At 43.9% G+C, this 288,358-nt stretch overlaps 1 protein-coding gene and 2 pseudogenes across 4 annotated transcripts; all 3 read right to left on the bottom strand.

Annotated features, from left to right (window-relative positions):
• Window positions 1-76,651: 76,651 nt before the first annotated feature.
• On the bottom strand, window positions 76,652-76,771 carry LOC136649819 (5S ribosomal RNA; annotated as a pseudogene).
• A 10,100-nt stretch (window positions 76,772-86,871) lies between these two features.
• Window positions 86,872-268,441, bottom strand: CDH18 (cadherin 18). Of its 4 annotated transcripts, XM_066625975.1 has the most exons (11): window positions 268,214-268,441; window positions 215,436-215,730; window positions 195,184-195,303; window positions 147,055-147,222; window positions 134,940-135,127; window positions 129,218-129,471; window positions 112,496-112,632; window positions 99,339-99,460; window positions 96,343-96,460; window positions 89,144-89,395; window positions 86,872-87,362 (listed from the first exon to the last, which is right to left on the bottom strand). In XM_066625975.1, exons 1-11 carry the CDS (start codon window positions 268,439-268,441, stop codon window positions 86,872-86,874), a joined length of 2,373 nt encoding a protein of 790 aa, XP_066482072.1. The 4 variants fall into 4 exon arrangements, with proteins under 4 accessions (XP_066482072.1, XP_066482075.1, XP_066482073.1 ...); XM_066625976.1 differs by lacking the exon at window positions 86,872-87,362 and having other exon boundaries at window positions 89,270-89,289; XM_066625977.1 differs by lacking the exon at window positions 86,872-87,362 and having other exon boundaries at window positions 89,270-89,286.
• LOC136650127 (5S ribosomal RNA) lies at window positions 227,338-227,456 on the bottom strand (annotated as a pseudogene).
• Window positions 268,442-288,358: the final 19,917 nt, after the last annotated feature.

Genomic DNA, 288,358 nt, shown 5'->3' with positions numbered 1-288,358 from the left:
TCTGTAGACCTGGGTCTTGGTATGTTCCATCAGCTTCTTGTTGGACCAGACTCTCTTGTGAGTCTGGAAAACGTGGTAGCTGCTTTACCGATGTGTTTGTTTAGCTCGGTATCGAGAGAAAGAGTGTCGGAGATCGTTGAGCCAAGGTACACAAAGTCATGGACAACCTCCAGTTCATGTGCAGAGATTGTAATGCAGGGAGGTGAGTCCACGTCCTGAACCATGACCTGTGTTTTCTTCAGGCTGATCGTCAGTCCAAAATCTTGGCAGGCCTTGCTAAAACGATCCATGAGCTGCTGGAGATCTTTGGCAGAGTGGGTAGTGATAGCTGCATCGTCGGCAAAGAGGAAGTCACACAGACATTTCAGCTGGACTTTGGACTTTGCTCTCAGTCTAGAGAGGTTGAAGAGCTTTCCATCTGATCTGGTCCGGAGATAGATGCCTTCTGTTGCAGTTCCAAAGGCATGCTTCAGCAGGACAGCGAAGAAAATCCCAAACAAGGTTGGTGCAAGAACACAGCCCTGCTTCACGCCGCTTCGGATGTCAGAGGGGTCTGATGTGGAGCCATCAAAGACAACAGTGCCCTTCATGTCCTTGTGGAAGGATCTGATGATGCTGAGGAGCCTGGGTGGACATCCAATCTTGGGGAGAATCTTGAAGAGGCCATCCCTGCTTACCAGGATCTTACCAGGCCTTCGTGAGATCTATGAAGGCTGTAAAGAGTGGCTGTCGTTGTTCCCTGCATTTCTCCTGCAGTTGTCTAAGGGAGAATACCATATCAGTGGTGGACCTGTTGGCTCGGAATCCGCACTGTGATTCTGGATAAACGCTCTCTGCAATTACTGCATGTACACTCTGTGATAACCTTGCTTCCCATGATGACTAGGTAGCAACAACTGACAAGGCACACCATGCTATTGGTGGAAGGCTTACATCCCCCAATGGCCCTACTATTAAATGATCTGCCCCAAAACTCCCACGGCACACCTGCAGACCATTCGTGGTACACTAATGTGGTAGGCACAGTGGTTGAAAATGCTGCATTAACTCTTCCCTGCCTCCCGGCTGGAACTCCCTACTGCTCGCCGGTCAGAATAATGGCCCCCACAAGGTTTTCCATGTGGTGAAAACAGTAAGCAAGCACCCCCAGGTACAGCAGACTCAAGTCAGCAAGCGTGGGGACAAGTGCAAAGTCAGGGGGTCCTGACTTGAATCTTGCATATAAATAAAGGGAGATAAATGCTTGACAGTCTTTTCAGGTTGTTATTATTTATAAATAAATAAATATTATTTCTTTCTAGATCTTTTTTAGAAGTCTGGTAAAGCTAGGTGAGTCTTGATACAGTGCCATTTTAAAAAGAGGGTCATAGTGCTAAGACGTTTTGGGAATCACTGCTCTAATGTTTAATTTAACCAGGCTGGTGATACAGGCAGGAGGTCTGGCTCAGTTGGTAGCGCTGCCACCTTATATGCCTGAAGATCTGAGGCTGCCAGTTTGAAACAACCGGAAGTACCACAAAACTGACAACACGCTGATATACTGATGAGCTGACCCTCAGCTGGTGGCAGAGAGGAGTTGCCATCAAGTGGAGCGTGGGAGGCTAAGGGCCAGAGAGAGGCCAGACCAGGAAGGAATCCAGCTGGAACGAGGAGTTCTATGAAAGACTAGAACTATTCAATTGTAAGGTTTAGAACAGCCTGACTCTGTAAACCGCCTTGGATTAAAGTCTGAGGAGAAATCTGACAACCAAAAGAAAGGCGGTATATAAATATCTCTATAAATATAAATAAATAAAATCTAGAGTTGGCTTGATTTTCGGTGGCTGTTCTCACCGGGGGCAGATAGTAGGTTTCATACAGGCACTCCCCAGTGCAAGTGAATTGCTGCTATCTAGTCTTCATGGGACTATGCTTCACTAGTCTGAATGCAGTATGGGGCATTGTCATATCGAGGGTCAAGGTTCACCCCTGATGCTGGTTCTTGTTGACAAAGAGTACCTAGTGAAGCATAACACAGGTATGCAAAAAAAAATTTTTGGACAGCTGTTTTGGTTTTGTTGACTGATTCTTACATTTTTTGGTGTGCTGAATCCAAAAACAATAGCAGTTTTGTCCTGGGACATCAGGTTTTCGAACAAACGGGTGGTCATCGTTTTAAAAAATCTCTTAACGCAAATATTTTATTTACATGAAAAATATTAACTCATTTGCACAGGTGACAACAAAATTAACACCACACTCAAGTAGATTGCTTGTGAAATTGTCTTTTTTTTAACTTTAAACTTCTTTTTGAGCTTTTCCTCTTGTAGGTGGCTTCCAGAAGATCCCTATACAACATCCAGCAGTAGTCAGCCATCATCGTTACACTCCATTTCCCTTGATACCTTCTTTCCATTTCTTTTATATCTTGATGGAAACGTTCTCCCTGCTCTTCACTCACTGCTCCCAAATTTTCAGGGAAATAGTCAAGGTGTGAGTTGAGAAAATGGACTTTTAAGCTCATGGAGCAACCAAGCTTGTGGAATGCTTTCAACATTGTTTCCACCATTTCCTTGTAATTTGGGTCCTTTTGGTTTCCTAAAAAGTTATTTATGACCACAGTAAAGGCAACCCACGCTTCTTTTTGAGTTGGAGTCATTGAACTGATGAAGTCTTTGTCGGATATGAGTTTTCTAATATCCGGGCCAACAAAATCCCCCTCTTTCAGTTTTGCCTCCGTTAAACCTGGAAACTTGGATCCCAAGTACTTGAAACATTCGCTATCTTTGGGAAGTGCCTTAACAAATTGCTTCATTAATCCTAATTTTATATGGAGTGGTGGTAATAAAACCTCAGGGGGTACCAATGTATCTCTGAGAACATTCTTTTCACCAACAACTAGACTTCTTGGTAGCCAATTGTTTTTCTTCCAGTGATTTTGTCGGTCTCTACTGTCCTATAAACATAGAAAACAAGGGTATTTGGTGTACCCAGCCTGTTGTCCCAGCAGCATACACAGTACTTTTAAATCCCCACATACCAACCAGTTTTGGTTTTGATAACCCACTTTCTTGAGTACCAACTCCAAGTTCTCATAAGTCTCCTTCAAGTACACCGAATGAGCAACAGGAATGGACACATAACAGCCACCATTGTGAAGTAAAACTGCTTTTAAGCTTCTTTTGGAAGAGTCAATGAAAAGCCTCCATTCAGAAGAATCATACTGAATGTGGAACTGAGCCATCAACCCCTCTAAATCAGAGCAAAACACCAAATTGCCCTCATGAAAAAAGTAAGACAGAAAGTCTTTTTCCCGATGTCTGTACCATGCAAAAGATGTACCTTCCGTCAACAAATTTTTGCTTTTACACGTATTTTCATGTTTTTGGGAGCACTGACAGTGAAAATAAATTTGTTTTTCCATGTTCGGTTTTTTTCCCCCAAGTATGATGAATTTGAAATTTAGCAATTTCCAGCTACCTGTTTGACCAAGGCACATTTCGATTGTGAAAAAACCTGACGTCCCAGGAAAAAACAGTGGTCATTTTCGAATTCAGCACACCAAAAAACATAAGAATCAGATAAAATTATGAAAACAGCTTTTTGGTTGCAGACCTGTGTAATGAGTTGGGTACTGTACTCCTGCATGGGTCCTTGTGACAATCATTTTTCCTCTCTGTCCATCTCACGTTTATTTATCCAATCACAGAGTACTTATGTACCCTGCTTTCAACTGCATAGTGCTGTCAAAGTGGCTTACATATAATAAATAAAAGCATACAGTACTTACGAAAAAGCAAAATTCAGTATAACGAATTACAGCAGAAATCAATGTTCAAATGCCTTCTGTAGGTCTTCAACTTTAAAAACAGGGAGAGGGGGAGCCTGGCAGTTCTCCCCAGGATATTCCATAGCTGTGGTGCCACCACCAAGAAGGTTCAGTCCATGGTACCTGCCAATCGGATATCCACTGAAGACAGGCCAGAAATCAGGTCATCAAATGGACAAATAGGCTGTTCCTAGGTTGCTTATGGCTGTAAAGGTTAATGCCAGCCCTTTAAATTGAAACTAGAAAAAGACCAGTAGCCAACATAATTTTGTGAGGCACATCATAGGTCCATCATCCTCAGTCTTTTATACAGGGGGTCTTTCAGGGGTCTTTCTCAGACCTATGGAAACCTCCATGCAACACATGGATTATGGTCCTATGAACAAAATGCCATAATTTTGTTTTCCCACAATTCCTTTTCACAATTCCTTTTCACAGTTGAATCAATTAAGACACCAGGGAGCATGGCCAAAGCTCCCATTTCCCTGTTTAAAAAATGGTTGTCCCCCCAAATGGTAAGATTAAAACACGAAACCTCTGAATGAAACATAAACAGGTTTTATTTACACCTCATAAACTTTACTGTGGTTTTCAGGAGAAAAGTAAAGCCAAAATATAAAACTACTGATACTTGTTTTAAATATTCCCTGTGCAGTTCTCTCAAACACATTAACCTGATCACCTGGTGCTATTTCTGATTCTGCGTAGGTGGGATATTAACCATTTTTCTTCTAAGCAAGGTACCTGGACAGCAACCTTTCTTTCCAATTTTCCAGCCCTCATTAAACATGAATTGAATTTGGTTGGTAAAAGCTACATGGCTAAAGAAGAAAAATAAAAAGGCATTTCTGTGAAATTTTTCCTTGGTTGCTCAGTATTGCAGTGAGTGCAATAAACGTTGCAATACTCATTTTTACTTTTACAATAAGTATACAAATAAACAAGCAAAAAACACTGTCCATACTTTGGGAACTTTAGCTACATTCTTGACTTTTATTTAAGGAAAACAAAGGAAATTTATTTATTTATTTATTTTTCATATTTTTATACCATCCTTCCTCCAAGGAGCTCAGGGCCGTGTACGTGGTTCTTTCCGCCATTTGTTCTTACAACAACTCTGTGAGGTAAGGTGAGGCTGAGAGACTGTGACTGGCCCAAAGTCACCCAGGAAGCTTCACGGCTGAGCAGAGATTTGAACCAGTGTGTCAACTTAGCTGCAGCACCTGCAGACACCTTCATGAAACTGAGCCATATCGCGTGCTTACTCATGAATAGACAAATTTGCCTTCATCCGTTGGAAAGGGCAGGCTGAGAGGAATCCAATGACACCAGAATGGTTCCTATCCAATGAAAGCAGCCCCCCCCAAAAAAAAAACCCAAGAAGGAAGTCCCTCCCTCCAAGCAGACAAATGTATCGAGCCCTATGGAAAACGAAAACAAGCCATGCAGTTGCATTTACTCGCGAGTATGCAAATGTGCCTTGGCTCCTGGTCAGGTCAGGCAAAGGGGAATGCAAGGCTAGCTGCATGGTCCCAATCTAATGAATGTGAAGCTCAACAAATGCTCCAGAAGGCAGCACCCCCCAAAGAATAAAACAGAGGCTTGATCTGGTAAGGTCAATTTTTATTCAAGTCAGAAAAGCTTTATTGGCATTAAAAGAAACAGTCAGAGACACAAAACAGTAAAATGGAGCCAGGGAATGACTGTATACCAAGAAGAAGAAAAAAAGAACACAATGGGAAAATAAAAAAAACAGGCAGAAAATGAAGAAACTATATAAATCAGGAGGGGAATTTTAACTTAGAAACAGCGGAAAGATAATCTGCTACAACATTAGTGATAGCCACAGAACTATCACTTAATAGGACGAATAGAGGATCAGCAGAAGGACCAGAAAAAGAAGATAAGATAGGGATCAGGAGTGTATCTCAAAGGGAATAGTGAGCTGGACAGCGAAACAGTATGTGGACCACTGTGTCCGGTTCTAGAGAGCAAAAAGGGCATAGTCTGCAATCATATGGGATCTTGGAGAATCTGCCGGAGTGAACGGCTGAAGGAAAAATGTTCAATCTCACTAACGTAAATGCTCACCTCTTAATGGGATCAGTCAACATACTAAAATAATTAAGAAAACGACCATGTGAAGGGAGAAGACCAAAGAACTCAGGGGAACAGGTAGGGTTAAGATTAGAAAAAAGTTGAATTGATTCAAGTTCCTAAAGTTTAGCTTTAATAATTGAATGGGCCCTATGGAGATTGATATCGGCGAGGTGTTCGGGGGACAAACCCAGTGATGAAAGCTTGAGATCGATAAGATGGAACCACTTAGAAAGATATGAATCCTTTAGTAGGTCTTCCAAAAGGGACTCAGAGTGGGTGTTTAAGTGTAATTGAAGCCAAAATTTAAAAGTAAGGGACCACGCAATAGTGGAAGGGAGGTGGATCCCTAACTCAAGCACAAGGGTGGATAGTCTGATTAGATTGGGAACTCCCAGAATTTTTATTTGTTTTTAGATTTGGAAAGCCAGGTGGGTCCTGATAGTGATATGCTTGAAATATAAGAATTTACACTGAACTGGGTACTGGGGAGGGTTGAAAATCTCACTGATATTTGGGGTGGGGGGTGTTATTGCAGGCAGGCTACAGAGAAAATTCATTTGGTGAAACAGGGCTAATTTTCCCTTATTTAATGATTTGTTTTTCTTTAATTTAATTATTTATAATTATTTTATTTTGCTTGATGATGTCACTTCCAGCCATGACATCACTTCCAGTGGGTCCTGGACAGATTGTCATTCTAAAAAGTGGATCCCAGTTTTAAAAGTTTGAGAACCACTGCCTTAACTCAAAACGAAACAATGAGACATCCTCGGGGGGGGGGGGGGGAGGTGACACCCCAGTGACCAAAATTCTGGAAATTGTGGCTTTTAGGAATAATTCCATCATGTTATATACCATTTGATGCAGAATTTCATCCATTGCTTGCGGGGAAATATTCACTGCATTTATTTTCTGGCCCATTATTATTATTAATTCCATGTCATGACTATTACTATCTCTGTCTCACCTACCTCACAGGGTTGTTGTGAGGACAAAATAAGGGGAGGAACCATGTACACCACCCTGAGCTGCTTAGAGGAAGGGAGGTATAAAAATGTGAATGAATAATTAATATAATTAATAATTAAATTAATTATGTCATGTGGGGTGACAAAAATTTATAGGCCCCCCGGGGGGGGGGGCAAATGACCTAGCTACACCACTGCCAGGTACCAGAACTTTTCAAATCCTAAGATGGCAGCCTTAGCTGTTACTAAACCCAAAACAGCTCAAAAGAGTTACAATATGGGTAGAAATTATGAACATTCCATTGTGGGCATGCCCAAAGGTTTGTTTTCGTTTTCTGAGCTGAAGATGTAGGTGTTTACTGTCTCATTATGAATGTCATAATGTACCAGCCTGTTGTGACTTACCAAGCTAAACGCAGCTGCCTAACTGTGTTGTGGCCTGCCGGGTGTCTGATAAATCTAGTATTTGGAGGATCCCAAGCTGGCAGAAAAAATTGGAGGTGTGATGAGGAGGTTTGATGATGTCCCTGTGTCCCTCACAGAGACAGTAGAATGTGACTTGGTGTCTATTAAGATCTGGGTGGAGAAATCACCCAAGAACCCCCATGCTCATTGCTCTAACTCAGCGTTTTTCAACCGCTGTGCCGCATCACACTAGTGTGCCGCTAGGTGTGCCGCGAGATCAGAGCAGACAGGCAGCAGCCACGCACGCGGGGGGAGCGGCTGCTTTGAGCCTTACAAGCAGCAGAAGGAAAAGGAGTAGGCAGCCAGCCAGTGAAGGGGCTGGTCGCGGCTGCTTTGCTCCTGCTCCTGAGCGAGACGAAGGCTGCAACCCGATCCTGATTTAGCTGGGAGTAAGCCCCATTGACTATTATGGGGCTTACTTCTGAGTAGACATGCCTAGGATTGGGTATTATGTTCTTGCCTCCTCTGCATGCTGAATGGGCGACCAGAGAAGCTTGGAGGAGGTCCTGGCGGGTAGAGTGAGTGAGAACGAGGGAGTCAGGAGCAGGCAAGCAGGTATGAAGCCAGTGAGTCTGCTGAGGCCACCAGCCTGGCTGGCTCAAAGGGTCCTGGATAGTCCCTTTTCCTTGCCACAGTTTGCCTGCAACTCCCCAAAGCGACCCTCCCTGCATTGCCTTGTGCCTTTTAGGGGAAGGGCATTGGGCCCCAATCCCCTCCATACTTACCTGGGAGTAAGCCCCATTGACTATAATGGGGCTTACTTCTGAGTAGACATGCTTAGGATTGGGCTTTTGGTCGCACTCTTTCTTGAATACAGGAGCAGGCAATTGGCACTTCTTCCCACCCCACTCCCTCCCACAGGCACTTGCCCCCTAAATCTCATAATTGCAGTCAGCACCTCTCTTACTGTCCTTCCCTTCACTCCTCCGCACCTTCCAAAGGTTCAGCATCACTTGCTTCAAGTTCTCTCTTCCCCCCATTCCAGCTGAATCCTGTTGTTGTTTCACTCATGTCTCTTCATTGCCCCTCACCCCACAGCTCTCCTATGTGCTCAGTCTGACCTCTCTTTGCCAGCACTTTCTCGCATAACACTTTAATAACATTTTCCATCCTTTTCACAATCACATATCCTTTCCTCTCCAAGCTTCTTGTGAGTTTCTTTGTCATGTAATAATATAATTGTATTAATTATATTAACAATTAATTGTAATGTAGTGATTTAATGTGAGTAAAAAAACTGGTAGTGTGCCTTGACAATTTTAGTGCCTTGTCGGTGTGCCATGAGCTGAAAAAGATGGAAAATGGCTGCTCTAACTATTTAGAGGAATGGTGTGAAGTAATTAATGCAAATAACTGGGGAAAAGAGTTGCATGAATATCACTGTAACCTAAATGGCACTGTATACACACTGAGATAAAATTCAGAAGGAAAAGCGATTAAATTATAAATAAAATTAATTCCATATGCCTCTTAGACACACACGCTATTGGATTTTCATACGGCATTTCCAAATTAGCAAGCTTTTCCTATTGCTTTGCCATAATTGGGGCTGTGTTTTGAGCACACAAGAGAGGAGAGATTCACTAAAATGTAAATATGAGGCCTGTAGCAGCAAATGAGTTGCTACACTGGAAGTTCCTCAACAGATAACACAGCACATTGCAGTTTGCCTTGGAAAAAAAAAAGTTAAGCAGCATTTCTTATGGGTTTTCTTATAAAACTGTTCGTGACGCTCAGCTGCTACTGCTTAGTTATTTGTATAATCTGTTTCATAATTAGATTGTATTTCATTTAGGGGGGATGTTGTTTCAGAAATGAAACCTCCAAGGCGAAAAAACAAAACCCCAACAACTGTGGAACAGATCCCAGTGGTACACAAGTTCTCATTTGCAAGGCAGAGCACAAGTTAAATGGAACAAAGTTGGAAGAGCAAACACAGTGGTACAAAGAATAATAACATTGTTTTAGAAAAGTTAATTCCAAGCTACCTTACTTGACATTTATTTTTTAACGTTATTATTGAGTGATTTTTCAAACTTTCTGCTTCTTTCTCTTGATTTGTCCGCTGAGGAACACATATGTATTACAAAGGATTATGTGCCTGTTTTGACTGAACACATAGAACACAGGCTAGTCCTTTGGGCACCAGCCTAGCCCCATATAAACTGCACCACAGAACACACTTCTGGACTTCACAGAAATGGTATGCTAGAGAAGAAGCTGGGCAGTGATGGCCAAACTGTTTTTCAGGGACGCTCGTCTGCCATTGCTGGTCTTCTGTTTGAGGAACCCCTTGTTCAGCCTGAATAAATGGACAAGATCACTGGATATCTGAGATCAATAACTTGCCTTATTGACTTTTGTCCATCTTGGCTAATTAAAACTGATGAGAATTGAGGGGATGGACAAATGGGTAGAGGAGATTGTGAATGTGGGAAGGCAGGATTCCATTGAAATTGAATGTGGCAGAAGTCCAACCTTTGTTAAGAAACCTTCTACAGATCAATTTTAATCTGTTTTGAACCTCCTCTTATTGGGAAAGGTGCTCAAGTGGGTGACCTTCATATGAAACCCCAGGTGGCTCCATGAGGTTCATCTCCAATAGTCCCTTCCATGTTCTGCTTCATGCTCTCCCACAGCCTTGCCTGCATAGTAGCCTCTGCAAAGACAGAGGCTTCCAATAACCAGCTTCCATCCAGCCAAGCCCACTGGTCACTTCTGGGTTAACAGCTCCACCTCTGGTCTTCTTGTCAGCCTCCTGAGGCTCCATTTCCCCACTGGTTTTGCCTACCATAGTGGTTCTCACTCTTTTAGCACCGGGACCCACTTTTTAGAATGAGAATCTGTCCCAGGACCCACTGGAAGTGATGTCATGACCGGAAGTGACATACTCAAGCAGGAAAATTTTTAACAATCCTAGGCTGCAATCCTATACACACTTACTCAGGAATAAGTCCCATTTACTATCATTAAAAGCATCTTCATAGTAGCCTGTTAAAAGTACAAATCTGTGACATTTTCCAAATGCAGTTACATTCCACGGTAGCATCAAGTCCAATATATTAAAAATAAAATATTGAAATGAATGGGGACCCACCTGAAATTGGCTCGCGACCCACCTAGTGGGTCCTGACCCACAGTTTGAGAAACACTGGCCTACCACATTGTGGCCGCAGTCACTCAGCTGTTGGCAAGAACAGCTGTTGGCAAGGGTGCTGTCTTCCTTGGTGTCTCTCCCTACTCCATTTATTTATACATTTATAGCATTGTATACCCACCTTTTACCAGAGTCTCCCTTGTGACTCACTCTAATTTTTAATCTAACCTGGCTCACAATGCTTATAAGATATAACAACTCCATGAAAACTGGTATAATTGAAAAACTGAAACCATAAAATAAACTGACACATGATTGTAGACATGGGATAGGGGAGAAAAGCAGATGAGATTGAAAAACAGAATTTAAAAAATGGAATACCCAAAAGTGTGCAGCTATGACCAGGCAGATACAGCAACACCATAGGACTCCAGTATTATTTTCCCAAGGAAAAAGGCCCTATAATGGCTACCGCTGAAACTTTCTATCAGTCAGAAAGGGACAGAAGGAGTGCAGAACACTATATAATGACATTCTATATGATAGTTGACAAAGCAGCAGCTACAAAACCTTACAATTGCAAAAAGTGTAATAATATTTTCAACATAATTGAAAGATAAGGAATATTTTCAATGGCATGTCAAGCAAATGACGTACAAGTACTTTTTAAAGGTGGCATCTTGCATTAACCTCCACTGCAAGCTCTCCAAAATCACAACTAATCTTTTCATAGCAGAAAGGACATATTGTTGAATCCACTTATTTCTAATATTCTGCAGAATATCCTGCAGTTCAGGATCATTATATGTCATATTTTAAGACCTGATGGGTAAGTTAAATACAGTGAATGAAATAGCAGCTCCTGCCACTCAAGAAGAAGGCAGGTTTTTTTTCCATGGTTTTCTGTACTCGGTACGTGCTTCTTGTCCAGTACCATAATACGGTATGGTACTGATACAGGAGGTATCATTATGGTATCAATATTGTACTGATACAGGAGGTATCATTACCGTATCAATATGGTACATTGATACAGGAGGCCAAGAGAGACTATGAGGAACACATGGCCAGCAACATTAAGGGGAATAATAAAAGCTTCTTCAAATATGTTAGAAGCAGGAAACCTGCCAGAGAAGCAGTTGGCCCTCTGGATGGTGAGGGAGGGAAAGGGGAGGTAAAAGGAGACGTAGAGATGGCAGAGAAATTAAATGAGTTCTTTGTATCTGTCTTCATGGCAGAAGACCTCGGGCAGATACCGCTGCCTGAACGGCCCCTCCTGACCAAGGAATTAAGTCAGATAGAGGTTGAAAAAGAAGATGTTTCAGACCTCATTAATAAATTAAAGATCAATAAGTCACCAGGCCCTGATGGCATCCACCCAAGAGTTAATAAGGAATTGAAGAATGAAGTTGCTGATCTCTTGACTAAAATATGCAACTTGTCCCTCAAAACGGCCATGGTGCTAGAAGACTGGAGGATAGCAAATGTCACGCCGATCTTTAAAAAGGGAAAGAGGGGGGGACCCAGGAAACTAAAGGCCGGTCAGCCTAACATCTATACCGGGTAAGATGGTGGAATGCCTCATCAAAGATAAAATCTCAAAACACATAGATGAACAAGCCTTGCTGAGGGAGCATGGCTTCTGTAAGGGTAAGTCTTGCCTCACAAACCTTTTAGAATTCTTTGAAAAGATCAACAGGCATGTGGATGCGGAAGAACCCATAGACATTATATATCTGGACTTTCAGAAGGCGTTCAACACGGTCCCTCACCAAAGGCTACTAAAAAAAACTCCGCAGTCCAGGAATTAGAGAACAGGTCCTCTCATGGATTGAGAACTGGTTGAAGATGAGGAAACAGAGAGTGGGTGTCAATGGGCAATTTTCACAATGAAGAGAAGTGAAAAGCGGTGTGCCCCAAGGATCTGTCCTGGGACCGGTGCTTTTCAACCTCTTCATAAATGACCTGGAGACAGGGGTGAGCAGTGAGGTGGCAAAGTTTGCAGACGACACCAAACTTTTCTGAGTGAAGACCAGAAGTGATTGTGAGGAGCTCCAGAAGGATCTCTCCAGACTGGCAGAATGGGCAGCAAAATGGCAGATGCACTTCAATGTCAGTAAGTGTAAAGTCATGCACACTGGGGCAAAAAATCAAAACTTTAGATATAGGTTGATGGGTTCTGAGCTGTCTGTGACAGATCAGGAGAGAGATCTTGGGGTGGTAGTGGACAGGTTGATGAAAGTGTCGACCCAATGTGCGGCAGCAGTGGAGAAGGCCAATTCTATGCTTGGGATCATTAGAAAAGGTATTGAGAACAAAATGGCTAATATTATAATGCCGTTGTACAAATCAATGGTAAGGCCACACCTGGAGTATTGTGTCCAGTTCTGGTCGCCACATCTCAAAAAAGACATAGTGGAAATGGAAAAGGTGCAAAAGAGAGCGACTAAGATGATTACTGGGCTGGGGCACCTTCCTTATGAGGAAAGGCTACGGCGTTACAGCAGATAGCTGGCTATCAACAGTGCAAGAGCCAGGAAGACCTGCGTTGGCAGTGGCCACTGAACCTCCACTGGGGCAGTTAGGTGGGAAGAGGGGGGACAGTTCGGGAGGTGATCGTGGCAGTGATCAAGCTGGTCTGGGGATGGATTTCAGCAGCAGTAGTGTCCATGGGGTAAGCCTAGCCTGACATGGTCCCCCTTGGACCTATCAGATTTATACCAGCAAAATAGCTTGTATGGATCCAAGTAGGCCACCTGGACCCCAAGGAGTCGCTGAGTACTTTACTTATGTCTCAGCTGGTCTGCAGGATGCTACAAAGGCTGTTTCAGCACCACTGCATTGCACAGGTTGGCTTTGGATAGGATTGAATTGTAAGCACCTTAAATAATGCCATGGCTACATTTGGGAGCTCATCTCTGGTGTATTTATTCAAGACTCATATATAGAGTTGCCTCTGAAATGTCACCTGGCATAAAGAAGCAAATGTGGAGGTTCTTTCTCAGGAAAAACATTGAGGAATTTCAAGGGGAGAAAAGAGTGTTTTGCTGAGACTACCAAAATTTCTCAGGGATTCTGTGCATCCCAAGGTTGTCCTCTGACATCCACATCTGAATTACGTTTGGAGATTCCTCCTCAGATGACATATTTAAGGAATTTGGAGGGAAGCTAAAAGAGTTTCAATAAGACCTGCAAAATCTGTATCATTCTTAAATCTCCAGTTCTCCATATTGGACTCTAAATACTGTTTTGCAATACGGTGGCAAGAGAGAGAAGTATGAGAACCGCAGCAACAGCAAGTCCAGCACATGTAAAAGGAAGCACAACTTCACACACTGCATAATTACACACGGTGCATACACACGCTGTCATTCTGACCCCAAGAGGCGGTTATGGCCTCTAGCTTAGATTCTTTTAAAAACAGTTATGGCCCAATCCTATCCTCTGCCAGAACTAGCATTCTGGTTGTGGGGCGCACTTTACAGCCATTACAAATGCTGACGGAGAGGTCAGAGCGGACCTGTGCATGGTGGTGGGACAAGAGAAGCAGAATGGGACAAGGGCAGGGCACGGAGAGCAGAACAGGCAAGGGCTGGGGCCTGATGAAGGTGGGAGTGCTGGCACCTAGTGTGGGTAGCGGGAAGCTGTGCGTGTATCTAGTTGTATTTGCTTGTGTGTATCTTTGCAATTACCGGCAGATGAGAGTGTGGTTTACGGATCTGAAATGCAGAGTTCTCCCATTATCACACTGTACTCCATGAACTTGTTTGGTGTGTAGTGCCAGAACAAGACCAGGGAAAGCTTCCAGGCAGCTGCACCACTGGGAAGAGAAAATGAGGAAAATTCATTTGATCGATTTCCTCGTATTCTATACAGGACTCCTAACCCTAAACGGTATCAGAAGGCACTGTAACAGTGTGTTCCAATGGGATGTACTCCCAAATAAATGTGCATATTTCCCAGGTCAGCTTGCCAAAAGGCAGCTATTTTAGAGTTCGTAAAACCAGAACATCTCTGAAGACTGCACAGAAGCTAGGCTTCTGCTGCTAATGAGACCAAGAAAACAAGGCTGATATGGGGCACTTCCAGGGGGCAGCTTCTTTAGTCCCTCCGGCCTCTCAACTGTCAGAATGTTCTTTCCAGTATCAAAAGAGGGATCTACAGTGACCCAGCTCTAGATGACAAAGGTCACGTGGTCCATCATGGATTGCTGCTGGAGTGAAATTTCAACACTGAGCTGTCCCGGCTGTGTAGCAAACAGCTCACAGAAGTTAACAGGATGTGTCCTGGGGGAACCGTGCTGTGTTAACAGCCTCCTATATGCTAGCTCTTGCTAATCAGTTATGACCTAGGTCAACTGGACTTGGGGTTGCTGCAGGCAAATGTGTGGAATTATCTTCCGTTTTCAGGGCTTGTGCCTGGCTGCTGGTTGTGATGATGGAACCAATGCAGAAGCAGCACATTTAATTACCTGTCAGATTGTCTTCATGTCTGACAGTGGAAATATAAAGGCAAAACTATGCAATTATATATTACAGTTATTTAAGATCTCTGCAAGTGCTAAGTGCAGCAGAAAAGATGAGTGTCTCTCCTTATGCAGCCTTCATGTTCATTCCATTATTTTAAGGTTCCCAGTTCCTTTCTGGAGAGACACACCATCATTCCTTCTGTTGAACATCCTCTGTGGATGCGCAGTTCAGACCTGCAAAGATCAGCACATTCATTACATGTAAAATAAAATCACCAGCCCATGCTATGTGAAGTGGAGGCCATCACGTGAAACCCTTTTCCAAACGCTTTATCCATTAGAGGTCAGACTGGTAGCCAAGGGGACGAGGGTCATCTCAGTGATGGTGGTTTCATGGTCAAATTCCCTCTTCAGAAATTCTTTATAACATTTTCAGAAAGGTGACTTAGGCCGCAATCCTAACCCATTTTGCAGCACCTACATAAGGGCAATGCCGCTCCTAGTTAAGGAAACAAATATTCCCTTACCTTAAGGAGGCCTTAAAGTTGGAGTGCCCCCCAACTGCAGGTTCCAGCACACATCCCATTGGCACAGCTATGCCAGTGCTGGAAAGTGGGTTAGGATTTGGGCCTTAGTGGTGCCAGTGGGGCATGCACTGCATCCTGCAGTTGGGTGGCACTCACGGAGGCCTTCTTAAGGTATGGGAATGTTTGTTTCCTTACCTTGGAGCTGCATTGCCCTTATGTCAGTGCTAGAAAGTAGGTTAGGATTGCGCCCTTAAACTACAGTTCTAGTCACAGTTACCTGGCGTAGTTCCCACTGAACATAGTGGAACTTACTTCTGAGAGAACATGTATAAGATTGTTGTCTAAAACAGTTTTGTTCAGCTGGTCTTTTAGATTGTGGGCAGAGGCAATCATTACTGCCACTTCTGATGGATTTTAATTTGTGGGCTTTAGTATTTTTTTTAAATTGCCATTTTATTATACAGGAAGGGCAGAAAGGAGAAACCAACCCTTTTTAGATTACAGTGTTTTACTTAGAATAGGTCTAATATTCCTTACATCATTTCCCAGGCATCATATGGCAGTTCACATTTGAAATGAGTCCCATTTTAAAGAAGGACTCACATTTCCACAACATATTCTGGAAATGGAGGACTGATCAGTGACTGTGCCTGGGTACAGTGTGAATTGCACCAACCATTAAAAATACATTATAACTTGAGAACCAGGATGGTGTAGAGCAGTGTTTTCAGACTGTGGGTTGGGACCCACTTGGAGGGTCACAACCCAATTTCAAGTGGCTCCCCAATCATTTCAATGTGTATTTTATTTTTAATATATTAGACTTGATACTGCCATGGTACATGACTGCATTTGGGGAAATGTTACAGATCTCTACTTTTAACAGGCAACTATGAATATGCTTTTAACAATGTCAATGGAGCTTACTTCCAGGTAAGTGTGGATAGGATTTCAGCCCTTGGGATGTTTGGTGAATTTTTTTAAACAGATCAGCAACTGCTTGAGAGCCCAATCCTATGTATGTCAACTCAGAAGTAAGTCTCATTAGAGTCAGTGGGGCTTACTCCCAGGAAAGTGTGGATAGGATTGGGCTGTGAGAGGGTTAGGGCGTTATTCTTTATTTTAAACTTATACTTATTGTAAACTTTTAATTTACTTTCTTATTTAATTGCAGTAATTAATTTGAATTGATTTTGTTTCATGAAGTGTGTTAAAAATTTTCCTGCTTGATGTTGTAACTTCTGGCCATGATATCACTTCCAAGTTAATAACACCAGTTCTGTGGACCCCAACAGATTGTCATTCTAAAAAGTGGGTCCCAGTGCTAAAACGTTTGGGAACCACTGGTGTAGAGGTTCTGAAGTTGGACTTAGACCTGGAAGATTCAGGTTCAAATCCCTGCTCAACCATGAAGCCTCCTGGGTCACCTTGGGCCAGTCATTATATCTCAGTCTCACTTACCTGATAGGGTTGTTGTGAGGACAAAATGAGAAAAGGAACTATGTACACCACCCTGAGCTTCTGGGAGGAAGGGTGGTATAAAATACGAAAAAATAAAAAAAATAAAAATAGAAATACATATACTCCCAAAGCTGCACTGATATATGTTGACATGTTGATTTTATTGCCTGTTGGTAAGGTATGCTACTGTTATACTGAACTCTAAGGGAATACCCAGGATACTAGAATCTCAGCCTAAAGCTATTCTGAAAAAAAATAGAATAAGCTACTTCATGCGTCATTGGACAGTCATACAATATGTCTTCCAGAATAGTTCTACACACAGGGTCCTTTTAAGGAACGAACGCATGCTCATCAAGCATTCAGAAATCAAGAAACTATCCATAAATAACTATCTGTTTATACAGAGTACCTTAATTGCACTGATACTGCATCATGTAGGTGGCCTTCCTGTAACAAGGACTTTCAAACACTTCCAGGAACCATCAGTTCCAGGCTCTCTGTCCTGCTCATGATGACATTGATTGAAAATCTCAGTGGGTGCTATCATCACCTCTTGACTCCTGTAGAGGGAAGGATGAGAACGTCTTTATTCCTCCCACAGCTGTTCCTCACACTGAATAATGTAAACTTAATTGAAACGATAATGCAGCCTAATTTACATCAAGGAGGCACAACTGACTGACAAAAGATCAACCTCTAATTAAAGTTTAAACACCTACTGACAAATTTGATGGGGATCGATACTGAAAAAGAACTGCTCCTCATAAAATAATTATTTTTTTTCCATTACTACAATTATGAGGTAGTTCTAATTGCACCCACACACGGAAGAGTCGAGACAAGTGTATTGTCGAGATAACTGTGTCAAGACATAGACAAGACAAAGTTGACTATAATTTTGTTAATTAAATTTCAACAGAGATCTACAATGTAATAACACAACCCTTGCTCAACTCTAACACAGATACAAACCTAGGTACAATCTGTTCCCACCAAGGTGAAGGCTCATAGCTTTTAGCAGGCCACATGAGCGCAGAGATCAGCAAGATTCACATGAGTGCCCCCACCTTCTCAAAGCTACACAGTTCACAGTGTCGAGGAAGGCACCCGCCTAACAGCCAATCCTATCTCTCATCTTCCACCATGTAGCCATGCTGACGGAGTATGTGCTGCATGTGGGGGGGGGGCAAGCAAGAGGAAAGTAATTTTATACTTCCCAGTAGGCTGCCTGGTCGTCAATGGATCTCCTCCCACTCATGAACCACCACCCCCAGTTTGGCCCACTTCCTGCTCTGATCCTCCCCCTCTGCTACTTTACCTGCACAGATGGAGGGTCCAGGCAGTTCTGGCACATGCACAGAGCTTCCAGCTGCTCCTTGGAATAAAAACGTAGCCCTCTTGGGGAACCTGATATAGGATTTTCTAACAGTCAACACTCTGGGGCTCCTACAACTCCTGTTCTGCTGCTGCTTTCCACATTAGAACACCCACCCATATGCCACACCCTCACTCAGCCAGGCTATGAGGCTCTGAACAAAAGTGGGCCATGAGGCCCACTCTGCCCCAAGATCCACAATAACTACGTAATCACCAAGGCAGTGAGGCCTAAGGACCCTGTCTGCAAAGCCAACCATCTCCTGAAGGGCACCAAGCTGCAAGGTTGAAGCCCACTGCCAGGCCTTCACAGCAGTACTCCCTGATACAGCATGGCAAGAAATGTTTATGCTCACGCTGGGCCACTGAACATGGCCAATGACTGTAGCATTCAGTTGGATGGGTCATAAGTTGTTTTGGCTTTTTTTAGAGCGTTAAAAATATTTTTTGAGTACTTTGGGCTTCCTGCACCCTGATCTGAAGGTTAAGGACAGCAGGACAGGTTCCCTGAAGGCAGAAAGTTTGAAAGACACTGTTAAGACTTTTAACTAAATACAGCGTTATGATAATACATGGTAAAGCAGTTAGGTGAGTGCACTATCCCATGACAGAAATACTTGCATAGAGAAAGAAATTCTTGTGTAGCAACTGTCCTCATGTCACTTCTCTGTCCCTGAAAAAAAGAAGAGTTCCTTTTAAATTCCATTGTCCTATTTTATTTTTGACAAGCTGTCAACAGCTTGGTGTCATCATATCTGCCAGAACAGATCAAAGCAGACACTGTGTCTACCATGCGTGCAGCTTCCAACAAAGAGCTCAAGTGGCCTTTAAAGACATAAAGTGTGACAAGTAAACATCAGTCAGCTTCTGAGAGTCTGGCTATGTAAATAGGAATTTAGAGGGATGTTGCCTGGACCTTTGCTGTGGGTTTTGCAAAATATGCTGAAGTAGCCATTGCGGATTGAAATGTTGTATTCTGAGGTGGATTCACAATCCTAAAAAAATCATTTACCTGCAGGCGCTACAATGGAGGACAAAGAAATAACACACTACTAGATTGGAAGCTCGACTCAGTATCTATAATATTGTTATGAGACTGGGTTTATGTAGTGTAGGCAGGCTGGCCATCTTGTGAAAGGGATTACTCATGATGACCCAGGATTTTTGTATTAGTGTACCACTTGGAGATAGATAGTGATACATGTATTCTGAGTGGGGGGGGGGGCACAGAGCTGCTAAGGTAACACATCCTACCCCTGACAAAGCCAATGAGAGGGGCTGGTGTGTAAGTATGAAGAATGAAACAATGCAGGTTTTGGTTTTGGGGGTTTTTGCATTCAGATGCAGAGTGACTTTGGAGATTGTACAAACTGGAAGTGGTTGGAGCTCAGGGCAGACACACAAAGGCTTGCAGAAGGGGCTGCAAGCCTCCAGGACCTTCAAAGAGGCTTCAGGAGCCCCCCAAGTATGTTAAAGTGTCCCTGGGTTCCCTTGGTGCTGTGATCACTGTGGCACTGTCGAGGACCCATTCCTGGGCCACCCCCCTTAAGGGGGAATGGCCCATTTCCAGTCTCCCTGGTTGGTCAAGACCCACCCGTTTCGGAACAGCTGTTTTATTGACTTTTTGCACTCAGAAAGGGAATGGGAATAGGATCCTGATGCACACTGGTGATAGCTGGAACCACCCGTCCCTCCCCTGCTCCTTCTCCCACTTGTTCCCCTCCCCATCCAGTCACTCACCCATTCCTCCCACTCCTGTTTCCACCTTACCTGCGCTCCCATAGGTAGCTAGAGTGGTAGCCCATCCCTGCCATGTTTCCCAGGGGCCCTGATCTCTACAGCATTCTTCCCTGTCACCAAACCATTCCACATTTCCCTGCCCACTCCTTGAACCAACTCACCTCCTCTGACAGTGCTTGGGCATTTGGAGGTACACATATGGGGTCACCAGCCTAGTAGCACCAGTGGAATTCACCGTCAGCTCATGCAGCCATTGTTCAATTAGCATATGGTCCATATTGAATTGGGTTGTCAGTCTTTCTCAAGCTTTCTTTAGTACTGTTTCCAAATACCTAAATAACAACTGCCATTCGCGCATATATGTTACATATACATTAGTTATATCTATTCATATGCTACTAACCCATCTTATTAACTATCCATAACGGTTACTTAATATATTCCTACAGAACAGCCCATATTTAGAAACTGGCAAAGCACACTGACTCAAAGGGCCTAACTTTTCCCTGACAGCTTGTAGCTAACAGTGAGCAAACAGCTGAAAAATACTGACAGAAACAGGGAAATCTTCAAGAACTAGCTAAATGTATATTCAGGCAATGTGTTTTATTTGTTTAAAAGATTTATATCCTGTGTTTAAAAAAAAAGAACATCAAAAGAGCTTGCAACACTTAAGAACACTTACAGCACTAACTATAAAACACTGTAGCACATAGCAAAAATTTCACAGCAGGACATAAAAACATAGCCAGCAAGAGAGAAAATTAAAAGCACACTTGACACAGGAGAGCTCATGTATATTGGCAAAGGCCTACTGGAACAAAACGGTCTCGAGGTGGTGCAGAAGGCAGGATAAAAATGTAATGAATAAATAAATGAGGGTACCAACCGCACCTAAAGGTTAGAGAGCTCCATGGAATGAGAACCACCACCAGAAATGCCTTTCACAGGTCACTGTCAAGTAAACTTTTAATGGCTGTGAAATCTGCAAGAGGGCATCCCTGAAAGATCTTATTGGATGGAAGATTCTTTCTCGGTAGGTTTGCCAACCCTCCAGAACTGACCTGGAGTGAGTTGACTTAACATTGATCTCCAGGTGATCAGGGAAAGCCACCATGGAGAGATTAGAAGGTCTCTTTGGCTTAATTACTTTATCTCATGTTGTGGAAAAGTATGTTTCCGTAGGAATGGTTTCAGTCAGAGTTGGCAATCTTATCCTCCAGATTCATTGGCCTAAGTTGTTAAGGGCTTTTAAAGCTAATGTGGTGGAAATCTTGACATAAGTTTGACTGCATCTTGAAGTGCCTATTTCCATTCAGAAAACAGGACAATCTGTTGCTTAATTGTGGGTGTTATGTTCCTTATCTCTTATCCCACAACGCCAGATGAGCATTGATATGGGTGCCATGATCCATACCTTGGACCATAGAGTCTATAGGCATTGAGAGGCCCACATGCTCTACACAGTGACGCCATTGGGGTGTGTGACCACACTGTGTGATGCACTTGGGAGTGTGTATGACACCACTTAGCAACTGAGAGCAACTGTGGGTGGTGGTAGAAGAACCAGTTATAACAAGGACTGGGTGAAGATGTTCCACAGGCCATATCCAGACTTCATGTCTTATGTTTGACACCCCAGGAGTAAATGATCCTATATGTTACAGGAGGCAAAATCAACAAGGAGATGCTGTGTGCTGCATGTGATATGCTTTCCCATGTTTCACAGTGTGGTGATATCTTTTGAGTAGATTCCCATCTGTTAGAAAGTGTTTGCAAGTCTCCCAATGTACTGAATAGTTCAGTAAAACTTACTCTCATTCGCAGCTGGTCTATGAAATTTAGCTACTTTATTGCTGTGCTTCTATACTTTCTCGTGTTTGAGGTGCCTGTGCGGTGGAAGAAAGCAGTGTGTCTGAAGCTTTATGAGGCATACCACTGCTGGGCAAAATGTATAAATCTATTCTCATATTTTAAGATGATGAACTCGCAGTCCTTGGTGGTGCTTGTTTCAAACTAGCATGAAATGAAATTGCGTCGCCGAAGAACTTCAGATGAGTTTGGAACATTAGTATTCAAGACTTGCACAGAGTAAACGCATCCATCAGCGCACACTGCTTTGTATTGCCTCTTCATATACCGCAATGTATTATAGATAATTAGAAGGATATTATTTGTCTATACTGAATGGCTGATTTTTCAATTCCATGGTTGGCCTGACAACCATTTATGTTTATTTTACTCAATGGTGGTTGACAATATTTCAGGAAGTTTAGATATTCATTTGCATCTCCGTCCTCTTCCTCATCCCTAACCATATTAGAAAGGTCTGGGCTATTTTTCTATCTCTCAGCTTTCTAACAACTAAGGAAAAAAAGGATTGTCCATGCACAAAATGTGTCTCCGGGCAAAAGGAGCCTAAGATGACATCATGTGTAATCACCTCTTCTCTTAACCTCCCAAAGGGTTATCTACTTCTGCTGATGGATTGGGATTGGATGGGAGAGAAGAGGGCGTCCCTATATGTGCAGAGATCCCTATGCAGTGCAGTTTCTCACAGTTCTGAAGAGACGTCCCTCTCATGAGGTCCTTGTCAGTGGAAGCTGGGCTATGCAGTGTCAGTCAGTGGTGAAGGGCAGATTCTGATTCCATCAAACCTTCTTCCCCGTCTGAGTGAATGACAGTCATGCATTAATATGGGAGACAACAAAGGGAAGGGTGAAAGCTAAACCTGCTCCATCTCCCTGGTACAATGTCCGTCTATCATTTTTCTGAACTCAGAAGACATTTGTAACATGGGTAAATCCTGTCCCCCACACAATGGCCTTATCAGTGTTGAAGAACACTGGAGGATTGATTGGTGTCCTTTAGCTGCTTGAAATTTCTGGCTGTCTGGTTATAGTTAGAAATAACAATGACATATATGTATGTTAATTACAAATTTGTGCATGACAAATTCCATTGACAGCCCAATCCTATTGGGCTGCCCTATTGGTAGAACTAGTGTACCACCAGCACTGGCTGTTGTAAGGCAGCCGTAAAGCTTGCAATGGAACTCTGGAACTTGTGTTTCTTCAGACAGTACATAGCATATGATGGCACCCTTTTTTTTGCCCATCACACTGTAACTCCCAGAGCTTGGGGTGCTCTGAAGCACCTCTGAAGGAGCAGGTCCGTAGCTTGGGGGTCCACCTGGACTCGCAGCTGCTCCTGGATTCCCAGGTGGCGGCTGTGGCTAGGGGGGCCTTCGCTCAGCTTCGGCTGGTGCGCCACCTGCGGCTGTACTTGGATCGTGCTGACCTAGCCTTGGTGATCCATGCCTCGGTGACATCGAGATTAGATTACTGTAACGCGCTCTATGGGGGGCTGCCCTTGAAGACGGTTCGGAAACTGCAACTAGTGCAGAATGCGGCGGCCCGTGTGGTTACTGGAGGTAGGCGGTTCGACTCTGTCAGTCCGCTTCTCCAGCGGCTGCATTGGCTGCCCATTCGTTTCCGGGCCCAATTCAAGGTGCTGGTATTGACCTTTAAAGCCCTATACTGCTCTGGGCCAGGGTATCTTAGAGATCGCCTACTCCCGTACAATCCGGCTCGTCCTCTTAGGACATCAGAGAAGGCACTTTTTTACAAGTGCCGCCGCCTAGGGAGGTATGTGGGGCGGCTGCAAGAAATAGGGCCTTCTCAGTAGTGGCACCAATGCTATGGAACTCCCTTCCCCTTGACTTAAGAATGGCTCCCTCTCTTGAGACCTTTCGGCGAGGCCTGAAGACCCTTCTGTTTAAACAAGCCTTCTGAGTTCTCGGCCTTTTAACATCTTTTTAACATCTTTTAATATTTTTTACAGGCCTGATTCTTTTATGACTTGCTGCTGCTCTATGCTCTTTTTACCTATTTTTACTCTGACTGCTGTTTTTTTTATGATGTGTTAATATGTTTTTATTTGTTTTTTAAATTATGTTTTTAATATGTTGTAAGCCGCCTTGAGTCCCTTCGGGGAGAAAGGCGGGGTAAAAATAAAATAATAATTATTATTATTGGGGTCAAAAATTCTCTCTTCTAGAAAAGACCCTAAGCTGGCAGCTAACTGTTGAAAATGTTCTGTTCTAGAACTCCATATAATTGGATCCAGTAAACTTTGCAAAACTTGGGCTACAGTTAGAAGGAATCAAACTTGCATACGATTTCTCAAGCAAGATTTACAGTACAATCCTACCCAGCACTGACACAGTGGGGCCTCACGATGCTGTATCCAGCACTGAAATTGAGGAGGCTGGAGATCTCCTCAGGGTAAGAGAACAGTTGTTCCCTTATCCCATGTTGAGCCCTAGCCTGCTCAATAGGGCAACTCAGATCTGTATCAGCTAAATAGCTGGTACAAGTCCAAGAAGTTCTGTGTATTGCTTTCAGGCCTGGAAAGGGGGTAAGGATACAATAACAACGCGGTATTTATATACCACCTTTCTGGTCATTGGCTTACTCCTGTGACTTTATTCAAGGCGGTTTACATAGGCAGGCATTTCTAAATCCCTCAAGGGGATTTTTACAATCATAGAGGTTCTCTCTTTCAAGAACCAACAACATTTCAGAATGGATCTTCCTGGTTTGGTCTCACTTCTGGCCTCCACTTCTCCCAGGCAGGCTGACAAGCAGCTCCATCTCTCACATGGAGGGCAGCCAAGACGCTTCTTGCTCACACCAAGAGCAGGTGGAATCACTCAGCTGGGCTTATCAGCTGCTTCAAGGTCTCGCCATTCTCAGCCGTTTGTAGTGTCCTCAAAATGGCGACCTTCTGATGTTATCTTTGGGCTAATGGAGGCTCTACCCTCTAGACCAGACCTCCTGCCCCTAGGATACCCCTCTGTGGCCTCCTCTGCCAATCCCGTCACCGTCCCAGGACTGATCCACCCCCCATTCTGTCCTCTTACACCCCTCCCCACCTCCATTCTATACTCTACCAACTCCTGCGCTGCTCAGTGTTGTACTTACCCCTGCCAGCAGCCATAGATCTGGATTCAGTACCGATGGGAGAGCACAGGCCTACCCATCAGCACAGCCTATTCCGGAGTCCTAGCAAACGTACTTTATGGCACATTTGTGACACTTAACGCTAGTGAGGGTTAAGATTAAGCTCTTAACCTTAGTTTTTTCTGCCCAGCTACTCTCACCTTTTAGCCCCTGGATCTCCATAATCAGGAGAAGTGTCTCCACCCTCCCCATGCTTTGGGCCTGCCCTGGTTGTCTGAAAGAAGGGTACATCTTGCTCCCACTCAGTTGTGTCAAATAAGCATTTATTACATTTTAACTTGTTTTTCAGACAAAAATATGTCTTCCGAGGCAGTTCGTAGCCATCAAAAATTCAGTGCAGCGTTGGTTGCAGGCATAACACCTAAGTTACTAAATGGTAAAGAGCAAGCTGCGACTGAAAGAGAATTTGTCCATCCTCCTTTATGTATTGAAGATACTGGTTGTGACCAATGCAACTTGTCTACATAGAAACATGAACTTACTTAAGCATGAGTGATTTATTAAAATGACTGGAGAGCTGTGTTGGCAGCCCTACATTGTTCCAAGGCAGGTATTATTTGAGATTGGTGTGTCAGTTAAAGAATGCACCTTTCTTTCACTGAAGCAAAATCATTCACATAGAGAGCTGTACAAGGAGAATTAACTGTTTTAATTAAATGAGGAGAAGTTTGTGTAAATACAAGGCCTCGCAAAGGCTCATCTTTCCATCATGCCTTCATTACGGCACATCCTATGGAGGATTCTAATCACATCTGTGAGGTCTGCAAACACCTGGCCGTCTGCTATTGCTTCATTTCAAGCGCCACTTGCTTCCCTACATGTTTTTCTACATATCATTCCTCTAAGTCTTGTCTCCTTAAACTACAAGGAGTTTTCTAATCCAATAGTACCACTAAACCATTTGTAGATACACCGGAGTGGTGGGGGAAGGAAGGACTCCTTGTTTTAATTCTTCAGCTCTTGGAAATTCTTGGCTCCAACACTCACGTTTCATTCACCACCAGCAAATCTGCTTTGTTCCCTAGATCACTGTAAATCTCTCCAGACACTCTGAAGTGCCTGTCAATCACCATTCTGTGTTGGGGCACTTTGCATAAACAACATTTTCGTAAATTAAGCTTCCCCTTAGCTTAATTACTTTGCGTGTATCTCTTACTGAGAGGATGGGAAAATGTTTGCCTTTTGTTTACTGACTATGGAACCATTTGCTTGAAAGATGGCTATTGTTGGCTCTCCTTCTACACAATCACCCCAAACAGTGAACATTATTAAATTCTCATTCTGTCCGTTGCATTTGCGTGCCTGCAGCAAGTAGCATAGTCTTTGTTTCCCTTGGAAGGGAGCCTGGATGCAGTCGTGGTCGTGAAGACTTTGATTTGGGTGAATTCAGGGAATCGTTTACCAAATGGTAACTTGCCGCAGTGTGCACACAACCAGTTGGCAAGTGGGTGATTAGCTCCATCCTGCCAAGTGTTGACAGGATTTTCCCCCCACTCTCCTGCTTTGCCTGAATCCTTTCTTTTTCTGTAATGCTTTTATTCATTTTTATGTGTGCCAAGTTTACCCGTATCTGGAAAAGGCAGATCTGTGTTAGTTACAATCCCACTGCAGTACTGCAATGTGTTCTATGTGAGGCTACCCTTGAAGAGCATCTGGAAGCTACAGTTGGTAAAATATGCTACAGCATGGGCCTTAGTGGGGAACTGACGCATGTGAAAACATCAGTTGCATGTGACATCAGCTTCATTGGTTGCCAGGATTCTTCTGGGATCAATTCATGGTATTAGTTCATGTTCTAGCAGTGCAAGGCCTTTGGCAGTGGCGCAAAAGCTAGGGTGCCATTGCACGCCTCCAGGCCACTGCCAAGAATGGGCAGAGGTGCAGCACATGCACCAGCAACTCCGGGTGATAAGTAGGCACTGGAGGAGGTGATTCAGAGGCATTCTGGGATAGGGAGGGGGGAAGGACTACATCCTGATGGCAGCAACCTACGCCAGGGTTCTATTCCCTTTTTCCTAGGCTGCCCCATCCCCTTTCCTTGGACTTATACCAGCTACATAGTTGGTGTGGATCCCAGGAGACCCATAGGTGGCTAGAAGGCCTACCCAGAAGTAAATATTTTACTTACATCTGGTTGGCCTTCTAGTTGCCCAGCCCCACCTTTGGATGCAGTGTGCATTCCATCAGCACAGCTGAATCGTGGACAATGGTGGCTTGGGCTGTTAAAGCCATAAGCAGCCTGAGACCCCCCCCTCCATGAATGCGCCATCCTTTTTGGTTATCAGCTGGAGCCTTACTCCATGTTCCTCCTTCTTCAGAGGTACAGTTGGGGGGGGGGGGACACTCACAACACAGTCTCTTCCTTCATCGGCTCTTTTAAGCCCCATTGGACACAGTGGAACTTACTTCTGAGTAGACATGCTGATGGGCTTGTGCTGCAAGAAAATGAAGGATTTTAATCTCTCCATTATTAGTTTGCATCTTTCAGAAAACAAGAATGATACCTACTTTCCTCACAAGGGAGTAGGGAAAACACTGTACATATTTCTAGCAATTTGGACTGTCTATCTTATTATGCATCTCTAAAAAATAAATCGGTTAGGTGTCACAAGAATATATTTATCCTTGTTCAAAGGATATTCATTTTTCCCCTGCAATTTTAAATAGAATTAATCAAAATGGTCTTGCATTCTTCATTTGGATATTTTAATAAGCAGTTCTGAAGGCTAATCACTGGTATTTTTTGTACTGTAAAGCTAAAATAGGTTTCTATGAATCAATAAAATGTAGCAATTTTCACTGTATCGGTTAATTAAGATATTTTAGCAAGATAAGTAGCAATGCCATTTACTCATTGTCATTTGGGAAAAAAATGGAAGGGGGAACACAGTCCTACAAAGCTACCCATTATTCCCTTCCCCGTCTTAGCCCACATGGTGAGAATGTGAACTCCTTGTGGAAAAACAGCAGGAGAGGCATAAAATGAAGATTATTTGAAGAAGGCTTGTTTTGTTGTTGAATTAAGTTTCTCCCATACTTAACTAAACAACTCAGTTGTGAGTCGCAACTGGATTTTTGTCTATGGAAGAAAGTTTCAATACGTTTATTATTCATGGATCTAGACAGATCACTTTTCTTCTTAAAAATACATAAAATGATGTGGGGCAGCCCAATTCTGAGCTTCCCAGTGCCTCAGCCTGTCGCAGGAGGCGTCTTGGGAGAAGGGGACTTTTGTTCCCTTCTCCTGGGTAAGGGAAGCAGCCCTGCAATGGGGCTACTCACTTTACCACTGAACAAAAAGTAAGGTAAAGCTGTTTGTGTAGGGCGCCGAGCCCTGCACGAACTGACAGGATCCAGTGGAGCGGAGCTTCCTGCCTCCCCACTCCCACCCCCCAGCAAGTCTCCCGCCTGCCTTCTCCCCACCCCTGCCAGCCTCCCCCCTCTCCGGAATGCCTCCTCCCTGCCCCCACTTACTATGCCACGGCTTGGTGGCCTGTGAGACGCCCAAGCGGCGGAGGCTGGGCGCCCGCCCTGCACTAGCCAGGCACTAACCCAGCACTGGCCAGCACTGGAGTAGCATCAGCAGCAGCCCGGCAGTAACTATCGCTGACATGCCTTATGACACGTTTGTGACAGTGTGCACGGGCACTGCCGAGCTCAGGTTTGGGCTCTAAATTAATAAGATAATTTTCTATTTCTCTTTATGACTTCTTCCAGTCTAGATCAGGACTTTGGGGCTTGGGTACACACCATTGGCAGCCATTTTACCTCAGAAAAACACTGTTCTACAGTCATAAACCCCTTCATGCACTTAGACTTTCATAACTGAGGAATTAAGTCATTTAGGGCGCAATCCTAACCCACTTTCCAGCACCAACATAAGGGCAATGCAGCCCCGAGGTAAGGGAACAAACATTCCCTTACTTTGAGGAGGCCTCCATGAGTGCCACCCAACTGCAGGATGCAGCACATGTCCCATTGGCACTGCTATGCCAGTGCTGGAAAGTGGGTTAGGATTTGGGCCTTAAATTAATAAATAAATTCAGACACATTTCTTAGAAACTTTTGAAGGTGCTTATAGACCTCCATTGTCATTCCCCAGCCAATTTAACATCCAAAACAGCCTTTTGCAGTGTTGTGGGCACATTATATGAAGAATAAATGAAGAGGTTTGCCCTTGAGTACAAGAAATGGTTTCCTAAATGATCAAGCTTTTTTAAACCAATTCAGCAACACTGAAAATCTTTAACATACATAACTACAGAGGGTAGTTCTCATATATTATAAAGATATCTTATAAAAATAGTGTCTTATATCATTTCACTTTGACTACCTCATCCTAGAAAGTGTATGTGAGAGAGACATAATATCTAAAAGCCATCCTTAACCCCTCATCCAGCTACAATTGATGAGTTGATGAGAGCTCATCTACTCCTTCCTTGAAGCAGAAAAGTAAACATTGTTCTTTTTCTGCCACTTTGTGCTGGAACACCCCTGAGCACTGAACTCCCTTCACTTCTCACTCAGCCCCTTTGAGAATAAGCTGAAATTCCTTTCCATGAACTGACTTCCTATATGGTGGGTGAGGAAGAGATCATTACCCTCAAAATGAATACAGATTAATGAAGTAACAAATTTCATGAGGATTTTCAAACTAACAAGAAACTTTTCCTTCTTTATCTTTGGAAGAAGAAAAAAAAAGAAGGATGAAAATCTCAGGAAGGTCTGGATGCATGCTTAAGAATAGCAAGGCAGACGCTATAATAATGGGCTAGGGTTTAGTGCCCTGTTAGAATTGCCCCAGTGTCTCGATTAACTCTGGTAATTGAGAGACACAGACATGTATTCTGGGGAAAGAATTTGAGCTGGGGCTTTCAACATCAGGATAGCTATAGAAGATGTGAAGTAACCCAATACCTTTGACCAGGTGGAATGGGCCTTTCTTCTTCCACTAACTCCTGTAAGAAGATATTAGTGAGAGTCAGTTTATGTTACCACCTCTTCTAATGAGTTACCAGGCTATTTGAGAGCAGGGTTAAAACAATATAATTCCAGTGTCTATCAAGATAATGTTATTGGCGGATGCAGATACAAAGTCATTATAATAGATTGCTAACATATGCCCATGGAATATCCACTTAACTGTGACTCGGAGATCCTTAGAAGGCAACGACAAACATTATTCATTATAAAATAACAAATAGGGAGAACAGGTTTACCTTGGGCTGATAATTTTGGGCATCTTGTCAATTGACTACCCAAATTCCTCCAGTCATGCAGTCATACAATAGATAAGAGAAACTTTACATTTAAATGTCCTACTAATTGTGCTTGCCTCTAGATAGGGGAGGGGGAGAGTGTGTTGTAAAATTCAGGTCTTTACCATTTGAGCCACTTTTCCATATAAAATATCTCTTTTTCCAAGGCACCAATTTCTCTTACTACCACATCCATTCCCTATAAATGTGAGATTAGTGAGTGGAACTTCCAGATCAGAAGTGGCAATTTTCAACCCTGGTACCACTCATTTTGTAAATTAAGTGTTCAGTCCTATCCAAATTTCCAGCACTAATGTAGCCGTGCCAATAGGATGTGTGCTGCATCCTGTGTTGGGGCAGCAGTCACAGAGGCCTCTTCAGGGTAAGGGAATGTTTACCTCTAGGCGGCAGTGTGGCTGCATCGGAGCTGGAAAGTTGGATAGGATTGGGCCCTGTTTATCTGTGATCGTGAAGGCATATTCCTGGAAGTTTAGCACTCATGAACATCAATAAATACTTGCCTGATAAATAAAAGGAAACACGTGGTGTTCAGATTGATTCAACTGTGCTGTCCATGGTGTTTAAAAAAGAAATAGATTTCATTTTATTGACTCTCTCAGGAGATTGACAAGCTGATGTGTCTTTCACATGACAAGCTGATGTGAAAGCAGTTTTGGCACTGCTTTCTAGAGACCTAGAGCCAAGTGCCAGCTGCTGTGCAAGAAAAAGAGGACATTGACTACATCCTTGAAGACTCTAAAGGTGGCACCTTGTGGAATTTGCACAGCCTGCATGGCGCAGGGACTCATGTAATATGGTTACCAGCAGTTTCAATAACTTACTATGAAGATTTTATCTTAATTCTTTTTTTTGTTGTTGTTTCCTTAGACCATTAGCCCTGAGTTTTCGATGTGGAGAAATGCTTTAGAACACAAAGTTGGCCTTTGTTAAATATATGGTCAGGCAGAGTAGATATTCCCATAGGGAAGGCATTCAAGGAAAGTGTCCCATTGATTCTAGTCAGTAGTGCCCTCTTTTTAATCATATTCACTGCTTGATGCCCTCTCATTTTTTTTTTTCCTCATTCATCATATTGTAACAGAATTGTGTTCAGGGGTATACAGATGAACCAGGTTGTTCAAATGTGAATAACTCGACACAGGTGTCCCTCACTCATTTGACCAAAGGGACCAGAGGATAGGGACCAGAGCAGTGGTGAAAAGAGGAAAGGGTTGAAAAGCGAAACCTGGTCTTTTTTTAGTTTACAAATATTACTTGCAATGCTTTTTTAGCTAGCAAATTGCAAATGCCTTTTTATCTTGCAAATTCCTGCTGTCACACAAAGATTTCTGCAAATTGGACAAGTTTCTGGAAGAAAAATCCGTTACGGGTTACAAGCCATGATGCGTATGTGCAGCCTCCTGATTTTAGAAATGGGCTATGTCAGAATGCCAATGCAAGGGAGGGCACCAGGATGCAGGTCTCTTGTTATCTGGTGTGCTCCCTGGGGCATCTGGTGGGCCACTGTGAGATACAGGAAGCTGGACTAGATGGGCCTATGGCCTGACCCAGTGGGGCTGTTCTTATGTTCTTATTAATTCCTTCAGGAATGGGAATAGGACTGGAGCTGAAGTTGGTGCTCTCTCTCTCTCTCTCTCTCTCTCTCTCTCTCACACACACACACACACACACACACACACACACCCACCCCAAAACAGTTTGAATCATCATGTCATATGCAAATCAACACAGGGAGGGCAATTTTAACCTTTAGACCAACAGGGAGAGGTTGAAAAAGTGGAGCTGGCATTGAATGAATGACTTCCAGATATAACTGAAATGTGTTGAAAGAGCAGAAAGTCAAAAAATGAACTGTCAAAAAGCGGGGGACACCTGTATTGGTTTTTATTCTAAGAAGTGCAGGTGCAATGGTGCAAGTTCAAGGTATCTGCTTTCCTAAGCTAAAAAAATGGGGGACCCTCAGGAATGGTGTGGGGTGTTGTGCAGGGGAGGAGCAAATTCCCAAACGTTGCACAGAGCAACAGCAGCTTCCATAAATGGACTACTCACAGAAGCTACCTCTGCATTTTCAAAAATTTCCCCTAAGCTTCGCGGACCCCTGTGCTATTTCCTACACTGTTCCTGTTCTGATCTCGAACAGCTGACCCTAGGCAGAGGAGGCAGGAGAGAGAGCCTGCATTGCACTCATGCTACATCAGATACAACCCATTATTCTAAAATTCAATCTAGAATTTCGTCTGATCAGCCTTATGCAGGCCCCTGTCTCATCCAACCGGATCTTATTGATAGCAGAATTATAGCAAGGAGATTTTTAACCCATCATAGCCCATGAGAGCTGGGGGAAAGCATCTCATAAATATGATGTTGCATAGAATTACACTAGTAGAGGAGACCACATGGAAATGTTTATAGGAAGTTCTGAAAATGACATATACTGTTATAAATCATTTAATATTCCTGAGCAACACAAAGCTGTATTTTTTTTAAAGTAAAAGTTGTTTGTAGCATATACACAACAGTTACTGTTAACTTTGTCTTGGGGGGTATAAGAACAACAACAACAACAACTCAGTATTTATTTACCACCTTTCTGGTCATTGGATTACTGACTTTATTCAAGGCGGTTTACATAGGCAGGCGTGTCTAAATCTCTCAAGGGGATTTTTACAATCATAGAGGTTCTCTCTTTCAAAAACCAACATTTCAGAATGGATCTTCCTGGTTTGGTCTCACTTCTGGCCTGCAGTTCTCCCAGGCAGGCTGACAAGCAGCTCTGTCTCTCACATGGAGGGCAGCCAAGATGCTTCTTGCTCACACCAAGAGCAGGTGGAATCACTCAGCTGGGCTTGTCAGCTGCTTCAAGGTCTCATTATTCTCAGCCGTTCAGGGAGCTGTAGTGTCCTCCAACTGGCGACCTTCTGATGTTATCTTCAGGCTAACAGAGGCTCTACCCTCTAGACCAGACCTCCTGCCCAGGGGTATCACATATGCCACCTGCCTCCTTCTACTACAGCAGGCAACCATGTGATCATAAGGGTTCTCAGCTTCCAAATACTGATTACTTACTTGCTGATCTAATCTGTTCTAATACTTACTGATCTAATCTGGATGAACCCAAAAGTCCTCCCAAATAATAAGAAAAGGGTAATTTATTTACAAATATTTAAAATACATAACACTACAAAGGTACAGAATACTGACAAGCCATTCAATATTAACACTGTTATGTGTGCAAGTTATGCAGGATTGAAATCCTGCATAACTGATTGGCCCAGACTTACGGCTGGCCAATCAGGTGATGGATGGAAATCCTACCATCCGATTGGCCCTCTAGTGAATGTTGCAATTGCACCAATCTTGGGGAGTCTGGGCAGAGCTAAAGGGTATAAAAGCCAGAGGTGTTTGCCTTGTGTCGGATTCATTGCCAGGTTCTGTTCTGAAGATAGAATAAACATATTCAGCTGTTATCTCTATGCCTTCCTTTATTTGCATGATCCCACTATATAACAAACACATAGACTCTTAACAAGACTAATAAAAACAACAACATTAATCTTTTACTAAGAAGTCTTACCCCCATAATACATTCTAAATAGTATTAACCTCTCCAAGAAAGCTCAGTCTCCCCCCCACCAACTGGAGGAGGTTTTATCAGTAATACAGCTCACTCCCCCTTCCTTCTGTTCAGCCTCCCAGATGCCTTCAGCTCCCAATCACAGGCCCAATCATCCCAGGTAAAGAGGGGAAAAAAATCTCAGTTGGTATTTAAAGTAAAAGGACCCCAATTTCTTCCTTTCCATGAGGGGGGGGCAGGTGGAGTAAGAGGTCCAAAGAGGTCCAAAAATTTATAGAGCTGCAAAAAACCACCCTTTCTCTGTAAGTTTATGAAAGAAATGTACAGTAGTACCTAATGGTGTGTCATGGAGTGGATCTCTGGACTCTTACATTGTAAACTAGGTGAGTCTGAACCTAATGGTCATTAATTTACATGGAGCAAAGATGTACTATTCCATCTTATAAATCATACAATATTAGAGCCATTGCAGTCATTGGAACAATTGCAAAATCTACATTCCTTTTTTCATCCTGTGGGTTCTCTAGTGCCTCGACATGAGGTGATTGCAGACAATGCAAACACTGGTGACTCTTTGTTCCTTCCAGTGTTCTCATCTCACCACACCGTGGCATGGTTTAGACCAGAGGTGTCTAAAGTTTTAGGCAGGAGGGCCACATCATCTCTCTGACGCTGTGTCAGGGCCAGGGGAAAAAAGAATTAATTTACATTTAAAATTTGAATAAATTTACATAAGTTTACATAAATTATTATACTAGAGGTGGAACTTATATGACTGAATGAAGGTCTTGCAATAGCTCAAGGCCTATAAAAGACCTAGCACAAAGCAAGGCTGACCCTTCCTTCGCTGCCACTGCTGCATCACAGACGTGAAACAGCAAGCAGTGGAGGGAGCCCTCGTCCCACAGCTAACGTGAGAGGTCAAACAGTTGCCCTCACACTGAGAGCAGTTGCATTGGACCAGTGCAGGCTCCAGCAAGTTTCCAGAGGGCCAGAGGCTCATTGGAGACTGGAGTGTCCCTGAAGGCCACATTGGGAGTCCTCAAGGGCCTCAAGTGGCCCCAGGGCCGGGGTTTGGCGACCCCTGGTTTAGACAGCAATATGGAGAAGGGGAATTTGGAACTACTGCAATCCCATGAGAAGCACTGCTTCTCTGGGGCATTCAGTTTTGCAAGCAGCCTGAAAAAATATGCCAGTGAATTCAATTGGCCACTGGTAAGGTGTATATGCTGAGTCATAAATTATTTCCTCCATATGTCTGCAGCTATAGAGGTGTTCTCTGTTTTGAAGCAACTGGGCCTGCAAGAAATGGCAAATTAAGCTCCCAAAAAGTATCCACCAATCAAGAAATTGAGCATCATCGAATGATTTCAGCACAAGGCACTAGTCTCATCATTTGGGCACAGTATGCTTTAAACTAGCAAAGTCTTAAAATTAAGGTCAGATTTTTAAGCCAGAATCTATACCTATAGTGTCATTTTCCCTTCCAATAACTCTTGCCCTGAAATCATTTCAACACTGTGGGAAGTCAGTCACAAATTCAATACACCAGACTGAGGGCATTTTAGTCTATTCATAAGCACAGCAATGTAATAAAAGACATGAGAATTCTGATCATAAAACTAAGATAGGTATGCTCATTTTAATAATACTTCAGACAGATCCCATTATCAGCAGATGGAGCACATGCCATCTGTGTATAGGTTTGACACTAACTGCAAATATTAAAAAAATGAAAGATGATTACCTAGGTATGTAAACTGGGTATAAAGATTTTTTTTCTTGGGCACCAATCCACCTTTCTGTTGGATGCATGGCTGGTTGGAGATCAGGGTCTTGCTATACAGCCAATTTTTATATACACTGAAATTTGCATTTTGGAACATTAAAGCCTAAGCTAGAAATATGCAACATTTGCGAGGTTTTGCATGAGTGGATTCTTCTTAATTGGTTCAAGGAGCAAGCTAGCACTTTAAATTTAGGGTTCAAAGGAATGCAAACATTTCAAAGTTAAGCTGTTCTTAGATGTTCAATCTTGAAAATTTTGCATCAGCTGTTTTCTCTAAAGCTGTTATAGCCTTTACAAACAGAAACATGTATCATAGAACCATTAGTCTTATTTATAACATTTAAACACATGAATATTGCAATATATAATATTTTAATTACATATTACAGATTATACAATTGAGGTACCACAAAAAATTGCAGCAGTGTTATAGGTGAATCATTTTTTCACTATTCCAAACACCACAAACGCAGTAAAAATTTCTGACTTAAAAAAAAAAATAAAGACTGCATCTGTTGATGACCCACACAATTAATTCCATGTACCTAAAGGTGTCCTGGGCTTGTGTTTCTGAAACAACAGTCTCCCATCCCAGGTGGCATGGCAAATCTTGAGATGGTATGGGGAGTGGAGAGTTGGTTCAAAGAACAAAAGTTAAAAGTCCCATGGGACATGCCCAGATCTTTGGGCACATGTAAAGTAGCTGCTTGGGGCCCTGAACCAAAGCTTTGTATTCTGTGGCTGGCTTATAACTGGAGGATAGGATATGGCAGAGCAAGGCCCTTACAGCACATTTGTAACACCCGGCGCTGGAGCTCAGCACTGGCACTGAGGTAGGATAGGATTGGGCCCTTAGTCCCTAAGGCATTTTGGATGGGTATGAACTACAAAAATTAAGCTTCAAGAACACCATGCACAGCAAATAAAAGCAGTAGTGAAAATAAATGAAAAAGATAGATCAACAACATAGAAACCACTTAGATCAGCTCACCAATCCAAGTTAGTTTTGGAAGGAATGGTTTTTAGATAAAAGGAGAACAAAAATGAAAAACACAGCCTCAAGCTGACTATAACTCCAAATAGACTTTTTACAAAGAAAGATCAAGACAGCATCCCCAGGTAATGTAAGTACCTTTAGATGGGAAATGCTACCATCTTCTAAACTACATCACACTATATTAAGCTAGGTGAAAGATGAAGCACTGGGTAGATCTGAGCTATATGAACTGCCAGCATCCTGATCCTAAACATGGGCATACTTGGCTCTATCTGCAACTCCTGTATCATTACTTATCATGTTGCGTTGGTGCATTAACTATCTTCATTGTATGCTTTACATATTAAGTTAGAAAGGCATGGTTTAAAACATGAAACTGGAAAATGGGAAGGGAAACACATTTATTTTCAATAGATAAGATACGACATGAAGCTCTTTTGGTCTCTACAGCTACATGATTTAATTTTGGCTGAGGAGAATGGGCCATAGTTATTTAGGAAGGACATGCAGCTCCTTCCTGTACTGCTCTTTTTATTAAATGCAATAAAAACTTCCAAAGCAATGAGAAAAGTGAAAAATCCCCAACGTTATCTTCATGGTGTCTCAGAATTTGTGATGCAATAATAATGTCAAAATGGGCACACCAGCATTAACTAGCCAAAGGACCTAGTTAGGCCAGATGCATTTCTTACCCAATGGTGAGCACACAGAAAGCCATTTGGCTTTATTAAAACATTGAGCGTTAATATAGTTTTGCCATAGGATTTGGCACATAACAAGACTTGGAAAGGTTTTGTTACCATAAATGCTTTTTTATTTATAAGACTTTATGAAACTTTCTAAAAACATGGAAATAAAAATAAAGTTTTAAAAGGAGGAAAGAAAGTTTTCCATTCCTAGAGTGACTTCATTGGTATCAATTTTTTCAGCTTGAACTGACTTGTTCCTGACATGGGATATTATCATTTTAGGGCTTATTATTGCATTTTACAGAATCTCACTGGATCCTCACAACAACTTAGGGCCCAATCCTATCCAATTTTCCAGCCACAATGCAGCCTCAGGGTAAGGGAACAAATGTTCCCATACCTTAAGGAGGCCTCTGTGACTGCTGCCCCACCACAAGATGCAGTGCATGCCCCATTGGCACGGCTGCACCGGCCCTTGAAAACTGGATAGGATTAGGCCCTTAGTGAGGCCAAGAGATCATGAGTTGTCCGAAGTTACCCAGTGAGCTCCGTGGTTGAGCAGGGATCTAACCAAAACATACATCAAGCCCACTGCAAAGTTGAAACATGGAGGGGAGTATGAATTCTGGTGTTTTGAGAGGGTTCCTTTATAAGATACATTTCTAAGGGCCTGATTCTATCCTCACCTCACATCCACCCTGCCACCAATGCAGATGCACTACTGGAGTGCACGCTACATCCTGTAAGGGGGCAGTACCAGAGATCTCCTCTAGATAAGGGAACATTTGTTCCCTTACCTGGGGGTAAGCCTCCAGCACTGGAATGGGTCTACTCAGAATTGCACCAGCAATTTTGCTGGTGCAAGTCTGAGTGGACCTGGAAAGATGGATTGAAGCTAGGAAGGGGGATAGAATATTGGCGGCACCCTGCCACTGATACCATCTCCTTCCAGTCTTGCCCCATCTCCTCCATGCTCCTCCCCCTCCTTGCCTTGTTCTGCCCTCTCCCCAACTCCTTCCTGGCCACCGGCACCAGGGGCCATGACAAATCTGCTGGCAGGCCACCACCGCCTCTTATGGTGGCAGCCTGGCTGTTCCCAATGGCAGGCATGTTTGTGACTGCCATAAAGCATCTTACACCACCAGAATACTAGTAAGGGCAACCTAGGATTGAGCTGTAAGTGTTCCTTTATAAAATATGGTTATTTCAATGGCAGCATTTTACAAATCAGAATCTTGGGTGTGATGACGGCAACCATTGCAATGGGGTGAAATTATTCTACTCAGCCAGCAATAAAAATTGCTGGAGTAAAAATTTCTTGGAGTAGCTTCGTACATTGTGATGGAAACAGGAGATGCCAGGGCCTTGAGCTTTCTGTTCCTCCTCAGTGCCAACTCTTGCAAAAAAAAAAAAAGACTTTTCACATTTTTCCCCTGGAAAGAAACAAATGCTTTGTGCAGCCCCTCCCCCCATTACTGAAGGTGAAAAAGTTATATTTCACATGAGGCAAAGATTAAAAGGAGCAGGCAATGAGTTCCCTTTGCTTCATCACCACATACACAGCTTCCCTAAGAGTGTCTGCCATTCTGATGAGTATGGATGGGAGCAGCAGAGCTGGCCTTAAGGAGCTGCAGAGCCCAATGCAAAACATCTTTGCTGGGCCCCCCACTCCCCACAGGCCACCCAACCCACCAGAATGAGTGGCAGCAGTGAGCCCAGGACTGATGGCACCCAGCGCAAAGTGAGGCACCTGGAAGAAGGTGGTGGTGATGTGGTCACTGCCAACTGCTTCAAGGGGGGGGGCAATTTTGAGCCAATTGGACATAGGTGCAGGTGGGAGGGCCCTCCAGCAGCAGTGCTTCTTGCTGTGTTCTCCTTGCAATGCCTTGGCATGGAAGATTCCGAAGCATCAGCCACAAAGTGAGGCACCAGCTGTTGTTGCAGGCACTCTACTCACTGACCCAGCATGGGGCCCCACCAGGCGCAGGTTCTGATTTGGCCAAATTGGTGCATGGTCTGATTTGGCCAAATTGGTTAAATTGCCATAAGTCAGCCCTGGCTCTGAGACTGGATGAGACGTGGGCTTTTCTGCCAGCCTGGCACAGTGCTGCCTGGAAGCAATCTCTCAGACTCAGGCAATTGCCATGATCTGCCAGCCTAGGCATGATCATGAGATCATGATCATGCCAGCCTAGGCATGATCATGAGAGCCTAGGATCTCTCCAGACTGGCAGAATGGGCAACAAAATGGCAGATGCGCTTCAGTGTCAGTAAGTGTAAAGTCATGCACACTGGGGCAAAAAATCAAAACTTCATATATAGGCTAATGGGTTCTGAGCTGTCTGTGACAGATCAGGAGAGAGATCTTGGGGTGGTGGTGGACAGGTCGATGAAAGTGTCGACCCAATGTGCGGCGGCAGTAAAGAAGGCCAATTCTATGCTTGGGATCATTAGGAAAGGTATTGAGAATAAAACGGCTAATATTATAATGCCGTTGTACAAATCGTTGGTAAGGCCACACCTGGAGTATTGTGTCCAGTTCTGGTCGTCGCATCTCCAAAAAGACATAGTGGAAATGGAAAAGGTGCAAAAGAGAGCGACTAAGATGATTACTGGGCTGGGGCACCTTCCTTATGAGGAAAGGCTACGGCGTTTGGGCCTCTTCAGCCTAGAAAAGAGATACCTGAGGGGGGACATGATTGAGACATACAAAATTATGCAGGGGATGGACAGAGTGGATAGAGAGATGCTCTTTACACTCTCACCTAACACCAGAACCAGGGGACATCCACTAAAATTGAGTGTTGGGAGAGTTAGAACAGACAAAAGAAAATATTTCTTTACTCAGCATGTGGTTGGTCTGTGGAACTCCTTGCCACAGGATGTGGTGATGGCGACTGGCCTGGACGTCTTTAAAAGGGGATTGGACAAGTTTCTGGAGGAAAAATCCATTACGGGGTACAAGCCATGATGTGTATGCGCAACCTCCTGATTTTAGAAATGGGTTATGTCAGAATGCCAGATGCAAGGGAGGGCACCAGGATGAGGTCTCGTTATCTGGTGTGCTCCCTGGGGCATTTGGTGGGCCGCTGTGAGATACAGGAAGCTGGACTAGATGGGCCTATGGCCTGATCCAGTGGGGCTGTTCTTATGCTCTTATGTTCTTAGTGCAGGAGGCCCTTAGGAATGAGAGCCAGTTTGGCCAAATTGGTCAAATTAGCCTAAAGTCAGTCCTGGGGAGCAGAGTATTCTAACCAATCTTTCTCCCCTTTGCAATTGTATTGCACTATTGTCTATCTATCTTCAAGTTCCATATACAAATACTTTAGAAGATGGCACTAACTGAAAGCTCATTTTGGTCAACATTGATTATCCTTAGAAGCAGGAACTTTAGGAGGGCGGCATCATTTCAGTTTAATGGCACAAGTAAGCAGCGATTCCAAAAGTTAAAGCTGCCACAGAATGACGTTGAGCTTCTGTGTGGAGAGGTTAAAACTGAGGCAAGGTCACAAATAGCGGTGCTCATGGCACAGTTTATCTGGCTTCTCGGGAACGACTTTTGTGAAATACAAAGTGACAGGCTGCTGCTAAAGAATGGAGTGCCAGGGACTGAGGGCAGAATCACAAGAGCGAGTGCACTGAGGACCCAGTATTTATCAAAGAAAGTGTTTACCCTAATCTCTCTGGGGTCAGCAGTTAGATTGAAATTTTATTTACATAAATGGCTTACACGAATGAAGGCAAGTAGGAAATAAGAAGTTCAAAGGGATTCATCAGCTGCCCTATCGGGTGTCACGGTTTTCTCCTGATGAATTGCTGGGTGCTCAGTGTTTTCCTTTTCTTGTCTTGTTTGGATTTTTAGTTGACCTTGTCTTCCGAGCAGAAAAGAGATTTTCAGTATTGCAAAATCAAATCAGCCTAAGTAATTAAAAAATCAGAATGCTTTCCCTGAACATCTCTCTTTCAACTCACAATCTAATCATTTGTGTTGCAGGGCAGCAATGACTCCGGCTTTATGGGCACAAGTAAGAGTTGGAAGGTAAATGCTTGCAGCTATTTGTATAGGGGTGCAACTATGTAGCACCCTTCCCATGGAGCTGGAGATGGGCCTTTTGCTGTACTAAGGGTCCAATGAAATATCTGTGTCAAAATAGGGAAAAGGGGGCAGATTCAACACATTGGCTGGGCTGGTGAGCCCTGAGTTTTTATTTACTCCAAGGTTTTCAATAGAATTTTTCCGCTTTCAGAAGTGTTGCTCTTTTTTTTTCAGGCAGAATGGAGAAAGCTTCAGATTGGAAGTCCGACCCAATGTCACTAGCAACCTAATCCTATCGCACACCCCCAGCAGTGAATCTAGCACTGGGCAAATGGAGCAAATGCCCCAGTGAGGCTCCCGACGTGGTCAGAAACGGCACTTCTAGTTTTCCAAAAATACAATTTAAGACCATGGGAAGGTGTTAGAATGCTTCCCCAGTCGGTCCTACAGTCGCATATGAGGCTCTGTCACATGCTAGAAAGGTAGGGGGCAGCTTTGTGCAGGGGGTGGCATCTTGTGGGGGGGGGCTTGAAGGACCTTTACCCCAGTAGCAGGGAGGGGGAAGTCCCCCACTGCACCACCACCACTGATGCAGATATATTATTATTAAGAATACTTATACAGGTGTGTGCCACTTAACGATGAGGATGCGTTTTCACATCCCCGTTGTTAAGTGATGCTGTTGTTAAACTGTGTCACCTGAGCAAAACCTCCAGAGCCAAGGGAAGCTATGCTCTCCTCACTTTTGGAGGCTTTTCTGAGCCCCGCAGAGGCTGTGCTGGTCCACCCATTGCCTCTGGGGGCTCCAAATTGTCAAAAAGGCTGAAAAATTGCTACTTCTGGTTTCCAGAGGAAAACTAGAAGTGATTTTTTTTTTTTTCATTTTACAAGGCATTCTGAGACTGGGAAGCCCTTTAGGGGCTTTTTGGCCATTCTGAGCCCCATGGAAGCCACAAGCGGACATGCATAGCTTCTTCAGGGCTCAGAAAAGCCTCCAGAGGTGAGGGGAGCACAGCTGCCCTCAGCTCTCGAGGCTTGGGGGGAGAAGCAGGGGTCAGCGATGGACCGTCGCATATGCGATCCACCACTGATCAGGACATCGCTAAGCAACATTCACCTGTGTACCACTTTGCAAGAAGAATAGTTCACAAAGCAGTTTACATAGCAAAATAAATGAATAAATGTTTCCCTGTCCCCAAAGGGCTCACAATCTAAAAAATAATACAGAAGAGAGACAAGAGCAACAGCCACTGGAAGAAGACTCCATGCTGAGGTGAAGAGGGACAGTTGCTCTCGCCTTACTAAATATAACACAACTTTAAAAGGTGGGTTAACATCCTCCTTCCCCTATGCCTTGATCAAAGTCAATCAGGATTGCCCCCCCCCCCATGGCTATTTTTGTGAAATAAGAGGCTCTTCCAGGTTGAAATGTCTTTCTTTCAGAAGGAAAGTAAGTGCTCATCTAGCCCAACCCTAAATTTTCAACCGGTTAGCAATTACAGGCTCCTACAAAATTGGTGTCTGAGAATGATACCATCAAAAAGCTTCATATGGTCCCATTTAAGAACAATAGCCAATGCCTCTTACAAAATCATTCTAAATGCAGCGCACAAGAGACAGAATATAGTGTTGTTGCAAAAAAAACAAAAACCCCAAGCCCTCCGCTATGCAGGCAAATCAATTAAAGGCAGTCCCAAAAAAAAAGTTAGGTGCTGTCTTCTTTATGGGATGCAAAGCTTTGCATATTTTCATTACATTTTTATTTCAGTGGAAGCTTTTTGTGACAAGCTCAGCTTCTTTTCAGTTGAAATGCTGCATTCCGGGCCCTGAGAGCCATTCACATATGTTTCTCCGTGATGACTCAGCCCAGAAGCTACTATCAAAGAGTTTGGCTCCCTAGGGCAACTTCTGTTTGCCTGTGTACAAACGAACACAAAAAGCAGCCACTTGGAAACACACATAGAAAGCTGATTATGCTGGCCCACTTCGTGAAAGTGATTATAATGCCAATGATAAAAAAGTGGGGGGGGGGGAGGAGAGGAGAAGAGAATCCCCCGCAGACTTTTTATTTTGATAATGCACTATTTTATAGAAAATTCTCATTTTACTTTTGCTATGTAGAAAAAAATGAATAGCAAGCATTTTTTTGTCTGTGAGGAGCTGATGTGTAGAAACATAGTGTAGACCAGATGTAACATTTGCTAGTAAAATTCTTTTTGAAAGAAGGTGGTTGATTTAACCAGAAACCTTAGAACTGGCTTGCACAAGTGGGTCCAGGTCAAGGTGAACACAACTCACCAGACTGTTTTGGTGACCTGCTAGGAACTTGATACACTTCTGGTTTTTGCTGGCTGCTTAGGATGATAAAAAGCATCAGAATTATCAGGTAACTTGCAGGCCACATAGGACAAGGAGTTTCCATCTTTCCTGATCCTGTTCTTGGCATGCTGTCAGAGAGAAAGGATGGGTACCAAACTCACAGGTGAGTTTCTTGAGCATTTAACCTTAAGTGAATGCTGCTTCAAGAGAAGCAGACATAGAGGTGGTTCTCTGTGACCCTCGCAAGCTCTTCTGCACCAGTTCACTTACTAGGTCATTTCTCTTTGGCTTGCCTTCCTCCCCTGCCTTCAAGGCAGAAAGTTCCTTTTTACTGCCTTCACACAGGGTTTGCAAGTTGCAGTTCCTTCACAGGCTGGCAGAAGGCCAAGTAGATGCAAAGGAGGAGAACTGTGAACAGGATCTCTTGCCACTTTTTAATTATTAAAAAAAAACAACCCATGGGGCATTTGATACCACAGTGTGGGAAGAGGGTTTATAAATCTTTCTCCCCATGCCACTTACAGAATTTAAATTAACTCCCCTAAAGCCGCTCCCCAAGAGAAAGTATATAAATACTTGGAGGCCCTTGGTCCTTCAGTAGTCTTCTTTCTTCTTCTCTATGGAAACCAAGCATGTTTTTTTTTTTTTCCTTTCCTGATTCAGCAGCTTGCTCCTTGCCCCTCATTTTCAGGAATGTCTCTCTTTTATATCCCCAGGTCCACAGTTATCACAGAGTTGAACCAATATGTTTCAAGCTGCTCATGTTAACTTTTACAGCTTTCCCAAGAGAATTCTTTTTCTTCATTTAAAATGTTTGAAGAAGAACACTATGTCTCATTTGCCAAGAATTCGTAACAGGGTTCTTGTTGATGTGGCATCATGCTGTATGCTTGTGGTGCTGGTGTTCAGAAGGCAGAATGTAAGCACAGCTGAAAACATGTTGAAGTTTTCAACATGTTCAAGACTTTAAACTGAGTCCCTTCCTACCGAGTCACACAAGAGCAGAGACTTGTTTGAATTTGGTGAAGAATTTAAAGAAACTGAGTAAGAACAAAATTGCTCTCCCACTGTACTGTTCCATCACTATTCTTATATTCATACGGTTCTTGTTTTAATCAAGGTGACTTATGTCTCAGTCCTAGTCAGGCACCACAACAATGTTGCATGGATCCTAGCATGATGTCCGTCATATACCTAAGCCCACCCAGGCAATGCCACACTAACAAAACCCTTCCAGTAATGCTGATGCAGCCCTTCTCGGTAATGCTGAGAGTGTCCAAAGAAATTCCAACACAGCCCATTACTCATGGAGCAGCATCCTGACACAAGGACACCATACCCATGCACACAACATGGCATGACACAAGGATGCCACACCATCCCCAAATTGTATGGGAGTAACATTGGCATCAGCAACAAAGAGGCAAAAGCAAAGTCCTGTTAGCAGCCCCCTGCACCAAAGGTTCAAGTTCCCTTATCCCACACACACACACCCAAGGAATAACTTTTTAAGCACAGCAGAGAAAGGGCAGAAAGATGGCTCTCTTGGAAGAGGGCAGCCACATGCAGCAACCACATAAGGCCCTCTACCGTGATGGCTGGAGTCCATGTGGGGGCATTCACTGCCTAGAATGAACTTTTCCATTAGGGGAGGGACTGGGACAGGTTGCTAGGGCAGCCTCAGCCTCATTCAGGAAAATGAGGGTGCTGGTAGCTCACTGCACAAAGACACACGCTGGGAACCAGGCAAGATGGGTTGGATCCCAGCCCTGAGACTTGTCCAAAGTACGCGCATTTTGCATGACTAGCCAGAGATACCCAAAGTAAGGCCAAAGAAAGAGAGGAGGTAGAATCCACACTATCATGGTGGCTTGCAACATGAACTTTCCCTGAGGTGGGGGTGGGGGGACTGCAGTGAAACTCTGCACAGGAGTGCAGTCCTGAAAAACAAAAGGGGTTATGATGAGTGCTTGGCCAGCAGCACCAATGATTGGAGTTCTTGGAAATGAGCAGAGACTCCCAGGTCTTAGCTGTTGCAAAAGGAAGGAATGCTTAGGCAACACAGTTGATTGCAGAGATACATTAGATAGTCTTGAAGGATCAGAATGAAGGGGAGGGGAAGGGGAATGAGATGCAGCACTAATACACAGCAGTATGGGATTCCCTTCTCCCTTTTGCTTACCTGTGTGGGGTGAATAGTCCTTCCCTTTTAGGGATGTAAAGTCAAGCTTCCTATTACGTCATTCTGTGCTGAGACCTCCCAGGGCAGAATACTATCAAACAGAATTCTGCGAAGGTAAGCGCTCACAAAATATCTTGATTTTCTGCTATTTTCCCCCTCTTCATTGCTTCTTATGGGCTTATGTTCCTACATACACCAGTTTTGTCATTGGAATATTGGGGGTTTTTTTTGTTTTTTGTTTTTTTTTGCATTGGGGTGCATCCATTGTCTGAAGAGGGCTTAGGACAGAGGTTTTCAGACTGGGGCATAGCGACGCCCCGCCCGAGGGCCCTGGCCTCTTTGCCCTTAAGGGGCGGGGCAGCCAGGAGGCAGGGAGGAAGCAGCAGCACAATCCCCAGGATTGCGCCACTCAGGGGGCTGCAGGGGCTTGGCAGCACTTACCACAGCCTTCCGCAGCCTCCTGGGGGTACGGAGAGCCCTGTGCAAGCATCTGCAGGGCTCCCCGAGGCTTCCAAAGTGAAAGTGGGGCGATCATGCTCCACTTCCGGTTTTGCGGAGGCAGAGCACAATCGCTCACTTTCACTGCTGGTGACCTGGGGAGCCCTGTAGAGGCTCGCGCAGGACTCCCCGCACCCCCAGGACTGGTGCTCCTGCAGGGACTGGTGAGTGCACCCCTGTCCCTGCAGCCCTCCTGAGCGGCGTGATCCTGGGGATCACATCGCTGCCTTCCCCCCGCCCCCGCTACCTCCCCCAGCCCCTGCAAGGATTTACTGCGGGTTTCAAACTCCAGGAGAGTTTGAAAACGGCAGGCTTAGGATATTACTGTTGACTCTTGCTTGCCCCCCCACATCCCTCCTACATCCTTTCCAGATCATGTCCCAATCTCCTCCCTGTTTTGGCCTCTGCGCTGGTGGAGTTGAATTGGCATCCAAATGGCTTCTGCGCTACATTGACATGGCATTTTTCTGGGTTGCGCCAGTGTTCGTAGCACTTCCATAAGTGTGTGGACTTCTACCATGGTGGGGCTGTGGTTGCACCAGCATACCTGGAGATACACTGGCATATCTCTAGGATTGAATCAGTGGTGTCGCTGGGGAGGTGCAGGTGGTGCGGGCTGCACCAGGTGACACGCCAAGGGGGGGTGATGCGCCCTGTGGGGTGATGTGCCAAAATTGTGGCATTAGGAACTATCCCATCATACCATACACTGTTGGATGTGAAATTCCCAGTGAAATGCAATGCAAAAAACAGAATTGAAATAGCTCCTTTCCTTCAAAAGTTATGGCCAAAAAATCAGAACGAAAAATGCATGGAGCCCTATGGAAAGTGAAAGTGAGCCGTATCACGCGTTTACTCGCGAGTAGATGTACTTGCCCAGTCCGACGGAAAGGGCAGGCTGAGAGGAATCCAACGCTGTCAGAATGGGACATCAGAATGGTCCCAATCCAATGAATGTAGCCCCCCCAAAACACCCGAGAAGGAGGTTCCCCCCTCCCAGCTGCAAGTCTATTGAGCCCTAAACAAAGCCACGTGGCCACATTTACTCACAAGTAGGTGAACTTGCCTTAGTCCATCAGAAAGGGCAGGCAGAGAGCACTCCAACACTGTCAGAATGGTCCTCATCCAATGAATGCAGCCCCCGAAACACCTGAGAAGGAGGTCCTTCCCACCCTCCCACTGCAGTCTATTGAGCTCTATGGAAAGCAAACTCAGCCACATGGTTGTGCTTACTCGCGAGAAGGCAGAAGTGCCTTGGCTGGTGGTCAGGCCAGGCAAAGGGGAATGTGAGGCCACCAGAAGGGTCCTGATCCGATGGAACTGGAGTACAACAGATGCTCCAGAAGGCAGCCTCTCCCCCCCCCCTAAAAAGGACAAAAAAAAAGGCTTGACCTGGTAAGAGGAAGTTTTCTATTTTGCACTTGCAAAGCCAGGTGGGTCTTTATCTTGATAAACCTGATATAGAAGAACCTTAAACTGGGCACTGGGGAGGGCTGGAAATCTCACTGATTCTTTTTGGGGGTTGTTATTGCAGGCAGACTACAGAGTAAGCTACATTGACCACTATGGGACTTACTTCAGAGTAGACATGCATAGGATTGGGCTCACAGGCTACAATCCTACCCACACTTTCCTGAAAGTAAGCCCCATTGACCACAATAGAACTTACTTCAGAGTAGATTCACTTGGTGGAACAGGACTGGCGCCCCCTTATTTATTTCTTTTATTTTAATTTAATTATTTATAATTATTTATTTTAATTTGCTAGATGATGTCACTTCTGGCCATGACATCATTTCCAATGGGTCCTGGACAGATTGTCATTCTAAAAAGCGGGTCCAAGTGCTAAAAGTTTGAGAACTGCTGCAATAAGGTGTTAGTCAGTTGACACGGGGTGTGTGTGTGAGAGACTCTACAAGTTTTCAAAATCACTAAAATCAGGATTTGGAGGAATAATCCCATCATGTTATATATCAATCAATGCATAATTTCATGCAGAATGCAATTAAACAAGCCACATTGAAATATCTGTGTTCTAACAAAAGTAGAAAAAGCCAGTGGGGGCGGGATGATGGTACATCACCACCTGGGACATTGCTCCGCCCACTGCATGGGGTGACACGCAGGCCTCCTGCACCGGGTGATGCGAATCCTAGTGACGCCACTGGATTGGACTAAGCCTTCATTCGTTGACAAGAACGGACATAATTTGATGGCGCTTCTTAATGTACCTGACTGCAATATTTAAAGCTAACAAATTGTGAGGAGGCTTGCAAAAGACTTTCCCTGGGAATACGACTCTGGTTGAATTGTTTTCATACTACATGACTTGAGTGAATGTTAAGTTCAAGATGGCTAGTGAAGCAGATGATGAGATCACTGTTCAAGGAGAAAGGATAGAAGGAAGGAGGAGACTTGATGAGCATTCTTTATCAAGGGTCCATAAACAAGAAATCATGCTGATGTTTCCTTTTTTCATCATCTTCTCCAAAGGGAGCTGTGGATTTCCTTGTAGCCACAAAAAGTCATTGAACAAATCAATGAAATGTAAGTATATGATGATAAAACCAAGCGCTGAAGAGTGCATTCATATGTGACATTTTAGGTGAATGTCGCTAACTTTTCTGGGCATCTGAAAACATGGAATTAAATATTTGGGTCTGAGTCCCCTCATTCATCTAGCTCAGGGGTCTCCAAACTTTTTGGCCAGAGGGCCGCATCAAATATCTGGCATGGTGTGGAGGGCAGGAAAAAAATTTAAATATAAAATTTAAATAAATAAATTAGAGATGGAACTTAGATGAGTGAATAAATGAATGCATGGGCTCATTCATTCAACCTCACTGGCCCTCAGAACACCCTCCAGACACAATCAGAGCACAGTTCTGGTCATGTTCAGTTGAGTGGGCCAGGGGCTTTCAGGGGACAAGAGGTTGGCTGCGGGCTGGAAGGAGGCTTCCTGCAGGCCGCTTCTGGCCCCCAGGCCGGGGTTTGGAGACCCCTGATCTAGCTGGTGGATGTGTCAAAATAGTTACATTTCCTGAAGAGCTAGAGCCCTAAACTGTATTACCTAAGGATCTCCTCTATGGAGAACTTGTGCAAGGAAAGCGCCCTACAGGTAGACCACAGCTGCGATACAAGGACATCTGCAAGAGGGATCTGAAGGCCTTAGGAGTGGACCTCAACAGGTGGGAAACCCTGGCCTCTGAGCGGCCCGCTTGGAGGCCCGCTTTTCCCAGTTTGAAGAAACACTTGGCCAACAGACCGAGGCAAAGAGGCAAAGAAGGAAGGCCCACAGCCAGGGAGACAGACCAGGGACACACTACACTTGCTCCCAGTGTGGAAGGGATTGTCACTCCCGAATTGGCCTTTTCAGCCACACTAGACGCTGTGCCAGAACCACCATCCAGAGCGCGATACCATAGTCTTTTGAGATTTACCCTGCACATGCCCAATCTTGTCTGACCTTGAAAGCTAAGCAGGGTCAGGCCTGGTTAGTACTTGGATGGGAGACCGCCTGGGAATACTGGGTGCTGTCGGCTTATACCATAGTCTTTCGAGACTGAAGGTTGCCAACAACAACCAACACATCTCAATTTCTAGGAAAATTTAACAATGGCACATTGGCACAGTACTCTTTCCAAAAGCAAGGCTGCCATTGTATGAGTTGGAGAGCTAAAATTTAGTATCAACTAGGGAAACTTCTAAACCTCTCTTCATCTGAATTTCTCCCCACATTTTGAAGTCCTGAATTTTCTAATCGTGTTTCCGAAAATGAACTAATGCATTAGTACTTTAATTCTCCACTATGATTTGTCATAATTATTTCCAAAGAGAGAGTATGTGCAATTTGCTGTGGCCTTCAGTCTTTCAGGTCATTTATTTCTCCCCCCCCCCACATTGCCAAAGTAACCCCCTCCCTGCCCTGTCCTACCCTCCCCCATCCCTCCCACCTCTCCAACTCTCCAGCAAGCAGATGGAGAGCTAATGACCCAAGCAGGAAAGTGCTGGCCTTCCCACCAGAATTTTCAAGAGTGTACTGAGTAGCAAACTACTGGAGTGCCTTTTATGACTGGTGCCGAGTGCTTTACTGCAGTCAGTGCCAGCAGAAGACCCGTGACAATGTCATACGGTAAGTACAGGATTGGGATTTAAATGTGGCAAACGGGTCAGGAACTAACTGGAGAGAGAGGAGTGTTCTTCAGAAGTGAGATATTCTGTGGATGTTGTACTCGGGCCCAGTATATATAAATTGGGCTGACCAATCTACGAGACCAACTGAAGCAGCAGCAGGAGGTCATTTCAAGCAGCAGATTGGTGGGGGGGTGTTATCTCTATCCACCTACTTGCCTTCACTGCTCCTGCTCCTGCTTCTCCTTCTACTCCCTGGATTTGAAAAGGAAGACCAGGACAGAGAGGAAGAGGAAGTGTGGAGGGGAGGGAAGGGCAGAGCTAGGACATTGTATAGTGGAAGCACCCGGGGCTGGCACATCACTGGGTAAGGGGCATTTGGTATGCCTCCTCAAGTGTAAGGAGGCCTTTGGGCTGTCCCTCTCCCTAATCATAGGGAAGATCTCTTCCATAATACACCATTTGTCTTTTCAGACCAATTGCTGTGCCTTTGCCCACCCGCAAAAGAGAAATGTGAGGACAGAGCACCCCTGCAGCTAATAAGAACTGCCTCCTGATGTTCCATTGTTGCATTGTTCAAAAAGGAAAATGAACTATGCAATGACAGTACACAGGCTTTACTGATGAGCTCTTCTAGGCTCATCTATAGTAAATGCCTAGCATTATGCTGAACTTCATTCCGTAGATAAACAAAGCTATAACAATAAATTCTAATACCATTTCAAACACACACACACACACACACACACACACACACACACACACACACATTTCAAAGTCTACATTATAGGAAAGAGCTTAATGTTGCAGAACTGTGAGTAACCCCATGCTGGGGGAAAGGCTTAAGCCTTCCTATATGGGTACTAGGCTGATTTCTACTTTCATGCATAACATAAACAAAACACCACCAGATTTTCAATGCATAGCAATTTGGGAAGGAAGACGATTTTAGAATTTTGAAATAATTTATCAGTCTACAGGTATGCACCACTTAACGACGGGGATACATTCTCCTATCCCTGTTGTTATGTGATTCGATAATTAAGTGAAGATTCAGTCCAATCTAGTGCCTTTGTTGTGTAAACAGACACTCCCCGCCAGACACTAGCTGGCTGCACAGGCTACTGGAGATAGATTGCCTCTTCATTGCATTAAGAGCCTCTCTGTTGTGTAAACAGACACTCCACTGCAGGGTATGGTAGACACGATTGCCTTATTAACAGCATCTTTATTGTGCTTTGACCACTGTCATATATGCGGTCCATCATTAAGCAAACAGTTGTTAAGTGGCACATGCCTGTATATTGTTTCAATACTTGTCATAGATTTATGGATTTTGGAAAAAAAAAGTTCTTGAAAGATTCTTAATGGCAAGATTTCCAAATATCTTTTAGGTAACAACCAAAATAATGGGGTCTATCAGAGCTAGATCTGAAGAAATACTTGGGGAACAAAACAGACATATTAGCGTGACTTTAGGGATGAAAACTATGTACAGTACAAGAACAACTTAAACTAAGGCTGGACTCATGACCTGGGAAAATATGGTTCATTTTGCAGTCTTGTTTGGCCAGCTGGACCTGTGACAAGATATCTAGAGTTGCATAGTGACTTGGGAGACAAACATCAAGAAGATAAGTGCAAAGCTAGAAAGAATGCGTGCAGCTATGATTCAGAAAGTTCTTGGTTCAACTGCTGTTAATTCGGCAGTTGTATACAGTAGGATTGTTGAGCAAGTGATTACCTCAGTTCCAATCTACCATCAGCAATAGGGGGATAATAGTACTGACCATATACCATTACACTGCAGAGTTGTTGCAAGGACTGCAACAAAATAATATATGCGTGGCATGTTTTGAATTCTCTAAAGTGCTAAATGACAAAGTATTTTTGGTAGCCAGTGTAGTGATTAGAATGTCAGACCTGGATTAGATACCTAGGATTGAACCCTTTGAATCACCTGGAACTCAGTGGATGAGCCTGGGCCAGTCACAAACAGCCCAATCCTAATTAATCCCCCCATTGATGCAGTCATGACAACAAAGCCTGTGCTGCATCCTGCGGGGGAGGGGGGCAGGGCAGATGTGTTCTCCTCAAGGTAATAGAATTGACCTCCACTGCCCCAATGGATCTCCCAGTTTTGCACCAGCCATTTTGCTGGCACAGGTCTGAGGGAAGCAAAAGAGAGGGAGAGAGAGAGGAAACAGGGTTAGGATTTGGTACAAGTTGCTGCTACTGAAAAAACCCACTCCTTCCCCCGTTCTGCCTCACCCTCCCTCACTGCCCAGAAACTCCCCCATTGCTCCCATCCCCACCCCATTCTGTCCCCACCCATCACCCACCTCCAACAACAGCTTATCAGCTTCAGCATAGGTTGCCCTATATGTGGCAGTGTGCAGGGGCCACCTCTGCTGTTTGTGGCAGCACCCCCAAAATGGTTGTTGGTGTTGCACTGTTTGTAGTATCATAAAGATATGTACACTGCCATACATGCCTTTACTCTCCACAGAATCTAGTAAGGATTGGGCCATGGGTCTTATCTTCCTCACAAGATTATTGTGAAGATATGGCCCACACTGACTTGCAGCAGCACTCCGTGGCACCACACTGAGGCTTTTGGTTTTTTAATTGTTTATTTACAAAACTGAGAAATTCAGAAAGCAGTGTTATGTGTTTTTATTTCATTAACATAAAAAAAAAAATCACACTTCTCTTGATATGTGACTTTACCCAGCTCACATTTCTCAGCTGTATTTAGAAGTGACCGTCCTTACGCCTGATGATTGAGGATATGACAAGCAGATTTCAAAAAAAAAAATTGTTGTAACTTCCACATAGGACAGGAGTTCTTGTGATGTACAGGAGCTCTTGTAGGTGAATTTTAAAAAGGTTTAAAGATCAAAATGCATTGCCAATTACTTTCCACTGAAGAGGAACTGTTTATATAATTTTAAATTGTGCAGGAGTACACTTCTGTAGATGAAGAATGTTTCCTAAGAAGAAGAAATTTCATTTTTCTTTTTTGTACTACTTAAACAGTAGGGGGTTGTGTCTCTGTGTGGGAGAGGATGCCAATTTAAAACTCACTTTTAATCAAGAGCTCTTAGATGCCACTCGCAATTGACTCTCCTTTCAAGTCAAGCATTCATCTATTGCTGCAGGTATTCTGTCTGAGTTAGCAAGTTAGACTGCAGAGTTAGCACATGGGAGCTCGAAAAACATCAATGTGCTGTTCTGTTGACAAGACAAAGGCTGTGGTACTGAGGACGCTTCTGTTCCATGTGCTAGAAAGTACTGTAAAAGGGAGAAGGGCTGAGGGAGGCCTCTCAGACCTCGCTATTATCTGCTGTTGTCACCCACACTGCAGTATCTGTCATCAGGCCTGGTTATTGAAGTAGGAAGAGAGTAGCAAGGATGACGTTTGAAGCCTTATAAGGGAGGCATTTGGAAACCCCATTGTGTTTCTGATGATGTCATCAGAGTTTTCCAATTCAAAGTGAAATAGGGGAAAAAATAGCAATTTTTCAATTAAAAATGGTTCAGTTTACCAAACCTGATCCCTAATTGAACCTAGCAGAGTTTGCCCTTCACTGCATTTAACATTTTATGCTTATTCAGTGGGAACAATGGGATGTAGATCATTGAAATAAATGAATTAAATACATGTTGCATTTCCAAGCACTTGATACTAGCAAACTGTGATGGCCCTCTTTCCAGAACAACTTCCAAAACAGGCATTTCTCTGACCACAATAAAACCTGGTTTTTAAAAGAGGGGGAAAAAAAGCTTTGTGTTTTTAGTATTCAGTGCATTCAGTCATTCAAAAAGATGGCTAATTGCCAACACTACATACTGAAAAATCCCCAGGTGACCCCGAGATAAACTCTAAATCCAGAAATCTATAGCACACAAAGGGCTGCTGTCTAATCAAGCTAACTAGAGGATTTGAAAGCTTCCAGCTCCTTTCAAAGGAGCAAGAGGTCAATAAGTGCACCAAAACACATAGTTATAAGTCTCTTGGAATAATGAGCTAAAACACAGTCTCCATTTTAAGTAGATAAATGAGTACAAAAACAAAGAAATTTAGCTCATTTCCAACACACACAGAGCGTTTAAATATCTATTCCACATTTGTGTTTTATGTTGCCTGCTAAGGAATTAGTGTCAAATGATCAAAGATAAATACAGTAGAACAATTAATTCTGGTAGATCTTTGTCAGGGTAAGACATTGTGATTAATTTTTCTGCCGCAATCATAGCTAGCGTGATATTTGGGGGTATCGTCTTTTTAGCTCTGTTTAGCTATAATTTGGTGCTGGTTACTGGCCGTGTTGCTGAAACATTTAAGAGAGATTGCTGAAACCGAAGTGGATAATAGCCCATTTTATTGACAGTCGTGTGGATATTTGCTATAAAATGTTTTGGAAAGAGAGAAAAAAGACAATGAAGCAGAAAACTTGCAGTGAACGTAGTTTTTGGACTTCTGTGCAGTTCTCTCACATCTTGCAACACTGAGCCAACCTCTTAACGCAAGAAAGAGAAGAGATACATTATTTGCACAAATATGAATTCTCCATGATAACTAAACATTCTCGTCACATTTCAGCAGTTCTCAGAGAACTCCTACTGCTGTATGAACAGTGAGAGACAACTAGGCCCATTCTATCAGCCTGACTGGGATTACCATTTCATCAAGGGATTGTCAAATTGAGCATTCCCCAAGACTCATTTGCTGTGTCTCTCTCTTCTTTCCACTGTCTTTTATTTTTCTTCTTCCATTCCTATTTGAACATTAACCATTCTGGCAGGGCTCTTCTCATTTTGTATAGTGCTTAGTAGAGTTTTAAAGGTAATAAAGACATAGGAATATATGACTTTCCTTCTCCATCGCAGGAAAAAGTTCTTAACAGTCAGAACAGTACTACAATGGTACCAATTATCAAAGGAAGTGGTGAGTTCTTCCTTGCTGAAGGTCTTCAACGGGCACCTCTGCAAGTGTTCTAGAGAGGGTTTTCTTGCTTCAAGCAGGGGGTTGAACTGGATAGCCTTGCAGGCCCCTTCCCACTCTATGATTCGATTATAGCTCTCATTGAATCATTATTTCACATGTTACGCATCACTGCAGTCACCCAAAATGGAGCTTGTCACGGTGGTCCTGGGACTACCATTTTAAGGTATGAAAGTCCAGCAAGCTTGAAAGGCAGAGTATATCAGGGTTGCTGGAAAGGATGGAATATTCGATCATTTCTGTGTTCTTAAATTGCATGACTGTATATGGAAAAGTCCGTCCAATTAAATGGAAGTTATTCCATGAGTGTAAACACATGGACATGCAATATGTCATAATGTGCTATCCCTCTGTCTTGGAGAGAATAATAATAATAATAATAATAATAATAATAATAATAATAATAATAATAATAATAATAATAATAAAACTTTATTTTTATCCCTCCCTTCTCCCAAAAAGGGACCCAGGGCGGCTAACAACATATAAAACAGATTAAAACGTAATTTCACAAACAGATAAAAACATATTAAAAAACACATTAGCAGAACCCATAAAAACAGTAGTCAGAAGAGTCAGAATAAAAGACAATAAAACAGCTGTTTTTAGAGGAATCGGGCCTGTAAAAAAGCAACTAAAAGATATATAAAAGATGTTAAAAAGGCCATAACGTCAGAAGGCTTGGTTAAACAACAAGGTCTTCAGGCCTCGCTGAAAGGTCTCGAGGGAGGGAGCCATTCTCAAGTCAAGGGGAAGGGAGTTCCACAACTTTGGTGCCACTACTGAGAAGGCCCTATTTCTTGCCGCCGCCCCACGTACCTCCTTAGGCGGCGGCACTTGTAAAAAGGCCTTCTCTGATGACCTGAGAGGACGAGCCGGATTGTATGGGAGTAGGCGATCTCTAAGATAACCTGGCCCAGAGCAGTATCAAGGTCAAAACCAGCACCTTGAATTTAAAGGTCAAAACCAGCACCTTGAATTGGGCCCGGAAACAAATGGGCAGCCAATGTAGCCCCCGGAGAAGCCCCCGGAGAATCCTGTGATCGGGTGACTCACAATTTATGAATTGTGCTGAGTAAACTTCTGCATGTGATCCATGCCCCATTTCTTTCCTATATGCATACTTAATTTGTTTTAGTGCATAAATACAGGTCACTGTGCATGTTCACATGCAAAGAGACTGTACAGATTAACAGTAAGAATAGGGGTTTGTTATTTTGTTTTTGTTATATGGGGTGCATTCAAAATTTGTATGTCTCTGATTAATTCACAATCTTTGACATCAATTGGCGATTATCCACATTAATTGGTTAATATGCAAAATCTCTTGATGAAGAAGTCAATGTGCTCTTTTTCCACAACTTCATGTGAATGTGCACAATCGCCAGGGTTTATGTGCATTCACCCATTAATTCACATTCACCAAGTTGACCCATAGTGGCTGCTGGGGCAGGGGACAAATGTCTTCTTACCCCAAGGACACCTCCAGCAGCCAAAATTACCCTATAGGATACCATATAGCCTGTGCTGGCACCACTGGATCAACACATGGGAATGTAGTTAGGATTGGGCTGTTAGTCCTCTGATCTCTTGTTGTCACTTGTCTCCCAATATGGTTCCAGAATTATAGGCAGGTGAGACAATTCTTTTTGTGTGCTTCGGGGGAGAAACTCGCAGAGCAGAAAATAAAAGAGCAAGCCAGTTCGACGAGACAATTCTAATGGAAATCAGAAAAGGGGACAAACAACATGGAAATAAACCTCTTCAGTTTTATCATGCGTATTGAAGTGGCAAAAATACACACTAACACCATTCCCATGTATGAGAATATTCTAAGTGCCATCATTGTCTTCAAATGAATATTCCGGTTATGGAGTACCCTTGCCAAGAATCATTCTATTGTGTTTCTCATCTCTCTATAATTCTTCTGCTGCTGTATTTCCCTAGCAGAATGAGGTATTTAATCACACAAAAAGCCAGCTCCTTTCTTTATAATTTTTTTTTTGTTTCAGTTCTATTCACCCCCATCCTCTGATATGGCAAAGAGACACAATAGCGAAGATGATTCATTGCACAATTCCAGCACAAGGATAAAAGCGGTGTGGAGAGAGCAAGCACAGTGGATTTAATTTTCCTTGACCAAGCCAGTTTTATTTCCTTTTGAAATTATTTTATCAAGACACCCTTCCCTACCCTGCCCTCTAACACGCTTACAGAACAATGAGTTTAGGACATCTCGATGAGACAGAGGGTTGAAAAGAACATGACACTAAGCACTTTGAACTCTATGACAAGCGTCACGTTCTTTTCAACTTCCCATGAGCTTCTCCTTCCTGCTTTCACCTATGTGCCCAATGTGCCCAAATCTTCAACCATCCGCCTTGAATGCCCCTGCTTGTCCTTTAAGTCTTTTTTGAAAGCAGATATAAAATAAGTTCTTAGAGTCAAAGTGTCTATGTCACCTTATGATGACACCCCAAAATTCCCCTTTACCCTCTTACCTTTCTACCTTCTTTGACCTAACAGAATTCATCTTTTCAATGCTCAGCACCTTATAGATCCCTAGCTGCCCCAACCAAAAAGTGTGTCTGCCTCTCCTGAATCTCTCATGGGTTACTTCCTGCCTTATGCCAGCGTCAAAGCACTCTGGGTTGCTTTAGAGCTAAAAATTCCATTCTGTCTCCAAGAGCTGTGATCGCAAAAGCTACTGAAAGCCTTGCAGAGGCTGGAACTCAGTGAGTCTGTGAGTCTGTGCCCACCCGTCCCCCCTAAGAGCTAAAATCCCCTTCGATGAGTGGAAATCAATAAATTCCTCTTGCACAAGGCCACCATCTCAGAACTTTGCTGTGTCTTCTTGCCCATTTCAACAAAGGTGCAACTGCCCGTCCCTGGTATGTTCTTGACTTTTCACCAAAATCCCCCAGTTGCACAACCTTGTGCTTGGAGTTTACCAGTTCTTCTTCTACCTGGAAGTATTCTCCTGGAAACGGATTCAGCAGATGTGCACTGCAATCCTATACAGGTTGCTACTGGTAGAGTTTTTTCAAGCATGGGTAACTTGAGCACATGAAGAGGGAAGCAATCATGAGCAAAGTCCTCTGTCAAAGCACATCTATGTAATTTGGTAGTGAAAGTTGGCTAAGGCTAAATTAAGTGCACTGGAGCCTGAAAATGGAGAGGATTCTCAGTGACAATCTAGCAGTCATGGACACACAGGTGTGAACAAGTCTGTAGTTCACCGAAGGGTGTTACATTTGCCAGTGGTTGAGAAGTGACAGGGTCGGGCCACATCAAATCACTGTAGTACTGCTATTCATGCAAATCAATTGAACTACAAAGAACTCTGGGTGGAGGATAGAGGGGACCACTCATCCCAGCAGCAGTACTTACCGCAGAGAGAGCTGATTGTCTGTATGCTCTGGTCCAGTGTTTCTCAAACCATGAGTCAGGACCCATTAGGTGGGTCGCGAGCCAATTTCAGGTGGGTCCCCATTCATTTCAATATTTTATTTTTAATATATTAGACTTGATGCTACCATGGTATGTGACTGCATTTGAGGAAATGGTACACATCTGTACTTTTAACGGGCTACTTTGTGTATGCTTTTAACAATGATAGTCAATGGGACTTACTTCTGGGTGAGTGTGGGTAGGATTGCAGCCTAGGATGGTCAAAAATTTTCCTGCTTGATGATGTCACTTCTGGTCATGATGTCCGATCATGTGGGTCCTGACAGCTTCTCATTCGAGAAATTGGGCCCCGGTGCTAAAAGTCTGAGAATCACTGCTCTGGTCAAAGCCCCAAGTTGTCATGAACATCTACCGCTCAGAATGGCAAAAAAGAAAAAGAAAAGAAAAAGATTGAATTCAAGCAGTTGAACAAAGGGTGAGGAGATAAGGTTGATTCTAGGATTTGCAAGGAAGATTCACTAGATAATTTTGGAGTGATTACATTGAGAGAAATCAAAGGAACGTTTTTAGGACAGCTGCATAATATTCCCTACAAATTCTTAAAAGGAACCAACATTTCCTTACAAATAAGAAAGATGGACTTTAGTTCTAAGAATCTGGAGTCTAAATACAGAGCCCATTCCAGTCATTTGAAAAATAGTTGATCTACAGCAGTTCTGGATGGAACCACTGTTAGAAATGCAAAAAAAGGATTTTTTTATTTTAAATCTATATACATATAAAAGGTCTTTGCTCCAGTTTTAGTTCTAGGAGTGTCAAAAGAAGAGACAAATAGTCACTGGGTTATATAATGGCTTACTTTTTATTGTCCTTTCTAAGCCTGATTCTCTGAATCATTTATATGTACGCACTATATTTTCTACATTTTAATAATTCAGCTTAGTAGTAAGTCACATCAGAATATGCAGAAAGGAAAAATAATATATGGCCATTGATGGTACCAACTTGGTTCTAACAGTATGAAAGTTTCATAGGTATTTTAAATATGAGTCTGCACTGATCAAGTGGGCTGAGAACTTGTATGTTGTAGGATCAAAATCCAGCATAACCAATTGGCCCAGTCTTATGGCTGGCCAATCGGGTGGTGGATCGAAATCCTACCATTCGATTGGCCCTCTGTTTTAGTGTGTCAACAGCACCAATCATGGGGAATCTGGGCAGAGCTAAGGGGTATAAAGCCAGGGATGTTGCCTTGTGTTTCATTGCCAGGTTCTGAAGATGAAATAAATGTGTTGAGCTGTTATCTCTATGCCTTCCTTTATTCTCATGGACCCACTATTTAACTGTGATTATGGTTATTTTTATGTTCATTATGTTTTTTAATGTATGTTTATTTGACGTTAGTCACCTTGAGCACCCACAGTGGGTGTAGGGAGGCAGGATAGAAAGATATCAAATAAATAACATACATGCGGGTTCCAAGAGGTCTCCCTTCCAGGGACTGATCAGATGCAGACCTATTTACCCTCAGCAAGCAAATACTGTTATGCTGATGTCACACAACTGTTGCTGCAACTTTACCAACATAGGGGTCAAAAATGTGCCAAGCTGGAAGGGTGGATGGTTATTTAGGGAAGAATTCGTAAGACTATAGTCCTGACCCTGTTGTACCTTTTTTGTCAGCACAAACACTCATTAATTCACTAGGAATAAAAATCACTGCCCCCTTGTGATAAAAATCACCAGGAGTTGGCCTTGGGAGTTGTGGGGTCCAATGCAAAACAGTTTTGCAGGGGTTCCCACCCCATGGGCGGATGAGCAGGATGAGCAGGATGAGCAGCAGCAGCTGAGACATCACCACCAACTGCTCCAGGGAGGAGGCCGTTATTAAACCAATTGGACCCAGCAGCTGGTTGGAGGGAGGGTGATCCAGTGGCAGTGATTTGCTTGCCGTACTCTCCTTGCAAAGCCTCAGCATGGAAGATCCCATGCCTGAGCATCAGCTACAGGGGGAGGTGCCGTCTGATGGATGCTCTATGGATGCTCGGCTTGCCACCCCAGTGTGGTGCCCCTCCAGGTGTGGGGCCCAATTTGACCCAATTGGTCAAATGGCCCTAAAGCTGGCCCTGCCCCCATCTCCTTCACTGATGAAGCCTTAATGGAGCATAGGGATCCTAATGAAGACATTAGGCTGCTGGCATAGCAGGATAGTTGAGTTGCTCTGCCAGGATTGTATAGGATCTCCTATCCTCTGATAGATATTGATAGCATCATCAAAACTCTTTCAACCTTCCTTCAGATTCCTCAGATGCTTTGCCTGAAGTAGAACCCCAAAATTCACTTTGAAGTCACTTTTGGTGAAATTCTTCTGTTGGGTTACTGTCTTTTATCTCAGGACAGCTAGTCAGTGTGCAAGAGATTATCAACAATATTCCAAATATTAGGTTAATGTTGGCACTGTGACAGTTGTACTCCTGAAGGTGCTAGAGGTACAATTGTGCTTTCCAAACTAAAATCTACAGGCTAAAATCCAGGCAGCACAAAACATTTAATTTACCAGTATTTTTTTGTCACTGCTCTAGAATGTCTTGACAGGCCCATGAGTGGAAAAAAAAAAGATTGGCCATCTCTATTAGCAGTCATCTCAACTGTCCAAATTTATCTTCACACCATAAAAGGTATGACAGGGACAGAACCCACATCAGAAAACACTCTCCCTTGAGTGACACATTGTAATCCCTGTCAAGCTGTGTGACAAGTAAGTAGACAGGCTGATGCATCCTCAGATGGCATAGCTGAAGGGGAAACATTGATTTCCAGACATGGCAGCTGGGCAGAAGTTTCCTACTTCTATCAAGTTAGAGATTTTAGTTCCATAGTTCATACTTGATGATGCACTCCCTATAAATACCTTGGGAATGAGGGCTTGCAGCTGCACAGGACTCAGGTTAAGGAACATGTGGGTGTGAACTGCGGGTTGTACCCATTGCCATGAGGATTTATGAAATTGCTCTGCCATTTTTTGCATTGCACGGATTGCTACAGCCTCATATCCTGACTCCCAACAAGCTTTCCTAACAAACTGCATCTTACTCTTTTCACAAATGTTTCAGATCTCCTATTTCCACGTTGATTTGTGATTCTGAAGCAGGGCTGATGACAGGTTGTTGGGGGCTCTGAGGCAAAGTCTCATGATGCCCCAATGGTGCTTTGGAGCTACCACTACCACTGGTACTGTGCATTCAGGATTCGTCTGGTTAGGTGACTCTTTGATGAGTGTGGCCCTGGGCCAGAGCCCAACCTGGCCAATCCTTGACACCACCCCAATCAGGTAGGTTGGCAACCTTCAGTCTCGAAAGACTATGGTATAAGCCTACAGCACCTGATATTCCCAGGTAGTCTCCCATCCAACTACTAACCAGGCCTGACCCTGCTTAGCTTCCGAGATCAGACAAGATCAGGCATCTGCAGGGTAACAGTTGCTGCAGCACCCCAATCTGAAGTGTGAATTATCCCTTAGTAAAGTTTCTGCAACACTAGCACATGCTTACAGACCACTTGAAGACACTTTGACCAGTCCACAATTATCTTTAATTTTTTTAATTTTTAAAAATTTAATTTAAATTTTTTTTAATTTAAAGTGAAAATTAGGTGTTCACACAAACACCTCCCATTTCAATATGATTTTTTTTCCCTCAAGTCCCTTTTTGAAGACTAAAACATTTAAAATTTTTTTCTTCACCTATCCTCGCACATTGATTGATTGAGACCTTTATTGGCATAAAACAATTTCCAGGAGATAGAAACAATGGACAATATAAAATGCACACAGTAAAAACATGAACATGATTAGAAAACATCAAACATTATACTCAGGGCACAAGATAAAGCATGTGGGGGGGAATTATGGGTTATCTCATTTTAACAAATTATTGGGAATGAGAAACTAAACTCTAGCACAGTGTAACTCCTGTAGCTTTGTTAGCTACATTAACTATTATGCACCTCATCAATTCGTATATGTTTAACTTTTCAAGTGAATAAAAGCTCTTTTAAATGGGCAAGGCTACAGTTCTGGAGAAGCAGCAGGCAATGTTAATATCTTTTCCAACAGGGTGAAGGGTTTTGCTGACCAGGTATGAGATGAATTCAGCAAAAATCAAGTCTACTGCAGTCAACAGGAAAATAGAAAGAAAAATAGAATTTAACAAACAGAGCATAAGAAATCCACAGTAAGAGAATCATTACTTGGACAATTGTTCACCTTGTTAAGATCCTAGGCTGTATGAATATCTATTGGAACTCACTGCTGCATTTGTGGTTACTCTTTAGTGCCATGTCTACTCTAATTAGGTACAAAGTGGTGGTCCAGGCTGGAGAAATTTGCCATTGTGTGAGGTTTCTGAGAAATACATATGTCATAGATACATAGTCTGGCACAAGCGCAGTCTGGATATAGTTGGCACAGTTGGCTAAGTTTGAATCAATACTAAAGGAAATCCAGAGAATGCCAACAGAAGTAGTTTACAGAAATAGTTCAGGGACCATCAGGTTTTGTCTTCTGTTTAGGAAGGTGCCTATGGTTGGTAAATGTTGTTGTGGGCTCTTGCAAAACAGAACTTTCCTCTAGGTCAGACTCTAGAATAGTCACACAACCACCTAGTAGAGCTGCACTGATAATTTGGTCTTTAGTACTGTCAGTTTACTCTCCTGCGTGATCTTAACTGTCACTGAAAGACCACCTCTGCTCTTACTTCAGTGTCAGCAACTTAAGATACTGAATCAAGATCAGACAAAACTTCCACAGCAAGAGCCAAATCTTCATTATTTTTTTTAGATTTTTTCCCAGGTTTAGGTAAAATGTCTTTGATTTTTTGTGGCTTCTTTGGTTATTTTCTGAAGTTTATTCATTTCAGCAGCATAATCTTCATAATTTATATCTTTAGCTTCAACTTTGGGAGCTTGAAATAAAGAAGGATCCGTACCAAGGTGAGAGCATTGTAGGTGACCATCATCACACAGTGTGACTATTGCACCTTTCAAATCTCTGCTTCTCCCACCTATCCTCGCACATTAGTAGGATTCATTTCCAAATGAAATGGCACTGAACTTCTTAAAAAAATATCCCCCCCCCCCCAGTTTACAGAAATTTGGATTGTAGAATTACTGAATTGGGTTGATGATGTCACACAATCTAACGGTGTGAATGCATTCAGGATGCATTTTAGACACATATTCGCAAAAATGAACATTCATAAAGGTAGAGCTTTCTGAATGGTTGTTTCATGTGCTAGTTTAGCATGGATGCAATAGGTTGACTGGCTATTGTGCTACCAGTTCCCATTCAAACTCATGGTGCAATTCTGGGTCACCCTCGGGACAGCACCAAGTGCCTTGTGCCGGCCCGAAAGTGTCACAAATGTGCTACAAGGCACGTTTGTGCCTCTGCAAGAGTTGGGGAGGCTGGTGCAAGGGAGTGCACTGGCATCCTCGCACCAGAGTAAGCTCCAGGACAGGTGAGCTTGTACCAATGGCAGATCACTGGCAAGGGGGTCTGGGGAGGGCAGGAGGTGGAACTGGGGAAGGGGTTCTGGGGAGGAGAAAGGGAGGGCCCATTGGTAGAGTGGGCCCAGGAAGAGAGTGGAGCCAGTATCTGGCACTTAGGTCGGATCCTAACTCCCCTCCCTGGACAGTCTGCTCAGATCTATGCTACCTCTGTAGGTGACACAGATCCAAGTAGCCCCATTTGGACCACTGTCATGTTGTCTGGGATAAGGGGAATCAGGTTCCCTTTTCCTGGGTTGTGCTGCAGCCACCCTCAATCCCACACTGGATATAGGGTAGACCAGTTGGCCTGCCTGTTCCAGTTTGGGTTGGGACTGGGCTGTCATGCGTTCTTACGCATTATAGCAGACTATTCTCCCTTATGTGTATATCTGGTTTAATTGTTCATCAACTTGTGCTATAAGTAACTGCTTTTTCATTCAGCAAATACACAGAAACTGTCTCTTGCAAATCTGCCATAACTGATCAAAAACTGCTGTGTCTGGGAAACTTATCTTCATCTATGAATTTATGTTTACTTTAAGAAATGAAAATCATGCATATTTGTTAATATCTTCATAAGGCATCAACTGAATGTAAGGGCAATAAACTCACGTTATACTGTACAATTGGAAAACACTCTCAACTGAGTGCTGGGAAGATCAGGGCAGATGTGGAAAGAGGAAAAGTTGGATACATATATGTGCTTTTATTATTTTCCCAGAACCAGCTCAAATATGCTTCAGTATCATGAAATTCATGCTGTAGTTGCCTGCATCCTCCCCACTTCCATGAAAGACTTACGAAGGTTTGGAATAAAACTGGACAACATTTATTAAATTAATGCTAACGTGTTCCTAACAAGTCCAGATGCACCATGATAGAAAAAGGCAAATGGCTCAAAAGCTGTGAAAGCACCTCCTCCAATGAAACCCTGATACCCAATAGAATGCCATAAATCCCACACCTTGTCTTGTGCAGGCCAAGATGAGGCAAAGGCAACCCCACCACCGGTTTTATTGATGGAGACGTGGTAATCTGCACAATAAACATTTCTTGAACATCAAGGAAGTTTCTAGAGAGCCCCATGCTTCTGGTTTTAGATGCATATCAGAAAACCAGCGTTGATGGATGGCAATTGCAAAACGCCTGCTCAAAATTTCATTGTTCAACTTCCTGTATCAACCATCTCCATTTTTCTCTGTCCAAAAAGGAAGACAGAATGCAAAAAAAATAAATACCTTAAATAAACAAAAAATAAATAATAAACACCTCTCTTCAATCTTTGGGCTTTGTGTTCTTTCTGTAATTATGATGGATTCCCCTTCATCGGTTTGTAGTGAGAACTTCTATTTGTGGAAAAATTTTGGATAAGACAGTGAAAATATTCACACATTCAGTTTTTCCTGCCACAGAACATCCAACAATGTCATGCCAGTCCAGAACACAATTCAATTTTATTTTCAAACATGAACTGGTATCTTGAGAAGTCATTTTCTAGAATCTGGAAATGTACTCCATTGGAGATTATGAATGGGAACAAAAGAGGCGAACTAGTCAGATGTCATAATTCATTCATGTTGCACATTTGGCAATTAATGGATTGTGAAATGCCAGCTTTTCACACAGCGCAACTATCATTTCCCATTCCCATGTGAAATACATACCATTTTTAAAAGAGCAAGAAAATGGTTTGTCACAAAAAAAAAAATGACCTCCAAGCCACTATGGGGAAAAGAGAGAGGTCAGGAAAGGGACAGAGTCGGTAAGGCACATAGGAATGTCTTTGGGGTCAGCTCTGCACGTTCACTAATTGTTGCAAATTGGACAGACAACAGAATAATTCTAAACGGAAAGCCCTGAAAATCCCTAAAAGGAAAAATCCCTATTTTTTTTTTTTCTGGATAACTCCTGAACCCTGCACCTATCTTTCTTGTTGCTTGTGCAAGTGCATCTTGTCCCTCTGGCCCTGTACCACTCAAGTGGCAAACAAGTTTCCCTGAGCTACCATACGCCAGTCAGTCTCCATGCCTCCTAAAGTCCCACATCACATTGGAAAGAGCCTGCTATTTGGCACACAGTACAAAAGCTGTTTCAGTCCCTCTGAAGTTGCTAAGTCTTAAGCAGCCTAACTGAATGAAGGATTGCAGCTTTAACCTTTTAACTTAATTATCCTCCACCATTTCCCTCCGCAACCTCTCATCTCCCACAGTGCTATCCATTTCCTGCTACCTATTGCCTCAGCCGGGTTATACTTTCCCCTCTCTCAATAAGCTATGACTGTGAGCAGAGAGCTCTTGCCTGGTGGGAAAGAGATGTGGAAAAAGAATGACAAAAAAAGAGTGACTACCTAAGAGAGTGATTATCTAAGGCTAGTTAGATTCGAAAGCAGAGTCCACTCCTGCCATCAATTACATTTGTACAGTCATGGAACAAAAAGTCTTCAGTGTGTCCATGTAATATCTTGTGAATACTGGATCACTGTCTTTTGACAAGTTATAGTACATCATCTCAAGAAATGATTTCATCAATTCAGTTTGGATCATCCTTGAAACTTAAATCAGGGAAATGTACTATATATTTGTTTTTGTTTTTGTTTTAGTATAGCATATAACAACACATCCCTTGAGTCAAACTGTACGTGCTGAGGAAAATCCATATAAATCTGCAGATGTGGTGTTTCTTTGTGTGCAATACCTTTGTCCTTTTTACTTCCTTATGTGCTTCATGCAATTCACATACATGTACACACTCATCTGTGCTACTAATATACACTCACATCTCACCCATGCCATTCATGTGTTCTTTCATTCACACACACAACACAAAATATTCAGCTGTGTGGTCAAGCAGTTGACCAAACTTTTGAGACTCCTACCTATTCTCTGCTGGATCTTTTCCATTAATAACATACAACCTGGTAACAACACAGCTGCTGAGCAAAGGACTAGAATGGGCTACGTTCAATGACTTTAGTCAGGGTTCTTGGGCAGAACCAATCTGAAAGAATAGCTAAGGAAGTTTTCAAAGATTGTAGCATGTGTTTATCTCACAGTCCAATCCTAACCCGCACTGGAACAGGAAGGCCAGTTGGTCTGCCCCATATCCAATGTGAGGTTGGGGGCTGGTTGTAGCTCAGCCTGGGGAAAGGGGAATTCCTTCCCCTTATCCTGGATAATGCCGCAGCAGCCCCAATGGGGCTATTTGAATCTGTGCCACTTCAAGAGGTAGTGTAGGTTTGAGCAGCCCGGAGCTGGCCCACCTGCCCTGGAATGCCTCCATTCTGCCCCCCACCCTCCCCGGAAAGGCTGGTGCAAACCTACCCCTCCACCAGCTCTGCAGGGCCTGAAGAGGCCAGCACTCATCCGTGCACCCGCCTCTCTCTTCCCGAGTCACTGCAGAAGTGTCTTACAGCATTTTTGCGATGCTCTTTGGCTGGCGCAAGGGACTTACATAGCCTACAACACCTTTGGGATTGTGCCCTCAATTCCCACTCATTTGCCACAATTCTCTTATTTGATGATAAACTGAAAGAGCTACTATTGTTATGCAAATATGCGCATTATGTTCTTCGCCTTGATAAATTACTGATGCATCTTATCATTCTATGGCCATAATACTGATGGCACATATTTTGCATGCCAGCTGCTCTTGCTCAGCCCCCACCTTCCACCGAGCAGAGGCACGAAATTGGATGGCTTTCATTGGTTGAGGCCTTTCATTAAGATGAGGGTGGGGCAAGCTGTCATTTTATGTAACATGGTTTTGCTTGCCTGGCAGTTGGCTCTGTTGAGCATCGGTTCTTTCTTGTTACTGCAATAAAGTGGCCCAGTTAATCCAAGGGCCTCCATCTTGCATGTTAATTGGGGGCACATGGGTAATAGACATCCTAAAACAATGGTCTAAGGAGTCCGGGTCCACCTCAATCACCAAACTGCAACATGAGACCCATGTTCAAAAGCCCATTGGGTGAAGGGGTGGGCAAGAAACTGGCCGCAGCTCCTCTTCTTTCCCTTCGCAATGGAAACTCATCAGTGTGTGCTGCTACTGGGACATTATGCCTCTTCTTTCCATTCAGGTCACCTGGAAGGAGAAGGGGGCAGAGAGTGACATGGGGGCAGCATGTGCTGAATTATGAAATTGAGCAGATGGAGTGTCACAGCTGGGGAAAAAGAAGGGTGGAAAACTAAGGGGAGACCATTGAAGATAGTGGTGCTTGGCCAAAACAAGCTCTCCAAAGCTAAAGACTGTAGTAGGATTTTACTGTACCTAGGACCCCAAGACCAGTGGTGTAGCTAGCAGTCTGTCCTGGGTGCCACCCTCAAGGGGGTGACACAACTAGTGATCCAAATCTCTAAAATTGTGGTTTTTAGGAATAATACCATCATGTTATATACCATTTGATGTGTAAATTACAACAGAATGCAATGAAAAACACCGTAGTGAAATATCTCCATTCTATCAAAAGTTATGGCCAAAAGACCAGAACACAGAAATGCAACTTTCGTATGTAACAAAAAATACAATTTCCTTAACTCAAAACGTACCAATGAGACTGATTGTTCAAAGAGCCAATGGAATATTATTATGACACAGTATTGTATTGGCAACCTTCAGTCTCGAAAGACTATGGTATCGCGCTCTGAAAGGTGGCTCTGGCACAGCGTCTAGTGTGGCTGAAAAGGCCAATCCGGGAGTGACAATCCCTTCCACACCGGGAGCAAGTGCAGTCTGTCCCTGGTCTGTCTCCCTGGCTATGGGCCTTCCTTCTTTGCCTCTTAGCCTCAGACTGTTGGCAAAGTGTCTCTTCAAACTGGGAAAGGCCATGCTGCACAGCCTGCCTCCAAGCGGGCCGCTCAGAGGCCAGGGTTTCCCACTTGTTGAGGTCCATCCCTAAGGCCTTCAGATCCCTCTTGCAGATGTCCTTGTATCGCAGCTGTGGTCTACCTGTAGGGCGCTTTCCTTGCACGAGTTCTCCATAGAGGAGATCCTTTGGGATCCGGCCATCATCCATTCTCACGACATGACCAAGCCAACGCAGGCGTCTCTGTTTCAGCAGTGAATACATGCTAGGGATTCCAGCACTGTGTTGTTTGGAACTTTGTCCTGCCAGGTGATGCCGAGGATGCATCGGAGGCAGCGCATGTGGAAAGCGCTCAGTTTCCTCTCCTGTTGTGGGCGAAGAGTCCATGACTCGCTGCAGTACAGAAGTGTACTCAGGACGCAAGCTCTGTAGACCTGGATCTTGGTATGTTCCGTCAGCTTCTTGTTGGACCAGACTCTCTTTGTGAGTCTGGAAAACGTGGTAGCTGCTTTACCGATGCGCCTGTTTAGCTCGGCATCGAGAGAATGAGTGTCGGAGATCGTTGAGCCAAGGTACACAAAGTCATGGACAACCTCCAGTTCATGCTCAGAGATTGTAATGCAGGGAGGTGAGTCCACATCCTGAACCATGACCTGTGTTTTCTTCAGGCTGATTGTCAGTCCAAAATCTTGGCAGGCCTTGCTAAAACGATCCATGAGCTGCTGGAGATCTTTGGCAGAGTGGGTAGTGACAGCTGCATCGTCGGCAAAGAGGAAGTCACGCAGACATTTCAGCTGGACTTTGGATTTTGCTCTCAGTCTGGAGAGGTTGAAGAGCTTTCCGTCTGATCTGGTCCGGAGATAGATGCCTTCTGTTGCAGTTCCAAAGGCCTGCTTCAGCAGGACAGCGAAGAAAATCCCAAACAGGGTTGGTGCAAGAACACAGCCCTGCTTCACTCCGCTTCGGATGTCAAAAGGGTCTGATGTGGAGCCATCGAAGACAACAGTGCCCTTCATGTCCTTGTGGAAGGATCTGATGATGCTGAGGAGCCTGGGTGGACATCCAATCTTGGGGAGAATCTTGAAGAGGCCGTCTCTGCTGACCAGGTCGAAAGCCTTTGTGAGATCTATGAAGGCTATAAAGAGTGGCTGTCGTTGTTCCCTGCATTTCTCCTGCAGTTGTCTAAGGGAGAATACCATATCAGTGGTGGACCTGTTGGCTCGGAATCCACACTGCGATTCTGGATAGACGCTCTCTGCAAGTACCTGGAGCCTCTTTAGTACAACTCGGGCAAACAGCTTTCCTACAACGCTAAGGAGAGAGATGCCGCGGTAGTTGTTGCAGTCACCCCTGTCACCTTTGTTCTTGTACAGCGTGATGATGTTTGCATCCCTCATGTCTTGAGGTACTCCACCTTCTCTCCAGCAGAGACAGAGGATTTCATGCAGCTCAGTGACGATGATCTCTTTGCAGCATTTTAGGACTTCAGCAGGGATGCTGTCTTTTCCAGGTGCCTTGCCAAAGGCAAGGGAGTCCAGGGCCACGTGAAGTTCTTCTAGGGTTGGTTCACTGTCAAGCTCTTCCAGCACAGGCAGGCACTCAATGTTGTTCAGTGCTTCTTCGGAGACTACATTTTCTCTGGAATATAGCTCAGAGTAGTGCTGCACCCAGCGTTCCATCTGCTGCGCCCGATCCTGGATGACCTCGCCTGTGGCAGACTTCAGAGGGGCAATTTTCTTCTGTGTTGGACCTAGGGCCTGCTTGATACCATCATACATCCCCTTGATGTTGCCCGTGTCAGCTGCTATCTGTATCTCGGAACAGAGCTGGAGCCAGTAGTCGTTAGCACATCTCCTGGCAGTCTGTTGGACTTTGCTGCGAGCAGTTCGGAGGACCTGCAGGTTGCGCTCACTGGGACAGACCTTGTATGCTGCTTGAGCTCTCCTCTTTTCCTCAATGACTGGTGTCAACTCCTCAGAGTGGGCTTCAAACCAGTCTGCCGCCTTGTTGGTCTTCTTGCCGAATATGGACAAGGCGGTGTTGTAAACGGTATTCTTGAAATGTTCCCATCTGTTGGATGCGTTTGCGTCGGCCGGGCCTGGAAGAGATTCCTCAAGCGCTTGTGCAAATTCCTCCACTTTTCTCTGATCCCGGGTCTTGCTGGTATCAATGCGAGGTCTTCCTTCCTTTTTCGTGTGATACAGTCGCTTTGTTTGCAGTTTCACTCTGCTGCACACCAGGGAGTGGTCAGTGTCGCAGGCAGCACCATGATAACTACGTGTGATCTTGATGCTGGGAAGGCTGGAGCGTCTGGTGAGGATCAGGTCGAGCTGGTGCCAGTGCTTTGATCTTGGATGTCTCCAAGAGACTCTATGTTGGGGCTTTGTGTTGAAGAACGTGTTGCTGACACAGAGACCGTGATGACAGCAAAACTCTAGCAGGCGTTGACCATTTTCGTTCATCCTCCCAGTGCCAAACTGACCTAAGCAAGTGGGCCATGAACTGTTATCAGCACCAACTCTAGCATTGAAATCGCTGAGGATGAACAATGGCTCTTTTACAGGGATTTTCTTGACAGTGGTGGCCAGGTCATCATAGAATTTGTCTTTGGCTTCTGCTGGAGACGACAGAGTCGGTGCATAAGCACTGATGAGAGTGATAGGTCCTGCTGATGACTGGAGCTGCAGGGACAAAATTCTTTCACTTCCCACAGTAGGTGGGATGATGGATTTCAGCAGGGTATTTCTGACCGCAAAGCCAACGCCATGTTCCCTGGTTTCGTTTGGTGGTTTTCCCTGCCAGAAAAATGAGAAATTTCTCTCCTTGACAGATCCGGAATCTGGCAGCCTCGTCTCTTGAAGGGCGACGATGTCCATCTGCAGTCTGCTCAGCTCCATGTCGATGACAGCTGTTTTGCGTGCGTCGTCTATTTCTTGCAGGTCATCAGAGAAGCCAGGTGTCATTGTCCTAACGTTCCAGGTGCCCAGCTTTAGGGCAGTAGTTTTCTGTTGCATGGTGCAGAGTTGTCGATCCGCTTGTCGGTTTTCACCCTAAACCCCACGCACCCCATGAGGTTAACGGACCGTGGCGAGGCAACACCTTACTGGCTGGGGACTGCCCAGCTTAAGGCGGGCGGTAGCTGCCCAATGAGATGCAATGATCTCTCCCACCGTCGGAAGCAGCCCCTGGCGTCATGCTCTACGCCAATCGAGCAAAGACTTATAACCGGTAAACTGCTGCTTCCCGTGTTGTGCCGACGCCGTATGGCGAATGTAAATTCCCTGGGTGCTGGGGCTAAGAATAGGCCCTCAGTTTGGCTGTACTTGTCGTACAGTTTGGCTGTACTTGTCGTAAGAGGCGACTAAACAGCCACCGAGGCTCCACAGCTCCACAGGAGCCGGAGTCCCTTAGGCAGTTCATGGCTGAACACAGTCACGTTCTGGCAACTCCTGCGACGCCGCTGGAACCAACCGTATTGGCTTCTGCCTTTCCATTGGACCATTCCAGCAACGTGGAGAGGGGGGATTTGCTGCATGGGTAATAGCCTATCCTCCATACCTTCTTTACCCAGGCTTCGCGCACTGGAGAGGACATGACACAGTATAGAACCAATAAAGTGTTAACAAGGTGACACCCTGAGGGGTGACATCAGGGATGAATCCCGTGTTTGTGTTGGGAGGGGGGCATGAGCAGTACCTTAACTCCAGAGCCCAGGTCAACCAGGTTAGTAGATCTGGGCTCCTGGTTGAACTTCAGCCTCTGTGGTCAAGGTTTACTGGGTGGGTAGACCTGGGCCCCCATTCCCTCTGCCCTCTGGAGCCACCTCTTTCAGGTCAGTAGACCTCCAGGCTTCCATTTCGGACCTGGAGCCCAGATCTACCTGCTGGGTAGACTATGCCGGACTACCATTCTGACTGGTGCCCAATTTTCCTCCCCATCCTGGCCTTTCCCTCTGACAAATTAATTTTGTCATTTGGGGGTATCAAAAATTTATGGACCCTGGCTGTCAAATGACCTAGCTACACCATTGCCCAAGACCTGACTACTATGCAGGCCTGTGCCTCAAAACAAAATGGCAGTAGCCACACTGCTGCAAATCCTGACCCACTTTTGGGTCCTGTTTTACCTGTTAAAGATGAAGACCAGTTTCTACATGTCGTAATGGTTACATCTAACCCCATTCCAGCATGAGCAAAAATGTTCCTATCAATCAGTATTTATTTTATAATCTAGCAGTTGCTTTTGACCAAAACCACCCCATTACAGGCAGGCTATTTAGAGCAGTGATTTTCAGCCCATTTTCATCTCATGGGTCACTGGCAAGGCACTAAAATGGTCAAGGCACACCATCGGTTTTTTGACAATTGACAAGGCACACTGTGCTGTCAATGGAGGTGCACATCACCCAATGACCCTATTACTAAATAACCCTCTCCCAAATTCCTGTGGCACACCTGGGGACCATTCACGGCACAGAAGTGTGCCATGGCACAGTGGTTGAAAATGACTGATCTAGGGCAGGGGTGTCCAAAGTTTTTGGCAGGAGGGCCACATCGTATCTCTGACACTGTGTCAGGGGCAGGGGGAAAAAAAGAATTAATTTACATTTAAAATTTACATAAGTTTACATAAATGAATATATTAAAGATGAACTTATATGAATGAATGAAGGTCATGCAATAGCTCAAGGCCTATAAAAAGGCCTTGAACAAAGCAAGGCTGGCCTTTCCTTTGCTGCCACTACTGCATCACAGACATGAAACAGCAAGCAGTGGAGGAAGCTCTCATCCCACAGCTCATGTGAGAGGTCAAACAGTTGCCCTCACGCTGAGAGCAGTTGCGTCGGGCTAGTGTGGACAACAAATCTCTGGAGGGCTAGAGGCTCATTGGAGACTGGGGGCTCCCTGAGGGCCGCATTGAGAGGCCTCGAGGGCCGCAAGTGGCCCCAGGGCCAGGGTTTGGGCACCCCTGATCTAGAGGAAGGAGTGGGGCTAGGCAGAAAGCAGGACAGACTGCACTGATGCTGCTGTGTGTGAGGATCTTCTCCCCACTGATCACCTGACTTCACCTCCCATTTCCAAACTAGTGATTAGTGGTGTCAGGGCAAACTGTGCTCAGCCCAAAATGACACTGCATGTTGTGTGCCAAGTTTTCCTCTCCTTGCAGGGACATCATTTTCTGTGCGTAGACCCAATTCAAAAGGAGAATGCTTGCAGATGAGCCAATTACCCCATGGATTGAAGGCAATACACACTTTTCATAGGTTTGTCATGTGTTATTGAGTTGATCTGGTTTTTGCTAAGACTGAGTTTACTCATACAATTATGAATTCTCCAGCATTATTATTTAACATGCACTGCAGATATCTCAAGAACATTGTATTGTATCACATCCACCTCGATTCATAGCCTTACAAGGGTGTTGTGGAATGCACATGCAATAACCTGTCACAGTGGCAAACAAGATTTTTTATGTGAAAAATATATGTACGAATAAAAGATTTTTGTCCCGTCTGTTTATTCAAAGAAATGTTAACAATATTGAACAGCAACACTCACTTGCAGAGGTATTTTTCATTCAATTTCCAATAATATCACACTTTTCATATTTCTTTTCTTTAAAAAAATAGATTTTTTTTTTTTTTGCACACTTTGGAAAAGTAAGAATGACCCAGTCTTACAATGCTTCGGTTACCATTCTTTTCTTTACATATTTTGGAGATATAGCAAGTGCAGGTTACCTTATAGTCAAGACCTCCATCGTGGTTGTCCATGGCAACTATGTCTATTCTCCTTTTCTGCAGTCCAACACCTTTTCATCAACATTTTCTTACACCATGAGGAAAAAGAACAAGGACATACGGAAATGTGCTCCAAAATTAAATTTTAAGAAGAGTTTATAGGTATCAACAGTAACCCAGCCAGCTCTAGAACGGGGTCTCCAAACTTTTTGGCCAGAGGGCCGCATCAAATGTCTGGTATGGTGTGGAGGGCCAGAAAAAAGTTAAATATGAAATTTAAATAAATAAATTAGAGATGGAACTTAGATGAGTGAATAAATGAATGAATGGGCTCATTCATTCAACCTCTCTGGCCCTCAGAGCACCCTCCATACATAATCAGAGCACAGTTCTGGTCATGTTCAGCTGAGTGGGCCAAAGGCTTTTAGGAGACAAGAGGTTGCCCTTGGGTCAGAAAGAGGCTGGCTGTGGGCCGCATCTGGTCCCTGGGCTGGGGTTTGGAGACCCCTGCTCTAGAAGAAAAAATGTAAAGTAAATAATGTAGGTGATCGTACGGGCTGGATCCTATCCCCTCCATCAGCAGCCTCCCTTCCCTTTTCTCTCCTTGGACTTCCACCAGCTACAGAGCTGGTACAGGTCCAAGGAAACTATTGCAAAGTGGGGGATTTAAATCTCCTTGTCACTATAAGGCTTCCCAGTAACCCCCCCCCCCCCAGTTGCTGGATACAGCATGCTCATTTTTGGCATGGTTGTACAAGCAGGGAGGGGGAAAGGACAGGATTGGGCTCTAAATCTCTAACTCAGGAATAAGACAGTCAAACAGACAGTTGAAAGACTACCCTCCAGGATGTGGTTTAAATGTGTGCAAACCTAGAGTTCTGAGGGGGGAAAGGAATTTTTGAATTTGCAGTCCCACAAGTTGGAGAAAAAATAGCAGATATTCTGACCAGAATCTGCCTATACGTCCACCCAGATGGATGGAGAATCACTCATGGAAGGAGGTGCTGAGCACATGGAACTAGTCAATTGTTTAGGAAGGAGAATTAGGGGGCTAGCATATCTCCTCCTCCCTGTCCCCAGTAAACAGATCAGTGGTGGGATTTTAGCATTGTATAAAGCATATCCCCCTCTAATCTTGGGCGCAATCCTAACCTACTTTCCAGTATCAGCATAAGGGCAATGCAGCTCCAAGGTAAGAGAATAAACATTCTCTTACTTTGAGGAGGCCCCTGTAAGTGCCACTCAGTTGCAGGATGCAGCACACGCCCCATTGGCACAGCAATGACATGGTGCATAGTGTTGGGGACTAGTCAGGGTGATATCAAGGTAGACATTTTCTGAAATGGTACATACCAGTGGAATGCTCTGTTTAAGAGTGTTCACTTGGCACCATTGCTCTGTGCTAGAAAACAGTAACTGAAGACTTGCAGGACCAAATCTAGCCCCTGAAGTGTACCAGAAATACCTTCCAGATGTCAACCAGATGGTAAAAGTGTGGCATTGAGGGAAGTAGCTGTGGACACGGGACACCCTAGCAGCCCACTTTGGGACCCTCCAAGCTCTCATCAAATGAATGGTTGGTTGACAATCTTCAGTCTCGAAAGACTATGGTATAAGCCTACAACACCCAGTATTCCCAGGTGGTCTCCCATCCAAGTACTAACCAGGCCTGACCCTGCTTAGCTTCTGAGATCAGACGAGATCAAGCATGTGCAGGATAACAGTTGCTGCATGAACCTTCCAGGAAAAGTAGTTGCTCTGTACTATGAAGAGAGTCATGGAGACTCACCTCTGCCACCAGGCTTTGAATAACACTTGATTTTAACTGAGTAGATGTACTTGAGGGGGCTACACTAGTTTCTTTTAATCATTTTAATTACGTGTTACAGTTTCAAATGTGAAACACTTTGAATGTTAAGAGTATGATACCTAACTTTTTCAAATGGGTAAATTTTAGTCTCTTTACATGGCTCCTCATTTTAACCCAGCCCACATGTGTACACATTTGGTCCCTGTTGTGTATATACAATGTTGGGAAGAAATGGCTTAAGTTTTCTCTGGTGTGTCCATAGAAATAGAAGAAGAGGCCTGATCCATCTCAACCTGATTTAATGACTGGACTTCTCAGTTTTGTGATTTATTGGATGCTTTCATTTTTCTTCTCTCCTGAAATTTCTCAGCCTATTGCTGACATTCAGCCATGGATGGTGGTTCAATTCCATGGCAGAGGAGTTGACTTTCCGTTCCACCATGGAGACAGCCTCCAGTCTGACCTGGACCCTCCATTTGATTGTGTGGAGGCCAAATTCATGTGATCTTGTACTGTTTTTGAGATAAGATTCATAAGAACATAAGAACAGCCCCACTGGATCAGGCCATAGGCCCATCTAGTCCAGCTTCCTGTATCGCACAGCGGCCCACCAAATGCCCCAGGGAGCACACCAGATAACAAGAGACCTCATCCTGGTGCCCTCCCCTACATCTGGCATTCTGACTTAACCCATTCCTAAAATCAGGAGGTTGCGCATACACATCATGGCTGTGGATTTTTCCTGATTTTTCCACATAATGGATTTTTCCTCTAGAAACTTGTCCAATCCCCTTTTAAAGGCGTCTAGGCTAGACGCCAGCACCACATCCTGTGGCAAGGAGTTCCACAGACCGACCACGCGCTGAGTAAAGAAATATTTTCTTTTGTCGGTCCTAACCCGCCCAACACTCAATTTTAGTGGATGTCCCCTGGTTCTGGTATTATGTGAGAGTGTAAAGAGCATCTCCCCATCCACTCTGTCCATTCCCTGCATAATTTTGTATGTCTCAATCATGTCCCCCCTAGGACATGGGGGGCTGAAGAGGCCCAAACGCCGTAGCCTTTCCTCATAAGGAAGGTGCCCCAGCCCAGTAATCATCTTAGTCGCTCTCTTTTGCACCTTTTCCATTTCCACTATGTCTTTTTTGAGATGCGGCGACCAGAACTGGACATAATACTCCAGGTGTGGCCTTACCATCGATTTGTACAACGGCATTATAATACTAGCCGTTTTGTTCTCAATACCCTTCCTAATGATCCCAAGCATAGAATTGGCCTTCTTCACTGCCGCCGCACATTGGGTAGACACTTTCAACGACCTATCCACCACCACCCCAAGATCTCTCTCCTGATCTGTCACAGACAGCTCAGAACCCATCAGCCTATATCTAAAGTTTTGATTTTTTGCCCCAATGTGCATGACTTTACACTTACTGACATTGAAGCGCATCTGCCATTTTGCTGCCCATTCTGCCAGTCTGGAGAGATCCTTCTGGAGCTCCTCACAATCACTTCTGGTCTTTACCACTCGGAAAAGTTTGGTGTCATCTGCAAACTTAGCCACTTCACTGCTCAACCCTGTCTCCAGGTCATTTATGAAGAGGTTGAAAAGCACCGGTCCCAGGACAGATCCTTGGGGCACACCACTTTTCACCTCTCTCCATTGTGAAAATTGCCCATTGACACCCGCTCTCTGCTTCCTGGCCTCCAACCAGTTCTCAATCCACGAGAGGACCTGTCCTCTAATTCCCTGACTGTGGAGTTTTTTCAGTAGCCTTTGGTGAGGGACCGTGTCAAACGCCTTCTGAAAGTCCAGATATATAATGTCCACATTCTCCCGCATCCACATGCCTGTTGACCTTTTCAAAGAATTCTATAAGGTTCGTGAGGCAAGACTTACCCTTACAGAAGCCATGCTGACTCTCCCTCAGCAAGGCCTGTTCGTCTATGTGTTTTGAGATCCTATCTTTGAGGAGGCATTCCACCATCTTACCCGGTATGGATGTTAGGCTGACCGGCCTATAGTTTCCTATTCATGAAAACTGCACTTCTCCGCTCCCTAGGGCCCAATCCTATCCAATTTTCCAGTGCCAGTGCTGCTGCACCAATGGGGTATGCACTGCATCCAGTGCTGGGGAAGCAGTCACAGAGGCCTCCTCAAGGTATGGGAACATTTGTTCCCTTATCTCAGAGCTGCATTGCAGATGCACCAGTTTTGGAAAGTTGGATAGGATTGGGCCCTCATTTGTTTACTCCATGCAATCAGCTGATTTATCTCATCACATGTGCAGGAAAATGGGGGTACAGAGAAGTGCCATCCAAATTAATGGAAGAGAAGCTCCTGCTGACAATTCACTAGTACAAAGTTTCCTGCAGAGGAAAGTTCTGATCCTCCCTTCATCCAAAAGATTAGTGCTAAGACTACATTCCTGATGCGAGGGAGGCCTATCTGTCATTTTCAGAACTTCGCATGGGTAGACCCGCCCTTAAAGAACAGTTGTTGGTTTCTTCAGTATCACAAGCATTAAGGACCAATATAATGTTGTTTTGCAGTTTTTAAACCTCCTCCCCCACTTGTTGATGCAACAAAACCTTTTCATTTGTAATTAAGACCATTTGTATTTCAAATGCTCATTAACAGTTCCATTCTAGTCAAGGCTTTCATTCCAGGGCATACTTACTGGTGAGCCCCAACAAATTTGGTGGATGTATTTTTGAACCGATAAGGGCTGAACTGCTTGTTTACTGAACTTGGGGGGTCTATCAAAGGGACTTCAGAAAGCTAGAGATAAAGGAGGCGCACCTGTGCGTCAGTGAACTCCATAGGATGAAAGCAATCCAAAGAGTAAGTAAGTCCTGTGAATTTCTGGGTAACGATGCATAGCTTGCTCTATCTGGATTGCTTCCAGTGTCTTCAGGACTGGAGAATGAGTTACAAAATCATAAGAAGAAAAAGTTTCCAAACTCTGCTGCAGTCTTTTTGTCCTTGCAAGAATTGGGGGGGGGGGAGTAGCCATGCTATGTCGAAACATTTCCCAAGCTGTTTCAATGGGGAGGGGGATTGAGATTTCCTTCCTTATACCCCCAGGAAATCATTGCTGATCCAGGCACAGCTGGAAATTATTAAACAACATTTTCTCTACCCATAACCTTTGCTTAAACTCACAGTGTGATGCTATGACCTTGCATTCCATCAACACAAAGATATTTCTCTCTCTCTCTCAGTTTAATCATTTTAACACACAAAGCACCAAGCAGAAGTGTTGTCTGCTCTGGGGAGAATAGAGAAATAAGAGGAAAATGATAAAATAATGGAGGCTGACGAGGCAGGGAGGCAAGTCGGAAGAATGGCAATTCTTTTTGTTCCGCTCTATGAAGCTGTTCTTTGTTCTGCAGCCCTGAGGTTCAGAATTCTTCTATTTGTCATGCAAACAACACAACACGGCAATGGATATTGGAATCAAAGACAGTAAGCATCGCACGCATGCAGGCTTATAATGATACTAAAGCACATCTGAAGAACATCAAGGTAAGGACACATCAATGAGACGGCACAGCAGAATCAGCAGAGCCGAGTCTCAGCTAGTGTACAATTGAATGCTGTGTTTTAAAGTCACCAAAATAGTACCCAGGTTACCCTCATACAGGGAGGGCCATTTATCACACACTTTTGACACCAGGGGCCAAGCTATTTTTTCTGAATTAAAACTGGAGACACACTCGTGCGTATATTATTTTCTCTCAATGAGCTCCCAGCATGAGAGAAAAGCAGCCATCCTCTTCGCACACATGGGATAGCCTGGTTGCTATTGCCTGCTAACCCAAGCCAGCTGGGGCTTATGGACAGAGTCATCCTTTCTGGATAATGGCGGTGTTTTGAAGATCTCTTCCTCCATACCCATTAGCTGTAGCCTGAATTGCATCAGGAAATTCTGATACATCCTCCCTCAGGATTGTGTCCCACTCATATATAGGCAGAGAGGTGGAATGGAACTGGCCTGGGGCCTCTGCTCTAGGGGGGCACACAGTGATGCACACAGTGCATCTAACATAGCAGCGTAATTTTTCACCTACTTTACACTTCAACCCTCTTGCGGGACACTAATAGACATGGCACACAGTTTGGGAGTCACTCTCGCAAACCTATTCAAAACGCGCACCTACGGTTTTTCACCTGGCAAATTATGAGCTCCAGGCAACACAAGACCTGTCCATAGAAACCACTGCATGTATGCATCATCTTCATGCAATGACCATGTGGAAGATTCCCATCCTGCACAACTTACAAACTTGTGGATGCATTGCAGCGCACCGACAAACTAATCTGCTGACAAAGTTGTTTTCACAGCAATTTCAAAGTTATAGTACGACAGAGATGGACCATTTGTGGGCAGATAATCATACCAGCAAGAATGCAGATATGGAGGTATGTGTTTTGGACTAGCTGCCCACCTTAACTTTTCATTTCATTTCATTTCACCTTTATAAAAATCCCATGAAATTAATGGGATGTGTACACTAGTTGTAGCCACCTTTAGGACCTTAGGATTGGAACCTTGACCTGCCACTCCTTGCCTTTCTCAAAATGGTTCGCCAGCAGCGCTAGGCACTTTTGGTGCAGATTCAATCTTGATTTGTTACTACAGTGCTTGCTGTCTCCTTATTCTACATGACATAAGAGATGGAGTGTATAACCAGTACACCTGGGTTGCCATTCACAAACCAGTAGCCAGAGTATTTGGATTCAAATTGATTTAACTGGAGACTAAGTTCAGTGTATGTGGTCTTGAGGAGTAACCATATGTGATCTGAAACATGGACAAGGGGGAAGCAATACCTCCTCTGCCATACCTAAATGGTGCAACTGAATTTGTCCACATCATTTATCTCCATGGAATTATGCAAACAATACCTGTTTTCCATCAGTTTGCCCATCCAGGACAAATGTCATCCATTTCACTGGGCTTTGAACAGATAAACAGCTTGGGGGGGGGGGGAAGAGGTATGATGTTAAGCTGCAATCCTAGACTAAGCTGCAATTCTATACACATTTACCTGGGAGTAAGTCCCATTGAAATCAATGGAGTTTATTTTTAAGTAGGTATGCAAAGGATCGCACAGTGACAGATTCTTTGTCTTGCCTAAGTTCTATTGGTTCTGAAATACCATCCACTGGGCAATGAATCACAGCAGCAGAATTATCACTGTTATCTTCTTCTAATATTACAGGTTTATATATTTTTAGTTTAATTTAAAAAAAAAAAAAAGACAGACCCACTATATTTTGTTTCTCAAATAAGACTGAATCCATTTCTTTGGACCCCCTGTTGAAATAACACCATGCACTGCAAAATGGGTTTACAAGTCTGTGGCACTCTGTGGCCCCATGGCATCCCCACAGGGAATGCTCTAGAAAGGTGGCTGCTGAAGTCTGTGGTACCTGCCAGTCAACACTTGTTGACTTTTGTAGTAAGAGGGGGAGAGGTTTGAGGGGAGAGGAATGAGGTAGGAGGAAGACAAAGGGGGAAATGGAGCATGTGAAAGGGGAGTGAAGGAGGGTAAAGGGGGAAGCAACGAGACAGGAAGGAGAGATGAGGAGAGTGATGGGGAGAAGAGGGTTAGGATTCAGTCCACTTTGAAGGGCAGGTCGAGGGTAATGCAATACAGTAGAATGGTCCTGATCCAATGAGTATTGTCCTCAACAAATACTCCAGAAGGTAGCCCCCCATAGTAAAAAAGATAAAAATAGAGGTTTGAGAAGCTGTTAAGGTGAAAGTTTTTTGTTTTTTTTAAACTGTCATGAAATTAGGTGGGTCCTGATGGAGTGTCACTTTTTTAAAATGGGTCCTGGTGCTAAAAAGTTTGGGAACCAATGCAGTAGTGTATACATGCCTTGTAGATGTTGCGAATACCCACAATATAGTAGCTTTCATGCACATGGCAAGCCTTTACTGTACACAAGGAGCCACCTCTATCTCTTCTGAGCTGGAAAGATCAGCTTTCACAACAGGCAAACCCATGCTCTTCTGTGTGCATTGAGAATGGGAACATTTCCCAAATCATAAAACAGCTTATACATGTAGAAATGTGAATGCATAGGAGCTCTGAAGCTGTGCCTCATGTTTTATTCCATGGATTCTTGTTGAAAGAGAATTGTTTACCTCTAGAGAGCTGCAAGTAAACCTATATGCCAGCAATTCCCAACCTGTGAGCCATAGATCAGCATGCCAATGTCCTGCAAGGGTGAAGATGTAGTCTCAAAGGTGAGGGCTGATGTGCTAGGATACAGCCTTGGACCTTATGAAGTAGGTGACCAGATGGTGTTTGATCCATCCTTCATCATATGCTACAAACAAGTCACTGTTTTTTAAGTTTGGCATCACTCACAGTTTATGATATTGCTAACTTATATGGACTTCAGACATCACTGAAGTTCCCATCAGCTTAGGTTCTGGTCATGGGCAAGTACCTCTTCATGCTTTTCTTCTCCTTCCTCCTTTCATAGGCAGCAGTGGCCAAGCACAGCTATTGGGTCCTAAGATAAGACAGTAGGATTTTGAGCTCTGCAGGCTCAGCCTCAGTGGGTTCTGTGGCCACCTAAACCACTTCCTGGGCAGAAAAGGAAGAGCATGCATCTGTTTCACCACCATATGCTCTGACACTTGCCCCACTATGCTGGACAGATCCAGACACCCATGCAGCCGCATTTCTCTTGTGTTGAATCTCACCATTCCAATCTCCAGCAGAGCTGGACTGTCTAGGGCAGTGCCATGTGGGGGAAAATACTTGAAGCAGTGGTTAGAAGTAATTCATTAGTAGTGGTTAGAAGTAATTAATTAGTCCTAAACAAGAACAAGTTCTTTTCAGCCACACTAGACGCTGTTCCAGAACCACCATTCAGAGCGCGATACCATAGTCTTTCGAGACCATAGTCTTTTGAGACTGAAGGTTACCAACAAACAAGAACGAATCAAAAGCTGGCTTACTGCTAGCATGATGAGGTGAGGAATGTCCATTCTCCTAAAATAACACCAATTGACAAAATTATGATGCTTAGACAGTCTAATGAAGTTTATCTCTGTGTGTCTGGTGTACAGGAATTGTTTTACGAGTCCTGAGCAAGTTCATTAATGCCCAGCAAGATTTGCAGTCCAGAATAAGAACTGAATTTATTCCGCATCACTTTGAAGCACGGAAATCTACTAAAAAAGAATGCAGTGGTTAAGACATGGTCTTCATGGACATATTTAGATAGCCACATTGCTCAGCAGAGATTTTTCTGAACTGACCCATTGGCTATGCAGATATACACCTGTCTTGCCAATTCTAGACTACAGTACCTGCTGGGTGTTCCTGCAACAAACTTTTGCTGAATATCTCTGTTGGTTGGAGGGCCTTATCATTACAGAGACAGACAGAAAAACCAACCCTTTAGATATGAAGTGGTGATAAATTAAATTGCAGTTATCTTCATTAGTAGCCTCAGCTAAATTCAAGCCCTCACCACTGAGAGGGAAGCCAGCTAGTATTTTTCCAATACGGATGTCATGTGAACTGGCTAAACTACAGACTAAGAAAAAATTACTTTCAGTACGAAAAGTTCACCCTTGTGCCCTGCCCTGCCTGTAAAATTAATTAATGTGAAACTAAGGGCCGAATCCCTGCCAACTTTCCAGCACTGATGCAGCCAGGACAATGGGGGCGTGCAATGCATCCTGCAGTGGGGGAGGCAATCACAGAGGCCCCCTCAAGGTAAGGGAATGTTTGTTCACTTACCTTGGGGCTGCACTGAGGCTACGTCAGTGCTGGAAAGTTGAACAGGATAGGGCCCTAAGAGAATAACTAGCGATTGCCTAATAACAGCACTCACTCACCTACATCTCCACTGACTATGCAAACAAGTCTGTCTGTGGAAAGTTAGGAAAATGATAATTGATTAATTACAAATAAATCAATATATAAAAAGATATAGTAGTAATACAATAATCTTTTCTTGGCTATGTTTCCTTATTTAAAGAATGGACCCCTTCTGATGTAAAGAGCATAATTTAATCAATGGGCTTAAGAGTCCATTGGTGATGACTTTTTTTGAAATGCTGATGTAAATTCACATATGTATATAGAAGTTGCATCAAAACTGGTTATCATTATAAGTTAACCAGAGAGGAATCCCAAGGACCAACTTGACAGTCTGACAGTTCCCTGTCACCTTGAGAGATAATAAATTATAAGAGAATTTTCCCATGCTCAGACACTCAAAAGGACTACTGTAAATATTATATATTCCAACTTTTCAATTAAAGAGCTCAGAGCAATCTCCCTATGGGGTACCAGGTGCCTTCCCATCTCTGTGCTTCCCAGGCTCAAAAAGAAGGCAACCCCTGTGGGGCACAAAAAAGAGCTGTACCTTGCTTCCTCAAACTGTATTGTAAAAGAATAGATCTTTCATTATTGTTATGCAAATATCCAACATGTTTTGAAGGATCATACCTGCTTTACCACGATAATGTTGAATTGAAATACCAAAAGTAACATAAAATATGCATACAGATTCTATCCAATGAATTTCAGCATTGTGCAAATATGAGACATACTTACCCAAGAACTCAAATAACTAGAAATAGAATTTGAATAGAACAAGTGAATGTTCTTCAAAGCAGGTTGGGTGTTTCCATAACAACAATAATTCTATTCTCTTACAATAGGATTTGAGGGGGGGAAAAGACACTTTTACAGCTCTGCTTTGGACACCAGTTCAAAATACTGTCCTTTGGATCGTTGAACTGGAAGGCTTGTGTAGCCCTAGAGATGAAATCTCTATTATCTGCTTTCAGACCATGTGTTGGTCTGAAGTTATCCCATGGATACCAAACATCACACTAGAATTGTCCAACATGCTCTATGTCATTTGTGTTCCCTCATGCTAACGCACAGACATATGACTATGATAACATCTTATCCAGTGACCATTTCATTTTTTGATTTAGAAGAGCATATGATTGGTTACATCTTATCTACATTCACCAATCCCAATGAAGACCAAGCAAAGCTGTTGCATAGCTTAACACATAATACAACAATGACATATTTGAAACTGAGAAACCTATTTACTTTCTGCTTCCTTGTAGAAAGACGCTTCTTCATACTGTTCCATTTAAATGAAAAGAAGAAGAAAATAAAAGACCTGGCTTTTTTTAAAGCTGTAGAAAGCAATAAGTGAAATAACTACGCTAGGCAAAAGAACTATCAAATAAAAGCAACAGCTTCAGTACTGTTCAGTAATAGCAACATTCAGGGGAGGAAGAATTTTGGGCTTATTTTAGGAAGTAGCAAATTAACTTTTGCTTCATTACCACTCCACGGATGGAAAGATTTGGACTGGCCCAGTGAAATGTAACATTACCCAACAGACCTTGATGAAGTAGCAAAATTCTGCTTAGCGCTAGTATGGGCAAACACCAAATGGCACTTGACTGGATAAATTTCAATACACCCTTTTGAAGAAAACAGGACTGCTGGGGTTTATTAACACAAAAACTAATGACACCCCCTCCCCAATGGTTACCTTTAGCCCCAGAACCTATAAACAAAGCTAGACATATAATGCCACAACCATCCAAATAAAGATAAGTTCTTCTTGTGAGAAGGCACCACTATAGACTCACTGTAGCTCTGGTATGTTTAGAGATATTGCAATAATATCAGCCATCGCTTGGTTTACTTAAGGTATCATGACGGATACTGCACCACAGACTTTATTGAGCAATTGAAAATATACACAAAGGGACAAATCTTTTCTTTTTGGGTTGGTTGGTTTTCAAAATTTGACTTTCTTCCAATTGAAGAACCCAGTTTCAGATGTGAAAAGGGCACTTGTTTCTACAGTAACTGTGTACATCTTGCTCAGTTTGTTCCAAGTACTGTATTTGTATATGTGTTCTCTTTTGATTTTTAAACCACTGTTGTCATTACATCTCCAAGTTGCTTGGGGAGCTAAAATGTTTCTTATTTGGGGGGAATGATAATTAAGTTGTTCTTTCGGATTCTATTTCTCCATAAAGTTCAGCTAGTTTCTTAAACTCTGGTCCCCAGTCGCCAAGGTAATTATAATCCTGGTCAGAATGTGTCGTAGCTGAATCCAAAGAGCTGATAGATCCGGCTTCGGAACGCTGACCCTCATATGCGTATGTCTGTAGGGAATCATATGGGGGCACACTAGGATCGAGGTCTGCTTCTGCCAGTCTTTGTTTAATAAATTCCTGAACATCTATACTATCAAGGCTGAATGAAGTGGGATGTTTGGGGGTTGGCTTCACTTCAGGCCGAACATCTCTCCGATATTTCAGTTCTTCAGCAGCTGATGGATTCCGCAGAGCGCTGATGTCAAAAGCTTCAGTATCCTCCTCACCTCCTCCCTCATCGTCATAGGTGACAACATTTTCCCGGACATCCTCTTCTGAAATGATCAGAGGCTCCTTTTTGCTGCGTCTGAGTGTGATGAAAAGGACCACTATTGCTGATAAGAAAATTAGGTATAGAAGATTAGAAGTTTAAAGAACATTTAGTTGATCAATCATTTGCCTTTTAACAGATTAACACATTCATTCATTCAATCAAGGCTCGTTTTGTGAACTGCCCTTTGATTGAAAAGCAGCACACAAGCTATGAATAAACAGATATATTGAAATAAATGTACATATCACCAAAACATTAATAAAGGTTCCTCTTTGAACCAATGAAGGAATGTACTGTTAAACAGATTAAAGACTGTAGGCCTAGAGATTATGGGAAGTGTATTCGAAATTGAAGGCAATCTGTGTAAGGGGGAAGAATTTTGACTGATCTCCCCTTCCTCTGTGCTCCATATAGTCATCTTTCAGAGAGTCCTTGACCACCAGGGAATGCAGGGGAATACTGTGGAAATGTAGGGAAATTTGCTTTCTTCTGATCCAGTCCTTAGGTTTTATACTTAACAAAACAAATAAACTGATAGGCAGAGAGTCACATCCATCACCAAAACGGCTGCTTCTCATAGACGATACAGTATATGAAAATATATTGTTTTGCTAATAGTTTGTTAGCAACCTGTAAGTGGAACCTCCCCACCCCCCCCAAAAAAAAGCCAATGTCTGTACTGAAACATCTACTATAAATTCAGAAATGCCCAGATTCCCTCAAATCCTGTAATGCTGAGGAGGGGAACAGTTATCACAAGTTCATAACACTGTAGTTTCTCTTTGGGTTCTGATTCAATGTTTCATGCGGGGCTTTCAACTTCAGTGGTTTCACTGTCCACTGATTTCACTGGGATTTAGCATGACTGACGTACTAAGAATTGGGGCCAATGAATAGGAAAGGTCATTTTGGATGTTCCAAAATTACTTCATGAAAAGTGGAAGAATCATTGCTTTAATGTGGACATTAACCAAGATTTGCATTTGGGATGAGAATTTCAATATCACATAATGTGAATAGTTACCTTCCATCAGAAATCTCAAAAACTAACAGAAAATTCCCTCAGACTCGGGTGTATACGTCAGAACAGATGTATAAAAAGTACGTCTGAATAAGGATTCACAGATTTGAATTCTAAGAAAAATTATACATGGATCACTGTAGACAAATGCTACTGCTTATTGGGTTCTGTTTGAAGAGCCAGTATAATAAAGTAGAGAAAACAAGGCTATGCTGAATCTCAGCCAAATGAGGATATTAGTTAATGGGAACTATTCAAATTAGTCTGGACACACAAAGTGTCAGAGAAAATGCCTTTCCAAGGGCATTTATCTAATGGAATCATCGTCTTGCTCCTGTGTCTCTTGCCCTTCCTGATGATGCTTTTTGCAGTTATCAGCTCATCCCACCGAGATAATTAGCAAATGGCTTTCATACAGTTATGATAGTGCTACTGGCAGAGGAATCTATTTCACAAAGATTCTCTTCATCTCTGCTTTTTTATCTCTTTCCCCAAGAGGACTGGATACGCAATTTTAGTCAGTGGCTTCCTGAATATCTTACCAAATTACCTGGGTAGATCGACAATGCTAATTACTTACTGAACTCTGCAAAATTAACTCGACTGGATGCCAGTCATTCAGCCGCCTGCTTTAAAGACTTCTCAGCACTATTAATTTTAGCTAAACCATAAAAAAAAAAAAATCAAAGCTTTGTATTTCTAATTACTTCCTATCACAAGTGATTCCTGTTCCAAGTGACATTATATTTAAAAGCCACAATGCTGTTATGATCATCTGAAGGCTGTGGAAAGGACATCGGTGTTTAATTCTAAGTGCTTACCTAGTAGAATGACGACACACAGCAGGATGGCAATTAAGGCGCCTGTACTCAATCCGGCAGAGGAGAGGAATGCTTCTGCGTGGCAGGTGCGCACCCGCCCATCTCTTTCACACGCACACACCCGGATCACAAGGGTGCTGCTGCTGCTGAGAGAAGGAATCCCTCCATCAGAGATCACAATAGGGAGGTAATAGATATCCTGGGTAGTCCGACTAAATCTCCTCCGTCGGGTCAGGATACTGGCTGTATTATCTGAGAGGAAGAGCAACAAAACAAATGTCAGAGTAGTCATTCCCCCCATTGTGCTCCTGTTCACAGGTCTTTACTGGATACAGCATAAAGATGCTCAAAACTTCATGTTAAGGCTGCAATATGAAATCCACTTACAAGAGCATAAGAGCCACTGGATACGTTAAGTGGAACCTCTAAGAAAACACGCATGGGGTTGCATTGGCAGTCATGCTTTGTTTGGCCTTTTGGTGTGAGAGTTTGCATAGACTGGAATTTATGATTTAAAAATAAGACCAACAAAAGATTGCATCTCCCCAAGCCTCATGTCCAATCAGTTCATGCAGGTCAGTTCCCTCTTCCTGTCCCTCGCACCATTCTGTAGCTGTTTTTTTTTCTGACTGACACCATTCCATGGTTACTGAGAACCACTGAGTTTGTCCAGTCTGTGCCAAGCTGTTTTTTCTTTTCTTTTCTTTTTTTCAATTTTTACCTTTACTGTTTTTTTAAGTGTTGTTGTTGGCATCCTTCAGTCTCGGAAGACTATGGTATCGCGCTCTGAATGGTGGTTCTGGAACAGAGTGTCCTCTCCAGTGCGCAAAGCCTGGGTAAAGTAGTTATGGAGGATAGACTGTTACCCATGCAGCAAATCCCCCCTCTCCACGCCGCTGAAATGGTCCAATGGAAAGGCAGAAGCCAATACAGTTGGTTCCAGCGGCGTCACAGGAGTTGCCAGAACGTGACTGTGTTCAGCCATGAACTGCCTCAGGGACTCCGGCTCCGGATTTTGCCTTGAGGTTGACTCCTGAAGCCTTTTCCATAATTGGATGTAGCCACAAGGCAGTGGAGGTTTGGGATCAGAGTTTTCCTTCTCTCAGATGAGCTGCCTTCCCAGGCTAACGAGTCCCATCTACCCGGTGGCTGTTTAGTCGCCTCTTACAACAAGTACAGCCAAACTGAGGGCCTATTCTTATCCCCCAGCCCCCAGGGGCATTTAAGTGTGGACAGTAATCTATTTCTGCATACTTAGAAAGTTCCCTGATTATACAGAAAGTCTGTGGATGGCCCTGTTTTGAATATAAATTGGAAGTCACTTAACCAACTGAGGGCCCAATCCTATCCAATTTTCCAGTGCCAGTGCAGCCATGCCAATGGGGCATGCATTGCATCCTAGGGTGGGGAGGCAGTCACAGAGTCCTCCTCAAACTAAGGAGATGTTTGTTCCCTTACCTCAGGGCTGCATTGCAGCTGCACCTGTGCTTGAAGTTTGGATAGGATTAGGCCCTGAATCTACTATTAGTATATATATTGTTGCATTTCCTAACTACTGTCCAATTGGCTCAAGCAGGCCAATTCCCTTCTGCTGTAATTTTCTTCCCCAAGCACCATTTCAATACTCTGTGGTTCCTGGCATCAACTGAGCATATTCACTGTGCAACATCCGAAGGTCCTCTATCCGAAGGTGGCTTAGCATGGGCTTGTGCTGAGCCAGTGCGCACACTGGCTGGGCAGAAAGTGTCGTAGAAGTGCCTTATGGCATGTTTGTGACACTGTGCGCCAGCACTGAGCCAGCGCACACAGGTCAAGATCGGAAAGTAAAAACAAAAACCAATATGAACAAAAAAGAGAAGACTCTCAGTATAAGTAATGCCCGGCTTCCAGCACTCAAATATTCAAGAATAAAAAACTTTGAGGAGAAACCTATAAAAGAAATTGTGGTAATGATGAACAAAGGGTATTAGTATGCTTTTAAAAATTCAAGCAGGAGTTGGCAATTAAGCCAGTAGCCAACTAACAGATGAGAGGATACAAATTCTTTACAACCCCTGAAGATGCTTTCCACAGTTTAAAGTGAAAAGTTGAGACTAGATCCTATAATATGTTTTAATCCATGGCTTAAAGACGTGAACAACATGTTAAATTACCCTTTAAATCCTTAATATTATTCTGTCTAAGTCCAGCCTTGTTATGGACAGATTTTTTATACACTGATTTGACTCAACACGAATGACCACTGCAAATGTGAAGGAATGTGCTGATCCATGGAGAAGGGGAAAAATGCAGCCCTTTAAAATCAGTTTAAAAAACTGAACAGTCCTTTAACAATAGCCTCCTTTATGAGAGAGAGAGACAGAGGGGGGGGGCAGCTGGCTGACAATCCATCAGTTCTTCTCTCTCCAGGCGACCCCTCCCTCCCCCCTTAGCATGTGAAAGAAAAGTGATCACTTTGCATTGGTGAAGGGAGGGGCTGAGTGAAGTGCCTTTCTAAGCTTGGAGGATGACTGACTGATTGATTGTCTTCTTAATGACTCTTATCTTACATCACAAAGGTCAGCAAGGCTGTTTTTAAATCATCAGAGCAAAGAAACTTTGTTTCTTAAATGGATTTGCTATAGTGCGTTTTTTGCCATCCAAGTGAGTGCTTGGAACGGAACCCACGCAAATAATGAGGCTCAACCTGTAATTTTTATATTAAGTGAGTCATTGTGAATTGCATCTCAGTTGGTTTATATTATGTCTATTTAACCCCAATAGCTGCTTATTAAACTTCCCTTTTACAAGCATAAAGGGGTTAATACATGTACACTGTGCTATGTCATGGGACCTTACTGAAAAAAATACAGTCCAGAGTATATAAATAGACTTGATCAGATGCTCCAATAAACCTTTGTCTTCTATATGAATTTTCCTGGGCTAACACACCAGGCTGTCTCTTTAAATCTGATCAGGAAAGCATAACTTCCTCTTCACCCCATATACCATTCTAACAAAGAATGAGTGATCCAATGTGTTTGGGTACAGCAGCCCCGACAACAATGCAGTCTTTAAAAGAGAAGACACAGAATCCTACTGCGCAGGAGCAAAAAAAGTGAACCTGAATGGAAGGAGGTTTAAATCACACAGAAGGCATGAGTAGCAGCCAAACTATGATGAAAGAATTTAAGCAGAGAAGATTATCTGCAACACAGCAAAAGGGGTGTGTGTCTGAATGAAAATGTGAGTGCAGACATGAAACAAAGGAACAGATAAGAGCAGAGAGAGAGAGAGAGAGAGAGAGAGAGAGAGAGAGAGAGAGAGAGAGAGAGAGAGAGAGAGAGAGAGAGAAAATAATATCCTAAAGATGAGCATGCAAGCTGGGGAAAAAATGAAAACCACAAAGATGTTAAAAAAGAATGAGAAGGGCTATATTGAGATAAGATGAAACAAAATCTCAAATATGAAGTTGTAACGGTTGCAGGGCTATTGCAGACCCATTGAAGGGCTACTCGCTTTACTGGGGAGGAAGGGAACGAAAATCCCCTTCTCCCGAGGAGGTGGCAGCGGCTGCCTGGGGCACCCTGGATGCAGCGGCAGCCATTTTCAGCGCCACTGCAGCCCCGCACCCTGGGCAGTTCAGGATTGGGCTGTATATCTGACATTCAAAAATATTATTCAGCCCATGCCTGTCTCTGTGTCTTTTTTCTCTAACGCTGCAAATCCACAACCTATTCTCTCCTGTGTTTCTCACAGTGAGGCAGAAGTTCAACAGGTTATGATGTGTGTGGAGACAGAAGTCCTGGTAGGTGCAGTGCATTAGTATGCACCATGGTTAGTGAGATGTCAGGTTTTGCCATTACTGCAACATATTCTCCAAATGCAGTATTTTACCTCCTTCTATAGCAATGGTTTCCAAACTGTGTGCCACAGCGCCCCACGGTGCTGTGGCAAACTCACAGAGAGTTGTGGGATGTTCCCAGCAGCCTCTTCTTCCTGCCTCTCCTGAGTCCTGGCATCTCTGCGCCTCTGGAGGTGGCACAAGTCAGAGGAGAGCAGAGCGGCTGGAATCCACTCCATTCTCTCTGGGGACGGGGATTGGGATCCGGCATAACCGCCGGGTCCCAGCCCCAACCCGGCTCCCCGCACACCCACCCCTGGGGCCGCCCATCACCCACCCTCCCCCTGCCCAAAAACGCCCCCTCCCGCCCCCTCCCCACGCCTACCTTTGCCGCTTGTGTCAGCGCAGGAGCCGCCTCCATGCCTGCCTCCATGCATTGGTGCATCTAAATGCACCGACACGGCTCCCACCTAAGGAGGCACAAACATGCTTTATGGCACGTTTGCAACCCTCTAGGGCAGGGGTGCCCAAACCCCAGCCCTGGGGCCACTTGCGGCCCTCGAGGCCTCTCAATGAGGCCCTCAGGGAGCCCCCAGTCTCCAATGAGCCTCTGGCCCTCTGGAGCTTTGTTGGAGCCCACACTGGCCCAAAACAACTGCTCTCAGAGTGAGGGTGACTGTTTGACCTCTCACGTTAGCTGTGGGCTGAGGGCTCCCTCCACTGCTTGTTGTTTCACGTCTGTGATGCCGTAGCAGCAGCAAAGGAAAGGTCAGCCTTGCTTTGTGCAAGGCCTTTTATAGGCCTTGAGCTATTGCAAGAGCTTCATTCATTCATATAAGTTCATCCTTAATATATTCATTTATGTAAACTTATGTAAATTTATTCAAATTTTAAATGTAAATTAATTTTCTTTCCCCCCCGACCCCCGACACAATGTCAGAGAGACAATGTGGCCCTCCTACCAAAAACTTTGGACACCCCTGCTCCAGGGCCTCCTATGCTGGCATAACTGCTGGTTAGGATTGTGCCCACAATCTGGGAGAAAGTTCCACTGAACAGAGTGGGACTTACTTTTAAGTAGATATGTATACGATTGCATGGTTTGTGCTTTTAATGAGCATAGGTTTTTTTTCTTGACTTTGCCTCTGAGTTTATTTCTAGATTGGCCCCTAGAGTGTGTATTCTAGAAGAGAAGGGGTTACACATGTAGTCATACACAGTTCTAGAATAAGCAAGCTATATTTTGTGGTTCGAAATAATACGACTGTAAAAAGCTTGTCTGAACTTTAAAGGCTCCATACTTTATATTTTCTGAAATGCCATAAAGCTTTAAAAAGTTTGGAAGCCTCAGCTATGATCTCACAAAATCAACTCTGCGCCCAGGACTGTAGCACTGCTCTTGCTTCTTATCTGTATTCATCACAGATTCGTTACCATGAGTTGCTATACTGGAAAAATGTACTGAAGTCAGCCTTGGGGGAGGGGGCGGAGGGAGACAGTGGAGATGCTGTGAGAGTGCTACAGCAGGTGCATGCCAGAACACCTTGGAGAGTCCTCTGTTCATGCATTATGCACAACCTGGGGGTTTCGTTAACACATTACCATAACAGGATGGCACAAGAGGATATGGGAGAACCTGTTTTTATTTTCCTTTTGGCACATTTTAATTTGTTGTTCGACTCTCTGTGTGTCAAGGGTTTCAGCTGGTCTAGGCTATCTATGTTGTAATTAATTGAAGATGACTGTTTATGTTTGTATTTCTAGGTTTGCTTTTATGACATTCCTGGCATCTGACATTTTATGACATTCCTGACAGGCCTAGCTTCTGGGTAACATTTCTCTCCCAACATTCCTCCAGGAAGCTCAGGGTTTTCTTTTTCTCAATGACTACATGAAATGAGTCAGGTTGAGAGATCCAGATTTGAACACAAGTCTTCCCAATATAATCCATTCAAAATACCAGAGTGTTTGGTACTAATCCTTTCCAGAATGTGTATATTTGCTTCTGTTCTTGTGAAAAGAATATTTGCTTGAGCTTTCCTGCACGCACCAGTAGTTGTCCTGAGGCCCACCAGAGCAGGTAAGTCACAGGGGCAGGAGAGGGGGTAGAACAGGGAGGAGATGGAGTAGGGTGGTTGGATCGGGCCCGGGAAGGTGACAGTTTTTATAGTGGCAGCGCACGCCATATCCTAATCTCCTTCCTGGGCCTGACGCAACTGCATGGATCAACTCAGTTTGAACATAGGAACATGAAAACAGCCCTGTTGGATCAGGCCATAGGCCCATCTAGTCCAGCTTCCTATATCTCACAGTGGCCTACCAAATGCCTCAGGGAGCACACAAGACAACAACAGACCTGCATCCTGGTGCCCTCCCTTGCATCTGGCATTCTGATGTAGCCCATTCTGATTGGTGCCCGTGATGTTGATGGTGAAGACAGAGTTGACCCATTGCAGCTGCTGATGCTTACCTTGAGACCTCAAGCGTGCAAGATTCCATGTGGGATGCAGCATAGCTCACAACAGGACCACTGCATTGCTGTGCATGGATTTTGTTAGGATTGGGCTGTCAGGCTAACGCTCTGACTGTGACCCTGTGCAGCCAGCCATAACCTTCAACGCTCTCTCAAACAAAACAGTGCAGACACACACAGAGTGCTGCAGTAAAGGCAGAAATACAAACATCACTCTTGATCAGAGTGCCCCATTATAGTGCCCTTTGCAGTCAGCTGTTTGTACATGTTTGTATTTCTTATGAAAAAGGGTAAAACCCTGCACACAATTAGGTACACATACGTCACCTCAGCCCTCAGAATTGGGGTACAGTGGCTAGCCATGCCCTCCCACTCCAGTACTGATGAGCTCCATAGTCATGTTCCCAGGTCTCCCTGGATATGGAGTTTGTCTGCAGAGTCAAATGCTGTACCTGAGGAGAGGTGGTGGCCTTGACTATGGAGTGTATCAATGCCAAGTGCTAACATTTGACTCAAATATTTTTCCAGAAATGTTATCGTATCAGTTATGAATGTGGGGTCAGTGTTACTCACGTGGAAGTAAAACTCTGCAATATATCTCTAAAAAACTTTTTAAGCAGCATGTTGAATGTGTCAAAAACATAATAAAATATAGATGGAGAAGTAATATTACAAGGTTATTCTTTTCTTTTTTTTCTTTTTAGCACAATCCCCAGATATTCATTGTTCACAGCGCAAGAGGTATGAGTATGGTGTCCTTGCTGTAAACAACTTTGGCTCTGATAGATTGTGGTTTTTGTCCACTGACAAAAAATGATTATGGGAAAGGAAGTCATTCTGTTCAATGAGACGTCCCAGACAAACACAGAGCCCTGCCGATATAAAGCAACGTCTTTGATTTACCTTCGTTGTCCTTCAGCGTAAAGTTGGGATTCAAAGGAAGACTGTCATCCAGAGAAAAATGGAATCTTTGCCCATTTGCAAAGTCATCTTGGTCAGTGGCAGTGATAGTCTGAATGACCTGTAAGGAAAATTAAGTGGTGAATGTGACGGAATTTCAGCAGGACCCAAATCTTGCCAGAACTCAGCGTGAACTTTTAAGCTTAGATTTCTTTCATATTTTTCCACCTGGCAGCTGCCAAAGTCGACCTATGAAACTACTGATCCATTACCATTTATTTATTTATTTATTTATTTATTTATTTATTTATGCATGCATGCATGCATGCATGCATGCATGCATGCAGCTGTGTTTTTAGGCTATAGTGAAATGAGCTAAATTCAGGCTCAAAACTCTAACATTACAATATACTGACAGTGTCTCTGATCCAAACACATTTGGCCAAAATTACATGTTTCCTTAGCTACCTTGAGAGGGTAGGTATACAAGTTTAAAAAAATGCATCTCTAATATTACTTTAGGTTTTTGGTGTAACATTGACATGGTGTAGTTCAATGGTTCCATTCTCTAGGGATGTGCAACTCACCCAGAGCAAGATGACTTAGCAGTATCTGTGTCAATACTCTTTTGGCTTCTCAACATATGAACAAGAAATTTTTTTACTGGCACCTGATAGGTGTTTTGCACACGGAAACCTGTATTAGATCCTCCTTTGCAGACCAAAAGAGAACAGTTTCTGAGGTCTGACTATGTATGAAATGCAAATGGTTGCAGAACACCAATGTATGAACATACACTGGATAACTGTTACAGCCCTTGCAAAAGGGGACACACCATAGAATGCAGCCTGGCTGCCATGGCAAGTGACCACGCCTGCATGACTGCAGCCACTGTAGGAGCCTCAGCAGTGATAAGTCGGTACTGGGGATGGGGAGAGGTGGAGGAGTGAGCAGAGACTGGGGTGGAAAGAGGTGCATGCCGAGACCAGGAAAGAGGTGGTCTCAATGGCAGCAGTGCTGTCAAAATTCTATCCTGCTTCCTGGACTCTATCCACCTACCTGGGTCCACTTGGACCAGCTAAATCACTGGTACAAGTTGAATAGACCCATTAGGGAAGTGGAGACTTACTTCTGGACAAGGGAACAGACATTCCCTTACCTGGCGGAGAGCTCTGGGATCTCTGGGACTGCCCCTCATAGGACACGTGATGCACTCTAGTGGCACAGCTGCATTGGCGGGGGGGGGGGGGGTTAGATAGGACTGGACTGTTACTGTCAGGAAAGTATACATAGGATTGCAGCCTTACTCAGGTAAAACTTCTAAAGATTTTCTAGGGTAGTCAAAAGCTTGAGGACGTAATTATAAATGTTTCTCAGGGAGGATTTTTCCATTTCCAGGGGAGTTACAGCTTACAAAACCTCCACTGCCTTGTGGCTATATCCAGTTATGGAAACGGCTTCAGGAGTCAACCTTGAGGCAAAACCCAGAGCCGGAGTCCCTGAGGCAGTTCATGGTTGAACACAGTCATATTCTGGCAACTCCTGTGACACCGCTGGAACCAACCGTATTGGCCTCTGCCTTTCCATTGGACCATTTCAGCGACATGGAGAGGGGGAATTTGCTGCATGGGTAACAGCCTATCCTCTATACCTACTTTACCTAGGCTTCGCGCACTGGAGAGGACACTCTGTTCCAGAACCACCATTCAGAGCGTGACACCATAGTCTTCCGAGACTGAAGGATGCCAACAGCTTACAGTGAAACTCAAACAATGTCTCCATTCACACGAGTCTCTCTCTAAAACTTGCTTGTGGCCTCCCATTTTCACACAAATCCAGGTGGCTGGCAGCAGTAACAGGGTTTTCTCAGTATTGCCACCACAGTTTTAGAACTTCTACCTCATCCCAAGGAAATTCACTCCCCACCTTGACTGTTTTTAAGTATGCCATCAAGATCACGTGTTTTGTAAGGCTTTCAGGTTGACTGTGTGGAGCTGGATTTTTATCTTTGCTTTTATCCGATCACTCTTGGGCTTTATTGCAATTTTTATTGTTATTTTACAGCTTAAGTGGTTTGCCGTTCACTGCCTTGTGAGGATACGGTCCTAAAACAGAGCTAGAGATATTTTAAAAATCTTCCAACAAGTGCCATCTCGGTACCTCCAAGGAGAACCAGCTATGTCTGCCCATTCATCTCTTGCTGGGGATGTGAATGCATATTACATCAGATGTCTACTCCACCAACCATGTCTGGTACTAGTCACATAAGCACCAGATTATTGCTCAAAACATCTAGGGATTTGGATCAATGTTGCTGATGAAGTGCAGCAGGTTTTTGACAGCCCCCCCCCCCCCCGCAATTTGTTTTGCCAGGGAGAACTATTGTAGCAGATAGTTACACCAAGGCTTATGCTATAACCTCAACTGTAACACAGTACAAATGAATTGCAAGATAAGCAAAAGACATTGCAACTATACCACTGATTTTGTCCCATATAAATGTGAAGATGAATTGTTGTCAGACATCATTCTAGCGCTGGGAAACAAAACATAGGATTGGGAAAAATAAAATCCCAACCACTCACCCACAATGGCAGATAGCCAGTTTAGCATCTGAAATGACTATTTGGAATGACTATTTGGAAATGATGCATTTATGTCTGCATATCTGACTTTGTCACAAAGTTCTCCCTACTTTTATAATATAGAAATTGCTCCATCATTTCAGGTCTCCAAGAGTGCCAATGCTACTCAAAGTCATGGACTAGTCGAAGTCTAGATCTGTCAAGAAGTCAGACAGATCTTGTAAGAAAAATATGGGAAATTATGTGAGGCGAAGAAAGCAGAGGTGACCAATAAAGGGACAAATTGAAGGGAGTAGGTAGGCAGCAGGGAGTGTGGCACGTGTGTGTACACACACAGACACACAACTTCTTTTATAAACAATTGTTGAACTGAGCTACTTTGAAACATAACATTAAATATGGTTAGTAGGTTACCTGACCAGGCTTTGCATTCTCACAGACAACTACATCATCATCTCCAGCAAGCTCTGGAGGGTTGTCATTGATGTCAAGAACTTTAATTCCAACAGCAGCATGGCTCAGGAGGCCAGGACTATCTGTGAAACACACAAAGAATGAAATGATTTGGCACCTTCAGGAGACACGGGGTCATAGCTTGTCCTGAAAGTGCATGACTTGCACAAACCCCTGAAAGAAAAGTACCGAAACTCAGTCCAAAACGATGACTTGTCACAGGTTCCAAAAGCTACAACAGCAGCATCACGGGATGACAACCATACAAAAGGCAGTTTGCAGAGTCCAGATTTAATGTTTTGAAATTCAGCAAGACTGGAACAATCAACTTCAGGATTCTAAAATCTTTTGCAATTACAAAGCATTCAAGGACAAGAGTGGGAGAAGAGTCCTCAGAGTTAATTACATATTCAAGAAATACTCCATTGGCTTCATCTGATTGTCATATCAACGCTGAATAAAAATAATAAGCTGTTAAGCCAATATTTTCAGGGAACAGAATAAAAATACAAAACAAGATGACGAAGGAATATACACATAGCTTCTTTAAATCATTTTATTGCATGGGGTGTAACCAACTGTGCTTTTAAATACATGTAAAATGCACTCCCAGGGGAAAACTAATGGCCAAATCCTATTCACACAATCCACTGCCAGAACTATTGGTGGAATACACTTTCTGGTTGTTGCAAGTGGTGATCTGAAAGTGCACATAGCTGCGTGCGTCCAGTCCATTGCTGGAGAAGCAACGGAGGCCTTGCACGTAGCAATAGGACAAGAAAGGTCTCTCAAAGGTGAGGTGGGGGGGCAGAAACTGGGAGGGAAGAAGACATGTCGAAGGTGGAAGGGGGTGCACTTTAACATACAATCTCAGTTGTGTTCTGTTTTATTGTAATAAGATTTATTTTTAGATTGGTTTTGGGACTTTCCATCGAATTTGCTTTAACATTTGAAAGTTACTTTAAAAGTTTATTGGTAGAAAGATATAACATTTAAATGGAATAAATTATTGCATAAAAGCTTACAGCGTGAAGCACTGCTTTTTTGTCCACTCTGGATGTGGGGGAGGAGCTTGGCATGGTTTGGTTCAGGCACACCACTCAGATCATTAATTGCTCATGAACTGTTGGCTGTGTGGAATAGGTAGAGGCTCGGGCCTCTTGACTGGGTCCAAGTGGGCTGTCCTATGGGCCTCAGACATGGCTGAGAAGGGTTTGTGCATCTTTGCCCTGGCTCTCTGTATGGGTCACTGTCAACCACACTGCTCAGACTGGTGCCTACAAAATTTGAGCCCCCTCATTGGCCAACAGACATTGCTTGAAAACAAACAGCCATGCTACATGTTTTGCCTCTTCCTCCCTCTTCCCCAACCTAAATGGTGCCCTGCCCCCACTTCCCCAATGGTTTCCCTTTTTCCTATCTTTGTCATTGGCCTTCATCCTTGCCAGCCCCAGGTGGAGATCCTTGGTGCTTCACTGTCTTAGCTGCATGGTGTAACAGTGGAATGATGCAGGCTCATCCAAGGCTGGAAGACACCACCACGGCTGGTGCTGCCGGGGGTGCCTGTGGAGTTGCAACCCAGGAGGCCTTGTGCTGCCTGAACCAACAGCTGGCTCAGCAGGTGACCTTGCCTTGGCATGGTCCATGCAGTAAGCCTGACCTCCAGAGGCAGCCAGGGGTTGGGGGATTATACCAAGGGTTGGCCCTGTACCCCCCCCCCCCGAGGTAAGGCTGGGCTTTCCAGGACATTTTTCTTTTGCTCTCCTGTTTTTTCTCATTTTTTGTTTTGCAAACCAGCTCTCTATTCAGGACACTCATCATCTACAGCTAATCTGCTTGGGGGACATTCTCGGAGCAAATTAACTTCAAAAGGCTTTCAAACATGCTGTTGCATTTCTGATATAGCAGAACCCTCTTACGGAGTGGTATCACATTGATTTGATTTGTGCAACAATTTAGATCCTGCTTTTTGGCTCACAGTGTCCAAGAGCAAAATACCGATTATTTAAAATACTCAGGCATATAAGAATGCAGGTGGGTATCGCTGGTCTGCAAGTGCAAATGGTCCTTCGCTATATTTTTGAACTGGCTCTCGATTTAATAATGTCTGATCTTACTTTGTCCCACTGCACATAAAACAATTCCTTATGTATTGCTCTAGCTTCAGCCCAGTAGGTGCGAAGGACAACATTGTTCAGATTTATTTCTGATGCTTTCAGTTCAACCCCATTCTTTCATTGTGAATTGTAAGGGAGACTTCAATGGAAGCTTTGCTGTGCGATTGCCAAATCCATAGCAGGGAGAAAGAGACCCCCATCCACTGATGAAAGGACTTGATTGCAAAATGTACTTAAGGGAAAGTAGGCTGACTGAAATAGCCGGAGTTGATACAAAAGCCACAGATCACCACAAATCTCATTAGTGGGCCTCACTTCTTCTCCACCTTTCCCCACACAATAACTTTAATGATGGAGCACACATTTGTTGTCTGCAAAGATCTTTTAAGTTTATTGATCAAAGAAGGCTGCCTGAAAAGAAGGTTGTCAGGAGCTGCATTCTTCTTAGGAGGACAGCACTCCCTTTAGAACATTTATCTCGTCAATGTCCACTAAGTTCAAATGAAATGAACTATTCTTGTACTTGTATAACATGAATGCCCCTCTCCCCATCTGCTTAGATAATTTCAAGAACTCTTGGCGGGCACTGCTGCTGAAAACTGTGCTGGAAGCTATAAGGAGCAGGATTCTTTCATTGGTAGCACCAGTCTTCTGAACTTCCTCTCCTGTTAGGCTTGCTAGGCCCCTTCACTTCACCATGCGTTTATATGCATAATGAAAATAGTCTAACTGTTCTTGATGGGGTAAGCCTTCTGTTCCTGAGAACAGCCATCCATTTGTTCTTGATGTGCAGCCAGGAGTTTCCTGGACTTGACTGAGGTCTCAATTCTATCCAACTTTCCAAGGCAGATGCAGCCATGCCAATAGGGCGTGTGCTGCATCCTGTGATACGGGGAGGAGGGAATCACATAGGTCTCCTCAAGGTAAGGGGATGTTTGTTCTCTTACCTCAGGGATGCATTGCGGCTGCATCAGCGCTGGAAAGCTGGATAGGACTGGGCCCTGAGTTTAAGGGGGTCCTTCCACAAGGGCACAAAAGTTTAACTACATCCCAGTCAGAGAGGTTCCTGAAGGGACAAAAGGTATGGCAGGATGTAGGAAGCACCCCATGCTTAGGCTGTTGGTGAGAAAGACATCCTGGAGAAGGAGTCTGAAAAGACTATCCCAGTGGCCTGGCCACTGGGCAGTTAAGTTTAATTTATTACTCAGAAAGACTTGGGCTTGGAAATGCAGTTATGCCAAAGTGGGCAACCTGAATTTGCAAAACATCAGAGGAAGGTGATACACAGATGCCCTACAGTACTATAGGGTTTCTGTTCCAATCAATGGCCCTTTATTAGCATGATCTTCAGCAGACAGAGCTATGCCTCACACCCTCCAGGGTGAATGTCAGCTAAGGGGCCAAGATGGAATTAGGAGAACTGTACACATCTTGGAAAGTGGTTATTGGCAACACCAGAATTGGTGATCTAGTTTCCTTTAGCTTCAAGTCAAGTGTAACACTTTGCTGACCCAACGTAAGAGCAAGTGTAAGGTGCAGGGGATTCCTTGAAAGCAGCTGCGCTTGAAAGGTGCTACCCTTGAAAGAATCTCCCAGATGCAGACTTCCAGGAAATTAGCCACCAAGATCAACAAAATCGTAACATGAGCATTGTCAGTGCATATAGGCAATCATCCAGTGCTCTCTGCCAAAAACATGGCAGGTTTGGTGATTAACATGCTGTTAACAATTTATGTGTGTGAATGAATTTTACATTATCTGTTTGAGCTGCAATTCAGTAACGAAGTTTGAACAATGAAAGGTTGAACTCATTTGCTTCAATTATCTGATATCAGACATTAAAATCACCTGATAATTTGCTATTTTGGGAATAGTACAAGAATAAAAACAAAACTAAAGAAAAAAACAGGTCTGTTCACCTCTGGATTTTTCATCTTCTTAAACATTAACAAACCTCAGGAAAAAAACTGAAACTCTTATCGATTCTTGATTAGAATCTTAGTCCACCTTCTTTCTGTAATGCTTGTAGTATGGAGGCTATGTCAGTGTAGCTTCCTTCTGCTTGGGTTTTGTGAGAAGCCCCTGGTCACATGGCAGGAGTCCACACTACACAGCCTCAACACTGGTGTGAGGAGAGGGCAACAGTCCAGGTTCCTCCTTTGTGTCCTGGGTCACAAACAGCAGCCAGAATATGGACACACAAATGGGGAAAGCAAGAAAGAACAGCATATGCCAGCTGTGGAGATGCCAGCTGTGGAGATGCCAGACATAGGCCTCGAAATGGAACCTGAGACCGTCAAACCTGGCTCCCTTTAGATAGTGCTTCCCAAGCCAGGTTCCCCCAAGAGACCAGGCCTTTCCATATGTGCCAACCTGGGCTGAAGCTATTCGTGGAGATTGTTTTTGCCAAACATGATAATGCTGGAAATTCTTGGACGCCCTGTTAAAATCCCCAGGATTGCTTTCAATAGTTGCCTAGATATGAGTGCTGATTCCTGGGGACTCCAGGCCAAATATGGACGGCTGATAAGCTTATCTCCACACCCGGTCCCCAATGCATGCTCACTGCTGAAGATGCTAGCCATCTATTTGCCCAGGCCCTTCCAACTTGTTGGTTTTAGTCTGTTATATGTGAACAGTCCTTCTTAACCTGAAGGGCAGGATACGCATTCAATAAAATTCATGTGTCCCCACTGCAATAATCAAAATGCAGAGAGCACAGCTATGCCAGTGCATTATGGCCTAATTCTATCCAACTCTGCAGCACTGACACAGCCATGCCAATGAGGAGCGTGTTGCATTCTGCAGTAGGGAGGGGGGCAGCCACGGAGGCTTCCTCATGATAAAGGACCATTTTGTTCCTTATCTCAGGGCTAAATTGTGGCTGCCGGAAAGCTGGAAAGGATTGGGCCCTGCACATCTCCATGTTTCCTGCTGGCTGCTTGCAAGGGCATGGAGAGTCACAGTACTGCATGTGAGAAGTGATTCTAAGGCAGACATATGGCTCTGCAAGCTGAAAATAGCCCTCCCACTGTGGATGATCAGGTGCTTGGCAATACCCCCAGTCTTTGCAAGCAGTCTTTCTCAATTGACTCTGTCTCAATTTTTGCTAGCAAGCAGCCTGTCTCTAAAGGCTTACCCTTCCTTTCTAGTGGACTATCTTTGGCTAGCTGGCTACATTAGGCTGAAAAGTATGCAAGCCTAACTTTCACCATCTGTCCTATCTAATACCCAGTTCCAGTTATTTGTGTGTGTGTGTGTGTGTGTGTGGGTAAAAGAGCTATGGTATGTACACAGAATTCTCCTGACCGCCAGAGCTTCCCAATCCACTTCAATAAATGCAACTATTTCATGCATGCCAAGCAATTCAAGCACAGAACCATCCTTGTCACTAAGGGTACAATCCTAACCCCCGGGTTTGCCGGCACAAGTCACTTATGCCGACCCGGGGGTGTCACAAACATGCTGTTAGAATCAGGGAGGCAAGCACAAGGCGTTGCGCTGGCCTCCCTACATCGGAGTCAAGCCTGGCGGGGTTTGAATCAGCTGAGCTTGGCCAACACAGAGGTCTGGGGGAGGGGGGAGGAGGTGTTTCAGGGTGGGAGAGGGTGAGCAGCGGGCATTCCCGGGGGGGAGCGGGAGGCGGGGCCAAGATCCAGCAGTTATGTCAGATCCTGACCCTGTTCCTGGGCGGCGTGGTCTCCGCACTACATGGATTTGCACCTCCTGAGGTGGCGCATATCTGAGTAGACCCACTGGGGCCAGTGCAGTGTGACATGGGGTAAGGGGAAAGTTTTCCCCTTGTCTCGGATTGCACCAATTCTGGCCCTGAACTTGCTCTGGATGCAGCCCTGGTCCACCGGCCCGTCTGCTCCAGCGCAAGTTAGGATTGTGCTGTACAAGAAATAGTGAAGCCCCCTAAAAGCAGCAGCTCTTGGGACTGCTGGACCACAGGAGTGATTGCTACATTCAACACCACTAGCTTACCACAGAAGTCATGGAGTTTAATTCATATTTACGAGCCTGCAGCACTTCAGCTCTGGGTGAACATGTGTGTCAATAACAACAATCTCAGCAGAATAGATGGAAATTGCTGCCTGCTGTTTTGCACGTCTCCTTTGTTTTGATCGGAACTCAGTGCTCCTACTTCAAAGTGCCTGTGAAACTGTTCCTGCCTTGCTGGGCTAGTGAACAGGCCTCATATGCTTTGCACTGTCTGCAATTCCTGTGAAGCATGGCAGCGAGGATTCTGTTCACAGAGCAGCAAGCCGTTGCTTTTACACTTGTGCTTTCCCTTTAGAAAACTGAGAAGACATGCTGAATTTTAAAAACAAAGATCTACAAAACTAAATCAGCCGACCAACCAACATTTCCATCTCCCTGGGGCTCACAGTCCTGCAGCTTGGAGGATTCTGAGGGGTTTGGAAGCTTACACGGTTGCTATGAATCTTTTTTTCCCTTCGCTAAGATTGGCTGAGGTCAAGGCTGTACATACATGCAGCAGCATCTCCCATGGCCATTTTTCTTCCGCCCTGGCGTCTCAGGTAATCAGAGCTTAATAAGAAACCCTGTGGTCATCGGACACTTTCCCACTTCAGGGAATTCTCAGAGTTTTCTTTGCACCTGTTCTGTACATCCTCAGCTCTATGCTCTAGCATCTCCTTAGGAATAAATTTTTTTTAATTGAAAAAATATCCTGGCAAAATCTTCACAAATAATTCATTTAGAACTGCTTTCTCTCCACTTACGTCAGTGGAGAGAGACTCTGTTTTGTAATTTTGTCCAGAAATTTCAATGCTTTCCTTTTCCGTTTTGATAATGACAAGGGGAAAAAACACAGGGAAAATGTATATATTTTACAAGGCAGGCGTTTCAGCTATTCGGAGCTGTGTGGGTATTATATTGAAACATAAGCATACAAATAAGCAGTTAACAGGCATACCTGACTTCTATAGGAAATGGAGCAATTCTTTACACTTGAGGAGAGACTGGGGAGAGTAGCTCCTTTTATTTGCATTTAGGACAACACTCCTTTACTATAGAGTGCTCCTAGATCCATTTTCTCTTCCTGCATGGAAAACATTATGTGAGGAAACTATGAGGCAGTCTTTCGATTTATCACTAGGAACACTCAAGGATGAGTGCCATGCTTCAACCTGAACACATTTTCTCCACCTTTGAAACAGACTCCAGTCAACATTCTTTTCTCTGGGAAGGGAATCTCAGTTTCCAAACAAATTTCGGACGTCACAACTCCGTAACAGCGAGCTGTAATAGGCCAATGTAACATTTTCTGATCTCCTAACCCAGCCATTTTCAACTCCTGTGTCGTGGCACACTGGTGTGCTGTAAATGGTCTGCACGTGTGCCATGGGAATTTGGGGGAGGTCATTTATTAGTAGGTCCATTGGGGGATGTGAGCCCCCCAGTGTGCCTTGTCAACTGTCAAAAAACTGATCATGTGCCTTGACAATTTTAGTACCTTGTTTGTGTGCCACAAGACAAAAAAGATTGAAAATTACTGTCACAGCCATTTTTAGATCAGGAGTGTGCCATGGTCTCCTTGCCTATCCCCACTCTGTGCAAACATTTCCACTGTTCTCCATATAGTTTCCCCCTTCTCACATTTGCTTTATCCATGGTATAGCATTAGCAAGCGCAGTAGCACTGACCACAGTTAACAACCCTAACTAGTGCTGCCCAGTAATCAGGATTTGCAAACTCACTTCAAATTCGGATTTCAAATGCCAAATCCTTCATTTTCTCACAGCACAAGCCTGTGCTTGTCTACTCAGAAGTAAGTCCCATTGCATTCAATAGGGCTTACTCCCAGGAAAGTGTACATAGGCTTGCAGCTTAAGAGAGCAATCCTAGTCAGCATGTATGCTCAGTACCAAAATACACATGATCCTACACAATGGTTAATGCTCAGTAACATTAATTCTCTGGGTGATAGAGTATGTAAAAAGGGAACTATTTTTAGTTTTATTTTAGAAAAGCCGCTATTTGCTAAATACTGTTAATTGTCCAGTCAAAAGGAAAACAAGACTACTGTTTTTTAAAGGAAAAAGAGATAAGCTGAACGTGTTTTTAAATGGACAACTACCAATATACAGGTGGTTCATAGATGTAAATCTCTTTTTTGTCTAACACTGAATTTCACTTATACACTATTCAAAGAGCTCGGAGGGACTGAAAAATGATTTCCTGAGAAGCAGCTTACAGGGCTACACCTGCTTGACTTGAGAAGCAGAACTATCTCTCTTGACTCCAGTTATTGAGAGCCTCCTCTGAGGGAACATGAGTATCCTCCATCCTTCCAGAACCCAAGTCTGATAAGAAATTCTGTAAGGAATACCACCTTTGAACTGAACAGGACTGTCAAGGAGCAGCTGACACTTCGGTTAAAAAAAAAAAATCAGTTGACAGAACTTATTGAACAGGGATTCTTATGAGCCTTTTCCATTGTGAAAAGTCTCAAATCTTTCTGGTATCAAAAACCGAAAGCATCTTCTTCTTTGTTTCCTTGCCTTTGAAACCAGGCTTGAAGACGGCAAAGCAGGCCTGTCATTACAAGAGACGGTCTTGTGCTGAGCCACCTGTTTGTCTTCCTCACATTTGCTAGCTTGCATTGCGATTGCAAATGGGTTCCAAGTGGAGGCTATAAAAGAGCTGCAGATGGTACAACATATGGCAGGGTGTCTTCAGAGAGAGGAAAGGTGACAAAAAAACACACTAGCCCGATGCTCTGAGTGCAGCACTCACTTCTTGTCCAAGACCAGATTTGATTCCCCTTCCTCAGCTGTCATCTTTTGTTTTTATGCAAAGGGGGGGGGTGCATGAAAGAGTAAAGCTGTTGATCTAATTGTCTAAGTAAAAATCCACTGTCACTATCCAGCCAAATTTAACCACTTGACATAAGCATCTGTTTGTTCTCTCTATTGAATTCACTGAGATAGAAAAGTACTTCGCTTTGACTGGATCATGCCCCTTATTTTCACTCTGTACGTAATGCTCGTTCAATAACGCATATGCTCAGTATGGGTGGAAGACTTTTAAGGAGACTGTCCTTTTGGAGGGCATTCTGTCTGCATTCTGAGCCATAGCCTTTCAACAGCAAACATCCAAGTTCTTGCTGCCTTGTTTTGCAATGAATCCCGATTGCCCAATTACAAGCAGGGAGATTGGAGTTTGTATGCCCTGGCCGGAACGCGCGAACCGCTTCCCCTGCGAGGGGATTGGTGGAGGGCTGTGGCTGGGGGGAGCAGAGGTATTTTAAGGACACAGCAACAGCCCCCCCTCCCTTCTTTGCTTGTGGGCACCAAGTGGACACCCACCCACCTGTTACGCAGCCTGAGTTTTACTGGTCGGCGTTTGGGGCCGGGTAGGAATTTTTTGCTGCTTGTAAAGATTGGACGACGACAGGCAGTTTTTTTCACCTACCCTAGACTGCCATGGGTACGGGGCTGCGCCCCTATAAATATAATCGGTCACTTTATGTTGGCAGGTGGTGCGGTTGAGGTGTGCTTGGGAGCGTGGAGTGCACCTTCAGACAGCATAGGCAGGGCACAACCCAAGAGCAGTCCTCAGTGGCTCAGCGGCACGAGGACATTGACTAGAGCCCTGGCTGGGACTGTGGGGGTTCTCCTCAGAGGTTCAGTGGCTCGAGGCGGCACAGCCCGCAGTCCGGTTGCCTTCCCCTTATGGGACAAACCTGGATGAGCTGCGACGCCCAAGAACGGGATGCAGCTTGGAGTCGGGTGCACATCCAGCCTGGGGGACAGAGTTGGTTCTGGGGCCGCCCAGTGGTCCCACCTCCACACCACACAGGGGTTTTCGCTGCCCCTGCAACTGCAGGTCTCAGCCTCCTTTCTGTATTAAAATGCTAATAAAGTGGCCCTTTCTCCCATGTGTGTTGTCTCGAGTGTTCATTGGACAGTGTCCAGACAATTGCTCATGAATCTGGCAACAAGTACAGGCAGGCAACGTTTAAGTCTGAGGCTATTGAGATCTATTTCTTTCAAACCGCTATATCTGATGGTTCCTCCGCCTCCCTGCCCCAAGCCTCAATAGCTACCACAAGGCAGGCAACTTCATGGGTAAGCCCCAGTGAGGCTTTTAAATCTTAATTAAAAGCTCACTCTTGCTGTACACCTGTTTATGATTAGGGCTGAATTACACACTGCATTGGGGGGGGGGGAGAGATACTATAAGAAGAGACTGTGCAGCACACATTCAGGTCTCAGAGGTTGTACTCTTCATGGTTAACCATAAAGCTCCTGTTTACTGTAGAAATTTACTTAGTTTGAAGTCTTAACTCAATCCCAAGGGCAGGAGTAACTATAAAAGTCAGTTGGCTGTCTTCATAAAATATCTGTGCATAGTACTAATGCAGCCTTTGCCAGCAGCCTCTCCTATAAATTAAACTGCAAAGCAGACTCCATTATCAGGTAGTAGTAAATGAAAGATGAAAATATGATGGGTGGATATGAAGAGATTTGCCATTTTACAGCCTCTGTTCGTTTTCCTTGGTACCATCTTGTGGTGATTAAAAGATGATGGGCAGCCCAATCCGATCCCCACCAGCCTGTGCACTGCAACAATGCCAGTGGAGTGTGTGCTGCATGCTATGGTGGTAGTGGGGGTGACCAGACAGACCAGGATGGGTCTCATTGAATCTATGCCAGCTATTTAGCTTGTGTAGGTCTGAGAAACTGGAGAGGGTGTATCAGGCCAGGAAAAAAGGGACAGAATCCTGGCAGGTGCTGCTGCGGCTGAGATTCTCCCCCTCCCATCCCAGCACAGTCCAGTCTCTGCCCCACTCATCCCCAGATCTGCCCCTGCCACTGTCTTACCTGCTCTGGTGCGGGCTGGGTGAACCACTGGCGGGCCCACAAGGCCTCCAGTCATTTGTGCACATCAGCAGCACAGCTTTTGTAGCACCAGACTGGGATTCACAGCAGTGGATATGTAACATCTACTGCCATATGTCCGGCATACAGGGCCGGCCTTAGGAACTGGGGCCCAATTGGAAACATTTTTTGCAGGGTCCCAGATTCACAGCCAATGTCTGCAGAATCTTAGAAGAATACATAAAATTTATTATAGACCTGATGGTAGCATGGAAAGCAATTACAGCATGCACTTTGAAAGTATATGTGAATCAATGGACCAAATGCCACTAAGCACATTTTAATATAAAATTGCATACAAGACTAGTATAGATTACACTAACATAGGGCCACCTTTGGCTCAAGGCCCAATTTGGAGCAAGTGATCCAATTGGCTTAAAGCCAGCCTGATGACAAATTATGCTGTCTGCCCTTTACAGATTAGAAACATTGCAACCCAGAATCATACACTACTCTTTCCTAAGTCCATTTCACAGAACAGACAACTGAGCGAAAAGGAATATTTAAGAAGGGCAGGAAATGTAGGGTAGAGGAAGACACATTCTCTAAACTGGCTCTTAATTACTGATGGGGAAAAATGTGGATCTCAGCTAGTTTATTCCCCATGCTTCTGCCTTACTGATTCTGATTGCTAAGTGGCCTTATAAAAATTTTGAGGAGCTTTTGACATTTAATTCCATAGCTTATTAGCAGAGGCCTCCAAAAATAGTACACGGGTCTTAATCTTTGCCTTAGTAAGGGCACTTCAAATGCCACATTCTTCACTGAATAGCAATCCCGATACACAGCTGAGAGCTGAAATGATGTGAAGCTAAGAGCATGAGTTAGAAAGTGCCTGGTTCAATGGTCCCCTTAGCCATCAACTCAACAGGTAGCCTTAGGGTACCATTATTAGGGTACCAGTGGAGAGATAATAAAGCCATTATCTCTCCACTACAGACACCTCATCGGTACTATGGGGATAATGACACTGACTAACCTTACAGGGCTGTTGAAAGGATTGTGAGATAATGTATGTGAAGTGTGTTGAACACTCAAAAAGTGCCATGGAAATGCTAAGTACTATTGCCATGTCTGTGTAATGGAAATGTGCAAGATCCCTAGAGGAGACAGGATGTGGTGTCAACAGCGGCCCCTTGCTCTGGTAGGCAAGCACGGGGTTAACCCCAGAGCTCTAATTAGCAGTGGGTATGCTGCACAGCTGCAGCCAGTAGAGACAAACAGGTAATTAAGGGATAAGTGCAGCACCTGAAGAAGGAGTTTGGAGAGATTGAGAAAGCAGAAGGAAGGAGCTTGGAGGAACTAAACTGATGGATTAATGCACTGGGAAACTAATGGATTGGCTGATGGACTGACTAATGGACAGATGGGCAAATGGACTTCTGAGGATCGCTGGAACAGAGACTGCTGCAGACACTTGAGATTGGTGTGTGAATGCAACTCCCAAGACCTGCTAAGGACCAAGTTGTTGCTATGGTGGCTGAAGAAGCTGCTGGCAGGAGAGGGGAGGAAGGAGGACCTCTGCAGGTTAAACAGGAGAGCAACCCATGTGGAGGGGTCCAGCAGTGCTGCAGTGCAGAACTTGGGCCGTTGTTAGGGAACACAAGGGAGCTAATTAGCTTAAAGTGGGCATAGGTTCTCTAGGCGAAACTTGAACTGGGAATTTGGCAAAACAGTCTGTCGTTATTTCACCATCAATTTACTTAATGCTATGCACCCTATGGTACACGAAAGACCTACTCTTATATCTATGACTGCATGGGGACTAGGTGCCATAGAGATATACTAGGGTATATAATGTAACAAACCAACTACAGAGGTCAGATGAATAGTTGCCAATGAAGGGGCAAGATTCTGCCTTGAGAAAGTCCCAACATATCATCACATCAGGAACCTGCTCAGATGAAATGCTTAAGAAATATTTTGAGGACCCAAGCCAACCATCTTCCTCCACCAGTTTCCTGTGTGAAGAAATAACATGGGTAACACAGAGAAATAACACAGTTTCAGAATGATGGGACGGTACACTGAGGGTCCAGTCCTAAGTAAAGGATAGGTATGAACTTTTAGCCTTGAATTTGTTACCTACCAATCTCAGAAGCAGCGACTGTAATGTTGTACCAAGGAGTTTCTTCTCGATCAAAGACCTTCGCAGTCTTAATAGTTCCACTGTTTGTGTCAATAGTGAAATACCTGTCTTCTTCTGTATTGTGATCAATGAAGTATCTAAGAAAAAAAATCAAAGTAATTAAAAAAAATGCTTAATAACGTTTTGCAGCAAGCTAATTTCTCAACCATTTAAACCTACACCTTCTTCAGTTAAAGTTTAAGAAGGATCCAGGTTCAGTCTGGCATCTCAGCAAAAGGATCTCAAGTGGCAGGGCTGAATTCTGATCCTCTGAAACCTTGGAGAGCTGCTGGGAATAGACAGTTCTACGTTAGATGGTCTGATTCAGTATAAGGCAAAGTTAAATATGGCACCTCTGAAAGCTGAAGCCTGACAAGGGTGCCAAACATCACATTCATACGTTATCTAGTTATTTCCAGGCATGCAGAGTGTCTGAGCTTATGAATCTACCTATAATAAAGAGTTTTATTTTCCACATTTACTTTACAAAACTTCCCCATGGAAAGGGCTACCATATATTGTGAAGGAATGTGAGGAAGAGTCAGTGGAGGGTTCAGTTCCACTTCCCAAATAACTCTTCTGCTGTACTAAGTAGGCCCCATTATGCCTATTTCTGACATGAATGGGGCAAACGGGTTAAGAATATATATGGCTGCTTCTGTCATGTGCAATTTGCTCATGTAAACAGCACTCAAGAGCAACCCAGCAAACTCACAGCCCAATCCTGAGCTGCCCGGAGCTGCAGGACCTGGCGGCTCCACAAAGGGCTCCCGCCGGATCCCAAGCCTCCTGCACTACCGCGGGAGGCTCCTCGGAAGAAGGGGATGTTTGTCCCCTTCTTCCAAGTAAGGGAAGCAGTCCCGCAATGGGACTACTCACTTTAGCGGCGACTGTTTGGTTGCCGCTAAAGTGAAGGTGCTCGTGTAGGGCGCACAGACCTCCATGAGTGCCTGGGATCATGCGGAGCTCGGCTCCACGGACCCACCTCTTCCCCACTCCCAGGAATGCCTCCCCCCTCCCTGGAACGCCTCCCCCACACCCCCGGGAATGCCCCCATTCCCCGTTCCGCAGCCCGGCGGTCGCAGGCACCGCTGAGCTGTGGAACTCGGGCACCCACCGGGCAATGGCTCAGTGCTGACTGGCAATGAGTCACCTCTGGTGGGAGCCCAGCGGTAAGCCCTGCAAACGTGCCTTATGGCACGTTTGCGACTGTGGTCCGCGCCGTGGAGGCGTGGCTTGGACCACAGGATTGGGCTCTCACAGGGGCACCATGGGATATTCTTGATGGCCTTACTGGCTCTTCTGGGTGCTGTGATTTTGAACTGCACGATTCAATGGCACTGTCATGACCATGGTAAGTTTGAGAACAGCTGGCTTAAAGCAAAAATGCTGGAGAAAGCATGTCAGTGGAAGGAGAGCGAGAGAGCAACCAAAATGACAGAGAAGAAGAAAAGAACAGCAATGAACAAGACACCTAAGATATCTATGATTAGATATAAGCAGATACACCTGAAAGAAGTGTACTGCAGAAACATGAACATGGTTAAGGAAAAGTTCAGTCACAGAGCAAGATAACAGTGATACTTTACAGCTGTCTTCACCCATATCAACCTGTCCAAACTCTGTGTTTTGGCATAGGGCAGTAATTTTCAGTGATCTTCCTCTCTGGTCTGCCATTAGCAGATCCTAGGTTGTTGGTCCCTAGGAACAGGCTGCAGTGTAATCCTAGGGGAGTGTACTAGAGTGCCGCTTTCCCAGTTCTACTCCAAGTGGAGCAATGATGGGAAGACAGAGGGCAGCCGACTGCTGAAGCCTGGGGAAGACAAGACTGTGAAGTGCCAGCTAGTCCAATATCTAATGACGGTAAAAGGTAAAGTTTCCCCTGCACAGTCGTGTCCAACTCTAGGGGGCGGTGCTTATCTCCATCTCTAAGCCAAGGGAGCCAGTGTTGTCCGAAGAAATCTTCTGTGGTCACGTGGCCAGCATAACTAAACGCCAAAGTGCACGGAATGCTGTTACCTTCCCTCAGCAGTGGTACCTAAGTATCTACTTGCATGCTTTCGAATTATCTACTGACATGCTTTCAGACTGCTAGATTGGCAGGAGCTGAGATAAGTAATAGGAGCTCACCCTGTTCCGCTGCTCCGGGGGGGGGGGGTGTCTCAAACTCCTGAACTGCCGACCTTCCAGCTGACTCTCCAGCATCTTTAACCACTTTAAGCCACTGCGGCCGTGAAGTGCCAGCTAGTCCAATATCTGATGATAGCCGGAACCATCTCCTGGTGACTGGAGATACTGCAGGTTCTGCTTAAAATTTTCAGTGAATGGAAAATGGATGAACTGAAAATGCTTTGGAGTTTGTTCCCAGCATTTTGAGGGGGTGCTATGTCCTTGGGCAAAAGAGTGGTTGAATAGACACAGTCACTTAGCTCTCTTCTTTTCCCCAATACCAGCTAGAGCCCCACATTGCAAGTACACCTCCTCCCCTAGACTTCCATGCAGAGTTATCACTTTCCTGCTTCCTTTGTCACTAGGATTCTCCCCTCTCTCCTGCGCCTCCTCTTTCCTTTGGTTTTGGATCTCTTAGAAAGGGGAAGCTGCTGGTGAGAAAAAGGAAGGGCACATTATCCCAACCTTCCTGCAGGCAAAACCTAAAGGCTGCTGGGGGGGGGAGGAATGTGGATTCAGGTGCAAGGTAAGAGGGTATGTCACTGAAAAGTCATGAAATGGGGAGGCAGGAGGAGAATCAGAGGGGTGCTTGAGGTTCTCCAGAGTTGGAGAGCTCCTGACAGGCAGCATTCCTGCCAAGTAAGACAGAATGGGCCTGGGAGAGAGGAGGAAGAGCTACTGGAGCCTATTTATGACCCCCATGTATCTGCTTTGGAATTTGTTCCCAGTGCTTTCACATCATCCCTGCAGAAAGGTTTGTGTGTGTGCGTGCCTGTAAAATCCTGGAGGTGACTACTCCTTTTTCGTTTTTGTATTCCATTTTCTTAGAAGTTTTAGAGTTCAGAAGAGTTCACATTTTGAATTGAAAATTTTATTTCAGGGATGTGAAAGCCACTTGGCCATCTGGTCGGCTGTAGCCACCTGGGCAAACTCCAGAGGCTGTAGAGCAGGCATAGGTCCTAGGAGACTACTGGAGACTAGGCAGCCTATAAAGAGGTAGGTAAAAAAGATTTTTACTTACTTCTCCTGGGCTGTCTGGTTCCCCCCACCCATTGGGCAGTGCTGCATGGTCTGGGCTTGCAGGGGATAGGATTGGGCCCCAAAAGGATCAAAAAGAGAGTGAAAAAAATCAAATAAAGCCCCAAGGTTATCAACCTGGGCAGAAGTCCAGGTTGCAGCAGAACTTCGAGGCAAAGAAAAGGAAGAGGAATACCAAGACCACTAGGAGGGCAGACGAGAAACTCAGTTTTACATTGATTGCATGCAAGAAAATCAGAAGGAGGCCAGGACAAAGCAGCAATAATGTGGAATGCAGAAGAGCAGATAATGAAAGAAAAGAATGGTATGGAACCAAAAGATGGATCTGGAAATCATCCACATAACTATGCTGATCTTAAATGAACATATAATTGTAGCCAAAGACACAAGAAAAAAAAAAAGGAAGAACCTAGGACACACCCTGGGGGGGGCACAGAAAACATGAGCCGGAAACAAATGGAAAAAGAACAACTTCATAAATACAAATGAAATGAGCACAAAACTTTGGAAACCAGCAGATTCTAGTGAAAGAACATCAATAAAATAGAAGAGGTTTTTTTCCCCCAAAGAGCCAGGAAGAAGTTCAAAACTTATGACTAGTGAACTGTTGAATAGTTTCTCAATGATTATACTAACCTGATGTGTGTCTACGGGGGAACTTTACACACAGACATCCATGTGAACATGGAGAACTGAGACTTTGGTGTAAGAAAGTGTTTGGGATCAGGAGTGCCATTTAGGAAGGGCAGGGGGCAGTTCCACTCAGGATTCAGATCACCTGGGATTTCTTCTCTGGAGTACCAAGATCTGTGATTATTATATAGCAACAGTAACCAGAGCAAACAACCCTTTTTCAACTCGAATATATCAAAGAGCAGGCCTTTCACTCAGGCCTCTCCACTGAAATCTCTTTGTGTGCCCCTTCTACAATGAATCCTGAAGTGCCGATTTGGTTTGTGTTATCCGAGTTCTGCTGCTGTAAAAGGACAAGAATTGACAGCAAAACTCTATTACAAAGGGATAAAACAATGAATTGAAGTCGACTCCTTTTTCAAAAGCATGTTCTTTTCAGGCAAGGACAGACTTTGGCTGAGACCCAAGATACATGAAAATACTGTCAGAGGTTGTCATTTTCAGCAGCAGCATGTGTCCAAATTAAGCATGAAACGATACATGTGTCTGGCTTATTTGACCAAACACAGGAAAGTGTGGGCTAAAGACAGGTGCATGGTTAATTATCTGCTGCCACCTTCTTGACGGGCCACCTCCTGTGCTATAATATGGGATGCCTTCTTAACATTATTTATGAAAGTCCAAACGTATTGCCTTTGCCTCCTCCCAAAAGTTGAACACAAGGTTCAAAAATGGCAAATAACTGGCAATGTCACAATAGCCTCAAAGCAGAAGTCAGGTGCTCTGCTGAGCTCCCTTCAGTTGCTGGCATTCTGCCTAACACTGAGCATGAAGGCCTTGAAGCGCACAGACAAACAAGGACTGAGCAGAGAGGCAGCAACTGATGTGACAAGTCATTCAAAGTACCGTAATACCTACATCAACGCAGAGGCAAACTCTGTGTGGAACAGCACTAATGGAGATGCCACTAAAGGAGATGCCAATGCATAGGGCAAGCCAATGCGTAGGGCAAGAGTGCTGATTGGCCTACCTAGAATGTACTGCCCCCATTGGCAATGATGGCTGTCAATCAACCCAGGATGAAGCAAAGTATAGTGAAACAGCATTAAAGGAGCCAGTATCATGGGAGGTATTACTTTATACTTCACAGATCGTTACAGGTAGCAACTGAAGCAATTACAGACTTCCACCAGCTTTCAGTTTGGCTTATGAATCTTGACTGAAAATTTAAAAAGTCTCTGGTTTATATTTCAAATGTGTGACTTCAAAATTTTGTGCAGCTTTATGGTTTGTGTTTTGTTTCAGCTGTGATCTACACAAAGTTATTTTTGCATAGTCCTACAAAGGGAGGTGAATAGGGATGATTCTCCCTCTGAAAGGATAAAAAAACCCCAACTAATACATTTGCTGGGAAGAATTCAAAAACCCTCAAAGTTAAGATAATATATGAGGGGTATATGTATTAATGCACACACTAAGAAAATAATGGAACTATGAATTTGTTAAAACACGCTTTTTGATAGCTTAGTGCAGTGGTTCCCAAACTCTCTGGGAGTTTGTAAACTGCTGCAAGTTCCAGTTGAGGAGGGGCAAAGACAGCAATGTGATTATTGTGATCGCATTGGGGCGGATCCAGTACTTGTGTTTGGGGGTCCATGAGCTCCACCTTAACTTCAGAGCCCAAGTCAACAAGGTGGGTAGACCTGGGCTCCCACCTGGACCTGCTGGGTAGACTTGGCCTTTATTACAACTCCGTTCTCTGGAGTCACTTCTTCCAGGAAGGTAGACCTGGGCTCCCAGCTGGGCGCCATCTCGCTGCTGACACCCTGCCAAGTGGATGTTCCCCAGAGCCCAATTATGCTTCCCATCCCAGAGGGTGCCCTTCCCCACTGGTGTGACAGTTTGGGGGGCCACATACCCATTAACCCCCCTGGATCTGTCCCTGGATTGCATTGCTGCTGGGGTTAAAGGGGTTTTTGCCTCTTGCCTGCGGGGGAGGGGAGCCCTCTGCTGGGCTCCCTGTGCCTCCAAACTTCTGAAAATAATAAAAAACAAACAAACTGGCACTTCCTGTTTTTGTCACAACCTGTTGGAGTTTGGCCACAGAGACACATTGGGCACACATATGTCTGTGGGGTGCCTATCTATGAGGATCAGGTTGTCCAGAGTCATAATTGGGATTGGGGCTAAATCAGCTCACTTGTTGCTGGTGATCCCAATAAATAAGGATGTTATATTTCAATTAAGGATTAAATCTGCTAATAACTGTGTAATCCTGTCCCTTTATCCTAACAGTTTCATCAGAGCTTTGCTCTCTTCATCATTTACTGTTATGTGTCAGTCAACCACTGCAGAACAGAGGTTTATCCATTTGATCAAAACAGAGGTGAAGTGGGTTTGAGGCCACCACAGCTTCCAAATAAAACAAAGGTGGATGGAAAATGAGCTTTTCTATACTGCCCAGAGGAGCAGGTAACTTAAGCACTGCAATATATCACTCCTTAGTAGGTAATACTGCACAACAATTAGACAAAGTGGAAAAGCCAGAGGCAGCAATAAGACTCTCCTGCATGCCCCACTAACTCCTCATAAAACGAACACATTGGAGTGCACAGAAAAGCTTTCTTAAATTGTGCAAGGTTTTTTAATCTGGTTTGAGCATTCCACGTTGCCTGGCCATAAAACAGCAGTGTTGTATAAAATGGAATAGAAGAATCTGGCTTGTAGTACTGAGAATTGAACTATTCCCTGGGTTTGCCAGCTTTTAGCTACAGTAAGTGTACAACCTAGTGCCATTCTTAATGTGGGCTGCAATTAAGGCCTTCAATTGTTTTTCAATCACGGCAATGGCCAGTAAAGGGCAATTCAGAAAGAGGACTGGATGCACACAGTACTTGAGTTCAATTTTCAACTGTGTCAATTGCAGTATAACCAGTAACAATCAAATCCCCAAGAAAATAAGCGGAAGTTTTGCGTAAGGCAAAACTGTGACACGAAAGGAAGATCATATGTTTTTGACTGTATGGGTTATTCCTTTTAGCATTACTTTTACTTTTAACATTACTTTTAACATTATATCTTAATATATTCTTCAAGAACATCCAAAATCTGTCGGTTTTGCTAAAGTTGTTCTGCATTCTTGCTGAAACTTTCTAGAGTTTTGTTTGTTACTAGCATCAGCATATCACTTGAATAAAATAGCGAACCACACTCCTGTAGCTTAGGACATGTTTTCCAAAACTATAGTAAGGCAATACGAAAAAAACATATTAGCCTACCTATTGGTGTCAGTACCAAAAAAGTCACACTTATTTATTTACATTTTATTTCAATTCAAGTTATATCTCATTCCTCCATTCAAAACTTTGGGGTGGGGTTATGGGATGTATGTCATGCCTCCCTAATACACTGTCAACTTCATCTTTATTCATTCATTCAATTCATATCCTGCTTTTCTCTCCAACGGGCACCCAAAGTGGTGATTTTGTCCTATCCTTGTTGCTAAAAGCTCATCTGAATTTATAAACACACACACACACACACACACACACACACACACACACACACACACACACACACACACACACAAAATAGCAGCAGCAGCAACAACAAAACCATCTAGAATTCGGTTATGACAGGTCTCTGTGGAAAGGAAATTCCAAAGTTAAGGGATGGTAACTGAAAATGCTCTTCTGTGTGCCCTGGCTCAGAGATGCAGTAAGTGTAAAGTGGCATTCCTAATTAATGATAAAGGTAATGGCAATTTGAAATACTGAGCCATCCTAATGGAAGTCAGGCAGCCATGCTCTGCACTAGCTCGAGAGTCCTAACCATCATCAGGGTAACCCCATGTTAAATGCATTACAGCAGTGGTTCCCAAACTGCGGGTTGGGACTGGTGCATCGAAACCTGATTTTTGGTGGGTCGACAAAGGGTGATGGAAAGATCAGACAACTAATTGCCTCAAGCCCTGAGGCTGTTGAAAATTCAGATACTGTAGCTGCTAATTACCCTGCAAAGAGCTCAGCTCCTGCAGTTTACAAGATAGCTGTTAACTGCCGTGCAAGAAGCTGAACTCCTGAGTTTGAAAGCATGGGTAAATATATTGAGATAAAGTTTGAGGGTCTTTTTCTGGTTATTATTCCTTAAATAAATAAATAAATAAATATTATTCTTTTTAGATCTTTTTTAAAAGTCTGGTAAACCTAGGTGGGTCCTGATAGAGCAGCCATTTTTAACCACTGTGCCGTGGCACACTGATATGCCATGAATGGTCCCCAGGTGTGCCACAGGAATTTGGGAGAGGGTCATTTATTAATAGGGCCATTGGGGAATGCGAGCCCCCATTGACAGCACAGTGTGCCTTGTCAGTGGTCTAAAAACAGATGGTGTGCCTTGACCATTTTAGTGTCTTGCCAGTGTGCCATGAGATGAAAAAGGTTGAAAACCACTGTGATAGAGTGTTATTTTACAAAGTGCGTCCTGGTGTTAAAAAGTTTGGGAACCACAGTTATCTAACCTTGAAGTTACAAAGGCATGAATGACGGCCTGCATCTGAGACTGTAATAAAGACTGTAGTCCTTTATTATTATTATTATTATTATTATTATTATTATTATTATTATTATTATTATTATTATTGACAGTATTTATATATCGCTTTTCAACAGAAAGTTCAAAAAGCGGTTTACAGAGAAAAATCAAATATCTAATGGCTCCCTGTTCCAAGAGGGCTCACAATCTAAAAATATGCAAAACAGCACCAGCAGACAGCTATGAGAAAAGACACTACTGACAGAGAGCGCTCATGACCATGTTTGTATTATTTCCAAAGATTTAGAAACAAATAATTTCCCTTTGGGATTGTTACTGCACATTTGCCATCACAGTCACTTTAAATTTTTCCCAGGGAGCTGACCAAACACAGCATTCACAGTGCAAAAAATGAGTGATGTCAAGTGTACTTCTGAAATCATGACTCTCGACTTCAGGAATATCCTCATAAAACCATCAGGGCACACCAAGTGGATTACGAAAAATGTTCATTAATTGTTTGTAGGATTAGTGCCGTCCTTCATAAGATCTCTCATAGAAAGCCAAGTGGCTTATAGCCAGCACTACAATCAGAACACAGTTTGACTGATCTAACACAGAGCTCATGGCATGTATAGTTAATGGGTGCCATTAGCATGAACAGAATCTTGTATCATAAGAGCCACCTCTGTTTTCTTTATATAACACTTTCAATCCTTGGAAGCATGACATTGCCTCATATCAGTCTGTCTAGCTCCGAGATCTTCTTAACTGGAGATGTCCAGCTCAGGCCTTTCTGTTTCAGCTGCCACTAGCATGATTCTAGAGCAGGGGTGCCCAAACCCCAGCCCGGGGGCCACTTGCGGCCCTCAGGGACTCACAATCTGGCCCGCGGGCAGCCCCCAGTCTCCAATGAGCATCTGGCCCTCTGGAAACTTGCTGGAACCCATTCTGGCCTGACATAACTGCTCTCCGTGTGAAGATGACTGTTTGATCTCTTGCATGAGCTGTGGGACAAGGGTTCCCTCCCCTGCTTGCTGTTTCACATCTGTGATGCAGCAGTGGCCTTGAAGGAAAGGCTAGCCTCGCTTTGTGCAAGGACTTTTACAGGCCTTGAGCTATTGCAAGACCTTCATTCATTCATTCATACAAGTTCCATCTCTAATATATTCATTTATGCAAACTTATTCAAATTTGAAATGGAAATTAATTCGGCCCCCGACACAGTGTCAGAGAGATGATGTGGCCCTCCTGCCAAAAAGTTTGGACACCCCTGTTCTAGAGCAGTATTTCTCAAACTGTGGGTCGCAAACCACTTGGTGGGTTGCCACCTGATTTTTTGAGAGTAGCGAAGCTGAAAATGACAAGCTGATAACAGAGAAGGAAAATGTATGGAACCCTTTGGAAAGTGAAATTGAGCCACACTGCATGTTTACTTGTGAGTAGACGAACATGCCTTAGTTCATTGTGAAATGCAGGCAGAGAGGAACCCCACGCCACCAGAATGGTTCTGATCTGATGAACACAACCCCCCCAAAAAACACCCGAGAAGGAAGTCCCTTCCTCCAAGCTGACAAATGTATTGAGCCTAATAGAAAGTGAAACTCAGGGCCCAATCCTAACTAGCCCTTGGGCCGGCTCAAGTTTCATGCGCCATAAGGCATTAGCGCACCCCTGGGAGAGGAAGGAGGCTGGCACACAGATGTGCGCCGGCCTCCGGAGGCTGACCCAGGTCCTAAAGAGCCATAGCACAGGTAAGATCACACTGGCCAAGTTGGGCCAGAGGGTGGGTGGTGGGCAGACCAGGCAGAGTGGAAGGTGGGGCCAGGATCTGGTACTTAGGCTTACCCCACTCCCAGGCAACCTGGCACAGCTCCAGACTGCTTGGATCTGGGCCACCACTTTAGGTGGCGCAGATCCAAGTAGCCCCATTAGGGCTGCTGTGACATTACCCAGGGCAATGGGAATGCATTACTCTTGCCCCAGGCTGAGCCACAGGCAGCCCAACCCCACTTTGGATGGGGGCAGACCAGTCGGTCTCCCCATTCCAGTTCGGGTTAGGATTGGACTGTCCGCCACACGTTTGTGTTGACTCGCTAGTAAGCTAACGTGCCTTGGCTTTTGTTGAAGGTCAGGCAAAGGGGAATGCAAGGTCATTTTAATGGTACTGATTTGATGAATGTGGAGTTCAACAAATGCTCCAGAAGGCAGCCCCCCACCATAAAAAGGATAAAAAAGAGGCTTCAGGTGGTAAGGTGAAACTTTTTTCCTTTTTAGTCTTTGGTTGTGGTTAGTCTTTAGTCTTTAGGCTTTAGTCTTTAGGCTTGCGCTGAATGGGGTTGCACTCCCTCTGAAGGAGCAGGTTCGCAGCTTGGGGGTCCTCCTGGACTCGCAGCTGCTCCTGGATTCCCAGGTGGCGGCTGTGGCTAGGGGGGCCTTCACTCAGCTTCGGCTGGTGCGCCAGCTGCAGCCGTACTTGGATCGTGCAGACCTGGCCACGGTGATCCATGCCACGGTGACATCGAGGTTAGATTATTGTAACGCGCTCTATGTGGGGCTGCCCCTGAAGATCGTTCAGAAACTGCAATTAGTGCAGAATGTGGCGGCCCGTGTGGTCACTGGAGCTAGGCGGTTTGACTCTGTCAATCCACTTCTCCAGGGGCTACATTGGCTGCCCATTCGTTTCCAGGCCCAATTCAAGGTGCTGGTTTTGACCTTTAAAGCCCTATACGGCTCTGGGCCAGGCTATCTTAGAGACCGCCTACTCCTGTACAATCCGGCTCGCCCTCTCAGGTCATCAGAGAAGGCCTTTTTACAAGTGCCGCCATCCAAGGAGGTCCAGGGGGCGGCTGCAAGAAATAGGGCCTTCTCGGTAGTGGCACCAACATTATGGAACTCCCTTCCCCTTGACTTGAGAATGGCTCCCTCTCTTGAAAGTTTCCGGTGAGGCCTGAAGACACTGCTGTTTACACAAGCCTTCTGATTTTTTGGCCTTTTTAACATTTTTTACACATTTTGTAGTTTTTACAGGCCTGATTGCTCTGTGACTTGCTCTTTTGTACTCTTTTTATTCTGTCTTTTAATCTGACTACTGTTTTTATGGTCTCTAATGTGTTTTTAATGTTTTTATCTGCTATTTGTCCTAATTTATGTTTTTAAATTTGTTTTTTACATGTTGTTAGCCGCCCTGGGTCCCTTTAGGGAGAAGGGCGGGATATAAATAAAGTTTTATTATTATTATTATTATTATTATTATTATTATTATTATTATTATTATTAAAGTTATCTTCACAGTTCTGTAGCTGATCTGAGGACATTTAACCTCTCAGAGGATCTGTTTGTCTGCAAGCTAACACTTGGTATTTAAAATTTACAACACACTAGCAAAGTTGAGACATCATGTTCTCTAGGAAGGCAGGCAGGCAAACTCTAGTATTGGGTAGAAATGCATTCCATATCAGAAACCTGCACAGAATGTGAGAAAATGGAAGCCACGACAATTGAAGGGCAAGTGTCAATTTAGCAACACCACGTTTCACATTTCACCCCAAATGAAATCTGAAGCAATTTCGGCCATTCGTTTTAGAAACACAGTTTTGATACAACCATTGAAACGTCTCAGAGGATTTCTATGCATCCCTGTGTTGTCACTAAAATGTTACTGAAAATGAAAATTGAAGCTAACTTGAAGGATTCTTCTCAAGCAAAATATCTCTGGTGTTTTGAGAAAAGCAAAATGAGTTTTAACAAGGAGCAATCAACTTCGCTCAACTTAGAATGGGCTTGGAAAGTATGAGCTATTCCCACCCACTGTTACACACAGAGACACACCCAAGTCTATTCTGACATTCAGAAAGTGCATTGTGTTGCTGATTACATAATCAGGAGTGCAACTAGTATGAATGGATTCCTCCTGGGCCCTCCCAAACTACCACGTGAGTCCCAAAAGCCCACAAGCTACAAGTCCCTGAGACCTGCCTACTGCATCTTCCCTGAGCTGGACTTCAGGTAATGAGCTGGACTTGCAAGTGATCTGAGTTCACACTACAACTCAGGGCACAATCCTATCCTGGGCTGAAACAGGCAAGCCAAGAGGCTTGTGCTGTATTCAGCTCAGGATAGTGGGCATAAGTGTCTCAGCCACAGGCAAGGGGAAGCATTTCCCCTTACACCTGGGTAAGGTCCGCTGGCCCCTATGGGTCACCTCGGACTTGCGCCACCTCTTGAAGTGGCGCAAGTCTGAGGTGAGCAGAATGGCTTGAAGCTGCTACATTCTCCCTGGGAACGGGGGTTGGGATCCGGCTGGATCTCAGCCCCGCCTCCTGCTCCCTGCCTGCCCACTGCCCGCCCTACCTTGCCCAGGAACACTTCCCTCCCGCCTACCTTTGTTGCTTATGTTGGGCCGATGCAAGCCTCAGCAAGGAAGTTGCCACAGAGGCTGGATTCAGCCTCTGTGTGCTGGCGCATCTCCATGCGCCAATGCAGCTTCCTCCTGAGGAGGCGCAAATGTGCCTTACGGCACAAGGGACTTGCGCTGGCCCAACTCATTTCCAGGATTGTGCCCTCAGTCAAGTATTACAAGTTGGATAAATTTGCATTCCAAACCTCATATTTAACTTAGCATCAGTAAGATTGGCAACATTTCTTGGGGACAGTTTGCACATTTTACTCTTAAGTAATAAATGACAACTTCTCTTATGTTGACAACAGAGAATTGTGGATATTGTGTGTCAGCAAATGTGTTTGATCCTCAGGGGGGTGAGACTGTACTCTGGAAACATAAAAATAGGAACATCTGTATTTTGTGCTAAACATTCGGCTGTGCTGCCAATACCATGCACAGGCGATAGACTTTAATATATTTCTATCCATCACACACATACACACACACATATAGAAATGGGCCTCTCAGTTACCTGCCCACATTTTCCAATGAGGAATTTATAACGATTTCACATTAAGAGGATTAGGTTACTGCAGCATATGTCCATTTAGGATTTAGGTTCTACGTGCTGAAAACATTTACTCTAATCCCACCTTGGAGATTGTTTACGTACAGATTTTGACATTTCAAGAGATCAACACATTCTTAATTTTAGTTTAAAACAAATATTTTCTCCTGACACTTTCTGTCACTTTCAGATCAATACATAAACACAATGTCTCCTTTAGAATGAACACCACATCAAAACCAATCTTTCATCTAAACTAGAAGATGAAATAAGAACATAAGAACATAAGAACAGCCCCACTGGATCAGGCCATAGGCCCATCTAGTCCAGCTTCCTGTATCTCACAGCGGCCCACCAAATGCCCCAGGGAGCACACCAGATAACAAGAGACCTGCATCCTGATGCCCTCCCTTGCATCTGGCATTCTGACATAACCCATTTCTAAAATCAGGAGGTTGCGCATACACATCATGGCTTGTACCCTGTAATGAATTTTTCCTCCAGAAACTTGTCCAATCCCCTTTTAAAGAAGTCCAGGCCTTTAAAATACAGCTTTCACTTTAGAGCAGTGGTGGCCAAACTTGCCATAGCTGAACAAAATGTGGTCCCTGGTTGGACTGCACCTTTCCATTCTGCCCGGGCACCGTGTGTAGTCCTCCTCGATCAGGGGACAGGGACGCTCTGGGCAGTTGCTTCTGCTGCCTGGCATCCCAGAAGGTCGTGTGACAGGACGTTTGGGCAGACATGACTGCTCAGAGCATTCCTGTCCCCTGATTGAAGAGAACTACATGCAGTACCTGGGCGGAACAGTAAGGTCCGTTCTCCGGGCAGATGTATTTTGTGTATTTGACTGACCATTTAGTAAAATGCAAACACTTGAACACAATCCAGTCAAACTTAACCCTTTCAAACCCCAAATCCCCTTTCAAATGGGAATGTTAACTATGCTTAATTTCCTCCCACTGAAATGGAGGGAAAGGAATTAATGGATAGCAATTAGCAACATATATGAAGGATGGGCAGAAACTGCTCTTCACCAGTAAACTTTGGTCATGAACGGCAAAGAGCTGTTTTAGGACTCACACCAATAATGCCTTCCAGTAAATATTTAATTTTCTCCCATAGAAGTGAATGGCAGCTATTTATGCTGGGGGGAACTAAAGCACTGCAGTTGAGGACATCAATACAGTGGAAGCACAATGTATCAAAGTTTTCAATACACACACAGACCCTTGAAATGTATGATTTCTCTCTCCATCAACCAAAATGGCAGGGTTTTTGCTACTTAACTACTCATTCCATGCTGATTCTCAGAGTTGAATGAATGTTCATATTGTTTACATGTCAACAACACTCCAGAGTTTTGCAACATGCTTAAGAGAACAATTTTGCAGCTCCTTCTCGGTCTCAGCACTCCTCAATCTGAAGTGCACTCTGATTAATAATATTGTTACCTCTCAGTAACAGAAGCCAATGCAATGCATTAACAGTACATCAGCAGCAGCAGCATAAACGCTATGGAGGGGGCAAATATGCAGAGTCCATTCTAATATTAGACTATAACAAATACATATGAAGCTACTTTATACAGAGTCAAACCACTGGCCCATTTAGTCCAGTACTATCTCCTTGGACCAGGAGTGGCTCTTCAAGGTTGAGGTTTCCCTCACTCCTAAGTGAGATCCTTTTAACTGAAGATGACAGGGACTGGGTGTGTGCTCTATCCCTATGCTATGAATCCTTTCTTTACTAACAATTTTGCCATTTCCACTCAATCCCCAAAATGCACCACTCTGTATGATAAAGCACAAGAAGGTTTGTAAAGGGATTTTTTTGTTGTCATCTTCCCTTAGACTGGACCGTGACTGGCACAGTGTACTAGCAGACTGCAGAAGACTTCTGTATCTCAAAGAGTTAGTGGTCCGCACAAATTCTTCTAAGAACATAAGAACAGCCCCACTGGATCAGGCCATAGGCCTATCTAGTCCCGCTTCTGTATCTCACAGCGGCCCCACCAAATGCCCCAGGGAGCACACCTGATAACAAGAGACCTGCATCCTGGTGCCCTCCCTTGCATCTAACATAGTCAATTTCTAAAATCAGGAGGTTGCACATACACATCATGGCTTGTAACCCGTAATGGATTTTTCCTCCAGAAACTTGTCCAATCCCCTTTTAAAGGCATCCAGGCCAGATCCCGTCACCACATCCTGTGGCAAGGAGTTCCACAGACCAACCACATGCTGAGTAAATAAATATTTTCTTTTGTCTGTCCTAACTCTCCCAACACTCAATTTTAGTGGATGTCCCCTGGTTCTGGTGTTAGGTGAGTGTAAAGAGCATCTCCCTATCCACTTTATCCTTCCCATGCATAATTTTGTATGTTTCAGTCATGTCCCCCCTCAGGCATCTCTTTTCTAGGCTGAAGAGGCCCAAACGCCGTAGCCTTTCCTCATAAGGAAGGTGCCCCAGTCTAGTAATCATCTTAGTTGCTCTCTTTTGCACCTTTTCCATTTCCACTATGTCTTTTTTGAGATGCGGCGACCAGAACTGGACACAATACTCCAGGTGTGGCCTTACCATCGATTTGTACAATGGCATTATAATATTAGCCATTTTGTTCTCAATACCTTTTCTAATGATCCCAAGCATAGAACCGGCCTTCTTTACTTCTGGGTGTTTAGTCTGTTCTGTCACAAGTGGGTTAACCTTTCTAGAAGTGCTGAGTCACACTTCATTAGCTTTCCTGCCTTTTAGTAAGGATGCCTTCCATGCCTTATCATATCTGGAGATGTTCTGGGCACCAAGCCAAGGTCACGTGCCTGGATGAGGCCACATTTCACGGGATTACATCAGATATTTTATTCCCTCCGAAGGTGTATAAAAGAGGGCTTGAAAATTCCATCAGAAACGCCATCTGAAATTGGTGTAGGTGGCTGTTGATACAATGACACAGCTTGCCCATATGTGGAATCTTTCCATAGGAGGAGGCACCACTTTTATTTTGAAGAATGTAAGAATACTGTGTTTCATTCTATCTGTCTGGGAGATTGTTGCCTGTGCAAAGCTAATAAATCCTGATTTCTCTCTTTCTCCTCATGGTCCGTTCTTCATTTCTGTATCCAAAAAGAACCTTGCCCTTCTGGGAATACGCACGGTATGATTATTACACCTCACCTATCATGCTTCTTTAAACACTAGAACATTAACAAATGCATTAATACCAAATATTTTCATAGTTAAGAATGGATCAAGCCAGGACTCCATAGCATGGCTTTGTAAGAAACATGCATCTTGCCCTCAACCATATCGTGTACTCTCAGCTTACTTACAACCACTTCTGCCAGCACCACCATACCTTACTACGTTGTTTGCACTATCTGGATCTTGCGCTGTTACCGTGCCCACAACAGTCCCAAGCTTGGCATTTTCATACACGTCCATGACATAGGAAGGCAAAGTGAACAACGGAGGCTCATCCACGTCCCCAACAATGATCTTCAGCATAGTTACATCTTTAAAAGGTCCTAAGTGTGAGAAGCGGAAATCGAGGTGGGTATTTGCTCCTTCTATATTAAGAGTATAGGATTTCTTTTTTTCATAGTTGAGTGGCTGTGGGGAGAAAAGAAATGTAGCATTACCACTGTGAGTACGGGCTTCACTGATTGAAAACATGCATTCTTTCGTTCTCTCATTTGCACTGTGAGGTGTACTTGCTAACCTTGGAGTTGTCCACAGAATATGGTTTGAAAAGTGTTACTCACAAATTTCCTTGCTATGGATTACTTGTGCTACCTTTATGGTATATTTATGATGGGTCTTGTCAGTTTCAGCCTTCTACTTTCTTTTATCTGAAATTTCCAAGTGAATTCTAGCCTCTGTCAAAATAAATGAACATTCTGGATTTAAGGTTAGATAACCATACTCTTCTTCCTGCTTCAGGGGTGTGTGCTTTCATTTCCACCCCTCAGAGGGAAGGAGGTTTACAACTGCACTACCTCATGGGTCCTAACCAAACCAAAAAGAGTGTACTTGTTGCATTTAAGTTGGCTGTGCACCTGTGACCATTTGCAGCATTGGACCTTGTTTGCAACCAATCACCAGGACTGAACACTCATGATTCCCAGAATTCCCAGAATGATGGCATGAAAGTCGCACCATCCTTCTGCAAGCCAAGTACATCAGCGCAAACGGTCCAAAACCATACTTGGGCAAAATGGACCTGCAGAAGCCCCCCCATCCTTCGATGGAGAAGGCAGGTTGGTAGCAAGGGTGGCTGGGGGGAGGACTGAGGTGAAATGGAGAGAGGAATGGTCAGGGCAGTTTGAGGGCAGGAAGGGGAGGATCTTGGCAACAGTTGCACACTCAGAGAGCTCCTATCCCCACTTTCTTGCCTGGCTTCTCTCCATGAGTCTCCTAAATAGCTGGCATAGATCTGAGGAGAGCCATTGGTGGACAGGTGGTCAATGAGGAGGCAATTAAGGAAAATACCTATTTACTTCTCCTGGGATGTCTGGGTGCCCTGCCATAGCATGCAGTGCACACTCCAGCAGTGACACTGCATGCTATGGACTGGTAGGTTCAGGCCCAAAGCTTCATTTTCTCAAGGATTATATCTGTCATGAATGAGGTGAAGAAGAGATTACAGTTTATACTCCGGTTTATATACAGTTTATATGCAGTATACAGTTTATACTCTTCACATACCTAAGAACAAAGTAGGGTAGGCAGCAACATTTAGAAAAAGGGAAAACTAAAGCAAATATTGGTAGGCAGTGTTATGATCAGATTCCCACAGGACCCACAGCTCAATCCTAAACAGTGTGTGCTGGCTCACTGCCAACGTGCACCGTCGCAAACGTACCATATAAAATGTGTTTGCAAGCCCTCAATACCAGAGCTAGCCCAGCGCCAGCTAGTACCAGTGGAAAGTCAGTGCACCGCCACTTGGTGGTTGCCTGAACCTTCCAGCAGCAGTGAGGTGCGTGGGGGGAGGCGAAGAGGAGGCGTTTTGGAGCAGGGGAGGTGGGGGAAGAAGGTGTGCCGCGTGGAGGGAGCGGGGGGGAGAGGGCAGGACCGGTGGAGCTCAGCTCCTCCGGATCCTGAGCTCCATGTTGGGCCCTGTGGTCCAACACTGAGCTCTCTGATTGTATGGCAGCTCCATGGCTGTCATAGAATCGAGTAGCTTCATTGCGGGCTACTTCCTTTACTCAGGGGAAGGGGGAAAATGTCCCCTTCTCCTGAGGAGGTGACAGCAGTTGCCTAGGCCATGCTGGATGCTGCTGCAGCCATTTTCGCTGCCGTGGCAGCCCTGCTGTCTAGGCAGCTCAGGATTTGGCTTGCCAGCCCAGCAAAATTCAAAGAGTGTTATGAAACCATGTAATGAGTTCACATGGTTCAGTAACCAGAGGGTTCGATTAAGCATCATCAAACTGAAGTCAATAGTCAGGAGACGCATTCATCAGGCCTGAGACATGGAGGCTGACACTGGGAACATGAAGCAGGACTCCCTAGAGAAAGGCAACAGGAGTGCCTGAGAAACTGTCCTGGAAGCAGTCAAGGCTAGGTGGTACAGAGGGTTATAGGCAAACTGATAAGCAGTTAATATCCTAGAGTGAAAGCCTTTATTAGGATGCATCTTAAGTAAGAAGCAACCTCAACTCTTAAGTGAAGGGTTAGTCGAGAAGCCCCCTAATACACTCTTCTGGTACTGATTTCTCAGCTTCTAGTTGACTTGTCAGACAGAAGTTTCTGATGATGATGTTCAAGCCTGGCAATAAAATTATTGCTCCTTATTCCATTTTTCCAGATGAAGAGGAGAGTTGTCGTTCATTAGTTTTAAGAACAAGGAATCATTGTCATTGAGGGTATGCCTGCTGAATCATCCTTTCAGGAATAACAGTGGCAGTTTCTCAATGTTGATGGGAAGGAGTCAACACAACTCCTGGATCAGACTTCCCAAATCAAAGATCTTGCAGAGGTGGCTAGACAGCTTGTGTATGTAAATACAGTGGTGCCTCGCAAGACGAAATTAATTCGTTCCGCAAGTCATTTCGTATTGCGAAAATTTCGTCTTGCGAAGCGCAGTTTCCCATAGGAATGCACTGAAATATAATTAATGCATTCCTATGGGCAAAAAAAGTCAGAACAAAGTCAAATTTGGTTTACAAAGTGTTTATTAAGTGCTCTTTAAAGGCATACATACAATACAGAGGATTTCAAAAATTTCAAGCACAAAACTTCAACTTTTTAATTTTAAAAATTCGTCTTGCGAAGCACGGCCATAGAAAAAATTCATCTTGCGAAGCACGGCATAGAAAAATTCGTCTTGCAAGTCACCAGAAAAAATTGCAAAAACGCTTTCGTCTTGCGAGTTTTTCAGTGTGCGAGGCATTCGTCTTGCGAGTCACCACTGTAGGTCATTGGTTCATTTAGCTCAATACTGCCAACACTGATTGGCAGCTGCTCTCTTAAGTTTCAGACAGGAATCTTTTTTTTAGTCTCCTGTCTGGAGATGCCACAACTGAACCTGAAACCTTTTCCATGCAACGCATGTGCTCTGAGTTATGACCCAATCCTGAAACCTTCTAGAACTGAGCTACTGACAATCAGTTGGTTTTGGCAACCTGCCCAAAGCACATGGATAAGACATCAATATTTCCAGCAAGGCACTGCCCAAGTGGTTCAGTGTACACCATGCTGCCTATTAAATCTGGCATATTTTATCAGATACCGCCTTCGATGTTATCCAAAAGATGGTTAAGAGAGGATGTTATTTATATATTCCTTTTCTTCTAGCTAGTCTGTGGGACGGCACTGAATGTGATGCTCACAGCATAATAAAACACCAAGAGGAAACATCTGTGTTAATCATTCTCAAAATATTGTGCATTTGCACAAATGTTTCTGTATACATCTTATCAAAAGCATTTTAAAAACCTGGTCAACAAAAAATATTACTTTCTTTCCGAAGTATGTAATTCCGTGCACACAGGATGCCAGGTCAAACTTTTCTCAAGTGCTTATTTTCAGCTTACCCCAAGTGTAAAATTAGCTCAGCACAACCACACGGCCTTTTGTACTAAAGGTGCTTCAATCACTTACCTCACCTGATATTTTGTGGGGTGATATAAGAATCATCTGTGCAAGCTTTGGTCAGCAGGACAAAAGTGAGGAAGGAAAATGATCATTTCCCACTTTCTATAATGTAGGACCACAGGCAGCTTTAAGACAGATTTGAAACACTGGAAGCATGGACTGCATTTATCACAACACTAGTTCTCCACCTTCTCCTCATGCTTTAAAGAAGGGAAATAGAGTCTTTGCAGTTGCAGTAAACAGCCTGACACACTAGTGGGACTCTGAAGCTCATACTGCTCTCAATTTAAGACATAAGAAGTCCACTGTTGCCCCTACAGAATACATCATAGCCAACAACAGCCAGCAAGACACTGGTATCCCAGCTTTGAGCATCAATGTCAAGGGTGAATTCTGACATCACGCTTTCCAGATATAAACTTCCATGGGATCTGCGGACAAATGTTTACTTAAGCTTCAGCTTACAAAGACACACAAAATGGCCAAGGTTTTGCATGAAGCTTTTAGTTAAAGACCTAAATGAAGGATCACAAGTTCACTATTCTGGAAAACCTATATGTGTGGTGTTGGGTGCATCATTCGCCATCTCACTCATATATAATGTAACATGGACTGCACAGGTGTACGTGCAAAGCACACATTCCAGCAAGCTTTAGGGCTGCCTACTGTATTTTTTTTTCCTGGGTTCTCTTTAGTTCCCAGTTTTGGAGTTTATTATTGCTGCTTTTTAAAGCATTGTTCTTCAGATTCAAGAGTTATCATTATGTCTTTTTTTTAAATCTGTAAGCTACCTTAAGTGCCTCCTTCCCAGACAGAGACAAGTAAGGTAGAAGTTCTACGATAAACAGAACCATAAATAATAATTCCAACTCTAAAAAAGGGAAGAATATTGAGCAATACATGTGTATGTATGTCTGCCATGCATCACGTAAGTCCCACCATATATATGAAACTTTCAGAAGAGCACATGTGTAAACTGACACCAACTGACAATTGTCTATGTTTGATAACTGATGGCATCATTTCAGATTTCTCTCTCTCACAGAGAGAGGGGGGGGACACACACACTAACAATCAAGATAAAGCACACTTCTGCACAGAAAAATTAAATTTTGAATGGACATGAAGGGTGACTCTTAAGCTGCTTTACCACATCAGAGACTACTGAAGGTGTCTCCAAGGAGGGCAGGGCTTGAAACTCTCCTGTGGGATACGGCATGCACCCCATGCATTGCTGGGTGGGGAGTCACGTAGGATTGAACTGCCTGTGTCAATTACTGCCATGCAAGGGTCAAACTTAATTAGGTAATGGCATTTCAACATGTTTAAATTTGAAACTAAAAGACAAAAGGGTTAGGAATGAAGACACTTCTTTCTGCCCATAGCTTACTTTTGATGACCAACCAATTTCCAAGATTTTTTGTCCCAGACGAGGCACTCTCATTACTGAAGGTTGGTGTGTGTGTGTGTGTGTGTGTGGAGGTAAGCATGAACACATGTGTGTAGGATTCACCTTACATACCTATAAGGACACTCCTTATATACACAACACTTCTGTTTTTCACATCTTACCCCACCTCCTTATTTCAACATGGTAATGGTAGTATCATACTTAAACATGTAGAACTGCAGATGTCACAATTACACTAAAATTATGATGGTGCAGCAAGTGACAATCAGGCCCACCCAATGGTCCAGCATCAACATCAGGCCAGAAATCCATTCAGCTCAGGAGCAGTCTCCCAACCTCGCTGGCCCCTGCAGTTACGGAAGCTGCTCAGGGACAAACTAAGCAGCTTGGAGTATTCTTATTTAGTGAACCTGTTGCTTTAGTGACAAGGATGCTAAATCAAGAGGAAAGGAAGAGAGAGGGCCGGGAAATATACGTGATAGGAGGTGTGTGTATGTTTGTGCCATCCTGCATATAAGATACTGTGGCATCACCCAGGTCCTGAATGCGCTGGATTATCGGTTTCACTTACCTTCTTCAAGGAAATAATTCCTTCTCGTGTTTCTTTGTCAGTAAATATGGAAAAAACTCCAGAGCCATCCCCATTTATGATAGAGTATTTCATGTCTGCATTTGACCCGGTGTCTGGATCATTTGCTTTGATTTTACCCACTGCAGAACCAACTTGTGCCGACTCAGGAACATATAGCTGATAATGCTCTGTAAAACAGAAGCAGGTAACGTTTGTGGTCATTCTACTGCAGGAGAACATCAGCATGTCAAAGCACATCAGGTCTGGTAAGTCTGGAGCTTAATGCCACACTGCAAATATTGTTTCATCAATCTATAGTGTATATAATTTTTTTTAAGTATTTCATTCTAGAATGTGGAACGTTCGCTGGAAAAAAAAACAGTAAGCATGTAAGAACCTTGCTGGATCAAACCATTCAGTTTAACATCATTTTTCCAACAACAGCAGCCCAGATGCTTCTAGAAAGGACACAAACAGGGCATGAAAGCTACCCTTCTCCAGCTCTTTGCCTCTGATTGTGCCGTTCAGGTATCATGGATAATTGCACCAACCTCTGCCCTATGAATCTGTCTGCTCCTGTTAAAAGCCATCTAAGCTGTTTAAAGCCATGTGCAATGCACACACTGGCGTGTGTATGAAATGAATTGTATATACTGACTCTGTATTGTATTCCCTTCTGTCTGCCTCAAATGTACTGCCACTCAGCTTCATTGAGTGACCCCATCTTCTGGTGTTATAAGAGAGTCTGCATAGTGATGTGGAGGAGTTTTTAAAGCACCATTCCAATTCAACGTAAGGTAGCTGAGATCTTATCTTTTCTGTCACTGAACTGTTTGACATTCAGAGCTATAACGCTGTGCACGACTTTAAGCCACAGGAGAAAAATATAACCATGCGGCGCTGTCTTCGTTCTCGACTCCCAAATGGCCACAGAAACACTGTAAATTTCACAGAGTGAAAAGCTAAGCAATTTTAAAGCCAGGAGTGAGTTCTCCTCCCACATTTATGTGTCTTGCAATGGTGAAAAACTTTACCACTCAGATCATAGCACTTAGCCACATCAGGTTGTGTCTTAAATGAACACTCATGCACCCTGACGGCTGGCCTGAAAATACATATATAAGAAATAAAAACTAATCCACTACAATGAGAATGAGAAAGCAGCCTTTATACCTGCAACTTATTGTTACTTATCGTTGTGATACCTTGTATATTTATTATGAGCTTCGTAAGCTGCCTTGCGCACTTGCTTTGGCATGGGAAAGGCAGGATATAAATTTTTCAAACGAACCAACGAACAAGCTGAAACTGCTTCTCAGTTCACGTAGCTTGTATTAAGAAATTAGGGGAGGGGCAGAATTACATCATTGTTTTAAACTCTCTTTCCCAAAGGAAACACTGCAAACAGAATGGAAAGCAATGGAAACTACAGCCTACAACCGATATCACATGCAGCATGAAGGTCACAGCTATCTGTCCTTGTCATATAGACATTTATAGTGATATACAGTCTGACACAACTTGCAGCCTGTCACGCTTACAAAGAAACACAGCCCACCCACCATGCATTGTGGTTTGCTGGGTGCTTCATAACCTCCTTATTTTTCCATCCCCAAGAAGGTAGCAAAAAAAGAGGGTTTGTAGTTAACTGTTTCCTGTTAACATGCAATCTAGTCTCTGCAAGCATTCAGGCTGCCTGCACGCCACACTATAACTGAGGTATTCAATCTGTGCGTCCCAGCTCCCTAGGGAGATGTGACTAGCCAACAGGGGAGTCGTGAGGCATCTGGGGAGAGAGGTGGCCGCAGCTGCGCTGCTCTGCTCAGCTACACGTGCTGCCTGCTGACTTGCTGCTTTTCTGCAGCTGTGAACGAGGTGGGTGGGGCAGTGTGAGGTGCAGAGGGCTGTGAAACATGGTGGGGGGAGGTGGGAAAGAAGGCTGGCTGGGCAGTGGCAGAGGTGCTGCATCTCATCAGCTCAGGGCATGCTCCTGGCAGGCTTCAAACTGGGAGGGAAGTCTGACCTAAAGAGAGCAGTGCAGCGCTTTATTCCTCTTGGAAAAGAGGGAGCCCAACCTGCTCTTAGTGGGAGGGGGGTGTCCAAATGCTACAGCCTGAATTCCTCCATCTTGCCTGGGGGAGAATAGGGGTGGCATCTGCATCTGCTGATGTGTATGTGTATGTGTGGGGTGCATGTGTGTGAGCAGCCCCCATCTACTTTGGAGTGAGTTGTAATCTTGCTCTGTGTGGCTACAATCCTATCCACACTTTCCCGGGAGTAAACCCCATTGACTCAAACAGGACTTACTGCTTGGGGTCTGTGTCAGGTTAACCAAGGATCCTCACCTTTCTCTTTATCCTCCCCCTTCAAAAAAGAAAAAAAAGCCACTCTTGATGGCTTTGTCTCCAGAAATTGATTGAAAATAAAAATACCCATTCCTTTTCAGCCATCCCCCTTTTTCCTCCTGCCTCCTTTTGGGGCATGGGGGTACTCTGTTGGCTGCTATTTTAAGATAAAAGGCACAATCCTAGCTAGGTCTACTCAGAAGTAAGTCCTATTGTGTTCAATGGGACTTACTCCCAGGAAAGTGAGTTTAGGATTGCAGCCAAACAGTCTCTAGGTCTCAGTTTGCATCAGTCTGCAATTAGCAGATACACACAAAACAAAGTCTTCCCCTCCCCCAGCAAATTCATCACTTCCCCCTTCCCTTTCCAAAACCCTCCAGGGGTGCTGCTAACAAACTCAGGGCACAATCCTAACCAGGTCTACTCAGAAGTAAGTCCTATTTTGTTCAATGGGGCTTACTCTCAGGTAAGTGTGGTTAGGATTGCAGCCTCAGAGTGCTGGCAGCCTTGTTTCTAGTGTATAATTATAACACCTTCATCCCCATTTTGGGGGTAACTGAGGTGAGGTGTTGTAATGGGGAGCCGTGGCCAAAGGCCACAAGGAGTAGGGGAGGCGTGAGCCGGAAAAGTTCGAGAACCACTGCACTATAAGCTTGCATGCTTATAGTGACCTGTAAATCTTTCTAATAAACAATGTTAACGGGTGAACGGGGGAGCAGGCAGGCCACAGAGATAGGCTTCCCCATATCCGTGGTTTCCATATCTGTGGGGGGCCCTGGAATGTATTCCCCGCAAATATAGGGGAATGCCTGTATATGCAACCACTTGGTTTTAGAAGCAGGCTGAATGCCAGATGCAAGGAAGTTGCAACAGGCTACAGGTTATCTTGTAGTCTTGAATGCTCCATGAGGCGTCTGGTGAGCTTAGATGCTCACGATATGCATGCTATAAGCTTGTATGCTTACAGTGACCTGTAAAAGGAAGAAACATTTTCTTCCCAATAAGTAAATAAACAACATTAATGGGCACGGGGGGGGGGAGGCATGTGTATTCGTGGATAAGTGAAACTGTGGATACTGGATTCGCAGATATGGGGGGGGGGGCGTCTACACCTATCATGGCTTGTAACCTGCAGTGGATTTTTCCTCCATAAATCTGTCCGATCCCATTTTAAAGGCATTTAGGCCAGGTGCCATCACCACATCCTGGATGCCAGCAGCTGGATTGGGGCCACAAAAAGATAACATGTCAGATTACAATGTCAGCTGAGGTGAGCCTCTCTAGGGCAGGAATTCTATGAGACCATCCTTTAAGAAGCAAAGGAATAATCTTTTGTGTACATGCATGTACGAACATGTGTGCACGCAACAGGATACGATTGGAGAAAGCACATATGAGGTTGCCTTTTTAGGTTTCAGGTTTTGAACCCATCACACAAATGCCCAGTCTCAGAGGAGGCTGTACCTGTGTGCTGCATTCCACTACCAATACTTTCGGGAAGACAGAGGGCATTGCGACTGCACCACTCTCAGGCCTGATTGTTTTGGGGGGTTGAGGGGAATGCAGACACCTCTTTCTTTGCCTGTTTTCAACTAATGGTAGAGAACCTCTTTCCTCCACATTATAACTCAGAATTAGTTTACACATGGACACCCAATTGTGCCCATGCAGCACATGGCATATGGTCCAAGCGGCTCAGAATTTCCACAGCACAGACTGCATCTGAAGACAATTTGTCTCCTTAGCAGCATTCCTCCCCTGCTCAATTTCACAGACCGCCTGCCTTCCCATTTGCGATCATATAACGTTCATTCAGCAACTGCTGACATAAAAAAATAATTATGGAGGCTCCTGTTACAACTCCACAGTTAGCAGTGGTTAGCAGTGCACTTAAAATAGGAAACAGACTTCATTGCCATGCATAAAGAATACAGCAAATCTTCATAAAAACTACACCGCTTAGGGCACAATCCTAACCTGCAGTTGCGCTGGCAGAACGACAAAAGCACTGGCACAACTGTAGGTACGCTGACGGAGCGGCAGCATAACCATCCGGTGCACCACGGGCACCAGCGCAAACGCCCCCCCCCGGCACTGGGCCGGTGCAACTCGGGAGAAGCGCTGCGCCGACGCAGGACGCCCAGAGCTAGGGCTATTCCAAGGATGTGCCAGGGGCGTGTCAGGGGTGTGCCGCAGAGCGGTGCAGCACAGCCACATCCAAACCCCTGTTCCCCAGGCGGACATGCCCCCCAGATGCCAAAGGTCGCTGCGCCAACGATGTAGGTGGCGCAGATTTGAGGAGACCCATAGGGGTCCATGCAAGCGCCTACAGCAGGGAAAACACTCAGCAGCCACAGACCGGCTGAGCCACTGCCCCAGCCAGACAAGGTTAGGATATGGCCCAACTCTGGCAACCAATCCCAATGCACCTTCCTCCCCATAAAAGCCCCACCCCAGGGCCTACACTCCCTCAGAGAACAGGGTGCGTGGCCTGGGGCTATGTCACCATGTCCTCTCAGGGGGGGACTTAGGTGGTGGGGAGCACTCCTTGCACACACAAAAACACAAACACCCCACCCTGGCACTGGGTGCAAACCGTACCATGCCTGTCTGTTCAGTCCTTCTCTCTTTGCAGGTTCCCTCCAACAGATCCTCCGGCCAGGTAAGAGGGGGGATGGGACACAGATGGTGGGGAGCACTCCTTGCACACAAACAAACACCACACTCAGGCACTGGGAATGGGCTTGCACACGCAACAGATGCTGAATGACCAGACTACTCACCATGTCTGTCTGTCTGCCTGTCCAGTTCTTCTCTCCTTGCAGATTTGCTCCAACAGACCCTCCAGCCAGGTAAGCAGGGGGTGGGGGCACTGCAACCCTACCCCACACAGCAGCAATCTAGGGTGAGTGTCCAGGCTGGCTGCTGCCCCCCAAGGACAGCACATGGGTGGGTTTGCAGCCGGCCCTGTTCCCATCCCCCACCCCCACGGTGTGCCACACCCAGCCCGGCAACTGCTGGTTGTGAGGGATGCTCAGGCTTGGTCACCTGGCAGGCGCTGCACAGGTGCCAGACACTGTGCTGGTGCCAGCGTCGGCGCCACCCCATTCCCCGTGTGCCTTTTCCCTCCATCTCCTTTGGTGTTTATGCCAGACAACTGCTCCAGCACCTTTGGATGCAGCAAAACTGTAGCCTCTGGATATGGCCTACCCTATGTCAGCACACCTAGGCCACTGCCTTTGGGGTAAGTTAGGATTGCACCCTTATTCCTTCAAGCTTCAATTCAGCAAAGCATTTATTAAAAGAAGGCACATGGTGGAGAACTGCATTTCATTGAAGGAAACCAAGAAAGAAAGTTTCTGAATACAGGTGGCAGAATGTACAGGAAGTGGCACTAATGAATTTGTACCTGAACCAAACACTGCAGAGACATCATAAGTCTCCAATGTTCTCTCCTCCCAAGGAAGCCAAATGATGGGCAGCACTGCCCCTGGAGCTTCTCACCATTCAGGAACATGGGGAGTACATAACAGTATCTTTCAGGTATAAGCCACAGGATTTGTGTTGTAGTGACAACACGCAAGGTTCTTTGCACTATTTGTAAAGTACGTCACGTGTCTTTGGTACTGTCTGCAAATTACATCAAAATTTGAAACATAATTTATCACTCTCTTCCACAGAAACATGGCAGACCTTATGAAATGGTCTCCTTATATTGATCTCTCACATACGGAAGCTGGAATAGTACAGCTGGGTCAATTAGGTATTGGTTTCAATGGGGCAAAGTGGGAAGGAGGGTAGGAAGTGATGAATATCTGCTAGGACCTTTGAGAGGAATTTTAGCAAGGGGTACAAAGTTTCTTCGGGGCCCCTTCCCAAAGGGGAAGGGGGCAATGGGGGCAAGCAGATGGGGGGGGGCAAAATAGGGCAGGGGGAGGGTGTTGACAGCCACAATAGTTTTTGAAGCTCAGGTCTACTAGGCTTCCTGATGCAGAGCCCAGGACTACCCAAACATGCAGCACTGGCAGCTAGATAAAGTAATATGGAAAACCAAATACACTCTTAAGTCTCTCTAAAATTTTTGAAATATAGAAAGTTGATTGCAGAAAATCATTGTATTTAGGCTCTCACTAGAATGGATCAAAATGAACTTCTGTAGCAGCTGTAGCCGCACAACTGGGTCTCTGAGCTTCTATACACTCCTTCATGGTTATGGGATCCACAAGACAAACTGTAGCAAACCAGTTTCCTCCCAGATTTGACATTGTGTTAAGGAGGGTCATGGGTGCTTTCCTGGGCCTGGTGTGTATGGCTTGCAGCAGCAGTTAACTCTGCATGCATGTGGTTGTGTTTCAGCATTATGCGTTGGCAGTGCGTTCAGGTGAGATAGGAAAATGTCAAGTCCCAGGAACTTTCTGGGCCCCCTCCTTTGGCTCCTGGGCCCCCTTTCTGACCCTGGGCCCAGGTTCAAATTACCCCCTTTACCCCCCTCTCCTAGGCCCTGATATCTGCACACACACACAGATATACACACACAGACCTGAAATACATTTGAACTCGAAACCAGCTCTGCAGTAACAGATACACTGAAGCACTGGCATTGCTAGGAGGGTGCGGGGTGCGGGCCGCACTGGGTGACGCGCCCTGGGGGGTGATGCGTTAAAATTGCGTCATAAAATACACGGTTGGATGAGGAATGACCAGCGGAACACAATGCAGAAAACCCCGTTGAGATAGCTCAATTCCTTCAAAAGTTATGGCCAAAAAACTGGAAGGAAAAAATGGATGGAGCCCTATGGAAAGTGAAAGTGAGCCATATCGCACGTTTACTCGCAAGTAGGCACACTTGCCATAGTCTGTCGGAAACAGCAGGCTGAGAGGAATTCAATGACAGCAGAATGGTCCCGATCCAGTAAATTCAGACCCCAAAAAACACCTGAGGAGGTCCCTATTAAGCCCTATGGAAAGCAAGCAAAACCATGTGGCTGCGTTTACTCGAAAGTAGGCACACTTGCCTTAGTCTGTTGGAAAGGGCAGGCTGAGAGGACTCCAACAGTGTCAGAATGGTCCTGATCCAATGAGTGCAGCCCCCAAAAAACAACCAAGAAGGAGGTTCCCCCTCCCAGCTGCAAGTGTGTTCAGCTCTATGGGACGGGAAAGGAAGTCACGTGGCCGCGTCTACTAGCGAGTAGGCGATCTTGCTTTGATCCATTCAAAAGGCCAGACTGAGAGGACTCCAATGTCAGAATGGTCCTGATCCAATGAATGCAGCCCCAAAAACACCTGAGGAGGAGGTCCCTCCCCCCCAGCTGCAAGTGTATGGAGCCCTATGGGAAGCGAAGCAGCGTAGCGTTTACTCGCAAGTAGGCAGACGGGCCTTGGCTGGTGGTCAGGCCAGGCAAAGGGGAAAGTGAGGACACCAGAATGGTCCCAATCCGATGGGACTGGAGTGCAACAAAAGCCCCAGAAGGCAGCCTCCCCCCCCCCACTAGAAAGGACCAACAAAGAGGCTTGAACTGGTAAGGGGAATGCTTTCTATTCTGCACTTGCAAAGTTTCCCTCACAGCCCAATCCTACCCACACTTTCCTGGGAATAAGCCCAACTGACTCTAATGGGACTTACTTCTGAGTAGACAGGCATAGGATTGGGCTCTCAGACTTGTAAAGCCAGTTGGCTTTACAAAGTCTGAGAGCACATCAGTTGTAAAGCACATCAGACTTTGTATTGATGTGCTTGAAATAGAAGGACTTTAAACTGGGCACTGCGGAGGGCTGAAGATCTCACTGATTCTTGGGGGGGGTTATTGCAGGCAGACTACAGAGAAAACTCACTTGGTGGAACAGGTCTAGCTCCCCCTTATTTAATTATTTCTTTCATTTTAATTTAAGTATTTATAATTATTTATTTTAATTTGCTTGATGATGTCACTTCTGGCAATGACATCATTTCCAATGGGTCCTGGACAGACCGTCATTCTAAAAAGTGGGTCCAAGTGCAAAAAGTAAGAGAACTGCTGCAATGAGGTGTTAGTAAGTTGACACGGGGGGGGGGTGCAACTCCACAACTTTTCAAAATCACTAAAATCTGAATTTGCAGGAATAATACCATCATGTTATATATCAATCAATGCGTAATTTGATGCAGAATGAAACAAACCACATTGAGATATCTGTGTTCTATCAAAAGGTACAGCCAAAAAACCAGTAGGGGTGAGGCAATGGTACATCACCACGCCCACCACCTGGGGTGTTGCCCCGCCCACTGCATGGGGTGACACGCAGGCCTCCCGCACCAGGTGACGCGAATCCTAGTGACGCCACTGCACTGAAGACAGGAGACAAACCATATTATTGGGACAGGATGCAAACTGTCAAAATGATTTGACAAATGAGAGAAAATCCCCTTTTCCAATCCCTCCTCTTTCAGATCCCAGCATCTCACACTCACCACTGGTTCAAGCACATCCAGAGTGGAAATTGCCAAATGCTGTCCAACCCTCAGAGGTCCATATCTTTTAGAACGTGATTTCTACAAAATGGTATTGATTGTTTTTTTCATCAATGACCCAGTTCCTTTGCCTCAAGCAGATTTGCTGAAAGAGTCTCCACAAAGTGATGACTGAGAGGGAGGGACTGAGAGATTTTTTTCCCCATGTATTGCTCAAGCCAGCCTACACCAGCTGGCAAACACATTCAGTGCCAATCTATTAAGGTTCTTTTTTTCGGCCTTCCAGTCTAGATTCCAGCTGAGAAAATTGGTCAGACTCTGCATGCTCATAAAGCTATGTGAAACTCATGGCCTTCCCACTCCAGCTCCTAGCCAGCTTTAGCCTTAATAAAAGGTGACACATTTGCTATTTTTAAATGAGCAATTAGTGTCAAGCCCATTGGAGATGGGCTGCATAAGGTATTCGTTTCTTGAGATAAGGGAGGAAAATCAATGTAACACTATGCATTTACATGAAGCCATGATAGTTATTCACTGTTGTCTACAATAGCCAAACCTTAGAGATCCTTATATACTTCCTATAGATAAAACTCCACAAGGACACAAAGTCTGAAACACATTGAAGCGCATAATGAACACAGTCCAAGCCAAGTCAGAACTTCCAAATTATTTTGGGCAGTAGTTTCCAAACTTTAAATTGGTGGCTCCCTTGACCTACTGGGCCATTGGCTGCAGCACTCTATTAGGGCTACAATCCCATACTTGTTGGGATAGTAGATTTTTGTGTGGATTCTGCAGCTCCTCTAACTGGTTTCTGCGACGACCTGGGGAGCCATGGGTCACAGTTTGGGAACCACTGATTTAGGTGTTAATATTTGTGAAAGCCATTCAGGATTGGCCACTGCATTGTGTTGGTCAGCTCTAACCCCGTCATTCTATCCAAACCCAATGCAGTTGCTCAGTCTGCCTTTCCCCTTAGTTTTTCTTGGTTAAAGAAAGATACACATTGTTGATAAATGAATAAGAATAATTTGAAGTCCACCAGATCATGCTTTAGTATTCAATGGCCAGTGGCGTCGCTAGGGGGGTGCGGGCCGCACCAGGTGACGTGCACGGGAGGGTGACATGCACTGGGCGGGGTAGTACACTAAAATCACGGTGGTTAGGAGTAATACTGTCATGTTATAAACCGTTGAATGAGGAATTTCCAGCGGAATGCAATGCAAAAAACTAGAGTGAAATATCTCCTTTCTAGCAAAAGTTATGGCCAAAATACCAGAGAACAAAAAATGCATGAAGCCCTATGGAAAGTGAAACTGAGCTGTATTGTGTGTTTACTTGTGAGTAGGCGAACTTGCCATAGCCTGTTGGAAAGGGCAGGCTGAGAGGAATCCAACAACACCAGAATGGTCCTGATCCAATGAATGCAGCCCCCAAAAACAGCTGAGAAGGAAGTCCCTCCCTCCAAGCAGACAAATGTATTGAGCCCTATGGAAAGCGAAACTAAGCCTCACTGTTGTGTTTACTCACGAGAAAGCAAATGCGCCTTGACTGGTCGTCAGGTCAGGTAAAGGGAAATGTGAAACCACCAGAACAGTCCTGATCCGATGGAACTGGAGCCCAACAAATGCTCCAGTAGGCAGCCTTCCCCCCCCCCCACTAAGAAGGATCAAAACAGAGGCTTCAGCTATTAAGGTGAACTTTTTTGAGACTTGCATAGCCAGCTGGATCCTGACAGTGATCTGGTTTAAACAGAAGTTCTTAAATTGAACTGGGCACTGGGTAGGGCTGAAAACCTTTCTGATTTGGGGGGGGGGTGTTATTGCAGGCAGGCTACAGAGGAAATTCACCTGGTGGAACAGGGCTGGCTTCTGCTTATTTAATTGTTTAACTTTAATTTATACTTATTTATTTTAATTTGCCTTATGATGTCACTTCCACCATGACATCACTTCTGGTGGGTCTTGGACAGATTGTCATTCTATAAGGTGGGTCCCAATGCTAAAAGTTTGAGAACTGCTGCAATAAGGTGTTAGTAAGTTGACACCCTTGGGGGTATGTGACACCACTAGTGACCAAAATCACTAAAATCACAGTTTGGACGAATAATACCATGATGTTATATTTCAATCAATGCATAATTTCATGCAAAATGTGTTCTATCTTTCTTCTATCAAAAGGTACAGCCAAAAAAACCAGTGGGGGTGGAGTGATTGTACATCACCACGCCCACCACCTAGGGTGTTGCCCCGCCCACTGCATGGGGGGGGTGACGCGCTGGCGTTCCGCACCAGGTAACACGAACCCTAATGACGCCACTGCCAATGGCTACAATGGTTCTAGTTTCAGATCTAGGTCAAATAGACAACTCAACAGATTGGGGACATTGTTAACCCACATTAGTGCCCAATGCCTTGGCACAAGCTGTATCAAACACAGCAAAACCTACTTTCAGACTTAAGGTATATTTTGGGAGGTACTCCCCAAGTCCACAGAGACTCCAGAAATCATGATAATGTGCAGCTAAGTGTCAGATGCTAGCACTAGCTTACCTGATCCTAACCTACTAGCCAACTGCTCTTCCTTGTGGGCACCTAGGCCCACATTTAAAAAAGAGACAATAGGATATGGCACATGCCATTGAAGCCTGATCCACCCCGTTCTGTTGCCTTTCTGCCCCATTACTTCCCCTCCCCACCCAATTTCCTCCCATACAGCCACACCCGCTGCCTTTGTTTGTCCAGCAGATGTGGTGGGGTCCATTGGTGAGGGTGCAATGCTGCTGCCTCTATTGACAATGCTCGCAAAATGATCACCAGCAGAGCAATGAGCACTCCATCAACAGCTATTTTACAACTGTGTAACTGTGTTTCACTATCACAGTGGTTCTCAAATTGATGGGTTGCGACCCACCAGCTCGTGTAAAGCCTCCCCTATTCCTTTAAGGGGCAGGGAAGGGAGCGAGGGCAGTGAAGTGATCCCCAGGATCGTGTTGCTAACAGGGTGGTAGAAGGTAGAGTTACGTTCGCTACTAGGAAGTGCTTTGTGCCTGCTTTTTTCAACATTCTAAGCATTGGGGAGCCCTGTAGAGGCTGCGTGGGGCTCCCGCACTTCCTGCAGCCATCTGTAAGTAAGAGCACCCCTCTTCCACCCCTGTTAGCAATGCAATCCTGATGATCATGCTGATCCTCCCCAACCTCTGTTGATTAATCACAGGTCATCTTAGCTTTATAACCAAATCCCTCCAAATTAAAATGACTCTTCATTACTATAGCCAAAAGGTTCGTCAGGAAAAAATAAATCAGATCAAACCTTTACATACTCTGAGGGAACCTGGGTGGATTGTCGTTGACATCTGTGAGTGTTATATTGACGGTGGTCGATCCCGACAGCCCTCCAACTTGTCCAGCCATATCTTTGGCTTGAATGACAACCGAATAATGTTCTCTGGCTTCCCTGTCCATGTTATGCAAGGCTGTCCTGATGACACCTGTGATGTTAAAAAAAAGAAAGAAAAAGGAAAACAGAAAAAGATTACTCATCGCCGTGTAAGAATGAAGGCCACCCACACAGTTGCTTTTGTCACAATAGAATGAGACACAGAGGAACATGATACTTCAAAAGCAATTAACATCCTCAATCAGCCACTTTTATTTGAAATTCTGATTCATATTCAACAGATTTTTCAGACACTACTGTACCACATCTGTGGGGGGGGGGAGGGGGAAGAGGCTGATACATTATAAAGAAATGTCCACCACCATCACATTGTTGTCTTCAAATGCAAATATGAAAGCATTTGGCAAGATTGTCAGCTTGCCGGTGGATATGTAGAAATTAAAAACACTTCTTTTACAAGAAAGCATAATATATTAGTAAGTGATTAAGTCAATGCATGCAAAGAAAAGAGACCTCCAGACATGGTGTTGAAAAAAAGATATTGTTTTATCACAGATTGTAACTGCATAAGTAGCAGGTTTAGTGGAATTATTAATGAGTATATTATCACGTCTTATTTGTGGCATCTAAAACTACTTCATTTTTGAAACATTTAAAAGTTTTGTTTTCCATAGAGAATGTGGAAATTCTCACCACTGTTTTTTTTCAGCTGATGCTGCCACCATCTACAAATTGCTCTCTAACAGCTATTCTTCAATCACCGTGGTCCCAATTGATCTTATTTTAGTCTACTTGAAACACCTTGCCCATGCACTCTTTGGAAAACTTCATCTCTTGACTGGTTTGCTGTGTTCAACTCACTATGGAAGATATGGTGGCTAGGGGGAGATCTCTTGGAAGTGACACACGTGTCATAGGTAATCATTGAACTTGAGTAGGGCATGGTGTACAGATTGCTAGGGAGGTCTGCTTAGTAACCTCTCTGCAAAGTCACCATGAACCGGGTAGGGTTTCCACCAAAACAAAAAGGCTGGTATATGGAGAAGAGTATTGCTCGGAGCAGAGCAAGCAGTGGGGACCGGGGCAGAACCCAGTCATTTTGGACAGGTCCAGAAACAGAACCTAGCACAGATTCCACCCCCCCCCCCGCCCCCCAGATCTGGACACAGCATTCAGCAGTTTTCAGGCTGCCTAGCACAAAGAGATATCTGTAAACTTAAGTTGTGCAACAGGGCATTCGCTTCTCTCCCCCTCCTTCGGCAACTGTTACCCTGCACATGCCTGATCTTGTCTGATCTTGGAAGCTAAGCAGGGTCAGGCCTGGTTAGTACTTGGATGGGAGACCGCCAGGGAATACCAGCTGCTGTAGGCTTATACCATAGTCTTTCGAGACTGAAGGTTGCCAACCTTCGGCAACTGCTGAAAAAATTCCACCAGGCCACTTATTTTCTGGTGGGTTTGCCAAGCAGCTGAAGGCATTCTTATAACAAATGGATTTCCTTATAATATGCCTGATTATAATATTATTATATTGATTTATTTGTGCTTTTGTCTCCTTCAGTGTTTCATTTTCAATCAGTTTAATTGCATCGCTTTTCTAGCTTCTATCTTTATACTACTGTCATTATTTCAACTTGTCACTTTGGATATGCTTTAGGAAAAAAATATATAATGCAATCAGATGAAAACACAGATCGGTCCTCACCAGGCTTTCTTGTCTTCACGCCAATGCCAAACATTGCTGGCAGCAGCCTGAAGTCTCTGGTGAGGCTAATTGGGGTGAAGAGCCAGGGACACAGGGAAGACTGTCACATGGCAGCTGTTTCAAGCAGCTTCTATTTGCCAGTCATCTCACCTAAGCAGTCTTAATTCAGCAGCAGCAGCAGCAAAATGGAACATGGGAAAACCCTGGCAAGTCACAATATTGAACTGTAGGTCGGAAAAGAATTGGCAGGATGGGAGGCAGGACGCTTGAATTCCTGGGACTGAGGAGAATCCAGGTTAATGAATAAGAACCAGGGAGTGCACCCAGGAAGATAAAACCAAGCTGTCTTTTGCCCCATGCAAAGTCCAAACATGACCTCAAAGCTCTAAAGAGCAGGGAAAATCAATGAGCTACCTGAGTGAGCAAAGTTGCATCCGAACCAAGGATGACATCATAGCCCTGGGAAATCTTTGTCCTGCTGCTTCAGATAAGGTCGGCCCAGCATACAGCCAAAGATGCTCAGTTCACCCCCCCCCCCAATTGCTCCAGACACTGTGCAGACCAGAGCTTTCTGCAACAGGATTTGGTGGCAACAATGACCTCAAATCCTTCTATTATTCACTTGAAATATCAAAAAGTAGTTTCTAGAGTTAGTGCAATACTATTTTAATATGTGTGCATGTATGTCAAATATTAGGTTTGACACCTATCCCTGGTTTAATTGGCAGTTTAATCAAAGCTGTACTTGATTGACTGAGTGAAATTTTGATTAGTAAAGGCAAATTGTAATTGGAGGGCAGGAGAAGGACATGCTTGTATGCCTGTGGGACTATTTTGGGTTACATAATAAGCATGACAAACAAAATAATAAAGTTGGTCTATCTAAAAAATGATACGCTTTTAACTTGAAAGTGTTCAGTCTCTCTTCAGTACCTCTCATCATCTTAAAAAAAAAAACAAACTACCTACAAGGTGTTAGTGATATGCAAATATTTTAATATAATAGATGGGAAGCCTAACTCCTTGGGGGAAGGGGCATTCCATCCCTTCCCTCCAGTAGGGCTACTCAAGTCTGTGCTGTCTATTTTGCTGGCAAAGGCCTATAGATGCTCTGTGATGGGTTTTTTTAGCCTGACATGGAGGAAAGGATCTGGCAGAGAAGACCACTGCTGGGCCCACCCCCCTCCAGCCCCAGCCCACCCCCCATTCTGCCCTCCTAACGCCCCAGAGTGCTTTCTCCCCACCCTGAACAGCTGCACCGCCAGCCAGCAGTGGCACATATTGCCGGCCGGCATCCTTCTGGTGCTGGGCCCAGCGCTGACTGGCACCACCGTGTTGTCCTCCCACAGTGACATAAACATACTTTGTGGCACATTTATAACACTGTGCTCCAGCACTGGCATTAACCATATAATTAGGTCCTAATTTTCCAGGTTAATCATCTAAATTATTAGTATTGGCAGAATGAAAGGCTGTAAAATTATGTATTAAAACTCCCACATTTCTGTGCTAGAACATCTCACATTGTGATTCTCAAATCCACAAGATGACATATTTTTCGATCTCATTCTCACTGCGGCAATCAACTAGTGTCTAGGCCAGGGGTGTGCAAACATTTTGGCAGGAGGGCCACATCATCTCTCTGACACTGTGTCAGGGGCCAGGGGGAAAAGCATTTACATAAATTTGAATAAATTTACATAAATGAATTTATTAGGGATGGAACTTATATGAACGAATGACGGTCTTGCAGTAGCTCAAGGCCCATAAAAGGCCTTGCACAAAGCAAGGCCAACCTTTCCTTTGCTGCCACTGCTGCATCACAGACGTGAAACAGTAAGTAGTGGAGGGAGCCCTCATCCCACAGCTCAGGTGAGAGGTCGAACAGTTGTCCTCATGCTGAAAGCAGATGTGTCGGGCCAGCACGGACTCCAGCAAGTCTTCGGGGGGCCAGGGCCTAGTCATTGGAGACTAGGGGCTCCCTGCAGGCCTGATTGGGAGCCCCTGAGGGCCACATTTGGCCCCCGGGCTGGGTTTTGGGCACCCCTGGTCTAGGCTGAACCACATTTGACTGCATGTTTGGGTTCACGAGTGAATACCTCCTCATGAAAATCCAAGCTAGCATAATGGTTGAAATCCCCAAAGGACAAAAAAAAAAAAAACCCCAATCATTTAGCTTGGCAAGATAAGTCTTTCTCTAAAATGGAATGCAGTATGTAGAGAGAGATCAACCAGATCAGATTTTAACTTTATTGGAAAGGGAGGAATACTGCTTTAACAAGTACAGGTTGATTCTCATTATTCAGGAGGATTCCATTCCCAGAACTCACTCAGATGGCAAAAATCCCATTAAAGCAAATCCATTTAAAAAACAATGTCCCTTTGCTAGGTGATTTAAAAACAGCCTTGCTGACTTTTGTGATGTAAGACAGAGTCATTAAGCAGACAACCCATCAATCAGTCTCTCCCCAGGCGCTTAGAAAGGCTTCACTGTGAGCCAGAGACCCTTCACCCAGAGCAAAGTGATTATCTTTCTTATTTTCATGTGCTCAAGGAGAAGGGAGGAGTCTCTTGTCTTGGAGTGAAGCTAATGCCTGGAGAGAGAATGACTGATGGATTGTCAGCTGGCTGCCCTCTCTCACATTAATGAGGCAATTGCTAATGACTGTTTTTCTTTAATTAAAAGGCTCCTGTAATTGCTTGCATGACTGAGTCTTTACAATAGTAAGAAAAGTTTTTTTAATTCAGAAAAGTTTTATATAAAAGAAAAGTATATATATTCAGAAAAGTTTTTTAACTCAGAAAAGTTTTATATAAAAAAAGTTTTTATATTTTAAAAGAAAAATAGTAAGAAAAGTTTTTAAATTCAGTTTTTTAAACTCTGAATTTAAAGGGATGCATTTTTCCTCTTGGGGATCAGCACATTCCTTCTCATTTGCAGTGGCTATTTGTGTTGAGTCGTATTTGTGTATAAAAAATATGTGTATAACAAGGTTGAACCTGTATTTGCTTGATGTAGATTTAACTTAAGGGTTAACACAAATCACAGATTCCAACCTCACATCAAACCATGGTTTCACAGCCTCATTTTCTGTAAAACCTAAACCATACCCAGATATAATGCTTAACCATGGTTAAAGAAAGCAAGCCATGTTGAGGAGTTATGTTTGGAAAGACTTTTGAAAATTTTTTTAGGCCCATCATGTTGTTGAGCATTAAGGCTCCTAAGGTTTTGATAATATATTTATAATTTTATATTGTTAATATATTTTATCCATAGACAATTTGAAATTATTATCATAAGACTGTATCTTCCTGGTAGTACTGGCATTCTAAAACTGTTTGGCAAAAACTATGATACTGTTTTATTTCTGAATTGATATAGTGAAACATCCTGAATGTCAATATGGGATAGATATACTGAAGTTAAAGTGCAATCTTAACCCCTGGGTTAGGCCAGTGCAAGTCACTTGTGCCAACCTGGGGTGTTGCAAGCGTGCCATAAGGCACATTTGTGCCAACTGGCCAGCGCAAGGAGTTGTGCTGGCCTCCCTGCACTGGATCCAGACCTGGCGGCATACGTTTGTGTCGGCCATCCTCAGCCAACGCAGAGGTCTGGGAGTTGTGGGAAGGGCGGGGAGGAGGCGGGAGGGAGGTGTTTTGGGGCAGGGGAGAGTGGGTAGTGGGCATTCCTGGGGTGGACAGGTGGGGAGCTGGAGCCGCGACCAGGATCCAGCGGTTATGCTGGATCCCGACCCCGTTCCTGGGCAACATGGAGAAGCCTCTGGTTGCTCCGTACTACTCAGATTTGTGCCACCTCCTGAAGTGGCTCAGATCCGAGTAGACCCATTGGGTCTACAATGTGCAGTGTGACATTGGGTAAGGAGAAAGATTTCCTGTTGCCTCAGGTTGTGCCGCTTCTGGTCTCAAACTTGTGCTGGATGCAGCACAGGCCCACTGGCTTGCCTGCTCCAACGCAAGTCAGGATTGCACTGTAATTTCATCAGCGGTCAGTAAAAATCTGGAAATGCTACATACTGTAGTTACATAAGTTTTGATACTGCTTACATTGAGCTGGAAAGAGAGCCTGCACTAGCCAACAGATCCTTCACATCTGACTTTGAAACCTTAGTCATGTTTGAAGCTTTTGTGGCATTGATTTCTAGTACACTCCCATGAGAAGAAGTGAGTTTTGTTTTGTTTTAAAGAGACAACCAACAAAGAGAATCTTCAAAAAATAAAACACACTTCAGATGGCATATACCAAAACACTTCTGGGTCCTCTAGGAAATTCTTCCTTATATTCATTTAATGAGGAGTTCTTTCTGTAAGAAGGGAATCCACACTCATCTTCTGACGTATTGCTGTTTCAGGTATTCTTTCAAAAATAGGGCACATCTTGAAGGCAGAATTTCTTCCTACAGTACAGAGCTCAGGAAATCAGAGCAGCAGGAACGGAATAAAAATAACTCTGTACATTTACCAATTACCCTCAAGACCTTTAATTGGATGTGCCAAGACATTAAATATAAGGTTGGGTTTCATTCGTATATAATTTTCAGTAAAACTTCAATCTCTTAAACAAATGTGCATTGTTAGGTCTAAAGGTTTCACACGGTAAATTCTAGATCCATGCAATTAAGGCTACAATCCGATCCACGCATAAACACGGTCGGAGGAAAACGGCCCCTCTCCAATAGTTGGTTCGCACTGTCTAGTATTCTATAGCTACTGAACATGAGGATTCCATGCTGCAAGGATGGCCATCAGCCATTGCTGAACCAATTTTCAGTGAATGTGTGTGGTCCTTTTTCAAAGCTAGTTTAGTTATTATTACCATATACTGTGGCAGAAAAATTCATAAGTTAACCACTATGTCTTACTATCTTCCAAATGGAGAAAATTTTGAATTAGCCAGCAATGGACCTATGGAAAATCCTTTTTTTAGTAAACTGGACCCAATCAAGACCTGTGAAATGATGTTTCTTTTATTCCTTCGCTATCAAAGGATTTCTGTTTTTAACATTAGGATTTAATAGTGTAAAAACTTCAGATTTTTTTTTTTTTTAAAAAACAGAAGTCACTCTCAGTATTTACAGAGTGTACACCATATGGAATCAATGTACTTTTGAACTATATAACTATGTAAAAAGCTCAATATTCCAATGGAAATAAAAACACATAAAAACTATGCAAACAAAATAAAAAAGGAAAGGTTACAATTAACAAAGCAAGCGACAGATAAGAAAGAATGTTCTAGTGGATTATACAATGACTCTTCATGGATGGTATTTCACACATCCCCTTGTCATTCTTTCTCAAGAGTCCACTTGAAGAGGTGGAGCTCGGTGTAGACTCCAAGTGGGCTATGAGTGGCATGCTGCTTTGTGAATAATGATGTGATGTGATTTATGACCAAAGCATTTCTCTTTCTTAGCTGAACTCTCATCTATGTTCTGTTATTTATCTGCCCCAGTAGGGACTTTGCAATACCGAACTTCCTTTTGAAAAAAGTACATCGTTTAGAACTGCTGCAGTGTGATAAATCGAATATGGGGGGGGGGGTAAAACTGGATTTGAATCCTTAACTCAGTCATTGTGTATGGGGAAGACTAACATGGATGGCAAAAATCGCATTAAAGCAAATCCATTTAAAAAACAATGTCCCTTTGCTAGGTGATTTAAATGATTTTATTATTTTTAACAGTGTTTATATACTGCTTTTCAACAAAAGTTCACAAAGCGGTTTACAGAGAAAAATCAAATAACTAATGGCTCCCTGTCCCAAAAGGGCTCACAATCTAGAAGATGCAAAACACCAGCAGACAGCCACTAGAAAAGACACTGCTGGGGTGAGGAGGGTCAGTTACTCTCCCCCTGCTAAATAAAAGAGCACCCACTTGATAAAGTGCCTCTTACCCAATTAGCAAGGGTTAAAAACAGCCTTGCCGAACATTGAGATGCAAGACAGAGTCATTCGGCAGACAATCCATCAATCTCTCCAGGTGCTTAGAAAGGCTTCACTCCGAGCCAGTGACCCCTCCCTTCACCCAGAGTGCAGTGCTGGGAAAGAATGCAAAGTGATTCTTTCAAGTGCTCAGGGGAAAGGGAGGGGTCACTTGCCTTGGAGTGAAGCTGTTCTAAGTGCCTGGAGACAGAATGATTGATGGATTGTCAGTCAGCTGCCCTCTCTCGCATTTACGAGGCTATTGTTAAGCAACTTTTCCCCTTAAATTTAAAGGGTCCTTCTGATAGCGTTGAGATAAAACCACAGGTGAAAATCAGTGGATAATTAGGTTATACCTGCACAGACAGAGTAACATTGGGAGATTGTTTCTCATTCCTTTCCCAGTCATCCAGGTATGAAACAGTGGGGATACAAACTCTGGGGGAGGCATGCCCAACAACAGTCTCCCTGCCTGCCCTCTGCAGATTTGTTTCTAGAGGCTGGTGCCCAACCTGATTCTGGCCCAATACCCAGACTAATATATCACACAGTTATTATGAGGATAAAATAAGATACCCCATTGTGCATCTCTGTAGCCAGGATGTGCCGAACAGCCCAAGTTGAGCCAGATGACGTGGGCTTTGATCTTGCGTGAGGCTTCATGAGGCTACCAGTGAGGCATGAGAGCAGCTGCCATGAAGAAGAGGGAAGTAGCAGGCTAGAAGGGATAAAAGGATGGGAGGGAGACAGAGGGGGGCAGAGTGACAGAAAGGCAGAGAAGCAGAAGAAAGGAAGGAGTCTGAGGAAGTGCAAAGAAGAAGGAGCAGAGTAGGGCTCGTAGTGGCTTGGAAGGAGGTGGAGGGCCCAGAGCATGGCACAAGAGCTGGGAAAACAGTGGAGCCAAAGAAGAAAGAAAATGAAGGGGACTGGGGGTGCCCCTGCTGTACATGGGGGGCATTAAAGGGATCCGGGCCAGATTCTCGCCTTGAGTTGAGCTGGACCTTCGAGGGGAGGGGCAGAACCAGAAGATGGAGATGAAGTAGAGGGAGTGTTAGGATTAGAGCTTTATTGGGATTAGACACAGACTGCACTTGGACTATTAGAGACATTTGAGTATGGCTCCTTGGAAACAAAGCCTCCCTTGAAGAGCAACCCCTGGGTCCTTCAGCTGTTTTCACAAAAGGGGAGCACTAAAACTGGAGGTATGTCTCACCATAAGCCCTTGAGTGCAATGCTACCCTATTGGGAGGAAGCAGCAGCATCCATCGAGGTCACAACCTCACTGAGCTCTCAGAGGAAGGGAAGGACACAACCGCAAATATCTATTGGCCAATTCATGCAACCATTTTTGCTTATGGTTATTTGATCAAGTCACCACAAGAGTCTGGCACAGAGGACAGATCTTGTTACTACTTTGACAGTAACATGGGTCATGTGCTTTGACATGTGTCATGATATTGGTTTATTTCCTGATTCAACTATCCAAAGTTTAGAAACTGCCTATGTCAACAATGTATGAAACTTATAGTAATGTTTAGTTTTCCCAGAATGCCTGATGTTTATTCAAAGGCTATCAATCCCTCTGGAAAAACTACCACTGTCCAAAGTGCCAGAGAACTGGGTCACTGCCAAAGCAGCATTGCAGGTCTTGGGAAGGGGGTAAGGGAAAGAGAGAGTGAGACCTCTGCTCTCTTGCTGGAGCAGTAGCCATATAAATGGGTGGGGGGGATTTTTTAGCAGCGTGAGTCAAATAAAGACCTCAGGGCTTGTAGTGTTTATGATGTATTTACGGTAAGACTTACAAGTTGCCAAGTTTTGCATTCAAAATCAAGACGTTATAACCTCCATTTCATGAGTACGCTGGTCACTCAGCGCAACTATAAGATATGCCAAGATGATTCATAGGATGTAAAAGGAACTCACATGCTTGGCAATTTCACAACTTATCTAGTTTTACACTAGTATTTGAGGGATGGCTGATTTCTACATCACTAAATGCCAGGTCACTTTACCAACCAGTCACTAGTTGGGACAGGGGACTCATGGAGAACGTACAGTACATAAGACTTTCAAGTGGGTAGGCAGGCAGAGGAACAAATGCACTTGAGCAGGCAGATTATAAATTTGTCTTCCTCTCGGTGCTTGCTCCAGCAATTTTTTTGGGGGGAGAGGCCTGATCCAAAGCACACTCAGTGAACCCCATTAACCTGAAAGAGATGGGCTATGAAAACCAGAACTTGATCATAGTGCCTCTGTCTCAGACACAAGATCATTTTAAACCTGGCAAGTCACAAGATCTTTTTACATACTGATGTTCAAAACATCTAACAAAAGTATTCAGTTGCCAAATATGTTGCAGGAGATAAAGCAAAATTAAAACCAAAACCCCCAAATTACATGGGGCACATGTACACTGCTCCATTCAGCCCCCCCTCCAAAAACCCTTGTTATTCTACTAAAAAAATCTTTTCGCCAACCTGAACAATCTTTTGAATTGTTTTGTCCCAGCAAGGGGCTCCATATTTGTTCTAAAATTTACTTCAGGAAGAACATTGGTGGAGACCCACAATCCTTCCCATCCTTTCACATAAACTTGGCTCCCTACAAGCATAATTTTGCCAGGCTATGACTCTATTCTGGCATAGGATTCTTCTTTCAGAATTGTGTTTCAAATTGAAGGACAGGGAGGTCAGAAAACTCATCTCCTGTCAAGTGCTTGTTTACCTTTTGGTGTGAAATTTCATAACGGAGTTAGCAAGAACCCAAACTTTGAATACAGCCATTCCAGAAAATAGCACAATATGCTGCTCTTAAAAAATGGAAAGAAAAGATCAAATGAACAACTTCACTACCATGTCAGATGATTTACTTCCCACATGCTTGGCAAATGACCAATTGAGCTGACAACTGGTGTGAAATGATTCTTGATCATTCCACAGTTTTTTCTACTATTGGAGTTAGAATGCTGTGTGCATTTTGGTGGGGGTGCTTTTGAGGAGATGCTATAATGTTATACTTAGAGAATTTAATGAAAATTCCTGAATTTCTTAGCTTCAGCATCACCCCAATCTTTCTCTATTGCGTTATACAAGGAGTAGCTTCTGAGTTGATTGGAATTCAATCATGATTTATTGACCAGAAAGTTAAATATTGCTTGAACCAAATAAAAGGTATACCTGAAGGATCAATCAATCTTAAAATTGACTGAAAATAGATTTCTGTGTTGTGCATCATTGATACAAGGATAATACTGCTAGCAAAGAAACTGAGTATTGATTTTTTTTCTTTTATAGATGTTAAGACTCAAAGATCCACATAATATTGGAAATGTTTCACACAACAATAAATCTAGCCAATCACAAATATTTTTAAACTATCCATCACAGCATTAGGCAAACTTAAGACCAGATTTTAGTGGACTTAAGCAATCTAACTCATTCCTGCATTGTCACCAGTAGTTACAACAGGAGCAAGTTCATTGTGAAATCAGTGGTGACTGGACTGGCTTTTTGAAAACAATGAACTACTTCTCAAATTCCCATTCAACCAATGATAAGAGAAGGGATAGGGAAATGTACAGTGTGATTACATCACAGCAAATGTGCTAGGATTAAGAAGACACTACAAAGAAGAGGAAAGAAAGAGACATGAGATGGTGGAAACTTGGTGCCTCTTGTAATGTCTTGTTCCAAGGTAAAATTAAGGAAAGCAATGCGTGTCCCCCCACTCTAAAAATCTTCTCTACATTTTTTATTTATAGTGTTTTTATCCACCTTTCTCCCACAACAAATCCTGCGTTTTAGACTACATCATAAGTGTTTTAGTTTCATTTGAGCTGCCTTTTGTGTTAGTTTGTTACAGAAAGATGGGGCATTTTCTAAGATATATAATTCCCGTACACCAATAATAATCACCAGTTGGATCAAGACGTTTATATGACTTTTTTGCATATGACATGTACAGACTAATGTTCCCAACAATTCCAATTTATTTTCTTTTTTTTCCAGAAATCAACACTTTATTTTTCTAAAAAGAAATGATACAGTAGATGGTTTGATTTCAGTTACCACTCTACATTTCATAAATTCCCAGTCCCTTTCATATGTGATGAGTTCACTGAATCTGTGTAATCCACAGTTGCTGTTGCCTCTTTTTGTTTTTAATATCTCTGCAACTTTTCTTGCATTTTTCCCTTATTTCTACACATTTATTTTTTACACTTCTTATTTCTACACATGCCATTGTAAGATGACACGTGTGTTTCCAAACAGATTTCAGAGTTTTCAGGAAACTTTTTGATATATATTCTAAACAAGATATTTGGAAAACAGCCCAATTCTATAGCCCACTTCACATGCAGCTCAGCAGTGTGACTAGATCCCAAGTTGCAGTGGTGTTATTTATAGTCTGAAACCACATGGATCAGGCAGATGGTCTTCCAACCAATGTTGCCTCTAATTTTCCTCCCCACTGTGCAGAACAGTTAATGACCCAAGCAGTATATAACTACTGCAGTCTTAAAATGGGCAATGGTCAGTCTGACCACTAGGTAGTAAGTGAGGTGCTGCTCACACATCATAACTAAGGTGAGCAGATGGCATGAAAAAGAAATATGTAATCAGTATGTAATGAGTTTTTTAAATGAAACATTCTGTGAAAAGTCCCCACTCCCATTGCACTGCAATATATACCTTGTTCAGCCATATATGAAGAATGTGTTCACTAGATACAGTTATTATTTCTAGCAATGCCTGAAATGTGCAGATGCTTCTGAAACACAGGACAGTTGTACAACCCATACCACGATGAACTCATGTTTGGAGGATTTCGGATAGAAACTTAGTACTTCAGGCATGCCACGTAAAAGATTATTACAAGAAAGTCCTTTTGGTGTCACATTACAGAAGCGGTTTTCAAACTCTCAAGGAGTTTGAAAACTGCTGTAAGTCCTTGCTAGGGTGGGGGGAGACAGCGGGGGTTGGGGGAAGGCAGTGGGGGCTGGGGGAAGACCGCTGCCTCCTCCCTGCCTCCTGGCTGCCCCCGCCCCTTAAGGGGGCAGGGGCCAGGGCCCACAGGCTGGGGCGTCGCGATGCCCCAGTCTGAAAAGCCCTGCATTACAGGTTTATATAATTTAGCAACTCTAGAAGGATTTTACTACTAGCTATTATTCCTATTGTGCCTTGACACTGTGTTCACCTTACATACATTTAACCTTCACACAAAATTGTCACACATGACATTCAATATTTCATGACCATTTGGTTCCACTACTTACATTTTTTGAATCTACACTGGTACATTATGACGGACTGGATGATACAAACTGACTAAAAATATGCTCCATATAGTGCAGGGGTGCCCAAACACCAGCCTGGGGAACACTTGCGGCCCTTGGGGGCTCCCAATGCAGCCCTCGGGGAGCCCCCAGTCTCCAATGAGCCTCTGGAGACTTGCTGGAGCCCATGCTGGCCCGACGCAACTGCTCTCAGCATGAGGACGACTGTTCAACCTCTCACCTGAGCTGTGGGACGAGGGCTTCCACCACTTCTTACTGTTTCACGTCTGTGATGCAGCAATGGCAGAGAAGGAAAGGCTAGCCTTTCTTGTGCAAGGCCTTTTATAGGCCTTGAGCTACTGCAAGACCTTCATTCATTCATATAAGTTCCATCTCTATTACATTCATTTATGTAAATATATTCAAATTTGAAATGTAAATTAATTCATTTTTTTACCAGCCTCTGACACAGTGTCAGAGTGATGATGTGGCCCTCCTGCCAAAATGTTTGAACACCCCTGATCTAGTGAATGCTAGATATTCTTCTAAAATGGGTAACAGACCCTATGAAAACACAGATGTACATCACAAGCCTATGCATATCTACTCAGAAGTAAGTCCCACTGAGTTCAATGAGATTTGCTCCCAAGAAAATGCATATAGAATAACAGCCTTACAGCCTAATCCTATGGGCTCTTCGTGCTGGCAGAACCTAGCTGCCTGATATATTGTGCTAAGCAGCTAGAATGGAAACTGGTATGAACACACAGTAGTGGCAGTAAGACTATCCCAGTTGGACTCCTACAATAGATGCTACTTTTCATACTTGTGGCAGCAGATTTTTTCAGTGTTCCAGGGACATCAAATAATTTGTATAAAATTTTGCTTTATCAGTGTATGTTCAGTCTGATATATATCAAGCTTCTGCCTTTGCTTTTGAATCAGGTTTGATTTAAGTACCAGTCATCCCAGAAGTTAGGAATCATCACTGTCATTGACTTCTTCTTCTGTTAGTCTGCCCTTCCTCCAAGGAGCACACAGCAGGTGATATGAAGATGCCCTTGGTGTCTGGGCAGACTCATGTTAGAAGTAAGCAACCCATATTGGTCCTCTGTACCAATGTAGTACAGTGGCATCATTACTCCAGGACATTTAGATTTCAGCAGCATAACCCAAAACATCCTTCTGGGACTGAACCATAATGTTGCAGAGTCTTATACCATCATGCTTTGGTTCCAGGGGATTGCCCTAGAACCATGGTTCCCAAAATGTGAGCTGTGGCTCCCCAGGGAACCACAGAAACCAGCCAGGAGAGCCATGGAATCCTTGCAAAGAACCCGGCACCCTATACAATGTATAGGATTGTACGGCCCAATAGGTCAACAGAGCCGCCAGTTAATAAAGTTTGGGAAACACTGTCCTAAAGGCAGAAATGCAATCTCACCACCAACTTTTAGATAAAGGGCATTTCAACTGCAATTCCCACTTGGGCATGTAAAGGAAGCCTTTTGAACAGTGATCCATTAGTTAATACACAATCACTCTGGTTTTGCAACTTTATTTTTATGAACTGCTTTGGGGAAGCCATTTGCAAACAAATGACTGAAGAAGAGACATTTATTATCCTTCTGAAAGAAGTCATTCGCTATTAGAAAAGTGATTCATAAATATCCTCTAAATCTTTAGGTATTTAAATGGGGGAGACAAGCATATCTTGCAGAAGGACATGAACAGATTATACTCTGAACAATGAATATTTTCAAGGGAAAATTACAAAGTGAGGATTTTTTTCTTTGAAAGCTTTGAATTTTAGAGAAAATACTTCAAATTAAAAGTTAACTGCAGTGTCAAGAGTCCTGCTGCCAAATCTCTGACTGCTTATTTAAAATCTATATATATTAACTGTAGCCTTCCACCCACTCCTTCCTATGCTTTCCTACACCCTCAGTTCTTTTGTTCTCTCCTGCTTTAACAAATGCTTTGCTTCTCCCATTTTAAAAATGTATGTGAAATGCATCCTTCACTCATAACGACAATAGCAGTGCTGTTCTACTTTTTCTCCTTTACCACTCTCTTCCTACAATTATTTTTTCCTCCCTTTACGGGAGGAAGTTAAGATCCTTAACTTTCCACTCCCTCCATATCTTCTTGGAGAAGAAGAGTTCCCACTGGCCCACAGTGGCACATCCATTCTTCCTCCTGGGTTCATGCGGCCAAAAAGATGACCACCCTCTTTCCTAAATTGGCCCTAACAAATATTTAAGTCATCGTCGGTACAGAAAGCTTGCATTATACTGAAAGGCAGAATATTGAAAGGCAGAATAATAGACTTGAAGCAGTCCACATTTGCTTCATAATTATGCCACATTTAGTAGTGAAAGGTAGGTAGCCATGTTGGAACACTTAAAAAAAAAAGTCACAATTTTTATTTTCTAAAAAATAGAGGAAGAGTCATTATTGTCTCTTTTTCATCCCAGAAGTCCTAGGTGCAATCCCTCTGAGCCCTGCGCTAGGTTGATCTATTCAACCAAACGTAACTGTCAATTTCTCTCATAAAAGCTGCACTAATTTCCAAGCTGAGGTGCTTGATCTTCCTCCACCCCTCCCAAATTAGAATATTCATGACATTCCATTTCATTATTGAGGCTTAGCCAAGGGTTAGGGATACTTAAAATAAGGCAAAACCCAAAAGTCCATTTCAACCACACTTGCTTATTCACTGCTCCCCCACTTAACCACTTAAATACAAAACAAATAATAAGGGCTCAATCCTATCCAACTTTCCAGTGCCTACGGAGTGTGTGCTGCATCCTGCAGTGGAGGTGGGAGGCATTCATGGAAGCCTCTTCAAGGTAAGGGATTGTTTGTTCCCTTGGGGCTGCATTGTGGCTGCATCAGCACTGGACAGTTGGATGGGATTGGGCCCTAAGAACTGTAAAATGCAACCTACACAACCAAAAGCTATACACAAACATCAAATTCAGACCGTAACAGTAATAATTGTTTTACCGTAACAGTAAAAATGCAATTTGACTTTCCACAACATTGCAAGATTGGATTACTTAAATTAAATGCTACCATAAATTAAGGAAAAATGGTTTTGGACTGAGCAGAAAAAGTGAATTTTCAGGGATTCAGCAAAAAAACAAAAAGGAGTTAAATTTTAGGAAAATTGAAATGTCTGAATGTGCCTTGATAAACAATGATTTGCCTGGTGTTCTGTCAATCAGGGCACAATCCTAAAGTTGTCTTGGGCCAGCCCAGGAGGGTTGCAAATGTGCCATAAAGCACGTTTGTACCTCCGTGGGAGGAAGCCACGTCGGTGCATCTAGTGTTGGAGGAAATTAAAAATAGTTTCCTCTTTGGGGGGAAACAGAGTAGCTTAAGCAGCAGACCCCCCCCCCTTTGGGTATCACCCCAGGAAACCTCCCTCACCCGGCTGACTGCTAATCAATAAAAAGGACAAAGAGGCAATGGCTTGTTAAAGTTGCAAAAAAGAAGTTATTTACTTACAGTTCCATTGAGTGTATATTTACAGCATCTGATTAGGATCAGAGGTTCAGCTATTACTTAGAGATAGCAAGGCCCTAGAGCTGCCTCGCCCTGCATGCCTTGTGCGCAAGATGGCCTGGGCATCAGAGCCGTGGTGTGTGCCATCTTAACAGGTCGGTGGTCAGAGGACAAGAGGAAGTGTTCAGAGGAGAAGGGAAGGATAAAGGGTTAGGGCCACACCCCAGAAGGATCACAGAAAGAACAGGTAGAAAGGTCAGAAACAAAGGGTCATAACTTGACCCCTTCTGGACAGCATCCTGCCCCCTCTGGACAGCAGATGGAGTTGCACCAACTCCAACATCTAGATGTGCTGACGCATGGAGCTGACATAAGCCTCCACGGCGGCTTCCCCACAGCCGCTTGTGTCGGCACACCTGCGCCGACACAAGCAGCAAAGGTAGGCATGGGGGGGGCAGGGAGGAGGAGGGGGAAGGAGGCGTTTCTGGGCGGGCGATGGGCGGCCCTGGGGGCGGGTGCATGGGGAGCTGGAGGCGGGGCTGGGACCCAGCAGTTATGTTGGATCCCAACCCCTGTCCCCACAGAGAATGGAGCGGCTTCAAGCCACTCTGCTCTCCTTGGACTTGCACTAACTCCAGAGGTGGCGCAGGTCCAAGGAAACCCATTGGGGCCAGCAGCCCTTACCCAGGGGTAAGAGCAAGAGTTTCCCCCTGCCTCTGACTAAGCCACTGCTGCCAATGAACCTGCGCTGGATGCAGCGCAAGCCTCCTGGCTTGCCTGCTCCAGTGCAGGTTTGGATTGCACCCTCAGTTTTACTAGCTGAGGAGGAACTTGAACCCACATCCAAAGACAACACTGAGTCACTCATATCATGTTTGCCCTAAGCCAGGGGTGCCCAAACCCCAGCCCTGGGGCCACTTGCGGCCCTCAAGGCCTCTCTATGCGGCCCTTAGGGAACCCTTAGCCTCCAATGAGCCTCTGACCCTCCGGAGATTTGTTGGAGCCCACAATGGCCCGATGCAACTGCTCTTAGCGTGAGGGCAACTGTTTGGCCTCTTGAGTGAGCTGTGGGATGAGGGCTCCCTCCACTGCTTGTTGTTTCACGTCTGTGATGCAGTAGCAGCAGCAAAGGAAAGGTCAGCCTTGCTTTGTGCAAGGCCTTTTATAGGCCTTGAGCTATTGCAAGACCTTCATTCATTCATATAAGTTCATATTTGATATATTCATTTATGTAAATTTATTCAAATTTGAGATGTAAAGTAATTCGGTCCCCGACACAGTGTCAGAGAGATGATGTGGCCCTCCTGCCAAAAACCTTGGACACCCCTGCCCTAAGTGCTTGCATTTTCATAGAGTGCACAATTGAACAAGTTGTTATAACATGGTTTTTTGGGTAGTTTTTTTGTTGGGAGCGGTGGATTTTTTTACTGGGGAAAAATGCCATTATAATACATATAAATGTGCCGAGGTGCAGGCTTGTTCACAATTCATTCTTCACCGTACGTGTTAGTGTTTTATAAGGATGGTGGTGTGGTGATACTTTGAGAAAGTGCCCTTGTAAAAATCTATTGTTTGGAGCTTTGAACAATTGCCATACCATTTTTCTCAGTAACAACTTTTCTAACTACCAGCCTTACAAAAAGACTATAAAGCTTGGCTTTGCTCTTGCTGTCTATAGCCTTGTTTACTCCAAGATTGGGGGGAAAAATTGTGTTTTTAATCACACAAAATGACAGGCCTCATGGAGCAATAACATCACAAATACAGAGCCGGAAAAAAATATGTCAAGCAAGCAATACCACAATACATGCTGAAGCATACACTGCAGTTTAGGATTTTTATAATGCTTCCCATCCCCCAACTAATTAAGAACTTGGAGCCATTTTGAGAGTTATGGGCTTAGATATGTGTAACTTTTTTCCTCAGATATGTGCCTTCAGTAAAATAAGCTTAAATGATGTGGAATTTATAGTACAGACAAGTTACAGCCCTCCTTGTACAAAAATGCTGAGCTGTGTTATGCAGTATGAAGTAATACAGCACACTGGAGGAACGAAAAGTTCTTACCAAATTAAAAAGGATATCTTCCCATGCTGAACTGGTTCTGAGCCAAGCAGCCATTTCAGGAGAATTTTTTTTTAAGTTTTTGATGCAGTATGCTTGAGACTCCTCATGAACTCTGGGCTTGCTTTTCTAACATTTTATTTGATGAGGGGAAAGCGCCCTGTCGATAATGAACATTTGCTAGTCTCTTTTCTTTTTTACAATTGGAATATTGCGCAGAGTGCAAAATTAAACATCAACCGAAAGAGGGAATTGTCTATGTTTATAACCAGGGGAAATTAAACCTAGCAAATGTACTGCCCAATTTTGAAAGAGAATGTGTTTGCCTCCACAATTCATCTTCACATACAGAGTGTTGTCTTCCAGTCTGCCAAGACTCATTGGCTTATATATGTAGCTATCAGGAAAAGTTACCAAAGACCTCACATGTTCAGTTCAGTTTTCGAACGCAGACATCTAAAACTACAGGACAGAGTACATTCCTGTACATTTGGGGGTTATGTCAATTCGTAAAGCCTCTTTTGGCTCAGGCTACTGAAACAATTAACAGCCCAGTCCTATGCTCTCTGGCACCCAGGGCTACAGTAGCACCAAAATGGTGATTGCTGTATCCTATGGGTGCCCAGCACTGGGGGTCTCCTCGGGGTGAGGGAGCATTTGCTCCCTTATCCCAGGTAACACCACCATGGCACCAATGGTTCTCCTTGGAACTGTGCCTGTTTTGAGCATAGAACTGACAAGGTCCATGTCAGGCTGCTCGAGCCAGGAGGGAGCATAAGATATGGTGGCAGAGCCTTCCACCATCTCCACCCCCTCCTAGGCCTGATTCCCCTCCCACCCACTTCCGCCCTCCTCCTGCCCCAAAAAGCCACACTGTCGCCCGGCAGTGCCACTTACCACCAGTGGTCATCTGGAGTCTTCCCAGTGCTGAGGTCCAGCACTGACTGGTGCTGGCCCAGCACTGGTGCTCCTTTCTCTTCGGGTGCTGCAAACATGCTTTATGGCATGTTTGTGACAGCGATAGCAGTACGCTTGTACTACCAGTGCTATGGAGCTCAGGACTGGGCTCTAAGAAATTAATGTTCAGCTAGGCCTACAGCACAAGTTTATGCAAGTAAGGACTGAATCCTATCCAAGTTTCAAGGGCCAATGCAGCTGCAATGCAGCCCCAAGGTAAGGGAACAAACATTCCCTTACTTTGAGGAGGCCTCCTTGTGGCAAGGTGGTATTGCGCTGGAAAGTTGGATAGGATTGGGCCCTGTGTCTCACTGAATTCAATCAGAATTACTCCCAGGAAAGTGTTACAGGATGGTAGGCTTAGTAGTGGTGATATAGTTAGGAAGTGTTGCCAACTCTTTTACCTAGCCCTGCTCATTAACTGTAGCTTGATCTGCAAACATTACAAGAAAATATTTAGGACTGGCTCAAAATGTCCCCCACCCCCACCATTTAACCATTCTGAAGAAGTGAATTTTTTTTCTTTCTAGAAAATATGCAGGGATAGAAGCCTGAACTAAGGGCAGGGTAAGGAGAAATAGACGACACTATTGCTCCTCCTCCTCAACAACAGTATTTATATACCACTTTTCAACAAAAAGTTCACAAAGCGGTTTACAGAGAAAATCAAATATCTAATGGCTCCCTATCCCAAAAGGGCTCACAATCTAAAAAAATCCTCTTGGTAGACATTGCCATATTTATTTGTCAGAAGTCCTCTGCAATAGTGCTACATAATGCAGAATCATTCCCAGAAGACTTCTGACCACAGGAATGCTGCTGGTGGAAGACACATTGCTAGTTTGGGTGAAAAGCAGGTGAGCTGGATGTGGTTTGGGTGCTAATTTCACCCATGCCCTCCTCAAATTTTGTGCCAGAAAGGGAACTTTTAGTTCAGTCTTAGTAATGCTTGTCTTCATACCAAAAGTGCCAACACTGACATCTGTCATGACTAGAGATAAGATAAAAAGGCCCAAATCCTAACCAACTTTCCAACACTGATACAGCTGTGCCATTGGGGCATGTGCTGCATCCTGTGGTAGGGGGGCAGTCATGGAGACCTCCTCAAGATAAGGAAATGCTTGTTCCCTTACCTTGGAGCTGCATTGCCTTTATCCTGGTGCTGGAAAATTGGTTAGGACTGTGCCCTAATTCATATTCATGAGAATTCAACTCATTTGCTCTGGTTTCAGTTTAAGATTATTGAACTGACAGACAAAACCTACCCTCCTTCTACTGGTGCACATGCTGTGCCAAAAATGCAAGTTTGCTAGTGCAAGTCTGAAGAGAGAAAGGGAATGGCTGCTGCCAGAGGGGGTAAGATGCAGTGTGCACCAGCATCACTGAATCTGTTAGAGTTGCAACCCTTTGTCTGGTAAAGAGTTGTATGGAACCTTGGATGAGCAGGCACACAAAACAGCATACACCAGCAGAGTTCTTTGAATGCAGTGGTTATATTTCAGAGCAAGGGTTATCACAGGTAGAGTAATCAGTCCTAGTTAGCACAATGAGCAGTCAATCCGTAAACAACAAATCCAAATCAGTTTTTCCAAGATACACAGTCAAAGTTCATTCCATGGTCAGTAACAACATGTATATACTCACATCCAGCCTCCCAAGTTACTGGCAGCAGTTCAGTAGTCTCCTACTACATTCCTACTGCTGCACTGGAAGCTCAACAGACCAAACATTAAGTAGTTGGAGTGGCCAATCAGTGTAGGCTAAGCCACACCCAGGGTGAGGCAGTCACAGGTGTTTGCTGATCCTGCTGACTCCAGCAATCTGCACCTGTTCCTGAACCACCTAGTTGGCTGTGTTTCTGTCTTACCCAGAACATAGACCTGACAGAATCCACCCCTCCTGAAGCCTCCCCACTACCCCTATTATGCCCCCTCTCCACCCAGTACTATCCCCTCCCCTCCTACTGGCCTATTTGCTCCGGAGGGTGGTAGGGTGGCTCTAGGATGCACAGGTTGGAACACAGGATGGCTCCAGCCTTCCCACCAACGTCTTGGTAGCACACTACTGAGCACATTGCCAGAAAGCACTATATAGTGCTTTTGCAACAGTTGCCAACATAACATGCATTCCACAGACAGTGAGGCCCAGCAGAATTGGGCCTTAAGATGGAAATGCAGGTTGACACATTTTTACAGGAATTTGTACCATAAGATATAGCATTGTTTTATCTAAATATTTGCAGTTTTTCAGTTCGGGTTAGTTACTGCTATACAGGTGTGCCCTGGTATCCACGGGGGTTCTGTTTCAGAATTGAAACTGCAGAAATGAGCAAACACCCCCCCCCCCAAGCTCTGGAGGTGAGGGGAGTTCTGTTCCCTTTGCCTCCAGAGAGTCCTCTGAGCCCAGCAGTAAAAAAACAAAACAAAAAACCATGTTAAACAGAAAGTGATGTTTTTAATGCCTTATGGCATTAGGAGGCATGTGGAAGCCCTCTGGGCCCTGTGGATCTGCAGATAAGTGAATCTGCAGATGTGGAATCTGCGGATACGGGTGCCCCCCTGTACTTCATTACTGAGCTATCTCCTCTTCCTCAATATTAGAAATTAATCATGGCTGTACTGTAAAATATTAAATAAACAGAAAAGAAAATGTAGGTGAAAGGAGACCTGAACCTCAGGAGAGAACACAAGCAACTCTGTACAGAAGGGGAGCAGAAGCAGGACACTGTCCCTAATATAGCCAGTGAAAAAATGGAAGTTCAGATGGCAATGTAGACCCATGAATTAATATATGAACACCTCCCTTTTCATAATGGTCTATCGCTACTGAATTCTTTGTTATTATTATTTTAGGTAAGCACCACTTCTTTCTATTAAAAGAATGAAGCTTAGAAATAATGCCAAGAACACATATAGATACATATAGCGGGGACTGTAGAGGTTTATGCTTCCCATGGACAATAGCAGGAGAGTGGCAATGCATGTTGCTGGCTCACTTTTCAGAGCTTTTAAGTAGCATAGTGCACATTATGGTCAATTGGATATTTCATTTTTTGCAGTCAGCAGCAATGCCTCTATTTCACACTCTTCATGGCAGTGATAACTGAGTAGAGATAACTATACCCAACACATATTCCCATATACAGCTGTTGAGCAACACTGAAATCATTTTCCAAGTCATTAAGCACATTCCTCCACTTAAAAAGATTGAGTTGTCGATGATAAGAGCAGAGATAATTCAAGCAAGGGCACGCAGGTGCAAACCTGTCAAGTGGCTAAATGCTAGAAGAGTAAACTGGCTCCAAACCATCACTCGCAATCTTGCACAGACGTTTACGAATTGGGTGTATCTCCCTGCTGTGCAGATGGCACATTATTGTCCTGTAGTAACTGAACATTTGCACAGCCAAAGCAACAGCAACCAAAAAAGCCTCCCCTCCCAGTCCTGGATAAATGAGATGACATCAACAAAGGATCCAGTTGGAAAAGCAAGGCCATTATAGAAAACCAGGTGCTCATATAAAACCACAGTAACTCTTTTGCAAACATAAAACCAGTCATAGGGCTCTTAAATCCCCCAAAGCCAGTACCATACTTGTACATGAATAAAAAATATTTTTGTGATTGCAGTTACTTACACGATACTGTGACTCTCTCATTTATATTTTCTGAATGCTATGAAATGTAGCATTTGACATAAGGCCTTGAGGACAGGGTCCGTTTTGGAGGACCCATTGAAAGTGGAAACGTCTGCTTTGCTAGTTGCTTTTTTTGCCACTCTTTGCCACTCACGTCTACAAATGCCAAACCAGCAGTGTTGTTTCAGCCAGATCAATTCATTTTGGTCTTCTGGATGAAACTCTTTCCCCTTCCTTGGGTTTTATGTTTTTTGGGTTATGGGTTTTTATGCCTCCTTTCCTCACAGCAAACTCAGGTCAATTTATTTTAAACTTAGTTTTATTTGCTTATTTAGAACATCTATATTGCACTTTTCAATGATGACAACAAAAGTTTGGAAATGTTCTCTGTTCTGACACAGCAGAATAAGAAAAATGTTCCTTGACCCCAAAGAGCTCACAGTTTTAAAAAACCTTGCAGTGACATTACTGATGGTCCTTCAATACAGGTCTTGTCTCGTTATCCACAGCATGAAGGTATGAAATTAGATTTTGGTGCTTCCCCCCCCTTTTACAAGTCATTTAAATTATGTCTTGTAACAGTGGTATCAATATCAGTGGTGAGTCAAATCAGTGGATACCGAAGTCCCACCTGTATAATGATAATTGTATCCCTTGGGTCTTTGTAATGGGAGCCTGGATGTGTGAACATGACACAAACTAAGGATAGAGAAGAATTTCAGAAAAAATAAGAATTCAGAAATAAACGCCTCCAACAAAACGATAGTTTCACCCAGAGTACAACACTCTTACTAGCCCTGCTCAAAAATAAGACTACCAAAATCACATTCTTTAGACTGAATAAGCAACCATAAAGCTTGTTAGAACTCAGTTTAGGCCTGCCCCCAGTTGACAGGTACAAGGACAACAAAGTGGTCCAAAATGGGCAGTACCAAGACTGGAGACAGCCAATTGAAACAGAGCAAGATAAGGTGAGGCACCAAGAATCAGTCATGGCTGCCCTGTGATGAGTTCCTCAGATCAATGAGAAAGTTTGAGGCCAGGGAATGAATGACTTGTGCAATCAGTTGACAATTACTGCAGCCTAGATAATTGCTGTACTAGATACAATTGCCTAGATACAATTGCACTGCACTACAATGCTGAGTCTGCCAAGTTTGAACAGAAGGCAGGGCACTATTGGTACAGGAAGTAGGATTCTTGATCTGAACTGCCATAAACCCTAATCCCTTCTCCTGTGCACAAACACACACACACACACACCCTACCACTTCAGGCACCAGGACTTTTCTTATGTTCTTATAATAACCAAAAAAAGGATCATGTACAAGGAACATGTACTTCACCTGCAAAACAATACCATCTGAAATTTTAAAAAATGTATGAATAGTCTACAACAGGAGTGTTCAAACCCCAGCCCAGGGGCCAAATCCAGCCCTTGGGAGAGCTCTGTCCAGTCCCTGAGGTTTCCCAGTCTCTCAGGGCTAAAATTAACTCAATAGATGCACTTGCGGGTATATTCCTCATTCAGTCACTACCGGTGCTAAATGTAATGCAATGTAATGGAAAGAAATTATTCCATTATATTGCTTTACATTCGGCACCTCTAGTGGCTGAATGAAATATATACTGATTCTGAGAGACCTGGAATATAAATACAGGTGGACCTTGGTTATCCATGGGGGTTCCATTCCTGGAACGCTCGTGGATACCAAATTTCACATGAAACAAAAGCACGTGGGGTCCACTGAGCTCTGAACGTGACTGGAGCCTTACTGCGGTCACGTCTGGAGCTGTTCTGAAGCCTGCATGCATGGTGGCCCCCGGAGGCCCTAAAAGGGTAGTTTCAGAAAACCGCAAGTGCCTTTCTAGGGCCTCAGAAAGGCCCCCTAAAACCTCAGAGGTCACTTCTCTCGAGGCGACTGAAGCTGATGCAAAATTCACAAATAAGTAGGCTCAACCTGAAAAATGTTAGTTATACTTAAAACGGATTAGAAACTGAGACAAAAAAGTTTGAGATTTTCATTGTAGGTTGCTTGATTCTTTTTCAAAATCCATTCCCCCCTTCTTACCGTGCAAATCAATTTCACCCTCTGCTCCCCTCCTCCTTACTTATTGTATTGAAGCAAACTTTCAGCACATGTATTTCAGCTCCATGTATTTATTATTTATTTATTTTACGGTCCTTGACACTGTTTCAGATATGCGATGTGGCCCTTGTGCCAAAAAGCCTGGACACCCCTGGTCTACGTTGTAGATTCTACAAGACAAAGCTCTAGCCACACTGTTATCCTCATGACTTTCCAAAAAGAAATGTGATTAGAAGGATCAATTAGGGCAATTTCCTGTTAAAAGCTGTTGAAATCCGATGCTTATGAAGAGGATCCAGTGTGATGGCTTGAACAGCTGTGAGGTAATTCACCCCTTTTCAGTATTCTTGTCTTCAGACTGACATAGTGGTCTTGAAATCCTTTAATAGTGCTGCCCCTGGCCATCTATAAGACCTTGTCCTTGGAGTCTCATCATGAAGTGCTGTTGCACTCAAAGACTGCTCGTCTCTCAGGGACTTGTTCTGTAAGCTTTCCTTTCAATAAGCAGGTGATACCATCTTGGCTGTGATAGCTGCCTTGGATGTGCAATCTGTTCCCTTTTGGATACTTATTTCAATTCAGTGTTCATTCCCCACTAACAGCCCAATCCTATGCTTGTCTACTTAGAAGTAAGTTCCATTAGAGTCACTGGGGCTTACTCCCAGGAAAGTGTGGATATGATTGGACTGTAAATAAACAATTTTTTTTAAACAATAACCAAAAAACGCCCACATCCACAAAACATCAATGACATGACTGCTAGTTTCATCACGGCAAATCCGATTTCCCTTTAGTAATGTCCATTTGTTGTTTGTTTTAATTCCATTATAAAATCTGTTAATCTCAAATTTATATTCAGGGGAAGTGCTTTAAAACTACTTCTGTCCTCAACTATTTGAAACAGAAAAGAAGCGGAGAAGATATATTATTCATTCCAAGCATTTATAGAGCACTTTAGAATGTTCCAAACACTTCAAGTGTGTTTAATCCTTAAACAACCCTGTAAGGGAGGTCAGCATTATTGCAGATTGAGGAACATGTTGAAAGGAACAGGAGGCTGTGTCCTGCTGTCATTATAATGTGTATTTCCCTACCCCTGACAGTAATAAAGGGGCAGGGAAACACACAAGATGTCAGGATGTGATAGCAGTTGCTATCAGATAGTAACAGAGGATAAGAGTGAAACTCAGTCCAGGATGGCTGTCATTATTAGCAGGGATTCTGTTCCCTGAAAACCGCAGATGTTGGAATCTGTGGATTTGGGCACCCCAAAGCCACCAAACCCTCCGGTTGGGTCTGGAGGTCTTTCTGAGGCCTTTAGAGGGCTGAAAAGCATGACTTCCAGGATTCGGCTGAAAACTGAAAGTCGTGCTTTTCAGCACTGAAGGCCCTCAGAAGGGCCACCAGACCTGACCAGAGTACAGCTGCAGTCGGGTTCGGAAAGCTACAGGTGGCCCAGCCCATGGGTTCAGAACCTGCAGTTATTCAAATGCCTACCTGTTTCAACTGCCCCCTTTCAATTCATTGGAACAGTTTGTCCGTTCCCCTCCCCCCCCCATATCAGACTGAATAGGGGTAGATATAATTGCTTGCAGGGCAAAATCCAAAGGTAAGATGAAAGCCCTATGGAGGACCCTGAGGGCAAGAGTGTGACCCACAGTGGGTGGGCTTGTTTCACTCAGGTACTGCTCCTGCAGCCTCTTAAATATTCAATGTAATGTAGTTTTCTCCATTAGACTGAATAGTAATCATAATAAAAAAGACTACGGGGTAAAATTTGAAGATGTGAGTAAGATGTTCCTCTGCACTAGGTGTGTTTGTCCTCCCATCCTTGGCAGTCTGTCCTGGAAGTCTGAATATATCTCCTTCTAGTCAATCTAATAGTGTCTTGAATTCTTCTCTAGTTTAATCTGATCAGGAGAGAATTGAGAGATCTTGGGGGGAAGAAAAGCTTGTATCTCTCAAGATGGGTTTTTACAAGCCTCCAGAGTTCTTTGTGAACTGGTGCTGCAGAAGTACACCTTTCATTACAGTGTGGTAGCTGTTGCCCCCTTCCAACATTATGGTACTAGGCTCTCCTGCTAAGTGTCATTCAGTGGCTAGAGTCTGGGTTTGGATCCTCAGCTATCTGACAGAGTGCCCTTGCACAGGCTCTGTTCACACTCACATTGTCCAACTGCCAAAACACAGACTTGTGGACTAATCTCTTGCACATGGATTGTCTTTTCCCTTCCTTAGATTTGCTTTAATCATAGGTGACCATATGGAATAAGGAACACAATTGTTCTAACTGCCTCTGAGAGGAGAACCACAGTAGATCCAATGGGTGCAATCTGCAAGAGTAGAGATTCAGGCTGGACATCAGGAAGACATTCTTGATGGTCAGAGTCTTCAGCATGGAACAGACTGCTGAGGGAGGTGATGGCTTCTCCCTCACTGGAGATCTTTAAGCTGATGGAGATGCTCCAGGAGGATTTCTCGCTACTGGTAGGGGGTTGGACGAGATGACCTTGTGGTTAACTTCCAACTCTATTGTTCAATGATTCCATGACCATAGTGTCCAAATCAGATGGCAAACCATGATTATTACTCATCAGGGCTGCTGCCAAACAATGATTTTCAAAACTACTTCAGCTTGCTTTAAGATTATGTTTAGAGGCAAGTCTTGATGATGAGCTAATTACAGTTTTTCAGTTTCAGCTGTCACAGGCAGTTCGGTTACAGCAAACCAGGAAAGGAGAAGAGGGGATCTGTGTGAGAGAAAAGTGAGGAGGAAACAAGAGAGAAGAATGTGCAAACCTGTTGTAACCTCCAAATCATGGTTTGAGAATGAGAATATGACATTTGAACTGAGCAACTGTCCATCAGACAAACCTACCATAAGTTATAGCACAATCCTATTCATACCTACTCAGAAGTAAGTTTCACTGAGTGCAATGGGACTTACTCTGAGGTAGAAGTATACTGAATTGCAGCATAACATGCTGTTCTGAGCTACTTGAAGGAAAGGTGTTTGTAGAGTTAACAAGAAACAAACACCGAGTTATACCTATTTATGGAACTAGCCTCCATGTCTTAAAATTATTAAAATTATTTTAATTTTTTATTCATTTCTTCCGATGGCAGCACATTTTTGAAAACTACACTAACTGGCTGATCCTAGATATGCTTACTTGAAAGTAAGTTCAAGTGAATTCTGAAAGACTTACTCCTATGTAAGTGTGCTTAGTATTGCTACTCAAGTGTTGCTTTCTACGTACATTTACCGCTTCCCATTCTCGACATGCTCCATTTTTAAGAGCATTTTTCTTCCAAAACCCTTCACTTCCTCTCATTATAATTCTATCAGCTAACTAAGCACAGACCCGGCTGCTGCATTCATCATCATAATTACGTGGTGCATGGTGTATTTCCCCAATCAAGTACCTCCTACATATTTGATATAAACCTTTCAAGCTGCAAGGAGAAAATAAAATGAGAGACCCAGTCCCAGAGCTGTGTAGTGTGATTGAGAGAATCACTTATCCTTGTTTCACGGAGCTGCAGAATCAATTAACGTGCTCTGTCGTCTTCAGAAAGCTCTATCTACCATTCTGCCTGCATCCAATTATGCCGGCTATTCCAAAAAAGCAATTGCTTCCCTCATTTAGGATTAGGATTAAGCTGAACTAACCCTTGCTTTACAAGTGCACAGCACAAGGAACATATAAATTGTCTTCCACAAGCCCTTTCAACTGAATCTAAGTACAAGCTCTATTACTAGTCCAATCACAAATGAAATGATGTGCATTTTGGAACACACATGGTTAACACCTGCTCATGTCTATGTTAAGTACATTTCCTTATCCTTTGGTAAATGGTATAATTCAAACCAGGGACGTAGCTATACTTCCAATTTTTTCCCCTTTAAAGTAACCACACAAAGCAAATCTGTGCTGCTTTGTTATAAAGAATGATTGTGCTAGTGACATACTCATGAAATTTGGAGCTAAACTGAAATGACTCCAAACTTTTTGTAAACATTATATCAGTGTTGAAAAACCTCACATTTTTGACAATTTTTTGGATCACCTCATCCAGGAAGATAAAAGAGGGAGTAGGGAAGAACAATCACTAGATAAGATCAAAAGAAATAGAAGTCATTTTCAAAAAATACTTCTATTCTGCTAAAGCACAATCCTATGAAGACTTTCCTGTTTGTGAATTTGACTTCTCTTCCTCTTTGGAATGGCTATCTCTGCTCCAGGATTGGAAAGTGCTTAATGATTGGGGTCCATTCTAGGTCAAGAGGTTTGGTGGAATGACCTGGTGAGTTCTAGTTCTCCCACCAGGAAACTTGATGACGTCATCAAAACGTTATACATTTCCCAAGCCCATAGGAAGTGTGCATTGTTCTCTGCCAGTCACCTGAGTGACCCATTCATTGGGAGTTCAGAGAAGAACACCCACTTGCTCACCCACAAATGCAAGGACTGGGGATTCCTTGTGCAATGTAAGCAGCTTAATCTATGGAAGTCTAGCCAGACTGCGACTAGGGACTTTTGTCTGCTTAGTGACTCGAGGCAGTGTGCAAACTTCCAGAAATGTTTGGGGTATGTGTGTGTGTGTGTGTGTGTGGGGGGGGGATTATGGACTGAGAGTTTGAGTAGCATCATAGCTCTATCTGCTGGGCATAAACAGTTACTGCATCAATTCGGTGAAAGTTTTCCAGCCATACTCAAGTATATTTCATCAGCCTGTGTGTACTTTTATTACTACCCTTCTTTTCCCATTTTGTTTAATTCCTCTTTTAATGGGACTCTTAATAAACCAGTTATATGTTTATCTTAATCTGCCTGGTACATGTTTAAGGATGATTTAGTGTATTGTTATGTCTCTTTGCCCAGTAGACACTACTGTGGGTTTTATTTTTAATTAGTAGAGGTGCTTGAAAATGGTGCTATTTGTTTTACTCAGAAGTAAGCCCATTGTGTTCAGGAAGACTAACGGTGCAATCCTATTTTACTTTCTAGAAACAGACATCTCTATCAATAAGAACCCTTGAATTTGGTTTTGGGAGAGGATTTTACCTTCACTATGCCCCCACCAGAAGTCTGGTCCCTACAGCAGTCTGGGACAGTGGCAGAAGATACAAACTACCAGGTTTGTTTTTTCTTCTGTTCAGCTCCTGGTCTAGTAAAGAGAAAGTGGGGAGTATGAAGGAGTTAATGCATGTTAACAGCTAGGCACTACTCCCCTTGGTCAGTTTGCCTTCTGTTGAGAGTTGCTTAACCCTTCCCTGGTACATTTGAAATTGTGAATATACAGGTTGAGCCTACTTATCCACAGATTTTCCATCTGCGGATGTGGCTCAGCATGGGTCCCCAAACCCACATTGAGTCAGACTTGGCCCAATCTCAACCCTCCAAACGTAACTGGAGCTGTGCTCCGATTGACTCCGGAGGTCTTCCTGAAGCCCACAGAGGTTGAACGCATGCATCTGCGACCTCTGCGAGCTTCAGAATGCCTCCTAGAGGCATAAAAACATGACTTCTGGTTTTTAATCAAAACCCAAAGTTACGTTTTTATGCCTTTAAATAAAGGGGAAGCCCTCCAGGGCTTTATGAGGTCCAAAAACCACAGATTTGCTTATCTGCAGTTTTCAGTTTCCTGGGGTGGAAGGTCAGAGAATGGATCCCCGTGGATACCAAGGCCCCACCTGTACTTTCATTTTATTTTTTTATAAATATCCTGTGGATTTATTTTATTCATAGATTTTTTTTCTTTTAACATTTTTCTTTCAAGTAGATTTTCCTTTTCTTTTTCTTTCTTTCAAGTAGATTTTCTTTCCCTATAAGAACCATTTTTCTCTTAAGGTTTGTGGACTGTAAAGACTGCAGTCCTATATAAACTTACCTAGGAGTAAGTCCCATTGAACTCATTGGGACTTACTTCTAAGTATATTTGCATAGGACTGAACAGTAAAACTCAAATTCTGTAAGAGATACAGAGGGTTGAATCCAACCCTTTGATATACTGGGAGTTGTACTGCCAGAAGAACTGTGGAGGAAATAGTTGGATGGAGTTTATTTAATGGAAGAGATAACTGTGATCATTTAAATCTCTTATGAAATGTAATTGTTTTGCAATGGTATCGTACATAACTGCAATCAATACAGTGCAGCAACAAGTAATTTTAAATAACAAAGGTTAATACAATCATGTTTTCCAGAGGACCCTTAAGCCTTGCCATATTTCCCTTAAGGTACTTTTAAAAGTCTAATTAAGGTTTTGAAAAACAACCATAAATTTTAATAATCTAGCAAAGCAAGAAAAAATAACATCACAAGATTCTTCTGCACTTTTTAGACTAGCAGGCTTGGATTCAAAGAACTATGTATGCTGAACCCTTGAAGACAACTTTCTCCCCTCCCAGAATGACCCTCTGCACTCCTGCAAAGGGGTAAAAAGGGGGTATGCAGGGAGAAATTTCCCCAAACCAGCATGAGTTTCTTCTGTGAGCAGAACTCTGTTCCTGGAAAGGTTCACCACTTGATTTTACTGGGTTCCTGCCTCCTGCAAATCCTCGTGTCCCATTCAAACCCTTTCTAGAGGAACTCTTCATGCTCAGGACAAGCTTTTCAGGAGGCAGAGAAGTTGTCTATCATGAGTCTGAGACTGTGTGTACTCTTTGGATACAGGCCTTTAAGAGGCCTTAAGTTTTTTACTTGCTGTTAACAGACTAAGGGCCCAATCTTATTCAACTTTCCAGCACTGGTGCAGCTGCAATGCAGCCCTGAGGCAAGGGAACAAATGTTCCCATAACTTGAAGACTGCCTCCCCACCACAGGATGCAGTGCACGCCCCATGGATTTGGCTGCACCAGCACTGGAAAATTGGGTAGGATTGTGCTCTAAGCCTGCAGGATGTCCCTGGTGGCCTCTTCTTTCAGCTCTCCTGGGTGTCACCATCTAGGATTATGCAAGAAATCACATGGTATCTTGCACAATCCAAGGTGGCTGCACCTGGGAGAACTAGAAGAAGAGGCTGAAGTAAAAGAAGGGCTTTGTGACCCCCAGCAAATTTGAGAACTGCTTCTCTAACCCAGTTTATTAAAAAATTACCTAAGGATAATTTGTCAAAAAAAAAAAATAGATTAGGTAGGATAGATCAGCGATTTTCAACTGGTGTGTCGCAGATGGTCTGCAGGTGTACCACGGGACTTTGGGGAGGGTCATTTATTAGTAGGGCAATTGGGGGATTTAAGCCCCCTACTAGCAGCACGATGTTCCTTGTCAATGGTTAAAAAACTAATGGAGTGCCTTGTCAGTGTGCTGTGAGATGAAAAGGTTGAAAATTGCTGCTATGGACCATTCAGCCTACAAACAGTTGCCCTAGAAACAGCCACAGAAACTGGAAGAGTTTCTTGGAAGCCAGAAGTGACATCATAAAAGCTGGAGACCATAGAGGTTAGTATGCCTTGGGAAGAAAAACATAGAAAATCATTGAGATAGATTAGGATGGATGGATAAAAAGTCACACACACACACACCACTTTAAGTATACCACTTTATACTTAATGCCTCTTTGCCCAGTTAGCAGGGGTAATTGCTTTCCATATTCCATTATTAACCCTTTCAGAAGCAAACCTGATATATTCTACTGAATAGCTCAACACATAACTACCACACGCTAGTACACAATCAGCAAACTTATGACATGATGGATGCAATCTGGTACACGCTGACCTGAGAGCAAGACCAACTGAATTCAATGAGGCTTACTTCTGAATAGACTGAATGTCAACCGAGCATGTGACGGAGGCTCCTCCCATTCTTTAGGCCAGCAAAAGTGTACATTTTGCTTTGACTTAATTATAATTTGTGGACCAGCATGGAATGTATGCTCTATCTGCGTATTTTCAGCCCATTTCTTCCCTAGTCTTTCTGCCTCTGATTAAACACTTTCCCAAGTGTAATCAGAATGTCTCAATTTTGAAATGTGAAAGTTTATCAGTGGAGAAAAAGTACTTTGGAAGGTTGTAGAAACATCTTCCTTTAAAGCAGGGTCACAACAAGGTTTCAGAAGATCCTCAGTGAATGGTCATTTTCTGGTCGGATGTGTCCTGAGTCACTCTGGTACCACTGTACAAAGGCTGTGGGCACAAGGATCAGCACTTACCCAACAATAGTGATCTCTAATGCTTGCCCTGTTTTGATGTTTCCATGGAAAGGTACAAATATGAGACATTTGAACAAGGACTCAAGACATGGAGATTAAGAATGGGCAAGCTGCCCAGTGAGCAACACATTTTTCAACAAAGGCTACACACTTAGAACTGAGAAAGCGATTGGTCCTACCCACTAACTCTTGTCAGACTAGACCAGCCATTTTCAACCACTGTGCCCTGACACACTGGTGTGCTGCGTGTGGACCACAGGTGTGCCACAGGAATTTGGGAGAAGGTCATTTATTAACAGGGCCAATGGGAGATATGAGCCCCCACTGGCAGCATGGTGTGCCTTGTAAATTGTCAAAAACCTGGTGTGCCTTGACCATTTTAGTGCCTTGCCAGTGTGCCGTGAGATGAAAAAGGTTGAAAATCACTGGACTAGACACAGGCCAGGGACACTTCAGTACTCACCCCTCATTGTGGGAACAACAATACAGGTTTAGCGCAGCCATTTCTTATTACATGTCTCAGCTGCTCACTTTTGTTCACACTGTCATGTGAGACAGAAATTGAACTAAGCTCATGGGCTATTCATACCGGCTCCTCAACCACACTGCTGCTGTGCCAGATCCTGGCCTGTGCAAAGGGACTTGCTAGTGTGCAGGGTGATGCAACAGACCAACTTTATATCTGGCTTAACCCATTTTTTGCCCGTCCCCCAGGTGTACACATTTGGTCCCTGTTGCGTATATGCAACATTGGGCAGAAATGGCTTAATTGCAAAAATATCTTGGACAACAAATACCCTTTTTTTGGTCACACTTCCACAATCATTTTCCAGAAATATGTTGCTACTTTGAGTGACTGCATGAGCTTCACTTCTGGAAATGGAAATAATGGATATTTGCTGTAACTCCACTTCACATACGTACAAACAATAGTTACAATTTACTCAGTAAGATAGACTTTAACACAGTTATTATTTTAATACATTTTGTAAACTGCAATTATTATAGCAAATAAAAAATCCACTAATGCCCTTCCTGCAATTTTAAAATGTCATTGCATTTCTTCATTTCTTTCAGGCAAGGAAGAGCTCAATTAAAAAAAAATCCTGTGTTAATGTCCTACTGAACTAATGTCATTCTAATTAATATGTAAAAATGTACCAAAGGTGTATATATACTCAGCTCAACATTTAATAATTAATTAGCAGCATATTGCAACTGAATGACAATATGAAAGAAAAGGCTTTGAGTCACAGGCAGGTTCAAATTGCTTTTCTCTTGTCTATACAGTATTTTCAGTTCAGAGCAAGATGGAATAAGGCATATCAATTGGTTCTTTAAATGTATGACAATCTAGGGTAAAAGCAAGGATTGGCACCAACTTTTTAAAAAAGTGAAATTCAAAGTGAATTTTGGGTCTGTTTTCCAGGACAAGCATCTGAAAAGTCAAACACGTTTCTGTCACATGCGAAATCCGTCTGTTGATTTCGGCACAGCCCTAGAACCTTCAACTACTGCAACTGTTATAGCTTTTAAAAAAGTTTGTATGAGATATACTTGAGCTGTGTGAACCTGTGCAATTGCTTCATATCAATTCAGACCAAACCATGAAAAGGATCTCAAATACCATTAAAGGCATAACAGAACTAGAAAGACTTTACCTGGTATCTAAATGAAAGGTGACACAAGGTGAACATGTTTAGAAGAGTTCCATAATTTGGACGCCATCACTATAAAGGCCTTCAGTCTGCCTGACTGATGAATCTCTTGCCCCAGGTCCCAGAAGCCAGCTCTATCCACATGTTATTTGTAAATAAATATGAATCAATTAAGTGGGTAGGAGGAAAATTAGGAACACTGAATGACTTCTCCATGTTCAAGAAACAGAAGATGTAGGAAAAACCAAACATTGTAAATTCAGGTTCAACCAATGCCATTTAATCCAGGCCCAGTTCTCACAAACAGGAGATGGGTTAGTTAATCTGGGCTGATCAGTGAAGTATTGCCCAAACTGGCTCATAGTTTCTTAGCCTAACCTACCCGACATGATTATGAGGATACAATGCATTGCATTGTTATGAGGATATATTGGGAGGGAGAACTGTCTGGGTTACTTGAAGGTGTGTTACAAATGTGATGAATAAACCTGGCATAAATTATTTTTTTCTGGAACTGCCACCAAATTTTGCTTCCAGTGAAATGTCAAGGGTATGTAGGCTCCTGCTAAGGTGAAACATCACAAGAACTGAGACAAGTGCAATGTCTCAGTGAGAGATCCAAACAGCCATACTCCTCCCTGCTTTCTGCTGCGGCCATCACGGATGGCCACAACAGAATATGCTGACAGTTCAGCCTTCACAAAAATGGCTCACACCTGAGCCACATTAAATATTTCTGAATGAGTTCCTTTAGAACTGTAAATACAGCACATTATGCACGTCACTGGAGAACTCTCAATAGCATAAACTAGGGCTAAGTAACATGCCATTCTTGTTACACAAAGGAGCAACAAATGGCTATTTCTTTTTCTGCACCTCCCATTCACATAGCAAGCTAGACTCTCCTCCAACTTTTCAAACAGCTATAATGAAAGCAATTAAAATTTTCTATATGAAAGTTTCATGGATTGCAGTCGAAAACCAAATAATGCACTCAAAAGATACTGGCCAAACAGAGAAAATTCAGACAGATACTCAAAACAATATTTTAAAATGAGGCGAAAACTGATATTTAAAACGTTATGCCATGAAAGATGCTAACTAGGGAGAAAGAATGGCGTTCTGAAGGCAAACATTGTTATGTAGTCATGTCTCAGCATCCACGGATAATCAAATCTATGGGGTCAGGGCATACCGGACCTCCAGATACAAACAGAGCTATGCTCCAGTCATGTCTGAAGGGAGTTCAGAGTCCCGGGGAGGCAGCACATGGCCTCCCCAGGCCTCAGAACACTCTCTAAGGCCTCACGAAGGCCTTAAAAGATCAATTCTGGCTTTCCCCCCAAAACCAGAAGCGCCTTTCTAAGACCTCCTGGAGACCTTAGAATGCATTCTGAGACCTGAGGAAGCCGTGCGCAGCCTGCCCAGGGCTCAGAACAGCCTCTGGACGTGACCAGAGCACAGTCAGAAATGTGTGTGTATGCGCGCTTCAGTTATCGCAGATACTCGCCTATAAGTCGATCTCACAGAGAAGTCGAGGGCAGGTTTTGAGCCCCAAATAATGGAATTTTCCATGACCCACTATGACCTTTCTATTTTCTATGATGACTACTATGATAAGTCGGGGGGGGGGTGTCTGACTATAGCTTTGTCTGATTTTACCTGAAGCCAGTTCTTGAAAAATAAGCTTCCAGCAATTGTTACCTAAAAACTGTACAGTTTCTAATTTATTAAAAATACAATAAAAGATCATCAAATGCATTTTTGACATTAAGTTTTAAAATTCTGGTCTTCACAACATTTGTGTAAACACTGTCAGGGTAAGTGCCTGTAAACAGCATACTAGTGGAACCATTAATCAAATCTTTCCTTAAGGTGCCTGGTGTGTTAAGCCACAGGCACTACATATAACATGCAACATAAAATATGTAATTGGGAGTGTGCAGTTCAGTTCACAGCAGGGAGACGAGCAACAAGGACTGAGCTGTGTACAGTTGCAACCCTCTTTACTCAGAAGCAGACCCAGTGCTTTCCATGGGTGTTACTCTTAAGTAACGGTGCACTGCAGCCTGGGACTTTGTTTCAGATGGAAATGAGGATCACATCCTAGGGTTTTAAAAACCAAACCCCTAAACTTGGTGGTGGTGGTGGGGAATTCTTTGCAAATGACTTGCCAGGAATGTTCAGGGGCAGCAGCAAAAGAAGAAAAGGAGGCATTTCCCTTCTTCTCCAATCTGAGAGACAAAGGGGCTTCTGGGAATTGTGGGGAGGCTTTGTGGGAGTATGTGCTGCACTTCCATAGCAGCAGCCCATACAGATTACAATTCCCAGAAGCACCTTCACTTCTCTTCCTGTCTGGAGAAGAGGCTAAAATACCGTAATTACTGGTAAAAAATTATCCTTTTTCTCCACCTGCTTCCAACTTCTCAGCCCATTTCCATGCCCCCCCTTCACCAGGCAGCTACTGATCTTCCATAAGCTTCCCAGAAGCTCCCAGAGGACCCTGCTTCATCCACTGTATTGGCCCAGGTATAAGTCGACCCAGGATCTCAGGCTCCATTTTTAGGCATAAGTTTTTTGACCTATAGGCAAGTATATATAGTAGTTCCTTATCCTACACTTCATTGAGTTCACAGCATAATGAGCATAATGGAGGGGAATGGTACATTCTTGCTTTTCCATCATTGGAAAAGGATCAGTAACCTTTTGTTGGCTAAATCCTACAAAAAAGATTGTTGCACAAACTGGGCCATAGGGTTTGTGAAGAAAAGAAAAAGGGGGAGACAGAAACTCAAATACGTGACAAAAGGCTGCAATCCTATGCACACATTCCTGGCGGTATGCCCCATTGAACACAGTTAAACTTACTTGCAAGTAATCATGTCTAAGCTTGTGCTGAGAGCAAATGATTTACTGACAGAGGTACAAGAGTTTCCACAATGGACCTCCTCAAGGGCATAGAAAAGGTTGCAAAATTTTTACAAAATTCTTCACTGATATAGAATCACAGAAGGGCATGAATCTCTTTGGATTCCATATCTGCAGAGTGTTTTGTACTTTCCTCTGTGTCCCTGAGGAGGGTCATTGCTGAAGCATGTCAGACATACATGTAATACATTAACAGCCCAAACCTATCTAACACCCCCACCCTAATAATGCAGAGGTGTGTGTGTGCTACATCCTGCGGGGACAGTCCAAGGGGTCTCTTCTAGGTAAGGGAACATTTGTTCCCTTGTCCTGGGGGAAACCCTGCAGCCTGAATGGGTCTACTTGGACCTGCACCAGCACTTTTGCGGGTTCAAGTTCAAGAGGATTCAGGAAGAGGAATAGAGGCTGTGAAGGGGGATAGGATATCAGCAGCACACACGTCACCGATACTGCCCCTTTCCAGACTCAACACCCCCTCCCCACCCATTCTTGCCCTCCCCACCCTGTTCCACCCACCTGCTGCTCATTGCATGCCCCCCACAATTACTTACCAGCCCAGGTTTGTTTCTGGCTCTGCTGCTGCATGGCCATGGCCACTTACAGTAGTGGCCTGGCCATGCAATATTAAAGCCGGAGCTCAAAGTAGGGAAATTAAAATTTTTCCTTACCCACAGCCCCTCCTTCTGGCGCACACACATAAAGTAACGTGTGGCACAGAAATGGTGTTTAAAGTTTAGCCAAATATGGACATGGGTGCGGTTGAGAGAAATGTAGCAAAACTGTCTGTTTTGTGTGTGTATCATAATGGTGCTAAAGAGTAACCAATGAGCATGGTATAACCAGGAAGTTACTAGGCAGAAGTCAAGTTACTAGGCAGAAGACAGCTAAGTCATGTGACTACAGCTATGCTGGAGTATATATAAGCCAGCTAATGCCATTGTTCGGGGCCACACCCAGAGTTGCTTTGCAAGGTGTTGGTCCTCAGCTCCGCAGTAAACTGTTTAACCTCCTCTGGTCATCCGTTTCATTCTTATACCTACGTCGTCAGGTAACAATATGGCGAACCGTCTTTTGTGACAGCCATAAAACACTAGCTCAGTCCCAATGCCATTACTAAACCACTTGTTTTGAGCATCTGAGGATGTGTCTTCCCTGTTTTCTCAGCACTGCCTCCTCTTTCCCCCATAGGTATTGTTAGACCAGAGAATGAGCAGTTGTAGTGAAGGATTTAGCAGACAAAATATACCAGAGTGTGGCTTGGTGGAATGTGGAATAAGAAGGAAATGGTAGATTGGGCAAAGGGGAGAAACTGGGTGACAGGCAGAAAGGAAGAGAGGAGATGTACAGACTGGAGGAGTTGGAACTGCTAATATAAGAATACATATTACAGTTAGAAAAGTATTGGCCATGCAATGCAGTTTAGACTGAAATTTTGAAATTAATTGGAAGTGAATATAGTGGAGAAAGTGTTGAATAATAAGTTACTGTGTATATGAAATGTGGGTGGCTGTTTGTTTGGCCATTATTCTAGCTGGTATCCATGGCTATAAGTTTGGATTTATTTATCGTCTATTTTAAACACTCTGTAAATTTGCAAGGAGGTTGGTAACAAAAGACCCGAAGAAGCATTTTATTTCACTGAATTCATTATCCCTAATTACAATAAACAGAACAGAACAGTTGTGAATTGTAAAGTTTATTTGTTAAAATGGTAAACACAGTGTTGCTGCTTGCGTGTTTGTAGCAATATTAGATGATAGCCTTTCAAAAGAGAATTGCAGAACTGGTCAAGGGTAAAAATAAGAACATCGGAACAGCTCTGCTGGATCAGGCCAAACACTCGTTTAGTCCAACGTCCTGTATCTCATAGTGGCCCACCAGTAGCCTGGGAGCACACAAGACAACAAGATGCCTGCATCCTAGTGCCACTCCCTTACATCTGGCATTCTGAGACAGGCTCCTTCGAAAACCCAGAAGCTGCACATAGTCATCATGACTTTTAACCTGTGATGGACTTCTCCTCCGTAGATCTGAAATAATCTAGGCCAAGTGCCATCACAACATCCTGTGGCAAGGAGATCCACATACTCACTGAGTCAAGAAATATTTACTTTTGTCTGTTCATCCCCTGGTTCTGGTGTTGTGTGAATGGGAAAAGAACCTCCCTCTATCCATCCCATGCATAATTATATATTTCTCAATCATGCCCCCCCTTCTTTCTAGTCTGAAGACCCTGAACACTGTAGCCTTTCTTCATAACGGAGTTGCTTCAGTCATTTGAAATTTTGATTTTTGCCCCAACATGCATCACTTTACACTTACACAATCCAAAGCACCCTTTCAGCTGGCGAAAGTCCCTTGTGCTGGCTGAAGAGTGTTGCGACAGTGCTGGAAAGCACTTCTGTGCCACTCTTCGGGGAGATAGGCTCACGGACATGTGCCGGCCTCTCCATGCCAACATAGGCCCTGGGGACTGGTAAGTTTGTGCTTGGCTGACATAGGACTCTGGGGGGGGGGCATGGGGAGGGTGGGAAGGAAGCGGGAGGGAGGCATTTTGGGGTGGGGGAGAGGGCAGGTGGCAGGCATTCTCGGGGGGCGACGGGTGAGAATCAGGCGGCAGGGCCAGGATCCAGCACTTATGCTGGATCTTAGCCCCATTCGCAGGTGACCTGGGGCATTCCCGGGCTGCTCGGATTTGTGCCACCGATTTAGATCTGAGTAGCCCCATTGGGGCTCCTGTGGCTCTCAGACAGCCCGAAACTTGCACTGGATACAGTGCAGTCCCACCGGCCTGCCTATTCCAGCACGAGTTAAGATTGTGCTGTCCCTTCCACTGAGGCACATTTTGCTGCACCTTCCCCCATTTTAGGGAAATCCTTCTGGAGCTCTTCACAGTCCATTCTAAATATCACCATCCAGAAAAGTTTAGTGCAATCCGCAAACTTAGCTGCCTCACTTCTTATCCCCAACTCCAGGTCATTTATGAACACTTTTCAACTCATCACTTTAAATCAACATTAAACAGAATCTGACATTTTAAAGGAGATTATGTACAATACAAGGTACTTGCTAGCAGTGCATTGTTTCTGGGGCTGCTGGTTCTGGCAGACTTCCCTGGTTCAGAATTTCTTGGCAGCCATGGGTCTGTCTCATGTAACATCAGTACACACACACACACATACACACACACATTTAGCATGACACATTCTGGACTTGATTTTTGCTGCTGGAGAGATAGATGGTGATCTGATAGTGAAGGAGATTAATATCTCCTACTTCGAAGGGTTTAGTCTCCTAACTCCTGCAAGTTTGGGGTCTGAGACTCCTTTCCCATCTTAGAGTCAGGATGGCTCTTAAATTTTTCTCAAAACTCCTGGCACTGAAATGGTTGAGAGACAGCTAGAGCAAGAGCAGAGGAAAACCCATTTGGCCTATGTGAATTTCACTTTGGGGCTAACTAGTGAAAATAATCTGTGTACAATAGGCAGGAAATCCTGAAAGCATGAAATACTTTCATGGCCAAACTGAGGATATTACAAGCTCGGAGAGCCTAACATGCCAAAAAGGACAAAGAACACCAGATTAGGCTAGAAGGAATAAAGTGCAGAGAAAGTAAGTACATTTCTCTCTTATTTAATGTCTGGGGCTCCTGAATGAAGCAGTGACTGTTGCTTTGAGTCATCCCTGACTCATCCCTGGAGGTACTTATTGCAACATATTCGCCTGAGGGATACTTGCAGACTTCATAGTTTGCAACAAAGCATCAGTCTGCTTTACAGTCTGCCTTGGTACCTCACAGTAAATGCTATCAAAAACTTTCTGTGGAAATAGGAATAATGCTGCCATTCCCAACACACAGGCATATCTGTCTGCTATCTGTGTATGCCCTTCATGTAAAAGGTTCCATCATCTGTACAGGAAACAGACCATACTCCCGTGTAGTCAAGAGATGAAAGATGAGAGACTAAAGTTCTTTCTGCAGTAGCTATGACAAAGAGCCCTTTAAACATTATTATTGCATAAGATAAGGAGGGCAGGAGGTCTGGTCTAGAGGGTTGAGGGCAGGAGGTCTGGTCTAGAGGGTGGAGCCTCCATTTGCCTGAAGATAACATCCGCAGGTCGCCGAGTTATTCCATCTGCTCTGAGCGTGGGAGGATGGAGGCTAGGATGGAGGCCAGATCAGAACGAAACATCTGAATTGTTGTAGCTCTTGAAAGATAGAGCCTTCTTTCAATTGTAAAAATCCCTCCGGGGATTTAAATTAGCCTGCCTATGTAAACCGCCTTGAATAAAGTCTGAGGAGAAATCTGAGGACCTAGAAAGGCGGTATATAAATACCTGTATTATTATTATTATTATTATTATTATTATTATGAGACACCACTGTGTGAGCAACTCCCAATCAGAGAGAGAGAGAGAGAGAGAGAGAGAGAGAGAGATGCTTCATGGCATCCATCCCTGTGTTTGCTCTGGTCCGGCATTGTCACCCTCACTCTCGCCCTCTCTCTCCTCAGCTCATCCTCCATTTTATGAGCTTTCATTGGCTTTTGACAAACTGCAGTGGCTTCAGCTAATCAGACTTGCCCAGCATTGGCATAATCAATAAGCCACTTCCAAAGAATTGCTGAGTGAGCATCATGCAGGCTGGACCTGCCAAAGTCATTGTGGCTTGGGGAACACTAGAGGCCTGTTACTTTACCGGAGCAGAGGGAGGCACTTAGGAAACACAGAATTATGGAAATCAGTGCTTTTTCCCCAGAGTTCTACAAAATCATTATAATTCAATTCCTAATACATTTTTAACAGAATACTTCAATTTAATTAAAGTCTCCACAGATTTTTAAATGAAATATTAAGCTAATTTGTGGTTCCATGTTTTTAAAACATGAGACATGAAAACAAAAGGGCAGTGGGAGACTGCAAATGTACTAGAGATGAGGAAATTTATCTGGAATGAACATTCTCCAAACAAAGGAACCCATTAGAGCAGAGGTTCTCAAACTTTGAGGGAGCTTTACTCCCTCAGTGTTCTTGTGAGGGAGGGGCTAGGGTGGCCCCAGGACAGGGGAGTGCTTTGCACTCATGTTATGTAGGCAGGGCTGCAGCAGTCTGCAGGAGGTGCAGGGAGCCCTGCGCAGCCCTGCACAGCACTCCCCGAGGCTTGGAACGTTCACTAAAAGTGGGCGCAAAGCACCTCCTGCAAAACGAAAGTGCTTTGCACCTGCTTTTAGCGAATGTTCCAAGCCTTGGGGGGCACTGTGCAGGCTGCGTAGGGCTCCCCGCACTTCCTGCAGCCTGCTGCAGCCCTGCCTTCTTGAAGTAAGTGCAAAGCACCCCCCTTGCCCCCCTTAGCAACATGATCCTGGGGATCATGTCGCAGCCTCCCGCCCCTTAAAAGGATGGGGAAGCATTACACAAACTGGTGGGTCGCGAACCACCAGTTTGAGAACTACTGCATTAGAGAAAAATTCACACTGTTGTAATGGCAAAGCAGAAGTAGCTGTTTCCCAAGGGTTTCTTCAGGCATGATATCCTAGGAAAAGATTAAAACTTTCCACCTGCCTCAAAAATATTACTTTGTTGGTTGCTGAGGGATACAAAGATCCCTGTTGAAACGTTTCACAAGTTTTATGGAACTTTTGCTTTCTCATTTCTACTGTCTTGGATGTCTCAGGGCCCAATCCAATCCTTTGCCTCCCCTGCTGATACAGCCACACCGCTGGAGTAGGTGCTGCATCCTGTGGGGTAGGCAGACCCAGGAGTAAGCCTGAGCTACTGGAATGGATCTTGTCAAATCTGTATCAGCAATTTCGCTGGTACAAGTCAATTTGGACCTCAGAAGGTGGGTTGAGACCTGGAAGGAGATAGCATATTGATAGTGCTGCTGTCTCTGATACCGCCAATACTTTCCCTTCCAGGTCTCGTTCCGACCCCCATTCTGCCTGTCTCCTCTCCCTCCCTGCTCTACCACTCCCGACATTCCTTACACCCCCCCACACTTACAGGTGGGGGTTGGGACTTACAGGTGTCGAGGGATATGGAAGATCCCCTTGCAGGCCATCACTCACTGCTTGTTGTGGTGGTCCAGCTGCTCGTGACAGCGCATCACATTTGCCTTAGTGCCTTATTCCACCAGAACACAAGTTCCAGCAGCTTAGGGCACTTTAAGATTAGGCAACCCCCCACCCCCACCCCAAGCAGAAACCTCCAGATTTACTTTAAAATGTTGTTTTGGCCAAATTTTGGGATAACCCAAGTTTATTAGGGATTACTTGCTGTTATATGGTAGGGGAGAAATGAAAAGTGAAAGAGAAACCAAAGGACAGGCTACAAATACTAAAAGAACTAGAATAATTTAGAACTATAAATTTAAGGCTGTTTTGAAACAGATTTTCTGGTGAGTTTCTTGCAATGAAGAGAATACTTTGACAGAAGACACTTGCTCATGCAGGGGAAAAAAAATTCCTCCACTATCGTTCTGCTGAAGAACTAAATATTTATAGAGAACTAAAACTATAATTTGCAGAGCCACCAGTAAATGATGTCTGAAGTGAAGTTGAATGCTCTGTTAGAAACTGTAATGAAAAAAATAGCTTGACCAAAAAGATGAGCTTTGATTCTTTAATGTGACCTCTTTTTGGAAGCACAAAGTAGAAATCAATCACGTATAATAACACATTTTATATTACTTAGCAGAGACTATCAGCAAACGGCTTGGAAAGTAACTGAACATTTGGTTTCCAGGATGCATTCTCTTTCATTACATGTTTGCTTTATGATAACAGAACTGTGTTTTCCAAACCACTGACAGCAGAGATATATTTTTCTTCTGAATTAAAACTGGGTTATACTTTGACTATTACATCCCTAAAAGTTTACTTATACAACCCAATAGCATGCTTTTGTTGTGGGGGGGGGGAGTTACTCCTATATAAGTGTTCACAGAACTGCAGAATGTATAAGGCTGCAATCCTATACACACTTTCCGGGCAGTAAACCTTATGGAACAGTATGGGACTTACTTCTGAGTAGACAGGCATAGGATTATGCTATGAAAGTAAGTATGATCCTCCTGCAGAGAAGTTTGGCCACAGAGGAGCCTGTTTTTTTATGCGAGGTTTTATTCATAGATGTGCTTTCTGATTGCAAGAAGGTGGGTTCTGAGAAGAGAAGCAAAGGAAGCCTCCTATGTGAGTGACTGTGGTGTTCCTATAATGGGGGTTATTCTGTGTTCCCTGAAGCAGAAAATTTCCTTTTTACTGCACAAGAGCCAATTTGGAAGCATCTTCAGCATATTCAATCTATACCTATCCTCTTCAGGGATGAGTTCTAAAAAGACCAAAAATGTTTCTAAAGTTTGTAGTGGCAGCCAGATGAGCACAGTAAGAATTGGTTAGTATTGGTATTGTCCCCAGTGCACCTTCAATCCCTGGATTAATTTTGCACTTAAAAAAAAGAAAAAAAGATTACATGCAGCCCTTAAAACCAAAAAGTAGACAATTAACCCGAAAGATCGGGCAAGACTGTTATCCTGGGCAGGAAGATGGGGTCCATTTCCAGTCCATCACACACACATTGCTGGGGGGGGGGGGGAACATGCTGCAGCTTACATAGCTGCACAGTTCCATTTCTGCTCTCAAACAATGGCCTGGCATAATCCCTCACCTTGCCTTTAGCGTGGTGGCGGCGGGGGGGGGAGGAGATTAAATTACCTTTCTTGATTCCTTGGGGCATAAGCAGCATTCCACTTGCAGAGGAAGGGTACAAACTCATGGGTGGTGATATGATTTTGCTATGATTGGTAAAGGACTATAGTATAATTCAATGTATGTGTTTGTACATGTGTAGATAGACTGATGGATGGATGGATGGATACATGATGACCAAAAATAAGATAAGTTAATAAAAGGTAAATAATACCAAGAACAACACATAGTTAGCCAGAAAACATCTTCAGCAATGGAAATGTGCACATTCAATATGATGCTCTTTCATACTATGCATATATATAACCTACACAATCATTTCATGAAAACATGTATATATTTGCTACATGTAATTTTAAACCAGTAAATTTCCCCATCAGAAATATCATTCTTTCTACAACTGCACATAAAAACTACTGAAATTCACTGAGTTGCAAGAAGGACCTACAAGACCCATACCAGAAAGAAGAAAAATAAATATGCATGGACCCTTCCTTCTGGGTGCTGTGGAATATCCCTAGCAATAAAAGGTAGCCCACAGCTACTAATCTGAATCTGTGCCCATGTGTGAGATTTGCTTCTCTATGTCAATTCCTGACAAGTGTACATTGGTTCATCTTGCCCTATACTGTCCACTCTGATTGGTTAGCTTTCAAGGGATACATACAGAATGTCCGTCCCACATATATAGCCTTGATATAGATCTTTTTAATAGGACGTCCTGCGGACTGAACCTTTGACATTTTGCCTGCCAAACATGTGGTCTACCTGCAGAGCTATTGGCCCTCTCAATTTTTTAAAGTAACACAGCCCAGATTCCTACAAATCAGGAATTGAAACCAGAAACTACAGTGGGTCATTCTGCCTGAAAGCAACCATGTATAGCTCTTGGAGGAATATTTTTTCCTATCCAAACGGAGTAATATACTGCACAGCAGATGCTTCAGAATTCATAGAACTACAGTATAAACAAGAATGACCTTTGGAATTACATTACCTAAAAAAACGCACACCTTGGACTTTTTTTTATGAATAATTGGTATTCATTCATCTTATTTGTTAATAGTACGTCAATACTTAAATGGTTTCCTGAGAGACATGTGTCATTCTGGACAGATACACATACAGCACAGCATCCTTTAGAGCAGTGATTGTCAACCTTTTCCATCTCACGGCACACTGACAAGGCACTAAAATGGTCAAGGCACACCACCAGGTTTTTGACAATTGACAAGGCACACCATGCTGCCAGTGGGGGCTCACATCTCCCATTGGCCCTATTAATAAATGACTTTCCCCCAAATTCCTGTGGCACACCTGTGGACCACTCGTGGCACACCAGTGTGCCACGGCACAATGGTTGAAAATAGCTGCTCTGGAGAAAAGTAAGCCTCGCTTGACTCACGGCAGAATGATTCACACATAAAGCAAGTCATTTACTTTCCTCATTGGAAAAAGTCTTAGCCCATGGCAGAGCCAATCTGAATTCCATCAAACCTCCAATCAAACTTGTATGTATGGGCTTGGGAGACTCCATTAGGCCAGTCTGACAAAGGTTGCTTCTTAGTCAGACCTGTGCAACCCAATGGAGTCCTGGAAGGGACTCCCTCTAAACTATATAAGGCTTTGTGTAGTGTTCATTTATTTCCTTTTCAAAATTATATGAATTTTTTTTTCCCAATGAAGACATAGTTTAAAAAAAAAATACACAGGATAGAAGAAAAAACAAAAGAAGTTTTTAACTATACTTGTACCACAAATGCAATATTGCAGTTCATAGATAAAGTTATAAAAATGAACTTCAGTTAGTATAGATGGCATCACTTGAGCCTTGCAGCTATAAAGATCGAAAGAATAAATAACTATGGTTGTACAGTAGCACCTCTGATTATGAACATTAAGGGAAATCTCTGAACATTAAGGGATTCCCCTTTATATGCAGAAAGAATGCAGAAACAAAAAGGAGGCTATATCATGAGAATTAAGACACACTTTTAGAGATAATTAAATAATAATGAAATGTGTTGTTTACATAAACAGAAGATCAACTTTCACATGATAAAGACATGGCATAAAACTCAAGTTTCCCCAGAGCAGGTTGGATTCCAAAATACAATTCATGGTATAGGAAAGGAAAGGTTTCATTGAAGCACCAAAAATCTACAAGAGTAGAGTGTATAAGCTTGGACACACGCACACACTCTACTGTATTCCATTTCATATAGTTCATTATGAATTTGCTATCCCTATCAGTTTATGTCATCTCTCTTAGTCGACAAAACAGTAATTTGAGTGGAGAATGCAGAATAATCTTATTAAAATACATTGTTCACAACAGTAATGAGCATATAGAAAAAACACCTTCCACATAGCTGTGTAGTCTGTCAAGCACAGGGAAGAAAATGTCAGACATACCTGTTTTAGGGTCAACAGAGAAATATGGCTGTCCCTGAAGAATACTGTATACCACCCGGGCACTATTTCCATAGGTGGGGTCATCTGCATCTGTAGCTGTCACCTGAAGGACTGAGGTGCCTGTAATAGCCAAGAAAACAAACTTTACTTGTCAGATGTCAAAGTGATGCTATGTATGCAAAATCTGCTTTTAGTAGAGCACTCCCTATCATTGTTTCTCAACGCAGTTTGATCCCATTCAAGCACATCTTGTGTGATCACTGGCTTTCTATTTAAAAATGTACATGTGCCAGAGTCCCAACCTTATGACTGGCTGTGGGTGACTGTTGTTGTGACGTAGTCACACTATACGTATGCCCTGTGGGACACGTCAGGACATGTCCTGAAATTTGGTTTTTATGGTTTTTATGGTTGCAATTTTCTATCAGCACAAGAAGGCTAGCAGTCAGCATGGATAGGATTGTGCTTGATGAACAATACACACATTAACCCTAAAAAGGCACAATGGGTTCCATAGGAAAAAACCTCTAGAAAAACCAGCATCCATGAATCCAAAAGCAACTTTCTTGGCAAAATGATTAACTCAAAATATTTAGTGCATTGTTCTTTACTGCAGCTAAAAAGAGCAGAACGTCAGAACTATAGTGCTATTCAGACATTAAATTGTACCCAGGTACAGAATGTCTGTACATTCATTTGGTTCATTGTGGTTCATTTTAACAGACCAGCAATGAAAAGAACATGTGTAACTGTATTCAGGTACAAGTTAGCTAGGATGTTACAGAGTAAACAGGTTGTGCCCAGGTACAGTTTAGTGTGTGAACATGTTGGGCTTGCATGTGTCCAGTACTTAAAAAGCAAAGAACAAAGAACATAAAATATTTTTCTTTCCTTTGAACAGCAGGATTCAACAGCATATCTCAATGTCCTATTTAGAATACAGGTTGAGTATCGTTATTCATGATGACTCCATTCCTAGAACTCATGTGGATGGCAAAAATCACATTAAAGCAATTCCATAATCACTGCCATTTAGCATTCTTTCACATGCTCAGGGGGAAGGAAGGGGTTGCTTGCCTTGGAGTGAAGCTGTTCTAAGTGCCTGGAGAGAGAATGATTGATGGATTGTCAGCCAACTGCCCTCTTTAGCGCTGAGGCTATTGTTAAAGGACTTTTTTTCCTTTAATTTAAAGGGTCCTTCTCATCGCGTTGAGATAAAACCGTAGGTGAAAAATTTGTGGATAATTAGGTTATACCTGTACTGTTGTGGGCGGCTGTTTTGGGGAATGTAATTTTAAAGCCTGGAAGTCGTGTGCAAGGCTGGACTAAACACAGAGGCAAAGAAAAGATCTTACAACATTTGGGGGGGGGGCTCTGCTGTGTAAAGGTCTTGGCACAAGAGCCATTGGCTACACTTCTGAAAGATTTGGGCAGAGGCAGGAACAGCCAATTGCCTGGATGATAGCATTCACATTCCTGGGGACACCAATAGAGAGACTTGTGAGTTCTACTGGCCAAGAGCATCAATGCAGTCATAAAAGGGAGGAAATAAACAAGCGGCAGGAATTTAAAATGATAACAAGAAAATACAGTACAAATACAAACCAGTCCTCTGTTTGGTCCATTACAACCAAAAACTCCTGGTCATTATGCCAACAGTGATTATTGCAGAAACACACATATAATTTTTTAAAAGATGCACCCAGCAAGTTGACACATCTGTGAAAATGAGGAATCGTGGACAGCTTACTGATAAAATCAACACTGTCTGTTGTGATTTGCTGATTCAGCACTTGTCCCTTGCTGGATTAAGGTGATACTTCAGACTGGGAAGATATTAATGCCCCCTACTAAGCATACTTATCACTTGGTGGCAGTGTAGGACTGCATGGACTGACTCCCAAATGAGCCAGTTCTTCCATTCGTGAAAAAGGAAAGGGCCACATAGTAGCAGACCATCCATTCACAGGCATCGTGCGGGGGGCGGCTTCATGGACCTTTGCTCCAAGGCGCCTTGAGGAGAGGTCTGCCACTTGGGCCACATGTCGTCATTAAGCTGTGTATGATCAGGGAAGTGCTCTGGGGTGCAGAACCCACGCACCTCCAGGACCGCGCAGGAAACCTTAATGAGGCTCCCGACACAGTCGGAAACTGTGCTTCTGGTTTGCTGGAAGCACAGTTTAAAATCATGGGGAATCCTCAGACAGCTTCTCCAGTGGGTCCTGGAGCCATGTGAGGCTCCATTTCACTCCAGGTGACTGGGGGGTGTGTGGCTTTGTGTGCGGGGCGGCTTTGTCAACCTTTGTCCCAGGGCGCCACTTGGGCCACATGTGATCCTTATGCTATGTACGAATTGGGCAATCCATTAAGATTTTCTTTGAGGCCTTTTCTGCGGTGGCACTCTACCTCCCCAAAGACATTCACCTAGTCTACCCTACTTCATGCTGTTTCAGGAAAAAGTGTAAAACTATTTCATTTGACCAGGTTTTGTGAACGATTATACTGATATTTGTGTTTTCCGCTTTTCACTTTTCACTATTACACTATATTCTGTCTTTTACTGATTTCGCATAGGTTTTAATTAGTGACTGAATTATATTTTAATGATGTCTTTATGTTTTTCTTTAGAAGCTGCCTTGAAATCATATTCAATGAAAAAGGCAGGATAGAGGTGTTTAATTAAAAAATAATATTCCTGCTACAGTGAGTCATGTAATTTAGAATCACAGGAGCAAGTCTAAGTCTTACTCTCCACCATGACATAATCAGGAGCCTCATCTCTTTCTTTCAGGCTTCTATCACCACTATGGGGATGATGATAATAATAGCTTATCTTAGAGGAAAGGGGGTTATTATAAGAATTACTTATAATAATGTAATATAAAGAATTTTGAATGCTCAAGAGATACAATATGAATGCAAAGTGTCCAGCCAATGCCAACAATTTTAAGTTCACATGCAAGGTGTATCATCAAGCTTAATAATGGGGCTACCAAAGGTTTTTTTGTTTGTTTGTCAAGATTTTCCAGGATGCATGACACATGCTTTGTTCTTTCCACACATTGTACATACATTGTAATTTGAGATTTAAAATCTTTTAAAATCAGTAGGCGTCATAGAGAGAAAGATGGTAAGAAAAGAGAGGAGGGAAGGGATCAGTTCTCCCTTTTTACTGCACCTCTGCCTCTGCTTCCCTATACAGATACGTTTGGGTGAAGGGGGGGGATTTCAAGCATTGGATTGAGCAGAGATCAGAGAACACCCATGAGTCAAATTGGTTCCTTTGAAGGGAAGGTGTAGTTTAACTTATTTTCCCAAGCCAATTTGACAGAGTGTGTGTGGAAGCAGAAGGAGTTTGCCCATCTCTACCTGTCATTTTCCTTGCTTTTCTACAGCAGTGGTTTCCAACCTGGGGTGCATGTACCCCCAGAGGTACTTGCCATTTACATTGGTATATTTACGGGTACCTGAAAAAGAATAATGGCAGAAAAAGGCAGGTTGCAGGTTGTAGGCCTGGCAAGGCAGGAAGGAAGGCAGCTAAGTGGCTGCAAAACCCCCAGAAACTACTAGTTTCTGGTCAATTTGTGTATTATCAGATAAGGATCAGTAGCTGTAAACAAATTTGAAAGAACAGCAACTATATTAATTACAAACATGCTGCTAATATGAGGAATACAGTTTACGGAAAAGGGCTGCCAAGGGGCACACAAGTGGAAAAAAAGTTGGCAACCACTGTTCTAGAGTATATTACTGCTTATTAGACTACGTAGCACTGCTTATACCCTCAAAGCAATACCTTTCTGGCTGGTACGGAAGTGTGCAACTGGCCCTGGCTTTCTTATGCGTCAAATGTAGAGCTGAGCCATAAACGTTCCAAATGTCATAAATGGGAAAGCCAACGCAGTCACATTAGTGCTATAAACCAGATAACTAACTGATCAGTCCTGTGGGATCTATGTGCTGGCAGAACACATGTTCTTCCAGCACTGGCTACTGAAAAGCAGCCATAAAGCTGGGCCACTGGCTGCCTGCCAGAGCAGGTAAGACAGCAGGGGAGGCTGGAGGGAGGAGTGGGGCAGAGAGGCAGTGGGAAAGGGTGGATCTTGTGGCAATGGTGCATGCTGGACCCTATCCCCTCTGGCAGAAGCCTCCAAGCCTCTTTCTCTCCTTGTACTTGTGCTAGCGAAATCATTGGCAGAGATCCGAGAACACCCATTGTTTTCCTCCCATTGTTTTCCTCCTGCTCTGCCCCCCCCCCCACTCAATACAGAATGCACCTTTTCGGTAAGGTGGCACCAATGGGGAGGAGAGAAAGGACAGGACTGGGTTCTAACTTCGCTTTAAAACAAAAGTTTGGTTTAATGTCTCTACTGGTGGGCCCATATGTGGGTCCTGCCCCCTGTGTATTTTAATGAGCTTTGTTTCACTGAAGAAAGCCAAATGTCTCTCTTTTTCACCTGTGAAGGAGATTCCCACCTGTCTCCTTTGCAGTTAAGCTCAGACCGGGCAACTTCCTGCTAGAACCTCTGGAATTTCAGAGAATATTTGCAGTCATCTACTAAGCAAGAGGAATTTCCTCCAAAATTTCTCAGAAGGGTTTCACACACCTCTAATTTTCTGAAACCTTGTGATACATCTTTTTAAAGTGCTTTTCTCCCCTTATGCTCAGAGAGGTAAATTATTCAGTGTACCATTAACATGCCAAATTATTCCCTTCTGTGCTTTCAGAAGTGACAGACTGGATATTACTTACTTAATTCCAGAGAAGAGAGGTCAAGGGTTGAAGCATGCGGAGCAGACACACTCTGTGAAAAAAATAATCCTTGACCCTTAAAATGCAGATGCCAGAGAATTGAAATATATTCTGCAAAGGTTCATCCTCTTCTTTATTTACTAAAAAATATATCCCAAGGCTGAGCTGGGGTTTTTAATACAGGTTCTGGAACTGAGCCCAGGCCATGTTAAGCTCTGCCATTAAATTACTTACTCTTTGTAAAGGCACAATCCTATTTTGTCTGTGGAGATTGAAAGGCATGGAAGCTCTGTGTAGGATAGAATGAAGATGCTGTAGACGATGAATGCCAAGGGAGGGAGCTGTAACCCAAACCAGAGGGACTGCTGGATGCCCTGAGCCAAATGCTGGTTTCTTGTAAGTTCCATAAGAAATATAACCTGTGTTCGCAGAAATGCCTAGCCCTCTCTGTACTTCAAAAAGCAAGGTGCTTGGGTGCCCTTGTGAAAGCATCTCCAAGAACTGGCACTCTCATGGTCCTTTAAAGCTTTATATCCTTCTGTCAAAAATAAATAAGTGCTGATTATAATGAGTTTTGAGTCACCTCAAATTTGGGCAACTGGAGTTGGCCTGAAAGTCTACCCAGGTCAGAGTGAGCTCATTGTCTCATGTTCAATAAGAGCTAGAAATATTTGAGGTGCCTCTTTCAACTAATTGGTAATTCTCTTCCTCAAGCCTGGTTCAGAGTCTTACTAGCTTCTGTGTTGTCACTTGTGGGCCACAGAATGATGAAGCAGTTGTGGCAACAGTGGCCCCAGCTTACGCTGGCAGATTGTGTGATCCACTAGCCTAAGACCCAAATAGGATTCAACCATTTCTGTGGTAGTGGTGGAATGACTCTAAGGCAGGGGTGTCCAAAGTTTTTGGCAAGAGGGCCACATCATCTCTCTGACACTGTGTCAGGGATCTGGGAAAAAAGAATCAATTTACATTTAAAATTTGAATAAATTTACATAGGTTTACATAAATGAATATATTAAAGATGAACTTATATGAATGAATGAATGTCTTGCAATAAAAGGCCTTGCACAAAGCAAGGCTGGCCTTTCCTTTGCTTCCACTACTGCATCACAGGCGTGAAACAGCAAGCAGTGGAGGGAGCCCTCGTCCCACAGCTCATGTGAGAGGTCAAACAGCCGCCCTCACACTGAAAGCAGTTGCGTTGGGCTAGTGCAGGCTCCAGCAAGCCTCCAGAGGACCAGAGGCTCATTGGAGACTGGGAGCTACCTGAGGGCCACATTGGGAGTCCTCAAGGGCCGCAAGTGGCCCCAGGGCCGGGGTTTGGGCACCCCTGCTCTAAGGGATCATGCAGGCTCAAGAGGAGGCATATAGATTTGCTAGGGGCCTCCTGAAACCTTGAGCCTGTCTTGAACAAGAACAATGACACTGTGGGTGCAATCCTGGCCCTCACGGGTCAGTAACACTCGTGGGAGGTACAGAGGTCTCTGGTTCATGCTCTGTAGCCCAGTGGACAGCAGGAGTCTGTACTGCAGAGCGCAAAGTTGCTTCCTAAGCATTTTGAATCAGTCTCCCAAGTTTCCATCCCTTCTCTACCTATTGCTTTAGAATTCTATGAATGTGGGAGAGAGCCATACTTTGATATTCGTTCTTTCTGTCTTTCTTTCGGCTTCTTTATCAGTGAAATTTTGCAAAGTTATATGCTGATGAAAAGCTGAAATGGGAAGACTTCAATCTGTGTCTCTGCAGACAAGTCTTTAATGTTTAATGAGGCAGTTTAATAAAAAAAAATGGCAAATGTCTGCTGAGAATGCAAATCTGTATGCATGACTTGCCATCCTTTTGGTGCACTGTTAAAATCTCAAATGGATCAAATGTTGAACAAGAACTCTGAGGAGTAAAAATAAGGCAAAGCTTCATGAAATCTCCAAGCATCTGCCTCCCCACTGAGGGCTTGTTTTCTAAAATGAATTTTCAGAGAGCCTTTTTAATTTTGTTTTTTAAACCAAGTCAACAAGCTTAAACTTTAATTTTATATTTATAAATAGAAAAAGCGTTTCACTGGCAGTGTAATAACTAGCACATGGACTCGGTTTGGTGGGTAATCTGATGGGGGTTCTAAGCTTCCATTCTGGATAAATAAGAACTTTCCGCTGGTTTTAACCACTTAACTGCTGTTGTGTGTGTGCATGCATGTGTAAAATGAGAAGTAAGCATATTATACATGCCTTTGGGTATGCATACTGTAAATAAGTTACATGTCCATGCAACTAACTAATGAAACTGTGGATTATTTCAAACCATAAAAGTTTCTTATTATTTCATAATAGCTATATTTCCATTTTTGAATCCATTATCAATGAATTCAATTAACAGTTTTATTAGGAGGAAAAATATGCTGATTCTATGTACACACACTTCACAATGTTTTTTCCAGCCACAAAAAAAAAAGTTTTACTTCCAAAACTCTAAAAATTTTAGAAGTATCTCAAATTCTATCACAATGCAGGGCTGCCCTCACTTTTTGGAAAACTTAGAGCCCAATCCTAGGCATAGCTACTCAGTAGTAAGTCCCACTATATTATTATTATTATTATTATTAACAGTATTTATATACCGCTTTTCAACTAAAAGTTTACAAAGCGGTTATAGTCAATGGACCTTACACCAGGTAAGTGTGGATCGGTTTTCAGCCAAAATCATTTATGAAAATGAGTAAGGTTGCAATCCTATGCACACTTTTCTAAGAGTAAGCTCCACTGATCTCATTGAGACTTACTGACTTACTTCTGAGTAGACATGCAAAGGACTGCACTATAACAGCGCAATCCTAACTTGTGCTGGGAGGCCAGCCTCAGCCAGAGGCTCATCTTGAGGCAAGCGGAAACATTTCCCCTTACAGAGAGAAACAATGCAGTTCCAATACGGCTACTCGGATCTGTCCCACCCCAGTCGGCGGCGCAAATCTGAGCAGCCCAGAACTGCCTTGGGTTGCCCAAGAATGGGGCTAGGATCCAGTGTAACTGCCAGGTCCTGGACTCGCCTCCTGCTCCCCACCTGCCTGCCCACTCCTGACCCATAACACCACCCGCTCTTCTCCTCCCTGCCCTTCCCACAACTCCTCCAAATCCCCATGCCGGCCAAGCTCGACAGGTGCGAACTCATCCTCCCCAGGGCCCATGTTGACGCAGGGAGACTGGTGCAGGTCCCTTGCGAGGGTTGAAGTGCAGTTGCATCAACGCAAAAGTGCTTTACAGCACTTCTGCGACAACATTGGGCCAGCGAAAGGGTCTTGCACTAGCCCGATTGCACCTTAGGATTGTGCCCTAAGTCACCTAAACTTAGAGGAACCACAAAGCACAGGATGTGTTACAAGGGATCCAGACCACAAGAGGGTATCCTATTCCCTTCTTTCAGCAGTGCTGTCTGTGCAGCTGGCATTACTGGATAAGCACTCCAGAGAATCCTCTTATGAATGGAAGTTTCTAGGGCTACGGAGGGTCTGGAGAGGGAGCTAGCACTGGTGCTACATGCACTGTAACCCAAATGTGTTTTGGGTGGTCTGCCATCCATCTCCACTCTCAGTGTCTAGGTCAGCAACTAGGGTGGGCTTTTGGGGGGGGAGGGGGAGAGAGGGAGAAGAACACTTTAAGAAAAGACTGGGAAACTCTTGTAACACAGAGGCCACTCACAGCACCTTTTGCTTCTTAGCTGACAATCGGGTAGTTGCAGACAACACTCACTCGGCTGTCAGATATTGTCTCCAGTCTCTGCCCCCCAGCAACAGCACTAGCAACAATACTGCACTAGCAAAACAATATAGTTGCATGGGAATTTAAATATTTTTAAATTTACATGGATCAAAACTATATATTTTGGTCATTTATCCTAGGACAGGCTTGAATGCTACATTAGCTGCTGTAACTTAGTGTTCACAACAACATTTTGACAAAAGGAATGTCAGGGGTCTAACCCCCCCCCCCCAAAGGAAAAAAAAATACCTGAAAATTTTCAAGGAAACACATTTCTGAAAAGGAAGTGCCATTTCTCTGGGACTTTTTGCATGATCCAAGCCCTTATTTTCTGAGTCACCAAGATTCTCATGACCTGGTTTTGAGCAGGGACAGCATCAAGTAGCAGCAGGATTTGCAGGACAGGAGCCAGGACACTGATTTATGAAGGAGGTGGTACCTAAGTCAAGTTGCTCATCCTTAGGGTGAACCACTAAGTCACAAAGGGCCTCTGGGGTAGGCCAACACTGCCAAACGTGGAAGGAGCCTCTTCCTCTCTTCAAAGAAAATGAGGTCACATCTGCTGATGGTTCAGACCCAGGTTTCAGGTTCAGGTTACTTGTTCTGACCCTCTCTCCCCAAATACTTCAAAGATGACCCAAATTCCACACCAGAACATTCAGGCACCATTATATGTTATGCAAATTGAGCTGACTGTCATGGTTTTCCCTACTGTGTATACTTTATTCCATATCTGCTATTATATTTGCATAATTTATTCTGGTTACTGCACATTACAAACCTGAATGGACAGCTTAGTCAGCAAGCTCTGGCCTTACATTTTCAAGCATGTTTTCACAATCATCCATACCATCTACAATGCCGATTTTTAAAACATGAACACTCAGGCTGCTGAGTTCGGGGACTCATTTCTGGGTTCCTGCAGTATCACAGTGTTCAAATAGCTTCCTTAACAGGCATAAACCACTGAGTGCTTCACAAAGTCCATCCATATGCTTGGTTGGGCTTGCACAGTGGCCTTGTAAAAGCTTCATTTAAAATTTTGAATGCATGGAGGATAAACAGCAGCTTGTTGGTGCACAACATCCCAGTATGGCTTTCAGCAAAGCCATTGAGCTAGGGGTTTACCACATGCAATGGTGAATATTTAAAACAAGACAACCCCCCTCCCAAGCTGGTAAATGTAATCACTACTGGAAAATGCTTTCAGTGAACTTGGAAATATATACAACTTACATTAAGAAATGACTAAAAAAGAAAACCAGGAGAAAAGAAGCAATTGACTTCACTAGATAATAGAAATAAGAATCAGCCATGGGAAAAATATGTAAATTTGAATGCAATTCATATCCATTGGGATCATTAGGAATTTTCTGCAGATTTTCACTAGTATGAGTAAAATCATATTTGGATTTTATCCCAATTTCAGAAAGTTAAACCATTACAAATTTGGGTTCAGTTCCAGTTCCGTTTCATTAGCTTCATTTTTCTTCCAGTTTCATTGCATCCAGTTCAGTTTCATTTTTTTTTTAAACTATCTGGTTCAAACACTAACTTCAGATACTGACTCATTTTTGAACCAACTGACATTTCATGCAGAATATCAAACTTTTTTGCTTCCAATGTAACTCCAGACAACGCACTATAAGTACTAGACACACTGTAATTACGGCTGATCTGAAATGTCGACCTCCATTCTCAGGCAATGAAAATGGCAGGGGTAAGTTCTGGTGATTTTTCAGGTGTTTACCATGTCTCCCCCCCTCGCCCCCCAAGTCTCTTTGGAATGAGATTACACTATGATGTTGCATCATTTATTGGGCATTCTGGTGGGGGGGGGGGAATGTATGGCACCAGGCAGCCAAGAAAATCTTCACAACACAGCTGCCACAACTGCTGCTGCCCAAAACATATCAGAAAGCAATATTAAAGGAAGGAAAGCCACCTGCCACTATCCAGTGCAGCAATCCCCAAAGCTTTTTTTTTTCCAGTTTTGACAGAACCTTGTCAAAATTGTCCAAGGTTTATTCTACCAGATTCCCCTACCCCACCCCAAATACGAGTCTGAAAAATCTTCAATTAGATTTTCATCTAATCACTATTTATTTATTTACTTATTTGGGAAAAGAAAATTATAACCCATCTTTCCTATGCTGAAGAAAATGCCCAATGCGGCTTACAAAGCTCTATAATAAATGAATAATGTATCACAAAAGTAATTTTAAAAAATTCAAAACAAAGCATTAAAACATTAATTTTAACATGAATCACTAACACATAAAAACAAAGCAAAAAAACCAACACACATTGTTGAACCATTGGGGGACGCACACAAAATAATCAACAGAAGCAGTCAAAGCCACAGCACTATTACGGAGGTACAAAGGACAAACATCTACCCATCATCCGAACCACTAGTAATAAACCTGTAAGAAAACACAAAAGATTTACCAATATATAATAATGATGATCATCTTATCTACCCTCCTAACACTTGAAATTGTATTGTCACAGTGTGGTATAAATGGTAAATCTGGGAAGCTACAAGCCCAGAAGCAGCTTTGGCTTACTCTGGGCAAGCAGCAAAGTTGAAACACAATGGTACTTGCTTTAGTTAGCATAAACAGTAGAAAAGAAGCCTCTGGTGCCTCTAGCAGCCCAATCCTAACTTCCTGTGTGATGATGTAGTGGCACCAACATGGCTTCTGCTGTATTCCACAGGGGAGTTTCAGCCTCTTGAGGCCTCCTTGGGGTAAAATTTGTTCCCTTGCCTCCGGGTAAACCCGTGCTGGGCTGCCATGTCTATTTGGACCTGAGCCAGCAATATTTTTGGTGCAAGATCCTGGGTTGGGGATCAAGGGCAGAAAAAGGATTTGGTGGACACTGCTGCCTCCTTCCCAGACCCAATCCACCCTTCTCCTCCTCACCTCCCCATTCCACTCATTCCCACCCCCTGCACACACTAACCTATGTTGGCAGGTGTCTCTAGCTGCTTGTTCTGGATACACTAGGAACCCTTAGGATTGGGCCATAAGGATGCAATCCTACACACATTTCCCCAAGAGCAAATCCCATATAACACAATGGGATTTACTTCCCTTTACTTAGAGGAGACCCTAACCCAAAGGATGCAGCTGCATTAATTGGGAGGGGGGAATGGAACAGAAAAGATAAGACTGGACTGTTAAGTGTCCACTGCTACTGGTGGTCCTTCTACTGCTTCCCAGACATATCATGAACTCCATAACCTACTCCTCACTACCAAGAGTGTGTAACTCGCTACACAAGAGGCACAGGGAGTAGGAATTTGTGGAACGGCTGGATAGGAGCAGGAAAGCAGCTGAACTCTCACTTGATTCAGCAGGACTTTCTTTCTGCTCTTATATAAAATCATCCAGGAATGGAGAGGCCATGCAGAACGCAATTGCGCTCACTCAGAAACCCAGCTCCACTGCAATATGTCCTGATATACAGAGATAGGGCAGGATGGGAATACAGTAAATGAACGTCTACGTTTTGATCTTGTTCATCAGGATGCCTAAGGTCTTTGTTTTAACTTTCAACTGGTGTGTCAGGTTGTGTAATGCTGACAAAGCAATTCTAAACAAATGAGTGCCTATTCCTGACTTGGGTCTTCTCTCTCACCAGGAGAAGAGAAAATTGTTAAGAGCGGTGTTTCGGAGTACTCCTGCAAAAGAACAAACGACCCATGGCCAATAAGAGGAGAAAGAAGTGGCTACATTACAGGCTTTTGATTTTGAGAATGACATTGATGTGTTCTTTGGCAACCTTCTTAATAGGCAGAAAATGACTGGCTGAAGTGGCAGAAAGAATCATGAGTGAAATTAAGAGGAAGGGTGGGGAGAGGTTTATTAAAAGGGAAGGATCGGATGGATAGAAAAGCAGGCTGCAGCTTTTCAAAAGAAGTTCTTTATTGGAGACAGAAGTAGGGATTTTCAGAAGGCACAGAGAATGCTTGAATGAATGACACAGAGATGCTTAAGTCTCATGGCTAGTGTGAAATACCTCCCAAGGAACAGGATAAAATAATAAGCTTCAAAGTCAGCCAGAGGACAGAACACTGAAAGCTGAAAGAACAGGAAAGTGCAGCAGTTCCATGCACATTTACTCAAATGTTAAGTCCTGTTGATTTCAATGGGACTTCCCTAGTAAGCATGGTAGAATTGCACTGTTGGTGCAATAAGAAACCAGGAATTGAAAATGAAATAATCCTTGCAAAACATAATTGCAAAAATAATCTTTGCAAAACATAATTATAGCAACTGCATATTCTGTGGTGAGTCCCATTCTGAAAGCAAGCTTGCAGAATTTGTGACCCACAAAATACACAGACCATCACAGTCATGAATTGTTGCCTGCCAAGGGCTTAGCCACAAGTATTCCCTCTGAGGTGTACAGAGGCACAACTGCGCACCACTTAGCTGAGATGTGTGCATTGTGGAACTTAGCAACCCAGAAGTTCAACAATGACATCATGATGACATCACAGAACCTCTGGAGGCAGCACCACAACTTGTTGGAACTCTTGTTTGTCCCTTGCACAAATGTGGACTCCTTAGAAGGAACACTGTTGGCCACCCCCAGTTCCAGACAGGGAGGGGAAACAGTTTTTTAAGTGTTCCTGGTAAAGTGCCCATCCCTTGATATATTTGACTGGTCCCTGAACATCTGAAAGTTTTTTAGATGCTTTGCCTAAAAAGGAAACTGAACCTTAGACCACTTTGCTCCAGGTGTAAAGACATCCAGTTCAGATGTCATGAATCCATGGTTTAATAATAATAATAATAATAATAATAATAATAATAATAATAATACAGGTATTTCTATACCGCCTTTCTTGGTCCTCAGATTTCTCCTTAGACTTTATTCAAGGCGGTTTACATAGGCAGGCAATTTAAATCCCCGTAGGGATTTTTACAATTTGAAAGAAGGTTTCTATCTTTCAAGAAATCACAACATTCAAGTGTTTCTTTCTTGATCTGGTCGCACATTCTGGCCTCCATCCTCCCACGCTCAGAGCAGATGGAAGAGCTCGGCTCAGCTTGTCAGCTGCTTCAAGGTCGCACGGTGCCGGTGGCCTCAAACTGGCGACCTTCGGATGTTATCTTCAGGCAAATGAAACAATTGCAAATCTTGATCTCACATGCTTCCCTGTTAAGCATGGAGAAGAAAGCTTTTAATTTCTTATCCCAATTTAAAACAAACTGGGATATTCTGCAACATCTGAACTCATCTGAACCCACAGCTGGTTAGCTGTGCAGTTCATCTGAGCCTCATACATCTCAGAGCTCCTGGAAGTTGGTAATGATGGTGATGTCATCACCAGTGCTTCAGGGCTGCTGCTGCACAGCCACAGCAGAGCTCTACACACCTGGAGCAAAATTAGAGGGAATTCTGCTGCCTAATCTACTAGATGGAAACACTTCAAATCTGATTCAAATCAATGATGATCCTATGTCTGGTGAAGCATCGATAGGGTTGCACACCTACTCCCTGGTTAGACAAACCCAACATCTGTAGCAACAAGCAAGATTCCATATTTGCCTTAAAACACGTTATCCAGTTGCAACTTTAATTCTAATGCTAGATAAGACTTCAGAGAAAACAAGACACTGAACTGAGATTCTCGACACAAATTCTACTCTTCCCAGAGAGTGGGACAGTAGTTCCAGGAACTCAGTGAGTTCTCAATCCATTCCCAGAAAACCTTCTTCTGAAATAATTGCTTCGAAGCATTATTTATCTTTAGTTGAGATGCACACATTTGGAAAGCAAGGCATTTAATTATTCATTATAAACATAAACGACACCCATCACTATTTATTAACAGCTCTATCTGCTTTACAAGTAACAGTTCCACCATGAAGAAAATAAAAAATTGATTTGACTAATTAGAGAGGCAGTAAATGGCCAAAACATAAAAGGGCAAACAGTAGACGCAAATTATCAGATTATTTAAGGGGCACCTGAATTTGAAACCTCACAACCTTTTAGTGGCACGCTCTTCCATGTCAGCCCTGTTCATATGAAATTGCCTAAGATCTTGAGAATTTTAAGACCTTGATGCTGGCAGTAGACCCAGCCAGTTTCTTCTCTTGATGTTTCTTCTGCATCCATGTGCAAGGAACTGGGAGTGCTGGCAGCCCAAAATGAACATTATGCTGTCTGTGCCACCACAACAGCTTCCAGAAAAGCATATTATTGGGCTTTGCTATGCTTAGTTGTCAACTCATATGGACAGGTGGTACTTAAGCCTTCTGTTCCATAGGAATCAGGTGACAGAAAGGGCCAATAGGATTATTAGGATTGGGATAGGCCCAACCATACCCCTCACCTGCCCAAACCATGCAATACAGCACACACTGCATGCTATGGGTGGGTGGGAGGAACCAGACAGCCCAGGAGAGATAAGTAAAATATTTTTTACTTATCTCTTCATAGGCCAGTGGTTCTCAAACTTCCCAGGAGATTTACTTCTGGGGTAAGTCTTGCCGGGGGCAGCAAAGCGATCCCCAGGATCACGCCCCTGAAAGGGAATGGGGACTATTTTTAAACTAAACATATGTACTCATGGGGTCTCGGGGGTGTGGGGAGCCCCACAGAGTGCTTGCAGGGCTCCCTGCGGTTTTTAAATAGTGAAAGTTGCAAGCGTAATTAAACTGGAAGTGGAATTTCCGGTTTAGTCGCGCTTGCAACTTTCACCAGTTAGAAGTCATAGGGAGCCCTGCAAGCGCTCCGTGGGGCTCCCCACACTCCCCGGACCCTGAAAGCATGTATACTGACAACAGAGTGCAATGAAACAAACCAGAGTGAAACATCTCCATTCTGTCAAAAGCTATGGCCAAAAAACCAGAAAACAAAAATGCAACAGTCTTATGTAACAAAAAGTACGTAAGAACATAAGAACAGCCCCACTGGATCAGGCCATAGGCCCATCTAGTCCAGCTTCCTGTATCTCACAGCGGCCCACCAAATGCCCCAGGGAGCACACCAGATAACAAGAGACCTCATCCTGGTGCCCTCCCTTGCATCTGGCATTCTGACATAACCCATTTCTAAAATCAGGAGGTTGCGCATACGCATCATGGCTTGTACCCCATAATGGATTTTTCCTCCAGAAACTTGTCCAATCCCCTTTTAAAGGCGTCTAGGCTAGACGCCAGCACCACATCCTGTGGCAAGGAGTTCCACAGACCAACCACACGCTGAGTAAAGAAATATTTCCTTTTGTCTGTCCTAACCCGCCCGACACTCAATTTTAGTGGATGTCCCCTGGTTCTGGTATTATGTGAGAGTGTAAAGAGCATCTCCCTATCCACTCTGTCCATCCCCTGCATAATTTTGTATGTCTCAATCATGTCCCCCCTCAAGCGTCTCTTTTCTAGGCTGAAGAGGCCCAAACGCCGTAGCCTTTCCTCATAAGGAAGGTGCCCCAGCCCCGTAATCATCTTAGTCGCTCTCTTTTGCACCTTTTCCATTTCCACTATGTCTTTTTTGAGATGCGGTGACCAGAACTGGACACAATACTCCAGGTGTGGCCTTACCATAGATTTGTACAACGGCATTATAATACTAGCCGTTTTGTTCTCAATACCCTTCCTAATGATCCCAAGCATAGAATTGGCCTTCTTCACTGCCGCCGCACATTGGGTCGATACTTTCATCGACCTGTCCACCACCACCCCAAGATCTCTCTCCTGATCTGTCACAGACAGCTCAGAACCCATCAGCCTATATCTAAAGTTTTGATTTTTTGCCCCAATGTGCATGACTTTACACTTACTGACATTGAAGCGCATCTGCCATTTTGCTGCCCATTCTGCCAGTCTGGAGAGATCCTTCTGGAGCTCCTCACAATCACTTCTGGTCTTTACCACTCGGAAAAGTTTGGTGTCGTCTGCAAACTTAGCCACTTCACTGCTCAACCCTGTCTCCAGGTCATTTATGAAGAGGTTGAAAAGCACCGGTCCCAGGACAGATCCTTGGGGCACACCGCTTTTCACCTCTCTCCATTGTGAAAATTGCCCATTGACACCCACTCTCTGCTTCCTGGCCTCCAACCAGTTCTCAATCCACGAGAGGACCTGTCCTCTAATTCCCTGACTGTGGAGTTTTTTCAGTAGCCTTTAGTGAGGGACCGTGTCAAACGCCTTCTGAAAGTCCAGATATATAATGTCCACGGGTTCTCCCGCATCCACATGCCTGTTGACCTTTTCAAAGAATTCTATAAGGTTTGTGAGGCAAGACTTACCCTTACAGAAGCCATGCTGACTCTCCCTCAGCAAGGCCTGTTCGTCTATGTGTTTTGAGATCCTATCTTTGATGAGGCATTCCACCATCTTACCCGGTATGGATGTTAGGCTGACCGGCCTATAGTTTCCCGGGTCCCCCCTCTTTCCCTTTTTAAAAATAGGCGTGACATTTGCTATCCTCCAATCTTCTGGCACCGTGGCCGTTTTTCAATTTCCTGAACTCAGTACAATTTCCTGAACACAGAATGAACCAATGAGACTGATTGAATGAGATACTATTATGATACAGCATGGAACCAATAAGGTGTTAGCAAGGTGACACCCTGGGGGGGGGGACACCAGGTGTGGATCCAGTGTTTTTATTGGGGGGCATGAGCACTACTTTAACTCCAGAGCCCAGGTCAACCAGGTGGGTAGACCTGGGCTCCTGGTTGAACTTGGGCCTCAGTGGCCAAGGTTTGCTGGACGGATAGATCTGGGCTCTCATCTGGACTTGAAGCCAAGCTCTATCTGCCAGGTAGACCTGGGTTCCCATTCTGACTACTCTCTGGAGCCACCTCTTCCAGGCAGGTAGCCCTGGGTTCCCATCCAGACTTGGAGCCCAGATCTACCTGCTTGGTAGACCTGGGCTCCCATTCCAACACCCTCTGGAACCCTGTGCTAGGCAGGTAGATCTGGGCTCCCATCTGGATTTGTCTACCTGCTGGGAAGACCTGAGCTGCCAACCCAACTGGCACCTGATTTTGCTCCCCATCCTGGTGGAAGCCCTTACCTACTGACAAATTAAAGTTGTCATATGGGGGATGACAAAAATGTATGGCCTTGGGTGTCAAATGACCTAGCTATGCCACTGCTCATGGGGGTAGGTCCAAGTCAGGAAGAGTGGATAGGATCTCAGCATGTACAGCAGCTCCTGTGATCCTTCTCCTCCTGCCACTGACTCACAGGAGGTTACTTGGACTGCTGTCATCTGCGCACAACCTCTGGTCATTTGCCTAGTTGGTCGCTGCCTGCCAAACAGTGGAGTGGGTCTCCTGCCTCCAGTCCACGTCTTATGCTGATGGATCAGGAAATGCGTCTATGTAAACCCCAGATAGGATTGGACTGTAAATCTCTGACTGGTCTTTCTCCTCACTCTGAGCATTATCTTTTAGGTGACGCTCAAGCTCTGTTCAGACTGAGCCGACCTGCTTGCTCTCTGTCTTGCACCTCCCACTCACAGGTTTAACACCTCACCGGCTTGCCAGATCACTCATTTGCCAAGCTCCTCGCTCTGTCTTGTTTCATCTCCTACAGGCTGTCAGGGGTGACCCTCTGTTATGAAGTGTGTGTGTGTAGACAGCAGCAACAACAGCAGCTGCTGTGAGCAGTAGCAACAACAACCATATAGTTAATGAGGAGAGCTGTGGACACTTTCCTGACCTGATGACATCCTCGCTACATATCCCCAATCCATAAGCAGTATGTATTAAGAAAACAACTTCTGACTGACTTGAGAAACCAAAAATTATTTCTTGAAGAAATTTTTTTCTTCTCCACCTCTATGACTACCTCAACATATGACTCCAAAGCCCGCTTACATGTTCATGTTCAATGTCAGCATAAGCCTACATATGTTCATTCAGAAGCTAGTCCCACTGAGTTCAATGGGACTTGCTCCCAGGCAAATGTGCATATGATAACTGAATTTATGATCCTTTGCCTTCCTCTGACTCTCTTTCTCTTTGGTTCAAATCTTCCTGGTTTGTCTTTCTGCTTTCTCTGTCTCTGTGCACTTGTGTTTCTAATCAGTCCTCAATCCCACCAACTGCAGATCTTTCAGTCAAAGAGAAAGTTCTTTCCCTCCTCATGGCTGCCTCTCTACCAGCAGAAAGAGTTAGCCCTCTATAGTTATTTTCCCTTTAACCCTTGGATGCGCCAAGAAGCAAAGCATTTGGGGGCTTTTTGCCCCCTCTGGTTGACATTCTCATAGTTTCAAACTTCTACAGTTCATTGAATACTCAGAAATCTCAATTTTTTTGAAGGTACAGTAGTCTTGTTTTGGCTACAATCCTACTGGCATGAAGGTGGGGACTTTAGAAATAGATGAATGCAGTAATTGGACTTGCAATAGGTGAGACCTACTGAGAGAAGGACAAAAACAAGCAAGGTCACTAAGGTTTTTTTTTTTTTTTTTACCTTTCCTCAGTAATGCCCCATAATACATAGCCTTACTTTCAGTGCACTCCCCATCACAGTAGCAGACATTTTGCTAGTATAGTAAGTTTATTAAGGTTCTGTGTGATTGAGAGGGTAGCATGACCAGGTTAATGAATAGGACCAGTTACAGAATTCCGAAATCAGTGTTATTTTGGTGGGTCACCTTAGGAATGCATTTGAGAATCTCTCCATGAAGAAACAATATTGATATATTGCTTTCTATTTCCTGCCCTCATTTTTTTTTACATAAACTATTGAGAACATTATACAGAAATTAAACAAAGATGCAAAGCATGCAAATGTAAGGTTGTTATTTTTCTTCCATATGCCACTTATCATTTAGTGAAAACCATAACTAGGCAACTTCTGCATGCACAATCTCTCTCTCTCTCTCTCTCTCTCTCTCTCTCTCTCTCTCTCTCTCTCTCTCTCTCTCTCTCTCTCTATATATATATATATATATATATATATATATATATATATATAAGCCAGTTGTCACTATTCCACTCCACATTCCCAACCTTCTGCCACATCCAAATATAAGCAAGAAATAGAAGCCAAGCTGGAGAAGACAGAAGCAGGTTTGGTTCTTAATGTTTGGTGTCAGAAGAAACAGGAAGCAAGTTTAATTCCCATCACACCAGTGCACCTCTTGGCTTTCAGTTTACTATTTATGTAAGTGAACAGTAGACATTTACTCCTATGGACAAATTAGAATGCTGCCCTTGGAAACAACATTGTGACGGCAATAGTCAGTTGGATATCAGGCAAGGATAATTCCAACAGAAACTCCACTGTCTGCGAATACAGCACTCATCATAACAACAAGCATTTTGCTGGTCTATATATAAAAGTCAGATCTCAAGATTCTACATCACATTCCAGTATGAGAAAGAAACAGAACTCAGGATCGAACTAGGCAGATTCATACATTCATTTGCACATGCCTGATCTCATCTGATCTCGGAAGCTAAGCAGGGTCAGGCCTGGTTAATACTTGGATGGGAGACCACCTGGGAATACCGAGTGCTGTAGGCTTATACTATAGTCTTTCGAGACTGAAGGTTGCCAACCATGTTAAGTCTCACTGATCAAGTTCACCCCAGTGGTGACCATCATGGAATCCTTTTACTTCCTCTCCCATCAGTAAATGCCATTCACTCAGAACAGCCTTCAAGGGTCCTTGCAATATACAAGTTCTCTCTCCACATGCATCATAATGACAGGAATGTTGATATAGATCAGTCACCTGACCACATTATTATTAATTCTTCTTACCCATATCAGACATCTCTGGCACAGTCACGATGTAAGGTCCATCTGTAAATTTGGGTGCATTGTCATTGATGTCTTGTACTTTGATAATAAACTCTGATTCTGGCTCAAGTGGCTTGTTTGTCCGTCTGTCAATGGCCTGGGCATGCAGTACATAGTGTGTCTTCTTCTCTCGATCTAGACTTTTGGTTGAGTGGATGTCCCCTGTTGTGTCATCAATAATAAATATAGTCCCAGCCCCTTCTCCAGTAAGAATGTACTTGACTGATCCATCACCTTTGTCGGAATTGGAGTGCAGCTGTAAAACAGACACATATTTAATAAACATCAGTAGATATGTGCTGGTCTATCAGAAATAAAATCTAAAGTAGAGTCCTGCATTTATTGGAATGAACTGAAATATCAATGTAGTTAGCAAGCTTTGGAGCTTTCTAGACCTATTCCACAGGCTGGTTGTTAAGAGAGAGAGAAAGGTAAGAGGTAAAGTGACACATGACAAAAAATGATAGACTTTGGTTTTCCATCATGCCCAACGTTGTTTATCCCCCGTCCCCTTATTTGGCTTAACATCTAGCCCAGGGGTCTCTAAACTTTTTGGCCAAAGGGCCACATCAAACATCTGGCACAGTGTCGAGAACCAGAAAAAAAATTAAATATAAAATTTAAATAAATACATTAGAGATGGAACTTAGATGAATGAATAAATGGGCTCAAATGTCCAGGATTTCTCCAAACATCAACAAAGCACAAAGCACACACTTAAACAAACGCCCATTCCCCCACCCCACAAGTACAACAAGTACAACTCTGGTTGTGTTGTTTGGTCAACTGGGCCAGAGGCTCTCAAGGAATCAGCGGCTGGCCGTGGGTCGGATAGAGGCTGGCCACGGGCCACATCTGGCCCCTGGGCCAGGGTTTGGAGACCCCTGATCTAGCCTTTAGGAGAAGCCTTATGGTGAAGTTTGCAAACTACTACTACTTTGTGATATTTTCCTTGGTCCTAACAAAGGGAGGTAATCCAAAACTACTTTGGAATTTAAATAATATGTACCATAAGCTTTCACTATAACATAAGTTTGTGATAAGAAAAATCCATGAGTCATTAGCACTGCTTAAAGAGTGAAATTTTCAAACTGTGTGAGAACAAGCCTTCCTAAACCAAACAACTCAAACTAGTCAAACCACTAGAAATCCAGTTTCTTTAGCCGTCATAATCTTAGTCTAGGAAGAAAGGGGTGAAAGACAATGAAGGAGGGAAGCAGCATTGCCCCATAGCATGTTTTAAAGACCCAGGGGAAGACATGTGAAGGGGGAAAAGCCTTGCAGAAAATATTTAGATTGTTATTAAGTACATATACCACTTTTCAACAGGAGTAGTTTACAGTTTACATAGTAAAAATCAATCAACCAATCAATTGGTTCCCAGTCCCCAAAGGGCTCACAATCTATCAAAAACTGCAGAAGAGAAACCAGCACCAGATGCTCTGCTGGTGCAAAGAGGGACTGTTGTCTCCCCCTGCTAAATACAAAAGGATACCACTTTGAAAGGTACCTCTTTGCCCAGTTAGATGTGGTTTACTACTTTCTATGCTGAAATTGATCCAGTAGCTGTTAATGTGAAACCAGCAAAGGGTTAAAAAAAGACAGGTACATAATACAATAGTTTGTAAAACTTGAGAGTTCCTTGTTTTCATTTTTTTTTTTTACACTCTAGTTGCAAAACAGCTGCTGGGGAAAAGTGCCGGAGGCACCTCTCTGCTGTTCCCTTGATAAACGTTGCTACGGTGAAATATTCTGTTTTTTGTTCTTGAATTTCTAAGGACAGAACCCTAGCTCTGAACAAAGATTCGATTCTACACAATTAAAGAAAAAAAAACTTTCAAGCCCTTCTCTGAATCCCATGGTTAGTATTTTACATTTCAATTAAGGTAAAATAGAAAAGAAGACAAAGTATTGAGGTATTGCTATTATCAAACACTGTAATTTTTTAAAACTTGTCCTCATATAGAAATCACTTCTCACATTTTCTATCCATCCTGCTATTATAACTAAGGCCACATGGAGTTTCCATGAGCTTACTGCTAACATTCTGAAGTGAAAAGGGAGGATGATGTGATATTTTTTTTCACCTCAATGAATTAATTCCACCTTCTTTGCCCTTGCAAAGCAACAATGGAGATCTAGTCAGACTGTTTCCTGACATGCTTAAAAGGTTGTGTGTCAATCAGCTAAAAGCTTATTTAAAGCTAAGCATTTGAACTTAACCAATTAGAAAGAGAATCTCAAAGCCAAAGTAGGACGAGACCTTTATAAGGACTAAAATATATCCAAGTGGAGAGTAAGTTTTTGAGTCCAGCACTCTTCATCAGGCTGAATATCAAACAAAACAGGAGAAACAGAAGTGGAACATGATAGAAAAACGCCCTAATCTGCAATTTGATAAATCTGCCATTTGTGTGTGTGTGTGTGTGTGTGTGTGTGTGTGTGTGTGTGTGTGTGTGTGTGTGTGTGTTTTAATGAGGGAATTGCAGAAACTCCCTGAGATATCTCAGTTGTCCAGTATAGAAAGTCACTTGGTTTCCTTTGAAAATTTGCTGGTACTTCTCCTTGAGAAAGAGCTTCAAAATTGTTTCACATGTCACTTGCTTGAAATGTCAGAGGCAACCCCACTTCCCAGAGCCGTTGGTACAAATTGAAATCATTCTCACATCTAGCAGAGGAGAATCAAAAAGTCTGCATAAAGCCTCCTGCACTTTATTGTAAGACTATAGGGTCAAACACCACACAAAAATGTGCACTGTTGAAGTTTGCCTTCAACCAAAAGCATCTCTTTTTGTCTAAAGAACAGCCATGGGAGGTGGAAAACTTAGTCAGAGCTGGGAGGTTCATTATGCCCTGAACACTTTGTTTAATCTGAATAAAATCACTTCTCTAGAGGAATGATGTGCACCTGAAGTGAAATTGCCACACTTCAGCAGGGCGCTTGTTGGAATAAAAACAATGCATAGAGAAAAAATTAAAGTCCCCCTTCCTGTGTGCCCCAGTTTTGGATGGGGATCACTACCCCATGAGTTTTTAAGAAAAAAAAAAAAAAAAAAAAAGAGGAACTTCCAGCTGAAATTATGTCTAGGCAGGACACATCTGAGTATTTTTTTTATACTTGGGGTTTTCCCATCATTTCCTATTTTGTCAGCATTCTCCTTTTTATTTCTCCTTTTCCAAAGCGGTTTTGGGCTTCATGAACAGGAGCCCCTTAAACTGCACAAAGAACCTGTATGAAAACTTCAAAAATAATTCAAAAGCAGATTGTGATACAATATTGGGCACTCTTTTTTGAAGAGGGGAAAAAATCCTGCTGGGTATATGCAAGGACACTCTTTAGGACACCCCTAAAGGGGTTAACTGGTCAAAAATTCCATCACTTTAAAAAGCTGTTTATTCAGGGATCTAAGCAGGATTGATGTTAAGGGTCAGTCAAGTCAGACACTGACCAAAGGCTCAAGTCTTTTGGGAAGCCCACCCAGTCACATTTACCTCAAATGCGAAGAACTGGTGGTAGTGGCTGCAACCAATCAAACTATAAAAGAGTGGGGCAGGAGACCTACCATTGCCCTGAGGTCCCAAGCAATCTTGGTAATTGCAGAGAATACAGTATTAATAGGATCTTTTTTTTTTTATGAGACTTGAGTGTCATTACACAGACGACTTATCAGAGAACCCATTGCTAAAGACACACGCACGAAAAGTCTGCCTTGTACTTTATTTGTTGGAAATATTACCTGGTCTGGAAGAGAAGAAATTGAAAATAATAGCTTCCAAGAAAATAAAACCTGAGATGTCCCCTTTTATCAGCTTGGAGGGCTTCAATTTTTGCCATCTCTAATAACAGTTTGACTTCAGAATGATTTATGATGGCTCTTCCATCTTTAACTGGCCCTTTTTTAAGAGCATGACTAACCCAGAGAAGAGAAATGAAACTGACAGCTCTTTGTATTTTACAGAAAGTTCATGTTTTTCTTCCTTGGGTCCAATTAGCTGCTTGCTGGTATTTTCTTTCATCATTGGGGGATTCATGAAATGAAATGGTTCTTAATGTAACAAAATACAGGTAAGTTTCTATAGGTGAAGCTAATGAGATGTATCTTTCAAAAGGTCAACAAGCCTCATTGAAATTGATGTAACAAAGTCACATGTTTACTTGAAAGTGGGTCCCACTGTGTTCCCTTACTTCAGGTAAGTATATATAGCATGCAGCCTTAGTCACAAGTAATTTGTATTTAATTTTCAGTGGTGCTTAATCAGGATTCACCGCCTAGGTTATGGCCTATAGTTTCTTTATATTTTTGTGAAAATTCCTTCTGAGGAATACCTTGGAAATAAAACAAAAGAAATCCACCACAGGTACATTTCAAATTACAGAAGAGAGACAAGAAGCTTACTTTCAGCTAGTATAAGCCCACAGGTAATCTGCCAGATTTAAACTTGGAGAACACAGTTTTACATCCTTATGTGAAGTACATTTACAGTTCAGTGAGGTGGTAGGCACCATATCCCATAATACATAATGATGGCACATCCCCAAGATGACCCAGGTCTCTTACAGTCCAATCCTATCAAAATTCCCCTGTGCCGATGCAGCGGGGCCACCGTGGCTTGTGCGATATCCTGTAGGGGAATTTTGCAGTTGGGAGGTTTCTTGAGGTAAGGGGGCATTTGTCCGCTTGCCTTGGGGAAAGCCCAAGATGTGGCAGTTGGTCTACTTGGACCTGCACCTGCTATTTCACTGCTGCAAGTCTGAGTGGATCCTTGTCTGTAAACATGGCCTGGAAAGGGGGACAGGATACAACATACTCCAGTGTCACCACTCCCGCCCCCTCACAGGACACGATTCACCCACCCCACCCTCACACTGCCCTGTTCCTCGGCCTCCCCACCCTCCCACCACCCCTGCACTGCTCAGCATGGAGCTTACCTGCTCTGGCGCCAGCAGGACAGGCCTTCCCACCAGCACTACCAACTCCAGTGTTGTCACAATGTGTTTTATGGCGTGTTTGCAACAGTCTGCGCTGACAGAGCGCTTGCTCCCCCTGCACAGAGGCACCATAGGTTTGTGCCAACACTCACCCAGGGACACTCAGAAAGCCATCTCCAGACTCCTCAGCAGAGCCATGCTCCTCACTGCAATCTCCATTTTATACCTTGTTCCAAACTTGCTGACGTTGACATGGATTGAGACTATCACCAAATGACCCCCTAAAAAGCTACTTTTGACCTGTTATTTTTGCTCCTTCCCCATTTCACTTGTTCACTCTTTTCACTTGCTCAGATTTCCTATCTGAAACTGAAACTGTCAGAATGGGTGTCGGCATTGGATGCATCTGCTCCTGCTACAGTTTAACTTTCAGAGAATGAGTTGGCGCATATTCCATCTGGAATGTCTCCTGTGCATGTCTATGGCACATGAACTGGGTACGCACAGGGCCCAGCTGTCACACATGGCCCCAACTGACAGTGAAAAGGACTATATGTCCATTATAGTGAGGTTATAAAGAACCCAGTCAGTAGTCTAAACTATCAGCGGATGTATTGATTATTATGCACCTTGCTGCATCATTTAAAAGCCTAGCATTGTGCATTTGCAGGGAATGGGCTTTATCTGCCTTCCTAAATTCACACATTAAAGATGAGAGCACCCACTTTGCTGAATTAATCACCTCAGTAACAACAACAACAACACCACCACCATTTCACACCACCCCCAATTGCAGTGCTTCTGTTGTTATGTAGTGAGGCTAATTTCTAATTTCCTCAGAATCCAACCGGAACAAAGAGACATGGCTAAAGTGCAAGAAATAACGCCGCCATTCAATTCCGCAGGGCTTTAGATATTAATGTAAACAGGTTAATCTGGCTAAAGCCAGATTAGTTTTGCAAGACTAAGTTGCATCTGAGGCAATTAAATCCCACAGTCTGCATTGTGACTAATGTGCGTGCCGATGTCCCGGTGGAAAGGGCTGGCGCATAATGCTAAGAGCAGGAAAGCTGAAGCGGCTTGGGAAATGAATGTGAACCAATATATAGAATAAACAGGAGGGGGGGGAACTCTCCGGGAGCTCTGAGGAAATTACTGCCTGGCCTTGAGAGAGAAACAGAGAGCAGATTTAATTCAGGCCTGCAACCAAATGTAGCCTATCAGCCATGCTCACCAGCAGATCTGCATGGCTTATGAACCACTGAGCTAAAAGTCACGCACCAGGCACAGACGGCAGTCCGCCAGGGGCACAATAAAGTTCCTGCTTTGGTTGTCTGTCTAGGACTGCTAACACATGAATGAATGACTTGGGGAGTCAAATATCCAGCAGGTCTCAATGTTATGGCTGATGGGTCATAATGGGAAGCACTACAGGTCAGTGATGGAGCATGCAGAAGGCCATGGGTGCAATCCTGGCATCTCAAAGCAAGGCTGAGAAAGAGCCTTTTCCGAAGCTCTGAAGAGCTACTATCAGTCATTGCAAACAATTCTGAGCCAGATGGCCGAATGACCTTACTCAGTATAAAGTGGTGTCATATATTTGTAAAGCTACAATCCGCCTTCTGGTTCACAAGTGGTATGGGTCTGATTTAAGCAACATCTTTTACCAGCATCATTTCCATTTTCCTTTCATCCTTATCCCATTTGATTCCATTTGCTCATTTTTAAGCAGTGCACAAGTGTGTGTGGGGGGGAGGGGGGGAACACAGCATTCTACCCATGAGAACAGTTCAGCATCCTTCAAGTCATCAGACTGCGGCTAGGCGGGTCACCCGGTGTGCTACCTCCACACTCACATGCCTTGCCAAACATGCCCTAACCCCACTCGCTCAAGAAGCAGAAATTCCATGGTTACTGCAGGTCATTGATCTCCTGCCATATGGCATCGCTAACATAGGTTTATACTGAACAAAAGAAGGGATTAGCTGCAAAGAACAAGAATTCAGACAGGCACATTCAGGCCAGCTTCAATCCCTGGCTATGTAAGCATGACTCCTAGCGATCGGATGCATCAGCATGCCAAAAATGCAGACAGAAAAGGAAGAGAAGGCTGTAGGGCCGCGGTTTTCACACTCTCTAGGAGTTTGAAACCCGCAGTAAGTCTTTACGGGGGTGGGGGGGAGGCAGCAGGGGCAGGGGGAAGTCAGCCACGCAATCCCCAGGACTGCTTTGCTCAGGGGGCTGCAGGGACTGGGGTGCACCCTCCAGTCCCTGCAGCCCCGTCAGAAGGGAAAGCGGAGCGATCGTGCTCTGCTTCCGGTTTTGCGGAGCGGAGCGCGATCGCTCCGTTTTCCCTTTTCCTGACTTGGGGAGCCCTGCCGAAGGTTGCACAGGGCTCCCTGCACCCCCGGGAAGCTGCAGGAGGCTTGGGCAAGTGCACCCAAGCCCCTGCAGCCCCCCTGAGCGGTGTGATCCTGTGGATCGCGCCGCTGCCTTCCCCCTGTCTCCTGGCTACCCCCGCCCCTTAACGGGGCAGAGGCCAAAACTCACAGGCTGGAGCATCACGACACCCCAGTTTGAATACCATTGCTGTAGGGGATCATGTGTGAAACAGCAAGCATTTGCTGTTCATTTCACAAATGAAATCAAGCTGGCTTCTTGCACTACTCGTGTACAGCAGACATAGCGTAGAATTTTATAAAAATGCTAATGTACTGAAACAGCAGCAGAAAGATACAAGGCATGCTCCACTAAATAAGATAAATAGTATATAATGAGAATCCAGCATGCTACTGAGAAGATAGGCAGCTATCAGTCTCCAGGTTCTGCCTCAATTCTCCTCACAAGACACAGCCACTTATAAGTGATACTCCTTGGAGAGGCAGATTGCAGCCCTGTTAATCTTGACAAGGATAAAGCTGATTTGGAGAGTCTGTGGCTGTCCTGGACAACCTGGCCTCACCCTCCTCCATGAGTCAAGCCAGCGGAGCAAAACCTGCGGCCTTTAGCTGAGCATGGGGAAGAGGAAAACCCACTCATGTTCAGACCTTAAAGCGCAGGCTAGCAATCCCACTGGCTCCAGTGGTGTCACTAGGATTTGCGTCACCCGATGCGAGAGGCCTGTGCATCACCCCAAGTAGTGGGCGGGGCAATGCCCCAGGTGGGCGTGGTGATGTACCACCACCTCGCACCCACCGGTTTTTTGGCTGTAGCTTTTGTTATAACACAGATATTTCAATGTGGTTTGTTTCATTGCATTCTGCATGAAATTACACATTGATTGATATATAACATGATGGTCTTATTCCTCCAAATTCTGATTTTAGTGATTTTGAAAACTTGTAGAGTCTCTCTCTCTCTCTCTCTCACACACACACACACACACACACACACCTTGTGTCAACTTACTAACAACTTATTGCAGCAGTTCTCAAACTTTTAGCACCAGGACTCACTTTTTAGAATGACAATCTGTCCAGGACCCATGGGAAGTGATGTCATGGTCAGAAGTGACATCATCAAGCAAATTAAAATAAATAATTATAAATAATTAAATTAAAATAAAATAATTAAATAAGGGGGAGCCAGTCCTGTTCCACCAAGTGAATTTACTCCGAAATAAGTCCTATTGTGGTCAATGGGGCTTACTCTCAGGAAAGTGTGGATAGGATTGCAGCCTGTGAGCCCAATCCTATGCATGTCTACTCTGAAGTCAGTCCCACAGTGGTCAATGGAGCTTACTCTGTAGTCTGCCTATAATAAAAACCCCCGAAAAAGAATCAGTGAGCTCTTCAGCCCTCCCAGTGCCCAGTTTTAAGTTCTTCTATTTCAGGCATATCAAGATAAAGACCCACCTGGCTTCACAAGTGCAAAATAGAAAAGTTTCCCCTTACCATTCAAGCCTCTTTTTGGTTCTTTTTAGGGGGGGAGAGGCTGCCTTCTGGAGCAGCTCCATCAGATCAGGACCCTTCTGGTGTACTCACATTCCCCTTTGCCTGGCCTGACCACCAGCCAAGGCACGTCTGCCTACTCGCAGGTAAACGCGACTGTGAGGCTGCTTTGCTTTCTATAGGGCTCCATAGACTGGGAGGGAGGTAGCTGGGAGGGAGGAACCTCTTTCTCCGGTGTTTTTGGGGCTGCACGCACAGGATTAGGACAACCTTGGAGCCTCTCAGCCTGCCTTGATTAAGGCAAGTCTGCCTACTTGCGAGTAAACGTGACCACGTGACTTTGTTTCTGGCTCAGACTCGCAGCTAGGAGGGGGGAACTTCTCCAGTGGTTTTGGGGGGCTGCATTCATTGGATCGGGACCATTGTGGTGTCGTTGGATTCCTCTCAGCCTGCCCTTTCCAATGGACTATGGCAAGTACACCTACACACGATACGGCTCACTTTCACTTTTCATAGAGCTAAATGCATTTTTTCCTTCCGGTTTTTTGGCCATACCTTTTGAACGAAAGGAGGGATTTCAATTCTGTTTTTTGCACTGCACTCTGCTAGCCATTCCACATCCAATGGGGCATGACATGTGTGACATGACATGGTAGCTCCTGAAGCTGCAATGTTAGCATGTCCTCCCCCAGGCGCGTCACCCCCCGGCGCGTCACCTGTTGCAGCCCGCACCCCCCGCATCCCCCTAGTAATGCCAGTGACTGGCTCATTCCTGGTTCTCTTTGCCATGGCTGGCTATGCTCTGCTTTTGAGGTCGACCTATATGCTAGGCAGCACAGTTCCCATTGCCTCCACTTGCTCTCCTTAGCTTTTTCCCCCATTTCTAGGTTGACCTGTGACTTAGCAGTGTCCACACTCAACATGTACGCAAACCAAAATATGTGCATCCACTTGTATGGAGGTGGAGGGGAAGTTGGAGTTTCCCTGGTCCCCAGCTACGTACATTTATCTCGAATCCCAAATGACAGCACCTCAGCCCAAAACAACTTTGTACTTTTTTCCCCTTTTCAGCAGAGCTCAGCAGCCCCCTGACGGCCCAGTGGTCTTCCAGCAGCAAAACAATTTCTCTTTCCCTTCTAGCCCCAAGAACCTCTCCCAACTATGGCTCTCCAACTACAAAAACAGTTTTTAATGAAATATATAATTCAGAGGTGGGCAATCTCACAGGCAATCTCTTTCTTTTAACTGTAATGGTGGCTCTAAAGTGAGAAGAAACCATTTCCCCCCAACTAGACTGACAAATGAAAACAAACAAACAACAGAACTGCTTCACCCATCTGGAGAATGAGCTTTTTGAGAGCACAGCAAATGATTCGACAGAAATTGTCTAGGAATAAAAACCAACAGCAGTTGAGATAGTATTTGCTTTAGAGTCTAACACAATGTCAAAAAAGTATCAGTTTCTGTGGCAAAATGTACTCATTTAAAGTCCATCCATTCCTCATAGTTTAAGGGAGCCTGAATAATAACGGAGCAAGCACACACAAGCACGAGGTTTCAAAATCACACCAAAAGGAGGGAGGCTGAGGCAAACGATCAATAATGTCAGTTACTTGTGTTGTTGAAAAAGATGGAAAACATCAAGGTACAAAGATGGACAACATCAGGGTACAAAGAGCAAAGGGAGCCAAATGTTTCAAAGTTTCCTGTGAAATATTATATCAGCCCCTGTGCTGCCTGCGACTGCAAGGTGTAGATCGGGCCCTGGCTGAGATAACTTTACTTTCTCAAATGAAAATCGCCTGCTGTCAGGAGCAGAGCCTTTGACTGTAATTGCCCTGAGACTTTGGAGCACTTTCCAGCTGAGATGCAGAGCTCTTCCTCCCTCCTTCCTTCTGGCAGGACTGTAAGACCTTCTTTCTTGGTAGGGCTCCAACTGTTGGCTTTGCAATGCCTGGGTACCAGCTGTATTGCTTTCTGTGCTGATAATGGCTCCAATTACTGTATTGTTCTCTTTTTCCTGTTCTAGTATTCTGAAGTGTTCATTTTATTAAAGTGACTTGGGCTGCAAAGTGGGAAAACATAGGGGGGGGAATAACCAGGATGTAAAGGTAAACATGGGTGGGCACTGTGCAGCATGGAGCACAAGCAGCAGTAGGTATAGCTGGACAGAAGCAGGACAGAAGAATGGCTGTAGTCATCATCCCATGGCTGGTCCAAGTCTTCCTGATGCCTGATACAGCATGCCAAATGCTGCTCCCTCTTACCTGATGATGTGCCAACCTCTGCTCCTCCCTCTCTTCAATGTTCCACCTTAGCACTCTCCTCCCCTCCCTAGTTCCTCTTCTGCCTCCCTCTAGCTTTTCCAATCCTAGTTGTGCAAAGAGGAATAGGAGCAGTGGAGGCAAGTAGACGGGCAGAGATGGGTGCCCCTTCCACCAAACTGCTACCTGAGGGAATGACTTGAGTTGGCTTCATGGTTGGGTAGCACCCAGATCATCACACACATGGTCACACACTCAGGCCTGCCTTTGCAGTGCTGTGCTGCTGTAACTCATCAGGAAAGAACCAGAAACCACATCAAGGTGAAGCGGGGAGGGCTACATATGTGCTGCTGTGGGCAGAGTTCATACCCTGAACACGCATACGCAAAAAGAAAAAATGACCAGTCTGCTTTAATACACATTTTCCCCAGTAGTGAACATTATGCAAGTACTCGTACTTATTGTGCTAAGTTCTTTAAGATATAGGTCAGACCTCAGTACCTGCTGGAGATCCATTTCTAGACACACAGCCCCCATGGATACCAAAACCTATCATGAATAATTTGGAAGAATCTTCTATCATGTTTAGGAAGTACAGTGAGGATCTCTTGATCTGTGATGGGTCAAATTCACAGGTCCTGAGCCCACAGATAAGGAAGGCCAACTGTACTGGTAAATGAGAACTACTGGTGGTTAGATCTCAAGGAGTTTATGAACAGCCTAATTTAAAACACACAAAAAATGGTTGGCAACCTTCAGTCTCGAGAGACTATGGTATAAGCCTACAGCACCCAGTATTCCCAGGCGGTCTCCCATCCAAGTACTAACCAGGCCTGACCCTGCTTAGCTTCCAAGATCAGAGGAGATTGGGCACGTGCAGGGTAACAATTCTAATGCAAAATCCACTTGGTTTGTGGGGCAAACCCAGACAGACACTGCAGCCTTCTCTAATTTGGTGCCAGGGCCCATGAGAAGGGGTGCACGGGGCACACTGTACTTGGGCCTGTGTCAGAAAGAGGGAGCCAAATGAGGCAAGCCAAGGAGGCAAAGGAGGGGAACTGGAAATTTCCTGGGATCTCAGAAAATGTTTGCATACATTGTGTGAAAACTAGCACTCACATTTTGTGTAAGCCTACATAATTCGTAGAAATTAGGATCCAACGACCATATGAAATTATGATCCAATGGAGAAGAGAAGGGACCCAAAAGAAACTTTGTACCCCCTGATAACTCTTCTCAGTGGCCCTGCATGGTGCAAAACCTTGCTTAAAATATTGCAATACTGATTGGATTTCTCTTGACTTCCTTTGAAGGCTTTGCCAAGAAGAACCCCCAAGTTTGTGTTTGAAACAAACCCCCAACTCAATTTTGGCAAGATCTGGTGACCTGCATTCCCACTCTCCCACCCCTAGGGAAAAGTCGCTGTTCACATCAAAGCTGTTTTGGCTTCCCTTTAAACCCGTTAGATGTTATGCCTGAGGAAGAGTTCCAGGGTGCGATCTCAGGGTACGTGATGCTGCAACCTTGCTAAAGCCAAGTATGGCTCACTCTGGCCAGTGCTTAGATAGATGATCACCTGGGAATCCAAAAGACACCATGAGCTCAGTGACAGAAGAAACGTATCCAGCATATACATGCACTAAAACAAAATTTGTTACAATTATGGCTTTAGATGAAGTGCCAATCTCAATAGCGCAGGGAAACAAAAGCCGATACAACTAGAACAGTTATTTTCAAACTTTCTGGGAACACTTCCTATATTTCTCTGCTGCTGGGCCTATGCACCTAGTGGAAGGTGTTCAGGCACATTCTAGGATACATTTTCTATCCCACAGGCTAAATTCCCCCAGCAGAATATAATGCAGAAGCTTGGCGGTGTTTCCAGATGCAAAAGTGATGACAACAAATGTCATCAGTGGACATCCAGGAACGCTGAGTTTTGGGCTGTGCAGTGCATGGCTTGGCCAGGTTTTGAGCTGTGCAGCTTAAAGGGAACAGTGCCCAGAGGCCTACTGGTCAGTTCAGTTGGGCACTGCCACTACCTTGTATCTATCCTGTCCTGCACTGAAATTTCTCCTGAGGCTGTAGGTTGCAAGAGAATATCCAGAGTGACAGACAAGCCTCCTTGAGAGAAATCTGCCCACAATTACTGATCTTTAAATCAAAGAACCCCAGAATTCTTGGGAACGTGGTTCGAAAATCACTGATCTAGGACAACAATGTATCCAGCAAAAATAATACATGCTTAAAAATGTGGAGTGAACTCGCGACTGGCAGCTTTAAGGACTGAATTCTTTACATGAAACCCAGACAGTGAAAGCTCTGACATCAGTGGAGTGCATGGATTTGTGGAGGAAACAAATGGGTCAGCAGCCCAGCACTCCCACAGGCTGCTCATGCAGATGTCCTTGATTTGAGCCACTTCAGGCACGCTGACAAACCAGCTGTTTTTTTATTTGCTTTTACTTCCACAGGCAAATATAGGAAGTCAGTGACTTGTTCCACTTAGCTGCTCCCCATGCAAAAAGCAGCACTAATATACCAGAGGAAGATTCCATAGCAAGAGGGTATACAGATAAATCCTCCAAAGGCAAAACATCAATACTGCCAAGAAATTCCCACAGTTTTAAATCTATTTGGGGCTCCAGCAGATGAAAAGAAAAGGCGGTCAGCTCCATGCAGACACATTTCAATGCACACATCTCTTCCTGCATCTCTTTCCGTGCACTGCAGGGAAAATACATGTTGCTGTACTGACTTACATAATGCAAAGAACTGAGGACATGTATGGACTGAAACTGTGTGTGTTTGTGTGTGTGTGAGAGAGAGAAATGATCCCCCTGCTACAGGCATACCCTGGTATCCACAGGAGTTCTGTTCTGGAACTCCTAAGGGTTTCCCCATCCCTTTAAAAGGCATAATAACGTCACTTCTGGTTTTATCCCCCCCCCCCAACAAAAAAAACAGAAGTGACTTTTTTGGCCTAAATAGCCCATCTGAGGCCCACAGAAGCTCTGGGAAGATGTGCACGGCCTATGCAGAACTCAGAAGACTCTCCCCTCACCTCTGGATGGTGCCTCCCCTTACCCAGCTCCCTCATGTCACACAGTTCCCCTCATCTCTGGAGGGTGCAGGGGGCCTTCCCGTATCCACAGTTAAGTGAAACCATAGATACGGGATCCACAAATTGGGGGCCCCCCTATACATATTTTGGATCCAGCAAGAAGGCTAGACAGGCCTCAATGCGTAGAACTGCATGTTCAGCTTCCACTGCATGCCTAAAAATTCCAACTCCTTTGTGAGGTGGGACTAGAAAGGCAAGTTTTCCAGTCCAGGTTTCCAGGACCCTGTTTGTGATAAAAACACAGATCTGCAAGGAGGAAAAAGGAGGACTGGTGGATTCGTATCTAGAATGTAAAGGGTTAAGCCAAATGCCTCCCCCTAACACCCACTGCTTCTCTGTTGGAAATAATGCCCTCCTAGTCCTATTTTATAAACAAAAAGTGCAGCTGTGAAATGTAATGATAATGCACTGTGCAACTGTGGTTTCGAAGTTTCAAGGCTGAGGTGCCACTAGTGAGAAAGCTTTCTCAGTAGTGGCACCACAGCCTTGAAACTTCGAAACCACAGTTCCGGATTTTGAAATCTTACTGATAAGGGCCACCAGCAGGGGATAACAGTGGTGAAGCCTCCAGCACCCTGAGCAGGGCCTATCAAACTGACCCTTACCTTCCACTGCTGAGGAGAAGCAGTATGCAGCAACACCTACCCCTACAATGGTTTTCCCTCCATGGTGATGGGTTCTCCTCCTTCAGGTCTGCTCTACAGGAGAGGGTGAGCACCTCACCTTGGCACTTCTTAACATGGTCACTAATTGTTTGCCCACTCACCAAGCAGCAGTGCTGATGTGACTGGTGGCAACAGAGGAGCAACTGCCACTACCTCTCCCTCAGTGATGGGAGAAAGGTGGAGGAAGGATGGGGCACTGAAGGGTATCTTGCGGAGGAAACCCTAAAAGTTGAAGCTTTTCTTGCAAACAAAGACAGCATCTGAAGCAAGCAGCCTCCCACGGATCTTAAAACATCAACACACATGGGCTCAGACCACTTAGGCTTTATAGCTAGCATCTTTACTTGGGCCCCAAGGCTGATTGGTTCTCAGCCTGAGACAAAATAGGGCAGCAGTCCAATTTTCCAAAATTCAAGGCCAGGCTTACTTAGTGTCAGGCACAATAAGGAAGAAAATGCATTCAGTTCATTTCTAGTTGGTTGAATTACACACACACACACACACACATACGTTTCAGGGTTCTTGTTGTAAGCTCAATTCAGTTTGCTGAGTGAGGAAAAGCATCTAGCCACATGTCATTGACAAGATGATAATCACGGGGTGTCAGGAAAACAGAAATGGAAGCAAACATGCAAACTGACATAATTATATCCACTCAACTGACAATATAGGAACGTGTAAATTGCTGAGCTGAATTAGATCACAATTTGCCTAGCCTGTCACACCAGAAAGATCAAGCCAAATGCCCCAGAAAAACTCATAAGCACACTGCTCAGAAGTAGAACATACCCAGGTTCTTACCTAACAAAAGCCAAAATCAGGTACAATAAAAACTTCCTTAAAGCCAACAAACACAGACTATTTTTCACATTTTAATACCACCCTTCTTCTCAGGAGCTCAGGGTGGTGCACTTAGTTCCTCCCCTCCTTCACAACAACCCTGTGAGGTAGGTGAGGTTGAGAGATAGTGACTGGTCCAAGGTCACACAGGAAGATTTATGGCTGAGCGGGCATTTAAACATGAATGTTCCAGCTTCAGAACACCATTCTGGCTCTTAAAGAACAAAAAGCACAGTACAAGAGCTGCACAGGGACTGAGGGAACAGCAGGTTCAGCCTGCAATCCCATACACACATTCCTGGAAGTAGGCCCCATTGAACACAATGAAATAGACATACATAGACTTGTCCTGTCATTGCCCTGTTTCATGCTTGCTCCGGTCTAAGTGAAATGGCTGGCACAATCACCTGGACTATTTAAATCAGAGCTATTCAAACTGGGTCGTCACGACACCCCAGCCTGACAGCCCTGGCCTCTGCCCCCTTGGGGACTGCAGGGACTGGGACGCACTCAGCAGTCCCTGCAGCAGCCTGTCCAAAAGTGAAAGTGCAAAACCGGAAGTGGAGCGCAATCGCTCTGCTTTCATTTTTAGAAGGCTGGGGAGCCCTGCAGAAGCTCGCACAGGGCTCCCCACACCCCCGACAGGCTGCTGCAGGGACTGGTGAGTGCATTCCAGTCCCTGCAGCCCCCTTAGCAATGGGATCCTGGGGATTGTGTTGCTGCCTTCCCTCCGCCCCCACTACCTTTCTCCCCTCCCCTACAAGGACTTACCGCAGTCTTCAAACTCCCTGAGAGTTTGAAAACCACAGATTTAAACTATTGCTTTCTCTGTTTTGGGGGGTGGCTGAACATGTATACTTGAATCTGTGTGGGGTTACCGTGTGTAAGATATGGGCTGACTGTATTTTCATGATACAAAGAGCACTTCTGGAATTCAAAAGTATCGAAGATCAGCAAGTTCTGTTCTCCTCCACATTTTTTTTCTTTCTCAATGGATGTAGCTGGAAGAATCCTTGAAATCTCTGAAGAGCTGTTCTACAACTAGTTGTCATTTGACCCTTCTCCTAGAACAGAGTGCTGGAGTATATGAAACATGAGAAATTAATTACAGGCACTTAGAGAATCAGATCTTCCTTCTCCTTTGTGTGAGCCTCAGCATCATCTCAGACACTTGTAAGGATGTCATCTATCATCTATGTTTCAGTGATTTTTACCTCCCAGAGAACCCATTAATGAATCTTCCAGCAGCAGAGGATTATGTTGCTTCACAATGCAAGACAGAAGAGGTATAATATGAAATTAAGCACCTTCAGTGTTATTGGGCAATTTGATAGGATAATGGCATGACAACTGAAATTCTCCACAACAAACACACAATTTTAAGAGAGATTGCAGGGGTGTCAAGCAAACAATGTGTAGAAGCTGTTTATTCAACTCACAGGATAACTGGGCTCTTCTAGCACCGCCCATTCAACATTGCTGCTTCTGCCAGGGCTCTGGGAGGGTGAGATGGAAGGAGGCTTCAGAAGGCAAATGAATGTGGGCACTATGGGCAAAGAGACAGACCAAGTGGAGTGGGAGATGCTGCTGAACCATGAAGTGATGGCAGAAGTAGCACAGCTGAAAGGGTGGCCCGCGTGACTTCCGTATCTTGAAAATATGATCAAGATTTGCACATTTTTTTCTTCTGTATTTGCAGACAATGAGAGTCTATCTGAAAATAAAGTGCTTATTTCTGGCCATCACCTGTTTAATGACATCATTTTCAGTTTAATGATGTCACTTCTGGCACTCGGCAGGTGCCATGAATGCTCTTTATATATGAATCGCTGGATGAAACGAGTTGGCACCCCTGAGCCACTTACTGAGTGACACATATTTTAGAGAATGCTAAATGTTAGTGCTGTTTGCTTCAGCAGAAAATGCTGCTGTCAGAAGCTATAATCAGGTATAAATCTGAAACACGCACAACGCTTTGCAGTCATAAATCTTCACATGTCAAGCAATTGACAACAACAAAAAATCTTTTTTTTTTTCATCCTCACATCACAGGTGGGACGAGACAAATGCTTCTTTTGGGATCGCTGTTATGTACAACAGGGGAGGAGGGCTGTCTTAAAATTGTTTTTAAGGTGAGGGGCAGTCTACTCTCTGCTCACATGGGAGATCCATGTTAAGATTTGCTATTCCCAAGAAATCTGGGAACACTGGAAGATAAACCTGTCATGAACAGGTACAAGCTAGGTCCAAGTTTGACCCCATTTTGAGAGGTGTACTGCTTCTTTGCAGCTGGGTGGGGAACGAGGTAATAAACTGAGAAAGGAATGTGCTACCTGTTCCTCAGTGCCCAGGGGGACTAGGTAGCCAATCACAGAGTGGAGCGGGAGATAGCTATCTAGTCTAGCCGCTTGGTTCATCTACCAAGAAATGTTTCAGTTACAGTCCAGAGCTTTGAGATCTGGATCCCTGAGTTGGAGGGAGCCCAAGACTTGCAAGGATTGGTATAAGCCTGTAGCGTAGGGCTTTTCAAACTGGGGCACTGCAACGCCCCAGCCTGTGGACCCTGGTCTCTTTCTCATTAAGCGGCAGGGGCAACCAGGAGGCAGGGAGGAGGAGGCAGCAGTGTGATCCCCAGAATCGCGTAGCTCAGGGGGCTGCAGGGGCTTGGGTACACTTACCAGAGCCTCCTGCAGCCTCCTGGGGGTGTGGGGAGCCCTATGCGGCTGCCTGCAGGGCTCCCCAATGCTTTAGAAGTGAAAGTGGAGTGATCGCGCTCCACTTCCACTAAATCGGAAGTGGAGCGCAATCGCTTCAGTTTCAATTTTGCAGCTTCAGGGAGCCCTGCGGAGGCTGCAGGAGGCTCTGGTAAATGCACCCAAGCCCCTGCAGCCCCCTGAGCTGTGCCATCCTGGGGATCGCGCTGCTGCCTTCCCCCTGCCCCCGCTGCCTCCACCCGCCCCCGCAAGGACTTACAGTGGTTTTCAAACTCCCAGAGAGTTTGAAAACTGCTGCTGTAGTGCCACAGAGCACAATCCTATGCATGTCTTCTCAGAAGTAAACCCCATTAGAGTCATGGGGCTTACTCCCATGAAAGTTTGGATAGGAACGGGCTGCCAGAGTCCTGAGCTGGCACTGGTGTATTCACAGTGGTGGCAGTCCTACCAAGATTTGCTGCTCAGTAATTTGGTTTAGGGCCCAATCCTATCCAACTTTCCAGCACCGATGCAGCTGCAATGTAGCCTCGAAAAAAGGGAACAAAAATTCCCTTACCTCAGGGCTTTTCAAACTGGGGCATCGCGATGCCCCAGCCTGCAGACCCTGGCCCCTGCCCCCTTAAGGGGCGGGGGCAGCCTGGAGGCAGGGAGGAGGCAGCGGCGCGATCCCCAGGATCGTGCCGCTCAGGGGGGCTGCAGGGGCTTGGGTATGCGTACCCAAGCCCCTACAGCCTCCCGGGGGTGCGGGGAGCCCGGCGCGACCTGCAGCAGGGCCTCCCACAGCAGTGAAAGTAGATGTGGAGCGATCAGGCTTTAGCGGAGGCAGGGCGCAATCGCTCCACATCTATTTTCACTGCTGTGTGGAGCCCTGCTGCAGGTCGCGCCGGGGTCCCTGCACCCCTGGGAGGCTGCAAGGGCTTGGGTACATGTACCCAAGCCCCTGCAGCCCCCCTGAGCAATGCGATCCTGGGGATCACGCAGCTGCCTTCTCCCGCCCCTGCTGCCTCCCCCCTTCCACCCACGCAAGAACTTAGTGGCTCTCAAACTCTCCCAGATGCTTTCCCAGAGAGTTTGAGAACCACTACCTTACCTGGAAGAAAACTATGTGACTGCCCTCCACCACAGGATGAAGCGCACGCCCTGTTAGCATGGTTGCATCAGTGCTGGAACACTGAATAGGATTGGACTCTTAATTGGCTAAGAACTGTGCCTTAAGGTCCTAAGGTTCGTTGTGCCCTCTTGAGATTGCAAGGAATGGAAGAACTGCAACTAAGAACTGTAGGCTTGACACTTAAACTGAGATTTAGACCTCTTAAGTGCCTGGCCTACCTAAGAAGCTAAATTGGGCACCTGGACTGCTAGAAATTGGGATAGTAGGGCCAGGGAGGTACAACCAGAGTGGGGACTGGGCCTGATCCTGACTTCGACAAAAACCAACAGCCTATGTCTTTGTGCCTGCTTCATGTAAACCCTACGGGCTCAGAAGTTCCTCACTACTATCATATGGGAGAGCAGCTTTCCCTGACCTGGTATCACCACTGAGGGCTAAGTTATCTTTATACCTGCCCCCAATCCAAGACTGAAAAGATGGCCCAAGGACACAATACTCCACACCCCAGTATTTATATTGCTTAGTCAATTACACTACTGATGGTTGGGAGGGATGTGGAAACACAGTGAAAGCAGCTTGGGGTATCCAAGACTCAAAATCAGTGAACATGGAGGAACCACCAGTCCACAACATACACAACTTGTTAGTTGGATGAAATACTCTGTATCAGATGGAATTAGTGTACTCTTAGTGTGCTTTCTTAAATATAACTGGGAAGGATTATGTGGACATTGTTCAGCTGTGTGATCCAGGTCCAAGTTTTTTATCTATTCTTAGTTCATTTTTATCACCGATGTGGTTTGTTCCTTAATGCATCTGTTTATACATTTGTCTGATTTATAAAGACAGCGACAATATCTAGGCTAACAATGAGGTACAATATTGAATAAAAGTTAGAGCATGTTACAGATGGTTTCCAGGCAGTCTCCCATCCAGGCATCTTATAAGACCATATGAGCTTAGCTCAGGCAGCGAAAGTATCAATCTCTGGAACATCCAAGAGGAGGAATGGGTTGTAGTACAAAATTTATTGGGTACTAATCTTGTAACCCAAACTGAATGGCTTGCACAGGCAGTTCCTTCTCTTTTGTTCCCCTGGTCAATCGGTTTGCTCTTCAGGGCTCCAAGGGGCAAGCTGAGAAATCTAAAGAAGCATCGTGACTAGATTTTCTTAACTCTACGTGCAACTTAGAGACCTTTCCAAACCATGCTGCTTCTCATGTGAGGTTCATCTTTGGCTAGCCTCCTCATAACATGAAACTGGTCCACTTTCTTCTGTTTGGTGGCAGGGGGATGTGTAGGTGCGGCCTGGGATTACCTGGGCAGCTGCACATTCCAAGGTAAACCCTGAAAATTTATTCATCCCTTGTTCCGTACAATGAAAGCTAGTTTACAATTCTGTTTTACAAAGGTTCCAGAAAATATAACCAAAAAGTTGTGTTTTTCAAATATTTCCTATTAGGGAAAATTTGCACTATTTCTAGTATTTGCTTTTGTTGATATTCATCCCATCTGGTCAAACTGATCGGCACTGTGCACATTAGTCGACCAGCCAAATGACAAAATTAGTTGTTTTGTGTGAACATATGGTGTCAAATATTTTTTTCTAGGTTAAGGAAACCAAGGAGTTTGTTACCATGCTAGCGTGACTGTACAATAAAAATATATCGAAGTTTAGTAAATACGTGCATTGATTAACCAGGTTAGCATACCCTTCTTTTTAAGTTGCTTTTGCACCAAAACAGTGATATTTTAAGTTACAGGGTTCACCGTAACTTTTGTGCCCCAGGAGTCATTTTATTATATCTGGACCTGCATATTACCTCCAGGTGTGAAATGTGGTAATAAAACTTCTGTAAAGCTTTCATCTGTAGATCAGTTACAGTCTGTAAACTTACATAAATTTTGCCAATCAGGGTAAATAGCAGCTTTGGTGGAGTTTTAATGGGAAACCTCCCATTGGTATACCAACATCCTCTAAAGTATAATGCAACATGTGCTCCCCTACAGTAGAAACCTTTATTTTCTAAGCCCTAGACCACCTTCAAACACTTACACCAACATATGGGAGTTGCTTCTCTGTGATCAGTGTTTCCCAAACTGTGGGTCAAGGCCCACTAGTTGGGTCACAAGCCAATTTCAGGTGGGTCCCCATTCATTTCAATATTTTATTTTTAATATATTAGACTTGATGCTACCATGGTATGTGACTGCATTTGGGAAAATGTTACACATTTGTACTTTTAACAGGCTACTATATAACAGGCAACTATGTAACAGGCTACTTTTAACAATGATAGTAAATGGGACTTACTCCTGGGTAAGTGTGGGTAGGATTACAGTCTAAGTTTGTTAAAAAATGTTCCTGTGTGATGATGTCACTTCTGGTCATGACATCACTTCCACTGGGTCCTGACAGATTTCCATTCTAAAGAGTGGGTCCTGGTATTAAAAGTTTGAGAACCACTGCCTTAGTGATTGAATGGGAAAGACCCATACAATTGACCCACAGTCCCTATGGTTGTGGTGTTTACCACACACATTTTGCAATCACATTGATAATACCATGAAGAAGTGATTTCACATGGATTTGAATGGAGTGCTAGCAATAGCTCTAAGTATGAATATTTGGTTGAAAGGGATTTCTGTTCTTAGTAGAGTATTACTGGATCTTTGATAATTAACATAAGAAACTGGAGTCCACTTTTATTGTCATTTTCTAAAACAAACTTCTCTTTCATCCTCAGTTTGAACTCATTACTTCAATGGCCTTTACATCAGATCTTTCAAAGCTGACAGAATATGTCAACCAAAATTCTATCTTTATTTTGGATTTAAAAAATGTCAAAGAACAGCACAGGGCAGAAGAAGTTAAACAGAATAGAAACATTTGTAAAACATTAGTACAGAAAACATATATCAAAGAACATTAAGTAGACAGCTTCCTGTTATAGGGGTCTATTTTAATTTCAGAGGTCACTACTCTTTAAAACCCAGAGGGACAATAAAAATAAAGGAACAATCTCATATCATAACTTCAAACCAGTTGCCCATAAAAGTACCTCTGCTTACCCAAGGTTTTACCTTCTATTAGTGAATGAGGGTCCAATCCTATCCAGCACTGGTACAACAAAATGCAGCCCTGAGAAAAGGGAACAAATGTTCCCATACCTTTAGGAGGCCTCTGTGATTGCCTTCCCACCACAGGAGACAGTGCATGCCCCATTGGCACAGCTGCACCAGGACTGGGAAATTGAATAGCACTGGGCCCTTAGACTGCAGTCCTGTACACATTTTTCTGAGAGTAAGCCTGCTGAACACAATGGGCTTTACGTTTGAGAAGAAATGCAGAGGATTGCATGGTTCATTTTTTTTTCCAGTTCTCAACAGGATGGATCTCTCTTTACAAGCCAAGACCATTCTGAATGTACTTCAGTTTCTAGGGACGCTCCCAAATGTCTCCCCAAACTTCTCCCTGATTTTGGAATTCCAAATTACCTGGTCTTGATTCTAAAGTGAAACTGATGCATTAGGAACACTCCATTGTTTCATGCAAAAAATAAAATAAAACCCCCATTTTGGATGGAGTACTGTACTAAAACAATTGACCAGAGTTTTTCGTTCCTTCATGTTTTTCCTTCCTCTATACTATCAATACACATGCATACATTAATAGAAACATGTAAAAGAATAACAGAAACGTACATAATTGGTTATAGATTCTTTTTGTGTGGTGTTAATTCATTGGAGGGCATGCACTCATCAGTAAAGCATGCACAAAAAGACTTGTGATGCAATTTTACCCATGATCATATCCAAGAGGTTCCCCCCTCCGCCTCAGTGCTTATTCATGCACATTTGTTCATTGGTAATACAGAGAGGGAAGAGGGTATAAATCAGGGGTGTCCAAACACTTTGGCATGAGGGTCACATCATCTCTCTGACATTGTGTTGGGGATTGGGAAAAAAAGAATTAATTTACAATTTAAAATTTGAATAAATTTACATAAATGAATATATTAGAGATGGAACTTATATGAATGAATGAAGGTCTTGCAGTAGCTCAGGGCCTATAAAAGGCCTCACACAAAGCAAGGTCAGCCTTTCCTTTGCTGCCACTGCTGCATCACAGACGTGAAACAGCAAGTAGTGGAGGAAGCCCTTATCCCACAGCTCAGGTGAGAAGTCAAACAGTTGTCCTCTTGCTGACAGCAGTTGCGTCAGGCCAACACAGGCTCCATCACATCTCTGGAGGGCCAGAGGCTCATTGGAGACAAGTGGCCCCTGGGCTGGGGTTCGGCACCCCTGGTATAAATGAACAGAATAAGTGAAGAAACACAGCAAACTGCACCCTAGAACACCATCCCATCTCTATGTAATTTTGGAGATATGCTCAAACAGCTAAAGCCATTGCTTGCATGCTGCTGAGTCAGCTCCAGAATTCCACTTTTGTGACCCCTCCCACCTCCCCTCAATTAAAAAAAATAATCTTGAGTGCACTAGTGTGTGTGTAAGTCTGCTCCCCCCCCCCACAGTAGCTAAAGAGGGAGGCCAAGCCACTCAACCCCTTTCCTTTCCTTCAGCTTTGACTGTCCTGGCTGCAGCCTCCTAGCTCACCCAGATCTGTTTGAAATGACCCAAAAGAGCAGAAAATGCCAAACTCCCAGCATGCTCTGCTCTTCTGGGTCATTTCAGACTGGAGCGAGGAGGTTGTGGGAGGTGAAGATAAAGGTAAGAGAAACAGCAGGGGTATGCGGCATTTGACCTCTTGATCTCCTAACCCACTTGGTCACTTACTAAGCATCTGGGGCCAAGGAGGTGGAGAGGTGGAGCTGCCACCCCTACTTTCCCTCCTTCCTCCAGCAGTGCTACAATTTGGATCTTCTTTTCACTCACTCATAGTAAGTAGTGGGAAGACACAAGGTGCAGGGCCTGTCTCCTAATTCCACTGTGTTACCCCCTTCACAAACTAACAACTTGATATGAGACTTTTATAAGTAGATTGACCTTGGGTAAAGCAACATTTAAGTCAGTGGGTCAATGCCACAACCCAATCCTAACTTTCCACGTGGTGATACAGTGGTGCCACATTGGCGCTTGCTGTATCCCACAGAGAAGTTTTGGCCTCCAGAGGACTCCTTGGGGTAAGCCTATGCTAGCGCCCTGGATATTCTTGGACCTGTGCCAGTGATACAGCAGGCACAAATCTGCACAGTTCCAAGTAAGGGGATTGAGGGTAAAAAGGGGGTCAGGCTTCGATGGATACCAGTGCCACAAATCCACCCCTTTCCCAGTCCTAATCTGCCTTTCTCCCACCCCTGTTACCACCCATTCCATCCACCCCCTTGTGCACATTTACCTGAGCTGGCTAAAGGCATGAAGAGCAGACTACTTGTGGTGGCGATCTGGCTGCGTGCTCTGCACTCTTTTTACAACAACCAGAAAGCAACTAGTACTACCAGAATATTTGTTCTGGTGGCACTAGGCGCCATTAGTTTAACATGGTAGCCACTATGAAAATGATGACTTTTCCCCAAGTTTAATTTTCCTTTCCAAACTACTCCAGCAGACAGCGATTTGAAAATTCAGTATACAGCCATCTCTTCGAAAAGATTTTATACAGAAAGGGGGGAATCAAGATTATGCAAACACTCAGTGCACAGGAAACTCAACCATAGAGGGATGAAAATTCTCAAGCTTATATATTACGATGACATGCTCCAGCGCCAACGATGTTGCTACATTTTGTGGAACAACTATGGGTTTTGACTGAGCTCTCTCTCCAATGTTAGCCAGACAGATGTAAGAGCTTTCCCATTCTTGCCAAACGGCTCCACAAAGTGTGCCAAGTGCACAACTGTGGTGTGAAAAACATGGATTAATAGGCTACCACTCCCCATTTCCACACTGCCTCCCATGGTAGAGAAACCTTAATCTTATTTTCATTTGTCAAAGGCAGGAAACAGATAGTACATGTCCTCCTGTTAGAACCAGAATCTAGATATTGTAAGTTACTTCCATGAAATTACATGCAAAGAAACACAACAAGCAATGAAGAAAACAAGTCATGGTTTGTCTGTTCCTTCCTATAGGAAACTGCTATAATTCAGGCTGTCGTGTAGGCAGCCCGCCTCTACATCTCCGTCATGGTACATTTTCAGCTATTTGAGCTGCATCACTAATAGCTAGTACCACTTCTTCCTTCTGATCAAAAAGAACAGTTGTAGAAATGCAACCTACACTGTCAGCTTAATCATTACACTTTCAAGCATCTTAAATCCAGATATCCCCAATTCAATTACCGAACAGACAGTATGTTGCATTAATCAGACTGCATTCATCACAGATGAATAATCCTGTTAAATCGCTTTCTAACTTATTTTTTTCACAGGCTTTTCCTGCCCCAGACAAGAGAGAGTGGTTAGTGTGGCTGGCCACCCGTTTAGACAAGCAGTTGGTTATTTAAAGTTATGCTAGCTCATTAAAATCCAGCTCGCTGCTGTTTATCTACATCCTGTCTGCCTCAGTGACCCAGAGGTTTCACTGAAGTCTTTTGCAATTACTCCTCTATTTGTTAACTGAGCATTAATAAGAAAAGAAGTGGCACTCCTGCAATTTCCCAAAGAGCATTTTGAGGTGAAACCAGGCTCCACAAAGTTATCTACAATTTTTTTTTCTTATCAGAAATGTTTCTTTCCTGTTGTCATCATCTTGTCACAGCAATGCCTGAATTACATCCATCTCAGAAAAGTTGCTACCCTTATGAGAACAATCACTGCACAGTGCAAAGAAAGGATGGCCCCCAGTAAGGACTGGGGACTGGCAACAAGGAAGTGGCAAGCTGTTATCACTGTAAATCAGTGGTTCCCAGGTTCCCCTGCTTGCAGGGGAGGGGCAAAATTGGCAACGTGATTGCACTGCAACTCCCAGGTAAGCTTAAAAAACTTCTCACCCCAGCAGCAGCGCATTCACAGTGATCATATTGCTGCTGTTGCTGTCATCCTGTCCCTTAAGGGCGTGGTGATAGAGCTTCCCTGACTGGGGCATCAGAAATCAGAATCTCATTGAACCACTGTGTTCAATGAGACTTACTCCCAGAAAGGGTGGATAGAACTGCAGCCATAGTGGCTGTAGTGAGCAGAAATGCCAGCACACCAACATTACATTGGTTATAGGCAATCTTGGATTTGTTTGCACATGAGCAGAACAGAAGCATACTCTGTGAAATCCAAGATGGCAACATTCATGCCTGGAAAACTGGATAATCATTCATCAATCATTTCTACAATTTAGGAAGCAGGGCTTTAGTGAAAAGGAGGGAAGGAAGACAAAATTCTGTTCATGCAAGAATACAGCAGTCTTCTGAATCTATTCAGTTTGTGTATCAGGTCCCCCAAATACACAGCTTACACACCAATGATTTATGGCCTGGGGAGAAGCTGCACTTATTAGGAACAATGAACACAAAGGGGCCAGAACATGGATTAGCACCCCAATACTAAACAAATTTCCAGTGCTTCTGCAGTCACAATGCAGGCCTAAGGTAAAGGAATTCTGGTGGCACGTGTATTAGCGTGCCACCGGCGTTTGCCCTGCCCCCGCATGAGGCACAGGAGGGGACAGCCTCACAGCCAATTGGCTGGGGGCTAATTGGTCTGGGGACACGTGCAGGCTGCTCGGAGAAGCCCGCACAGTCACCCACCCGCCCACCCTTTGGCAGTCCGAGACTAGCTGGTCACCTTCTGGGGCCAGGTAGGAATTTTTGCCATCAGCCTAATTGGCACATCGGTTGGTGGTTTTTTGCCTACCCCGGACTGTGGAGTAAGGGGCGGAATGGGGGTTTTCCACAGGTCTTCTTGGTCACTTTAGGCAGGTGTCGTGCGGGTTTTGGGTAGGTAAAGTCATATCAGTGTACACCGCAGGGTGGCAAGGGCCGGGTGGACTCCATGCTTGGTCATGCTGGCATTCCTGGCTGGGTGACGCAGGCTGGGTGAACCTCGGCCTGGTGGTAAAGGCGCACTGCGGGTTCACTCGGGTGCCCCTTCTGGGTGACAATGAAGGGGGCGGCAGGCTTGTACTGACGCTGCCCAGAGTCTAGTGTGGTCGCCCAAATCACTATAGGGGGAAGTAGGGGGAAGAATCACAGGCAGCTCCATTTCCCCCATGTAGAACTCGCATGACTTATTTGTTAGGCCCTGTTGCAATCTGAAGTATATTTAAATAGTTAATAAAATGGCCCTTTGTACCATATGCCCTTGCCTGTGTCTTTATTGGGTGGTGCTAGGTAATAAACATTCTCTTATCTTGAGGAGACCTCCAAGACTGCCATACCATCACAGGCCACAGCATGCACCCCTGTGGCATGGGTACAACAGTACTGGAAAGTTAGTTAGGATTGGGCTGTAAGTCCCCTTAAAGGAGATAACTGTCACATAGAATCTTGCAAGGCAAATGTTTTTCACATGCCTTTATGGCTGGTGTAAATTAGCGCTTTGTTCAGCATATTCCAGCAAACGCAGTTCACAAATACAACAGAGTGTTTGATGATGTACCTTTGCTCCAGGAATGAACCCTTTCACTGGTTGTGATGTAATACTCCTCCCTCTCCAGCAGTTACATAATACAGTTACACAACACAGGTCATCAACTGAGTTGAAACTAGTAACTCTTTCAAAAATGCACACAGAGATGACAACGGGTGTCCCTCCCCCCAAGTATTCAATTTCACATTTGCACATGTTGACAGCTCACTTCCAATTCATTTAATTTGCTTTGTCAACCTTGACCTGGTTTAGCTTGCTTGATGAACTTGTTTCTTCAAAACAAGCAAAACAACAGCAAAAAATGTTTCCTCTACTGTGGCAGCCCAGTGAAGACACTGTCCACCAAATGCAAGTGACAAGAAACAAATGAGTATTCATCACAAGTATTGTACGTGGTATAATATCTGAAAATCTTTTGATGACTTGCCATGTTAGGATTTTTGCTCCTGGAAATGCTGCCACTAGTCTTTCTGTACCTAGAATGTACACCAGTCCCTGCTGAAGGATCAACCACAGGTAAGCAGGAAACAAACTATTTTTCTCTTCTTAACTCACGATTAGCCATAAAAGTAAAAAAAAAAAAAAGAAGAAGTTTACAGGCGATTCCATGTCTAGTCACTAAAAGGTAGTTGTTACTTGCTTAAGGGGAACAAGTAAGTGACTATCTTCAAACCTGAATTAATTCTCAATAGTCCTATCAATGTCAATTGTGCTGATCATTAGTTCAGGATTGAGGGCATACCAATTGCAAAACCAACATTTTGGCATACGTGTCAGAGAGGTTATTTCTGACAGGCATGTGAGAAATGCCCATAGGAAAGCTGCTTGAGGAGAAATCTGGTGACTCTCTAAAGGTGCACTAAGCTTTACATCTGCAAGATGGAAACAACAATACTCTACTGCAGTGGTTCTCACTTTCCACACCAGGACCCACTTTTTAGAAACAGAATCTGTCAGGACCCACCAGAAGTGACGTTGTCAAGCAAGACAATTTTAATAATCCTGGGCTGCAATCCTACGCACACATAACCAGGAGTAAGCCCCATTGACTATCATAGAAAAGAATATGCAGAGTAGCCTATTAAAAGTATAGATCTGTAATATTTCCCCAAACGCAGTCACATAACATGGGAGCATCAAGTCTAATAAATTGTAGTGGTTTGGGAGGTGGACTTAGACCTGGACGATCCAAGTTCAATACCCCCCTCAGCCACAAAGCTTCCTGGGTGACCTTGGGCCAGTCACTTTCTCTCAGCCTCACCTACCTCACAGGGTTGTTGTGAGGACAAGAAAGAGGGGAGGAGCAGCTGTGTAAACCGCCCTGAGCTCTTTGGAGGAAGGGCGGTATAAAAATGTGAAAAATAAAAAAATAAAAAAAATAATAAATAAATTAAAAATTAAATACTGAAATGAATGGGGACCCACCTGAAATTGGTTCGCGACCCACCAAGAAGGTCCTGACCCACTGTTTGAGTACTACTGCTCTACTGGTCTTTTACAGCCCTGACTTTCCAGCACTGTGACCTACCTCATCTTCCATGGTGGGCTGGGAAGCTGCTGGCCAGAATGACTTACCAGGAGCCTCCAGAGGTCTCTTCCAGGTCAAGCCAGGACCACAACACACTTAATTTGCCTCCACAGGCCTCGGAATGGCCTGCAGAAGCATCCGGAAGCAACTTCCAGTCAAACCAGAAGTTGCTGCCAAAAACCAGAAGTCACTTCCAGATTCTTACGCAGGCAATTCTGAGGCCCCCAGAGTGGGTTGTGGGCCTGGCGCAACCTAGAAGAGACTTTCAGAGGCTCCTGGTACATCATTTCAGCCAGCAGCATTGCTGAGCTGGCTTTCGGAATGGCTCCTATTTGGAGCCACACTGTCACAAGAGTGGGTAGGTGGACCCACCTTGTGACCCACAGCACATGGGCTTGCGACCCACTGGTGGGTCACGGCCCACACTTTGGTCAATGCTGTTCTATTATTTTTATAATATATATTAAATATAATATTATATAAATAGTAAGCTATACATTTAATATATATTACATTCCATAATAATTAGAACTGGACTAAATTTCTCTAGCACCTCAATTTAGGCTGCACTTCTGTACATACATACCTGTGAGTAAGTCCCACTGAACTGAATGGGACCTGTATTTGAATATATGCACAGAATTGCACTGTCAGACCACCATCCACAGGCTCAAGGAATATGCTAAGAGGAGCACACAGCTGTGGCAACACTGTTACTCAGCATGACTGCTTATTAATTTTGAGTACCAATGGAGTACAGCAGGGACAGAAATTGCTGCCATTGCAATGGCTTTTCTTGTATCCTGATTGAGAGTTAATATCTCAAGTGTCTTTTGACTTTATTTCAACACATCTGCCTATACCTGTCTTGAAAACTGCTCAAGTTTTTTTTTTTTTTTTTGGATTTTTTTTTATTTTCCAAAAACAAATATAAACAAACACACATAACACAAAAAACATAACACTACTACACACACAAAAAGGGGTGCAGGAAATTATATATCATTATCATATATCACTACAACTAATAAATCATTACATAATCAATTTCCTCTTCTAAATTTACCTCTTAATATCATTTTTCATTCATCCTTCATCTATTATATCATATCAAATATAATATATTTGTAATTCAATCATCTAAATGCCCTATCATATATTTCTAAAACTTCATTTTCAACCAAGCATAAAAAAATTTCCATTGCTCAATTTGTGTCGGTTTTCGTTATTAATCCAAAATTTCTGAACGCCTGTCCACTGCTTCATTATTTTATCTTTTAATTCATCTTTCATTAATATTTTAAAATCCTTCCAACATCTAACATATAAAATCCTCACTACAATTAAAATCATAATAACTAAATACACATCGTTTTCTTTATCTATAATATCTAAAATAATATTAAGCAAAAATAATTCAGGTTTCAGTGATATCACAAATTCAACAATCTCTTGTATTTCATTTTTTTCTTTTGTTTCTAGCAATAGTCTATCAAATAGCGTCTATTCCATACAGAAACCTTCTTATTTGTCTCTTCCAAATCTTGAATCTAATTATAGGCATGTCCACCAGCCGGTCTCCACACCTTGTCTTGACAATTCTTTTTTCTCTTCTTTCTCACTCTCCGTGGAACATGTCTCAGAATTCTAGCTTTATTGTCATCCACCTTCCATTTCTTTTCCTGTGAAGCCTTCAGTAGTTTATATCTGTAAAAGGTTCTGATGAATTTCACATGAATTTCTCTTGGTAATTTGTGTTTTCTCAAATAAAAAGTGCTCACTCTTCTCACTGAATCCAATTCTTTAGGTATCTCCTTCTTCGAAGTATCAATCCATTCTGATATTAATCTAACAATCCGTCGTGATGTATCTTCTTTCTTTTCTGATATATTTTGTATCCTCAACACTCGAGCTGCACTATCCACCTGAGTTTCCATTAACGTTGTCTCTGCATCATGCTGATTTTCTTCTACCTCTGATATTTTAGCTTGGTCTTTTGTTATCTTTTGTCCCAATCTCTGAATCTTGTTTATCTTCTTCTGGTGTAATTTTCACATCCGTCAGGTGTCCACTCAGTTCATCCAATTGTTTAGTTAAAACATCCACGCTGGCTTGAATCTGTGCAAATTGATTTATTTGCTGCTGTACCATTGCCAACAGTTTTTCCATGTTGTCTTGCATAGTCTGTTTCCAGTCTTTCCCTTTCGCTTCCACTTGTACTAATTTTCCAAATCCCGTCTCCGATGCTTGCAAATTTTGAACTTTCTTACCTGCCACCTTCATACTTCCTTCCTGTGGAAATCAAATATCTTTTGCTCGCAATGCTCTTTAAGACCACTAGATGTCCTCAGCGTATTATCTTCCTTGCTCCACGTATAAACACAAATCAAATTCTTGCAATGTCTTTTTAAAATCCACTAGACGTCACTGGTGCACTGTTCTTGTTTTGTTTCTGTTCTCTTATCTCTTATTTATACTTGTAGCCTTGGCAACCGACATTCCTCAGTCCGAAAGAATGTCAAAACATCCAGCCGTTTTCAGGCAATCCCGAATGAAAGTATCAAATCAAGGCAATAAATGCTCCAATACACAAACTTTATTCAAGGACAATTAATTTGTACTCCACCAAAATTCAAAGTTATAAAGTTGTAATTATATTTTCAGATAACTCTAACGAGCTTGGTAAATCTCTTCTACGTTTTCTCCTCACACCGATAAACAACTGAGGGTGGGGGAACCTCCCCTGCTCTTCTTCTCACGGCAAAAAAAAAACCAAATCAGGCAGTCAATTACTCAATCCACGCCAGGCATACACAAACGGAATAACACTTAAGTCTTTCAGAGTCTTTCCCTGCAGGATCCTTCAGCTTGATTCAACATGAATTCTTCACCATTGCTGCCAAGACGACAGAATCTCCTGGGAAAGCCCCCTGGCCAGGCTTTATCTCCTCAGGAATTGTGCCATCACATGGAGGAGTTTGTCTCTCCTGACAAACAATCCCCGGGATCTCCTCAGATCCACAGTTTTTGGGAAAAAGAGCTCGAGAAAGGCACGTCTGCTCACTGCTGGCTGACACCCCTCCCCAAAACTGCTCAAGTCTTGATGTCTGGAACCCAGGGGGCCCGACTGCCAACTTGTAAGATACCATTTGCATTGCAACATGGAGACCTGCCTGAAGTTGGAATGACAAAACACAAAGCATAAAATATTTTGAGATGAACTTTGATTTATATTGCAATTAACCAACATAAGATACCAAATTCCTGGGCTAGTAGTAACAAAAAAGGGACATTTTAATCATTCTTCACAAAGCTATGGGGGGGGAGGAAGAGAACTGTCCTTGTTACACTGAGACAGACAGACATCTTACAAAGTTTGAAGCTGATAGATTGTTTTATTTCTGTCTCCTTCATGGACAGAGATTTCATTTTGACTAGGCCTACAAAAGGTGTTACTGACCATGTCAAACACTGCCAACAATCATGTGCAAATAGCCCAGTGGAACTCAATAAACATGCTTTCATTTCCACTTTGGGCCTCAAAATAGAGGACAGGTTTGTGGATTATGTTTCAAAAAGGGAGAAGCTCAGACCTAGTACCAGGTACTCATATTTAAGTTTGGCAAACTAGCAGTTGATAATCACGTTCAAGCAAAAATTAGCACCAACATTTTGAAAAAGCAAAATTGTCAGCAAATTTTGGGATTCTTACCAAGGGAAAGGTCTGAGAATATTTAAGGGACGCCAAACAAGTTTCTATAAAACAGGTGACATTTCTAAGGAGGTAGGGGTGGTTCTTTATATATCTAATGCTTCATAAAATTATATTTTGAAGAGATTTGGGCATACCTGCACTAGTCTTTTAACATAAGAACAGCCCCACTGGATTAGGCCATAGGCCCATCTAGTCCAGCTTCCTGTATCTCACAGCGGCCCACCAAATGCCCCAGGGAGCACACCAGATAACAAGAAACCTCATCCTGGTGCCCTCCCTTGCATCTGGCATTCTGACATAACCCATTTCTAAAATCAGGAGGTTGCGCATACACATCATGGTTTGTACCCCGTAATGGATTTTTCCTCCAGAAACTTGTCCAATCCCCTTTTAAAGGTGTCCAGGCTAGATGCCAGCACCACATCCTGTGGCAAAGAGTTCCACAGACTGACCACACGCTGAGTAAAGAAATATTTTCTTTTGTCTGTCCTAACCCTCCCAACACTCAATTTTAGTGGATGTCCCCTGGTTCTGGTATTATGTGAGAGCGTAAAGAGCATCTCCCTATCCACTCTGTCCATCCCCTGCATAATTTTGTATGTCTCAATCATGTCCCCCCTCAGGCGTCTCTTTTCTAGGCTGAAGAGGCCCAAACGCTGTAGCCTTTCCTCATAAGGAAGGTGCCCCAGCCCCGTAATCATCTTAGTCGCTCTCTTTTGCACCTTTTCCATTTCCACTATGTCTTTTTTGAGGTGCGGCGACCAGAACTGGACATAATACTCCAGGTGTGGCCTTACCATAGATTTGTACAATGGCATTATAATATTAGCCATTTTGTTCTCAATACCCTTCCTAATGAACCCAAGCATAGAATTGGCCTTCTTCACTGCCGCCGCACATTGGGTCGACACTTTCATCGACCTGTCCACCATCACCCCAAGATCTCTCTCCTGATCTGTCAAAGACAGCTCAGAACCCATCAGCATATATGTAAAGTTTTGATTTTATGAAAAATTTAATTTTTTTGCCCCAATGTGCATGACTTTACACTTACTGACATTGAAGCGCATCTGCCATTTTTCTGCCCATTCTGCCAGTCTGGAGAGATCTTTCTGGAGCTCCTCACAATCACTTCTGGTCTTCACCACTCTGGAAAGTTTGGTGTCATCTGCAAACTTAGCCTTTTATTTTGAGATTAAGAGCTGGTAGGGATTGTAGCATTAATTAACTATACTTAGAATAAACTATATTTTCCTAAGACCAGGCATAACAGGAAACCGTGCTTTATTTAAAAGTGAAAGCTTAAGCTTTCACTCCCCACCCTAACCCTAGATGTAAAGGTGAAGGAGGGGGAGGGAGACCCCACGGTTTGTCATGGCCCATACAAGATAATTTAAACTATGGTTTTGATGGGTCTCTGAAGCAGGTCTATCTCAATAAATAATCCTGATATCACAAAAACGGAAAGGCGACATCCCTTTTAAATTTCTTACAATACTATCCCCATTCAAAGAACGCTAACCAAAGTGCACTGAGAATTCTTCGGTTTCGATTCTCCGACAGCCAGTCCTGCTAATGGTATTCTGCTCACACTCTGACACGATCTATTCTGTCCTGTGCAGTGGCATGGAACCAAACTAATGTGAAGATTAACTTGTACTCATCCTCAGAGGAACACGCACGAGGAGGAGGGGCCAGCCCACCTCATAAATTTAGCACCAGAATCACAGGTGCAACAACACACAAAGGGATTACAGATGCCAAAAAACATTCAGGAGTTACTGAAACTCCACACTTCATTCCCCCTCAGTGAAATTCCAATGAGTGAAGGGAATCCAACTGAAGAATTTGAAGCAAGAAGACAGATACCCCTGAAGGATTCTCAAAAGCTTTAAACAAAAAGAAAGAATGAAATGAAAAACTTGACTTCCCCAACAGCATTTGCTGCCAAATAAATAAAATAAATAAGCAAGAAAGCAACAGCAGCAGCAGCAGCAATGCAGACAACAGCCAGGCAGACTGCTAGAGCAATGGAAAGCATAAGAAGTTGAAAACTATATCCAAGGTAAAGCAGAGGAGCTGTCAGGCGTACACAACACCATCTTAGATGACAGCATATACTAGTACAGTGGTTCCCAAACGCCTACAGGGGAGCTGGGAATAGTTTCAAATAGTTTTAGCCCACCTGTTGAAAGGTGGCTTAAGACATATTACAATAACCAATTAATCAAAACAAAATTACAACAGCCATAACAGAGACCAATCAAAACAGAACAGCAGGCAGTACTAAGCAGAATAAAACAAAGGAAGCATTGAGAGAAAACCTAACACCCCCACCCCCAGCTAAAGAAAACAAGTTTAAGCTGTTGTTGGAAAAGTGGGAGACAAGGAGCCATCTTAATATCTACAGGAACTCCATCTGTGTTGGAATTCAGAGGAATTCTCAGTGTGGGTCATTTTGTAAGGGGGGGCAGTCCTTCAGGTACATTGGTTCTAAGCCATCTAGGACTTAAAGAGCAACAATCAGCATTTTGAATTGCACTCGGAAACGAACCAGCAATCAAAAAAGCTGGTAATCACTCATGCAATCACCCAAGTCAGGTTGACCCCTGAATTTTTCCTACCAGTAACAGTGCTGCCAACCCCCCTCCTGGAGCCCAGAGCATTTGTCCCTCTTGTCTCCCTCAAGTACACCACTGGTTCAGTGGCAGTAGCCCCAGTGCACCACCAGGGACATGTGAAAGTGACATCAGGGACCTAGTGGGGTAGCACTGAGCGTAGAAACCCATTTTCTGGCGGTCAAATCCCACTGAAATGAGGAATGTACATGATGCTGAATTTTTATTGTTTCGCAAGACATCAATAAATATGGTAACGCATCATTGCCATTCTAATTCAACAGTTTTATGAAGACATTATGAAGCAGCCACTGGGGTGAAGCCAAACCAAAAGCACTGCTGTGCTGAAGTCCCTGGCCAATATCCTGCATCCCCCCCCACTGCCTTGCCAATTTTTCTTGTAATTAAAAACAGCACAAGTGTCCTTGAACATAAACGGATGTGTTGCCAAACATTTTACATAATTTGGATACAACTGAAAGAAGCCATGCGTGCAAAGAATCTAATGAGGTGAGGAAACAATTACAGAGGAGACAAGATGTTTGAGATCTGACTTATGAATCATTACCTTCCATAAAGGCAAACAAACCTCCCCAAAAAGGGGAGGGGGGAATATAAATTGATATGCATTTTTCTACTCTAAGAGCAATCGTGATTCAGTGACTTGATGGAGGCAATGTGTGTGGGTTATCGCTCATTCCCATAACAGCGGTTGACCCTTTGGTTCCAGACTAGTTAAATGTGACAGTCTCTACCTGTTTCCTCAGCACACATTGTGCTGGTTGCTGGGTGCTATTAAGCACAACAAGAGGTTGGAGAGAAAAACAGGGGTTTGTATAGTGATAGTAGATGTCACAAAGTCACTCCCTAAAAATAAGGAAAGCAGTAATATTGATGTGTAAAATTCCTAGGGGGGAAGAAGAATTTGACAGGTGCTCTCACAACTGAAGTTACAAGTTACCCACATAGTCAACTATCCCCCTCCTCAGCTTTGTGGTGGCACCACTCTTTACCTAATTGTCAAACTGGTTTAGGAAGACATTCTAAAAGTTTTATAGATCAAGAGGATAATATAATCACAGAAAACACTCTACAGGGTACCCCTTCCCCCCATTGGGGAAGACGTCCCCATCATAGGGAGACAAGAACAACATACAGGAGACAGGAAGATACTGCTAGGACGGCTTTGTTTGTGGGTTGTCTTTTAACAAGTGTGCAGTGGGATGGGGTGGGGTGAGATGTGGTGGTCTGGCCTCATAGTCGTCTTCTGATGACTCTCATCTGAAACCTGGAAGCCAGGGTTGGGTACTGCTCCTTCCCATGGTCTGCATCGACCTAAGGCTGCTGAGGTCCAAGTGGGGTCTGGTACAGGGTCAGGGTATCGGGGTCCAAGTAGACCCATTCAGGCAGAGGAGGCTTATTCCCAGGCAAGTGAACAAATGTTTTCTTATCTGAAGGAGACTCCTAGAACTGTCACCTCTAGGGTGCCATGAGTTCTGGTGGTGCAGCTACATCAGCGGGGGGGTTGGGTTGATAAGATCGGGCTGGAAACCTCTTTCAGCCTGCCTGTTGTATGAAGTTATTCCAACTTTTGTGGTTCTGCTTCTTTGTTTTGAGAGAGCAGAATTAATGCTCTTTCACTCTGTTAAAACTTTGCTGCATAAAACCACTTGGTTCCACTTACTCCTATGCAGGACATAATATCATCAGTTTAATCATGCAATGTAGCAGAACATTTCTGTGAATATTACCAGACAGAAAGCCGGAGACACTATGGGTAGCATCAGGTTGGCTTTTATGAAAAGCCTTATCAAGCCTGTCGAAACAATGGATTTTCCTGATGTCTCGCTCCCATATAAAATTCAAAATGAAATGCAAAAGCCCTCAGATGCAGAAGAAGGTATATCTTAACATATGGACCCAGAGGGACCACTTCCAGGAGAGAGGCTCAAAAAAATCTTTATTCTTTTAATATGGTCATTTCTAATGAGATGTTTGCTCACCTATGTGCATAAAAAAAGCAGGCATGCAGAATCTCCAATGGACAGAAAGGGAAGCTAATTGGTTTCCTCTCTGAAAGGCCACGGTCAGGAAGAAGAAACTGGGAACAGACAACAATAATGCAACTTGGTCTGTTGTCAGCCGAGGCAATTGGCTCAGTGTGGTCAGAGTTAACAAAAACTGAAACAATCCATATGCATTAATATCACATAGTACTATCTTCTCGTGACAATTGCTACAGCCAATCAACAAGCCCTCTAATAGTGTGCCTTATTCTACAAACCAAAAAAAATTTGAGAGAATACTGTATTTTCTCATGCCATGAAGTTTCCTGCAATTTAGTTTAGGTAGAAGAGGAAAAAAATGTAACATTCAGAGCATTACAAAAAAAATCCTCACATTTATATCCCACATGACTAGCCTATAACATGCTCTCAAAGGGTTCTCAAACAACCAGCTTTCAAGACATTTTTGCTGTAAGAAGCTGCTCCCAAAAGCAACAGAGTTCTTTGTAAAGACAACACCTACGTCTCACTCTCCATCACAAACATCACATCCTGTTTTTGCTCAAGTGCTGCATAGTTCACACCATCCAGTGCTAGGTGCTTGGTGACTCACCTGTACGCTTCCAGCTGCCCACACCTGTATCCAAATCCAAGTATGAAGAGTCATTAGATTGAATCTAGTTTCTATGAGTTTGTAAAGAAAGGCATTTTTATTCATATGATACAAGTGTTATTCAGTATGCGTTCTTACACGGTAATATTCTTAAGGTTCTGACAAGCTTTCTTTGGAAGCACAACTACCTCTTGATCAAAGAATACTCCCTTAGGCAAGAAGATAAGCATTATTCATTAATCTTCCATTATCAGGGCAACCTGTTGTCTGCAACTGTCAAATACTGTAAAATGTAACGTCTTTGAACTTATTGCTATCAGATCATAGTTTGAAAGCTGAGGCCTGCCTTATGTTAATTTCTGCCTATTTTGCAATGGATTGAACCCATTGATAAAAATTGAATTCTTACTTGAAATGGGCTGTGTGTGGAAAAGTGGCTTACCCTTTTTCAGGTCTTTGTTGCTTTGTTTTTCAGCAGCTGCAGTAATTTTATTTCCCAGAACCTCTGTCAGCTGGGCCGGTTCTGGTTTTCATGGGGGGGGGTGTGTGACAAGGTGCTCCCCACCTATCTCAGTGCCCCTCCCTGTTCCTTGCTGGTGCATGTGCAACTGCCATGAATTTCTTTTCATCTGAGAATAGACAACATCAGTAAGAACACTCTTGTAGCTTTTACCACTCCACAGTCACCAGAGGCAGCAAGGGGGGGGGGGAAAGTAAATACATCCATTGCCAAGGTAAGGGGAAAGGGCCCCTGTGAGGCAAGGCCTAGACATCAAAGATAGGTCTTCTGGATCACTTGGGTCCTAGCATTTGTCCATTGTGTCATATATTGATGCTGCTGCTATTCAAATGCCACTAAGGTTGAACTCCTGTGCACACTGACCTGAGAGTAAGTTCCTCTCACCTCAATCGGACATACTTCTGAGTTGACAAACATAGAATTGCTCTGTAACAGGGCAAGCCTATGCATATCTACTGAGAAGTACCCCAACAGAATTTACTTCCACATAGTATGTATAGGATTGTAGCCTAAGTGATGATGTAGCCCTAATCTGAGGAGCATTCCAGGACACAATGGTGACCAGTCGGAAAGTATCTTTTGTGTATCAAAACTTAACTTTTGCAGCTATGTCCCTATACAGCTACTATACACTCCTTCATGGTAAGTGGATCCACAAGCCAAAGAGCGACTGTAGCTGGCTAGTTTCCTCCCAGATTGGACACTGTGTTGAAGCGTATCATGTTTGCCCGCTGCATACAGCTTGTGGCAGCAGCCACTACCATGCCCACAGTAGTGCACCCAGCATCCCATGTGGGCAGCGAGTCCAGATGAGATAGGAAAATGTAAGCTCCCAGGACATTTCTGGGCCCCCTCCTTTGACTCTTGGGCCCAGGTACAAATTACCCCCTTTATCCCTTTCTCATGGGGCCTGGTCAGGGACACAAAAGATTTAAATAAGAAATTTCCAAGACTGGTATTGTGACCTAGACTGGTGAGCTACTATAAACTGTATGTTTTTGGAACCCAACGGAGGCAGGATTTGCAACACTCATTTTTGCAACCAGCAACTCTGTGAAGTGGCTCAATTAACTGGGCCTGCTATGAGTACCAAATACTTCGCCTCTGCCTGGTCAACAAAGGGGGATTTTCTGCTTGCTGCACATCAGTCACCAGCTTCCAGCTCAAGCTACAGACCTCAGGGAATCTGAGCTGGCAACCCTCCAGGTCTAGATTCAGCTATGCTGACCTTAACAGCATCCATTCCTATATGCTTTTGAGGTAATGCTCTTACTGACTTACAGTCCTTCAATCTGACATGTGCATGCCATACAAAAACAAAATACATTTGGAAAGCAGTTGCAGAATTCCCTACCATCTCTAGCTTGTCTAACATGAAGGACCAAGTTCCTTCTGACCCTTATAATGAGGTGCAGTGTTTTCCTCAGAAGGCAGCCAACATGATCCAATCTTAAGGCACCAGTGGAAGGCTATAGCTAAAGGTCCTGACTCGCTCTTATTTTATAGAAGATATTTTTACACTTTACCATCTGCATATATGTAGTGGGTGAGAAGAGAGTCAAACCACAAAAATAGAACAGAGAAACAAGTCGTGTCTAGCCTTCACAGATCTCAGACATGATGATTTAACACCCACAAATTTGTTTTGAACTAGTAATTGTCATAAACAGCACTACCAGGTTAGTATGGACATTCAGATCAAGAGGGCGAGAGCCTAGAGCAGTGCTTCCCAAATTGTGGGTCAGGGCCCACTGGTGGGTCATGACCTGATTTTTGGTGGGTCACTAAAAGGTTGATGGAAAGATGAGATAATTGCCTCAGTCCCTGAGGTTATTGAAAAATCAGATACTGTAGCTGCTAATTACCCTGCAAAGAGCTCAGCTCCAGCAGTTTGCAAGGTAGCTGCTAACTGCCTCGCAAGGAGCTGAGCTCCTGCAGTTTGCAAGCATGTGAAAATATAGGAGAATGTTTGTGTGTCTTTTTCCGGTTATTATTACTTATAAAAATAGAAATAAATACAATATTATTTCTTTCTACCTCTCCTTTTTCAAAAGTCTGGTAAAACTAGGTGTGTCCCAATAGAGTGTTGTTTTAAAAAGTGGGCACGATGCTAAAATGTTTGGGAACCACTGGCTTAGAGAAAGCCTTTAACCAACCCATACTATAAGGATTGTATAAGTGCTTTTCAATTTCCTAATTTATTCATGCTGTAGTTCTGCAGCACCCTGCATGAAATTGCAAAAGCTGTCAGCTTGGGCTGTTCCTCTTGTTTCCAAGTGAACCCTTCTCATTCCATTTACTAAGACTAAGTCTCATGCCATTAAAAGGGAGAGATGGTCCTCAAATCAAAGGGACAATTGCCGGTATTAGGAGACAAATTTCAGGAAGATCTAAAAAATGGTAGGTGGTGTTCTTTGGCATAAGAACAAAATTTTGTAAAGGCAATGAGAAAGAAGGAAGCTTCTTTTTAAAAACAGGAAACTGTTTAGGAAATTACAAGCAGGTAGCAGTCAGCCAGTTTTGCCACTTTCAGGATAAAGTTATCCTGTGTCTGGTAATGGCTACAAAATGTATTTGTAAAGAAGTCTGCTCTCCAGTTCCAATGAATATTCTACATGCTGAATTCTCCCCCACCCCCAGTAGCGGCCCAAGGTCTCCTGACACCAGAGGTAGCATGCCAAATGTTGGCCCCCTTACCATGTGCCTTACAATGTGCCAACCTCTGCTCCTCCCACTCTCCAATGTATGAGCTCAGCACTCATTTCCGTCTCCCCTGCTATGAACATGCTACTTTTCTATGCGTAGGGTTTTAGCTTGCGTTGATGGAAGCCTTCCATTACACAATCCCCCAGTCACGAAAACAAACCAGGAACACTTTCTAAATAGATGATGATCTGTTTTCTAAACAAGACCTTAGCTCTCTTCTAAGATATGGGTTCTCATTGCCAGCTGAAAGCAATGCAACTAATTTAGCACTCATAAAAATATCTTGCTTATAGGTAGCTATCATATATTTAGAGCCTCTCCCGCTTCCTTCAGGTTCTGTTCTTTAACAAGGGGCCCCAGGGCATACTCTGAAAGTTCATGATGCAGCAATCCAGCTTAACAATTCTGGGTCTGGTCAGCAGATGGGAAACTTTATAGGAAGTAAAGAGTTGGTGTAGCATTAAGGCCACGAGACAGAGCTGCAATTCAGTTCTTCAGTTCAAATCTCATCTCTGCCATGATACAAGGTGGCCTTGGGCTGGCCAATCACTCGCAGTGGCAGCTCCCCAATGGCAATACGAGGGTAACAATGCGTTTCTGCCTTATCGGGCTATTGCAAGATAATACACATGAAGCGCACACTCAAAAGTGTGATACAAATGTTAAGTATTATTAACTCTGTGTATGCTGCAGGGTTGCTCATTTTATTTCCCAATTCCACTTGTCAATTGCCATAAGAAATTTTTTCAAAATATACCCATCAACCAATTGGCCACTGAGGGAATGGCCACCACTGCAAAATGTGGCCAAATTAAATGTGTTCCTCATTGTATTTGCTTGGATAACTATGCAGTGGAACCAAATTTCAAACCTCTATTATGATGCATTTAGTTCCTATCAAATATGAGGTTTCTGTTCAAGTCCTGAGTCCCTAATAAAAATCCTAATAAAGAACCACAATAATATTAAGAACAGTCACTCTTCGTTCTATCCTTCAAGTGCAGAATATAATGCACGCTAAGATAGTGTACAGGTGGAACCTGTTTATCCATGGATTTTATATCTGTGGATCTGGCTCAACACGGCTCCCCCAGACCTGCATTTAGCCAGACCTGGCTCCACCTGAACCCTCTGAAGGGGACCGGAACTTCAGAAAGCCCTCTGGAGGTGACTAGAGCAGAGCGCCATACCTCTTTGGAAGGTTTAAGGTGCTGAAAACAGCGGATTTGCTTATCTGTGGTTTTCGGTAACCATGGGGGGAGGGGCGGTGGTCTGAGAACAAATACCTCATGGATACTGAAGCCCCAACTATATACCACCTCAGCCAGAGAGCTGTTTAACCTCTTTTGCTCCACATACACACACACAAAAGGAAGTCCCACCGAAATACTTCTCGCTACCATTCCAGACCACCTTTTCAGCAACTGATTTGTCCATTAAGCAATTACTGCAACCTTCTGTATTACTGCACTGTGACACCGAAGAAGCAGTTAGGCTCAGTCAAGCACCAAAGAGGTTTGGTTACATTTATTAAGCAATTAGCACTCTGGAGTGGCTCTGCTGCACGCTACGCTAGCAGTAACCGCACTGTGACCGTTACAAGGAGTGAACTTTGCAATAAGTGCTTGGAATAATACTGCCAAAGCAATAAACTGGAATGGTCACATTAAAGATGGACAAATTAGCACATTAATATATGTGTCCTGCCCTATATTTGCCAGCACTCTCTGTGCTTTTGGTACTGAGAACATTTGTTTACTAGCTTAATACAATAGCAGAGAGAGGGGAATGCCAATATAACCTTCCTTGTAGCTTTACACACACACACACACACACACACACACACCCATAGTAGCAATTATAAACAATAAAAGAAATTTTTTATGAGCCTCAGGGTGCAATCCAAACCTGCGCTGGAGCAGGCAAGCCAGGAGGATTGCACTGCATCCAATGCGGGTTTGCAGTGAGCAGCGGCTCAGACAGGAGCAAGGGGAAGCTCTTCCCTTTACCCCTGGGTAAGGGCTGCACGCCCCTCTAGGTCTCCTTGGACCTGCGCTACCTCTGAAGGTGGGGCAAGTCAAAGGAGAACGGAGTGGCTTGAAGCCGTTCCATTTGCCCCGGGGACGGGGTTTGGGATCTGGCATAACCACTGGGTTCCAGCCCCGCCCCCAGCTCCCCGCACACCTGCCCCTGGGCCCGCCCTCCCCCGCCCAGTGACACCCCCTCCCGCCCCTCCCCACGCCCACCTTTGCCGCATGTTGGTGCGCTTGCGCCAACACAAGTGGTGGCGCGGGAGCCGCGGCAGACGCTTCTGCCTCCCTCCGCGCAGCAGCGCATCTGAATGCACCGACGCAGCTCCCGCTCATGGAGGTGCAAATGTGCTTTATGGCACGTTTGCGACCCTCCAGGGCCACCTATGCAGGCATAACTGCCGGTTAGGATTGTGCCCTCAGAGTACTAAAATCTTATTTAATCAAAATATATTTTCTTCCACCGATTATTGATAGAAGTCTCAGGAGTGCTGCTCCCCCTTCCTGTTTTATTAGTTGTGGCTTTTTGAAGGGTAAATAAAAGTGATTTCTCAATCTAAAGTAGAAATGGACAGGGTCAGAGTAAATATTCTTACTTATATATATTCCAGTGAGTTTGCTTTAGCTGACCCAGTGCCATGAAAACTCAAGGCAGAATACAGTATATACCTGGCAATTCCTGCTCTGTCCCAAGCAATGGCATAGTTAAGGGGGGGCAAGAGGGTACATTGTCCCAGATACCACACCTTGAGGATCCCCTCATCGCTTAGAGGCCTCTGAAAGGCACTTACAGCTAAACGTTCCTTTATTTTTAGGGGGCCTTATTGACTGCCTGCCCCCACCACCACAGGATGTGGCACTGGAATATTGGATAGGATTGGGCCCTAAATTTAGACCCTTGTCAAAGGGAGGCCTCCAAGCCATTTAAACTGGCTCAGATAAACTGGGATCAACTATCCTGAATCACTTTAACACTGACCTGAGCAGGTCATGACAGACAAGCTGGTTTCATCATGTATTCAGAAATAGAATTTTAAGCCACCAACAATACCTTCTTTACCTATCACCTGCCAGAAGTACAGTACTACTGTACTTTGCCATTTTGAACAAAGGTCATGAGAGAGAAGACATGAGCAGTGTACAAAACGATCCATGGATAGAGGTGTTCGAAAACAGTGTTATTTATTTTACTAATCCCACTGGAATCCAGTCAGACTTAGGCTGTAAGTCTGACAATAACTGGAAACAAACATGACTATTCATGGAAAGAAAAAACATGGCCCTTTGTCCACAGGTAAAAATACAGATATAGATCTACAAATAATGTAAAACTGTAGGCTTTACATCAGTTGCATCGCAGTATCAGGCAGTAAACCAGGATCAACCACAGGAGCTAAATATACTAGTTTATGAGTAACTTCTTTGTTATCTCTTCTTTTGTTATTATTGTTATCATTTTATAATGTTATCATTTACAATATTCACAAAACAAGGTTCCTTCACAGAACAAGATAGATGGGCACTGTGCTGAAGCACCCTGACTGCTGATGATCCTTTCCCCGCCCCCAGGGCAGGGGGGTTTGAGGAGCATTTTAGTAATCCATATTTTGTACCTGGCTCATTTTTCCTTGCCCATACTTCAATTCATGTGCACAGATGTACATAGCCATTATCTTTTCCATTCTATGGCACACATCCAAAGCTTAGGCCACAACAGAAATAAACATTCTCTTATCTTGAGGAGACCTCCAAGACTGCCATACCATCACAGGCCACAGCATGCACCCCTGTGGCATGGGTACAACAGTACTGGAAAGTTAGTTAGGATTGAGCTGTAAGTTCCCTTAAAGGAGATAACTGTCACATAGAATCTTGCAAGGCAAATGTTTTTCACATGCCTTTATGGCTGGTGTAAATTAGCGCTTTGTTCAGCATATTCCAGCAAACGCAGTTCACAAATACAACAGAGTGTTTGATGATGTACCTTTGCTCCAGGAATGAACCCTTTCACTGGTTGTGATGTAATACTCCTCCCTCTCCAGCAGTTACATAATACAGTTACACAACACAGGTCATCAACTGAGTTGAAACTAGTAACTCTTTCAAAAATGCACACAGAGATGACAACGGGTGTCCCTCCCCCCAAGTATTCAATTTCACATTTGCACATGTTGACAGCTCACTTCCAATTCATTTAATTTGCTTTGTCAACCTTGACCTGGTTTAGCTTGCTTGATGAACTTGTTTCTTCAAAACAAGCACAACAACAGCATAAGAACATAAGAACAGCCCCACTGGATCAGGCCATAGGCCCATCTAGTCCAGCTTCCTGTATCTCACAGCGGCCCACCAAATGCCCCAGGGAGCACACCAGATAACAAGAGATCTCATCCTGGTGCTCTCCCCTACATCTGGCATTCTGACTTAACCCATTCCTAAAATCAGGAGGTTGCGCATACACATCATGGCTTGTACCCCATAATGGATTTTTCCTCCAGAAACTCGTCCAATCCCCTTTTAAAGGCGTCTAGGCTAGACGCCAGCACCACATCCTGTGGCAAGGAGTTCCACAGACCGACCACGCGCTGAGTAAAGAAATATTTTCTTTTGTCTGTCCTAACCCGCCCAACACTCAATTTTAGTGGATGTCCCCTGGTTCTGGTATTATGTGAGAGTGTAAAGAGCATCTCCCTATCCACTCTGTCCATCCCCTGCATAATTTTGTATGTCTCAATCATGTCCCCCCTCAGGCGTCTCTTTTCTAGGCTGAAGAGGCCCAAACGCCGTAGCCTTTCCTCATAAGGAAGGTGCCCCAGCCCCGTAATCATCAGCAATGAGTAACTTCTTTGTTATCTCTTCTTTTGTTATTATTGTTATCATTTTATAATGTTATCATTTTATAATGTTATCATTTACAATATTCACAAAACAAGGTTCCTTCACAGAACAAGATAGATGGGCACTGTGCTGAAGCACCCTGACTGCTGATGATCCTTTCCCCGCCCCCAGGGCAGGGGGGTTTGAGGAGCATTTTAGTAATCCATATTTTGTACCTGGCTCATTTTTCCTTGCCCATACTTCAATTCATGTGCACAGATGTACATAGCCATTATCTTTTCCATTCTATGGCACACATCCAAAGCTTAGGCCACAACAGAAATCAGTCTCAAACACGAGGCAGCAATTTGAGTTATTCAATATTTTGCAACTGACATCCTAAAAGCAATCACAAACTAAGTGTGTGAAATTATCATCATCAGTCTTCTCACACACTGCACATCTTTGCCACTGACAAGCACCCTATGATGTCAATTACCCAACAATAGAAGCAAAGATGGGAAGTCATTACATTAGTATGAGTGGTGCTAGCCATCTTGCAAGATGGCTATCACTTCAAGGGAAACTATGTTCCACAGGATACAAAATGAAGTACTTTTTTTCTAGCTGTTGATGTTGACATTTGCTTTTGACATTTATGTTGTTCATTTATGCAAGGTTGTACAATAATTTTCATCCAAAGGTTTAGACAAGTTGACATGGAATTTCACCTAAAGCAAAATTTCAGTGTGAATGTTGGTTCTTGTTCAAAGAAAGCACCCTAGGCATCTAAAGGAAGCAAAGAGATAAGGCTAGCAAAGTTTTTCAGAAGGGTAAAGTAAATCCAAAAAGTGAACATCACTGTTATGAATACACAGACACAAGAAAAAGTTCAATGGGGGTTCAATCCTAAACACACTTATGTGGGTGTAAGCCCTATTGAACTTAACTCGACTTGCTTCTGAACAGACACAGAACAAAATAAATGAAAAGCTGGTCCCTGTTCTGGAGGAGCTCAAAACCTAAAAATAGACACCAAATATATAGCAGCAAACAGCCACTGGAAAAGATATTGTGCTGCAGTGAATACAGTTGTTCTTCACCTCCTACGTATAACAGAAGCAACACTTCAAAAGGTGCTTCTTAGCCCAATTAGCAGGGGCAAACCATGCTAAATCATCACTTGTGGATCTATATGACCCTGAGAGGCTGTCAGCTATGCCTATTAAAGTATCTGGAAATTTCTACGTTACAATTATAGCATATTCGGAGTCAAGCAGCAAAAGTGGCTTGATTTCTGCCATATGAAAACTCTTTTGTCTTCTCAATGAAGGTTTTGTGTGTGGCTTGTATGTAGCAGTTGTGGTATATGGGTACTGTGATGAGGGACAGAGCAGAATTCTTCCAATTTCACCTTGAGTCCAACCTCCCCCAATTTATATCAGTGATTACCATCACCTAATTCCCAACTCTGTGCTTAAGCCATTTTAGTTGTCATTCTTGGGAACATGTATTCTGGAGTTGCCATTAACAGAAAGAGCACTTTCAGGGCTCAGGGGCAAATAATAGCATTCTCAAGATCTTGGATACCCTTTTCAGTATGAAACGCCATTCCTCAAAAGAGTATTTATCATGTTGCCTGTTCCATTAAGCCCATAACAGCAGTACTAATATGAATTAATTTCATACAGTGTTTCTAGTCTCTGAACAATATTGTTCTTGGGAACATTACCCATATTAGGGGAGAAATTCAGAACTATCATTTGTGTCATCTCATTCTGTCAAACAGAGAGAACGCGATAGTCAATCCTCCCTCTTAACATGGATTTCATTACATGCACCAGCCACCTTAGACATATTCTGCAATTAATGACATAAGAGTTCTAAGAAAAAAAGAGTTATGAGAATTTTTGCATGTATGGTTTTGCTCTGGTGATGCTGCTGCTCCAAAGCGGGCATGACAAACATGAAAGGACAACTATCCCATGGTAACACAACACACTGGAGGCAACAAAGTGGAATAGACTAGTGAGCCTAAGTATTGCCTGACCGAAGCGGTCAGGGACTTCAAGCGGAAATGACAGGGAACTAGCCAGAGTTATTTTGTTTACAAGCCTGGTATGAATATTTCCTGCAAAATTAGCAGTGAGGCTAACTTAGTGAATGTGTGTTGTCATCAATTATGGAGAACAGGCTGCAGAGAGCAACTGACTGATTAGACAGGTCAATGGCCTCAAGTAGAAATCTACAATTAAATTAGTTATCCACAGTCAACTTTTTTCTTCAGCATGTCCAGGATTACAGCAAAAAGAAAACTATCGTATGTGTTCTCTCAACGAAGACAACAAACAATTGGCTGATTAGAGAGGCAGCAAGCCAACACCCAAGAGAAGCCAACTTCTCACATTGTAGGGTACTGCCTACTTACATAGGTACTACCTATATAATTCCTGAAGTAGTTTATGTTCCTGCCCGAAATATTTCTTGTAAAACTGAAATAAACTCAGCAGATGTATATATTACATACTTCTCCACTGGCTCTGCTCCGTTGCAGTATTTTCAACATTACTGAGCATAATTGATGACTTTTAAATTATATCGATTGCTTATGTTCTTGCCTAATCAAAATGCACCAAATAGTAAGATAAAATGAAGAAATATGAAATGCAAATTACATAGGCATATATGCTAAAATCAAGCTTCATATAGAACAGGGGTGCCAAAACTCCGGCCCGCAGGCCACTTGTGGCCCACTGCAGGTCCCCATCCAGCCCCAGGGGGTCCCCCCATCTCCAATGGGCACTCGGCCCTCACCCCAGCCTGCGCTGGCCCGCCGCGCAAGCTCCATGTCTTGCTTTCCCTTGCTGCCGCTGAGTTCAGTGGCAGCAAAGGACAGATAAGCCCAGCACATGCACAGAGCCTTTTATAGTGGGAAGGTAACATGAGACTTGCAGGTCTCGCATTACTTCCCACGATAAAAGACCCTGCACGCTTGCCGGCTGATAACTTTCTGCCTTGCCCATGGGCTGGGCTGGGCTCCAATCGGCTGGGCTTGGCTCCCCTTCTGCAACCTGAGCCAGGGGAGTGCAGGACAGAGAGAGGTTCCCTGCAGGAGGGAGGAGGTCTCTCCCTGCCTTGCCCATGGGCTGGACTGGGCTCCACTCGGCTGGACTCAGCTCCCCGCCCCTCTCTTCCTGCAACCTGAGCCAGGGGAGTGCAGGAGAGAGAGAGAGAGAGAGAGAGAGAGAGATCCTACGCGAGGGAGGGGAGCCCAGCCCAGCCTAGCCCGCAGCACATGTCTTTGAGGGAGGGAGGGCTGGCTGGCTGGCCAGGCGGCTGGCCGGCCAGCCAAGAAGGCAGGCAGGCAGCAGCAGCACATGCCACCCTAGCTAGCGAGGAAGGGTGGTTAGGTAGGTAGGCAGGCAGGTGGGTAGGCATGCAGGAGCAAGCAGGCAGCCAAGCGGTTGAGTGGGCGGCCAGGCAGGAACACATACGGCCAAAGCAAACGAGGGAGGGAAGGAGGAAGTGCGAGGGGGCAGGCGAACAGGCAGGTGTATGTGTGTGAAAGTGTGGAAGATCCCCCCTCCATTTGTGTGTGTGAATGGGATCATAAAAACTGGCATGAATATCTCCCCCCCCCCCTTATTAGGGTGAATGGAATCATAAACGAGCATGAAGATCTCCCCTCTTATTAGTGTGAATAGAATCATAAACTGGATTGAATTCATTCATTTTCCGTCTCTAATATATTCATTTATGTAAATTTATTCAAATTTGAAATGTAAATTAATTCTTTTTCCCCGGCCCCCCGACAGTGACAGAGATGTTGTGGCCCTCCTGCCAAAAACTTTGAGCACCTCTGATACAGAACATTAACATTGTTATGAAGAACCCAGCAATTGCACCCATACTTTATCCACCATTCATTACCACTACCAAACATCATCCATTACTTTTTCTAATTATTATTATAGGGTCAAAGCCAGATTCCCCTTTTCTGAAATTTTAGCAAAACCCAATGTAGTTCCAGTTTCTGCAATAAGTATAACTACTGTACTATGTTGTTCAAGTCTAACATCACCGTGGGATGGTTAGAAGCCACTTACTGACAAATGTCTCACAGTTAATGGATTGAATTCTGGGTACAGTTTGGATGGAATGTCACAGGAGTACATTTAGATAGTTGCCTGAATACTGTCAGTTCTATTCAAGAAAGGAAAAAAAAAAGAAAAAAAAAAGAAAAACACAGGCCATCTATCTATTCAAACAATTGCCCACAAACTGCATACAACACAAAGAGGCAGAGTATATTTCAGTTTTGCAATCAGATTTAAGATCTAATGCCTCTCTCAAACATGATTGCTTAACATGAAACAAGATATAAGTGAACAAAACTCTGATTCTGTTCACCAGGACTCCTAATGCCAAATATTCAAACATATTCAGAGGACTTTGAAACGGATTCCCTGTCTCTGTTTGTTAAATAATCTTATGACACACCGTCAGAGTTCAACCCTGGTTCTAGGGTATACAATGGATGCCTGGAGAGCTATCATGCAGAAATTTAACATGAGCATCCACATAGCTCTGGTCAAAGAAGAGAACTGCAGGGAGACACCCAAGAAACTGTCTTTATATCAAAGGTCATAGAATGTCAGGGGATACTTCACAAGTCTTTGTATTGCTCCCTCCCTGCCATATTTTCACCACCACCCCCAAACAGTTTATGCTAAGGGTACTAAGGCAGACCATGATGTATGCTAAGGGTACTAAGGCAGACCACTTAGAGCACATAAGCTGCCTTGTTGAAACAAAGTCAGTCTATTTTGATTGGAGCTTTAATGGGTGATCATCTGGGACCCTCCCCCCCATTCCATGATGGAAAAAAGGCAAGAAATAAATGCTATTAGGAAATTAAAAGTTCCCAGGAGCCACCTCTGCTAAACCTGACCTCTTCCAACTTCATTTTCAACAAACATCTCCAAAGTGGTCAAGGTTGGGAAGACACACGATGCCTGTTCAGATACTTCAGCACAAATCGTCTGTACTACTTATTGCTAAACAACAACCCCTAAACGCATTTCAAATCAATCTCTCATGAGTTTTCATGCCAAAGATGCAATGCAAAATGTGAGAAGCGAAGGAGTCCAGGAACACTCACAAAATTGGAGTTTCTGACTCACCTCTTTTTGTAATGCCAGAATGATCATCTAAACAGGCTTTTCTCAGGTTTTTTGTTTGTTTGTTTGGGGGGGGGGCACTCCACTGCAGCACATCCTGCATTGGAATATCTGCAGGAGGTAAGTGAAAACATTTTGCACTTACGCCCTAGTAAGAGCTCAGGGCAGTGTACACAGCTGCTCCTCTCCTTTTGTCCTCACAAAAACCCTGTGAGGTAGGCGAGGCTGAGAGAATGTGACTGGCCCAAGGTCACCCAGGAAGCCTCATGGCTGAGAGGGGATTTGAACCTGGAACTTCCAGGTCTAAGTCCACTTCCCAAACCACTACACCACCCTGTATGCTTCCCAATCACCAGTGGGTCTTCTTAGACATTTACCACCTCTTTTGGTGGTGCAAGTCAGAGGAAAGAAAAGGGGGGAGGGAGGTTTTAAAAAGAGGGGTATGATCTGGCATGTTCAATTGCCACCAGATCTACCCCCTCCTCCTCCACATCCCTTGATTCCTCCCCCTCCTCACCCAGACACATCCCTCTTACTCCCCTCCCTCCGCCTCCCTGCTCATGCCAGCTCCCGCCACTGACTTACTGGCACTGGGGGACTCCAGGGAGGCCGCTGTCATCTGACTGCCACTGCTCACTGTTCATGGCAGTGAGCTGCACAGGACAAGCTGCACTCTATGGTGCATCACATATCGCAACCTCCGTAAAGCATTGCAGGAACACAAGTTCTGGCAGTGCAGCAGGCTCACAAGATTGGACCATGATACATGGATGCTTGTAGCTAGTAAGACATTTATAATCAATTGCTGTTTACTATTCAGATAGTATGCATCCTAATTCTTTCAGCAGGCTTTAAACAGAAGCAAAGAAGCTTTCATCGGTTTGCACAACAGAAGTCACCTCCAAAGACACAGATCAAACTTTACCTTTCCAACATACTGTGGATCTGATCCCATGTGCTCTTCTAAAACAAAGAACTGGTTCCACACCCATCCGCGTTTGGGTCGATGGTGCACTTCCGTTTCCCCCTCTATGTGCTTGGTTTGGTTTCTGGTCACCTTGATGGAGCCATGATGTGCAGTTCCATAACACCTCTGCACGAAACAGAGACAAACTAGGACTGGGCAGATACAAGATGTGCTCGTAATTTTCATTGTAGGATAGCGTTCCAGTTCAAGGTGTTTTCTTCCCCTTTCTCCTTTCTCTTTTCCGCTGTAATCCACTAATAGGCTCCCATGGGGGACGGAAAGAACTGATTTAAATACACAGTCCAGAAAGTTTTTCTTCGCCTGTCCATGATTCAGCTGCCCATTGGTCAGAGTGCATTTACATCATGAAAAGCAAAGGGAGGAAGCCAAGGTGTATTCTCTGATCTTCACAACTGACTGCTGGAGCCATACATTTTACACCTGACAGAAAGAGGAGAAAAAAAGAGAGAAAAGGAAACACACTTTACACATCACTGAGAACAGTAGTTTTAGAGTTTTGACCTCCAGTAATGATGTACTTATTACTGCATTAACAAGCTCTGTCAAGAGAGCACCCCCACAGCAGCCAATATTCTTCTTAATCTTTTGTAGAAAGGCCCAAGATGCAGACAGAGATATAGCACCTTACCACATTTTATGGGCTCTTCAGTTTGGAAAAGAAATAGAAAGGCCTGAAAGATCATGCATTAGATTAATTGAAAAACAAACCATAATTCTGTTGTTCCACAGAATCTAGCCTGAACATTTGAGTGATCTCGGCTTGTGGAACTTCTGAGGTACGTGTGACTTGCATGGTGCAGATTGGTCCCTCCGCACTGCTACCAGCAGGTGATGCCTTGACTATCAAGATCATGGAGTTCTGGCAGCAGCCATGCCAACTAAGATACACAAACAGGGGCTTTGGGTCTTGGAAACCGAATACAATTGAATCCAATTTTTTTTTCCTTTGTGCTTGCAAATTAGCATGCAAAGGCTGCCCATGGACAAGTGTAAAGCGCCTGTGTCTCTGCAAGTACTGGCAATTCTGAAACAAAAATGCTCACAGCCTCTTCCTCCCCCCTCCTCAACACATCCCACCGTACAAATAGGAACATGTTACTCATCCCCCCCTCCCAGTCACACACATTACCAGATGAAGACAATTAAACCTAATAGATTTTCAGGAAGAAAGGAAACCCCACTTTATATGTTACTATCAATTTCCCAGAAAAAATTTAGATGATGATGATGATAATGATGATGATGATGATGATGATTTTATTAATTTATACCCCACCTTTTTGCCCAATGGGCACACAAGGTGGCTTACAAACACTTTAAAAATACAACATTAAAAACAATCACTAAAAACAATTTACAATAATTAAAAAATCTAAAAACAAACAAACCCCATGGATTTTCATATAAAAAGCAAGAACGCCAGCCAGCCTGTCAACAATTAAAAGCTTTTTGAAATAAAAAGGTCTTCAGTCCATGCCAAAACGTTAGCAACGAGAGAGCAGTTCTCAGTTCTAAGCGGAGGGTATTCCACAGTTCGGGGGCCACCACGAGAAGGCCCTCTTCCTGGCCGCCGCCCCTCTCACATCTCTTAGTGGCGGCACAGTCAAAAGGGCCCCCCCAGATGATCTAAGAGCACGGGCAGGATTGTAGGAAAGGAGGCGGTCCCTCAAATACCCCGGACCCGAGCCATAAAGGGCTTTAAAAGTCAAAACTAGCACCTTGAATTGGGCCCGGAACAGAACCGGCAGCCAGTGTAGCCGCCGGACCAACGGCTCGACAGAGTCAAACCGACGTGCCCCAGCCACCACATGAGCAGCCGCGTTCTGTACTAGTTGTACTAGTTCTGTACTAGTTGTAATAGGAATGTTTATATACTGCTTTTCAATAAGAGTAGTTCACACAGCAAAATCAATCAATCAATGGTTGCCTGTCCCCAAAAGGGTTCACAATCTTTTGTTTGTTTGTTTGTTTTATAAAAAGGGAATGGACACTAGCAACAGTCACAGGAAAAGACGTCACACTGGGGTGAAAAGGGACTGGTGTATTTAAAGGACAGTTTATTTAAAACAAACAAAAGACGCCATAATGATATGCCACACATCTGAACTGAATTGCAAGCCCCCAGATCAGTGTTTCTCAAACTGTCGGTCAGGACCCACTAGGTGGGTCATGAGCGACTTTCAGGTGGGTCCCCATTCATTTCAAGGAGTATTTTATTTTTAATGTATTAAACTTGGTGCCACCATTGTATGTGACTGCATGTGGGAAAATATGACAGATCTGTACTTTTAACAGGCTACTTAAGTATTGGCAACCTTCAGTCTCGAAAGACTATGGTATCGCGCTCTGAAAGGTGGTTCTGGCACAGCGTCTAGTGTGGCTGAAAAGGCCAATCCGGGAGTGACAATCCCTTCCACACCAGGAGCAAGTGCAGTCTGTCCCTGGTCTGTCTCCCTGGCTATGGGCCTTCCTTCTTTGCCTCTTAGCCTCAGACTGTTGGCAAAGTGTCTCTTCAAACTGGGAAAGGCCATGCTGCACAGCCTGCCTCCGAGCGGGCCGCTCAGAGGCCAGGGTTTCCCACTTGTTGAGGTCCATCCCTAAGGCCTTCAGATCCCTCTTGCAGATGTCCTTGTATCGCAGCTGTGGTCTACCTGCAGGGCGCTTTCCTTGCACGAGTTCTCCATAGAGGAGATCCTTTGGGATCTGGCCATCATCCATTCTCACGACATGACCGAGCCAACGCAGGCGTCTCTGTTTCAGCAGTGAATACATGCTAGGGATTCCAGCACGTTCCAGGACTATGTTGTTTGGAACTTTGTCCTGCCAGGTGATGCCGAGGATGCGTCGGAGGCAGCGCATGTGGAAAGCGCTCAGTTTCCTCTCCTGTTGTGAGCGAAGAGTCCATGACTCGCTGCAGTACAGAAGTGTACTCAGGACGCAAGCTCTGTAGACCTGGATCTTGGTATGTTCCGTCAGCTTCTTGTTGGACCAGACTCTCTTTGTGAGTCTGGAAAACGTGGTAGCTGCTTTACCGATGCGCTTGTTTAGCTCGGTATCGAGAGAATGAGTGTCGGAGATCGTTGAGCCAAGGTACACAAAGTCATGGACAACCTCCAGTTCATGCTCAGAGATTGTAATGCAGGGAGGTGAGTCCACATCCTGAACCCATGACCTGTGTTTTCTTCAGGCTGATTGTCAGTCCAAAATCTTGGCAGGCCTTGCTAAAACGATCCATGAGCTGCTGGAGATCTTTGGCAGAGTGGGTAGTGACAGCTGCATCGTCGGCAAAGAGGAAGTCACGCAGACATTTCAGCTGGACTTTGGATTTTGCTCTCAGTCTGGAGAGGTTGAAGAGCTTTCCGTCTGATCTGGTCCGGAGATAGATGCCTTCTGTTGCAGTTGCAGATGCCTTTGCAGGCATGCAGATGCAGTTGCAGATGCCTTTGCAGATGCAGTTGCAGATGCAGATGCAGATGTTGCAGTCTGCAGTTGCAGATAGATGCCTTCTGTTGCAGATCTGTAACAGGCTACTACGTTTATGCTTTTAACAATGATAGTCAATGGGGCGTACTCTTGCGTAAGTGTGGATAGGATTGCAGCTTTTGGGATGTTTCCTGAGGTTTTTATTTCTTTTTAAAACAGATCAGCAACTGCTTGAGAGGGTTCTTCTCTCTCAAAATTTCTTAAAAGAAGAACCCTCCCAACCCTCCCAAGCAGTTGCTGATCTGTAAGTGAAAACCATAAGTTAAAAAAATTATTTAAACTTACGGCACACTCTCAATTTAATTACCGCAGATACTTGTCTATAAGTCAATCCCACAGATAAGTCGAGGGCAGGTTTTGAGCCAACAATCATGGAATTTTCTTTCACATTTTTAATCTTTTTAAATTCTGGTCTTCCTCACCTTTTTGTAAGCACTATCAGAGTAAGTGCACTGTAAACAACAAACCAGTAAAACAGTGGTTCCCAACCTGGTATTCATGTACTCCCAGGGACACTCAACAGGACCTTTAGGGGTACTTGAAAAAGAATGGAATAATGGTAGAAAAAGGCAGGTCATGCTCCAGAATGCCTTGCAAGACAGGAATGCCTTGCAAGGACCAGCAAGGCAGGAAGGGAGGCAGCTAGTTGGCTGTGAATGCCCCACCAATAGCTAGTTTTTGGTCATCAATTCATGTATGAACCAGTGATTGAAAACCAGCACAGTAAAAAAGATGAAACATAATATGGAAAGTGATCAATCACCCAGAGTTTCTCAGCACACTTCTGGTGCAAAACAGTGCAAAGGCAGAGTCTTCTGTTCTTCAAACAGATGAAAAGAGAAAATATGTGATGAATACTTGAAGTCTGGGCTTTCATATGGAGGAGATGAGGGCTTGTCTTACTAATTACAAACATTTTGCTAATAGGAAGGGTACAATGAAAATGGGCTGCCAAGGGATATGCAAGTGAAAAAGGTTGGGAACCACTGCAGGAGAACCTTTAAGGTGTCTGGTGTGTTAAGCCAGAAGCTCTACGTACAACATATAACCCATAACACATAACTGGGAGTGTGCAATTCAATTCACAGCAGAGAGATGCAGCTGCATATATTTGCAACCCTTTTTACTCAGAAGTAGACCCACTGCTTTCCATGGGTGTTATTCTTACGTAAGGGTGCACTGAATTGCAGCCTGCTTCAAATGGAAAGGAAGATTCCCATCCTGGTGTTTCAAAAAGCAGACCTGCTTTGCAAGCACTTGCGAAGCAGAACCAGGCTGCAGCAGAAGGAAGGAGAACAAAAGGTTAACAAATTGCTTCTAAGGAGCTGTGCCTGCCTGCCTGCTGCTTGAGAAACCTGGCACCTGTCTGCTGCTTGAGAAAACTGTTTAGAGTTGAAAGGCTCTGCCCTCTGATTGACCCGGAGATAAGGCGAAGTGAGAATTGGAGCTCGATGACTTGGCAAAAATTTCACCTACTATAGGCGAGTATCTACGGTAAGTGATTTGATTTTGTCATATGGGGGTGTAAAAAATTTTCCTGCTAGATGATGTCACCATCCAGGTTTATGATCTCACTTCCAGTGCATCCCGACAGATTATCATTCTAAAAAGTGGGACCCGGTGCTAAAAAGTTCGAGAACCACTATCCTAGATCAAAGAAGGAATCAAGGAGAAAATGGGTTATTATTACAAGTGTCTTACAATGACAAAATGAACCAGATTTTTTTCGCCAACCAGCAACTTTGCATCTTTGCCACAAGCTTCTCTTCATCCTCTCCCTTGTATACCCCAAACACACTGTGCTCCTTGAGCATGGTGAATTTTCTCCTTTCATGCAAGCATATTGTTTCCTGCCCAGAAAGTTATGGGGAGGGGGTTACTGTAGTAGAAACCAATAATCCACAGAGAGTCAGAAAGGCTTAAAAGAGAAAGAACAGAACTAGGGCTATGAAACCTCCAACTCCGAGTCCAATCTTGCCCAAACCTGCTTCCAACTCTGACTCCACAGCCCTAAACAGAACACTGCGGTATCCATACACAGACACCCTGGCACTCCAAAATCTACCAAACAGCTGCTGCAGGAATCAGATCTCCCACACCCAGGGGTGCCATTATCTTATGATAATCACACCTCTGCCCTTCATGGGTGCATTGTTTAACAATGCAGTGTGGCAGAAGAAGGAGAATAATATAATACATTTAATATCCACAGGCACAACGTTTTAAGACATTCAGCATCCCAGGACAGTCCTGGCTCATGTTCTTGAATGACAGCAAGTCATGAGGGATATGTAGGATCAGAAACACCCCAGTTCCAGCAAAGCTTATGAATTTTTCTCTGTCTTCCAATAAACTTGCTTCCAAAAGGAAGATTCTCATGGGACTGGCAGATACTTTTGGCAGTGTTGTACTCCAGCCAAGCCCTGTTCTGTCAGGCGTCATCAGGGCAGAGAGCAAACACCAGCCCAACCTTTTTTTGCTAATTAAGAAGGAGGAAATACCCCTGGAGAGGCACACATTTTCCAATACAAACCAAGTAACAAGAGCACTCAGGTTTCTGCCAAAAGGAAAAAAAAAAGAGGGCATGATAGTTTGTGTCCCTTTACGCATCACTCTCTCGCTTTCTTTTTCTTTTCTTCAAGTTATTTCTTCTCAAAAAATCAGTCTTATAGGATTGATCCTGGTGGATCAAGATGATTGCTCCACAGGCCTACGGCTCACTGCTGCCTGATGCGGCTGAACAAAGGCTAAACTCAAGGCGAAGCAACCACTGCATTGTGCACCAGATCTTCTTTCCAGGGAACCAAAAATATGGTATTAGTTTTGTTTTTGTTTTTAATTTAATTTTGAGTATATGGCAATGATATCAACCAGCTCTGTTCAGTACATATATTGTGCCTCTGTAGGAAGAATTAAAATAACCTTTTTTGGTTATTTCAGCACCTAAATTGTTTTTAATAGAATATAAGGTTGTAAAGTACTCTACATTTTATCATCCCAAACTAAAATTAAAAAAAAAAAATTTAATTTTGAAGAAACAATTTTCAATCAGCTTTCCTTCTGAAGACTCTGACAGAGTAAGTGAATTTATAGCCTAATTGTACATCATTCTGAGTGCTATTTAGGATGACTGTATATGCCTATGGATGCCTTCACAACTACAGTCCAGTTCTGGTACAGCTCCAGTTCTTCCAGCAAACATGCCCCAGACACTGCAGCAATGTTATGTTGGAGTCATTGCCGGACTTCCAGTAACACTTAACTCCAAGCTGTGTGGAGCTCAGCTTCCCCGGGCTGTGAACCCCCGCTAACTAGTTAAGAGGCACTTTTTCAAGTGGGTGCTCCTCTTTTATTTAGCAGGGGGAGAGTAATTGGCCCACATCACCCCAGCAGTGTCTTTTCTAGTGGCTGTCTGCTGGTGTTGCATCTTTTTAGATTGTGAGCCCTTTTGGGACAGGGAGCCTTTAGATATTTGATTTTCTCTGTAAACCGCTTTGTGAACTTTTTGTTGAAAAGCGGTATATAAATACTGTTGTCGTTGTTGTTGAACTACACAGCTATGCTGTGCACATCCCAAGTCTCTCCACCTCCTCTGCCCTGTCCACTTTTCCATGGCAGAACATTGGATCCAGACTACAATTCAAGTTAATCATAGCATATTATGAGGACTTATTACCCCCAACCTTGTTCACTTTGCTACCTGCTAAAATGGATCTGGTTACCAAAGAGAGTAACTCACAGGTGTGCTTCCACTGACAGGTGTAATATGTATGAACTGTGCTGTGCCCTGAAAGAGCTGGGTTGAGTCAGGTGAATTATGTCCTTGCAAAATGCCAGTAAAGAGAAGAAATGATGCAACTGATACTTCTCATCCACTTCTATACCCTTTATGACAGTGTTTTTTGGGATGCAGCAAGGCTGGAGGGAAGCAGCCCTTATGGGACTTAAAGATCTTATCGAAAAATAAAGCAGAAAGGATCAAAAGAAAAACAAGTAATCTCCCACAATGTAACACTACTTTCCCCAACTCTAAAAATGGGTGGTGAGGGAATGCAGGGAAGGGTGGGAGGGTAAAAGACAGAGGAAAATGGGAACACATACAGTAACTGTTCTGTCAGTTCACAGCCAAGGAGCTAGCAAATGCCTAAAAGGCCCCTTTTGTTTGAGGATAAGAGAAGACAGCAAGTTACAAAAGCACGTAGACAAGAACAGAAAATAAAATGAAACACTGCAGTTTTAAAAGTATCTACATAATGAGAAATTATATATAGGCGTGCCCCAGTATCTGCAGGGGTTCAGTTCCAGAACCCACAGCAATTAAGTGAAACTGCGGATACTAGGGAAAGCCACTTTCCCTTCCTCCGGAGGGTCCAGCAGAGACCATGAAGAGTCCAGCAGAGGCCATGCACGTCCATCCACAGCCTCTGCTGGGCTCAAACTGAGCCTTACAGTAAAAAAAGTGACTTCCAGTTTCTCTGTGAAGCTGGAAGTGACATTTTTAATGCTTTGTAAGGCATTAAGAGGCCAGGGGGAATGCTCACCTCTGGAGAAGGTCCCGCAAACCTGATCCACGGATAAGTGAATCCACACATATGGGATCCACAGATACAGGGGGGTCCAGAGCTGAATATGCTTCCCAATGTTGTCAGCCAGCATCTGACTCTGGGACCACAATGTCATTTTAGAAGTACTGTAGTTTTCCAACACAAAGACCAAAACAAACAAACAAAAAACGACACATCCAGTATAACTCTCTCTAGACAACTGTTGCAATTTATTGTGGGCAGTTGAACTGAACCAGATCAGAACTCAGATTTACTGGAATTCAGGGAAGGGTTTCCTATGGTGATTCCAGAGAACTTCTCTAATGTTCTGGGCTGTGTGGTGGAGAAATCTCTGCATCACTACGTTACACAGATGATAGAGATTTCTGGACATATGAAACATGGCCTACAAACTTAAAGGAAACCTCCAGAGCTGTTCAAAACCATCAGTAGAAAGTTCTCTTCTGGATCTAAGCAATTCAGCACCTGGAATGGGTAGCAGAACTTCACTGAAATTATGGGCTCAGACATTATTCTTCTCCAAGGTCTTTATTACAGGCAGAGCCCCGTATCCAAAGATCCGGTACCCACGGTTTCAATAATCCACTGATCTAGTCCCACCCACACACCCCATTAACATTACCAAGTGAACATGTTCTTGCTTTACAGGATTGCTATAAGCATACAGGCTTATAGTGGCGCTCAGCCTGCCTTCCAACAGCCTGAATGCTTTAAAAGACTAGATCGAGGTTAAGAGGAAGTGGTTATCACCAATACCTATTACAATAATAATTTAAAAAAATATCAATTCATATATGCAGGCCATCCTATAAAGGGGGAGGAATATTATAAATTGACTCTTGAGTTTCAAATTGATACATCAACTTCTAAAACTGCACCACAATTCTAAACATATCAAGCTAAATTACATAGTTTTATAAAACATGTTTAAAATAGTAATAATTTTCTGGATTCAATCCGTTAAATCCCAAATAAAGTGTGCATATATGAGAGGAAATAATTTAAGCAATAGTAAAATGCCAATGTATTAATCTTTACTTACAAAAACTTAAAAAGTTTTTAACCAAAACTGTAAGAAACAGAGAAAACCCTTTTAGTACATTTAACACAGCAGAAGAAAATCTACGAGTCACACATAACAAAGATTAGATGACTTCCCTAGTCATTCAGACTTTATGCAAAACCCCCCTCAAAAAAAAAATGCTGAATCTACAACTTAAAAAATAACCACTTAAAGGAAGGAACGGGACTCACATATATATGGTCTGCTCCATTCCAGCCCAAAGAAGAAACCTTACCGCAAATTCCAACTCCAACCACCAATATAAAATACTTTCCACTCCCCTTTCAATGAAGAACACCTGGTCCTAATTAGCCAGGGTTAGTTACAACAAGGAAGACCATTCCAAGTTCAAACTAATTAAGTGCTCTGGGTGTTAGCGTATGACTTTGCAAAACCATGGAGACAGTTTTTAAAATAGTTGCTGAACTTCTCAGGTGCATACAGCTGAACTTCTCAGATTCCCATGTTTCAATGAGCAAAATTGAAAGTGAGGAAGATGGTGTACATCTCTTAGATGAGAAACAGGAGCCTATCTTTCCAGGAAGGCTTTCAGCTTTCTATTTCAGCCTTAAAAAACTCAATTCGTATAACAGGGCATGTGACTGGATAGACACTGTAGTAATTCTAAGAGCCAAAAGTCCTCCTACCTTCCCTCACTAAGGTTGTACACTGTTTCCCATGCCCCCACTCTATTTAATCCCCCAACCCAAAAAAAAAAAAAAAAAAAAATCCAGACAGAAAGCAAGGGCCAAATTCCTGAGTTCATTATAACTTGTACTTTGTCCCTCACTCTGCCTGCAGCACATACAGTTCCACAAATGAATTGAAAATAGAAATGATGCAGAAAAAAAATGACACAATGAATTTATTAGATCGATCATTGATCAATGTGATCAAATAATCTCAATACATTCCAAGCACAGTTGCTCTTCACCAGGGGGATGCAGGTAATAAAGCCACAGGACAAAAGTGCCTGCGACAGCTCCAAAGTCATTAGTGAGGTCACTAAAGTTCATCATTCCTGAACTGGAGCATAAACCTCAGAAGACTTGTGATGCTTGCCTTCATCGGAGGTGAGATTGCAGCCACATACATTCTCCTGTAGTGACTTAAACTGTAATCCAAGCAGAAGAACTTCCCTCTCACACTGCTCCTTCTTGCCTTCCTTGCACTTTGCTACTTACCTAACCTAAACCCGGAAGGAAAATATTGCTGGAGGTCTCCTTCCTTGGCTTCTGATGAATGTTCTATGGTAATTTCTTAGGCAATGGAACATGTTGTTTGCCAGGCATGTGATGTTCATACTGAGGTCTCAGGATCCAAGGGAAGAAAAAAACCCCACCAAATTGGTACCTCCTACAACATTCCCATTTGTTGCCAAGGAAGGAATAAAGAGGAGAGATCTCCCTGCCTCTACTATCAATCTAAGGTAATGTGTACAGGGTGGCAGGTCAAGCTACAGCAGTTGTGGACCTACCATAAGGTCCAACAGGGCAAAAGCCCCAGGCGCAAGGCACTAGGAAAGCCTCTTTGGGGTTTTCCGGAAGCACGGTTTATAGCGCCTGGGAAACTCACAGAGGTTTCCCTGACATGGCGGAGGTTGTACAAGGCTCCGTGAGCCTCTGGTGAGTCAGGGAGCAGATTTCTGCATGGGGGGGCAGCGATAGCCTGCAGGGGGCACCACTGCAGACCTCTGCCCTGGCCGTGGGGCTAGGGAGGTCTGCTGCTGGGCTACAGGGGCATGTGGGTAGATGCTGGAGAGCAAAAGAGGGTCCTAAGTGGGCTCAGAATTAAACCAAACTGTTTTCCAATTTGGGAAGAAAAATTGATCAGTTTGACCCAATTTCAAATTAAGCTAGGGAAGTTCACTCATCATGACAAGTCACTTATTTACTACCAACTACACTTTTGCATCTGTAATAGATGTCTATTTAGCAAGGAAGATGGCCCTTTTATGGTGCTGTTTTTGATAAAATGAGAGGCTCAAGGCTTTTTCCTTTATACAGTATTCAGTGAATCTGTTCTGACATATGTGAACAAGTTGAGTGGGCCATGGGTTCATGCACTCTCCTTTCTTTCTCCATCACACAGCTTCTCATTATCAGTAGCATAGCAGGAGGGGGTGCAAAACGCTACGTTTTGCAGGGCGCCTCACCTCAGTGTGCAAGCAGCCCCTTCCCCTTAGAGCAAGGGTGTCCAAACCTTTTGGCAGGAGGGCCACATCATCTCTCTGACATTGTGTTGAGGGCCTGGAAAAAAAGAATTTACATTTCAAATTTGAATAAATTTACATAAATGAATATATTAGAGATGGAACTTATGTGAATGAATGAAGGTCCTGTAATAGCTCAAGGCCTACAAAAGGCCTTGCACAAAGCAAGGCCAGCCTTTCCTTTGTTGCCGCTGCTGCATAACAGATGTGAAACAGCAAGCAGTGGAGGGAGCCCTTGTCCCACAGCTCACGAGGTCAAACAGTTGGCTCTTATGCTGAGAGCAGTTGCATCAGGCCAGTGCGGGCTCCAGCAAGTCTCCAGAGGGCAAGAGGCTCATTGGAGACTGGGGGCTCCCTGAGGGCCAGATTGGGAGTCCTCAAGGGCCGCAAGTGGCCCCAGGGCGGGGGTTTGGGCACCCCTGCCTTAGAGCCATTCTGGGCCACTAGAGTAAAACAGATGCTTCTGTTTTGCTGTAGCGCCAAGAATGGCTTACACCCTGCAAAACTTAGTTTTTTGCACCCCTCTAGTTACACTACTGCTCAGTACCAACCTGGAGAACTACAATTTACTACCTATAGTTAAGCCAGAATAACAAACAAGGTTCAAACTGATGTTTGATAATCTGGTTCAGTCTATTTATAGTGCCAATTCCGATGATATCTTTATTGTTCAAGCAACCTAATGCATTAAAAGACATGTGCACTCCCTCCCTCATTTCTGCTGTTCCCCTGCTATCACTACCTGTCTTTTAATGTTTTTTAAACATCTTTTAATGTATGGGGCTGGTAAACCTAAAAGCTTTCACTCTCCTCTTCTCACTTGTGGGAAAAGGGAGGGTTGCACGTAAACTCATGGCTCCCTTAGGCTTATTCAAAGAGTACTAAACTACGGTTTTGTGTTCCATCTGAATCTAGCTAATGCACTATGCCACTGAGACAGGATGACCAGATGTTCTCTTTTTTCAGGACATGTCCTCTTTTTTAGCTTTGTGTCCTGGAAAAGAACTTAAATGTCCTCCTTTTCTGTGAGAAGGCCCCTGCAGGCAGCGCACAGCCTTCTGGTAATTAATAAATTATATGTAATATAGTTCTAAATTTAATAATATGTACGTAATATAGTGTTTAAATTAACTACATGAAATCAATATACAAGTGTTTTTAGCTTTTATTTTGTCAGGTCCTACATTTTTCTTGGATGTCCTACATTTTGAAGTGCCTTGTCCTCTTGTAGTTATGGAGTGCCCTGTAGTTATGACATCTGTCACCCTGCACTGAGAAAATCAGCCAGTTGGTGTCACTAATAACTTCAGAGGGATTATTACTTTTCATGTACATGAAGCCAAGCCTTATGTCTTCTTACCACTAAATTCAATGGGCTCGGAATGTGGACTCAGGGTATGAACCCCTGTAATGCAGATTAAGTAATTTGATTTCATAGCTTGATGGTTTACTGGTAGTAAGTAGAGGGTGACCTTTTCTTTTCATTGACTTATCAAGACAGTTTAATGCATCATGATCAAGTTTCATATCAAATTGTATGCTTGAATCTCTTGAGCGCAATCACACAGAAATAGCCTTTCAAAACTGTTTTGCAGAGAGGGGAAAAAACAGCTTTATATATTATGCAACACTCGAATAATAAGGGTTCTTAGAGCTATATAATAAGGGTTCTTAGAGCTATATATATACACTGCTCAAAACAATAAAGGGAACACTTAAACAACACAATGTCACTCCAAGTCAATCACACTTCTGTGAAATCAAACTGTCCACCTAGGAAGCCACACCGATTGACAATCAAGTTCACATGCTGTTGCACAAATGGAGTAGACAACAAGTGGAAATCATAGGCAAGTAACAAGACACCCCCAATAAAGGAGTGGTTCTGCAGGTGGTGACCACAGACCACTTCGCAGTCCCTATGCTTTCTGGCTGATGTTTGGGTGACCTTTGAATGCTGGCGGTGCTGTCACTCTAGTGGCTGCATGAGGCGGAGTCTGCAACCCACACAAGTGGCTCAGGTAGTGCAGCTCATCCAGGATGGCACATCAATGCGAGCTGTGGCATGAAGGTTTGCTGTGTCTGTCAGTGTAGTGTCCAGAGCATGGAGGCGCTACCAGGAGACAGGCCAGTACACCAGGAGACGTGGAGGAGGCTGTAGGAGGGCAACAACCCAGCATCAGGACCGCTACCACTGCCTTCGTGCCAGGAGGAACATGAGGAGCACTGCCAGAGCCCTGCAAAATGACCTCCAGCAGGCCACAAATGTGCATGTGTCTGCTCAAACAGTCAGAAACAGACTCCATGAGGGTGGTATGAGGGCCCAACATCCACAGGTGGGGGTTGTGTTGACAGCCCGATACCGTGCAGGATGTTTGGCATTTGCCAGAGAACACCAAGATTGGCAACCTCGCCACTGGCGCCCCGTGCTCTTCACAGATGAAAGCAGGTTCACACTGAACACATGTGACAGACGTGACAGAGTCTGGAGATGGCAGGGAGAACGTTCCGCTGCCTGCAACATCCTCCAGCATGACCGGTTTGGCAGTGGGTCAGTAATGGTGTGGGGTGGCATTTCTTTGGGGGGCCGCACAGCCCTCCATGTGCTTGCCAGAGGTAGCCTGACTGCCATTAGGTACCGAGATGAGATCCTCAGACCCCTTGTGAGACCATTTGCTGGCGTGGTTGGCCCTGGGTTCCTCCTAATGCAGGATAATGCTAGACCTCGTGTGGCTGGAGTGTGTCAGCAGTTCCTGCAAGATGAAGGCATTGATGCTATGGACTGGCCCGCCCGTTCCCCAGACCTGAATCCAATTGAGCACATCTGGGACATCATGTCTCGCTCCATCCACCAGCGCCACGTTGCACCACAGACTGTCCAGGAGTTGGTGGATGCTTTAGTCCAGGTCTGGGAGGCGATCCCTCAGGAGACTATCTGCCACCTCATCAGGAGCATGCCCAGGCGTTGTAGGGAGGTCATACAGGCACGTGGAGGCCACACACACTACTGAGCCTGTTGCGAGCTGCGTTGTGCTCAGGCCACTCCGGGATGGCTCCGCTCTGCTGCTGGAGCTCCGCCAACGGCTTGGCATGCAGAAAGCTGCACGGCAGTTATCGTTCCTGTGCCTCAAGGTCGGACTGCCCTCACCCCCGGCGACAAAGAAGACTCAAAGGCAGAAGTTCTCCACCACACTCCTCCTTTACTATGTACAGATATTTACAGTCCAGATAATACAAACGGTACACGATTCACTGATCCAACTAACGTAGCCTCCGGCTCACAATGCTCTGCTTCTCCCACACCTTTGCTTGCCCCTGCTGGACCTTCTTACATCCAATCAGGGTGCAGGAAATACTGCACAGTCATGCTGACTGTGCAGGTGCTGCCACACACACATACACACTCACATGTAGTCACCTGATGCATGTCACCCGATATTGCATCAGCATGAGGCTCCCAGGATGCTGTGCTGTCCTAGTCTGGCCAAGGCTTCAGGCCTGTTACTGTGCAGCCAGTAAATTACCTGTCAGGACTGGGGATCAACCCATGACAGAGCCTCAATTTTGACTTGCTTTATGGACATTACATCGAAGTTGGATCAGCCTGTAGTGTGTTTTTCCACTTCAATTTTGAGTATGACACCAAACCCAGACCTCCATGGGTTAATAAATGTGATTTCCATTGATGATTGTTGTGTGATTTTGTTGTCAGCACATTCAACTATGTCAGGAACAAAGTATTTAATAGGAATATTTCGTTCATTCAGATCTCGGATGTGTTGTTTAAGTGTTCCCTTTATTGTTTTGAGCTGTGTGTGTGTGTGTGTGTGTGTGTGTGTGTGTATAAATTCTAAAAGGTTTCTATGAATAAATTGGCTGCTTCAGATACCTCAGAGGATTATGTGTTGATTTCCTTAATCTAGCAATAAAAGGGTTGTTGTTGTTGATTTTTGTTGTTGAATACCTGAATGCAGGTATTCTGCTACTCCACAGACAAACACCCAACTAGATCATCTACATCACCACCCAACAGGAGAAGGACAATGAATCTCACACAGGTAAGCAAGAAGGGGAAATCCCAGGCTGCAATATTCTGATGCTGCACCTTCCTCTCACATCTCTACCCTCCCTTCTAACCCTTCAGAATTATCAAATGTGTCTCTGCTACCAACTGTGTTGCCAAACTATCCTTTTACTTTCCAACAGCTAAGAGCAGAAAATATCTGTTCCCTTTTGGTGAACGCCAGGGACTCTAACCATTGATATTGATGGCCAAAAATTCATCTGAAACCCTTTTGTTTTTCAGGACGTGAACATTGGTCCTCTGCAACGGTTCACGACACCCTCCACCGCCACCCCACTCCCAGAGAGGGAAAGGTGATGTTCTGAGCCACCATGCTCTTGCCAACAACACAGCATTACTGCACCACTCTCTCACACTCTCATCTCAGATGAGAGAACAGGTAGGACTGAAGCTGTTGTCAATTCCTTGAAATTCACTCTGTGTTTTTCTTTGCTTCCCACAGACAGTTGTCCCACAGGTGAAGACACTGTGTAAAACCCAAGGGAACTCCACAGAATGGACAAGAGGGAGTCCAGCTGTTGTTCAAGGTCCAGCTGTTGCCCAGCTTCTTCCAATCAGACCTCTGAGGCTTTACAAATTCCACAGCAGACAGTGAAACAACTTCTGCAGCCAGATCTCACTGGTACCGGTCACTTAGCTACTTGTTGGGTAACTTGCAATGGCACAATAGCCCTGATGGACAGAGATAGTTGGCAGCCCCACTTCCTGTTTCTCTTTCAGATATTGCTCTAACACTGATAAATAAAAATAAAATAAAAAACTGTGGCTAGCTCATGCTTATTAGCAGACAGAGATCCCTTCTTCCCACCCTAGTTGTTTCTTACCTCAGCTGGCCTCAGGGTGGGACTCCCTGGGAGGAGGGGCTCCTCTGCTTCCAGGGTCTCCATGACTCTTTTGGTTCCAGGTGGGTCAGTTCTCAGTGACAATAGTTCTCAGTTGTCAAATATTAGATGGGGTGCTCTTTGTCTGTGGCTAAGTGGTTAGTGAGCAGGTTTGTGGAGTAGCCAATATGGGTGCTAGACCTGGCTCCCCCTCTTTTTTATCCCTGACATGGGCAATTCTCACCACCCATGCAAAAGGTAAATGGTTTCTGCTGCACTCAAATCTGTCTCACCCAACTCCTAGCCTGCATCTTTGTGTGGTGATCTACCAAATCCCTGCTTTGTTTGTGTGCTGTTAAGACTTCCCTTGTGGCCTGCCAATCCCTACTCTGACCAAAAAAAGAAGTTTTATTCCAGGTGTTGAAAGCCCACAGGGACACGAACCCTCACCACAGAGCTATCTTTCTACCCTTCCTGTGTTCTGCTCAAAGAGCCACAGTATTCCTTAGATGTGTGTGTTTGTATGGGTGGGATAAGGAGACGAACCTTGGTGCACAGGTTCCTAGCAAATCTAACCTTAGATCTAACCTAACCTAAAATTTTTGCCCTTTTGCTGCTGTTGCAAAGAATGCTGTGATACCCTTGTATCATGTCATGCGCGTGGTGTCCTTTGTATTCTCTATGGTTGATGGAAGTGTCTGTCACTGTACTGCTCATTCCCAATGGCTGGAAATAGGAAGGACCCTCCAGCATTGGAGGCTCCTTGTCCCTGACTCCTCTCCCTGGTCCATTTACCTACCAGAGCTTCTCTGGACAACAACTGTTGCAGTTGCATGGACACAGCAATTGGCATCTTAGACATCAAACCGATGACACTGAGACACTACGCCAATGTCATGCCAATCACAATGTTAGGACACTGCTCTGTGGATGTGTTGGGGTTTTGGTGGATGCTTTCCATGGTTGGTGTTGCTGGAAAGGGCTGCGCCAAAATTACCGCACTGGCATGGCATTGCCTGGGTTGGCTAATATAACTGACATTGCACTGGTGTCAGTGCAACATCCAAATAGGATTGGACCCTAATTTCAGTGAAGAGATAAATGCAACCTCTGCTATTATGTGACTTGATTTCCCAGTAGCTCGTTCTTTCCCTTGTTCAGCAAGCATCACGTGCAAATGGATGTTTATGGATACCTCCTAAGAAATGGTTAGATGATATGGCAAAAGAGTTTGATTCAGAATTACTATTTATAGGCAAATATGTCAAAATGGAACCCATGAGAATAAAATGATAGGTTGGTTTTTTTCTTTTTATGGGATGGTCTACCTATTTGATTTGTGTGGCTCCTTTATGTTTTAACAGGGTCTGTCGATGCTGATATTTTGCTTATGAATCATTTACAATGATTGCTTGCGCAACATGATATTTATTGATAACGTATGAAATGATCTTACAGATTCTGCTTAAAAGAGAACAAGTTCTTCCAAACAAAGCAATGTGCAAGCAGTCCAACAGTCAAGTAAAATGCAACATAACCCCAGATAATATGATATCCACACTATAAAACTCACTATAAAATAGGACTTTCTCAAGGGTATCTGACATACCCCCCTCCCAAGTAACTATTTCACTGGAAGGACTACAGTTTGCCAAGACAATGCACCATGGGGGGGGGGGGGAGACACACAAAATGGAGCATAACTATAGGAGGGGAGAGATGTACCACTTTTCCCCACTGCATATCTGATCCCAACAGTCTCACCCCTATGTTATTAAATGGGGGGGGGAACCATCCATTGATATTCAATTATCACTTTCCCCCCCAATCAAAATAGTGCATCAATGAGGCACAACTGAAGGAGTAAAGTGTTTTAAAGCCCCCTCCCTTCCATTTTCATGTTTCTGCACCATTCCCCCTTTTGGTGCACTGTTGTGAAAAATAAAAAGAAATACACCAGGGCATAGAACTCATTTTGTGGCATACCTAGTTTGACCCTTAGGAAGCAATCCTAACCAACTTTCTAGCACTAACCTACCTGCAATGCAGCCCCATGGCAAGGTAACAAATATGCCCTTACCTTGAGGAGGCCTCCTTGACTGCCTCCCCACTGCAGGATGCAGTGCACGCCATACTGGAACAGCTAAGCCGGTGCTGGAAAGTTGGTTAGGATTGTGCCCTTAGTCACCTAACTCCACAATAACTAGTTGACAATATCTGCAGCTTTCACTTTGTGCGCGAGTCTGTTTTTCATGGGTAAGTGCGAACAACATATGCTATGGCCAACCCATCTTTGACACTGTCATCTCCAGGGACCGCTTGCAAAATGAGTCCCATCTCTCAACAGACTGCTGCAGCAGGCGGAAATTAAAATAAATAATTAAATAAGTTGATGGGGGAAAGGAGGGGAAGAATCCAATCCTTCTAGTGCTCCTGACACTCATTAGTGTATCTCTATTCCTGCTCCATGTAACAGTAAGATTCTAATGAATTCCCAGGGACCCAACTCTGGCATCATGATGCAAACTTAAGTGAAGTCTCAGTACCAGGAAAACATACCAGCCAAGCTGAACCATAAATCAGGAGAAGTTCCAAAAGGCCCTACATTCAAACCGTTTCTGCTCACTAGTTCAATATCCTTCAAGTACACACTACATGCCTCGTGAGAGCTGGTGAGTGAATTGGCTAGCCTGTCTCATTTTCTGCACCTATATTTCTCAATGGAAAATTCAATCTAGAAGAGAGTGATTCATGCTTAAAATCTGAAATCAGAGCTTCCATTCTCAAGTTACGGACACTAAATTCTGGGATAAACAAACTCCTTATTGTTTTCCAAATGTCCCCCCCAAAAAAGTGTTCTCAAATTTCATTCATTGTATGTGTATTCCTTACGCTCCATGCACATTTTTCATATTTCTGAACAGTTTATAAACCAGAGCTGAATTGTCCCTGTGATCCACTATGATGATCCCCGTAGCAGATCATCCCTTTGTAACCATAACACGTACTCATTGTTTGCGCACCGTCCAATGAACACCCGAGCCAACAAACGCGGGAGAAAGGGCCACTTTATTAGCAGGTTTAACACAGAAGGGAGGCTGAGACCTGCAGTTGCAGAGGCAGCAAAGCACCCCCCTGTGGTGTGGAGGCGGGACCCCTGGGGCGGCACCAGAATCACATCTGTCCCCCAGGCTGGATGTGCACCCGACTCCAAGCCGCGCCCCATTCCTAGGCAATGCAGCTCATCCAGGTCTATCCCATAAGGGGAAGGCAGCCGGACCGCGGGCCATGCCACCTCGAGCCGCTGAGCCTCTGAGGCAGACCCCACGGTCCTGGCCAGGGCCCCGTCTATGTCCTCCTGCCGCTGGGCCCCTGAGGACTGCAGTTGCGTTCTGCCCTGCCTATGCTGCCTGAAGGCGCACTCCAAGGTCCACCTCACGCCTTCTACCCACACCACCTGCCCTCCTAAAGTGACCAATATACGGGGAGCAAACCCCTGGACCCATGACAGTCTGGAGTAGGTGAAAAAACTGCCTGCCATCGGCCAATCTTGGCAGGCAGCAAAAAATTCCTACCTGGCCTCACACAATGACCAGTAAAACTCAGACTGCTATACGGGAGGGTGGGTGGGTGTCCACACAGTGCCCACATGCAAAGTAAGAAGAGGGCTGGTGCTATGTCCTTAAAAGACCGCCCAGCTCCAGCCCTCTTCCAATCCCCTATAGGGGAGGGGACTCGTTTGTTCAGGACCCGACTAAACAAACCTCTTCTTGGGCGATCAGCATAATGTGAACAGAGACCATCACATGTCAGCGTTCATCAGTTCCTCCTCCCCCCCCCCCAGAATAGAGGCA

This window comes from Tiliqua scincoides, chromosome 4 (genome assembly GCF_035046505.1).
Source record: "Tiliqua scincoides isolate rTilSci1 chromosome 4, rTilSci1.hap2, whole genome shotgun sequence".
In the NCBI taxonomy this organism is placed as follows: Eukaryota; Metazoa; Chordata; class Lepidosauria; order Squamata; family Scincidae; genus Tiliqua; species Tiliqua scincoides.
Note: the sequence above shows the minus strand (reverse complement) of the source record. Positions and strands in the feature narration are given on the sequence as shown.

Bases quoted from the DNA above. Each gene is read 5' to 3' on its own strand.
- CDH18 (XM_066625975.1), bottom strand. From the start codon at position 268,441: ATGAAAATTACGAGCACATCTTGTATCTGCCCAGTCCTAGTTTGTCTC. The intron at 99,461-112,495 runs GTAGGTAACAAA...TGTGTTTCACAG, and splicing joins AGTCGCTGCTTCTGAGATTG to ATAGTCCTGGCCTCCTGAGC. The intron at 87,363-89,143 runs GTAAGCACTTAG...TTTTCTTATCAG, and splicing joins GTGTGTCGTCATTCTACTAG to CAATAGTGGTCCTTTTCATC.